Consider the following 237407-nt stretch of genomic DNA (forward strand, 5'->3'; position numbering starts at 1 on the left):
AATTAATGAAATAGAAACAAAAAGAACAATCCAAAGAATTAATGAAACAAAGAGTTGGTTCTTTGAAAGGATAAACAAGATTGATAAACCCTTAGCAAATCTGACCAAAACAAAGAGAGAAGAGACACAAATTAATAAAATCAGAGATGAACAAGGGAACATCACAACAGATTCCAGAGAAATTCAAAAAATCATAGGGACATACTATAAAAGCATATATTCCACAAAGTATGAAAATCTGAAAGAAATGGATGATTTCCTTGATCTATATGACCTACCTAAATTAAATCAAAATGAGATTAATCACTTAAATAGACCGATAACAAACATGGAGATCCGAACAGTTATCAATAATCTCCCAACTAAAAAAAGCCCAGGCCCGGATGGATTCACTGCTGAATTTTACCAGACTTTTAAGGAAGAGCTAACACCATTGCTTCTTAAGCTTTTCCAGGAAATAGAAAAAGAAGGAATTCTACCAAACTCCTTCTATGAGGCCAGCATCACCCTGATACCAAAACCAGGCAAAGATAGAACAAGAAAAGAAAATTACAGACCAATCTCCCTCATGAACATAGATGCAAAAATTCTCAACAAAATATTGGCATACAGAATACAAGAGTATATCAAAAAGATCATTCACCCTGACCAAGTAGGCTTTATCCCAGAGATGCAGGGATGGTTCAACATACGCAAATCTATAAATGTAATACATTACATAAACGGGTTGAAGGACAAAAATCACATGATCATCTCATTAGACGCAGAGAAAGCATTTGACAAAATCCAACATCCCTTCATGATAAAAGTCCTACAGAGACTGGGAATAGAAGGAACCTATCTCAATATAATAAAGGCTATTTATGACAAGCCTACAGCCAACATATTACTAAATGGGGAAAAACTAGAAGCTTTTCCACTAAAATCAGGAACAAGACAAGGGTGTCCACTGTCCCCACTTTTATTTAATATAGTTTTGGAAGTCTTAGCCATAGCAATAAGGCAAGAGACACACATAAAAGGGATACAAATTGGAAAGGAAGAAATCAAGTTATCATTATTTGCAGATGACATGATTCTATACATAAGGGACCCTAAAGACTCTACTAGCAAGCTGTTAGAGCTGATCAAAACCTACAGCAATGTAGCAGGATACAAAATAAATACACAGAAATCAGTAGCCTTCATATATGCTAACAACAAACACACAGAGGATGAAATCAGAGAATCACTCCCATTCACAATCTAAAATAATACTGAGCAACAAAAAAGAGGCTGGTGGTATCACCATACCTGATTTTAACCTATACTACAGAGCCATAGTAACAAAAACAGCATGGTACTGGCACAAAAACAGACATGTAGATCAGTGGAACAGAATAGAGGACCCAGATGTAAGCCCAAGTAGCTACAGCCACCTGATATTCGATAAAAATGCCAAAAATACTCATTGGAGAAGAGACAGCCTCTTCAGCAAATGGTGTTTCGAAAACTGGATATATATCTGCAGAAGGATGAAAATAGATTCTTCTCTCTCACCTTGCACAAGAATTAAGTCCAAATGGATTAAAGACCTTAACATCAGACCGGAAACTCTGAAATTGCTAGAGGAAAAAGTAGGGGAAACCCTTCAACATATTGGTCTTGGCAAGGACTTTCTGAATACAACCCCAATTGCTCAGGCAATAAAACCACAGATTAACCACTGGGACCTAATGAAATTACAAAGATTTTGCACTGCAAAGGACACAGTGAAAAAAGCAAAGAGGCAACCTCCAGAATGGGAAAAAATCTTCGCCAGCTATATATCTGATAGAGGATTAATATCTAGGATATACAAAGAACTCAAAAAGTTAAATAATAAGGAATCAAACAAGCCAATCAAAAAATGGGCTATGGAGCTAAATAGAGAGTTCTCAAAGGAAGAAATACGAATGGCATATAAGCATCTAAAAAATGTTCTACGTCACTAGTCATCAGGGAAATGCAGATTAAAACTACATTGTGATTCCATCTCACTCCTGTCAGATTGGCCACCATCATGAAAACAAATGATCATAAATGTTGGTGGGGATGTGGAAAAAAAGGAACCCTTCTGCATTGCTGGTGGGAATGCAATCTGGTCCAGCCATTGTGGAAAACAGTGTGGAGGTTCCTAAAACAGCTAGAGATTGATCTACCATATGACCCAGCTATAGCACTCCTAGGCATATATCCAAAGGACTCATCTCATTTCCTTAGAAGTATGTGCTCAACCATGTTTATTGCTGCTCAATTTATAATAGCTGGGAAATGAAACCAGCCTAGATGTCCCTCAACAGATGAGTGGATAATGAAGATGTGGCACATTTATACAATGGAGTTCTACTCAGCGGTAAAGAAAAATGAAGTTATGAAATTTGCAGAAAAATGGATGGACCTGGAAAGTATTCTACTAAGTGAGGTAACCCAGGCCCAAAAAGCCAAGCACCACATGTTGTGTCTCATATGTGGATCCTAGCTACAGATGATTGGGCTTCTGCGTGAGAATGAAAATACTTAGTAGCAGAGGCCAGTAAGTTAAAAAGGAGACATAAAGGGTAGAGGAAGGAAGGGAGGAGGATACTTAATAGGTTGATATTGTACATATGTAATTACAATGAATGTAATGGGGAGGTAATATGATGGAGAATGGAATTTCAAATGGGAAAGTGTGGGGGTGGGGAGGGAGGGAATTACCATGGGATATATTTTATAATCATGGAAAATGATAATTAAAAAAAAACAACCCAAAACCAAAACTAAGCAATCCAACCAACCAAACAACAAAGACAAAGAATTGTTAGGCAAAAGTTAACCAAGATTAGCTGGGTATAGTGGGACACACCCATAATTCCAGCACTTGGGAGGTGGAGGGAGGAGGACCTGGAATTGAAGAATAGTTACAGCTACATAGAAAGTAGGGCTGGAGAGATGCCTTAATGGTTAAGGCGCCTGCTTGCCAAGCCAAAGGACGCCTGTTCAATTCTCCAGTATCCATGTAAAACAGATGCATGGGTAGCACATGTATCTGGAGTTCATTTGAAGTGGCCAAAGACCATGGCATGTCCACTCTTTCACTTTCCCTCTCCCTCTCTATTTGCCCCTCTCCCTCAAATAAATAAAGTTCAAAGCTAGTCTGGGCTACATGAGACTATCTCAAACAAAACTTGATTTGAAATCCTCAGCCTCACCATACTACAAATGAGGTGTGCTCTGAAGAGAACATGAAGCTATTTGGACAACCAATTGCCAAAAGGACTAGGCATGGGATTATAGATCCACCATTTCAGCAGAGCCCAGGGATAGCTATGGGTTATCTAGGGAGGATCTGTGGTGAGCTCTCATGTTTAAGTGTATGGATTCCCCTGAAAACTGACAATAATTGTAAACCAGGAAAACCATTGCTAGCAGTTTTTTTTTAAATTTTATTAACATTTTTTTATTCATGTATTTTATTTATTTGAGACAGAGAGGACAGAGAGTGAGAATGGGTGTGCCAGGATTTCCAGCAAATGAATGCATACACCATCATGTGCATCTGACTTATGTGGGACTTGGAGAATCAAACTTGGGTCCTTAGGCTTCATAGGCATATGCCTGAACTGCTAAGCCATCTCTCCAGCCATTTTGTTTGTTTGTTGAGGTAGGGTCTCATTCAAGTTCAGGCTGACTTGGAATTCACTATGTAGTCTCAGGGTGGCCTCAAATTCATGGTGATCCTCCTACCTCTGCCTCCTGAGTGTTGGGATTAAAGGCGTGTACCACCATGCCCAGCTTGCTAGCAGGTTCTTAAGGTACAGAAGTGAAGGATGGTCCCTGGGACAGAGCCACTGATGATGAAGCAGAGAGGTGGCTCCAGTCTACATGGAACCAGGCTTATCTAGGCCTGAGAAGTAAGGTTGCCCTATTGTGTAGATTCTTTTGTTCCTTGAGGTAGTGTCTCACTCTATCCCAGGCTGACTTGGAATTCACTATATAACTCACAGTGATCCTCCTCTGCCTCCCCAGTGCTGGCATAAAAGGCATGCACCACTAAGTCTGGCTTTCTTTCCTTTTTTTTTTTTTTTAAAGCCAGACTGGCAGACATTACATCCCTAGGGCTCAGACTACCCCTGTTGTAGGTTTTCAGTATCAAGGATGTATTCCCTCCCATGGAGTGGGCCTCCAAATTAGAGGGCAGTTGGTTTCCCCCATAACAGACATTCCACTATTGTGCCCGTTAGCTCATTTGGCCTTGCTGGCCAAATTCAAGGCTTGCAATGTCCACTGTTGAGTATCTTCACTGGTGATTTCTCTCTCTCCCATTGAACTGCATGCAACATGTCCTTTTCCAGCTGTCAGCTGGTTTGTATGGAGGTTTTCAGGTCAGCTCCAGCAGGATTTCTCAGTGACCTTGCTGCTTGAGTATGTGGAGTCTTCAGCAATAGGGTCTTACCATCTATTCCTGGTGGGAAACCAAGGGCCTCGGCAGTGGCCTGTAATGTTTTGGGGCATCAGGGACCTCCCTGGCCAACAACTCACTGAAAGGTATCCCATCCCTGGCACTGAACATTTTCTAGTAACAATCTATGACTTCTCAGTGTCCCATTGTCCAAAAAAGTAGGTTTCCACATGACTTATTTATATCCTCTTAGATTTTGATTAGCCCTCACTACACCTTTCCCTTATTCAATATCTTCCCCTGACCTTACATAGGCCTCTTCACCCCCACTAATCTGTTCCCAACAACAGTGTACAAGGGTTCCTTTTTCCACATCCTCGCCAGCATTTAGGGTCACTTGTTTTCATGATGGTAGCCAATATGACAGGAGATAGAATCTCAAAGTAGTTTTAATCTGCATTTCCCTGATGACTAGGGATGTAGAACTTTAGGTATTTATATGCCATCTGTATTTCTTCCTTTGAAGACTCTCTAGTTCCATAGTCCATTTTTTAATTGGGTTGTTTGATTTCTTATTATTTGTTTTTTTTGTTTTTTTTTTTCGAGGTAGGGTCTCACTCTAGCCCCAGGCTGACCTGGAATTCGCTATGGAATCTCAGGGTGGCCTAGAACTCACAGTGATCCTCCTACCTCTGCCTCCCGAGTGCTGGGATTAAAGGCATGCGCCACCACGCCTGGCTCTTATTATTTGAATTCTTTGTATATCCTAGTTATTAATACTCTACCACATGTATAGGGTTAGGAATGATACAGAGATTAGCATGGGCACTGCACAAGGATGACACGCAGATTCCTGAAGCATTTCATACACATATACACACAGTTTTTTTTTTTTTTTTTTGAGGTAGAGTCTCACTCTACCACAATCTGACCTCATTCACTATGTACTCTCAGGCTGGCTTTGAACTCACAGCAATCCTCCTACCTTTGCCTCCCAAGTGCTGGGATTAAAGGTGTGTGCCACCAAGCCCAGGCTCCATGCTTGCTTTTTTTTTTTTTTAAGGAAAAATGAAATATGCAAATAATATCAGTCAGGATCCACAACCATATGATAAAGGAAAACATTAAGAGTAATCTATAGTCAGAAGTGTTCTGTGTTATCTAAACAAGGAATGGAACACATCTAAATTCGAATCTGCAGTCCCTGTGGTAGGCCATGGCTAGTTCATAGGGAGCGCCTTACGTTTTGCTGAGGCTAACTGCTGAAGATGAACTGAAGTCAAGCCTGTTCCCCAATGCCCACTTGCCAGGGGAGCAAGATAATAAAAGTCCTATTTAACAGATAGCAAAGAACTTCCCATTTCGAACTTGGGAATACTGAACTTTGCATCAGGCACACATCCCCACATCTGGTATAGTACACACTCAGTCCTATTGTGTATCAGGTTTGCTTCCTCATCCCCCTTGCTGGACCAAACTTTTGATATTGGGGGGGGGGGGGAGTCCCTTCCTAAGACAAAGTCAAATACAAGTTGATTTTTTTTTTTTGGTTTTTCGAGTGATTGTTTCTTATACTTGGGGCTAGATTTGTTTCAGATTTTGGAATATTTGTAGATAATTTTGAAAATAAGGCCTGTGCACATCTGTCATGGTGGAAACAAACTGCCCTCTAATTGGACAGGAAGGTCTGCTCCATGGGAGGGAATACATCCTTGATACTGAAAACTTAAAACAAGGTTAGTCATAAACACTAGGGGTGTAACGTCTGCTGCTGTCTGGCTAAATGTATATGCTATGCTTATCAAACTGCCCAGTAAGCACTTCTCTCAATGTTCATACCCTTAGATTAATGCTACTCTCACTTTTGGTAAGAATCTTCTCTTTTCAGATGGCAGTGACCTTGGGATGACTCAGAAGGCATCATGGTGCTGAAAAGAAATGACAGGACTGCAGTATCTCTATCACACCTTTCAAGACTCGGGGTCCATTGCGGAAGAGGTGGTAGAAAGAATTTAAGAGCCAAAGGAGAGGCAGGACTCCTTACAACATTCTCCTCCAGGCACAAAATGGCCTGAATATCCATGACCTCACAGTGCCTGATACTACCTACACAAGACCATCATAATAGGAAGAAAAGATCATGACATCAAAATAAAAGAGACTGAAAATAAGGCCTGTGTCTTAAATAATGCGGCAATGGGGCTGTAGAGACGGCTTAGTGTTTAAGGCACTTGCCTGCGAAGCCAAAGGACCCATGTTCCCCAGAACCCATGTAAGCCAATTACACAAATGGGCACATGTGTTCTGGAGTTCATTTGCAGTGGCTGAAGGCCCTGGTGTGCCCATTCTATCTCTCTCAAATAAACAAATAATAGAAAAAAAATTAAATGTGGCAATGGGAACCGACCCCAGGTTTCATGCATTCCATAAAGTACTCTACTAAAGAGCTACACCTTTTAGATGTTCATGCATTTTTACTGTGACCATTCATGTGAGGTCAAGTGTTCTAGTTTCCAGTTGTATTGTCATACCAGCACTCAGTTTTTGATTTTAGATTAGGGAATCTCATCTTGTTCAAAATTCCTTGAGTGCTCCTATGGGCTTTGGACAGGGCTTGGCAAGTATGATGGTTGATATGTTCAGGAATCCAGACATTCCTCTTGAGTGGGTCTCTAAGTTTACTTCCAGAAAGGACTAACTGAAGGAAGAAGTCCTTCCCCAGGGTAGGCCTTTCCCTCAGAGTGGGCGGCCTCATCTAAGAAGCTCTAGAAAGGGGATATAAAAGGAATAAAGGGAAGGAGGGGGTATTTAATAGGATGGTATTGCATATCTGTAAGTAGGACAGATAAAAGGAGGCGAAAGTCTAAGTGAGGTTAGGGGAAAAGACTGAGGAAAGGAAACATGTAGGGAGGGCTAATCAAAATCTAGGAGGATATAAATAAGTCATATGGAAACGTACTTTTTTGGACAATGCAACACCCAGAAGCCAGATTGTTACTAGAAAAATTTCAGTGTCAGGGCTGGGATATCTTCCAGTGACTTGTTGGCCCAGGAGGTCTCTGATGCCCCCAAAACATTATAGGCCATTGCCAAGGCTCTTGGTTTCCCACCAGGAATAGATGGTAAGACCCTATTGCTGAAGACTCCACATACATGGGCTGCAAGGCCACTGGGAAATCCTGCTGGAGCTGAGCTGAAAACCTCCTCCATCTAGACCAGCTGACAGAAAAAGCTTCTTTTCAGATGGCAGTGACCTTGGGATGACCCAGAAGGCACCATGATGCTGACAAGAAGTGACAGAGGAGTGCTCAGCACTGAAATATCTCTTTCACACCTTCCAAGGCTTAGGGTCCATTGAGGAGGAGGTGGCAGAAAGAATATAGTAGTCAAAGGAAGGGTAGGACTCCTCATGACGTGCTTCTACAAACTCCAGATGTGTGCACCCCTTTGTGCATCTGGCTAATGTGGGTCCTTTGGCTTTGTAGGCAAACACCTTAACCACTAAGCCATCCCTACAGCCCATGGCACACTCCTTTAATCCCAGCACTCGGGAAGCAGAGGTAGGAGGATTGCTGAGAGTTCGAGGCTGCCCTGAGACTACATAGTGAATTCCAGGTCAGCCTGAGCTAGAGTGAGACCCTACCTCGAAAAATCAAAAAAAAAAAAAAAAAAAAAAGTAAGCTCTGGGGAAAAAAAGAATCTCTTCCTCCCACCTAGCTGCCAGTGCTACTTGCTGCCTTCCAACATGGACTACAGACCAGTGGCTTTCCAGGAAGCCTCTAGACCTTTAGTGCCCAATTGAGACTGCTGATGCATCCAGCCTCACAGACTAAGCAGCTACCGGGTTCCTTGACTCTCAGGCCTTGTTGAACTGCTGTAAGCTAATCCAATAACTTCCCTTTTAATACAATTCATTCTATTGGTTATGTTCATCTAGAGATCCAAGACTAATATGGGAACTCAAACCTGTTCAACACTCCAGACCAGAGTGTAGATGACAGGAATGTTCTCAATCATGACCCTGGAAGAATTTAAGACAGCACCCCAGTCACTTAAGTGAAAACAGAAAAACCAGCTTGAGGTAATGATAGTAATCTTTCTGTAAAACTAGCAAATCTTTTGCCGGGTGTGGTGCGCACGCCTTTAATCCCAGCACCTGGGAGGTAGAGGTAGGAGGATCACTGTGAGTTCGAGGCCACCCTGAGACTACATAGAGAATTCCAGGTCAGCCTGAGCTAAAGTGAGACCTACCTTGAAAAACAAAAACAAAAACAAAACTAGCAAATCTTTCAACTGAATTGAAAAATTTAAATCTGCCCTTGGAGCAAGGCTAATGATATCCTACTACAAGAGATCTGAACTTTAGCTTAATTGTAAATCTGTGTTTTAGCTTAGGTGAGCCTTATACTGTAGCTTCCCAGTGAAGATGGAACAAGGCCAAGTTTGGAATGGTTATGCACTTATGTGTCTATCCACCAAGCTATCATGTCTTATTACTCATCTGGTTGAGGTTTACTACTGTACCCTGAAATATGTAAAAAAACAACAACACACCCTACTATATTTCCCCTTGAGACAGCCTCACCTATTTTGTCCAAGATGGTCTTGAATACTTGAGCTGGAGAAATTCTCTTGCCTGAATCTCCCCAAAAGCTGGGATTACAAAGGTATGCCACTGTGCCAAGCCAAAAATTTTAATCTATTAGAAAAAATTTTTTACCATAGAACATCAATATTTTCTGAATAGGTGAAAGCTTTTATATTACATTTTATTTTGCAAGAAAATAAATTATACAACTTAAAAAATAAAATCCAACAATTAAGCAGTTCATCAAAATATTTCAGCCTACAGCATACAGAAACTGCTATCCTTGCAGATTGTACAGCATTGTCATTTCAGTGTGTAGTGGTGCACACTCAAAGTTGTGTAGACCATGAGGACAGATTACACTGCACTGTAGGAACTCAAACCTGTTCAACACTCTAGACCACAGAGTGTAGATGACAGGAATGCTCTCAACCATGACCCTGGAAGAATTTAAGACAGCACCCCAGTCATTTAAATGAAAATAGAAAAACCAGCTTGAGTTTATGATAGTAAATCTTTCTGTAAAACTAGCAAATCTTTCATCTGAATTGAAAAATTTAAATCTGCCCTTGGAGCAGGACTAATGATATCCTACTACAAGTAATGCAAAATAAAGGTCATATTTTATATTAAATTTAAAGAGTGGTAATATTTCAACTTTGGATATTTAAGACATTTCTACACAAAGTAAAAGCAAGAGACTTAAATGAACAAGTTGATAAACTCAGAGATTCTTCCAATAAACATATAAATTGGAAGACTTCAGAATTTAGTTCAAGGTTTCTTATTATTGAAATAATGATGTTCTAATATTTATCTTACTGTATCACATGTGTTCTGTATTTTCACAGTAAATTTTGTTTCATGTCTACTTCCTCTGGCCATGAGGTGGCAATGAAGGTAACATGTTCAGATGGATTATCTATATGTGATGATAAGTGTGCATAGTAAATCCAATGCTTGTTTGGTGGTAGCAGGGCTGGCTTTTCTTTCCCCAGCACTAAGCCAAGTTTCAGCCCTGCTTGGATGATACAAATTTTACGTGCAGAAGGGAGAAAAGAAATTGGATGAAGAATATAAAATCTGATACCGTACCTTTAGTAAAATCCTGCTAAAAGTTTTTCAGATTCTTCTTTTTTAATTAGCAAATCTATTGTCAAAACATATTTAAAGAAAATTTCAACAATGGTATAGGCACCTTATCAACTAAATGGTTTTGATAAACACCAAAAGCAGTTAAACTTTTGTGTGTGTGTTTATATATATATATATGCATATATATATATTAAAAAAAGATGAAAACTGTTAAGTCTACAGTATTTACTGCTGTTCATTCCCCAAAATACAATTAGGACATAATTAACTATTAAAAATTTATAAAAATTTGATAGAAAACTTTGCTATGGACTTAGTGTTACCCACTTTGCATTAAATTTGCCTTTAAAAATCAAAACATCATGGCTCTCATTCTTAAATGATCAAAAAGGATTATGAAATCTCAAAGTAGTTTTGAGAAAAAAGTATGGTTTAAAACAAATCTTAAACATTAAGAAATGATCTATAAGTTTCCTCCTTTGGCATTCTTATATTGGGATAGGCACATATGCCAAATACCAGACTACTGGTTAAATAGAAGGGTCAGTTATTAAAAGAATTCTTTTAAACTTCAAATGTATCCATTGATAGAAGACATCTACTTAGAGAAAATAATGAGCAATATTAATCGCTCACAGTATTTGTTCTAATAATAGCTACTTATTAGAGGCAAAGTGTATGAATTTAAATTATAAACAAAATTCCAATTTCCTATGAGTTTCAGAACAGATATTTGAATATAATCAGCAAAACCTTAAATATTCTTTCCTTCTTTCCAGCAGCGAGCTCACAAAGCTCTTGGGTTGGGGACAAATTCCACAAATGCTCTTAAAAGCACGTTGCAATAATATAATACTGTATGTGTTTTCACACTCCATTTTCTACTATTATCAAAACCATACAATTACTTAACATCCAAAAGATATAAAATAATTTTCAAGAAAAGATGAAACATGCACCACAAAGAATTAAAATCCATGTTGAGCCATTTTTTTCCTGATAGAGAATAAATTCTTCTCTTTCAGTTGTTCAAGTCCTCAAGTTCTAAAATTTCCACTGCTCTTGGTATTCATTCAATGCCAGCAACTAATAAGTTGCCGTTTAGACTGACGGAGAGGAACAAGGTAAATGTTGCCTTCTGAACATTTAAAAAATGTTTATTTTTAAAATATATAAATATATATGTACATATTTGGCAAGTTTACTGCTCACATTAAGAGTTGGTTGTAACAACTCTGCTTATGCTTTCCAGGTCTTATGTTATACAGTTTCCCCTTCCTCCTAAGTGACTGATAATCATTAATGTTTAATTCAGAATGCCATTCTTTCGAGAAACCTGAGGCTGTAAGTCCCTAATCATGACATTTTCAAACACCAAAACAGTTCTATGCTACAGACTGAGATCAGTGCCATAGCAGTTTCATACCAGAGTAGATTTCTGCATTGTTTTCAATCAACTTAGATATGGCATAACAAATATTAGGTGTACAAGTACTAAATGTGTTAGTAAGCACACCTAATGTTTGTTTTGCATTCTGACTCTGCAATCATGACCTATCTATATCCAAACATTCTTTTCAACAACTGAAGCAACAATATAAATCTTACTTTTTCAAAACAGGTTCTCCAGCCATGTAAGATTTAAAAAACAAAAAAATCTCATTATTTAACCACAAACAACTAAGGTAGCTTCTTATTTTCCTGCTTAGTGAAAAATCAAGATTTGTAAGGCGGAAAGATTAAATACCATTTTTTTAGGTCACCATTAAAATCCAGTTATTAAACTGAAAGCAGTGTCCTAACAAACAACTTGATGCTATAAAATATTTAATCATCTCACATACACCTGCCCTCTCCCAATGTGATGTTAACAAGTTCATTCTTTTCATCAAATGAAGCCAAGTGTTACTTCTAGTTTTAATTTCATTTTTTTCAATGAAAGATAATAGCATTTTTCAGTGCATGAATATCTGAATATCCTTCTTTGTGCAAGTACATTTTTTTTTTTCAGAGAAAAAAAAATCAATAATCCCTCCCACCCCTTCCCAGCTGTATTTCTCTTTGTGGGTAAAAATCGAATTGGCTTTAAAAAGTTCATAATGGGCTCTTCATGAATGCAATTTTCTCCACAAAACAACATGCTGTGTGAGTGTGCAACATGAAGGGAATGCCATCATGCTAACTACCGTGACTGGGAAATGTAGTTGTTTGTAAGGTAAGGCAGAGTTTAATATTTATGTAGTCAAAGTCCAAGTAAACCTTTCTCCGTCTCTCACCGGGACAACTTTCTGCCTAATCACTCCAAACCCTGGGTTCTCTATATTGTCCATGATATTCAAAACTATGCCATGTATATGAAAGTATTGATATCGGATTCATCTCTTCTGATGTATTTGTGCTCTATTAGCCACTCTATTTGTTCCTTTATCATTTTCTTTTGTGGCAAGAACATGTTTTTCAAAATTTCTACTAATTCAGTCTGCAGCTGAGCGTTACTTATTTTCTTTCTCATTTTCATTATTTGTATGATTGCTTCCTAGAAGAAAAAAAATGAAAGTGTTTTAATATATTAAACTAAGTAAAGCAAAACAAAATGACTTCATGTATCATACTCTCTCTATCCAGCATCTACTAGCAATCAATCTTGAGCCCAGTATTTACAAACATAAATGGTTTTTACTAATCATGAAAAAAAAATCTGTACATTATAGAGATTTTGAAACTAAGAAAAGCAACCATTACTTTTAACTTTTCTGCTGTAATTTATTTTTCGCTTTATGTGCACTAAAGAAATGTATTATATCTGGGAACACAATATGTATACAACTTTTATTTTTTTTAAAGATTTTTATTTATTTATTAGAGACAGAGAAAGAGAATGGGCATGCCAGAGCCTCCAGCCACTGCAAACGACCTCTAGACACATGTGCCACCATGTACATCTGGCTTATGTGGGAACTGCAGAAGTGAACCTGGGTCCTTAGGCTTCGCATGTGCCTTAACTGCTCAGCCATCTCTCCAGCCCCAACTTGGTATTCTTAAAATATCAATTAAGGGCTGGAGAGATGGCTTAGCGGTTAAGCGCTTGCCTGTGAAGCCTAAGGACCCCAGTTCGAGGCTCAGTTCCCCAGGTCCCACGTTAGCCAGATGCATGAGGGGGCGCACGCGTCTGGAGTTTGTCTGCAGAGGCTGGAAGCCCTGGCGCGCCCATTCTCTCTTTCTTTCTCCCTCTATCTGTCTTTCTCTCTGTGTCTGTTGCTCTCAAATAAATAAAAAAAAAATTTAAAATACCAATTAAGATACAGCAAAATGCAATACAATCCTGTATTGAGTTATTTCTTTGTGTAATAGGAAAGGCCTCTCTCTAGGTACATCTTACATACCAGTATGTATGACTACTTACATATTTATCAGATCAATAGTGTATTTGCTATAGATATTATTATTATTTTTTTAAGGTAGGGTCTCACTCTAGCCCAGGCTGACATGGAATTCACTATGTAGTCTTAGGCTGGCCTATAACTCATAATGATCCTTCTATATCAGCCTCCTCACTAGTGGGATTAGGGATTAAAGACATGTGGCACCATGCCTGGCTAGGTATTGTTTATTATTATTATTATTGTTACTACTAGTTATTTTTAATTTTTTTAAATTGGTTTTTTGATGTAGAGTCTTGCTCTAGCGCAGGCTGACCTGGAATTCACTATGTAGTTTCAGGGTAACCTTGAACTCATGGTAAGCCTCCTACCTCTACCTCCCAAGTGCTGGGATTAAAGGTGTGTGCCACCATGCCTATTTTTTTTTTTTTGATATTATCTTTTTTTAAAAAAAATATTTATTTATTTGAGCAGGGGCGGGGGAGAATGGGCACACCAGGGCCTCTTGCCACTACAAATGAACTTTGTGCATCTGGCTTTATGTGGGTTTTGGGGAATTAACCATGGGCTGTCAGGCTTTGCAAAAAATGCCTTTACCTACTGAGCTCTCTCTAGCCTGCTACAGATATTACATTTAGATTTTAGTTCAATTATATATTAAATGTTTCTAAACGTACTAATATTTTTCACATAGGTTTGATCAATTGAGACTCTGCATGTCTTCTATGTGGCCCTTGACCTACATGGTGCTAAAGCTAAAAAATCCTGTTAGTTTGTAATGGAAGTTATCACTTGTAATCGTAAATGCACATTACATACTTTAGTCCTACCAACTGTGAATTGTTGTTGAGGTCCATTTATTCAGGTACAGTCAAAAGGAGACACAACTTAGAGCTCGGACTCTATCCAGCCAATGGCTCAGAATCTCCTGGAGGCACCAAGCCACCTGATACCTCTCTTAGCCCTGAAAGAATTACTGCCATTCAGTTTTTAAATTCCAGTAAAATGAAAATTAGCTCTTTAAAAAAAAAATAACAGGTTGAATTACCTACAGGAGTTAAAATTTAAAAGAAGCTTGAAGACCTTTTTAAAAAGAGACTTTTCCAAAGCTGGGTATGGTGGCACATGCCTTTAATCCCAGCACTCAGGAGGCAGAGGTAGGAGGATCACCATGCGTTCAGGACCCCTGAGACTACACAGTGAGTTGAGCTACAGCGAGACCCTACACCTCAAAAAACCAACTAAAAAATAAAAATAAATAAATATAATAAGAAATAAAAACAAAAGGAGACTTTCCCAAATTTAAATATTCTATTTTAATATCACAAACCTGGGTTCGTAATATTCTTAGTTGAACTATTCCTTCATTTTCTTCTTCTCTCATTCTTTCGGTAGTGAGTTGCAAGCGTCCAATCAAGTTGATTTTACCCCTTTTCTGAACTTTAGCATTTTTTCTGTTAAAAAAAAACATGAAAGGGTAAAACATATTATAGCAATAATGTCTGAGGAAGTCTTTAAAACTTTGTAAATTAATATTTAGAACTGTGAGACATAATGCCTGGTGTGGTGATGGTCCATGTGTATCCCAGCATATGGGAGGTTAAGGTAGGAAGACCTCGAATTAAAGGCCATCCTGGACTAATTAGTGGCGCTGTCTTTAAAGAAGGGCTGGAGAGATGGCTCAGTGGTTGAGGCATTTGCCTGCAAAGCCAAAAGACCCATGTTAGCAGGATGCACTGGTGAGCGCACACGTCTGGAGTTGGAGTTCATTTGCGCCCATTCCCCCCTCCCCCACTTTCTGTGTCAAATAAATAAAAATAAAAAGTTTTTTTTTTTTTTTTAAGAAAAGATTCAGATTCTCCCAAACACAACAGAGCTCTGTTGACAAGTAACAACATTCTTGTAATAACAATATGATGTATATTGCTAGGGAAAAAATTAAAGCTGTATGAGTATTTTTTTCAATACTGTCTGGATTGTCAGGAAAAAAAAAAAAAAACTTGAGTAAAGCTGTTTTAGAGTGCCTCTGGGCACACAGTGCCTTTTGGCTCCTAATGCTGTTTTTTTGAGGTAGAGTCTTGTTCTAGCCTAGGCTGACCTCGAATTCACTAGGTAGTCTCAGGGTGGCCTCAAATTCATGGCAATCCTCCTACCTCTGCCTCCCAAGTGCAGGGACTAAAGGTGTGTGCCACCATATCTGGCTAATGTTTTTAATAAAAAGCAAAATGGTATGAACTTAGATTGATTATATATCAATTATTGTTTTTAATATTATAAGTAAAATAATTATTTTACTAAAAACAAAGCACTAAAATTCAAACATGGCATTTGTTAATTTGAATCAACCAACATAAACCTTACATTAAACTGAATTCCTGGTTCACTGAGAAGAGGGTACCTTCTGTAAAGTCCTTGGGTGAGTTGACTTGAGGTTCGTATAACAAAACTTGCCGTTTGAGCTTGGGAAAAGCTACTAAAGACTAAGAAGAATAGAAAGACAAACAATTAGCACCTATTAGCAGTATGAATTATTAACATCAACTCCCCAATGTTTGGAACAAAGAAGTCTAGACACAAATTTACAGTTCAAAGTATTATGTAGTACATTCATGCACGCATCAGTGAAAATAATAAAAGGAGACTGGGTGTGGTGGCGCACGCCTTTAATCCCAGCATTCAGGAGGCAGAGGTAGGAGTATCGCTGTGAATTTGAGGCCACCCTTAGACTACATAGTGAATTCCAGGTCACCCTGGGCTAAAGGGAAACCCTACCTTAAAAAACCAAAAACCAAAAATCAAAAAAAAAAAAAAAAAAAAAAAAAAAAAAAAAGATTGGTCACATGAACATAATAAATACCACCTGCCACTTAAATATCAGATTTTCCTCCACAGAAAATTATCCCAAAACTTACAATAATAAGCTTATAACATAGGGGAAAGAAGCTAATGAGTGCACTTTGCAAATCCTCAAAAGAACTATGTTTTCTAACTCTTAGATTTGTTGGTTATCATAAGGTATTTGAATATACTTTTAGAATAAAACTTAATTGTAAGCCAGATGTAGTGGCACATGCCTTTAATCCCAACAGCAGAGGTAGGAGGATTGCTGTGAGTATTCCAGATCAGCCTGGGCTAGATGAGACGGCACCTTGAACATCCAACCAAAATAAAGAAGAGCAGATAGAGAGAATGGAGGGATTTCAGGATTTCCAGCCACTGCAAAAGAACTCCAAACACACGCGGTGCCTTGTGCATATGGCTTACATGGGGTCTGTGGAATCGAACTTGACAGGCAAGTGCCTTAACCACTAAGCAATCTCTCCAGCACCACCCTTTGTTAAAATATTTTTATTTATTTGCAATGAGATCAAATGAATGAATGAATGAATGAACAGGTGCACCAGGGCCTCTAGCCACTGCAAGCAAACTCTAGATGCATCTTTATGCATCTGATTTTACATGGACACTGGGGAATTGAACCCAGATCCTTAGGTATTGCAGGCAAGTGCCTTAACTGCTGAGCCATCTCTCTAGGTCCCTTTGGTTTTTAAAATACCTTATTGGTGCTCTTTTCTTGGTTAAGTCATTTTGAGAGTGCCATTACTCACAAATTGACAGGAGGAGTAGGTCAGTAGTACAGTCCATGCCTGATGTGTATAAGGCCCTGGATTTGATCCCCAACACCCTCAAAAATCCAATTATTACAAACCAATCACATGTTTCCAGCTATGTGACAGGACACAATTAAAACAAACAAAAAAAAACCAACAAACAAACCCATAAGGTCCTTCGAAGTTCAGCATCAGGGAGTTCGGTAGCAAGCTTGAGATTTTCAAAGCTGATTTTCTCTCTAGGTCTTTGGTTCCATGCAAACAACACAGCCAGCTGAAACGTAGTGACCTCCAGATCATATTGACCTACTTCATTCTTAAATGTTATCTATGACAGATAAAACAGAATTAAAATTTTGTTTGCATGTGCAAATGAATACCAGATACTTGTGTTGCTTTCTGTATCAGGCTTACAGGGATGGCTTGGGAACTGAACAAAGGTCAGAAGGTTTTGCAAGCAAGTGCCTTTAACTACTGAAACATCTTCCCAGTTCCTATGCTATGTAAAATTCCCAATGAAAAAGACTGCTAGCTGTCGTCCAACCCTATTGTTTCTTTCTTTCATGGTAATGAAAAATTTGGCAGACTTTAGTAACCTCCAGTTTTCTCTGTATCAAAATGTGGCGATGGGTATACATTCTGATCAATGCATTACAAGAAGAAATGATGATAAAACATTTGGAAGTTGCTCTTAAGTGGGGACTGGGAAGATGGTGTGATGGCTCAGTAGGTAAGAGTACCTGTTATGTAAGCAGAAGGACATGAGCCCAATCCCCAGTACCCACATTAACAGTTGGGTATGTAAGCATGCATACATGCACACTGAAAAATGGGAGGGGGGAGAAAGAAAAAAGTTGCTCCTAAAGCAAAGTTAACCTCCTTTCCCTTCCCTTTGGCAGGCAGCAAGATAAGATGTAGGATCAGAGGGGATTCTAGACAAGGGAAATACAATGAAAAAGTATGATAGTGTAACTTCAAGATTTGTTCCTGAAAACTTTATGGAACAGATCCTCTATTACTGCTCAAATTTTTACATGTAAGACTGCAGGCAAAATCACTATTTTGTTAAACATTTTTTGAGTCCTTCTGCTAGTACCTAAGTTAATAGCCCATGTGAAACAACATTTACTTACAATTCCATTTGACATGAGATGATGCCAATGTAATTTTCTACCACTATGATTTTTTTTGTAAAATTCTTCTACTTCAGGTATCAAATCCTCCAGTTCAGTAGGAAGTGAGACAAAGACTTTCTCAGAGCTTCTAGACCATGCACCCGCATTCAGAATTTTTATATTAACAGAATCAGCTTTAGGTAAGAAAATCAGAAAACATAAAACATAAATAATCTTGACAATGAATAAACTTTGAAACTAATACAGGTTAAATTTGGTGAAAAATAAAGACTGTTTTGTCAAAAGGGCCCTTTTTATTTCAAAGTAAGTATTCATAAATCTAATTCCTTTTTGACAAGTATCACTAAGGAATGTGAATTTCATAACAACTCTGGATTTATTACAACTGATGTTTATTTTTTGTTACTATAAAACAAAGATATACTTTTTAAAAGTTTGAAAACATTCACTTATATATATAATTATAAAGTAATACCTGGTAAAGCCAACTTATTATTTTTGTGCATTTCTTTAAAAGCTTGGTTCAAATCTTCAGATACTTTTATGTCCTGAAACATTCGAGCAAGCTTATTTACATAATCTGCTGGCATACCAACTTCCTATAAAAAGCAAAGACAGAAGAGATAACAGATATGTAATCTGGCATACAACTAGGAAAAAAACCCCAGAAAATTGTGTGATTGAGTGCAGGGCCTTGTGCATGCTAGGTAAGTGCTCTACCACTCAGCAACATTCCCAGCTCCACCTTAGACACTTTAATAAAAATATTCCTTCCTTTATTAGAATATTCTTCCTTCCTTCCTTCCTTTCTCTCTCTCTCTCTGTCTTTCCTTCATAAGAGAGAGAAGAGAGGGAGAGAATGGGTATGCCAGGGCCTTCAGCCACTACAAACAAACTCTACACACATGCCCCCCCCTTGTGCACATGTGCAACATTTTGCACTTGCGTCAAATATTTTTAAAAATTATTGTTATTGGCACCAGGTGTGGTGGTGCATCCCTTTAATCCCAGCACTCAGGAGTCAGAGGTAGGAGGATCGCCATGAGTTTGAAGCCACTCTGAGTCTACATAATGAATTGCAGGTCAACCTGGGCCATATTGGAAACCTACCTTAAAAAACTAAAAAAATAAAATAAAATAAAGCTGGGTGTGGTGGCGCATGCCTTTAATCCCAGCACTGGGGGGCGGGAGGGGGGTGGAGGAACAGAGATAGGAGGATTGCTGAGAGTTCAAGGCCACCCTGAGACTCCATAGTGAATTCTAGGTCAGCCTGGGTTAGAGTGAGTGAGACCCTACCTTGAAACCCCCCCCAAAAAAGGGGGGGGGCTGGAGAGATGGCTTAGTGGTTAAGTACTTGGTGGTGAAGCCTGAAGACCTCAGTTTGAGGCTTGATTCCCCAGGACCCACATAAGCCAGATGCACAAGGTGGCACATGCATTTGGAGTTTGTTTGCAGTGGTTAGAGGCCCTGGTGTGCCCATTCTCTTTCTCTCTCTGCCTTTTTCTCTGTGGCTCTCAAATAAATAAAAACCACAAAAAGGAGGAAGGGGCTGGAGATATAGCTTAGTGGTTAAAGCACTTGCCCGCAAGGCCAAAAGACCCAGGTTCAATTCTCCAGGACCCATGTAAGGCAGATGTACAGGGTGGTGCATGCATATGAAGCTGAATTGCAGTGGCTAAAGGCCTTGGTGTGCCCATTCTCTCTCTCCTGCCTCTTTCTCTCTCAAATAAAGAATAAAACATTAAAACAAAAATTTAAACCCCAAATTTATTGGAGTATTTGTAGTCTGGTACTTATTAAATTAAATTCTTATAAACTAAGTAGGGTAATTCAGATTATGATCACATAACAGCATGTTCATGTATTAAAATTCTTTTTTTTTTGGGTTTTCAAGGTAGGGTCTCGTTCTAGCCCAGGCTGACCTGGAATTCACTATGGAGTCTCAGGGTGGTCTTGAAATTAGAAGGATCCTCCTACCTCTGCCTCCCGAGTGGTGTTGGGATTAAAGGCGTGCGCCACCACACCCAGCTGTCATGTATTAAAATTCTTAATAAAAAACAAAAAAGAAGCTGGGTGTGGTGGCGCACGCCTTTAATCCCAACACTCCTCGGGAGGCAGAGGTAGGAGGACTGCCATGAGTTCAAGGCCACCCTGAGAGCACCTAGTGAATTCCAGATCAGCCTGGGCTAGAGCAAGATTCTCCCTCGAAAACAAACAAACAAACAAACAAACAAACCAGAAACAGAAAAAAACATACTTTTTATTACTGTAATTCATAAGTTTGATCCTATGTTACTATAAAATAAGCCCTATTTCTTTGACATTAACACCAAAATGTATTATTTAGCCACACATATGAAATCGTCTTCTACATCAGAAAACTATATATTAATTTTTTTTTTTTTTTACTTACTCTTAGCCATTCTACCATATTTTCTTCAATTTCACTATCAGCAGAGATGTCTAATATAAGACGTCGGGTCAAATGAGCTTTGTGATATCTCATAAAAACATCTTTGTTTTGAACATACTTAAGTACCAAGAGCTGCAAAGAAAACACTTTCAGTTTATTTATATTCTTAGCATCTCTCTCATTTTAAACCTTTCCATACCTCTGAGTGTCAAAATTAAAAAATACTGGGTTGGAGAGCTGGCTTAGCTGTTAAGTCGCTTGCTTGAAAAACCTAAGGACCTAGTTTTGATTCGCCAGTACCTAGGTAAGGCAGATGAACAAGGTGGTGCATGCATCTGGAGCTCATTTACAGTGGATAGAGGCCCTGGTGCACCCATTCTTTCTAAAGTAAATAAATATTTTTAAAAAATTATATAAGCATAAAGAGATAGAGGCTCAAAAATGTACTCACCACAAACAAAAAGCCAGTTTTGACATACTATTTCAAGTTAGCATGATTTGATTATTTTCATTAAATAATCTTTTAGTTCCACTAATAAGCCAGTTTTTTTTTAGGTTTAATATGAATGTTACAATACTGAATGCTACTATTATTTCCCAACTTTCTTTTTCTTTTTCTGGTTTTTTGAGGTAGGGTCTCTGTCTAGTCCAGGTGGATCTGGAATTCATTACAGAGTCTCAGCATGGCCTCGAACTCATGGTGATCCTTCCACAGCGGCTTTCTGAGTGTTGAGATTAATGGTGTGTGCCACCATGCCCAGCCTTTATCCAACTTTCTTCTTTATATTTCTGAAATTTTTTTTTCTAAAATTAATCATCACCCTGGGCTTAAAAAAAAAATTATTGAGATCCCCCCCCCCCCGCAAAAAAAAACCCAAAACAAATCAAACCAACCAACCAAACAACAACCACGAAAAAACTACTTGGAGAACAGTGCAGCATGTCCATTAAAGTTCCTGTGGACTACCCTTTGACAAGTTGAGCAGGCCTGCATGTGGTCCTGCTGCCCCACCCCCACTTTAACCTTTCAAACCTATGTTCCATGACTCAAGATAGGTATGCCTAAAAATATACCTACCATGTTTTCTTCTTGGGAGTGGGGCCTTAAACTGAACATGCTTAGGAAAGTACACTCCCTTAAAGTGCTGTCCTGTGTGAATGTGTAAGGTTCCCCAGGAATATCTCCATTCTTCCTTTGTTGGAGAAGGCATTGCTTTGGATGGAACTCTACATCTTACCTCCTGGAAGACTAAATCTTTATATTTTTAAAAATAATTCACAGCGGGCGTGGTGGCACACGCCTTTAATCCCAGCACTCGGGAGGCAGAGGTAGGAGGATCGCCGAGAGTTCGAGGCCACCCTGAGACTACATAGTGAATTCCAGGTCAGCCTGAGCCAGAGTGAGACCCTACCTCGAAAAACAAAGAAAAAAAAAAAATAATAATTCACTTTTATTTATTCATTTATTCATTTGTGAGAGAGATGGGCGAGGGGAGAATGGATGTACCAGGGCCTCCAGCCAGTGCAAATGAACTCCAGATGCATGTGCCACCTTATACATCTGGCTTATGTGGGTCCTGGGGAATTGAACCTGAGTTCTTTGGTTCTGCAGGCAAGTGCTTTAACTGCTAAGCCCTCTCTCCAGCCCTCTGTACTTATTAAAAAAAAAAAAAATCCAAAATCCAAAAATCTTACCACTTCTTTAAGCTTTGCTTCAATCTCTTCAGAAGTTAGTTTTTTGCTTAAAGGCGTTTTTCTCAGCAACATATCACAGTAATTGGCAAGCAACTCAGGGCATTTTGATTCAGGCTGAGTTTTCAATCCCACTCTAAAAAGCAAAAGCAGCTGATGGAAAATGGTTGATATTTGGCAGTGTTTCACAGGTGAATTTCTAATACTCAACAACAAAAAAGAATTGTTATGCTGCATCATCTGATGACCAGGGTTGAGACTGATGTGAGCAAGCTGTGTGGAAATACCTAATTTAATAAAGTGCTTCAACCTCAGTATTTGGTGCCAACCCTAAGCATACAGAATCCTGACAGGAAGAACCTCCTTTAATTTTCCCTCTGGTACCTGTTTGTCTTACTAATGCAGGCCTGGCCAATGATCTTTAAAACATTTTATTCAGATACCTGCTAAAATACTTTAAAAAAACTGTCTTAATTCATACACACACACACACTCTCTCTCTCTGAAATATCTTCATTATTCATTAATAAAAACTTTACACAAGGGCTGGAGGGATGGCTTAGCAATTAAGGCGTTTGCCTGCAAAGCCAAAGGACCCAGGTCTGATTCCCCAGGACCCACATTAGCGAAATGCACAAGGGAACACACTCATCTGGAGTTCATTTGCAGTGGCTGGAGGCCCTGGCGTCCCCATTCATTCTCCACCCCCTTTGTCTGTCAAATACAAAACAAACAAACAAACAAAACTTTATACAAGTCTGGGAGCTGGCTCACAGGTCAAAGGCTCTTGCTTTGCCAAGCTAGCCAGACTGGGATTTGATTCCCTAGTACCCACATAAAGACAGATGCATATGCCATCTGGCATTTGTTTATAACTGCAAGAGGCCCTGGTAAACCCAAACTCACTCCCTCTTCCTTTCTCTCTCTCAAATAAAAATATTTCTTAAAAACTGTGATGTGAACAAATTTATCTTAGCAATGAGGAATTTGTATCAATACTTCACTTTTCTTCCGAAAATGTCGTATCAGTGTATTTTCCTGCCGAAATGTCATGCATTCATTTAATTAAAAAAAAATTTTTTTTGAGGCAGGGTCTCACTCTAGCCCAGGCTGACCTGCATATGGACCTCTGCCTCCAGAGTGCTGGGATTAAAGGCATGTGCCACCACGCCCAGCATTAAAAAATATTTTTATTTTATTATTTGAGGGGGGGGGAGAGAATGGGCACACTAGGGCTTCCAGCTACTGCAACAAACTGTAGACGCATGAGCCACCTTGTGCATCTGGCTTATGTGGGTCCTGGGGAACTGAGGTCCTTTGGCTTTGCAGGTAAATGCCTTGACCACTAAGCCATCTCCCCAGCCCTCATTTACTTCTTAAGCATGCTAAATTTTCTGCATACAAAACTTAAGTGTTATTTTTCAAGTTCTGAGCTATCTAAATTGCAAAGTACAAAGTTACCCTCATGCTTGCTTGCACAGCAAATGCCCCTGAGCCATCTCTTCTGTCCTAACTTTACAACTTCACAGAAGAAATCTTTTTCCTCCCAAGGTAGAGTCTCACTCTAGCCCAGAATGACCTGGAATTCACTCTGTATTCTCAGGGTGGTCTTGAACTCATGGCGATCCTTTACTTCTGCCTTCCAAGTGCTGGGATTAAAGGTGTGCACCACCACGCCTGGCTTCTGTGCTTATGTTGCATTAAATTTTAAAATAGGGCTGGAGAGATGGCTTATTGGTTAAGCACTTGCCTGTGAAGCCTAAGGACTCTGGTTCAAGGCTCAATTCCCCAGGACCCATGTTAGCCAGATGCACAAGGGGGCGCATGTGTCTGGAGTTCGTATGCAGAGGCTGGAGGCCCTGACACATCCATTCTCTCTCTCTGCCTCTTTCTCTCTCTACCTGTCGCTCTTAAAAATAAATAAATAAATTGTAATTTAAAATATACAGTCTGACACTGTAGCCTAGGTTGGCCAGGATATCACTATATAACCCAGACTGGCCTTAAATTCACAGCAATTCTCCCACCTCAGCCTCCCAAGTGTGGGGATTGTAATATAAGCCATAACACCAGGCTAAATTTAACAATTTCTTTCTTTTTTTTTGGAGACAGAGTCTTACTCTATCCTAGGTTGACCTGGAAGTCACTCTGTAGCTCAGGCTGGCTTCAAATTCAGTGATCCTTCTGACTCAGCCTCCCAAGTGCTGGGCTTAAAGGCTGTGCCACCACAGCTGGCTAAAAGTTTTATTAATATTTCACAAATTTTAATTTTCAGATTTTTCTATAAATGTTTTGTAAAATAGGGACTGATTATGAACAAAACAATGCTTTTACTTGAAAAAAACAATAATCCCAGCACTTGGAGGTGGGGAGGACAGGAGAATAAGTTTAAAGTCAGCCTGAGCTATGTAGAGAGATTCTATCCTGCCTCAAAAATTAAAACACAACCTAAAACAACAAAAACCCCAACCTTAATAGGGAAACTTTGCAGGCCTGGTAACATGTAATACAGCCCCATATTGCAGTATTTTTAAAATACAGTTTTAAAAAGCTTACCCTTTCTGCTTCAAAGGTAACTCAAGTTTAAATATGGTAGCATCATTAACAACTGCTTTATATGCCTATAAAAAATAATTTGATATAGAATAAGCATTATTTTAAATATTTAAAACATGTTGACAAAATTATATGTTCTAAAGCACATCAAATATAAATCAGGGATTTTTTCCCCCTTTTGGTTTATTTTTTATGATGTTGAGATTTGAATTTAAGGCTCTGTATTTTATTATTGAATTATATATTCAGCCCAACTACAATCTTTTTTTTTTTTTCATGGTTTTTTGAGGTAGGGTCCCACTCTAACCCAGGCTACCAGGAATTCACTATGGAGTCTCAGGGTGGCCTTGAACTCAAAGCAATCCTCCTACCACGGCCTCCCAAGTGCTGGGATTAAGGTGTGCGCCACCACGCCCAGCACAGCTACAATTATTGATAACCTCTCTTTCCCTCTCTCTTTTCAGATAGGGTCTCCCTCTAGCCCAGGAAGACCTGGGATTCACTATGTAGCCTCAAGGTGGCCTAGAATGCAGTGATCCTCCTACATCTGTGCTTGGCTCCATTTCTCTTTCTTCTTTCTCTTCTGTTCTCTTTTCTCTTTCTCTCTTTCTCTTTTTGAGGCAAACCCAACAGACTGGCCTTTTTTTAAAAAAAAAAATAAAAGAAAGAAAGAGAGAATAGGAGTGCCAGGGCATCCAGCCACCGCACTTGAACTTCAGATGTGTGTGCCATCTTGTGTGCATGTGTGTGACCTTGTGTGCTTATGTCACTGTTTATCTGGCTTACAGGGGACCTGGAGAGTCAAACAGGTCCTTAGGCTTTGCAGGCCTCTCTAGCCCTCCATTTCTTTTCTTTGTTTTGTTTTGTTTCATTCTAGCCCAAGGTGACCTGAAAATCACTATAGTCTCAGGATGGCCTTGAACTCATGGTGATCCTCCTCCCTCTGTCTCCCAAATGCTGGGATTAAAGGCGTGTGCCACTATGCCTGGCTTCTTCCATTTCATTTTTAACGGTCTACCTAGATTTGAACAGGTTATGATTATTAATATTCTCAAGTGAAGGTTAATGCTATCTGACTATTGCAATGTCCAGTTTCTTTTCTGGAGATAGGGGAGAAAGAGAGAAAAGAAGTATTTTCCCTTTTAGCACAAAATTCACTTTCCAATTTCAATTTTTCCATTAATTTTCTTCAAACTAGAGAATCTAGACAAAGACCCTAAACCTGTTGCAATACTATATGATCATGTAACATTAGGCTTTTTTTTTTTTTTTTTTTGCACTGTTTAGTTCACACTAACAGGATTCAGAGAAAGAGAAAATGTACCAAGGCCTTGTAATACTGAAAATTGAACTCCAGATGAATGATTACACCACTTTGTGCATCTGGCATTATGTGGGTACTCTGAAAATTAAACCTGGGACATGAGTCTTTGCAAGCAATTGCCTTTAGCTACTGAGCCATCTCTACAGCCCCTAGTCTCTTTTTCTAAACATTTCTGTACCATCTCCTTTCTCCTCAAATCTCCACATTTTCTTCTCTGTATACAGCCTTGACACATGCTGGGTCTTCATCCTGTTTTATTTATTTTTTTGTTTTGTTTTTTGAGGCAGGGTCTAGTTTTAGCTCAGGCTGACCTGGAATTCACTATGTAGTTTCTGGATGGCTTTGAACTCTCAGTGATCCTCCTACCTCTGCCTCCAGAGTGTTGGGATTAAAGGTATGTGCTACCATGCCCAGCTTCCTTCCTGTTTTATTAAGAAATCTGTAGTGGGGCTAGAAGTGGCTTAGCAGTTAAGGCACTTGCCTGCAAAGCCTAAGGGCCCAGGTTCAATTCCCCAGTAACCATGTGAGCCAGATGCACAAGGTGGTGCATACATCTGGAGTTCATTTGCAGTGGCTGGAGGCCCTGGCACACTCATTCTCTCTCTCTCTCTCTGTGCAAATAAATAAAATATTAAGGAAAAAAAAAGAAAGCTGTAGTGGTAAGAATTCCCTCTTCTCATTCCTATATCAATCTTTCCCCCTTTCTACTTTTTCTGTAGTCTCTATCTAAAAAGCATGATGCTACTTTTCACGTACTAAAAAAATGGCACAGGACTTTGCCTATCTTTAGGTAATGAATGTACATTTCTTTCAATCCCTTTGTGCTAAATGCCAAGAGAATTATCTAACTCAACATCTCTTTGTTTTTTTGAGGTAGGGTCTCTCTCTAGCTCAGGCAGATCTGGAACTCTGTAGCTCCAGGCTGGCCTTAAACTCACAATGATCCTGTGCCTCTCAAGTGCTGGGATTAAAGGCATATGGTACCATGCCCAGCTATGTTCATTATTTTTATGCTACGCTAGAGAGAAGATGCGATGCAAATGCTGCTGAGCAAATGTTTCCCTGAAAACAAAGGTGAATATGGATATAACTCTCAAAATCAGCTCTGCTGGGATGACCTGGGAGGGAAGTAGTGTGTCATGAAATTCCAAGGAAGGTACATGGAGATGGGTCTTAGAAGGACAAGGAAAAGGAATTTAGTAATCAATAGTATTCAGAAGCAGAATGTTCTTGGAACAATGAAAAGGGGAGCAACGTTCTAGTTAAATTCTAGGTTTCAAAGATAACCACTTTTTACAAAAGCAACCAAAATGAATGTAATAAACACAGCTGTTGTCCACTTGCAAAAATTTTAGTTTTCAATGTAACAGGATGATGCAACTACTTATTGAAAGTAAATTGTAACAGTAATACCTTTAACACAAAATGTCAACTAAATATATATACCTTATCTCTTGCAGTAAGAAATCGTGGATCATCTTGAAAAGCTTCTTTGACAAGTTTACTAAATCTATTAAATAGTGTAAGTAATTGCTCAACATATTTTTCGGAGTCCTGGAAACAAAATGTTTTACATTTCAGTTTTTGAGAGGCAAAATAATACAAAAATTGAGAAATGAATTTTCTTTTTCAAGGTAGGATCTTACTCTAGCTCAGGCTGACCTGGTATTAACTATGTATTCTCAGGGTAGCCTTGAACTCACAGTGATCCTTCTACCTCAGCCTACCAAATGCTGGGATTAAGGGCATGCACCACTATAGTTTTAAAATTGGGGGCTTTTTAAAATTAAAAAAAAATCCAGAAAGGTGGCATTATAATACTGCTGTTTCAATTACTTAAAATACATAATCCTGCATTTTAAAAATAATTCTGATGTATATTAACCATTGCCATTGAAGAAAACTTACAGTAGTAATAGTTTCTGCAGCAGCTACCATATCAGCCAGGCCAGCACTAATGATATGCTCCTCCAAGTCTTTCAACATTGGCTCGATCCCATTAGGAACTTTGTCCATCAATGAAAACATTAAATGTAACTCTAAAGGAAGAGAACATGTGCAATTATTTTATCTATTAGAATTAACTTTCTCTCTGATTTACATCTATGGCAGCAAGAGTTCAGAAAAATATTAGTTGGAGCTAGAAATATTAATTGTAGAGGCTGGAGAGATGCCTTAGCAGTTAAGGTGCTTTCCTGCAAAGCCTAAACAACCTGGGTTCCATTGCCCAGTACCCACGTAAAGTCAGATGCACTAAGTAGTGCATGCATCCGGAGTTCATTTGCAGAGGTAAGAGCCCCTGATATACTCATATTCTCTCAACAAGTAAATCTATAAAAATATTTTTAAAAAATAAATAAAGATAAATTATAGCCAGGTATGGTGGTTCATGCCTTTAATCCCAGGACTCAGGAGGCAGAGGTAGGAGGATCACCGTGAGTTCGAGGCCACTCTGAGACTACATAGTGAATTAGTGAATTACAGGTCAGCCTGGGCTACAGAATGAGAACCTACCTGGGGGGGGGGGGAGAAAGAGTCGGAGAAATGGCTGAGCAGTAAAGGACAGTTTTTTACAAGACCTTATGGCCTGAGTTTGGTTCCTTAGCATACACTGAAAGATGGATGCAGAGTGGCGCATGCATCTTGAGTTTATTTGTAGTGGCAGGAGGCCTCGGTGTGCCCATACTCAATCTCAATCTCTTCTTGCAAATAAATAAAAACATTAAAAATAAAACACTAATATAACAGTATAACCCAAAGGGAATAGGACTACTATGCAATACGTTGCCAAATGTGGTGGTGTACACCTGTAATCTCAGCACTCAGAGTGAGACCCTGCCTCAGAAAAACAAAGAAACAAACCTACTTTAAATGCAAATAAAGATAAAAGATTCAACAAAAAATTCCACACAAAAGCCCAATATAAAATTCTATTACATGCTTGCAACTTAAAGTGCCTTTAAATGCAGAGTGCTAATTTTGGAGAAAAAAATTTTTACTCCCGCACTTACTAATATGGAAAGGAGGTAAATGTTTATATTTTAGGTTTGAAAATCCTTTATAGTACTTCTGTGTTAAAAGAAATACTCCTATATGATACTTTCCTGTGATGGAGCTTTTACCTACTTTCAGTTTCATTTCGCTTGATCATGCCTTGACATTCTGCTAAGATGGTCTCTTTAAATGAGGTCACTAGGGCATTTACACAGCATTCCATGAGCTGAAATATACCAAAAGTTGATCAATGGCACTATAAAATTTATAGCACAAATCTATTTCCATTCATGAATTAAAATTATATTGTTCAACAAGACAAAAGGTGTGTTAACAGACTTTACTTACCTTTAATATAGGATACTGAAGACAGTTATTCTACACTAGCCATATATATATATTTGTTCTAATGGAATAACTATAGAACTTGGACTCTCTTTAAAATTCCAGTCTCGAGAAGGGAGGAAAAATTAAAACATACAAAAATGAAAAGAAAAAAAAATTTGGTTAATGCCTGGATATAGACAGCCTGTATTGGAATTGGATTCTAAGAGGACCAGCACTTTCGCGAAACAATCCATTGTCAGATGCATATCCTAAGAGAGCACCAAATACATTTTTTTAAAGTTATTTTTATTTATTTATTTATTTATTTATTATTATTATTTTTTTTTTTTTGGTTTTTCGAGGTAGGGTCTCACTCTGGTCCAGGTTGACCTGGAATTAACTCTGTCATCTCAGGGTGGCCTTGAACTCACGGCGATCCTCCTACCTCTGCCTCCGGAGTGCTGGGATTAAAGGCGTGCGCCACCACGCCCGGCTTTATTTATTTATTTGAAGGGGAGAGAGAGAATAGAGATGGAAGGGCTTTCTGCCACTGCAAATGAACTCCAGATGCATGTGCCACCTTGTGCATCTGGCTTACTTGGATCCTGGGAAATCAAACCGAGGTCCTTTGGCTTTACAGGCAAGCACCTTAACCATTAAGCCATCTCGCCAGCCCACTAAAGACATTCTTAAAAACAAATCATAAGATGTAGTACTTGTTCAGGAAGACACTGCTAACTGAGAAACAGGGGCCTTGAACTATGTATCTCTAAGATATCTAAAATGTAATTCTTTTTCTTCTGCTAGAGATAGAACCCAGAAGCCGGGCGTGGTGGCGCACGCCTTTAATCCCAGCACTCGGGAGGCAGAGGTAGGAGGATTGCCGTGAGTTCAAGGCCACCCTGAGATGACAGAGTTAATTCCAGGTCAGCCTGGACCAGAGTGAGACCCTACCTCAAAAAACCAAAAAAAAAAAAAGAGATAGAACCCAGGGCCTGCACGTTAGGCAAGTGCTCTACCACTGAGCTACAGTCCAAAGCCTTTTCTCCTATTTTTTTAAAAATATTTTATTTTTATTTATTTATTTGAGAGAGAGAGAGAGAGAGAGAGAGAGAGATACAGAAATAGGCAGGTAGACAGAGAGAATGGGTACGCCAGGGCTTCCAGCCACTGCAAACGAACTCCAGATGCTTGTACCCCCTTGTGCATCTGGCTAACGTGGGTGCTGGGGAGTTGAGCCTCAAACCGGGGTCCTTAGGCTTCACAGGCAAGTGCTTAACCGCTAAGCCATCTCTCCAGCCCTTTTTCTCCTATTTTTATTTTATTTTTTTATTTTTGGTTTTTCGAGGCAGGGTTTCACTCTAGCTCAGGCTGACCTGGAATTCATTATGGAGTCTTGGTGGCCTTGAACTCATGGTGATCCTCCTACCTCCACCTCCCAAGTGCTGGGATTAAAGGCATGTACCACTATGCCCAGCCACCTTTTTCTTATTTTTAAAAGATAGGGTCTTTCTTACTAAGTTACTCAGGTTGTCCTAGAACTCACTCTATAACCCAGGCAGTCCTTGAACTCACAATTCTCCTGCCTCAGCTTCCTGAACAACTGGGATTATAGGCCTAATGCTACAGGCTTGAATTAAACTAGTTTTGAAAAATAAGTAGTCTTAAAATGGACTTTTTATTATAGGAATGATAAAAAGGTGAGGGTTGTAGAGTAGAGGCAGAAGAGAAGATAACTTTGAAAAGTGGGATGGGACCAGGTGATGATCAATGGTTTATGATTCTGTTATGTTGTCATCTAAGTCACTGTCACAGGTCAGTGTAATAGAAGTAGGCAGGGAACATGGAGTGTGATGGTAGGATTGGTAAAAGAGGCTGTTGAAATAATTCAAGTAAGATGACAAGGGTCAAGGGTTCCAGGAGGCCACCAGAAAAATAACCTTAAAGGGGCAGAAAATTTCAATATCCCTGCTTCCTCATTGTCTTGCAATTACTTATTCTTGTAGGGATCAAATAAAATAGGCCATGACATGTGTAATCCTAGCAATTAGGAGGCTGAGTAGCAGTGGGATCTTGAGTTCTAGGCAAGCCTTGGTTAGGTTACAGAGATACCTTATCCTCCAAATAAAATGTGAGAAATGAAGCAAGGTACACTAAGACTAAGATACCGTCTGAAAAATACATTATCTATCTATATTAGGTAGGGAAAGAATTATGTGCCTCTTAAAAAATTCTGGGAGAAATTACTCTTAGGGCTGGAGAGATGGCTTAGAGGTTAAGGCATTTGCCTGCGAAACCAAAGGACCCAGGTTTGATTTCCCAGGATCAATGTAAGCCAGATCCACATGCATCTAGAGTTCGTTTACAGCAGCTGAAGGTCCTGGTGTGCTCATTCTTGCCCCTGGCCCCTGCACATAAATCACATGAGAAAAAATTACTCTTAGAATTGACATGCTATCAATAATAACTGAGTGTAAATTTAGGTAATGGAGATTTATTACATGGCTCCTCTTCTTTCTTGCTGGGTGTACTGGCAGAGGCCTGTGCAATCTAAAGACTTAGGAGGCTGAAACAGGAGGATCTTCAATTCCAAGCCATGTGGGCCACATAGTAAAACTTCTCAACAAAGAAACAACCAGTAATAAAAACAACAAAAATCCCCCAAATCAGGGCTGGAGAGATGGCTTAGTGGTTAAGGTGCATGCCTATGAAGCCTAAGGACCTAGGTTCAATTCTCCAGGACCCACGTAAGCCAGATGCACAAAGAGGTATATGGAACTGGAGTTCGTTTGCAGTGGCTAGAGGCTCTGGTATGCCATTCATTTTTATTCCCGATCTCTCTCTCAAATAAATAAGCAATATTTTTTTTTTAATCTCCCAAATCATTTTACTTCTTGAAATGTTTACAAATTTCTTAGTAAGTTTCATTTCCAAATGCTTCTTCAAATTTCTAGCTGATTTCTGTTCTACAAAAACAATATACAAGTGAAGTAGCTGACAGATTGTTGCCTTACTTGCTGAGGAACCTCTATTCTGGCTCTGGAGTTTGTATACTGAACACTCCTACTTTCCGCAGTGACAGCATGACGACCACAGCAGGCTCACCTAACCATAGGTAACTAGCAGAGAACAAACAGAAAGTGCAATCTAAATACACTTATTGGGTCATCTGTTCTCTATTTCAGTGAAAACTTTCACTCAAACATTATCCTGTTGGTGGTAGTCCATACTTTTCAGATTCCAAACATCTAGACAAGTATGTTTTAAATTGTGGTAAAGACAGCTTACTGACTTGTGGCCATTTTTTAAAAGGGCATAGAACAATAAACTAAAAGCAGATCATACCTTGTAACAATGACTATTTCATAAAACTTTTGTTCAAGAGATATATAATTAACCTAATTTGTATATATGTTATTGTGTGTGATGTTGAAGTTAAACGGACAAAATAATGAACAAAGCTGCACATAATTTGGTAACTACATCGATGAAAAGCACCAGGAAAGGTCGCTTGTGAAGAACCAACCCTGAAGAATGCCTGCAAGCCCAGCATTTAGGAGAAAGTGAAGGAATCAGGAGCATAAGGCCATCCTTGGCTACACAGCAAACTCAAGACTAGCCTGAACTACATGAGACTCTCAAAAAAAGTACTACATGTTCAGAACTGAATAAAGCATGGTTCATATTTTCTATGGTTTTATAATCCAGCTAAGAACAAAATTATACAGCTAAAAATGCACATAATTCATGAAAACTGTGGAAATAAATACACCATCACCACCCTGTCAACAACACAAGGGCAGAGACTGCTCTGCCCAAGCTATGCCTCCATACCTTGCAAAAGCTGGGCTTGAGAACATTATAAAACAGACCACAATTTTCTAATAAATCTAATGTAGAAACAGTAGATACTACTGGGATTCAAAGAAACTGAAGAAGGCTAGAAAGCTTGTTAGTACTTATTACAAGTTGGTTTTAAAAGACTTTCTTTCAAGCTGGGTGTGGTGGTGCACACCTTTACCCCTAGCACTCAGGAGGTAGAGTTAGGAGGATTGCCGTGAGTTTGAGGCCACCCTGAGACTACATAGTGAATTCCAGGTCAGCCTGAGCTAGAGTGAGACCCTACTTTGGAGAAAAAAAAAAAAAAAAAGAAGATTTTTAAGTTTTTCAAGCTGAAAGTCTCAGGGTGGTTTTGAACTCATCACAATCCTCCTACTTCTGCCTCCTGAGAGCTGAGATTAAAGGTGTATGCTACTACACCTGATTCTTCAAAAAAAATTTTATTTATTTATTTATTTATTTATTTATTTATTTATTTATTTATTTGAGACAGAGAAAGGGACAAAGAGAGAGAGAGTGTGAGAATTGGCACTCCAGGCCTCTAGGCATTGCAAATGAACTCCAGATGCATGCACTATCATGTGCATCTGGCTTACATGGGACCTGGAAAATTGAACTTGGGTCTTTAGGCTTCACAGCAAATGTCTTAACCACTAAGCCATCTCTCCAGCCCAATTTTTTAAATAGGTAGGGTCTCACTCTGGCTCAGGCTGACCTGAAATTCTCTCTGTAGTCTTAGGGTGGGCTCGAACTCTCAGCGATCCTCCTACTTCTGCCTCCCGAGTGCTGGGATTAAAGGCGTGCACCACCATGCCCGGCTGGGTCTTACTTTTGCCCAAGGGATTTGCCAAGGGAAAAGTGGGGGGAGTGAATTATCATGGTTTATTGTCGACAGTTACAGAAGTTGTCAATAAAAAAAGTTTAAAAAAAGGAAAAATAAGGGCAATAAATAATGATACTTTGATTTATTTTTATTTTTTGGTTTTTCAAGGTAGGGTCTTGCCCTAGCCCAGGCTGACCTGGAATTCACTATGTAGTCTCAGGATAGCCTCAAACTCACAGCAATCCTCCTACGTCTTCCTCCCAAGTGCTGGGATTAAAGGTGTGTATCACCATATCCAGCAATACTTTGATTTTTAAATAAAGAAGTAAATATTTTGAAAGAATATTTTATGTAGCAATTTGGATATGGATTATTATACCCTTTCTTCAGTAATCTCTTTTTCAGGAGATTCTATTTCAAGAACATTTAAAGTGTGGGGAAAAGATGCATATAGAAAGATGTTAAGAAGAAACAGACATATAAGGAATGGTAGTTTGAACAGATGGACCCCAATAACATTACAGTTTGTAATTCAGATCTGCAGCTACCTGGTTGGAAGAAATGTCACTGGGCAGAACTTAAGGTCCAGCGCTAAGATATGGGGGTGGAGTTGAAATTTCAATCTAAAGATATGTAAAGTACTGAGTTGGAATTCCTAAAGTGTGCAACGTGGTGTGGCTTTTTCTCTCTCTCTGCTTGGACCTATGAAAGCAGGGCCAGCTTCTTCTGCTATTATGGAACTTCCCCTGGATCTATAAGCTTCAATAAATCCCTTCTTCTAAAACTGTGCCTGATCTGGAAGGTCATCTCAGTGAGCCTGAAGCTGTCTGCTATAGAAGTTGGTACCAGTAGTGGGGTGAGATGAATCTGACCATTATAGATTTCGGTCTTTTGGAAGTTTTGTTTTGGAGGAATGGGCATAGATTTGGTACTTCCAACTGAAGACACCTTCCGGAGTGGTAAGCCGAGTTTTATGAACTGTTCTGATGAGAGTTTGAGAATACTAAATGCAACAAGAATTGTATTTGGAGGCTCAACTTATGAACTTGGAGGCTTGGCTTATGAACTTTCTAAGGGGAAGCAAATACTGCAATGGATTTTGGAAGAACTGGGCTACTAGCATAAGGGTTAACTGTGTTCTGCTGTCCAGGCCCAGAGAGTTTAATCAAAGCAAAATTTGTAATAGACTGATTTGTTTGGCTAAAGATATTACACTGAGAGATTTCAGATTTTTTTTAAAATTTTTTAATTTATTTATTTGAGAGCGACAGACACAGAAAGACAGATAGAGGAAGAGAGAGAGAATGGGCGCGCCAGGGCTACCAGCCTCTGCCAACGAACTCCAGATGCGTGCACCCCCTTGTGCATCTGGCTAACATGGGACCTGGGGAACCGAGCCTCGAACTGGGGTCCTTAGGCTTCACAGGCAAGCGCTTAACCGCTAAGCCATCTCTCCAGCCCGAGATTTAAGATTTTTAAGTTGGAAAACCTCAAGCAAGTTAAAATAACAAGCACTGAGACTAGGTTTAGGTTACTGAAGCTTCTACTGTCAAACACATTAGCAATCTTAAGGAAGATGGCTGAACTGCTTTACATTAAAACAATGGGGAGGATGGCGCTGGAAAGACAGAAATGCAAATGCTTGGGCTGGAGAGGGCTTAGCAGTTAAGGCACTTGCCTGCAAAGCCAAAGGTTCCAGGCTTGATTTCCCAGAACCCATGTAAGACAGATGCAGATGTGCCTGGAGTTCGTTTGCACTGGCTAGAGGCCCTGGCATGGTCATTCTCTCTCTGTTTGCAAATAAATAAATAAAATTTAAACAGAACAAGAAAGAAATGCAAACTCTTTATATGTTGAAGGTATGTACCTTGTTTGATTTTACAGGACTCACAACTAAGTGATAATCTTAAATCTCAGAGAAGACTTTGAAAGGCCCAAGAATCCAGAAGCCCAGAAATACTATCACGCTCCAAAAGGAGCTTAAGCGGGCCCCTGCATACCTCAAATTCCAGGCCCTACTCTCTGCTAGGAAGTAAGTAAAGAATCCCTCTTCTCATTATATCAGAAGGGCGTGAGATAGCCCTCAAGGATGGGAAATGAGTAATGGAGCAAACCACTTATTTGGTTTCTGTAAATAGCCCGCACCATAAGCCTTAGTAGCCCGCACTGTAAGCCATAGCAGCCTGCCTTAAACCACACTTTGTCACCCCCACCCAAGGACCCGTGCAAATGCTGACCACCGAGGTCATAGGAAACTGATTGGTCCACGGGGCAGGGGCTTGAGTAATTTAAACTAATTGGCTTAGAAACTATGGAGTGGCATAAACTGACCGGCTTGCACCGTGTGGGCTCCTGATGTTAAGAAATGATTGGTTTAATGCACAGGCTTTGTTAGAAATCCTATAAAAACTGTCCCATTCCTGCATTTTGGGCTCTGCAGTCCTCTACCCCTGCATGGTGTACGACTGTGGGCCCCAGCATGCTTAGAATAAAAATCCTCTTGCAGTTTGCATCAAGACCATTTCTCGTGAGTGATTTGGGGTGTCGTCATATCCGGGCAGAGCATGGGGTCCCCGTTTTGAGGGTCCTACAACTTGGGACTTTACAACTATCTTAAGTTGGTAAAGACTGTAGAGACCTTTTAAATTGGACTGAAAACAGTTTACAATGTGAGATAGTTATGAATCTATTGGGAGCCAAAGGTGAAATGTGGTAGTTTGAATAGATAGCTCCAACATTCAGTGTTTTATTACAGTTTGTAAATCAGATATACAGCCACCTGGCTAGAGGAAATGTCAGTGGGTGGAACTTAAAGTCCAATCCTAAGACATGGGGGTGGATTTGAAATTCCAATATAAAGATATGCAAAATGCTGAATTGGATTCCTGAAGTGTGCAGGGTGGTATGGCTTTCTCTCTCTCATCCTCTCTACTTGGACCTATGAAAGCAGGGTTAGCTTTTGCTATATGAAACTTCCCCTGGATCTGTAAGCTTCAATAAATCCCTACCTCAATAACTGTGCCTGGTCTGGAAGTTCATCTCAGTGACCAGAAGCTGTCTGCTACAAAAGGATATTCCAGCAAACAACATTTGTAAGAAATAAACTATAAATAATGAAATGAAAATTTTTGGTTATCATTTGAAGACTGGTTCAAGTATATATATGCTATAATGTTATACAATTATATGACATAAAAATGTACAATGCTGCCAGGTGTGATGACATACGCCTTTAATCCTAGCACTTGGGAGGCAGAGGTAGGATAGACATCAGTTCAAGGCCACCCTGAGACTGCATAGTGAATGCCGGGTAAGCTTGGGTTAGAGCGAGACCCTACCTCAAAACAACAAAAGAATTAATCCCAGCACTCGGGAGGCAGAGGTAGGAGGATCGCCGTGAGTTCGAGGCCACCCTGAGACTACATAGTGAATTCCAGGTCAGCCTGAGCCAGAGTGAGACCCTGCCTCGAAAAACCAAAAAAAAAAAAAAAAAAAGAAAAAAAAAAAAGAAAAAAGTACACTGCCATAAATTTTAAATGCTAGAGCATGGGAAGGAAAGGAAGCATGTAGGGAGGGGGAAAAAAAAAAAGGATGGAAGCTGGGCGTGGTGGTGCACTCCTTTAATCCCAGCACTCGGGAGGCAGAGGTAGGAGGATCGCCGTGAGTTCAAGGCCACACTGAGACTCCATAGTGAATTCCAGGTCAGCCTGGGCTACAGTGAGACCCTACCTCAAAAAAACAAAAAAAAAATAAAAATAATAAAAAAGAGATGGAACAAGTAAGAAGCAAAGACAATTGTTGAACCTGGAGGGTAGGTGTGGTGGCCGAGCCTCACTATCCTATTTTTTCTAATAATTACTTCTGAAAGCTTATAAAGCTCTTTAAAAACATAGCTATGAGGGTTGGAAAGACGGCTCAGCAGTTTACGTGCTTGCCGGCAAAGCCAAAGGATGAAGGTTTGATTCCCCAGTACCCATGTAAAGTTAGATGCACAAGGTGGTACATGTGTCTAGAGTTTGTTTGTTTCTCTCTCTCTCTCTTATGTGGGCCAGGGGTGATGTCCACCCTCTGCTCATGCCATCGTTTTCCCCTGCCATTGTGGAGCTTTCCCGCAAGTGTGTAAGCCAAAATAAACCTCTTTTTCCCACAAGCTGCTCTTGGTTGGGTGATTTCTACCAGCAATGTGAACCTGTTTGCAGCACCTGTGTATTGTATTGAAATATTCTTTATGAAAATATTTTAACTAGGCAAAAAGAAAAAAAGGGAGATTGCTATAATTCTCTCCTTATTTCAAATGAGTGAACTTCCTGAGGACAGAGACCATTTAAATTCTTTAATGTTTCTTCCCCATCATTTACCGAAGTGCTATATACATAGTTGATCCTCAATAGATAACTTGTTATGTGAAAAACATATCTTGAATTGGAAAGGACAGTAATAAACCAGCTCTCTCACCTTGTATTCCCTTTCTGTCTCCATTTGCTAGCTTCTGTGAAGAAAAAACCTTTTTGCCATATGCCATCAACTCCTGCATTTGTTTGCCTGAGATGAACACAACTCTAAATCCATAGCAATCTCTCCCCAGAGATCTGCAAGGTGAAACACTTTAACTATCAATGTGCTTGAAGTTTTACCCTTTGCTATACCAAGCCTACACAGGCTTCAAAGACTAGGTCTGAAAAAAAACAAAACAAAACAAAACAAAACAAAAAAAAAACCAACATAGCAGGTACTTAATAAGCATTTGTGGAATGAATGCATTCCCAAGACACGTAAACTAAGAAATATGGTAGATTATTCTAGTGGCATTCAACAATTCTACTCCACTGGAACTTAGTGAAAAACAATTACCTTAGGATTCTCCATTTTAAGATTCTACCACAATCAGGCCCCTTACCACACAAAGATATTCAGGATTTAACTTATTCTATATATGACAAGCTATTTTCAAAATTAATTTCTCTTGGCTTCACTAGCTTGGTTAAGGACTAACTGAATGCCCTTAGGAAATACTAAGGTCAGCACTCTCATTCAGCAGTAGAATTCGTCAACTTCTTAGGCTTCTTCTTCTTCTTCTTCTTTTTTTTAAATAATAAGGGTAATAAATAAACCCTTTGGGTCAGAACCTGAAAGCTGGCAGTTGTGTTCCCAACTTCAAGTAAAAGCCTGTCAACTGTAGAAGCTAATTAAGCAGAACAGCAAAAAGATTTGTGATAATAGTCCTGGGGGAGACAGACAGTTCCAAGTTTCGAATCCAGTTTCCTTCCTTTTAGTATTACCCTAACCCTTTCCACAGTGGATTTTACAGGAACCAAACATATCTATCTCTTAAGAGATAAATTCTTATCCTCTGAAATTAAGATTGCTACCTAATTACATGCATATGCATATATATATATATATATATATATAATGTACACACATACATACACATTTTATGTAATTTATTTGTCAAATTATGTGTCTCTTCTTTACATATGCCAAAATGTTTAACATTATCACCAAGAATTAAGGTTCTAAAACAAACAGAATAAGAGAGAAGCCAGGCATAGTGGCACATGCCTTTAATCACAGAAATCGGGAGGCAGAGGTAGGAGGATCGCCTTGAGTTCAAGGCCACCCTGAGACTACATAGTGCATTATTCCACATCAGCCTGGGCTAGAATGAGACCCTACCTCAAAAAAATAAAAAAAGAGAAAGAAAGAATGAATGAATGAAATAGAACTAGATTTAATACAATCCTAGACTCACCATTTCCTAGTTGTGAAATTAGAGCAAACTCTTGTTTGAACTCCATTTTTTCCCTTTGTAAAACAGGAACAATAACAGCACCTATTTAGTATTTATGCTTTTAAAATCCATCTTATATACTACCTCCATTGCCATCAACTTCTTATCCAGATTATCAGCCTGTTCTAAACTACCTCACTGCAGACCATCCCTCACTTCAAAGCTGTGGTGGCTTCTCACTGTTCTGCTTTCCTGTATCACACTGGTTATAGCCTGGACTCATTAAACTTTCCCTATTTCTACAAGGTATTAGCTCATTCCTGCTTCCAATGGTTTACATGAGCTCTGCCCTCTGACTCACTCTGCATACCTTGGGGTCTCAGCTCTGATATGGTGCCTGCAGTGAGACCTTTGTGACCATATCCAGAAAGCAAAAGCAGCAGCAGGAGCATACCAGCTTCTAAGACACTCTCCACAGCATTACTAGATTTTGTGAGTACCTCCTTCTAGTTACCTGTTTATCTCTACTAGGATGCTAGCTCTATGCAGACACTGTCTTGTTAATGTTATCTGCTATACCACAGGGACTAAATAACCATTTATGGAGTGAATGAGCACTTACATGAGAAGCTGGAGGACTGTAATGTCTGGTTGCAGAATTCTCTACTAGGGGACCAGCAACCAACCAAAGTGAAATCTTGTCATCCACAACATCCCTATGGAACCTTACACCAGAAAGAAAGCAATCTAATGGACTGCAGCATCAGTAAATCTAATTACATAAAACAGCTTTTTTTTTTTTGAGCTACAATTTATTTTTACACTAATTTAGGAAGAAAATGATTGTTGCAGTCAGTTTCATGTTGCTGGGATGAACATCCAAACCAGGCACAGGTTATGGGAAGAATGGGTTTATTCAGACCTTATAGATCCAGGGCTGGAGAGATGGCTTAGTGGTTAAGGTGCTTGCCTGCAAAGCCTAAGGACCCAGGTTCGATTCCCCAGAACCCATGTAAGCCAGAAGCACATGGTGGCACATGCATCTGGAGTTCATATGCAGTGGCTGGAGACACTCGTGTACCCAATTCTTTCTCTTTCTCTCTTGCAAATAAAAAAATAAAATCTTTTTAAAAACCACCTTTATAGATCCAGGGAAAGTTCCATCAGTGGCGGAAGAAGTTGCTTCCATACATTCAAACAGAGAGACAACTTGCAGCAAGGAAACACCAGCACCAGCTCACACACCAGACAGCACTGAGCAACAGGGACCCAGGCAGAGCTCAGAACTCCCTGCATACCTTTTTGGCTGAATTCAGATGCACCTTCAACACACCTTATGGCTAGACCCCAGGATCCACCCCTAGTGGATCCTCCAGCCAGACAGCTGGAGACAATCTTTAATAAAACACATGAGACTGTGAGGGACATACATTCAAGCTACCACAATGATATTTTTATAAATTTGAGCCATAGGATCTAAGAACAAGAAGTGATTCTATTTTTTCAAGTCTACTTCTGTTACTGATAGCATTTGCAAGTTTTTACTTCTAGTAGGTTTTCCATATTTCCTGATAAAAACTTTCCCATATATTTAACTTTCTTTGTTGCAACCACAAATGAGGTTTCCTTAATATACCCACTAATTATATACTAGTATGGTGCACAAAGGCTATTGATTTTTTTGGTTGTGTGTGTGGTATGGATGCATTCTGTGTGTGCAGATGTGTGTGCATGTGTGCAGAGGCCAGAGGAGGATGTCAAGTGCCTGTCACTATTGCTTTTCTACCTCATCTCTTAAGACATGGTCTCTCAATAAACCTGGAGTTCATGCCATTTTTCAGTTACTTATAGCTGACCAGGGAGCCCCAGTGATTCTGTTTCTGCCCCCTCAGGGCTGGGGTTATAGGTGTGCACAACCACACCCAGCTTTTTTAGATGGGCAGAACCATACCCACCTTCCCCCAATGCCTGGAACTCATGGGGTTAAGGCATGGGCAACCCCACCTGGCTACATACCCAGCCTTTTACATAGGTGCTGGTGATTGAACTCAGGTACTCATGCTCTTAAGCAAGCACTCGGTCCCACTATGGCATCTCAGCAGCCCTGGCTACTAAGGATTTAACATTAATTTTATATACTGTGGCTTTACTAACTCATTTTATTTGAATTAGCTTTATCAGTGATTGGGGTTTTCCCTATTAGGCTACTGTATAATCGCCAAACTAAGACTGCTCAATTCTGTTTATCAATTCTTTGTTTCATCTTGTATTTTTCGAGGTAGGGGCTCAGTCTAGCCCGTTCTGACCTGGATTTCACCATGTAGTCTCAGGCTGGCATAGAACTCATAGTGATCTTCCCACTCCGTTTCCCAAATGCTGGAATAAAGGCAGGCACCACCATGCCCAGCAACAAGATCATTCTTTTTTTTTTTTAAATTATTTATTTATTTATTTGAGAGCGATAGACACAGAGAGAAAGACAGAGAGAGGGAGAGAGAGAGAATGGGCGCGCCAGGGCTTCCAGCCTCTGCAAACGAACTCCAGACGCGTGCGCCCCCTTCTGCATCTGGCTAACGTGGGACCTGGGGAACCGAGCCTTGAACCGGGGTCCTTAGGCTTCACAGGCAAGCGCTTAACCGCTAAGCCATCTCTCCAGCCCAAGATCATTCTTAACAAGAAACTAACTGATAATCTAAAAGGATTTGCACTGGGGGCAGAAAGAAGACAAAGATCCTCCAAAATATTACCAGAATTAAGTGACAATACATTTAATCCGCTCAAGGAAATGGGGGAGGGGCATTAAAACTAGACAGAAAAAAGCATGTACTCTGAACCTTAAAATATCTAAAATAATGATATAAAACTCATAAACAAGGGGCTAGACAGGTGGCTCAGCAGTTAAAGAAGCTTGCTTGTAAAGCCTCAATGCCTGGGTTCAATTCCCCAGTACCCATGTAAACCAGTACCCATGTAAACCCAGATGCACAAAACAGTTCATACATCTGGAGTGTGTCTATAGCAACAACAGGCCATGGAGCAGCCATACATATACACACACACTCCCTCTCTCCTCTCAAATAAATAAAGAAACAAATGTAAAAAAGAAAAAGAAAAACAACCAACAACTCATAAACAATGAAAGAATTTCAGTAAACTGCTAAGTACTACATGGAATTTTCCTTACTTTATCACCTATACTTTTATCAAGCTTGGCCTTCCAACTAGGTGCCACCTAGGTGAAAGATGGTGTATTCCACACAAAGTACACATACGTCTAAAGGCTTGTTTGCGTTAGTATTTTGGAAATTAATCAGGTTCAGAAGACTGGCTTATATTAATAATTCCAAAGAGCATAAATGCCAAAATTATATATATGTTTTTTGTTTGTTTTTCAAGATAGGGTCTCACACTGGTCCAGGCTGACCTGGAATTAACTATGTAGTCTCAGGGTGGCTTCGAACTCTTGGTGATCTTTGTTTTTTGTTTTTGTTTTTGTTTTCTGAGGTAGAGTCAGGCTGACCTGCAATACACTATGTAGTCTCAGGGTGGCCTCTAACTCTCAGCAAAGCAATCCTCCTACCTCTGCTTCCTGAGTGCTGGGGTTAAAGGTGTGCGCCACCATAGCCACACCTGGCTCATAGGTGATCGATCCTCTTACCTCTGCCTCCCCAGTGCTGGGATTAAAGGCATGCGCCACCACACCCAGCAAAATTTTACGTATTTTAATCTTAAATTCAAATGTTACTATGTAATCTCATAATGAAGGAGAAATAGGAAAAACTAGCTTCTTTTAGACAGTTTCACAGTTAGAAACAGAGGCCTGGAGAGAACCAATGCCACCTCACCTTGGCATAAATGGAACTCATGTTTGACTGACATTCATCTACAACAGCTGCAGTGTCCCCTGCTGTCCACAGTCTAGCCTGTTGCTTAGATAGGCAGCCTTCACTATCTGGGTGGGCCGGCCCTGGAGCCTACCCCTCTGCATATAAAAACCAATTTGGTTTTCCCCTTTACATACCTGAATCTGACAAAATAATACATTTTTAATCCACTACAAAGGCTGTCTCCAGCATTCCTCCACTCTCTCTTTATTCCCTCACTCTGCCTCTCCTTGCTCTGGTCACAGGGATACATGTGAATCTGGGTCCACCCAGCCAGCCTGGTTGAGGGGAGAGCAGAGTACTGTTTTGGCCTGGGTCATTTTCTGCTTCATACTTTGGAGTAACTTCTCACTTTAATTACATGTATCATTTTCCTTTGGTCTCTGAATCCACCACGTGTTTAGTTCCCTTATATTCTAGTTCTACCACATGGATATTTTCTCTAACTCTGGGCCTGTTACCTGTAATTTCTCTAAACTTGGGGCAAACATGGGTGTAACTCTGCCTATTTCTCACTGCCTGGCACTTTCTCCTATTCTCAAAGCATCACCACCACTTTTAACTTTCTTCCATGGGGAAGCTCAAGATGGATGCTGTGCCTTCCATACATGATCCTTCTAAATCTCTCCACACAGGTCTAATCGTCCATTTGCTCATGGCTCTGCTCCAGCCTCCCTCCCTAAAGACCTCCACTTCTCCAAAATGAATCTTATGGACTATGCTGTGTGTTGCATTGTGACTGTGCTCTAGGCCTTCCTCTTAGATTGCAACTTCCCTTAAATAAACCCCATAATTTGTGATTCTTCCCTAAATAAACTTAATTCATAAATTATCCTTCTTGAGTCTGTGTTTATCAATTATTTGTCAGAAATAGGACAGGACGTAAAATTGGGGTTCATCAATTTTGGGGACCTCTCCTATACTCGCAAATCCTGCATCAGTATAAAGTTACTATAATGGCAAGCTTAATATACCATGTGCCATCACACTTGGCTTTCTATGAGACTCTTCCTGCCTTTTTGGTTTGTTTTATTTTTCTTTCCTTTTTTTTTTTAAAAAAAAAAACTTTATTTATTTGAGAGAAAGAAAAAAAGAGGCAGATAGATAGACAGGAGAGAGAGAGAGAGAATATGGGCATGGCAGGGCCTCCAGTCACTGCAAACAAACTCCAGATGCATGTACCACCTTGTGCAGCCGGCTTACATGGATCCTGGGAAAATTGAACCAGGGTCCTTAGGCTTCACAGGCAAACACCTTAACCGCTAAGCCATCTCTCCAGCCTTATTTTTTATTTTTTTCTTCAAAGAAGGGTCTCACACTAGCCCAGGCTGATCTGAAATTCACTCTGTAGTCCCAGACTGGCCTAAAACTCAATGATCCTTCTATCTCTGCCTCTCGATACTGGGATTAAAGGAGTGCACCACCATGCCTGACGCTATTAGAGAATCTTCTAATCTGTAGTTTTTAGTATAGAACGTGACCACTTCTTATTAGCTATCCAAACAGTATTCCTCCATATTTTGTTATATCAAACTAAAATCCAGGACTGTGTGTCCTTTTAGCTTAGTAGTGTTTTGCTATCATAACATACTTCACTTTACATGTCACTTCTCTTTGATTCACTTTTGTGATACCAGGGACTAAACTCAGGGCTTTGGCATGCTAGGAAAGCACTCTATCACTGACTGAGCCATACCCCCAGTCCTGTCATTCTCTTTGGAAACTAACTAACACATAATTAAAAAATACGATTTATATAATATAACGACCTCTAAGCTCAGTTGTTTTTAGCACAGTAATATATATATATGTATTAAGTTTTCAACTCCCAAACAATTAATCACATAATTTTGGTGCTTATCTCTTCTGAAATAAAATTTGTTGTAAAAATATGGAGTGGGTCCTAAATAATATTAATCTGTGTTGTTGAAAGTCAGAACCAGCCAGGTGCGGTGGTGCATGCCTGTATCCAAGCACTTGGGCAGCAGAGGTAGGAGGATCGCCGTGAGTTTGAGGACACTCAAACTACATAGTGAATTCTAGGTCAGCCTGGGCTAGAGTGATACCCTACCCCAGAAAAACAAAAGTCATAACCATAACCTTGGGAGAATAAGCTGGGATAGTAACTTGAAGTGGACATAATGCAGTTTCTAAAGAGCTGGTAACTCTTGTTCTGGCAATTTCATGGGTATGCTCATTTTGTGACAGTTCACCTATTATATATTCAAGATTTCTGTACTTTTGAGTATAGGTTATACTGCAATGGAAACAATTGATTTTTAAAACTAAGTAGGAAATCAAAACAGAATGAAAGCATTAAAAAGCCCTCTTGGTCAGGCGTGGTGGCACATGTCTTTAATCCCAGCACTTGGGAGGCCGAGGTAAGAAGATCGCCGTGAGTTTGAAGCCACCCTGAGACTACAAAGTGAATTCCAGGTCAGCCTGAGATACAGTTAGACCCTACCTCGAAACCCAAAACTACAAAAAAAAAAAAAAAAAAAAGGAGCCCCCTTGTAGAATCTATAAAATACATTTTGAAGGCATGTCATATTAACTTGTTTTTTTCCTTATTTATTTTTATTTATTTATTAGAGACAGAGAGACAGAGAAATAGAGAATGGGCTCAACAGGGCCTCTAGCCACTGCAAACGAATTCCAGATTCATGTGCCACCATGTGCATCTGGAATACGTGGGACCTGGAGAATCAAACCTGGGTTCTTATGCTTTACAGGCAAGTGCCTTAACTGCTAAGCATCTCTCCAGCTTTACACTTGCTTTGTTAAAACAAAAACCTTAGCCATGAGTTTGAGGCCACCCTGAGACTACATAGTGAATTCCAGGTCAGCCTGACCTAGAGTGAGACCCTACCTTGAAAAGCAAAACCAAACAAAAAACAACAAAAAAAAAGGAGCTACAGAAATCTCTTTTTCCATAAACAACCTGACTCACCCTAGAAAGGAGTTCCCCTTTCCTAAAATTAAGATTCTTGGAAAGTTTAAATTTGATCATGGGGGCTCAAGTGTGGTGGTACCCACTCTTAATCCCAGCACATGGGAAGTAGGGTAAAAGGGACTGCTGGCCTAGTCATTCAGCAGGCATAATGGTGCTGAGAAGAAGTGAAAGAGTGCAATATCTCAATCACACCTCCCATGGCTCAGGGTCCATAGCGGAAGAGGTGACAAAAAGAATCTGGCCACCCTGAGACTAAATGGTGAATTCCAGGTCAGCCTGGGCCAGAGTGAGACCCAACCTCGAAAAACCAAAACAAAAAAAAGCCAAAAAACAAAAAAGCACACCCACCAATGTTCAGGGAATTTTGAAGAAGAGAGTAGAGGAACCAAAGGATATGAGACAATATCCAGGAGTGCTGACTCCCCCCACTGACTGCTGCTCCCACAACTCATAACCCATAATAACATGGTGAACATCCACAATCCCATAAAGATGGACCCTCTGTTGAAAGGAGACAGGGAGGAGGGGCACGAAGGTACCAACATATCATGCATCCTTACAAATTTTCTACTGAACTAAAACAAAAAAGAAACAATTGAACGAATAAACAAAATTAAAATTAAAACTCCCACTGCAATTGGGGATCAACCTATAGATACGAATCCTTCTGGCCCATGTCAGCAGGTACTAATAAACACTGCTCCCTTTAAAAATAAAATAAGAAATAAGATAGATATTTAGATACATATCAAAATTAAATGCTGTTCAGTAAGCATAGTAAAGTCTAGAGAAGGATAACAAGTAGGTTTTATTCTACCCCCAGTTCTGAACAACAGTATATTAAGAAAATGTCTTTGAAGGAGTTATGCCTTTGCTTCTTGGGAAAAATACTGCAACCAATTGAAAATGTTGTCTAAAGACATGAGAAAGATAAATCATATCATCGATGTCATAGATTTGTCAGCCCTGTGGTATATTACTTTAAAAAGTCCGGCTAAAAGTACAATTACAAATTACTTACTGCTTCAACAGAGTTGCATTCTCGCCTTGTTTCTAAGTAGCGCAGCGCTCGCTTTTCTTCTTCCTTTAACTTAGCGTCTGCCTGTCCAGAAGCATAAGAACAATCATTTTAGAAACCAAGAGATGAGTTTAAATCACCAAATGTACTAAGCTGGGACTTACATATTTCATGTAATTCTGCACACCATTTTGCTGTAAATATGATGGTGCCTGTGTTCTATAAAACCTCTCTGTTGAATCCAAGTATGCCTTCTCAAAATTGTCCCTGTAGATCTGAAGCTTATCCTCAGGATTCGAGCAAAGGTTAACTGAAAAAGAGAAAACAGAAATTTACTTTAGGATCTCAATCAGTATTCGGAGTAAATAAATGAGTACCACATCTGAGACATAAGTACCTGCAAGATGACAGGGCTCCTGAGAAATTACACACCAAAAACAAAATCCTTCTGCTTTGTACCATGATTTTGTAAGAAATATATTAGTTATGTAGACTATTTTACTGAATTTTTAAAAAACATTTTTATTTGAAAGAGAGCAACAGAGAAAGTGTTGGCACACTGGGTCTTCCTGATAACGTAAATGAACTCCAGCCATATGTGCCACTTTATACATCTGGCTTTATGTGGGTACTAGGAAACTGAACCCAGGCCAATAGGCACCGCAAGCAAGCACCTTTAACTGCTGAGCCATCTCTCCAGACACTACTTTATTTTTTAAATTTATTTATTTTTTGTTTTTTCAAGGCAGGGTTTCACTCTAAGCCCAGGCTGACCTGGAACTCACTATGTAGTCCCAGGGCGGCCTCAAATTCAGGGCAATCCTTTACCTCTGCCTCCCAAGTGCTGGGATTAAAGGTGTGTGCCATCACACCCAGCCCCTACTTTATTTTTGAGTATAAGAGAAACTAACTTCTAAGGCTGGGTGTGGTGATGCACACCTTTAATTCTAGCACTCAGGAGGCAGAGGCAGGAGGATCACTGAGAGTTCAAGGCTACCCTGAGACTACATAGTGAATTCCAGGTCAGCCTGAACTAGAGTGAGACCTTACCTTTAAAAAAAAAAAAAAAAAAAAGAAAGAAAAAAGAAAAGAAAGAAACTGATTTCTAAATCAATGATGAAGAAACCAGTATCACAAAACAAATGGCATTTTAACTGAATCTTAAGAATCAATACAGACTGGCATAGGCAACCAGAAGCAGAAAGAATCCACTAAAGAGGCTGTCTAAACAATTGTAGAAACTAAGATGGAATGAAAACTGAACAATCACTGTGAAGAATTTCAAAACTCAAACTAGGTAGCCTGAATTTAGCTTGATGTAGCATTAAGGTATGAGATGAAAACAAAACAAAACAAAACAAAACCTGAAGTTAAAAAAATTAATCTTTGTGGGGTAGGGCGATGGCTCAACAGGTAGGAGTGCTTGCCACAAAAGCATGAAGGCCCTGAGTTCAATATCCACTATCTAGGTAAACAGCTGGGCATGGCTATGAACATGGTAGCCCCAGTCCTATTGGAAGCAGAGACCAGAGAATCTCTAGGGCTTATTGGTCAGCTGATCTGATTAAAAGGGCAGCTCTGGGATCTGTTGCGAGGCAACAATGCATAGAGATCTATAGAGAAAGACAACTTCCATCTTCCTCTGGCCTCTGCATATATATGCATGGGCTGTGTGCATCTGTACACACCTATATACACACCACACATATTTCCTACACACTAGCATGCACATAAAATAGTTAACCTTGTGAGCAGTATATGGGCTAAATCATAGCAAGAAAATTATTATATGAAATATGCACTGCTGACACAAGCCTTCAATTGCAGCTACTTAGGAATCTGAGACAGCACGATCCAAGTCCAACGTCTTCCTGGGTAACTCAAAGAGTCACTGTCTCCAAACAGAAACAAAAATAAAAAAAAAAATTTAAGGGGTATAGTCCAATGCTAGCATATGTGAAGCCTTTGGCCTCAGTATTACTCTCTCCACCCCCCCAAATATAAATAAATAAATAGTGATTTTTATGTCAGCAAAAAATGTGGTCTAGGGGGCTGGAGAGAAGGCTTAGTGGTTAGGGTACTTGCCTGGCAAGCCTAAGGACCTAGGTTCAATTCCCCAGAACCCATGTAGACGAGATGCACAAGGTGGTGCATGCATCTGGAGTTTGTATGCAGTGGCTAGAAGCCATAGCATGCCCATTCTCCCCCCGCCCCGCCTCCTTCTCTCTCTCAAATAAATAAATATACATTTTTTAATGTGGTCTAGCTGAGCAGGGTGGCACACATCTTTAATCCCAACACATGGGAGGACAGGTAGGAGGATCATTGTGAGTTCGAGGCTATCCTAAAATTGCATCATGAATTCCAGGTCAGCCTGGGCTAGAGTGAGACCCTATGGCAAAGAAAAAAAAATGCAGTCTCTTGGACTGGAGAGGTGGCTCAGCAGTGTTCAGATGAGAACATCGGTGTCAGAAGCTAAGGAGGAAAGATGGGCACAGAAAAATAACTTTTTTGGGGGGGAGTTTCAAGGTAGGGTCTCACTCTAGCTCAGGCTGACCTGGAATTCACTTGTTTCAGGGTGGCTTTCTCGCAGCAAACCTTTTAACTCTGCCTCCTAAATGCTGGGATTAATGGCGTGTACTACCACGCCCAGCTCAGAAAAGTAACTTTTGGGGACATAAATACACAACCAGTTACTTGGTATGAGCTATAGATCAAATGTACATTTTCCTAATTCAGGGCACTGGAAAGATTTCTTAGCCAGGAAATTAATGATACAGAAGAAATTTGACAACAGGAACTCACAGTTTTGCAGGTTTCTCTAAAGTAGAATTATACCACTTGTGTACTCAAAATCGAAAGTTTAAGTTTAAGGTATAAACAAGTTGATGTTACTTTATATGCTAGTAAATGTGAAGCCTGATAAAGCTATAATTACCCTAGGCTTTCCATGAAAGGAGAGTTATGATGGGAAAGGTTCAGAACATACCATAGGATTCTCTGACTCCAATGACCAGCTGAGAGTCAAAAGCTTCTCCTAACCTCTCGGCATGTACCAGCTTCATGGCACTGTCCTGGAGTCGGCTCTTTATATTGGAAAAAATTGACTCATTCCATGTATCAAGCATGAGCTAGGGAAATAAGAAAACATGGCATTATTTTCAATTATTAACATGCCAAGTGTGTCTGTCTTTGTCTGTCCTTCTTCTCCCCAAACCCCCTACAAGTTTTAATGAAAATAGTTAAAAAAGACAATCTTAGGTCTGCATTCACTTGACACTTTAGGAAAGTATACACAGTATAATGGTAAAGGGTAATGTTTCTTTATCACACACAGCTGAGTTTGAACCCCAGCTCTGTTATTTACAGGCATTCCTAGCTGTAAGATGGTTAGCAGGACAAATTAAACAAAACAATTCATGTAAAATGTTGCTTCTTGCCGGGCATGGTATTGCCCATGCCTTTAATCCTGGCACTTGGGAGGCAGAGGCAGTAGAACTGCCATGAGTTCAAGGACATCCCGTGACTACGTAGTGAATTGCAGGTCAGCCTAAACTAGAGTGAGACCCTACCATGAAAAACAAAACCAACCAACCAACAAATAAAAAAAAAAAACAAAATAAAATAAAATAAAAAGAGGTTACAATTTCAACAGCATCTAAAAGTGTCTCCCCCCCCCCTTCTTTTTTTTTTTGAAGAGGGTCTTGCTATAGCCCACGCTGTTCTGGAATTCACTATGTAGTCTCAGATTGGCCTCCAACTCAAAGCAATTCGCTTACCTCTGCCTCTCAAGTGCTGGGATTAAAGGCATGTGCCAACATGGCCTGCCTCACTTTTTATTTTGTAATACATTTCTCAACTTTAACTTATTTCTAGCACTGAAGGACCAGGGGTATCTGAATATATAGCACCCCTTTCAGTATTAAGCCAAATTTTGTTTTGTTTCCACACAAGGTCTTATGCAATACAGTCTGGCCTCAAACTTGCTACCTAATTGAGGATGACCTTAAAATCCTGGTCTTCCTTCCTCCACTTCCTGAGCACTGAGATTACAGACATGTGCCACCATACCAGCTTCAAAGCCAATTTTTTTAAAACATTTTTATTATTATTTATTTGACAGAGAGAGAGAGAGAGGCAGAGACAAGGGGAGAGGGAGGGAGAAAGAGAATGGGTGTAGCAGGACATCAAGCCATTGCAAACAAACTGCAGACACATGTACCACGTTGCACATCTGGCTTATGTGGGTTTTGGGGAATTGAACCTGGGTCTTTTGGCTTTGCAGGCCAGTGCCTAAACTGCTAAGCCATCTCTCCAGCCCTAAAGCTAATTTTAAGACTACAACAGGGCAATAATGCCCATAGCCCACTATTTCAATGATTGATTTTTGTTTGTTTGTTTGTTTGTTCCAGGCAGGTTCTCACTCTAGTCCAGGTTGACCTAGAATTCACTATGTAGTCTTAGAGTGGCTTTGAGCTCATGATGATCCTCTTACCTCTGCCTCCCAAGTGTTGGGATTAATTGTATGCACCACCACACACAGCTTAATGCTTGAATTTGTTACTGTAACCATCACAGCAAGCAAATAAGTTGTGTCTGTGTTACACAAACTCTTTGGAACAGCTGATTCTCACAAGCAGGAAGGTGCTTGGTAAGTGAGGACAGAAAGTTAAAAGGCAGTTGAAAGGGAAGGCTGGGATCACTTCACCATCACAGATAGGTTTTTTTTTTCCATTACATCGTAACTCATTAGTAGACACAAGCTTTTAATTAAAAAGCATGCAAAATATAAAAATAAGCATAAACTGGCTTTAAAATAACTAGAAGTAAAGGATTATAATGACCAATGTCACACAAGTTATCAAGGACAAATGGGCCTGGAGAGATGGTTTAGTGGTTAAGGCACTTGCCTATGAAGCCTAAGGACCCAGGTTTGATTCTCCAGGACCCAGGTAAGCCAGATGCACATGGTGGCATAAGCTTCTGGGTTCATTTGCAGTGACTAGAGGGGCCTGGAAGCACCCATTCTCTCTCTCTAATAAACTATATATATGTATCTCACACATATGTATGTGTGTGTGTGTGTGCATGTGCGTGTGTGTATATTATATATCTGGTTTCTGAAAGGGAAAAAGCAAAACAAAGTGCAAGAAAGAACAGAGAAGTGAACACTGACGATAAGTCAGGGTGAGGCAGAGGAATCAGAGCGGAGGACAGCCTAAATTTAAGACACAGGCAGAGGGAGGAAGAAAATATCATTACTCAGAACCTTTAAGAAGGAAAAGGAATTTACATGGGAAGTAGAGAAGCTTAAAGTCTACACGACTTTGAAATGCCAAGTAACTTTCATGAAGAATGCTAGAAAAATGACAGGAAAAACTGACTTACCTTCCTAACAATACTGTCTTCCATATTTGACTTCTTATTGCTGCTTTGTTTACCCATTAAAGTAACCTCTAGTTGACAAAAAGGTTTTGGTAAAATATCACATTGTGTAAAAAATTTTCTCCATTCAACAATATAGGCCTTTAGCAAAGCTGTGTCATCTTGATGGCTCAGTACGCGCTAAAATAAAAAAAAAAATACTAACATGAAATAAATGCATAGAACTTTGAAAATTAAGAACAAAACACATTCAAGAGATTCTTGAGATGAAGACAAAATTATAACATATGTTCCTAAAAATCTTGTACACAAATGTTCATAGCAGCTTCAGTCAAAACACAGAAAGTGAGACAAGCATAGTGGCAACATGCCTTTAATCCCAGCACTTGGGAGGCCAAAGTAGGAGGACAGCTGTGAGTTCGAGGCTACACTGAGACTACATAGTGAATTCTAGGTCAGCCTTGTCTAGAGTGAAATCCTACCTCAAAAAGCCAAAGCAGAGCAGAGCAGGGCATGTGTACTCAGGAGGCAGAGGTAGGAGGATCGCCGTGAGTTCGAGGCCACCCTAAGACTCCATAGTGAATTTCAGGTCAGCCTGGGCTAGAGTGAGACCCTACCTCAAAAAACCCCAAAACAAACAAACAAACCCAAAGCAGAGCCAGTAATATAGAAAAGACATATAAAGTGACGAGAAAGGAAGGGAGGGGAGTATTTAATAGGATGGTATTGTATATATATAAGTAGAAGAATAGATTAATGAGGGTGAAAAGGCCCGAGTGAGGTCAGGGGAAGAGACTGAGTAAAGGAAAGGTGGAGGGAGGGCTAATCAAAGTCTAATCTAAGAGGATATAAATAAATCATGAAAACCTACTTTTTTGGACAATGGAATACTCAGGAGCCATAGATTGTTACTAGAAAATTTTCAGTGACAGGGATGGGATGCCTTCCAGTGAGTTGTTGGCCAGGGAGTCCCTGGTGCCCCCAAAACATTACAGGCCACTGCTGAGGCTCTTGGTTTCCCATCAGGAATAGATGGTAAGACCCTACTGCTGAAGACTCCACATACTTGGGCTGCAAGGCCACTGAAAAATCCTGCTGAACTGAGCTGATAACCTCCTCCATGTAGACCAGTTGACAGAAAGCTGGAAGAAGCCATTCTGCATGCAGTTCAATGGGAAAAAGAGAAATCACCAGTGAAGATACTCAACAGTAGACACTGCAAGCCTTATATTTGGCCAGCAAGGCCAAATGAGCCAATGGGTACAGTGACATGTCTGTCATGGTGGAAACCAAATGCCCCCTAATTGGACTGTTCCATGGGAGGGAATACATCTCTGATACTGAAAACCTATAACAGGGGTAGTCATGAGCCCTGGGGGTGTAACGTGTGCTGCTGCCTGGCTAAATGTATATACTATGCTCAGCAAGCTGCCCAGTAAGCACTTCTCTTAATGTTCATACTTATATATTAATGCTACTCTCACTTTGGGTAGAGAATCTTCTCTTTTCAGATGACAGTGACTTTGGGATGACTCAGAAGGCATCATGGTGCTGGGAAGAAGTGACAGGAGTGCTCAGTACTGCAATATCTCTATCACACCTTCCAAGGCTCAGGGTCCACTGCAGAAGAGGTGGTGGAAAGAATGTGAGAGCCAAAGGAGGGGGTAGGACTCCTTACAACGTGCTCCCCCCAGACACAAAATGGCCTGGATATCCATGACCTCACAATGCCTGACACTACCTACACAAGACCATCATACTATGAGGAAAAGATCATGACATCAAAATAAAAGACACTGATTGGGAGGAGGAGGGGATATGATGGAGAATAGAGTTTCAAAGGGGAAAGTGGGTGGGGGGAGTGAGTCACCATGGGATATTGTTTATAATCTTGGAGGTTGTTAATAAAAACAAATAAAACAGACAAAAAGTGGTAAATTAAATGTCCATGAACAGATGAACAGATAAACAATTTGGTATAGCTATACCATGGAATATTATCCAGACAGGAAAAAACAAAATACAGGTGAATGCTACACTGATGAACTGACCACTGTGAAAGAAAGTCACACAAGGTCATATATTTTACCACTCACTCTATTTATGTGAGTGGAGGGTACACATGTGTGCACAGGTGTGAGTGCAAATGCTAGAGCACAAACCTGGGTGCTGCTCCTCATGTGTCATCCACCCCTTGCTGAGATAGGGTCTCACTAACCTGGAAGTCCAAGCAGATTACACCAGTTGAGCCCCAAGGATTGGCCTACCTGTCTTTCCACTGCTGGAATTACAGGTGTGCAGCCATCACACCTGGCTTTTTTTTTTTACATGGATACCAGGATCAAACTCAGGTCTTCATGCTTCAAAGGAATTCATTCTACAGACTGAGTTATTTATTGCCCCAGCCCTTATGTTCTTATTTTATAGAAGATGCCAAGAATAGGCAAATTTATAGAAGCAGTAAATAGATTAGTATTTCATACTGACCAAGGGTTGAGAGGAAGGATAACAGAATGTTAATAACTACAGCACAGTGTTTCTTTCTGGGGTGATGAAAATATTTGGTAATTGTAGCTAATGGACATGCATGTTTATAAATAGGCATTAAACCTTACACATTAAATGTTGAGAATGAATTTTTGGTTGGGCTCAAGGCTGAGGCGGCAGTACTGTTTGCAGTTACAACACAGAGATCACAAACACACCCACCACAGAGGCACTATGGTATCTCATCTCCCATCAGCTTCGCAGCCCCCTAGGAGACTAACTGCCTGCTTACACAGAAACTTTGAAGTTCTTTGGGGGTATGTGAAAAGGGACAAGAACAGAGTGCATACTGGAAATCATGGAAAGCAAGAATCTTCCACAATCTGTAATTGAACATGTTGGAGGAAAAAAATTTACATTTACATCTTACAGATTAGGAGTGAATATGAAGGGTGATAACACAGATGCAATGTATTGATCAAAGTGACACTTGGGTTGGTCCTTGTGACTTTGACCACTGGAATGTTGTTTTATGTAAAAGGTCTAAGCCTAGACCTGAAGACGTCTTGTAGATTCCAATTTCACCTTGGGACTGAAAACTCACATGGTAGAATAGAAAAGCAGTGCCATCCATGTGCTTGCTTCGGCAGCACATATACTAAACTTAGAAAACCAGCACCAGATGGTGGTGGCACATGCCATGAGTATAAGGCCATCTTGGGAGTACAGAGTGAGATTGAGGTCACCGTGGGCTAGAGTTAAGACCCTACCTAGAAAAAACAAAAGTTAAAAAAAAACAAAAAAGGAAAGGAGGGTTGGAAATATGGCTTAGCACTTAAGGTGCTTGTCTGTAAAGCCTAAGGACCCATGTTCCACTCTCCAGGTCCTACGTAAGCCAGACACACAAGGTGACGCAAGTGTGCAAGGTCACACAAGGGGGTGCATATCTGGAGCTCGATTGTAGGGGCTGAAACCCTGGTGTGCCAATTCACTTTCTCACATAAAGGCATATGCCACCACACCCAGCAGGGGGAAAAAAAAGAAAAAGAAAGGAAAACCAGCATTGAACAGATATTTGATTCTGCTCTCTTAGACAACTTGGTCCTTGTAGGGCCAACAGCTAGCCTGGGTTAGAGTGAGACCCTGCCTCAAAACAAACAAACAAACAAACAAACAACCCAGACAAGAAAAGGAAAAAAAGTAACTATGCTGAAGAGATGGCATAGTGGATAAAGCACCTACAATGCAAGAGTGAAGGCTGGAGTTAGAATCCCCAGCCCCACATAGCTGCTGGGTGTATGTGTGTGTTGTGTGGCAGACCATTTACAATCATAGTGCTAGAGGTATGGAAAAGGGATTCTTTTCTTTCTTCTTTTGGTTTTTCAATGTAGGGTCTTGCTCTAGCCCAGGCTGACCTGGAATTCACTACGTAGTCTCAGACTGGCTCAAACTCTCAATGATCCTCTTACTTCTCTACCTCACGAGTGCTGGGATTAAAGGCATGTGCTACCACTCTTGGTTAGAAGGGATTCTTGCGGTGAGCTGGACAGCTAGACTACCCAACTCAGTGACCACTGGGTTTAAGTGAGAGACCTTGTCTCAGTAAAATAAACAGAAGTGTGCTCAAGGAAGACATCCAATAAAAAAATAATAATAAAAAAAAAGGAGAAATCCAATGTCAACCTCTGGCACATGCACCTGCACACACACCCATACATACACACACAGACAGACATGTAAAGAAACTAATGCATGCATAATCAATTAAATATCTAAATAAGCTCTGACTTCATTTCAGTAAGACTAAACACTTATGCTGGCTCAGGTTCCACTTCCCTCGCACTCATGTTAAGCCATAAAGCTGGATGCAAAGTGGCATTGTGACCCAACATGTCTATGACAATAGAGATGAAGCCAGGAAGACCTGAAGGAGTTTGACAGTTTGTTTGCAGCATCAAGAGACCCAGTCTCACTGGACATGGGGCGCATCCCTTAAATACCAGCACTGGGGAGGCAGAGGTAGGAGGATTGCCAAGAGTTTGAGGCCACCCTGAAACTACAGAGTGCACTCCAGGGAAGCCTGGGCTACAGTGAGACTCTACATAAGTAAAAAAAAAAAAAAAGCCGGACATGGTGGCACATGCCTTTAATCCCAGTATTTGGGAGGCAGAGGTAGGAGGATCATTGTGAGTTCAAGGCCATGCTAAGACTATATAGTAAATTCCAGGTTGGCCTAGGCTAAAGTGAGAACCTACCTCAAAACAAACAAAAAAGAAAGAAAGAAAGACCCTGTCTCAAAGAAGGTGAAAGCCAGATATTTTGAAGGTTTCTTCTGACCTCCATAACCATGCTATGGTACATGAGCCCATATATACATAAACAAATTTTTTTTAAATCTCATACAAAAGTTAGATGAGGGAATGAACAGATGGCTTAGCGGTTGAATGCTTGCCTATGAAGCCTAAGGACGCCGGTTTGAGGATTGATTCCCCAGTACCCACATTAGCCAGATGCACAAGGTGGCACATGCTATCTGGAGTTTGTCTGCCATGGCTGAAGGACCTGGTATACCCATTCTCTCTCTCTATCTGCCTCTTTCTCTCCCTGTCTCTTTCAAACAAAAAGAGAAATCTCATGAAACAATTAAGCTTTTATACAGCAAAGAACACTGTGAACAGAGCAAAGAGGCAACCTAGAGAATGGGAGAAAATCTTTGCCAGCTATACATCTGACAGAGGATTAATGTGCAGAATATACAAAGTACTCAAAAAACTAAACAATAAGAAATCAAACAATCTATTTAAAAAATGGGAGCTGGATACATGGCTTAGCAGTTAAGTGCTTGCCTGTGAATCCTAAGGACCCTGGTTTGAGCCTTGATTCTCCAAGACCCACATAAGTGAGATGCACAAAGGGGCAAATACATCTGGAATTCGTTTGCAGTGGCTGGAGACCCTGGCATGCCCAATCTCTTTCTTTATCTGTTGCTGTCAAGTAAATAAATAAAAATAAAGAAAAAAAATTTAAAAAGGGCTATGCCTAGGAGTGTAATGTCTGCGGCTGTCTGGCTAAAGGTATATACTATGCTCATCAAACTGCAGTTCTCTTAATGATCATACCCATGTATTAATGCTACTCTCACTTTTGGTTAGAGAACCTTCTCTTTTCAGATGTCAGTAACCTTGGGATGACTCAGAAGGCACCACGGTGCTGAGAAGAAGTGAAAAAGGAGTGCTCAGCACTGAAATATCTCTATCACGTCTTTCAAGGCTCAGGGTCCATTGCGGAAGAGGTGGTGGAAAGAATGTAAGAGCCAAAGGAAGGGTAGGACTCCTTACAACGTGCTCCTCCAGACACAGAATGACCTGAATATCCATGACCTCACAGTGCCTGACACTACCTACACAAGAGCATCATAATAGGAGGAAAAGATCATGACATCAAAATAAAAGAGACTGACTGAGAGGGCGAGGGGATATGATGAAGTGTGGAGTTTCAAAGGGGAAAGCGGTAGGGGAGGGAGTGAGTTACCATGGGATATTGCTTATAATCATGGAAGTTGTCAATAGAAAATAAATTAATTTTAAAAAAAGGGCTATTGACTGCATCTTGAGATCTCGAACTCTGGGATGCAGACCTGGTACACCAGCTTTCTTCTTTTTCTTTCTTTTTACTCAATAAAACTTTGCCTTACATTCCATGAGTCAATGGTCTTACTTGTGCGACACCAGACCCCATAACATCTTGAGGGCTTGCTCTCTGAATCCACATTTCAAGACCTCCCTCCCAACTCAGGTGACTGTGCCGGGAAAGGATTCCTAATCTCTGCCCAAGAGCCGTATCTCCATCTATTTGTATATTTGGAGTTGGTAGTAAGCCATTGACGGGGAACTTTTGCCTAGGACTGCTGGCCCCCTCCTTTATTGGACCGTTACCTGGTTTACCCTGAGGAGACCATGGAAGGCTACAGGACAGATCCAGACCCAGCAAGAAGAGGAGAGGGCAAGGAGATGGAGGGATGTAAGACAAGGAAACCCAGTGCTGGAACATCGTAGAAATATCCTCTTACCCAGAGAGCAAGCAAGAGAGAGAGAATTAGCAAGCTGGGGCCTAAGCCACTGCAATAAAACTCCAGGTGCTTATGCCACCTAGTGGGCACATGTGACCTTGTACTTGCCTCACCTTTGTGTGGGATCTAGAGAGTCAAAAATGGGTCTTTAGGCTTCACAGGCAAGTGCCTTAATTGCAAAGGCATATTACCAGCCCTGTCCTGACTTAATATTACAGGCACAAGTCCCTAATTTATAAAACCTCCTCTGTCTTTCAGAGAGCCCTCCTACCTTCTCAGGGTCTTTAAAAAGTTTTTCCTTAATAAGCCCTTTTTCCCTGCTCAAAAAAAAAAAAAAAAAAAAAAAAAGGTGCTATGGAACTAAATATAGAATTCTCAAAAGAAGAAATAAAGATGGCATATAAACAACTAAAAAAGTGTTCTATATCCTTAGCCATCAGGGAAATGTAAATTAAAACTACTTTGAGATTCTATCTTACTCCTGTCAGAATGGCTATCATCAAGAAAACAGATGACAATAAATGCTGGCGAGGATGTGGAAAAAGGGGAACTTTTCTACTGTTGGTGAGATTGCAGTCTGGGACAGCCACTGTGGAAATCAGTGTGGAGGTTCCAGAGGCAGCTAAAAATAGATTTACCATAGCACTCCTAGGCATATATCCTAATGACTCTTCTTACTACCTTAGAGATACTTGCTCAACTATGTTTACTGTTGCTGTATTCACAATAGCTAGGAAATGGAACCAGCAGAGATGTCCTTTAACAGATGAACAGATAATAAAGATACGGTATATTTACACACTATATTTCTATTCAGCAGTAAAGAAAAATGAAATTATGGGACTGGAGAGATGGCTTGGCAATTAAGGCGCTTGCGGTATAGCCTAAGGACCAAGGTTTGATTCCCCAGTACCCATGTAAGCTAGATGCACAAGGGGGTGCACACATCTGGAGTTCATTTGCAGTGGCTAGAGGCCTTGGTGTACCCATTCTCCCTCTGTCTCCCCTCTCTCTCTCTCTGTGCTTGCAAATAATATATATATATATATTTTTGTTTCTTCAAAATAGGGTCTCACTCTAGCCCAGGCTGACCTGGAATTCACTATGGAGTCTCAGGGTAGCCTAGAACTCACAGCAATCCTCCTACCTCTGCCTCCCAGTGCTGGGATTAAAGGTGTGCACCACCATGCCCAGCTAAAATTTAAACAATAAAATAGAAAAGAAAAACAGAATTATGAAATTTGCAGGGAAATTGATAGATCTGGAAAGGATTATACTAAGTGTGGTAACCCAGGCTCAGAAAGCCAAACATGGCATGTTTTCTCTCATATGTAGATCCCAGTTACAAATGTTCAGACTTGTGTGTGAGCTGGAGTAAAAATTGGTTGCAGAGGCCAGTAAGCTAGAAAAGGGCTATAAGGAAGGGAGTGGAGGGTTGGACTTAAGTGGATGGTACTGTATATATGTAAGTAGATGGACAGATTAATGCAGGTGGAATGGCCTAAGTGAGGTCAGGGGAAGAGATTGAGTAAAAGGCATGTGGGGGGGAGGGGTAATAAAAATCTAAGATATTGTGAATAAGCCACATGATAACATACTTTTTTGGATAATGGCACACCCAGAAGCCATAGACTATTACTCAAAAAATTTCTGTGTTGGGAATGGGATATCTTCCAATGAGTTGCTGGCCAAGGAGATTTTTGACGCCCCCAAAATATTATAGGCTATTGCCAAGGCTCTTGGTTTCCCACCAGGAATAAATGACAAGACCCTATTGCTAAAGACTCCACATGTCTGGGCTATAAGGTCACCAAGAAATCAAACGGGCTGAGCTGAAAACCTTCTCACAGCAGACCAGACAGAAAGCTGGAAAAGCTGCACTGCATGAAGCCTTATGGGAGACAGAAGCCATCAGTGATGAAAGCAGTGGTCACTCTAAGCCTCAAGTTTGGCCAGCCAGGCCAAAAGACCAAACAGATGCAATAGTGGCATGTCTGTTCTGGGGAAAACCAACTGCTTTCTAATTGCACTGGAGACCGGCTCTATGGGAGGGAATACATGCCTGGTACTGAAAGCCTAATCAAAAACCTATGGTGGGGAGGTCAAGAGCATTAGGAGTGTAATGTCTGTTCTTATCTGGCTAAATGCATATATTCTGCTCCCCAAACTGCCCTGTAAGCACTTCTCTTAATGTTCATACCCATATATTAATGCTATGCTCACTTTTGGTTAGTGAAGCTTCTCTTTTCAGATGGCAGTAACCACTGGGATGACCCAAAGGGCACTATAGTGCTGAGAAGACATGATGGAGGAATGTTCAACACTAAAATATCTCTACCACACTTTCCAAGGCTCAGGGTCCATTGCAGAAGAGATGGCAGAAAGAACTAAGAGCCAAAGGAAGGGTAGGACTGCTTACAGTGCAACTTTCCAGACAGAACTGGGCCTTGATGTCCATGGCTTCGCAGTGCCTAGCACTATCTTCACAAGACCTTCGTAACAGGAGGAAAAGATATCAAAATAAAAGACAGACTAATGGAGAGAGGGAGGGGATATGATGGAGTGTAGTTCTGTGAAGGGGATATGGGGAGGGAATTATCATGGTTTATTTTCTGTAAATATGGAAGTTGTCAATAAAAAGGAAAAAAAAAATAAAGTAAAAAATATTTAAAAAAAAAGGCTGTGTGTGGCTGTGCACACCTTTAATTATAGAACTGAGAGGCAGAGGTAGGAGGATTGTTGTGAGTTTGTGGCCAACCTGAAGTTACAGAGTAGTTCTAGGTCAGCCTTGGCTAGAGTGAGACCCTACCTCAAAAAACAAAAAACAAATGCAGCTGGGCTCATGCCTTTAATCCCAGCACTCTGTAGGCAGAGGGAGGATTGCTTTGAGTTTGAGTCCACCCTAAGACTACCTAGTGAATTCCAGGTCAGCCTGGGCTAGGGTGAGACCTTACCTCGAAAAACAAAAACAAAACAAAACAAAACAAAACAACACAACACACACACACACACACACACACACACACACACACACACACACACACACCACATAAAGCTAAGGCATGGTAGCACATGCCTTTAATCCCAACTTTTAGGAAGCAGAGGTAAGAGGATCACTGTGAGTTCAAGGCCACCCTGTGACTACAGAGTGAATTCCAGATTGGCCTGGGCTAGAGTGAGACTACCAAAAACAACAACAACAACAACAACAAATTCAAAAAATCTCATACATAGCTAAGTGGTTAAAGGTGCTTGCTTGCAAAGCCTGACAGGCCAGGTTCAATTTCCTGGTATCCAGGTTAGAGCCAGATCCACAAAGTGCTGCATGCATCTGGAGTTCATATGCAGTGCCAAAAGGCCCAGACACACTCACTCATTCTCTCTGCTTCCAAATAATTAAAAAAAAATTTAAGTTGATTTCTGAGCCAGGTGTGGTAGCACATGCTTTTAATTCCAGCACCTGGAAGGCAGAGGTAGGAGGATTGCCATGACTTCGAGGTCACCCTGAGACTACATAGTGAATTCCAGGTCAGCCTGGACTACAGTGAAACCCCTACCTCAAAAACTGCAAAAAGCCGGGCGTGGTGGTGCACGCCTTTAATCCCGGCACTTGGGAGGCAGAGGTAGGAGGATCGCTGTGAGTTCAAGGCCACCCTGAGACTACATAGTTAATTCCAGGTTAGTCTGGGCCAGAGTGAGCCCCTACCTCGAAATGCCCCCCCCCCAAAAAAAAGCTGGAAAAAGAAAATTAAAACTGATTTCTGTATAACACCTTGTAACAGAGGATAATAAATATAACCTGTTGAAAATATTTAAAAAATATATTCTGTTAAGAAATAATAATTGGGCTGGAGAGATGGCTTAGCGGTTAAGCGCTTGCCTATGAAGCCTAAGGACCCCGGTTCGAGGCTCGGTTCCCCAGGTCCCACGTTAGCCAGATGCACAAGGGGGCGCACGCGTCTGGAGTTCGTTTGCAGAGGCTGGAAGCCCTGGCGCGCCCATTCTCTCCCTCTCCCTCTCTCTCTTTCTCTCTGTGTCTGTCGCTGTCAAATAAATAAATAAAAAAATTTAAAAAAATATTAAAAAAAGAAATAATAATTGAGGGAAATAACAAATCACAGCTATCATTAAAAAAAAAAGGGGGCTGGAGAGATGGCTTAGCAGTTAAGGTGTTTGCCTGCAAAGCCTAAGGACCCATGTTGATTCCCCAGTACCCACACAGGCCAGCTGCCCAAAGTAGCACAAGTCTAGAGTTCATTTGCAGTGGCTAGAGGCCCTGGTACGCCTATTCTGTCTCTCTCTCTTTCTGAAACAAACAAATAAAATATTTTTTTTTAAAAAAAAGCAAGTTAACATGTTAAAACAGACTTTCCTGTAAAAAAAGAAAAGAAAAAAAAACTAACACTATGGGCTAGACAGATGGCTCAGTGGTTAAGGCGCTTACCTGCACAGCCTAACAAGCCAAGTTCAATTCCCCAGTGCCCATATAAAGCTAGAAGAACAAAGTGGTACATGTATCTGGAGTTCATTTGCAGTAGCTAGAGACCCTGCAGTGTATCTTCTCTTTTTCTTTTGTCTGTTTCTGACTCATTCTCTCTCTCTCCTGGTTTACAAGTAATAAAAATATTTTTAAAAATCTAACTAGTAAAGCTGGGCATGGTGGTACATGCCTTTAATCCCAGCACTTGGGAGGTGGAGGTAGAAGGACTGTCGTGAGTTTGAGGCCACCCTGAGACTATATAGTGAATTTCAGGTCAGCCTAAACAACAGTGAGACCTTACCTCAAAAACCAAAAGAAAGAAAGAAAGAAAAAAATCTAACAAGTAAAGCCGGGCATGGTGGTACACACCTTTAATCCCAGCACCTGGAAGGCAGAAGTAGGAGGATCGCTGTGAGTTCAAGGCCACCCTGAGACTCCATAGTGAATTCCAGGTCAGTCTGAACAAGAGCAAGACCCTACCTTGAAACAAATAATAATCTAAGGCTGGGGTGTAACTCCATGATAAATTAGGTATCAACACACATTTAAGGTCTTGAGACTGATCCATAGCAAAAACAAACAAACAAACAAAAAAAAACAACAAAAGAAAAATAAAGATAACAGAACTTACTGCTTGTGCCTGCTTAATAAACTCAAGGATATCTTCTTTTAAAGCCTGATGGATTTTAGATGAGCCTTTATCATCCCAGAGACAGACTGCATGCACATCCCTGTAAAAGTAAACCAGGTAAACAAACATTAACAATGGAACAACTACAGCTGAGCACTCCGCATGCTTGGGCTGCAATGTTATTGAGAAATCTTGCTGGAGCTGAACTGAAAACCTCCTGCCTCTAGATAGAAAGCTGGAAAAAGCTATTCTCCATGTAGCTCCATAGGAAAAAGAGAAGTCATCAGTGGAAATAAACAACAGTGAATACTGCAAGCCTTAAATTTTGGTAAGGACAAATGATTCAACAGGTGCAATGTTGGCATGTCTGTTAAGAAGGGAACCAACCACTCTCTAATTGGACTGGAGACCTCCTCCATGGGAGGGAATACATCTCTGATAATGAAAACCTATGACGGGGGAAGGCATGAGCCCTAGGGATGTAATACCTGCTGGTGTCTGGCTAAATGAATATATTATGCTCACCAAACTGCTCGGTAAGCACTTTTCTTAATGTTCATACCCATATGTTTATTCTACTTTCACTTTTGATTAGAGAAGCTTCTCTTTTCATATGGCAGTGACCTCTGGGATGACTAAGAAGGAACCATAATGCTGATAAGAAGTGACAGAGGAGTGTTCAGCACTGAAACATCTCTATCACACCTTCCAAGGCTCAGGATCCTTTGTGGAAGAGGTGGCAGGAAGAATGTAAGAGCCAAAGGAAGGGCAGGACTGCTTACAATGCACTCTTCCAGACACAAAATAGACTGGATATCCATGACCTCGAAGTGCCTGGCACTACCTCCACAAGATTAGTACAATAGGAGGAAAGATGATGACATCAAAATAAAAGAGAGACTGATGATGGAGAAGGGGAGGGGATATGATAAAGAGTGGAGTTGTTATTGCTGAAGACTCCACATACTTGGGCTGCAAGGCCACTGAGAAATCCTGCTGGAACTAAGCTGATAACCTCCTCCATGTAGACCAGCTGACAGCTGGAAGAAGCCATTCTACAAGTAGTTCAATGGCAGAAAGAGATATCACCAGTGAAGATACTCAACAGTGGACACTGCAAGCCTTATATTTGGCCAGCCAGCCCAAATGAGCCAACGGGTGCAATAGTGGCAGGTCTGTCATGGTGGAAACCAACTGTCCTCAAACTCCAACTGGACTGGAGGCCCGCTCCATGGGGGAGGGGAACACATCCCTGATATTGAAAACTTAAAACAGGTGTAGTCATGAGCCATAGAGGTGTAACATCTGCTGATGTCTGGATAAATGTACATACTACGCTTACCAAACTGCCCAGTAAGCACTTCTCTTAATATATATACCCTTATATTAATGCTACTCTCACTTTGGACAGAGAATCTTTTTTTTTCAGATGGCAGTGACCTTGGGATGACTCAGAAGGTAACATAGTGCTGGAAAGAAGTGACTGGAGGACTAAGTAACATCTCAATCACATCTTGCAAGGCTCAGGGTCTAATGCGGAAGAGGTGGCGGAAAGAATGTAAGAGCCAAAGGAAGGGTAGGATTCCTTACAACGTGATCCCTCCAGACATAAAATGCCCTGGATATCCATGACCTCACAGTGCCTGACACTACCTACACAAGACCATCATAAGAGGAGGAAAAGATCATGACATCAAAATAAAAGAGAGACTGATTGAGATGGGGAGAGGATATGATGGAGAATGGGATATCAAAGAGGAAAGTTGGGGGGGGAGAGGGGGTATTACCATGGGATATTTTTTATAATCATGGAAAATGTTAATAAAAATTGAGAAAAAAAGAAAAGAAAGTAATACTGCAGATAAGAAAGGGGCTATAACTATGTTTATATATTTCATTTAACTTTCAAGATTTTGCTTCTGTTACTTAATACAGAAATGTGTTACAAAAAAAATTTCCATGTACTATAAAGTGTGTAATACTCTTACTAAAAAAAATAAAACAAAACAAAACAAAAAGAGTGGAGTTGTGAGGGGGAAGGGAGTTATAGTGGCTTATTTTCTATAATTATGGAAGTTGTCAATAATAAAAAATAATTTTTTTAATTTTAAAAAAGAAAAATACAAGCCAGGCATGATAACACACGCCTTTAACCCCAGCACTTGGGAGGCAAAGGTGTGGGGATCACTGTGAGTTCAAGGCCACCCTGAGATTACATAGTGAATTCCAGGTCAGCCTGGGCTAAAGTGAGACCCTACCTCGAAAAAAAAAAAAAAAAAGTCAATGGAACAAGAACACAGACAAAATTCAACTAAGGGCTATATAAATGGCTTAACAATTAAGGTGCTGGCATGCAAAGCTTACGGACCTAGATTTGATTCCCCAGTACCTACATGAGCCAGATGCACATGGTGGTGCATGCGTCTGGAGTTCATTTGCAGTGGATAGAAGCCTTGGTGTGCCCATTCTCTCTCTCCAATAAGTAAGTTAAAAAAATTCACCCAAGTTCTGTATTAGTTTCCATGAACCATGGTAGATCAAAACACAGGGCCTAATTCCATTCACAAGGACCATGATCACACACTTATTTGCTTTTGTTATTTTCATTTCCTGTTACTGATTCTCTCCTTAATTCTGTTTAGTATATATAATTTAATATAAAAGCATATCTCCACCTTCCAATCTTACTCTTCAAAGCTGTTATTTTATATATGCATATACAGATGTAAACTTCTTTGAGAAAACTGGTCACTTAAGATACCATTAAAGCAAATCTTCTACCTTCTCACAAATACTGATTATTCAATGATGGCTGTCTCTCTTAAACAAACAAAAGTACCCAAAAGCCCCTACTTTCTAGGATTCTGTCACAGTCACTCTCCAAGCAAGTAAGGTCAAACAAGTGACCAGCAAAGAGGACTGAGAGTTGGGGTTGGCTTAACTAGTCAACAATATGTATCATAAAATCTCTCTGCATTTAATGATCAAGATAAAAAATTAATGATACATGAGAATTTAGAAATACAATCAACAGCCAGGAATGGTGGCACATGTCTTTAGTCCTAGCACTTGGGAGGCAGAGGTAGAAGAATTGAAATGAGTTCAAGGCCACCCTCACACTACATAGTAAATTCCAGGTCTGCTTGGGCTAGAGTGAGACCCTACCTTGAAATTAAAAAAAAAAAGAAAGAAAGAAAGAAAGAAAGAAAAAATAAGGCTAGAGAGATGGCTTAGCGGTTAAGGCATTTGCCTGCAAAGCCTAAGGACCCAGGCTCAATTCCCCCAGACACATGTAAGACAAATGCACAAGGTGGCACATGAGTCTGGAGTTCATTTGCAGTGGCTGAAGGCCCTGGTGCACCCATTACTTCTATCTGTCTCTTCCTCTCCCTGTAATAAATAAATAAATAATTTAAAAAGTCAACAGATATGATTTAGTGGGCATAGCTTCTTATAAAACTTGAAAAGTGATTTTTTTTTTCCTCGATAGATACACATACCCACCCTGAAATATAGCCTTTAAGATGGACCCACAATCCCTGCTGACAGTGCCCTTATAGATTCCCTCCCACAGGGTACAATAATTTATCTATGTAAGAAACAGAGCAGAAGAGACTCTAGTCACATCAGAAGTATGTTTTAAAATATGCCTTCAGTCTTAGAAGCACTCATATTCTTCTCTGATTATAGTCATGGATAATGTTCCAACAAGAAGCACATACTCAACATGGGTCCCATCAAATTAAAATTGAGCTCAAAATTTTCCCTCACCAAATAATGTCATAACTTTCATAAATGTCTTAGTGTAAGGCATTACTCATTACTCATGTGTATGCACTGATGACAGTATAAATGAACCTACTGCTAACCTTAGAAAGACCTGTCTGCATAGATAGTCCTTGGCTGACATCGAGGAACTTGAATTTTAGAAGGGCTCCTATCATTCCTTAATAAAAAATGGCTCCCTATGCTTGAATGCTATACACATACAGTGTGACATATACTGACTACCAGCTGTCCTGGTGCCAATTCAGTATGTGTCAAGCACAGGCTGCTATATTGAGCAGTCAATAAAAACACAGGGCAGCGGTCTCTAATGAGCTTCTCTGGTATATAACATTTCTTAAGCATTGTTGAAGGACTTAAGTTGTCTTGTATGACATGTTGGAAGCTTGTACCTGGCTTCTCTTGGCCTTGGCCAGGTAGGTATACCTTTGTCTTTGTTGCCATACACTCTGTGATGAGTCTTTTTAGCAGTTTGTGCAATTGTGGTAGTTTGAATATATGGCCCATTGGATCTGTAAGCTTCAATAACTCCCTTCCTTCCATAACTGTGTCTGGTCTGGAAGTTCATCTCAGTCACCTAAAGCTGTCTACTATTGAAATTGGTACCAGAGTGGGATGAAATGAACCTGACCATGTGGATTTTCGTCTTTTGGAACTTTTGTCTTACAGGAATAGGCATGGATTTAGTACTACCTTTGAAGAGATAAGCCAAGTTTTAGGGACTATTCTGATGAGAATTTGAAAGTGTTAAGTGCTGATAGAACCAAACTTGGAGGCTTGGATTATGAACTTTCTAAGGGGAAGGAAAGACTGCAGAGGAATTTGTTGGAACTGGGCTACTGGCATAAGGGCTGGCTGTGTTCTGCTGTGCAAGCTCAGACAATTTCATCAAGATTAAATTTGTAATGGATTGATGTGCTTGGTTAAAGACACTGGAATGAGAGATTTAAGAGTTTAGATGGAAAACCTCAAGCAAGTTAAAATTATAGGCACTGAGACTGGTTTTAGGTTAATGAAGCTACTACTGTCAAACACATTAGGAAACTTAAGGAAGATGGCCCAATTGTTTTACATTAAAACAATGAAGAGGATGCCTGAGGAAAGACAGACAGAAATGCAAACTCTTTTGGAAAGAGTTGACTAGAAAAGGTACTTGATTTTCAAAGTCATGATTTTTTTCATCCCTGAATTAAGAATATGCCTGTATCCCACACATCTGATATTGGCTTTGGAAGTATGAAAAATGCATAGAGTAGTCATGAATTGCACATGGTCCCAGGAGCCATTGCTGAGATGTGGCATGAGGTGGGACATGATGACTCTGATAGGCTGGCAAAGCCTTTAGAAGATGGACTGTGGTTGGGAGACCCAAAGATGTTTTGGATATACCAGGACCGTGCAAGGGCTACCACAGAGGCTCTTAGCTAGGGACAAAGTTTTCCCTGGCTACTCTGCCCAGCTGGAGGACAGTAGTGGAAAATCCTGAGACTGTCAGTCACTTGTTATGATTAAACTTGAATTGCAGAAGTGTGATGTTTGTTGAGTTTGCAATGTTCTAGTCTCTCCCTGCTAGGCCTTATAGAAGCTGAAAATGTTTACCTTGTGCAATGTTGAAAGTATATAAATTGATTTTACAGGACTCACAGCTAAGAGACAATCTTAAATCTCAGAGGAGACTTGGGACTTTAGAAATTAGACTGAATACAACTTACAATGTGAGATGGTTATGAATCTATTGGGGGCCAAGGGCGGAATTTGGTAGTTTGAATAGATGGAGCTGGGCCTGGTAACAAATGCCTTTAACCCCAGCACTCGGGAGGCAGAGGTTGAAGGATCGCAGTTAGGTCGAGGTCAGCCTACAGTACAGTGAGCACCTACCTTGATAAAACAAAAAAACTAACAAAACCACTCTGTACAGGGGCTGGGGAAGTGGATTGGCAGTTAAAGTACTTGCCATGCAAGTATAGGGCCTAAGATCATCTGAGTTTGATTCCCAGTGCCAACTAAACAGTTGAGTATAGACAGGCATGCTGCAATTCCAGTCCTGTGGGGGAGCAGAAACCTGTAGCTCTGGGGTCAGAGAGAAACTCTGTCTCCATGAAATCAGTGCATGAGTGATAGGATGTCCAGAGTTCTCCTGCCTGCCACACATGTACATACACCACACATAAACATGCAAGATATTCTGGACAGGGGCCGGGAAGATGGCTAAGCAGTGCTGTGCAAGCACGATGGCCTGAGTTTTGGTCCACCAAATCCATGTTAAGCCAGGCATATACAAGCATCTATAACCCCAGTGCACCTATAGCAAAATGGGAGGTAGAAATGAGAATCTCCTAGAAGCTTGCAAGCCAGCTAGCCTGGCAAACACAGAACAACTGTGTTCTAACCCAAGTGGAAAGTAAGGGATGGCACCCAAGGTTGTTCTCTGAGTTCCATACATCTTCCCACAGCACAAAAAAAAAAAAAAAAAAAAAAAAAAAGTTCTCAACATTTTCTATCTAGTTTCCCTGGTTGATAACCTACCACATGCTGCTAGTCTTGTTGCTTGAATATTAATGAGTAGTGTGTGACTACCCTGAAAAGGAACTCAGAAAATTTCCTTCTTAATCTCACCAACCTAACCCTCTGTGCCTTTTCCATTGATGATTTTGCTTTGTATCCTTTCACTATAACGAACCATGCATTACTACTGGATGTTCATTCCTCAGGCCACCTAGCAAATCCTGGGATTCTGTACCTGGTAAGTCTTAGAGATTTCCCCAATGCAACTTGTAACAGGTAAACAGACTATCTAGACTCACAAAATCTTTTTGGGTACAGAAAGACATCATCAAAGTTTGCTTTATGTTAGGAAACAGAATTAATTGATTACTTACGAAAATAGATCAAACCACTGCTGCTTTGTTACAGATTCCTGACGTAAAAGCTTCAAAACAATTGGACGCATGAAATCCCACTTGTCTTCAAACTGAAGAGAGCCTTTATTCTTTAAAAAAAAAAAAAACACAACACATACACACACACACAAAGGATAAAGGACAGTTTAATTAAAATGCAGTTAAATAGTGTCCTAACATTTTATTTTAGTATTTCAATTAAGAGATACCCATGCACAAGCTAGGCATGGTGGCGCACACCTTTTAAGCCCAGCACTCAGGAGGCAGAGGTAGGAGGATCACCATGAGTTTGAGGCCACCCTGAGACTACATAGTGAGTTCCAGGTCAGCCTGGGCCAAAGTGAGACCCTACCTAAAAAAAAAAAAAAAAAAAAAAAAAAAAGAGAGAGATCATGGTGGCACACACCTTTAATCTCAGCTCTTGAAAGGCAGAGGTAGGAGGATCACCATGAGTTTGAGGCCACCCTGAGACTACATAGTGAGTTCCAGGTCAGCCTGGGCCAAAGTGAGACCCTACCTCAAAAAAAAAAAAGAGAGATCATGGTGGCACACACCTTTAATCTCAGCTCTTGGAAGGCAGCGGTAGGAGGATCACTGTGAATTCAAGGCCACCCTGAGACCACATAGAGAATTCTAGGTGAGCCTGGGCTGGAGTGAGATACTACCTCAAAACAAAACAAACAAACAAACCAAAAAGAAATACTCAGTGAAATGAAGTGCTCAAATTTCAAAGAATCAGTTTTCCATAATGGCATTCTTACAGGCTTAAGAATATAACAAACATCTTAAGAAGACAACTACAGAAGAGGAAAATAGGGGTTGCAGGGATGACTTAGCGGTTAAGGCACTTGCCTGCAAAGCCAAAGGATCCTGGTTTGATTCTCCAAGACCCACATAAGCCAGATGCACAAGGGGGAGCATGCATCTGGAGTTTTTTTTTTTTTTTTTGCAGTGGCTAGAGGCCCTGGCGTGCCCATTCTCTCTCTCTCTTTCTCTGTCTATCTTTCCCTCTTTCTCTCTCTCAAATAAATAAGTATATTAGAAGAGTAAAATGGGGGCTGGGAGTATGGCAGAATGGTAGTGTTTGCCTGCTATGGATAAGGCCCTGGGTTCAAATCTCAAGAATAGCAAGGATGACAGACAGTGACAATGATATAAAGATTCATTGTACAAAAGTGTGCAATGAAGGCCGGGTGTGGTGGCACACGCCTTTAATCCCAGCACCTAGGAGGCAGAGGTAGGAGGATGGCTGCATATCTGAGGCCCCCCTGAGACTACATAGTGAATTCCAGGTCAGCCTGGGCTAAAGTGAGACCCTACCTCAGAAAATAAAACAAAAAAAAGTGTGCAGTGAAGAACTGGCTCTTTTCCTAAACAAGGCCTGGCCAGTAGAGTCTCTGAGCACCTGTAGTATGTATCCAGTATGACCCTGAGGGGTTTAGGTCGTATGAAGCACCCTAGCTCAGCCAGTCACACTGATGGGGCTTGTAAGGAACAAAAGCTCAGTATCAATGAGCATGTCAACAACCACACCTTGGTTTCACAATACTCTTCAAAGAAAATGCTAACTCTCAGGTGGGTCAGAGATCATCCTCTAACTTTAAGTTAAAGTTCTTTGGGGGTCTGGGGAGATGGCCCAGCAAAAAAGGTGCTTGTTCATAGAAGCCTGCAGCCTGGGTTCCATTCCCTGGTACTCAAAGCCAGATGCACAAAGTGACACATGAATCTGGAGTTTGTAGCAGCAAGAGGTACTGGCATGCCCATTCTCTCCCCCTCACATACATATAACAAAAATATTTTTTAAAAAGTTTTTTGAAAAAAAAAAAAGTTTTCTGGAAGCCAGGCATGGTCAGCTCACCTTTAATCCCAGCACTTGGGAGGCAGAGGTAGGAGGATTGCAGTGAGTTTGAGGCCACCATGAGACTACATAGTGAATTCCAGGTCAACCTGGGCTAGAGTGAGACCCAACTTAAAAAACAAAAAAAGTTATTTCGGGGCTGGAGAGAAGGTTTAGTAGTTAAGGTACTTGTTTGTGAAGCCTAAGGACCTCGGTTTAACTACCTAGAACGCATGTAGGCCAGATGCACATGATGACATATGGAGTATATTTTCAGTAGCTGGAGGTCCTGGTGTGCCTATTTTCCCTCTCTCTAATAAGTAAATAAAAATAAAATAAAATGAGTTCTTTTGGATAGGTAGAGAGGGAATAACCAACAACTACCAGCAAGATTATACTTAATTTACAGAAAGATCCGGGTTAGCCTGGGCTAGAGTGAGACCTTACCTCGAAAAACCAAAAATAAAAAAGTTGAGAGAGTAAACCCTGTACAGAAGAATGATAGTTATGATTTTAAAAAAATGTATTCAAAGTGTGGGGGATATAATAAGCCACAAATTAAAGACAATATATAGTTTTCCAGATAATATCACTTTAAAAATCCTGCATAGTAGAGCATGGTGGTGCATGCCTTTAATCCCAACACTCAGGAGGCTGATGTACTAAGATCATCATGAGTTTGAGGCCACCGAGATTACATAGTGAATACTAGGTAAACCTGGATTAGAGTGAGACCCTACCTGGAAAGAACATGAACAACAAAAAACCCAAAAACAAAAATAAAACTCTGCATATTACCGGGCATGGTGGCACCACAAAATAAATAAATAAATAAAACCCTGACACATCAACTATTGAAATTCAAGAGTTTAACTTATCGGTAGAGCTTTTGCCAGGTCTGCTCAAGGCCCCAGCACTGCTCTCCATTTATTTTTGTTTTGCTTTCTTTCTTTCTTTTTTTTCTGCTTTTTTGGTAGGGTGGGGTTGACAGTGTTGTTAGTATTTCTGAGACAAGGTCTCATAAAACCAGGTGTGGTACATGCCTGTAATAATACCAATGCCTGGGAGGGTGGAGACAGGACAATTGACCATTCTCTGCAAGTTCCAGATCAGCTTAGGATATAAAAAATAAATAAATAAAAAAAGATCTTGTCTCAATAGAGAGATGGCCGGCATGGTGGCACACTCCTTTAATCCCATCATTCAGGAGGCAGAGGTAGAAGGATCGTTGTGAGTTCAAGGCGATTCTGAGACTATATAGTGAGTTCCAGGTCAGCCTGGGCTAGAGTGAAACCCTACCTTGAAAAACCAAAAAAAACCAAAAAAACAAACAAAAAAAAGGGGGGCGGTGGCACACCATTCTAATCCTAGCACTCAGGAGGCAGGGGTAAGAGGATAGCTGTGAGTTCAAAGAGACCCTGGCCTGGAACTCAAAGTGAACCATGTCAAAGATGATCCTGAGTTTCTGATCCTCCTGCCTCCACCTGCCATATGCTAGGATTACAGGTGTGCACCACCGTCACCAGTTTAAGGTGTTCTTGGGATCAAACTCAGGGTTTCCTGTAGTACTCTACCAAGTGAGCTATATTCCCCAAACTCTTTGGAGTTGTGAGACTATGTAGCCTAGGCTGGCCTTAACTCACAGTAATTTGGCTTTAGCCTCCTGAATGCTGAAATTAAAGAGTATAATCACACTGTACCCAGCTAGCAGGACTTTAAAAACTAATGTTCAACTTCATTGTGGTTTTTGATTTTGTTATTATTATTTTGGTTTTTCAGGGTCGAGTGACACACTAGCTCAGGCTGACCTGGAATTCACTATGTAGTCACAGGGTGGCCTTGAACTCAAGAGATCCTCCCACCTCTGCCTCCCAAGTGCTGGGATTAAAGAATGCACACCACGCCCAGCTATGATTTTTGTTTCTGTTTCTTGTGGTACTGAGAATTGTATCTCAAGGCCTCACACATGCTAAAAAAGTACTATACCATGGAATCACACCCTCAACCCAAAAGGACTTAAAAAAAATAGACCATATAGGGCTGGAGAAGTGGCTTAGCAGTTGCCTGTGAAGCTTAAGGACCTAGTTGATTCCCCAGTACCCATGTCAGCTAGATGTACAAGATGCTGCATGTGGAGTTCCTTTGCAGTGGCTGGAGACCTGGCATGCCCACTCTATCTGCCTCTTTCTCTCTCTCTCAAAAGGGGGGGGGGGGCTAGAGAGGTGGCTTAGCAGTTAAGGTGCTTGCCTGCAAAGCCAAAGGACCTTGGTTGGATTTCCCAGGACCCATGTAAGCCAGATGCATAAGGTAGTACATGCATCTGGAGTTCACTTGTAGTGGTAGGAGGCCCTGGTGCACCTATCTCTCTATTTGCCTCTTCCTCTCTCTTTTTTTTTCCAAATAAATAAATATTAATAAAAATAAAAAAAATATAGTGACCACCATGAACACCCATAATCCTAGCACTTGGGAGGTTGAGGCAAAAGAATCACTTGAGCTCAGGGATTTGAGACCAGCCTGGGGAAACCTACTGACACCTCACTTCAAAAACAGAAGGAAGGGGGAAGTGGAAACAGGGAGGGTTCAGTAGCTAAAGACAAAGTCTGAGAAGCCTGATGATGGCCTGTTAATGTTAATGTATCAGCACCCATGTGAAGCCAGATGCAAAGTGGTACATGTGTCTGGACTTTTGTTTGCAGTGGCAGAAGGCCCTACTGTGCCCTTTCACTCTTGTTTCTGCCTCTCAAATATTTTTTTTAAAGAGAAAGATGGGGGGGTGGTGGAGGGATGGCTTAGCAGTTAAGGCATTTGCCTGCAAAACCAAAGGATGTAGGTTCGATTCCCCAAGACCCATGTTAGCCAGATGCACAAGGGGGCGCACACATCTGGAGTTCCTTTGCAGTGGCTGGAGGCCCTGGCGTGCCCATTCTCCCCCCCCATCTCTCTCTCACACTCTCTCTCTCTCTCTCTCTCTCTCTCTCTCACACACACACACACACACACACAGTGCCAGTAAATTAAAAAAAAAAATTTAGGGCTGTAGATAGATGGCTTAGTGGTTAAGTGCTTGCCTGTGAAGCCTAAGGACACTGGTTCGAGGCTCGATTTCCCAGGACCCACTTAGCCAGATGCACAAGGGAGGTGCATGCATCTAGAGATGGCTTAGCAGTTAAGCGCTTGCCTGTGAAGCCTACTGACCCCAGTTCGAGGCTCAATTCTCCAGAACTCACATTAGCCAGATGCATAAGAGGGCACACGTGTCTGGAGTTCATTTGTAGTGGCTAGAGGCCCTGGAGCACCCATTCTCTCTTTCTCTGTCTGTCACTCTCAAATAAATAAATAAAAATAAACAAAATTAAAAAAAAATAAGAGTTCATTTGCAGTGGCTGGAGGTCCTGGCGCGCCCATTCTCTCTCTCTCTCTGCCTCTTTCTCTGTCTGTCGCTCTCAAATAAATAAATAAATAAATGAACAAAAAAATTAGAAAAAAAAGATCTGGACATTAAACCCCACCCCCTTTCACCTTAAAAAAAAACACCAAAATTTAGCCAGGCACAGTGGCACATGCCTTTAATCCCAAAAGTAAGGATAGAGGCAAAGGTAGGAGGATTGCTGTTGAGTTCAAGGCCAGCCTGAGACTACAGAGTGAGTTCCAGGTTAGGCTAGGCTAGAGTAAGAACTTATCTTAAAAAAAAAAAAATTTTTTTTTTGTTTTTTGTTTTTCTCAGGGTAGGTTCTCCCTCTAGCCCAGGCTAGAGGCTAGAGAGAGACCCTACCTGGCAAAACAAGACAAAACAAAAAGCAAAATAGTACCCCTACCTTCTGAGCACTCTTAATTATCCTGATCTCATCATGACCTCCACTAGCAGGCAGCAGCACATTATCCATTTCTTTGGTGCTCACATTTACCCAACATAGTATAAATTCTTGAAAGTAAGGACTTTGTCACCATGTCTCACTGATACTTAATATCATATCCAGCTCAGCAGACAATCAGGTATTTACCCAGATCAACTACCCTCAATACTACTTGTGAGTACTCCATGTGTTCCATCCATGTTTTAATCTGAACTGTAGCCAGACCCCTAGTTATCCTAACCAAAGGAGGAGTCGAATGGCTGTTGGAGACATAACTGGGCTCACCAGAGCCCCAGGCAAAATATCTACAAGAAAAACCTGTCCTGGGCTGGGATGTAGCTCACCTGGTAGAGTGCGCTTCTAGATTCAAAAGCCCTAGGTCCAACATCCTAGAAGGCATGGTGGCACACATCTGTAATCCCAGAAGAGGGAGGAGGATGAAAAGGGTCATGGACATCCTTGGATATAGCCTGGGGTACATGAGACCCTCCAGAAAAGAAAAGAAAAAAAAAAAGATAGGCATAGTGGGCATGGTGGCTCCACACTGGTAATCCCAGCACATAGGAGGCTGAGATAGGATTACTGTGAGCACCAGGTCAAGCCAGGGCTAGAGTGAGAACTTAACTCAAAAAAACCAAAGCAGGGTTGGAGAGATGTCTTAGCAGTTAAGGTGTTTGTCTGTAAAGCCAAAGGATCCTGGTTTGACTCTCCAGGACCCACGTAAACCAGATGTACAAGGTGGTACAAGTGTCTGGAGTTCGTTTGCAGTGGCTGGAGGACCTGGCATGCCCATTATCTCTCTCCCTCTCTCTGCTTCTCTCTCTCTCAAATAAATAAAAATAAAGTTTTAAAAAATCCCAGCCGGGCGTGGTGGTGCACGCCTTTAATCCCAGCACTCAGGAGGCAGAGGTAGGAGGATTGCCATGAGTTCAAGGCCACCCTGAGATGACAGAGTTAATTCTAGGTCGTGAGACCCTACCTTGAAAAACCAAAAAAAAAAAAAAAAAAAAAAAAATCCCAAAGCAGGAGGGAGGGTATTACCATGGGAATTTTTTTTTATAATCATGGAAAATGTTAATAAAAATTAAAAAAATATATTAAAAAAAAATCCCAAAGCAAGTAGGGCGTGGTGGTACACGCCTTTAATCCCAGCACTCAGGAGGCAGAGGTAGGAGTTCAAGGCCACCCTGAGACTGCACAGTGAATTCCAGGTCAGCCTGAGCTACAGTGAAATCATACTTTAAAAACAAAACAAAACAAAACAAAACAAATCAGGGCTGGAGAGCAAAGCCAAAGAACCCAGGTTCAATTCCCTAGTGCCCACGTAAACTGGATGCATCAGGTGGTGCATGCGTCTGGAGTTCGTTTGCAGTGGTTGGAGGCCCTGGATGCCCGTTGTCACTATCTGCTTCTCTCTCTCAAATAATAAATATTAAAAAAAAAAAAATCTAAAGCAAACAAACAAATTTCAAGGCCACTCAGTTGTTTTAATTAGCCTATCCCCTCCAGATTACGATGATTCAGTAATCATTTTCACATATCCCATGACGCTCTCACTTACATGTGTAATCATTTTACTGTTAAGAATTTAGTTTATTCCTGTCCTTACACAACACTGAGCATCACATGCCTAGGATGGTACACAGGAAGTAGTAACTTTGTGTAGGATCAAAAACGGGTCAAGACCAGGTATGGTGGTACATGCCTTTAATCCTAGCATTTGGGAGGCAGAAGTAGGAGGATTGTCACAAGTTCAAGGCCACCCTGACACTACATAGTGAATTTCAGGTCAGCCTGAGCCAGAACAAGACCCTACCTCGAAAAACCAAAATAAATAAATAAATTTTTAAATGGGTCAAGGATTTAATAGCATCTCTACTCACTTATTTTTCAAATGGTCTCTGTTATCCATGAAACTTTATTTCAAAGCCCCTAACCTAGCATTGAAGGCCCTTCAAATCTGGGCCTGACTATCCTTTTAACTCTTACCTCCTGCCGTTTCCCTATACTCCGGGCTACCCTACTAAAACACTTCTAAGGAGCATGACCCACACAGGAGGCAATACAACCACTGACCTAGTCTCTATTTCTACCAAGTTTTCTTCTAATCACCACCTACAAAGAGTGCCCATCCTTCCAAATCAGCACCAGTGCTTCTCCATGAAGCTTTCTTGGCTCTCCCGTCAGCCAGCATTTTCTCAGTCTCCCAGGGACCATATAGCAGTTGGTAATGTCTGAAAACTGTCTTATGTAAATCAGTACCATCTAATCTCCTATAGTATATGGCAAATTCCCAAAGAGCATGGACATTTTTTTTTTAAATATTTTTTTAAATTTATTTGAGAGCGACAGACACAGAAAGAAAGACAGATAGAGGGAGAGAGAGAGAATGGGCGCGCCAGGGCCTCCAGCCTCTGCAAACAAACTCCAGATGCGTGCGCCCCCTTGTGCATCTGGCTAACGTGGGACCTGGGGAACCTAGCCTCGAACCGGGGTCTTTAGGCTTCACAGGCAAGCACTTAACCACTAAGCCATCTCTCCAGCCCGAGCATGGACATTTTTATGCACATCTTTGTATTTGTTCATGGCCCCTTGAATAAAGGTATCTTTACTTTAATAATGAATACATTTTGAATCATTTTATATTTCTATTTTCTTTCCTCCCCATGGATAAAGGCTTCTTCTATTGAGATAAATTCATACTTTTGGGTGTGGTGGTGCATGTCTTTAATTCCAGCACTTGAGAGGCAGAGGTAGTAGGTAGATTGCTATGAATACTAGGCTGCCCTGAGACTACATAGTGAATTCTAGGTCAGCCTGGACTAGAGTGAAACCCTACCTCAAAAAACAAAACAACAACAACAACAAAGAAAACTAACAAAAATAAAACCCCAACAGGGCTGGACAGATGGCTTAGCAGTTAAGATGTTTGCCTGCAAAGCCAAAGGATCCTGGTTCGACTCTCCAGGACCCATGTAAGCCAGATGCACAAGGGGGTTGTATGCATTGAGAGTGCGTTTGCAGCGGCTGGAGGCCTTGGTGTGCCCATTCTCTTTCTTTCTCTCTGCCTCTTTCTCTCTCTCAAATAAATAAATGAAACATATATTTTTTAAAAACCCAACAATGTAAATCTCTGTTTCATCTTTCAATTTTAAGTTTAAATTCTCTTCTCTTATGGGTTGAGTGCATACTATTACTGTTGTCTGTCTCATGCTAGATATAATTAGGAGTGACAGGTAGAGCTGGTTACTAGAGAAAAGATCTCTAGTGTGCTAGTGAGCTAAACAGCAACCAGCCAGGTAGAAGTATGTCACTGTGAAAAGCACAGGGAGAAGACTCAACTGGAATGGTCCTAAAGAATGTGAGCCATCAACAATATCTTAGTAGGAAAGGGATATGGTAAGAACGGTGTTCTGGTCTACAGCTCAGTTCTGCACAAGGAGATAAAAATAGGGAAACAGGAGTAACCTTGTCCCAGAAAAATGTACAAAGACTGAAAAGGGCTGAAGAGTAAATCCTGAGAACTCATTATTGGGGGGGGGGGATGTGCAGGGAGGTCAGAGGGAAAAAAGGGGGTTCTGAGACAGTAGAACAAGACAAGTTACATCACACACACAAACAACAAAGAAAGAGCAGAGAACACATGGTTGCAAACACCTTTATTCCCAACCCTTGGGAGGTAGAGGTAGGAAGATTACTGTGGTTCAAGGCCAGCCTGAGAGTAGAGTGAGACCCTGGGGGAGGAAAAAGGGGGCGCATAGGAAATGAGCAGTTCACCAGAGGAGAGGATGAATGCTATCAAAGAAGAATCTCATTTGGCTATCAGGATGTTGCTAGCACTTTTACAACTTGACAGCTTCAATATAATTGGGTGGGGTTAACTAAGAAAACAGGTAAAAGATGATAAAAGGGCAGCTTTTCCAAGTGAATGAAGAGAGAAAGGGACAAGTTTGAGACAGAAGCAGAGTACTGGTAAAGTTTACATTAGGATGTAAGATTGGGGGCTGGAGAGATGGCTTAGTGGTTAAGGCAATTGCCTGCAAAGCCAAAGGATCCAGGTTTGATTTCTTAGGACCCATGTAAGCCAGATGCTCAGGGGGGAATATGTATCTGGAGTTTGGTCACAGTGGCTGGAGGCCCTGGTGTGCCCATTCTCTCTCTCTCTCTACCTGCCTATTCTCTCTCAAATAAAGAAAGAAAAATAAAATACTTTTTTAAAAAAGATGTAAAAGTGGGCTGGGGAGATGGCTCAGCAGTTGGGGGCACTTGCTTGCAAAGCCTAATGGCCTGGGTTCAATTCCCCAGCAGCCATGTAAAGCCGGATGCAAACTTACACTGACAAGAGATTCTGATGTATGTGTATACACACATACAAGTTAAACAGTTTTTAAGGGGAGTTGAAGAGATGGCCTAGTGGTTAAGGTGCTTGCCTGCAAGCCAAAGGACCCATGTTCAATTCCCCAGTACCCACATAAGCCAGATGCACAATGTGGCACATGTGTGTGGAGTTTGTTTGCTGTGGCTGAAGGCCCTGGCATGCCCATTCTCTCTCTCTCAAATAAAGAAAGAAAAATAACTACTGTAAACAATAATTTTTTTTTTTCTTTAAGGTTGGGAGAGTTTGCTCAGTGGTTAAAGACACTTGCTTGCAAAGTCTACTGGCTTGGGTTTAATTACTCAGTGCCCATATAAAGCCAAATGCACAGAGTGGGTGGTACAAGCATCTGGAGGTTGTCTGCAGTGGCAAGAGGCCCTGGTATGCTCATACTCGCTCTCTTTTCGTCTTTTTCTCTCTGTTGCCTGTCTCTCTTAAATCAATCGATAAACATGTGTAGGGCTTAGCAGTTAAGGTGCTTGCCTGGGAAGCCAAAGAACTAAGGTTCAATTCCCCAGGACCCATGTTAAACCAGATGCACAAGGTGCTGCATGCATCTGGAGTTTGTCTGCAGTTGTTACATACCCTGGTGCGCCCATTCTCTATATATCTGCCTCTTTCTCTCTCTCTCTCTCTCAAATAAATAAATAAAATATAATAAAAATTTTTTTTTTAAAAAAATTGGAGGCTTGCCAGGCATGGCGGTGCACGCCTTTAACCCTAGCACTCAGGAGGCAGAGGTAGGAGGATCACTGTGAGTTCGAGGCCACCTTGAGACTACATAGTTAATTCCAGGTAAGCCTGAGCCAGAGTGAGACCCTACCTCGAAAAAAAAAAAAAAAAAAATTGGAGGCTGCAGAGATGGGTCAGTGGTTAAGGCACTTGTCTGCAAAGCTTAACAACCCAAATTTGATTCCCCATATAATGCCAGATGCACAAGGTGTCACATGCATGCCTCTGGAGTTCTCTGGAGTTCATTTTGCAGTGGTTATAGGCCTCCGTGCACCCTTTCCCCCCTTTCCCGCTGGGTGGTGACGCAAGCCTTTACTTCTAGCACTTAGGAGGCAGTGGTAGGAAGATGGTTATGAATTCAAGGCCAACCTGAATCTATATAGTGAATTCTGGGTAAGCCTCGGCTAGAACAAGACCCTACCTCAAAAAAAAAAAATACTTTTTTAAAGATATAGTCCATGCTGGGCATGGTGGCACACACCTTTAATCCCAGCACTTGGGAGGCAGAGGTAGGAGGATTGCCATGAGATTGAGGCCACCTTGAGACTACATACTGAGTTCCAGTGAAACCTCACCTCAAAAAAAAGAAAACAAAGGAAAAGAAAAAAGTATAGTCTGGGCATGGTAGTACATGCTTTTAATCCCAGAACTGGGGAGGCAGAAGTAGGGAGATTCCCACCCTAAGACTGCACGGTGAATTCCATGTCAGTATGGACTACCCTACCTTGAAAAACAAGCAAAAGAGATAAACTTTTCTTAGAGTTACAGAAGTGAGGGGGAAAAACTAGGGACATGCTGCCAAGTGCTGAGGGACAAAACTAGGTGGAAGGAGCCAGGTATGGTAACACACACCGTTAATCCCAGCAGAGGTAGGAGGATAGCTGTGAGTTCGAGGCTAGTCTGAGACTACATAGTGAATTCCAGGTTAGAATGAGCTAGTGAAACTTTACCTCCAAAACAAAACAAAACAAAACAAAACAAATGGTGGAAGGAGGCAAGTTGGAGGTAGCCTGGAAAACAGCAGAAAACATATGGTATTGACCAAAGGAAATGCATGTCCAAATAGCTGGGTAGTTTGATAAGAACTAAGGTATAAAAAATGTTTTAGTAATTGTGGTTTGGAGTAGGATACTACGCTGGAAATGAAGAAAATGAGCATCTGGAGCCCAGATGACAACTGCAGAAGCAAAAGAGCATGTAGGATTATGTCAGAAGGGACTTAAAACAGAAAATGAAATTGCAGTACACTATTACAAATGTTCTACAGACATCCTTTGTAAGAAAAAAAGATACAAACTGGGCATGGTGGTACATGCCTTTAATCCCAGTATACAGGAGGCAGAGGTAAGAAAATCACCATGAGTTCAAGGCCACCCTGAGACTACGTAGTGAAGTGAATTCCAGGTCAGACTGAGCTAGAGTGAGATCCTACCTTGAAAAACAAAAAAAAAAAAAATTTTTTTTAGCTAGGCATGGTGGTGCATGCCTTTAATCCCAGCACTTGGGAGGCTGAGGTAGGATCACTGTGAATTTGAGGTCAAACTGAGACTACATCGTGAATTCCAGGTCAGTCTGGGCTATAGTGAGACCCTACATAAAAATAAAAAATAAAAATAAAAAATAAAAAAAAATGGGAGCCGGGCGTGGTGGCTCACGCCTTTATTCCCAGCACTTGGGAGGCAGAGGTAGGAGGATCGCTGTGAGTTCGAGGCCACCCTGAGACTCCATAGTGAATTCCAGGTCAGCCTGGGCTAGAGTGAAACCTTACCTCAAAAAACCAAAATAAATAAATAAATAAATAAAATTAAAAAACAAACAAACAAACAAACAAAAAAAACAAAAAAAAAAAAAACAAGCCAGGCGTGGTGGCGCACCGTGAGTTCGAGGCCACCTTGAGACTACATAGTGAATTCCAGGTCAGCCTGGATTAGAGTAAGGACCTACCTCGAAAAACTGGAAAAACAAAACAGGATCAGTATTTCTAGTACTTTATTGTATATTAAATGCCAGATACTGTTGTGAGCATTTTACATAAATTCACTCACTCATCAAGATCCTGCTATAAGTCGGGACAGGCTCCCAAAATGGAGTCACCAAGGACAGCAGGATGGCCACAGAGACTTATACACATTCCTCAAGAAGTCTCCCAGCCATTATCCCTTCCTTGCCTAACAATGCCCTCAGGTCATGGTTTCCTGCCCCCTTTTCTCCTAAGTCACCTGCTCACTGCTGTGGTTTCACACCCTGGCTATTTGGCCTTTCCCCTCCTCCCCTCTCCTCAAGGGAAAAGCCCTATGAAGCCTACTATCGGGAAACTCAGGTTGGCCTTGCTCCTCTCTTCTGAGCCAGCCCTGGCAGCTCCTGTTTTTCCCAAATAAATGCTTTCTTCTTTGCCTCAGGGAAGAAAAAAAAAAAAAAAAAAAAAAAGATCCTGCTATAAACATGTACCACTGGGCTGGAAAGATGGCTTAGCTGTTAAGGAGTTTGCTTGTGAAGCCTAAGGACCCAAGTTCCATTCCCCAGTACCTATCTAAGCCAGATGCACATAGTGGTGCAAGTGTCTGAAGTTTGTGGTGGCTAAAGATCCTGGCACACTCATTCTCTCTCATAAATAAATTTTAAAAATTTTGAAAAGATGTCACTGATATTTCCTGCCTCCCCAAAATAACTAACTGCTGCTCCCGCAATGCATAAACCACAATCACATAGGGAATACCTGCAACTCCATGGAGGAGTGTCCCCAACAGAACGGGGGCAGGGACGAGGGAAAAGAAGGTACCAACACATTATGTATCCATATAAAATGTTGTTAATAATAATAATATTAAAAGCTGGAGTGGTGTCACATGCTGCCTTTAATCCCAGCATTCAGGAGGCAGAGGTAGGAGAATCGCCCTGAGTTCACAGCCACCCTGAGACTACATACTTAATTCCAAGTCAGCCTGGGCCAGAGTGAAACTCTAACTCAAAAAAACAAAAACAAAAACAGACAAAATAAAAAAAATTAAAAAGGTGCCATTGATAATTTTCTTTTCCTGGTAAGGAAATTTGGACACCAATAAACGAACTTGCTCAGTCATACAGCTCTTAAGTGGCAGAGTCAGTCAGTCTAGCTGTAGGTCCTTTTAAAAACTGATAGTGAGCCTGGTGTGGTGGTGCATGCCTTTAGTCCTAGCACTCAGAGACAGAGGTAGGAGGATTGCTGTGAGTTCCTGGCCACCCTGAGACTACACTGAATTCCAGGTCAGTCTGAGCTAGAGAGACCCTACCTGGAGGGAGGGGGGAGGAGAGACAACAACTAAACTGATAGTGGGTTAGAGTGATGGCTCAGTGATTAAGGTTCTTGCTTGACAAGCCTAATGACAGTTCGATTCTCCAGAACCCACATAAGCCAGATGCACAAGCTGGTGCATGTCTGGAGTTTCTTTGCAGTGGCTGGAGGCCCTGGCACTCCTATACTCTCTCTCCTGGTCCATATCGCTCTGTTTACAAATAAGTAAACAAAATATAGTGCCAGGCATGGTGGCACACGCCTTTAACCCCCACACTCGGGAGGCAGAGGTAGGATGATTGCCGCGAGTTCAAGGCCACCCTGAGACTACATAGTGAATTCCAGGTCAGCCTGAGCTAGACTGAGACCCTACCTTGAAAAACCAAAATAAATAAGTAAAGTATAGAAGACCATATTCCTAGGTGCAAGGCTGGCCAACAGAGGTTTCATCACCCAGTATCCACTGAGGCAAGATGCTCAAGGTGGTACATGCATTGTTCACAGCAAGCGTCTATACCCACTCTCTCTCTTAAATAAGTAAGTAAAAAGAGGAGATTTCTCCTTAGTATATGTTGCACATTTTGTAAGAGGGACGCATATTAAACAGCTAATGAAAATGGTTTAAAGAAGGTAAGCTAGAAGCCTGGCACAGTGATGCACGCCTCTAATCCCAGCACTTGGGAGCATAGGAGGATCGCCGTGAGTTCAAGCCCACCCCGAGACTAAATAGTGAATTCCAGATTAGCCTGGGCTATAGTGAAACCCTACCTCGAAAAACAAACAAACAAAAAAATAAATGCAAGATAGCCAGGTGTGGTGGTACAAACCTTTTATCCTAGCACTCATGGAGGCTGGAATGGGGAATCAGGGGCCAGTCTGGGCTCCAGGTCAGCTTGGGCTAGAGTGATACCCTGCTTCAAACAAAGAAATCATGGTTTCACTATCTTAACTATTATCCATCCACACTGCCTGAAGGCATGTTTATGTTCCTCGAGGTAATCATCATTTCAGTCATTTTAAGGAAAAGATTCCTACTAAAACAGAAGGGTATAGCAGACTTGCTCGTCGCCCTCTTCCAAACTTCAGGGCCTCCAGCCACTGCAAGCCAACCGCAGGTGCATGCGCTGCCTTATGCATCTGTCTTTACATGGGTACTGGTGAATGGAACCCTAGCCGTCAGCCTTTTCAAGCAAGTGCCTTAACCGCGGAGCCATCTCTCTATCCCTCCCCCTTCCAAACTTTTTAACTAGTGATAAAGTATACATCCCCATGCCCGAGACTGGCTCAAAAGTTCTTTGGTATGAAATTGTCTACACCCTAAAATGAGAGCTATTATCTGGTTGTCCTATAACTGGGGTGGAAAAAAAGAAGGGTTGAAAACATTAAGTCAAAAGTGGGAGAACAAGAGGGAAGGTATATAGCGTGCAGGGAAGGGAGAGGGAGAGAGAGAGAAAGGGTGGAGTGGGAGGCACTGTTGTCTGATCGCATTTCCTCCAGACAGAATGAGAAATTAAGGTGCTGGGGGTGGGGAGGGGGTCAAGTCATTGAAACCTGTTAGGCAGTATTTTCTTGGATTCTTCCTCTTATGCACCTAAGATTCTCGCTTCAGAAGAAACAGACCCTAGAGTCAACCACTGCCATTGCCCTCGTTACTCCCGAGCAGGGCTGGTCCCTGCAAAGCATCGCACCGGGGGAGCCAGCCTCCAGTCTTCAAGGCCAGAGCCCGGCGTTCGGGTCCTCGGGCATAGCCATCGCGGCCTCCGCTAGGGCGGACAACCTCGGAACTGGCCCTCAGCTCTCGGCTCCACGCTTGCCGAGCCCTTCGCGAAGAGCCGAGCCCGTCCGTCACCGAGTACCTGGCCGGCAGGAGAGAGGGGCTTACCTTTAACAGATTAGACGTCGCCATGTTCCTCAACTTAGACTCTCGCGAGACGGAGCGAGAATTCGTGGCGCTCCCGGCCAGGCCTCCACCGGAGGCCGGAGTTGCCAGCAGGGCCCAGGATCCCCGCGGGCCGCTCCGGGGGTGTGGAGGGCGGCAGCGCGGACCTCGGCCCAGGCAGCGGAGCTTCCCCGCGGTCTCCTCCTACATGGTCACCGGAGCGTGCCCGCCGAGAGAGCGCATGCACACGCTCGGGACCCGCGCGCGGCGAACGGTGAGAAGCCCACGGGAGCTGACCTGACTTGGAAGGGGAAGGCAGCATCGACCTCCCCGGCTTCCTCTCCACGACCCACTTCTTTGGGCGAGCCTCTGGGCTTGCACCCGCAGTGGTCTCCAGCAACGACTTTATGTCGGCTTAGGCCCCCGAGCTCAGGTTCCTCAGCCGTGTCACGTGACGCGCTGGCGGGAGCGCGCTCGGGTTGGGGCGCGCGCACGGCGCTGTGGAGCCGTAGGGTCCCGGGGACGCGCCCTCTGCTGGCGGGACCGGAACTTATCTCACCCTGAATCCTGGCGCTGCACGAGCCTGGAAGGCTCCTGATAACAGCTGTCTTCAATAAGGACTGAGGAGGAGAAGATAACCAGTAAATATTTCCTGAATGAATACCCGAAGTGTTACCATTCTCTTCAGGGTACTTTTTTTTGAGGTAGGGTTTCACTGTAGCTCAGGCTGACCTGGAATTCACTATATAATCTCAGGGTGGCCTTGAACTCATGGCGATCATAAATGCTAGGATTAAAGGCGTGTGCCACCACGCTCAGCTTGCCATTCTCTTGAAAAGGATCTGCTTCTTAAATGATCTTTTAGTAGCTGCTAAAGAAATTAATATTAATCTTGGATTTCCAAAAGTATGCTACCCTAGAATATCCCCCTGTGTCTTAGAGCTCCAGCCCACTAATCTGTGGCCAAAGGAACAAAATATAATTTATATAGAGGGAGCCAGTAGATTAGCTGGTATTGTATAATGCAGGTTCCCAACAGCATTCTTTAATTCCTTGTCATTTTCCCCCAATACAGTATAATAGCTACATAGCATTTACATTTTTATTAGGTATTATAATAACCTGCACATGATTTAAAGTGTACAGAATTATGTATACAGAATTTACACAAATATTATGCCGTGTGTGTGTGTGTTTTGAGACCATCTCATGTAAGCCTAATCTGGATTTGAACTAACTATGTAGCCAGGACTGTCCTTGAACTCTTGATCCTCTTAACTCCACTTTCCCAGTGTGGGTATAAACAGGCTCGCACCACCACTCCCAGCTTACTGTGCCACTGAGGTTCTTGGGCATTTATTCTGTTTATTTATTGGATTATTAAAAAGTATTATTGTGGGGCTGGAGAGATGGCTTAGCAATTAAGCGCTTGCCTGTGAAGCCTAAGGACCCCAATTCAAGGCTCGATTCCCCAGGACCCACGTTAGCCAGATGCACAAGGGGGCACACGCATCTGGAGTTCGTTTGCAGTGGCTAGAAGCCCTGGCGCGCCCATTCTCTCTCTCTCTCTCTACCTCTCTCCCTCTCTTTCTCTGTCACTCTCAATAAATAAAAATGAACAAAAAATTTTTAAGTATTATTGTGATTGGAGAGATGGTTTAGTGGTTAGAGTGCTTTTGTGCAAAGCCCAAGGACCCATATTCAACTCCCCAGATCCCATGTAAGCCAGACACACAAGGTGACACATGCACACAAGGTGGCACATACATTTGGGATTTATTGCAGAAGCTAGAGGCCCTGGCACACCAATTCTCTCTCACTTAAAAAAAAAAGTATTGTTTATTTGGGCTAGAAAGATGGTTTAGCAGTTAAGGTGCTTGCCTGCAAAACCTAAGGACGCAGGTTCGGTTCCCCAGTATCCACGTAAAACCAGATTAGATGCACATGATGGTGCATGTATCTGGAGTTCTTATTAAGTAGCTAGGGGCCCTGGTGTGCCCATTCTCTCTCTTTCTCCGATTTTTAAAATTTTTATTTTTTCTTGACAACTTCTATACTTACAGACAATAAATCCTGACATTTCCCTCCCCCACTTTCCTCTTCAAATCTCTGTTCTACATCACGTCCCTTTGCCTCTCTCCATTAGACTCTTTTAATTTGATGTCATCATCTTTCTTTTTTTTGCCCCTGAGGTAGGGTCTCACTCTAGCACGTGGAATTTACTCTGTATTCTCAGAGTGGCCTTGAACTCACAGCGATATTCCTATCCCTGCATCCCCAGTGGTGGGATTAAAGGCATGTGTCACCATGCCTGGCTTCTTACTCTGTTTTTAAAAAATATTTTAATTTATGTATTTGACAGGGAAAGAGGGAGAGAGAGAGTGAGAAAGAATGGCACTCCAGGGCCTCCAGCCAATGCAAACGAACTCTAGATGTGTGTGCCCCCTTGTGCTTCTGACTTATATGGGTCCTGGGGAATTGAACCTGGATCCTTTGGCTTTGCAGGCAAGCATCTGAAACTGTAAGTCATCTCTCCAGCCCCTTACAATTTTTTTTAATTTTTGGTTTTTCGAGGTAGGTTCTCACTGTGGTCCAGGCTGACCTGGAATTCACTATGTAGTCTCAGGGTGGCCTCGAACTCACGGTGATTCTCCTACCTCTGCCTCCCAAGTGCTGGGATTAAAGGCATGTGTCACCATGCCCGGCTTTACTATTTTTTTTTTTAAGACAGGGTTTTCCTATGTAGCCCATGCTGATATAAAGCATGTGGCCATCTATGTGCCTCAGTCTCCCAAATGCTGGGATTATAGGCATGCCTCCACCACCTCTGACTCCCAGTGTAAAATGCTTTCATTTTATCTACATATTTGAAAAATTTGCACCAGGCACATGCCTTTAATCCAAGCACTTGGGAAGCAAAGGTAGGAGGATTGCTGTGAGTTCCAGACCAGCCTGGGACTATATAGTGTGAGTTCCAGGATAGGCTAGACTAGAGTGAAACATTACCTTGAAAAAAAAAAAAAAAAGAACCAAATCAAAGACCACAAAAGCTTTCTTCTTCCAGACAACCTAAGCTACAAGTTTCCTTTGAATGGCTAGACATTCTGTGCTTGTACATGCATTCATGTATGCCTGTTTTCTTTCTCCTAGCAATGATACTACTTACACTCTTTGCACCACGGGGTCTCAGTATATATGCTGGTTTGAATAGAGAATCTACCTCATGTGTTTGAACACTTGGTTGAGCTGGGAGTCTTTGCATACTTTGTATCTGCAAAAACCTTGGGGGGAACTAGGAGGTAAGTTCAGTGGGTGGTAGAGCGTTGCTGGAGGAAGCAGGCTTCCTGGGAGTGGACCCTGAGGTGTGATAGCAAGGCTTTGCATCCTGTTCTCCCTGTTTCCTGCCTGCCTGACTTCTTCTTGTTCCTGTCATACCTTCCTGGCTGTAATGGACTCTCTACCCTCTGGAACTATAAGCCAAAATAAACTTTTTCCTTCCCTAAGTTGCTCTGGCCAGGCACTAGAAAGTAATTGATACACCATACTTACACTCCTTAACATCCTTTTGTCACTCAGCAGTATGATATAAATTCCTGAAATTTTTTGTGCTGCCTCACACTTTCTTACAGATTTGAGCAGTTACTGGCAGGACAAGTACATCCATTGCTTCCAGGATATTTAAAACTGTTACTTTCAAATAAGCTCTTCACATTCATTGTAAGCACAATAGCTATCTAGTCAAAGCTTTTGATTTGCAAGAGACAAAAAAAAAAAAAAGCTAAAAAGGTTCGTGTGTGTTTATGTGTACAAGTAAATGTGAGTGCTGGCATATGTGTGCCACAGCATGCGTGTGAAGATCAGAGAACAGCTCCTCACCTCCCACCTTGTTTGAGACAGAATCTCATGTTGTTCACCACTGAATATGCAAGGTTAGTGTGCAGCTATTATATGGGTGCTGGGAGTCTAAACTTAGGTTATCATATTTTGTGTGGCAAGCACTTATACTCACTGAAATATTTCCCAATCCACTCAAAGTTTTTTTTTCCCTCCAAGTTTTTGTATATATAGAGTATGCAAAGTTTGATAAATAATTAAAGAATTCGTGGAAAACTAGCTGGGGCATCAAGGGCTTAAAGGATTTAGGGTGGAGGGAGAAATAAAACATACAACAGATGGAGGAAAATGGCAGTTGGGAACTCGCAAACCTGTTAAATACTACAGCAGAGAAGCAATCTAACTAAAACTGCATCACTGCCTGGAGCCAAGACCTATGAGCTAACAGTAAATCTAGCCTTAACTAGAATCTGACTGTATCTTTTTTATTTATTCCTGTTAGGTAGGGTCTCCCTGTAGCCCAGGTTGACCTAGAATTCACTATGCAGTGTCAGGGTGGCCTCTGCCTCCTGAGTGCTGGGATTAAAGGTGTGCACCACCACACCCAGCTGTATCTTTAAAAAAATATATTTATTTATTTGCAAGCAGAGAGAGAGAATAGGGACATCAGGCCCTCCAGCTGCTGCAAATGAACTCCAGATGCATGTGCCACTTTCTGCATCTGGCTTTACATGGGTACTGGGGAATTGAACTTGTGTCATTAGACTTTGAAAGCAAGTGCCTTAATCACTAAACTGTCTCTTCAGCCCTGTATCTTTTAAAGATCAATTTCTATTCTTCTTCCTAAACCAAAAGATCTTCCCTTGTTATCTCAGGGTGGGCTACACATAATCTCTACTGCCAGGATAATATTTAAGCCAGGAATCATTTTTTTATTAACAACTTCCATAATTGTAAGCAATAAAACATGATAATCCCCCCCACACACTTTTTTTTCACAACTCTGCTCTCCATCATTTCCCCTCCCTCTCTCAATCAGTTTCTCTTTTATTTTGATGTCATCATCTTTTCCTCCTGTTATACTGGTCTTGTGTAGGTAGTGCCAGGCACTGAGAGGTCATGGATGAATATCCAGGCCATTTTGTGTCTGGAAGAATGCATTGTAAGGAGTCCAACCATTCCTTTGGCTCTTACATTCTTCCCACCACCTCTTGTGCAATGGATCCTGAGTCTTGGAAGGTGTGATAGAGATGTTTCAGTGCTGGACATTCCTCTGTCATTTCTTGAAAGCACTGTGGTGCTTTTTGAGTCATCCCGAGGTCACCACCTTGCTTCTCTAACCCAAAAGTAAGAGTAGGGCTGAAGAGATGGATTATTGGTTAAGGCACTTGCCTGCAAAGCCAAAGGACCTCGGTTCAATTCCCCAGTACCCACGTAAGCTAGAGGCACAAGGTGGTACATGCATCTGGAGTTGGTTTGCAGTGGCTGGAAGCCCTGGTGCACCCATTCTCTCTCTTTCTCCTTCTCTTCCCCTCTGCCTCTTTCCCTCTCTCAAATAATAAAAATAAAATATTAAAAAAACAAAAAAGTAAGAGTAGCATTAATATATGGATATCAACATTATGAAAATGTCTTACCAGGCAGTTTGGTGAGCATAATATATGCATTTAGCCAGACACCAGCAGGCATTAAACCCCTAGTGCTCTTGACTTCCCCCACTGTGTTTTTAGTATCAGGCATGTATTCCTACCATGAAGCAGGCTTCTAGTTCAATTAGAGACCTGTTGGTTTCCCAATAACAGATATGTCACTATTGTACCCATTGGGTCATTTGGCCTGGCATACCCAACTTGAGGCTTGCAGTGTCCACTGTTTTTTTAAATTTTTATTTATTTATTTATTTAAGAGCAACAGACACAGAGAGAAAGAGGCAGAGAGAGAGAGAGAGAGAGAGAGAGAGAGGGAGAGAGAATGGGCATGCCAGGGCCTCCAGCCACTGCAAACAAACTCCAGGCGCATGTGCCCCCTTGTGCATCTGGCTAATGTAGGTCCTGGGGAATGGAGCCTTGAACCAGGGTCCTTAGGCTTCACAGGCAAGCACTCAATTGCTAAGCCATTTCTCTAGCCCTCCACTGTTGTTTATCTCCACTGATGACTCCTGTCTCTCCTATGGAGATGCATGCAGTATAGCTTTTTCCAACTTTCTGTCAGCTGGTCTACGTGGAGGAGGTTTTCAGCTCAGCTTCAGCAAGATTTCTCAGTGAACTTGCAGCACAAGCATGTGGAGTCCTCAGCAGTAGGATTTTACCATCTATTCCTGGTCGGTAACCAAGAGCCTTGGTAATAGCCTGTAATGATTTGTGAGCTTCTAGGAACTACCTGGCCAACAACTCACTAGAAGTTATCCCAATCCTAGCACTGAAAATTTTCTTTTCTTTTTTTCTATTTACTGCCTCCCCTCCGTCTTTCTTTAACAAATATGTATTTTTTTCCCTTCATTGAAATTTCTTATGGTAGTAGGGGTGGAACCCAGATTCTTTTTTTGGAGGGGGGGATTTCAAGATAGAATCTCACTCTTGGACTTCCGGTTAAGATGGCAGCTTAGGTACCATGCCAAAGCAGCCTAGGGGTTAAAGAGACCAAAAAAACTCAGCAAAATACACACTTTTACTAAAAAGTGAGGTGTATAGGAAATCGAAATGGCAGTGGAGAAGTAGAAAAGATCCAGAGCCTGCACAGGCCAGCAAAAGCGGCCCCAGCAGGTCCACTGACTGCGGCAGCGGTGGCGGCAGTGCACCGGGAAGCTGCCAGGTTCGGCTCCAGCCGCAGGAAAAGCCAGGTGCAGGGAGCTTCTACTCACACCGGTGCTCTCCGCAACTCAAGAGACATGAAGGGAGAGTGGCAGTGAACAACGGAAGAGCAGATCACAAGGTAGAAGGACACATGGAACAGTGAGAGAACCAGAGCAGCTACGGCTCCCTCCCCTCCCCCACCGCCTGTGCCCAGCTCCAACGAACAGAGCAGTGGTCCCGGGACCAGCCACGCCAACTTGAGCCGACAGCAGAACCCAAGCAGGAGCAGAGTCCGGCAGTAACATCAGCGGCTCCAGCCCCAGCAGCAGCGGCCCCAGCAGCAGCAGATCCAGTAGCAGCAGCAGTGGCAGATCCAGCAGCAGCAACTTCAGAGGCAGCAGTCACATATCCAGCAGCAGCAGTGGAGGATCCAGCAGTGGCAGCTAAAGCAGCAGCAGCAATGGTGGACCCAGCAGAGGTGACAGACTCAGCAGTGGCAGCTTTAGCAGCAGTGGCAACAGATCCAGCAGCGGCAGCTTCAGGAGCAGTAGTGGCAGTTCCAGCAGCGGGGGTGCCGATCTGCAGGGCCACAGTTTCCAAGCTTGGTTTGCCCCGCAGGAAAAGCCAGTGCCCAGCTCCAGAAATTAGAACAGAAGCCTAACGACCCAGCCAGCAACTTGACTGAGACCAAAATCATCCAAAAAGATAACTGGGATTGATTGCACCAGGGAAGGGTCTTACTTGGTCACAAGCTGACTTGGATCCCTCAACAGACCAGAAATCTTAACCACTTTGTTGATAGAGGATCTGGTTGTTATTATAACTACTCTTGCTTAAATACTGGGTGCTGTTTTTGATTGTGTTTAGTTAAATTTTAGAATCTACCTGTATTTTATTCCACTCAGCCTACTTGAATACTCCCATAGCAGGGAAACTCAACCCCTAGGAGCACCTTTGTAGATACTCTGAGAGTGTTAAGAGCCACACCTAACACCTTAAGCTCCTATCCTGAAGATATATAACATCAAATCAATTGATAAAGCTAAGAATACCCAGCTAGCTAGAAAATCCAAGCATTAACTTAATCCAAGATATAAAAATATATACATTATAACACAAGAATCACTAAAAAGCAAGACAATATAAATCCACCTAACAGTATTAATGCATCAGAAATGACCTCCAGTGAGAATGAGTTAGAGGAAATGCCTGAGAAAGATTTCAAAAGAATGATTGTAAATATGTTCAAAGAAGTCAGAGAACAAATCAAAGGAGTCAAAGAGGAAATCAAAGGAATCAAAGAAGATGCAGGACAACAATTTCATGAAATAAAGAAGGCAATACAAGACATAAATAAGGAAATAGAAATAATAAAGGAAAACCAGTCAGAATTACTAGCAATGAAGAACACAGTTAATGAAATAAAAAACTCTGTAGAAAATCTCACCAGTAGAATGGATGAAAGAGAGGACGGAATATGTAAGCCAGAAGACCAGGTGGCAGATCTAATACAGTCCAACAAAGAGAAAGACAAACTTATAGAAAAGTATGAGTGGGAATTTCAAGATATTCGGGACACTATGAAAAGATCCAATATAAGAATTCAGGGCATAGTAGAAGGAGAAGAATTCCACTCCAAAGGCATACTAGGCATCTTCAACAAAATCATAGAAGAAAACTTCCCCCAAATTGGGAAAGAGGTGCCAATGCAGATACAGGAAGCCTTTAGAACCCCAGCCAGACAAAACCTGGAAAGAACCTCTGCTCGCCATATTATAATCAAACTACCGAACACACAAACCAAGGAAAAAATATTGAAAGCAGAGAGAAAAATCAAGTTACCTATAAAGGCAAACCCATCAGGATTACAGCAGATTATTCAACACAAACTTTAAAAGCCAGAAGGGCTTGGAGTGATGTATTACAAGTTCTGAAAGATAACAACTGTCAACCAAGGTTACTTTATCCTGCAAAGCTATCCATTCAAATAGACAGAGAAATAAGGACATTACATGACAAGAGCAGGTTAAAGGAGTATTTGAAGACAAAACCAGCTCTACAGAAAATACTTGATAGGATCCTCCATGCTGAAGAAAAGGAAAAACACACATATAAGGAACCTGGAAAAAACAAGCAATACTCAAATACTAGTTAACACAAGAAAGCAAAAGTAGAACCAGAACCACAAAAAAAAAAAAAAAAAAAAAAAAAAAGGCAAACATAAATACACACCTTTCAATAATATCTCTTAATATCAATGGCCTCAATGCCCCAACCAAAAGACATAGGTTTGCAGTCTGGGTTAAAAAAGCAGGATCCTACAATTTGTTGTCTCTAAGAAACTCACCTCTCTACAAAGGATAGATATTATCTTAGGGTGAAAGGTTGGAAAATGGTGTTTCAAGGAAATGGGCCTAGAAAACCAGCAGGGGTTGCTATCCTAATATCTGACAAGACTTCAGTCCAACGTTGGTCAAGAAAGATAAGGAAGGTCTCTTTATATTGATTAAGGGCACACTCCAACAGGAGTACTTTACAATCCTAAACATATATGCACCTAACATGGGGGCTCCCAAATTCAGCAAACAAACACTATTAGAACTAAGGTCACAGATAACACCAAACACAGTGGTGGTGGGTGACTTTTAACACCCCACTCTCATCAATTGACAGGTCATCCCGGGAAAAAATAAACAGAGGCATCTGGACTAAATGAGGTCATAGAAGGAATGGACCTAACAGATATATACAGGACATTTCATCCAAAGGCTGCAGAATATACATTCTTTTCAGCAGCATATGGAACATTCTCTAAAATAGACCATATATTAGGACACAAAGCAAATCTTAACAAATTCGGGAAAATTGAAATAATTCCTTGCATTCTATCTGACCACAATGGGATTAAACTACAAATCAGTAGCAAGGAAGGCTATAGAGCATACACAAAATCATGGAAACTAAACAATACACTACTAAATGATGAATGGGTCAACGAAGAAATCAAGAAGGAAATCAAAAAATTTATATAGTCAAATGATAATGAGAACACAACATACCAAAATCTCTGGGACACAATGAGGCCAGTTTTTAGAGGTAAATTAATAGCTTTAAGTGCCTATATTAAGAAATTAGAAAGGTCACAAGCAAATGACCTAATGCTTCACCTTAAAGCCTTGGAAAAAGAAGAACAAGGCAAACCAAAAATCAGTAGATGGGAAGAAATAATAAAGATTAGGGCAGAAATTAATGAAATAGAAACAAAACAAACAAACAAAAAAAAAAAAAAACCCAATCCAAAGAATTAATGAAACAAAGAGTTGGTTCTTTGAAAGGATAAACAAGATTGATAAACCCTTAGTAAATCTGACCAAAAGAAATAGAAAAGAGACACCAATTAATAAAATCAGAGATGAAAAAGGTAACATCACAACAGATTCCAGAGAAATTCAAAAAATCATAGGGACATACTATAAAAGCATATACTCCACAAAGTATGAAAATCTGAAAGAAATGATTTCCTTGATTTATATGACCTACCTAAATTAAATCAAAATGAGATTAATCACTTAAATAGACCTATAACAAGCATGGAGATCCGAACAGTTATCAATAATCTCCCAACTAAAAAAAGCCCAGGCCCAGATGGATTCACTGCTGAATTTTATCAGACCTTTAAGGAAGAGCTAACACCATTGCTTCTTAAGCTTTTCCAGGAAATAGAAAAAGAAGGAATTCTACCAAACTCCTTCTATGAGGCCAGCATCACCCTGATACCAAAACCAGGCAAAGATAGAACAAAAAAAAAGAAAATTACAGACCAATCTCCCTCATGAACATAGATGCAAAAATTCTCAACAAAATATTGGCAAACAGAATACAAGAATATATCAAAAAGATCATTCACCCTGACCAAGTAGGCTTTATCCCAGAGATGCAGGGATGGTTCAACATACGCAAATCTATAAATGTAATACATTATATAAATGGGTTGAAGGACAAAAATCACATGATTATCTCATTAGACGCAGAGAAAGCTAACGTGGGTCCTGGAGGATCAAGCCTTGATCCAGGGTCCTTAGGCTTCATAGGCAAGCTCTTAACTGCTAAGCCATCTCTCCAGCCCAAGAGTTTGTATTTCTATGATAGTCTTTCCTCAAGCTTCCTTTCCATTGTAAAGCAGTTGGGCCATCTTCCTTAAGTTGGGTAATGTGTTTGATAATAACAGGTTCAGTAACCTAATACAAGTTTCAGTGCCTGCAATTTTAGCTTGCTTGAGGTTTTCCAACTTAAAATCTTAAACCTCTCAGTCCAATATCTTTATCCAAGTACATCAGTCCTTTACAAATTTAACCTTCATAAAACTCTCTGGCCCTGAGCAGCAGGATGTATCCAGCCCTTATGCCAGTATCCCAGTTCCAACAAAGTCCTCTGCAGTCTTTCTTCCTCTTAAGAAGTCATAAGCCATGCCTTGAAGTTCAATACTATCTGCACTTAGGATTCTCAAACTCTCATCAGAACAGTCCATAAAACTTGGCTTAACACTCCAGAAGGCATCTTCAAGCACCAAGTCCATGCCCATTCCTCCAAAACAAAAGTTCCAAAAGACCAACATCCACGTGGTTCAGGTTCATTTCAGCCCACTCCTCGGTACCAATTTCTGTAGCAGACAGCTTCAGGATTGCTGAGATGAACTTCCAGACCAGGTACAGTTATGGAGGAAGGGATTTATTGAAGCTTACAGATCCAGGGGAAGTTCCATAATAGTAGAAGAAGTTGGCTTACCTTCACAGGTCCAAACAGAGAGAGTGAAGCACAAGTCAAAAAGCCAAAAGCCACACAGCACAGCACACTTCAGGAACTCCAGCTAGGCACACTTTGCATACCTTTAGATTGAAATCTCAAACCTACCACCACACCTTAAGATCCACCCAGTCAAACTGCCTCCAGCTAGGTGGCTACAGATGCAAACTACAAACTAATAAAATACTGAATACATTGGGGGCCATCTATTCAAACTACCACAATATCCCATGGTAATTCCTCCCCACACTTTCTCTTTGAAACACCACCCTCTGTCATATTCCTCCCCCCCCCATCAGTCTCTCTTTGATTTTGATGTCATCATCTTTTCCTCCTATTATGATGGTCCTGTGTACGTAGTGTTAAGGTCATGGATATCCAGGCCTTTTTGTGTCTGAAAGAGCACATTGTAAGGAGTCCTACCCTTCCTTTGGCTCTTGCATTCTTTCCTCCACCTCTTCCACAGTGGAACCTGAGCCATGGAAGGTGTGGTAGAGATATTTCAGTGCTAAGCACTCCTCTGTCACTTCTCAGAACCATGGTACCTTGTGAATCATCCTAAGGTCACTACCATCTAACGAGAAGCTTCTCTAACTAGAAGGGAAAGTAGCATTAATATATGGATATGAACATTGAGAAGGGCTTACTGGGCAGTTTGGTGAGCATAGTATATACATTTAGCCAGACAGCAGCAGACATTACACCCCTAGGACTCATGACTACACCTGTTGCAGGTTTTCCCTCCCATGGAACAGGCCTCCAGTCCAATTAGAGAGCGGTTGGTTTTCCCAATAACAGACATGCCAGTATTGCACCCATTGGCTCATTTGGTCTGGCTGGCCAAATTTAAAGCTTGCAGTGTCCACTGTTGAGTATCTCCCCTGGTGATTTCTCTTTCTCCCATTGAACTGCATGCAGTGTAGTTTTTCCCAGCCTTCTGTCAACTGGTCTACATGGAGGAGGTTTTCAGCTCAGCTCCAGTAGGATTTCTCAGTGCCCTTGCAGCCCAAGTATGTGGAGTCTTCAGCTAAAGGTCTTGCCATCTATTCATGGTGGGAAACCAAGGGCCTCAGCAATGGCCTATAATGTTTTGGGTGTATCCGTGACCTCCCTGGCCAACAACTCAGTGGAAGGTATCCCATCCCTGGCACTGAAAATTTTCTGGTAATAATCTATGGCTTCAGGATGAACCATTGTCCAAAATAGTAGGTTTCAGATAGGCATGGTAGTACACACCTTAATTCTAGCACTTGGGAGGCAGAGGTAAGAGGATCACTGTGAGTTTGAGGCCTGCCTGAGACTACAGAGTGAGTTCCAGATCAGCCTAGCTAGAGGGAGACTCTACCTCAAAAAAAAAAAAAAAAAAGGAGCTTTCCATATCATTTATTTATATCCTCTTAGATTTTGATTAACCCTTCCCCTATCCTACCTTCACTCAACCTCTTCCCCTTACCTCACTTATGCTTTTTCACCCCCGAGTAAGTTTTTATACTTACATATATACCATACCATCCCCTTAAGTCCTTCTCTCTCCTTTTAGCCCATTCCTTCCAGGAATCTTTTTTTTTTTGTTTTTGTTTTTGTTTTTGTTTTTCAAGGTAGGGTCTTTAGCCCAGGCTGATTTAGAATTCACTATGTAGTCTCAGGGTGGCCTTGAACTCATGGCAATCCTCCTACCTCTGCCTCCCGAGTGCTGGGATCAAAGGCAGTCTTAATGCTTTGAAAGGTGAACTCCTTCCAAGGGAGGGACTTAGGTTGTTTTTGACAAAACAGATCTAGGGACCTTCTTTTTTTTCTCAATTAAAAAAAATTTTTTGTTCATTTTTATTTATTTATTTATTTGAGAGTGACAGACAGAGAAAGAGGCAGATAGAGAGAGAAAGAGAATGGGTGTGCCAGGGCTTCCAGCCACCGCAAATGAACTCCAGATGTGTGCGCCCCCTTGTGCATCTGGCTAACATGGGTCCTGGAGAATCAAGCCTCGAACCTGGGTCCTTAGGCTTCACAGGCAAGCACTTAACCACTAAGCCATCTCTCCAGCCCTTTTTCTCAATTAAAAAAAATATTTTTTGATCATTTTTATTTATTTACTTGAGAGTGACAGACAGAGAGAGGAAGAGGCAGGTAGAGAAAGAGAGAATGGGCATGCCAGGGCCTCCAGCCACTGCAAACAAACTCCAGACACATGCGCCCCCTTGTGCATCTGGCTAACGTGGGTCCTGGGGAATCGAGCCTCGAATCAGGGTCCTTAGGCTTCACAGGCAAGCGCCTAGCCATTAGGCCATCCTTCCAGCCCCTTTTTCTCAATTTTTATTAACATTCCATGATTATAAAAAATATCCCATGGTAATACCCCCCCCACTTTCCCTTTGAAATTCCATTCTAGATCATATTCCCTCCCCATCTCAATCAGTCTCTCTTTTATTTTGATGTCATGATCTTTTCCTCCTCTTATGATGGTCTTGTGTAGGTAGTGTCAGGCACTGTGAGGTCATGGATATCCAGGCCATTTTTTTTTAAATTTAATTTATTAGTTTTCTTTTCAGTAAATACAGGCAGTTTGGTACCATTATTTAGGCTCATCTGTGATCTACCCCCTCCCACTAAACCCTCCTTGTTAATGAAAATGGGTCGTGCATTGTGGAGTTAGCCCCCAGTTATTGGTATGATAAATGTCTCTGCAAATCATGACCCAACATGTGACTCTAACATTCTGGGAGCACGTTGTAAGGAGTCCTACCCTTCCTTTGGCTCTTACATTCTTTCTGCCACCTCTTCCGCATTAGGCCCTGAGCCCTGGAAGGTGTGATCCAGATGTTACTCACTACTCTAGTCACTTCTTTCCAGCACTATGATACCTTCTGAGTCATCCCAAGGTCACTGCCATCTGAAAAGAGAAGATTCTCTGTCCAAAGTGAGAGTAGCATATATAAGGGTATAAGTATTAAGAGAAGTGCTCACTGGGCAGTTTAATAAGCATAGTATATACATTTATCCAGACATCAGCATATGTTACAGCCCTAGGGCTTATGACTACACCTGTTTTAAGTTTTCAGTATCAGGGATGTATTCCCTCCCATGGAGTGGGCCTCCGGTCCAACTGGAGTCTAGGGACCTTCTTGAGGCAGGCTTCTTCAAGACCTTTAGGCAGGCTCAAGTACATTCCTGCCTTTTACCTTTGGATCCCAGTCACCCTAAACTAGTGCACTTAGGAGATATTGGGGTAGCCTCCTTCTTCATACTGTCTAGAGACAATTCTGTATGCCTGGGCTCTTGCTCTGGCCACAGACACTATTCATTTGAGGACTTCCTCTCCTGTTGTTACAAGAACTGAGTCACACAGAGATAGTGAAATGGGACTTATTTTGGGGGCTCAAATGCAAACCTGAGCTCATGTATGCTTTACTTAAAGAAATGAAATAAAACAAGACTGAAAGGATTATTTTTGTGAAGTATTATATTTATTCCATCAGAAACAGTGAGGGAGAGTCCACAAACCGAAGAAGTGGAATGGCACGGGAGGTTAGTCTGAGACCAAAAGGTAAGGAGTGGAAACATGCACATGGTCTAAGGGCCCAGGTATATGCTTTCCCACCCCTACAGCATCTAAGCTGCTACAGTGGGAAAGCCAAAACCTTACCTATGGCGAAAACCTCAGAAGCTGAGAGATGAACATCCTAGGAGCTGGAAAAGAGAAAAATGCCCACCACAAGCCTCTTAAGCAACCAGGGTTTTTATTTTTGGTCTGGGACTGAATCTGGAAGAAGTCAGCACACCTGAATCCAGCATCTGGAAGGCGCTGGGCTTGAATGCACACACCTGAGTTCCAGCTCTTCAGCAACTGCTGCAGACAATAGGGATAATTTCCCTCTTGGTGGCACCATACAGTGGAGAATCAGAAAATTTATTCATGTTGACATGGATTCAGGGGAATAGCTTCCAAATCCTTAGTGAGTCCTGAGCTCTGATAGTTCAGAGTTTTTATAGACAATGTGGCAGGCAGTGTTACATCACCTTGAATTCTTTCCACTATTGGTGAGTTACAAGTTTTTAAAGTTACATGATTTGGGGGGGCACAAACAGAAAATTCCTAACAATTAGTGATAAGGAAGTTTAAATGTACAACAGAAGGTTGTTTGTTCAAAGTTGTTTTTATCCATGGTTTGGTCTTGTAAGATACTTGATTAACTCAATATAGGACTCAGTGACACAGTTGTGCTGGGTTATGAGAATAGGACAAAATTGTTTACATTCTTTTTTTATCCTCCTACCTCTGCCTCCCCTATGCCACCATGCCAGACTCGTACATTACTTTTGTTTGTTTTTTTGAGGTAGGGTCTCACTCTAGCCCAGGCTGACCTGAGCTATGTATCTCAAAGCGGCCTTGAACTTATGGCTGTCCTCCTACCTCTACCTCTCAAGTGCTGGGATTAAAGGCATATGCCACCATACCTGGCCTCCTACATTAAAAAAAATATATATATATTTTTAAGCAGAGACAGAGCGAGAATGGGCATACCAGGACTTCTACTCATTGCAAATAAACTCCAGATGCATGCACCACTTAGTGCATCTGGAATTGAACTCTGGTTCTTAGGTTTTGTAGGTAAGTGTCTTAACTGCTCAGCCATCTCTACAGCTGTTGCAGACAGGTTCACATTGCTGGGAGAAATCACCCAACCAAGAGCAGCTGTGGGAAAAAGAGGTTTACTTTGGCTAACAAGCTCGAGGGGGGAAGTTCCATGATGGCAGGGGAAACAATGGCATGAGCAGAGATTGGACATCACCCCCTGGCCAACATCAGGTGGACAATAACATGAGAGTGATCCAAACACAGCTTGGGGAAACTGGCTATAACACCCATAAGCCTGCCCCCAACAAATACACTTCCTCCAGCAGGTATTAATTCCCAAGTTTCCATCAGCTGGGAACCTAAGTTTCAGAATACCTAAGTTTATGGGGGACACCTGAATCAAACCACCACATTCCACTCCTGGCCCCCATAAACTGATACCACACATGATATAAAATACAACACATTCAGTTCAACTTTAAAAGTCCCCATAGTTTTTATCAATTCCAATGATGTTCATACATTCCCCTAGTCCAAAGTCTTTTAACTGAACCATAATACCAAATATACTCCAAAAAAACATAATGGCATAGCAAAAACTCACACTACAAAAGATGGCATTGGGCCAGTTATTTTTCCGAACTTGGAATACATCATTCCAAGCCCTTCTGGCTTTTAAAGTTTGTGTTGAGTAATCTGCTGTTATCATGATGGGCTTGCCTTTATAAGTGACTTGATATTTCTCTCTAACTGCTTTCAATATATTTTCTGTGAGGTATCATGATGATGGAAAGAAATAACCGCAGTGCTCAATACTGCAATATATCTGTATCACACCTTCCAAGGCTCAGGGTCTAATGCAGAAGAGGTGGTGGAAAGAATGTAAGAGCCAAAGGAAGGGCAGGACTCCATACAACATGCTCCCTCCAGACACAAAATGGCCTGGATATCCATGGCCTCACAGTGCCTGATACTACCTGCATAAGATCATCATAAGAGGAAGAAAAGATCAAGACATCAAAAGTAAATGAGAGACTGAGATGGGGAGGGGTTATGATGGAGAGTGGAGTTTCAAAGGATTAAGTGGGTGGGGAGGGTATCACCATGGGGTACTTTTTATAATCATGGAAGTTGTTAATAAAAAATTAAAAAAATATATTTTCTATGGTTTGTGTGTTTAATAGTTTAATTATAATATGGCAAGGAGAGGTTCTTTGCTGGTTTTGTCTGTCTGGCATTCTAAAGGGTTACTGTGTCTGCAGTGACATCTCCCAACTTGTGGGATGTTTTTTTAAATTTTACTTTTATTTATTTGAGAGCGAGAGACAGAGAAAGAGGAAGAGAGAGAGAGAGAGAGAGAGAATGAGAATGGGCATGCCACTACAAACCCCAGATGCGTGCGCCCCCTTGTGCATCTGGCTAACGTGGGTCCTGGGAAACAGCCTTGAACCGGGGTCCTTAGGCTTCACAGGCAAGTGCTTAATCGCTAAGCCATCTCTCCAGCCTTTTTTTTTTTTTTTTTTTTTTGAGGTAGGGTCTCACTAGTCCAGGCTGACCTTAAATTCACTATGTAGTTTCAGGGTGGCCTTGGACTCATGGTGATCCTCCTACCTCTGCCTCCCAAGTGCTGGGATTAAAGGCGTGCACCCCCACCCCCAGATATTTTTATTTATTTATTTTTTATTTTCTTTTGGTTTTTCTAGGTAGGGTTTAACTCTAGTCTAGGCCGACCTGGCATTCACTCTGTATTCTCAGGGTGGCCTCAAACTCATGGCTATTCTCCTACCTCTGCCTCCAGAGTGCTGGGATTAAAGGTGTGTGCTAGCACACCTGGCTCTTCTTTTTTTTTTTTTTTTTTTTAACACCTACTATGCCTTTGGAGTGAAATTCTTCTCCTTTTAGTATACCCTGAATTTATTATTTTTTTTGACAACTTCCCTAATTATAGACAAATAAACCCTGATCATTCCCTTCCACCCTTACTTTCCCCTTGGCAATTTCACTCATCATCATATTCCCTCCCCCTCTCAATTAGTCTCTTTTAAATTTTTTATTTTATTTTATTCTGTTTGTTTGTTTTATTTGTTTTGTTTAGTTTTTCAAGGTAGGGTCTCACTCTGATCCGGGCTGACCTGGAATTCACTATGTAGTTTCAAGGTGGCCTCAAACTCACAGTGATCTTCCTACCTCTGTCTCCCGAGTGCTGGCATTAAAAGCATGCACGGCCAGGTGTGGTAGCACATGCCTTTAATCCGAGCACTCAGGAGGCAGAGGTAGGAGGATCACCATGAGATTGAGGCCACCCTGAGACTCAGGCAAAACCCTACTTTGAAAAACCAAAAAAAAAAAAAAAAAAAAAAGCATGCACCACCACACCCAGCTTTTTGTTGTTGTTTTTGAGGAAGGGTCTCACTCTAGCCCAAGGTGACCTAGAATTGACTATGTAGTCTCAGGAGGGCCTTGAACTCACTGTGATCTTCCTGAGTTCTGGGAGAGTATGGCAAAAGGAAGCTGGCTATAACATCCATATACTCACCTCCAACAAGGTTCCAATTCTCAAATTGCCATCAGCTAGAGATCAAGCATCAAGTTTATGGTGAACATCTGAATTAAACTACCACATCATGGAATATCTTTATTTCTTTTTCTCTTATGGGAGATGATTTTGCTGGATATAGTAGTTTGGCTTGGCAGTTGTGGTTTCTCAGTACTTGAAATGCATCATTCTGTGACCTTTTGACTTTTAATGCTTGCATCAAAAAAAACTGGCCATTGGCTGGCTGTGGTGGTGCACGCCTTTAATCCCAGCACTTGAGAGGCAGAGGCAGGAGGATCATTGTGAGTTCAAGGCCGCTCTTAGACTACATAGTGAATTCCAGGTCAGCCTGGCCTAGAGTGAGACCCTATTTAGAAAAAAAATAAAAACCTTTGTGTGTGACATGATGTTTCTTACAGTTTTTAGTAACCTTTCTTTCTTCTGTGTATTTAGTGTTCTGACTATACTATGAGGTGGGGATTATCTGTATTTGTATTTTTTTTAATTTCTTTTTTTTCCTCAATTTTTATTAACATCTTCCATGATTATAAAAAATATCACATGGTAATACCCTCCCTCCCCCCACTTTCCCTTTGAAATTCCATTCTCTATCATATCCCCTCCGCATCTCAATCAGTCTCTCTTTTGTTTTGATGTCATGATCTTTTCCTCCTCTTATGATGGTCTTGTGTAGGTAGTGTCAGGCACTGTGAAGTCATGGATATCCAGGCCATTTTATGTCTGGAGGGAGCATTTTGTAAGGAGTCCTACCCTTCCCCTGGCTTGACATTCTTTCTGCCACCTCTTTTGCATTAGACCCTGAGCCTTGGAAGGTGTGATTGAGATATTACTCAGTACTCCAGTCACTTCTTTCCAGCACCATGATACCTTCTGAGTCGTCCCAAGGTCACTACCATCTGAAAAGAGAAGATTCTCTACCCAAAGTGAGAGTAGCATTAATATAAGGGTATGAATATTAAGAGAAGTGCTTACTGGGCAGTTTGATAAGCATAGTATATACATTTATCCAGACATGAGCAGATGTTACCCCCTTAGGGTTCATGGCTACCCCTGTTTTAAGTTTTCAGTATCCCAGATGTATTCCCTACCATGGAGCGGGCCTCCAGTCCAATTAGAAGGCAGTTGGTTTCCACCACGATAGACATGCCACTATTGCATCCATTGGCTCATTTGGCCTGGCTGCCAAATATAAGGCTTGCAGTGTCCACTGTTGAGTATCTTCATTGGTGATATTTCTTTCTCCCATTGAACTGCATGTAGAATGGCTTCTTCCAGCTTTCTGCCAGCTGGTCTACATGGAGGAGGTTATCAGCTCAGTTCCAGCAGGATTTTTCAGTGGTCTTGCAGCCCAAGTATGTGCAGTCTTCAGCAATAGGGCCTTACCATCTATTCCTGGTGGGAAACCAAGGGTCTTGCAATGGCCTATAATGTTTTGGAGGCATCAGGAACCTCCCTGGCCAACAACTCACTGGAAGGTATCCCATCCCTGGCTAAATTTCTTTTTTAAAGATTTATTATTTATTTATTTATTTAAGAAAGGATTAGGGAAAGAGGTATGCAGGAGCTTCCAGCCACTGCAAATGAACTCTAGATGCCTGTGCCACTTTGTGCATCTGGTTTTATGGAATCAAACCAGTAAGGTTTTTATAACAAAGCACCTTCAACTACGGAGCCATCTCTCTAGCCCCATCGTAGGAATTTCTTTTTTGGTTTAGTCTGTTTGCTGTTGCTCATACCTCTTATACCTAGATGGTCTTCTCTTTCCCTAGATTGGGGAAATTCTCTTCTATAATAGTATTACAAATATTTTCTATGCCATTGTCCTTAAGTTTTTGTCCTTTTTGTATGATTATAATTTGGACATTTAATCTTTCAGGGTATTGTGAATTTCTCTTATGTTCTCTTCATATACTTTTTTGAACTTCCCACTAGATTTGACTGATTGATCCAATTCTTATTTACTTACTTACTCATTTTGGTTTTTCAAAGTAGGGTCTCCATCTAGCCCAGGCTGACCTGGAATGCACTCTATAGTCTCAGGGTGGCCTTGAACTCACAGTGATCCTCCTACCTCTGCTTCACAAGTGCTATGATTAAAGGTGTGTGCCATCATGCCCAGCTTCCAATTCTTTTTTTTTTTTTTAATGTTTTTGTCAAGTGTGATGGCACACGCCTTTGATCCCAGTACTTGTGAGGCAGAGGTAGGAAGATTGTCATGAGTTTGAGGCAACCCTAAGACTACAGAGTGAATTCCACATCAGCCTGTGCTAGAGCAAAACCCTACATCAAAATGTAGATAGATAGGTTGCTGTATGGGTGTATATATATATATATATATATATATACATACATATATTTATATTTTTAAAATTTATTTCCAAGCAGAGTGAGATAGAAGAGACACCAACAGAATAGGCACACCAGTTCCTCTAGCCACTGCAAACAGATTCCATATGCATGCACCACTTTGTGTATCTGGCTTTATATGGGTTCTGGGGAATTGAATTTGGGTCATTAGGCTTTGTTGGCAAGCCCCTTAATTCTAGGTCACTACATAGTCTCAGAGTGGCCTCAAATTCACGGAGGTCCACCTACCTGTATCTACCTGCTGGGATTAAAGGCATGCAGCACCCCACTCAGTTATTTTGTCACTCAAGCTGACTTGAAATTCACTATATAGTCTCAGGCTGGCCTCTAACTCATGGCAATTCTCCTACCACTGCCTACCAAGTGCTGGGATTAAGTGTGCCACCACGCCCAGCTCTTTTGAGATCTTTGGAGTTTCCTGTAGAGCCTCTCTTGGGTGTCCTTTGCTATGGGCTTGTTATATTGTCTTGGTTTTTCATGTTATGTGAGACTCACCCATTAGGAGGCAGTGTTTAGTCCTGTCTTTCTGACACACCTGTACTAATTGAGGGCCTGGAACAGTGCTTATTTCTTTGTGTTTGCTTTCATTTCCCATCTCTGTGGTGCTTGGAGTTCAGTCTTGGAAGTAACTGGTACTGTTTTGTGGATAAGGTAGTCACTATTTACTTGCAGCTGTGCTGGAACTTAAACTTGGCTCCTTGCCCAAGTGGGAGCACTTTGGTGCTCTACACTGTGCAAGAAAGACAATTGGTGAAAATACTTTGAATCCTGAGACTCTTGTGGTGTTCTAGCCCGATGTTGGGTAGACTGCTAATACTGGGTGAAGGAAAGAACATTCCCAATAGAAATCCAGCTTAAGTGTCCTGTCCCAATTAGGTCACGGTCAAGATGGCAAGTCCAAGTACCATGCATAGTGAAGGGGACAGAGTTTCAAAAGGGAACCAGTAGCTAGACTAGATGCACATTTGATTGTTTGTTTGTTTATTTATTTATTGAGAGAGAAAGACAGGGTTAAGGAGAGAATGGGCATGCCAGGGCTTCTAGCCACTACAACTGAACTCCGGATGCATGTACAACCTTGTGCATCTGGCTTTATGTGGGTGCTAGGAAATTGAGCCTAGGCTGTTAGGCATTGCAAGCAGGTGCCTTTAACTGCTGACCATTCTCCTGAACCCTTTCTAGGACTTTTTGTTTTGTGAATTTTTCTGAGGAAATGCAAACAAACATCTGTTGACCCCATATTACACTGGGAGATCACTCCCTGCCTGCGTTCTCTATGTCCTGAGTCAAAGCATATAGTGTCTTCAGCATTAGGAACTTACCATCTCATTCTGGTATGCAACCAATAGCAGAGTCTTGTCAGTGTCAGGAGCTTTGTGAATCTTGTAAGTTTGGTTACTTCCAAATCTTCTAAGTCCCTCTCTTCCTTCCAGGAGAGGCTATTTCACTTTGGAGGAAACAGCTGCACTACAGTCACACATAGAAGTAGGATGCACCTGAGGCAGTAGACGGAATGTTGGAACTTTCCTCTGTCCTCTCCTCTCTTCTTCCCACCCCTGAAATACTATAAAACTTTACTGAGGGAATGTTGTGTAGCTATTTTTCCCCCAAATTGAAACATTTCCTCAGGAAAGTTATGAAAGCAGTGAATGATTAATGGAGGGAGGAGACTCTTTATGTATCGGCAAGTTGATCAGGGATGCAGCTTTTTGTGACTCATCACCCAGGCTGGGCTGGACTTTTCCATTATGTAGCTGCCTTTGAGTCACCTATGTTTGTGTAAGTAACTCCTCTTCCTTGTTGCTTAAATAACACTAATAAACCACTGGTTCACCAAACTAGACTTGGGTGGAATTGTTCCTGTCTGTTATTGGCCCCCAATCTGAGATAAAGACATTTGTTCTCTCAGAATAGTCACATGACAAAGAATGTTTTAGTCAAAGTTTCAACACAAAAAGACTGCATACCCATGTGGGGAAGATGACTCAGTGGATTAAGTGTGTGCTGCACAATTCTGAGCACCTGAGTTTGGGTCTTCAGACCTCAAACAAAGCTAGTACGTACACACACACACACACCAAATAGATACATGCAATATTTTTAAAAGGATTACATACATGTGCGGTTCCAACTGACCTTTGTTTAAGCCATTATTTGCAGTTCCCCATCTTCTGGCATGCTAACAGTTTCTAGATTTGAGAGAACTTCCTCCTTGACAGAAGAACCATCTCTTTTCTTTTTTCTTTTTTTTTTGGGGGGGGGGGTGTTTCAAGGTAGGGTCTCACTCTAGCCCAGGCTGACCTGGAATTCACTATGTAATCTCAGGGTGGCCTCAAACTCACAGTGATCCTCCTACCTCTGCCTCTCTAGTGCTGAGATTAAAGGTGTGCACTACCATGCCCAGCCTAAACAATTTTAGCCTTCCTTTCTTCCTTCTCCCTCTCTCTCTCTCCCTCCCTCCCTTCCTTCCTTCCTTCCTTCCTTCCTTCCTTCCTTCCTTCCTTCCTTCCTTCCTTCCTTCCCTCCTTCCCTCCCTCCCTCCCTCCCTCCTCCCTTCCCTTCCCTTCCCTTCCCTTCCCTTCCCTTCCCTTCCCTTCCCTTCCCTTCCCTTCCCTTCCCTTCCCTTCCCTTCCCTTCCCTTCCCTTCCCTTCCCTTCCCTTCCCTTCCCTTCCCTTCCCTTCCCTTCCCTTCCCTTCCCTTCCCTTCCCTTCCCTTCCCTTCCCTTCCCTTCCCTTCCCTTCCCTTCCCTTCCCTTCCCTTCCCTTCCCTTCCCTTCCCTTCCCTTCCCTTCCCTTCCCTTCCCTTCCCTTCTCTTTCTTTCTTTCTTTCTTTCTTTCTTTCTTTCTTTCTTTCTTTCTTTCTTTCTTTCTTTTGATGTAGGGTCTTTCTCTAGCCCACACTGACCTGAAATTCACTATGTAGTCTCAGGGTGGTCTTGAGCTCAAGGTAGTCCTCTTACCTCTGCCTCCTATAGCAGACAGCTTTAGGTTCACTGAGATGAACTTCCAGACTAGGCACAGTTATGGAGGAAGGGATACTTACTGAAGCTTACAGATCCAGAGAAAGTTCCATAATGGCAAAAGAAGCTGGCCTGCCTTCACAGGTCCAAGCAGAGAAAGAGAGAAGCACAAGTCAAAAAGCCAAAAGCCACACAGCACATCAAACTTCAGGAACTCCAGATAGGCACACTTTGCATATCTTTAGATTGAAATCTCAAACCCACCACCACACCTTAAGATCTGCTCAGTCAAACTGCCCCCAGCCAGGTGGCTACAGATGCAAACTAAAAACTAATAAAACACTGAATATATTGGGGGCCATCTACTCAAACTACATATTCTGTCCCTGGCCCCCAATAGATTCATAACCATCACATGTTGTAAATTGTACTCAGCTCAATTTCAAAAGTCCCCACAGTCTTGACCAATTTAAGATAGTAAGTCCTGTAAAATCAAACAAGTTAAATACTTTCAACATATAAAGACACAGAGTAAACATTTTCAACTGGTATAATGCATAGCAAGGAGAGACTCAAATAAGCAAACTCAACCACCATCAAACAAACATCAAATTTCTGCAGTTCAAGTTCAGTATAACCAGAGACTGACAATCTCCAGATTTTCCAATTTCGCCCCGCCAGCTGGGCAGAGTAGCCAGGGAACACTTGAATCCTAGGCCACAGTGTGCTCTATGGTAGCCCTTGCATAGTCCTGGTATATCCAAAGCATCTTCAAGTCTTCATGCAAACCACAGTCCATCTTCCAAAGGCTCTTTCTGCCTACCAGGGCATCAGGCTGCCTCATGCTGCATCTCAATAGTGGCTCCTGGAACCATGTGCAATTCATGACCACTCCTCACATTTTTCATGCTTCTGAAACCAATATCAGGTATGCAGGACACAACCATATTCTTGATTCAGTGACAAAATAAATTATACCTTGAAAAGCAGGTTCCTTCTCTAGTCAACTCTTTCCAAAAGAGTTTGCATTTCTATGATAGTCTTTCCTCAGGCATCCTTTACATTGTTTTAATATAAAGTAGTTGGGGCATCTTCCATAAGATTGCTAATGTATTTGACAATAGCAGGTTCAGTAACCTAAGACCAGTCTCATGCCTGTAATTTTAACTTGCATGTTTTCCAACTTAAAATTCTTAAGTCTCTCAGTCCAATTATCTTCAGTCAAGCACATCAGTCCATTACAAACTTATCCTTCATCAGACTCTCTGGGCCTGAGCAGCAGGATGCAGCCAGCCCTTATGCCAGTATCCCAGTTCCAACAAAGTCCTCTGTAGTCTTTCCTTCCCCTTAGAAAATTCATAAGCCAAGCCTTGAAGTTCAACACCATCTGCACTTAGGATTCTCAAACTCTCATCAGAATAGTCCATAAAACTTGGCATACCACTCCAGAAGCCATCTTCAGTTTTTGGTTTTTTTGAGGTAGGGCCTCACTCTAGCACAGGTTGACTTGGAATTCACTATGTAGTCTCATGGTGGCCTCATGGCCATCTTCGTGCCTACCACTACCTCCCAAGTGTTTTTTGTTTTCTGAAGCAGGGTCTCTCTCTAAGCCAGGCTGACCTAGAACTAATTATGTAGCCCCGGGCTGGCCTAGAACTTATGGTGATCCTCCTCCCTTGGCCTCCACTGTTCCTGGATTTTTCTCTTGATGACAGCTTAGCCCTGTCATTACCTAGTCTCTTTTCTCTCCCACCATTGTAGATAATGAAAGACCCAGAAACTAAACTGATGTCATGAAGGGATTCAGTAGGGTGCTGCCCTGGCTAGGCCTAAATTTCAGGTTCCTGCTTAAGCAGAAGGCAATCACCCTGACATATAGTCAGGAAAGATATCCACCCAAGGGCCTGAGTCATCCCTAGACATGCCCAGGACATGCCTGAGGCCTGTCCCTTCTGCCTTTCTGCCCCAGCCGATCGAAAGCATACAAATGTTACCACTACTTGCTTAGCCAATCACAATGGAGATTACCTCATCTGCCTGGAGTTCCCCTAGCTCCTGCCCCCAACTTTGCCTGCCAAAATCCCAGGCCAATCAGAAGAGTGCAAGTGCAGTTACTGTTTAAATCAAACAATCATGTACCCATCCCTTACTTCTTTGTTCAAATGCTTATATAAACCCTACCCTCCCGCTACTGGGGGTTCTTGTATGGATCCACTGCATTGGTGAAGTCAAGAGACTTCAAGTTTAAGCCTGAAATAAAGCCCCTTGCTCTTGCATATGTGTATGGTTCTCCTTGATGGTCACTGGGGGTGCCAAGAACTGGGCATAACAATAACAGTTGGCTATGCTCCTTTTTCTCTTCTTTAAATTCATATCTTAAGCCAGGCATAGTGGCACATGCTTTTAATCCCAGCACTTGGGAGGCAGAGGTAGGAGGATTGCCATGAGTTTAAGGCCACTATGAGACAAGATAGTGAATTATAGGTCAGCCTGAGCTAGAGTGATACCCTACCTCGAAAAACAAAACAAAACAAAACAACAACAACAAAATTCTTATTTTGGGGTTGGGGTGATGGCTCAGAAGGTAAGAATACTTGATGCAAAAGGATGAGGGCATGGGAGGGTGGAGACATCCTATGGTGATTTGATTCAGGTGTCCCCCATAAACTTAGGTGTTTTGCATGCAAACACCACACACAAAAGAGCTGTAATAAAATTGTCAGAACCGGGCTGGAGAGATGGCTTAGTGGTTAAGCGCTTGCCTGGGAAGCCTAAGGACCCTGGTTCAAGGCTGAATTCCCCAGGACCCACGTTAGCCAGATGCACAAGGGGGCGCACGCGTCTGGAGTTCGTTTGCAGTGGCTGGAGGCCCTGGCGCGCCCATTCTCTCTCTCGCTATCTCTATCTGCCTCTTTCTCTCTCTCTGTTGCTCTCAAATAAATAAATAAAAACAACAACAACAAAAAAAAATTAAAAAAAAAATTGTCAGAACCTCTAAAAAAACGACAACCAAAAAAAAAAACTTAGGTGTTTTGAATGCTAGGTTCCCAGCTGATGGAGATTTGGGAATTAATGCCTCCTGGACGCAGTGTACTGTTGGGGGTGGGCTTATGGGTATTATAGCCAGTGTCCCCTTGCCAGTGCCTGGCACACTCTCCTGTTGCTATGGTCCACCTTATGTAGGCAGGGGGTGAGGTCCACCCTCTGCTCATCCCATCATTTTCCCTGCAATCGTGGAGCTTCCTCCCTCAAGTATGTAAGGCAAAATAAACCTCTCCCTCCCCCTGCAAGCTGATTTTGATTGGGTTATTTCTACCAGCAATGTGAACCTGACTGCAACACATCCTGAGTCCCATCCCCAGCACCCATGTAAAAAGCTGGGCATAGCTATGCATACTTGTAACGCCAGTCCTATAGGAAGCAGTGAAAGAGAATCAATGGGGCTCACTGGTCAGTCAATCTGACTGAAAGTGGCAGCTGCTGGGTCAATGAGAGACTCCACCTCAAACCAAGAACACAAAAGAGTGATAGAAGTGGATTAGACATTCTCTCACCTCTGCATGTGTGTACATGGAGCCTATACATCTGCATCCCATGTGCATACATCACATGCACACATTACCACACCACACCACACATACACCACATCACACAAACTCTACATACACAATATACACATGGAAAAAAAAAATTCAGGGCTTGCGAAGTAGTTAGTGGTTAAAGGAGCCACTTACTTGCAAAGCTTTCTGGCCCCAGTTTAATTCCCCAGTACCCACATAAGGCCAGATACACAAAGTAGCACATGCACTAGCATTCATTTTCATTGAAAGGAAGCTCTAGCACAATCATTTTTCTCTCTTTCTGCTTGCAAATAAATAATATATATTTTTAAATTATTTATTTGAGAGGAGAGAAAGAGAGAGAATGGGCATGCCACGGCCTGTAGCCATTGCAAATGAACTCCAGATACATGTGCCACCTTGTGTATCTGGCTTTATGTGGGTACTGGAGAATTGACCCTGGGTCTTTGGCTTTACAGGCAAGCATCTTAACCACTAAGTCATGTCTCCAGACCAATATGTAATTTTTCCCTTTAATTCACAATTTCAGCCAAGGAAGAAAAGCAAGCAAGAGAACTTTTGCAGGCTGGAGAGATGGATTATCTGTTAAGGCACTTGCCTGCAAAGCCAAAGGACCCAGGTTCGATTCCCCAGGATTCACATAAGGCAGATGCACAAGGTGGCACATACATCTGGAGTTTGTTTGTTGCTACTGGAGGTCCTGGGATGCCCATTCTTTCTCTCTGTCAAATATTAAAATAAAATATTAAAAAAGAGAACTTTTAGGCTGGAGAGATGCCTTAGCAGTTAAGGCACTTGCCCACAAAGCCAAAGGACCTCAGTTCAGTTCCCCAGGACCCATATAAGCCAGATCTGCAAAGTGGTGCATGATTCTGGAATTGGTTTGCAGTGGCTGGAGGCCCCGGCATGTCCATTCTCCCCCCCCCCTTCTTCTCTCACTCTCTTAAATAAATAAATTAATTAAAATTAAAAAGTAAAACGTTTGCTATACCTTGCTGTCTGCTTTGTGCATGTCATATTTCTGTTTTCACACTTTCACTGACTGAGTCAACTGTGTGTGGATGAGTGAACAAGTAAGACTAAGATCCAACTGTAGGGCTGATGAAATGGCTCAGCAGCCAGATGCACAAAGTGGCACATGGATCTGGAGTTAGAGGCCCTGGCACACCCATTCTCATTCACTCTCTTTCTCTCACTCTCCCTCTGCAAACAAATAAATAAAAAAAAAAAGAGCCAAATGTAAGGCTGGGAGTCATGGTGTACTTGTAGTTCTGGCACTAGCAAGGCTGAGGCAAGATGGTCACTTGAGCCCAAGAGTCTGAGACTAACCTAGGCAAATTAGTGAGGCCCTGTCTTAAAAACAACAGACCACACTCACATACACTGGTAGCTATGAGGACCTACTGGACACTAGACAGCCCACAAGCCAAGGCTGGGATGGACACAACATCCTGTGTGTTCCATGCATTGTTCCCCTGGCAACACTTCGCTAAAATCGGTGGGGGGGGGTACCCTGAAAGCCTGCTGCCAGCTCCTCTGTCCATCCAAGGTTTAGGGATGGCCAGGGGCATAATGCATTTAGCCAAACTTTCCAAGTGACCCACACAGCAACATTTATTTATCTGGCTGCTGTGTCCACTGCTTATCACCCATAACCCCATGGTGAATATACACAGTGCCATAGAGATGTCCCCCCCCAAACCCCGTGGGATGGTGGCAGGAATAGGGGAACAATGGTGCCAACATATGATGTGTCCTTACACAATTTCTGCTGAAGTCCAATAAAGAAATACTAAATAAAAAAAATCTAAATCTCCAGGAAAAGAGGATGATCAAGAACTTTTGTATCCCATTGAGACTGTGACTGAGAAGCCCAGTGATAAGTCCAGACATCGTGGTGCAACCCTTTAATCCCAGCACTCTCGGGGCTGAGGCAAAATGACCACTGTGAGTTGAGGCCAGCATGGAGGTACAGAGTGAGTTTCAGATTAGCCTGGCTAGAGACCTTGTCTCAAAGAGGGGGGAGGGACAGGCATGGTGGTGCACATTTTTAATCCCAGTTCAAGGTCACCCTAAGATTAAATAGTGAATTATAGATCAGCCTGGGCTAGAGTGAGACCCTATCTTGAAAAGCCACACACACAAAAGAGGTGGGTGTAGAAACATTGGAAAATAAGAGATGAAGCCCACCTGGTATGGTGGCTCAGGCCAAGGTAGGAGGATCACCATGAGTTTGAGGCCATCCTGAGACTACAGAGTGAGTTCCAGGTCAGCCTGAGCTGGAGTGAGACCGTACCGTTAGAAACCAACAACAAAAAAGATGGGAGAGCTGAGGAACCAGGTGTTACAGATGTGGTTGATGTCCAGTCACATGGCTTTGACCTGTTTCTGATTTAAGCCGATGCTATGGTAAACATTCCATGTGAGCTCAGATTCTACCAGACAGCACCCCACCTGACAAGGACAGTTTAACTTTTTTTTTGTTGTTTGTTTGGTTTTTGAGAGTCTCACTTTAGTCCAGGCTGACTGACCTGGAATTCACTATATAATTTCAGGGTGGCCTCAAACTCACGGCAATCCTCCTACGTCTGCTAGGATTAAAGGCATGTGCCACTACACCCAGCGACAGTTCAACTTTCACCTCAGGGTCTTCTCTAAGAAGAAGCCCACAAGTGATTCGGGCAAGTTCAGAAAGTATGAGATAGTAAATGCCTCAGGGAGGAACCTTCTACCAACAGTGTCAGTGGGTAAGTGCATCAGCCTCTAGTTGTTTGGCAGACATTTTTGTTGTTGTTGTTGTTGTTGGTTTTTCAAGGTAGGGGGTCTCACTTTAGCCCAGGCTGACCTGGACTTCACAATGTCTTTTCAGGGTGGCCTCGAACTCGGTGATCCTGCTACCTCTGCTGCCTGAGTGCTGGAATTAAAGGCATGTACCACCACACCTGGCTGGTAGACAGTTTTGTAGGGACTAGATCCAAGCTTTTCAATTTGTGATTGATTGTGCATGCTATATGAAAGATGGTGTGGTGCGGGAGGGGAAGAGGCAAGGTAGTGCGTTCACTTCTAAGCCGGATTCTTCCTGTCTTTCCAGACTGCCTCACCCAAGATCCAAGCTTTAGTTCCTCCTTGCCCCTTCCCTGTAAGTGCGGGCCTCCCATCTTGCTCCTGGGATGTACCCTTACTCTCTTCCTGTAGGAAGGGTGTGGTTCCACATAGGCTTTCTGATATTACTGGCTTCTTCTAGCTTTTTGTCAGCTGGTCTACATGGAGGAGTTTATCAGCTTAGTTCTTGCAGGTTTTTCAGTAGTCTTGCAGCCCAACTATGTGGAGTCTTCAGCAATAGGGTCTTACCATCTATTCCCGATGGAAAACCAAGGGCCTCAGCAATGGCCTGTAATCTTTTGGGGGCATCAGAAACCTCCCTGGCCAACAACTCACTAGAAGGTATCCCATTCCTGGCACTGAAAATTTTCTAGTAACAATCTGTGGCTCCTGTGTGTTTCATTGTCCAAAAAAGTAGGTTTCCATATGATTTATTTATATCCTCTTAGGTTTTGATAAGCCCTCCCTCCACCTTTCCTTTATTCAAACTCTTCCCTTGACCTCACTTAGGCATTTTCACCCCCATTAATCTATTCTTCTACTTACATATGTACAATACCAAGTAAGTACCTCCTCCCTTCCTTTTTATTCCCTTTATATCTCTTTCCTAGCTTACTGGCCTTTGCTACTGAGTTTTCTTCCTACTCACACAGAAGTCCAATCATTTGTAGCTAGGATCCACATATGAGAGAGAACACATGATGTTTGGCTTTCTGGGCCTGAGTTACCTCACTTAGTATAATCCTTTCCAGATCCATCCATTTTCCTGCAAATTTCATAACTTCATTTTTCTTTACTACTGAGTACAACTCCATTGTATAAATGTGCCATATCTTCATTATCCACTCATCAGTTGAGGGACAACTAGGCTGGTTCCATTTCCCAGCTATTATAAATTGAGCAGCAAGAAACATGGTAGAGCATGTACTTCTAGGGAAATGAGATGAGTCCTTAGGATATATGCCTATAGTGCTATAGTAGGGTCATATGGTAGATCTATTTTTAGCTGTCTTAGGAACCTCCACACTGATTTCCACAATGGCTGGACCAGATTGCATTCCCACCAGCAGTGTAGAAGGGTTTCTCTTTTTATGCATCTTCTCTAGCATTTATGGTCATTTTTTTTTTCTTGATGGTAGACAATCTGAAAGGAGTGAGATGGAATCTCAACATAGTTTTAATTTGCATTTCCCTGTTGACTAGGGATATAGAACATTTTTGTAGACGCTTATATTCATCTGTATTTCTTCTTTTGAGAACTCTATTTAATTCCACAGCCCATTTTTAATTGGCTTGTTTGATTTCTTATTATTTAACTTTTTGAGTTCTTTGTATATCCTAGATATTAATCCTCTATCAGATGTATAGCTGGCAAAGCTATACACTGGCAAAGCTCCTCTGTAGGTTGCCTCTTTGCTTTATTCACAGTGTCCTTTGCCATGCAAAAGCTTTGTAATTTCATGAGGTCCCAGTGGTTAATCTGTGTTTTTATTGCCTGAGCAATTGGGGTTACATTCAGAAAGTCTTTGCCAAGACCAATATGTTGAAGGGTTTCTCCTACTTTTTCCTCTAGCAGTTTCAGAGTTTCAGGTCTGATGTTAGGGCCTTTAATCCATTTGGACTTAATTCTTGTGCATGGAGAGAGAGAGAGATGAATCTATTTTCATCCTTCTACAGATACATATCCATTTGCTGAAGAGGCTGTCTTTTCTCCAATGAGTATTTTGGGCATTTTTATCGAATATCAGGTGGCTGTAGCTACCTGGACTTACATCTGGGTCCTCTATTCTGTTCCATGTCTGCATGTCTGCTTTTGTGCCAGTACCATGCTGTTTATATTACTATAATTCTGTAGTATAGGTTAAAATCAGGTATAGTGATAGCACCAGCCTTATTTTTGTTGCTCAATATTGTTTTATTTTATTTTGTTTATTTTATTTATTTATTTGAGAGCTACAGACAGAGAGAGAAAGAGGGAGAGAAGGAGGGAGGGAGGGAGGGAGAGAATGGATGCGCCACTGCAAATGAATTCCAGATGCGTGTGCCCCCTTGTGAATCTGGCTAAGGTGGGTCCTTAGGTTTCACAGGCAAGCACTTAACCACTAAGTCATCTCTCCAGCCCTCAATATTGTTTTATATATTCGAGGTTTTTTTTTGTGATTCCAAATGAATTTTTTTTTTTTTTTTTTGAGATAGGGTCTTATTCTAGCCCAGGCTGACCTGGAATTCACTATGGAGTCTCAGGATGGCCTTGAACTCACACTGATCCTCCTACCTCTGCCTCCGCAGTGCTGGGATTAAAGGCATATGCCACCAAGCCCCACTCCAAATGAATTTTTGGATTGTTTTTTCTATTTCTGTGAAGAATGCCATTGGAATTTTGATGGGGATTGCATTAAATGTGTAGATTGCTTTTGGTAAAATTGCCATTTTCACAATATTGATTCTTCCAATCCAAGAAGAAGGGATGTCTTCCCATTTCCTAGTATCTTTTGCACTTTCTTGCCCGAGTGTTTTAAAATTTTCATTGTAGGAATCCTTCACTTCCTTGGTGAGGTTTATTCCAAGCCCCCCCCCTTTTTTTAATGCAATTGTGAATGGGAGTGATTCTCTGATTTCATCTTTTGTGTGTTTGTTGTTAGCATATAGGAAGGCTACTGATTCAGCCCAAAAGGGACCTCACCCGCTTTGTCAAATGGCCCCATTATATCCGGCTGCAGCGGCAAAGGGCTATCCCGTATAAGCCGCTGAAAGTGCCTCCTGCAATCAACCAGCTCACCCAGGCTTTGGACCGCCAAACAGCTACCCAGCTGCTGAGGCCTGACCACAAGTACAGGCCAGAGACTAAGCAGGAGAAGAAGCACGGGCTGTGGGCCCCGGCTCAGAAAAAAGCTGCTGGCAAAGGGGACGTCCGACTAAGCGACCCCTGTCCTTCGAGCGGGGGTCAACACCGCCACGACTTTGAGAACAAGAAGGCTCAGCTGGTAGTGATTGTACATAACATGGATCCCATTGAGCTGGCCGTGTTCCTGCCGGCCTCGTGTCGCAAGATGGGGGTCCCATACTGCATCATCAAGGGGAAGGCCAGGCTAGGGCGGCTGGTCCACAGGAAGACGTGCACAACCATTGCCTTCACACAGGTCAACTCGGAAGACAAAGGAGCCCTGGCTAAACTGGTGGAAGCTATCAGGACCAACTACAATACAGATACGATGAGATTCGTCGCCACTAGGGGGGTCAACGTCCTGGGTCCAAAATCTGTGCTCACATTGCCAAGCTGGAAAAGGCAAAGGCCAAAGAACTGGCCACCAAGCTGGGCTGAATGTACACCACTGAGCTTTCTGTACATACAGATGATAATAATAAACGCTGTCCTTCACCCTGAAAAATAAAATAAATAAATAAAAAAGATCATGTCATGTGCAAATATTGATAACTTGATCTTTTACTTTCAAATTTGTTTCCCTTTTATGTGTGTCTCTTGCCTTGTTACTATGGCTAAGACTTCCAGTACTATATTAAATAAAAGTGGGGAAATTGGACACCCATGTCTTGTTCCTGATTTTAGTAGAAAAGCTTCAAGTTTTCTCCATTTAGTATTAGATAGGCTGTAGGTTTGTCATAAATAGCCTTTATTATGTTGAGATATGTTCCTTCTATTCCCAGTCTCTGTAGGACTTTTATTATGAAGGAATGTTGGATTTTGTCAAATGCTTTTTCTACATCTATGAAATGATCATGTGATTTTTGTCCTTCTGTCCACTTATATAATGCATTACATTTTATCAATTTGCATATGTTGAACTATCCTTGCATCTCTGGGACAAAGCCTACTTAGTTGGGGTAAATAAATATTTTTATTTATTTATTTGAGAGTTAAATAGTGAGAGGGTGAGAGAGAGGGGGGGGGAGGGAGGGAGAAACACAGAGAGAGAATGGGCATGCCAAGGCCTCCAGCCACTGCAAATGAACTGCAGAGGCATGTGCTCCCTTCTGCACATCTGGCTTACATGGATCCTGGAGAGTCAAGCTGGGATCCTTTGGCTTTGCAGGCAAACACCTTAACTGCTAAGCCATCTCTCCAGCTCTTGATATAGTCTTCTTCTTCTTCTTCTTTTTTTTTTTTTTTTTTGGCTTTTTGAGGTAGGGTCTCACTCTAGCCCAGACTGACTTGAAATTCACTATGGAGTCTCAGGGTGGCCTCGAACTCACAGCGATCCTCCTACTTCTGTCTCCCGAGAGCTGGGATTAAAGGCGTGTGCCACCATGCCCAGATCCTGATCTATTCTTGTATTCTGTTTGCTAATATTTTGTTGAGGATTTTCTTGTGAATAATTTTCTATCCAGAGTAATCAAACAAGCAAACAAAAATTCTGGTTATTGACACATATCCTGCTCGTTGGCTTCCATTTCTCTTTGCTGAATTTGGAATTGAGCCCAATTTTATCTTTTCTTTCTTTATTTCTTCTTCTTCTTTTTTTCAAAGTAGGGTCTTGCTCTAGCCCAGGCTGACCTGGAATTTACTATGTAGTCTCCGGCTGGCCTTGAACTCACACTGATCCTCCTATCTCTGCTTCCTTAATGCTGGGATTAAAGGTGTGGGCCATCACCCCCAGGCTCAATAATTTTTTAAAGTTTTAAATTTTTATTTATATGTCACACAGACAGAAGAGTATGCTAGGGCTTATAGCTACTGCGAACATACTCCAGATGCATGCACTACCTTGTACATCTGGTTTACGTGGGACCTGGAGAATCTGACCTGGGCCCTTGGGGTTCATAGGTCAGCGTCTTAACTGCTAAGCCATCTCTCCAGCCCTGAGCGCAATTCTATACTGAGGTCTTTCTTCCCTTATTGCAACAGTTTGTAAGTAAAATCTGTCCCTCAACTCCACTTTACTGTAAAATTCTTATTTTCTTTGATACCTTGATCACTCGTTTTGTAAGGAAATAAAAATAGCTTGGAAAGTCTAAGATTTTTTTTTTTTTTTAATATAGGGTCTTGCTGTAGCCCAGACTTCGCAGATTGTTTTTATGAACTCATTTGGTAGCAAAACTCTTACCTGAACTGATGACAGATTTATTTATAGACTTTATTTCTTCCAGTGTGAATAGCTATACATTGTGCTATGTAAACATTAACGTTTACTTGTGGAGTTCTGCCCCATGCTCTATTTTATGATGTAACATATATAGAAATGCGAATCTCTCGGGAGGCAGAGGTAGGAGGATTACCTGAGTTTGAGGCCACCCTGAGAATAGATAGTGAATTCCAGGTCAGCCTGAGCTAGAGTGATACCTTACCTCTAACCCCCCACCAATTTTTTTTTTAACTTATTTGAGAGAGATGAGCAAGTGAGAGTGAGAGAGAGAGGGAGAGTGTGTGAGAGAGAGAGAATGAGACACATAGAGAGGATGTGCATTCCAGGGCCTCTAGCCACTGCAAACAAAATCCCAGATGCATGCACTATCTTGAGCATCTGGCTTAAATGGGTACTGGGGAATTGTACCTGGGTCCTTAGGCTTCACAGGCAAGAGCTATCTCTCTCGCCCCAAATCTTGAATTTTTATTTTTACCTCAGGTGTGAATACACACAAACTATTTAACTGCAGTTAATATTTCCTTCTGTTTTGAAAGTACCACTCAAGAGGGATAATGTGATAATCCTATGATAGTCTTATTTTCTTTCTTTATATTTTTAAAAATTTTTTGAGGTAGGGTCTTGCTGTAGCTCAGACAGACCTGGAAGTCACTATGTAATCTCAGAGTGGCCTTAAACTCATGATTATCCTCCCAAGTGCCTCCCAAGTGCTGGGATTAAAGGCATGTGCCAAAACACTAGGCTACTTTCATTTTCATTTCATTTATTTATTTATTTTGAAGAGAGAGAGAGAGAAAGAGAGAGAGAGGCAGATAGAGAATGGGTGCACCAGGGCTTCTAGCCGCTGTAAACAAACTCCAGATGCATGCACCACCTTGTGCATCTGGCTTATGTGGATACTGGGGAATAAAACCTAGGTCCCTTGGCTTTGCAGGAAAGTGCCTTAACTTATCCAGCCCTATTTTCATTTTTAAATATTTATTTGTTTATTTATTGGCAAGCAGGGAGTGGGAGAAGAAAATGGGCATGTTAGGGCCTCTTGCCATTGCAAACTACAGATGCATGTGCCACTTTGTGCATCTGGTTTTACATGGGTACTATGAATCCAACCTATCTCAACGGGCTTTGGAAAAAGTGCCTTTATCTGTTGAGCCATCTCCCCAGCCTCCACTTTTAATCTTTTTTTGTTTTTGTTTTTTCAAGATAGGGTCTTACTGTAGCCTAAGCTAACCTGGAATTCACTCTGTAGTCTTACATTGTCCTCAAACTCGTGGTGATCCTCCTACCTCAGCCTTCTGAGTGCTAGAATTAAAGGTGTGTGCCACCATACCTGGCTTACTTTTATTTTTATTCTTTATCTAACACCAGGTAATATTAATAACACATATCAAAAAGTTTATACCATACCTACCTCCTCTGGTTGTCATTCTGGAAAAGAAAAATGCCAAGAGATGATGACAGAAAAACATGTTTATTCCTCTATGGATTGCATAAATGTAGAATTTACATTTAGTAGTATTAACATAATAGCCAATTAGTAATTGCTGAATGTCACAGAGTTAAAACAATGAATGTTAGGCACTATTTTTTTTTTTGAGGTCCAACAGACTGGCCTTTTTCTTGTTGCTGCTGTTTTTTTTTTTTTAAGTTTTATTTATTTATTTATTATTTATTTGAGAGCCACAGACAGAAAAAGAGGGAGGGAGAGAGAGAGACAATGGGCGTGCCAAGGCCTCCAGCCACTGCAAATGAACTCCAGATGCATGCATCTGGCTAATGTGGGTCCTGAGGAATCGAGCCTCAAACCAAGGTCCTTAGGCTTCACAGGCAAGCACTTAACCACTAACCCATCTCTCCCATCTCCCCTTTTTTAAAAATTTTAAATTAAATTAAATTAATTTATTTATAAGCAGAGAGAGACAGAGAGACAGAGACAGAAAAAGAGAGAGACAGACACAGACAGAATGGGCATACCAGGGCCTCTAGCTACTGCAAACAAACTCCAAATGCATGTGCCACCTTGTGCACCTGGTTTACTTGGGTACTGGGTTGAACCTGGGTCTTTTGTCTCTGCAGGCAAGTACCTTAACTAGTAAGCTATCTCTGCAGCCCTGGCCTTTTTTTCTTATGCAAGAGAGAGAGAATTGGTGTGCCAGAGACTCCAGCCATTGTAATTGAACTCCAGACACGTGCACCACTTTGTGCACAAGTGCTACCTTGTGTGCTTGTGTCATCTTGTGCATCTGGCTTACATGGGACCTGGAGAATCCAACATGGGTCCTTAGGCTTCAAAGGAAAGTGCCTAAACCACTAAGCCGTCTCTCCAGCCTGACACTATTTTTAAAAAGACAAAAATTTGGGCTGGAGAGATGGCTTAGCAGTTAAGTGCTTGCCTGTGGAGCCTAAGGACCCTGGTTCGAGGCTCGATTCCCCAGGACCCATGTTAGCCAGATGCACAAGGGGGTGCAAGAGTCTGGAGTTCGTTTGCAGTGGCTGGAGGCCCTGGTGCACCCATTGTTTCTCTCTCTCTCTGTCTGTTGCTCTCAAATAAATAAATAAAAATAAACAAAAAATTTGAAAAATAAGACAAAAAATTAATCTGGAGGAATAATAAGGCATATTAATTTGTAATATATATTTAAATAATTTTTCAAATTTATTATTAGTATTAATTTATTTAGTGCCTATGTGTGTATATGTATGGTTACATGTGCAGATCAGAGGACAACCTTGAGGTATCTATGCACCATCTTCTAAGATAGGGTCTCTTGCTGTCACCTTCAGTGTTACATGGGTGCTGGGGGATTGAACCCCGGCTGACAGACTTTGCAAGCAAGCACCTTTAAATCTTGAATCATCTCCCCAGGTTCCTCCTTAAAGAATTCTTTTAACTTATTTTCTATCATGATTATGTGTGGAAAGTGAAGGGCTGTGGGTAGGTAGTGGTTGACTGAAATTTGCTACGTCCACGGCGACCTCGCCTGTGTAGCAAGCAGAAATGCTTCTGCACTGGAAGAGAGCTGAGGACAGAGGGCCAGCACTCCTCGGAGGGATGCCCCCGGTGACCCCTTGGCAGTCAGTTACCGTAAAGGTTCCTGCTGCCCATGAAGTCACGACGACCTAATTGCTGGCGCCAATGCTGTTTCTTTCCTGCTTTCTTCTAGCTGTTTGTCTAAGAACAGCTAATTCAACACTTATTAGTAATCATGCACGCAATCAGAGTACAAGAAACAATCTAAGTATTGAATGTGCCCCTCCTATGATTAGGGCAATGGAGAGAATGTATAACTCTACTAGGAATAAAAAATTAACTCTAGAACAGTTTTTAGATGGTGTAAAGTAAAAACAGCTTATGATGTTTGAGAACGATACTGAGCCTGAGAATATGAAAGTAGAAATGTTGATCGGTAGTGTTCATAAGAAACATGACAGTTCTGCAGAAAAGGAGTTACAAAACTTAGGCATTCCCACCAGGAAACTTCCTGGGGGATATGTTCAGTACTTGATCAAGGGCAGATGGTGGACTCCTAGAGCTGGAATCTACTTAGTTCCACTCCCCTATGAGGGAGGATATGATGAATTCGGTAATAGATGGGTGAATTATGAAGTAAAAAGGAGGCTATGGCATTCTCTTCCATTTACGGGAACGCTTAACAAGGAAGCGTAAGCCTTGGTGTTTATACAGTCCTTGGGGTATAAGAAATAAGTAACCTGTTATTCACCTTACACCTAGTTTCTGTTTGTATAATGTTGTGGTCAATGATACAAGACGCCCTTCTTAAAAAATGGGTACAGTTCCTGCCTGATCAACATTACATGTATGCTTACAATAGAACAATACTCAAGATTGTTTAGATTAATGATTTCTGAGATCACTTGTTGGCTTGCTAAGTTTCTCTGTTCAATCTGTATAAAATCTTCATGAAACCTTCAGTAAATTGCAGCAGCATATTCAACTTGAGTGTGTCTGTCTGTCATTTCCTCGCCGAATCCCGAGTTCTCCCTGAGCCTTCGCCCTTGTTCTCCCTCGGTCCTGATCTCCCCGAGAGTCAGTCCGCGGCAGAAATTGTCAGGGTTCATCACTTATATGTCTACTCATGACAGTGACAATAAAGAAATTCCAGGTCATGCAACAGTTCAGGCTTAAGAGAATAGTTTGCTCCTTATTTCAAGATTAGATGAAGATTTCTTGCCCAGGAAAAGCTTAGGGAAAATATTATTAGACAGATTCTAACACAGAGATTGTTATGTGTCATCTATGGGATTTCCAAAGGTTAGCTTCTGGTTGGGAATCTATTGTATTATTTATTCAGTAATTCAGTTCCTGACAGAATCTGGTCTGGAACTTGCAGGGATCTTCCTACTTCTGCCTATTGAGTGCTGGGATTACAGGGATGCACCACTACACCTGGCCTGGCTATTCTAGTTTAAAATGTAACGCTAAATCATTTCTCCTAAAATTTTTTGTAATTTTCAAGCTGACTTTTTTGAGGTCATTATTGAAAACCATTCAATAAGAACACCAAATAGGTCTTCTGCTCCCCACCCCAGGTAGGGTCTCACGCTAGCCCAGGCTGACCTGGAACTAACTCTGTAGTCCCAGGCTGGTCTTGAACTCACAGCCATCCTCTTCATTCTGCATTCCTGAGTACTGGGATTAAAGGTGTGTGCCACCACGCCCGGCCCAAATGGGTCTTTCATGCAGCTCATTCTCTCCCTGTATCAGACCTGAGGGGTTTATTCACGTACATGGCACACTTAAGCTAATGGATACTTTATTCCCCATTAAGCTATAGAAACAAACAAAATACATTTTTTTTTTTTGTCTTTCAAGGTAGGATTTCACTCTAGCCCAGGTTGATCTGGAACTCCCTCTATAGTCTCAGGCTGGCCTTGAACTTGCAGCAATCCTTAGCTCTGCTTCCCAAGTGCTGGGACTAAAGGCATGTGACACCACCATGCCTGGCCAAAAAATACTTTCTTTTTTAAAAAAGATTAAAATATATTTTATTTATTTATTTTGAGGGGGGGAGGGAGGGGCAGATGCATTCACTACCTTGTACATCTGGCTTACATGGATACTGAGGAATTGAACTTGGATCCTTAGGTTTCACAGGCAAGCCCCTTAATTGCTAAGCAATCTTTTCAGCCCCCCAAATACTTTTTTTTCTGCTTTTTTTAAAAAAAAAAGAATTCCAGATTCATGCATCACTTTGTGCATCTGGCTGGACGTGGGTTTTGAGGAACTGAACTTGGATCCTTAGGTTTTGTAGGCAGGTGCCTTAACTGCAGAGTCATTCTTCCAGCCCAAAATACAATTGTTGTTTTTTTTTTCTTTTTAGTTTTTCAAGGTAGGGTCTCACTCTAGCCCAGGCTGACCTGGAATTCACTGTGTAGTTTTAGGCTGACCTTGAACTCATGACAATCCTCCTACCTCTGCCTCCCAAGTGCTGGGACTAAAGGCATGAACCACCATGCCTGGCTCCAAAATACTGTTTTGAAAAATTATTTATTTATTAATATTGCAAGGGGAGGGGGGGAGGGAGGGAGGGAGGGAGGGAGGGAGAGGGAGCGCACAGAGAGAAATAGACAGAATGGGCATGCCACATCCTCCAGCAGCTGTAAATGAACTCCAGATGCAAGTGCCACTTTGTGCATTGGGCTGTATGTGGGTACTGGGGAACTGAACCCAGGTCACTGGATTTTGTAGGCAAGTGCCTTAACTGCTGAACCATCCCTCTAGCCCACCAAATCCTTTTTTATTTTTTTATTGAGGAAGGGTCTCACTCTAGCCCAGGTTGACCTGGAATTCACTATGTAGTCTCAGGGTGGCCTCAAACTCACAGTGATCCTCCTACTTCTGTATCCTAGTGCTGGGATTAAAGGTGTGTGCCACCAAGCCCAGCCCAAAATACTTTTAAAGTGATTTTATTAATCTATAGATTTAGTTTTTAATGAGTATTCAATAAAAAGACTCTTTGGGGGCTGGAGAGATGGCTTAGCTGTTAAGAGCTTGCCTGTGAAGCCTAAGGACCCTGGTTCAAGGTTAAATTCCCCAGGATCCACATTAGCCAGATGCACAAGGGACGCACGTATATGGAGTTCATTTGCAGTGGCTGGAAGTCCTGGAGCGCCCATTCTCTCTCTCTGCCTCCTTCTCTCTGTCTGTTGCTCTCAAATAAATAAATAAAAGTAAACAAAAAATATATTAAATAAAGACTCTTCTGGGCTAGAGAGATGGCTTAGCAGTTATGGCACTTGCCTGCAGAGCTTAAGGATCCATGCTCAACTCCCCAGATCTCACATAAGTCAGATGCACAAAGTGACGCATCATCTGAAATTTGATTGTAGTGGCTGAGGCCCTGGCATTCCAATTCTCTCTTTCTGTCTCTCTCTTATTAAACAAACAAACAAAAGACTCTGTTCTAATAAAGTTATGCTAACAATGTAAGCTTTTTAAAGTTTTGGTTGCCACAAAAAAATACTATGAGCTGGGTGGGGTGGTGCATTCATATAAACCCTCAGATTCCCAGGCTGATCATGCAAATAAAGGCCACACTGAAAAATGTGCTAATTAATATTAAGCTTACTATGGAATGAACCATCCTATCCCTACGCTGAAAATGTTAATGTTAAATCAACTTTTTCAGGGACAAGTCTGTCATACAAACTGGCAGCTTGTCATTCACTTCAGATTATATTGACTTGAAATATATGGTAATTAGCTACATAACTTACTAGTATTAAATTTAAATGAGATTAAAATTTAAATTTTAGGCTGGGCATGGTGGCACATGCCTTTAATCCCAGCACTAGGAGGCAGAGGTAGGATGATCACTGTGAGTCTGAGACCACTCTGAGACTACACAGTGAATTCTAGACCAGCCTGAGCTGGAGTAAGACCCTACCTGGAAAAACAAAATACAATAATTTAAATTTTAACACAATATATATCTGATTTCTAAGAAACTTAGTCAAAATTTATTTGCCTAGAGCAAGTGTTTTCACTGTTTTAGCATTATTTTTATTCTCCACAGTGATGCATAAAAATGTCAGCTATGGAGTTCTGGTTAAGATGGTGGTGTAGGAACCATGCCAAAGCAGCCTAGGAGAGACCGCCCCAAAAATACACTTTTCTACTAAAAAGGAAGGTGTATAAGAAATTATCAACTGCAGCAGAGAAGTAGGAGAGACCTAGAGCATCTAGAGACTACAGAAACAGGCAGAAGTGGCTCCAGTAGCAGCGGCACCAGGTCTGAGTGGCCACAGCTGCCAGGCTCATCCTGAGCTGCAGGAAAATGCAGGTGAGGGGATTTTCCACTCACACCAATCTCCTCGCAATCTCAAGAAAAGTAAAGGGAGTATGGCAGGGACCAACAGAGCGGCTGGTGAGGAAGGGGATTGCAAGGATCAATGCAAGAACATCAACTACCATCCACAGCTTCCCCTCCCCCGCCACCAGTGCAAGCACCAGAGACCTGGGGAAGGGAGCTCACCTACACAGTACCCAACAGGGACAATCAGAGCAGTGACCCACCAACCCAGCCAGCCTACCTGAGCCCACAGAGCAGCAAAGAGGGACCCAAGTGGGTGTGCAGCATAGCTGAGACCAAGCCATCCGAAAAGGTAACTGGGATTACACCAGGTCAGTACCCACCAAATAAACCTGGTATATAGTCTTGAATCAGAAGTGCTAACTGCACCTTCCATGTCAGGGTAAATTAAGTGCTAAATCTGATGGATGGTCAGATTTGCCATTCTTAAATAAGCTATATTTTGGGTTTGTCATTTGTTGCTTCCTAATATATGGCACCTTTGTTTCCTCTTCTGTCCTTCTTTGGGGAAGGGTCTCATTCCTCACTTGGTCACAAGCTGACTTAGAACCTTCTACAGACCAGAAATCTTAGCTTCCCAGTTGACAGGATTAAGGGTGTGGGACAACACATTCTTAGGGAGTGTGACTTTGTTAGAGGATCTGGTTGTCATAATATCTACTTTTGCCTAAATTTGTGCTGTTTATCATTGAATGTATACATTGTTTAGTTAAATTTTAGAATTTGCCTGTATTTGGTTCCACTAGTCTAGTTGAGTACCCTCATAGCAGACAAACCCAACACCTAGGGTCACTTTTGTGGTTACTCTGAGAGTCTTAAGTGCCACACCTAGCACCTTTAGCTCTTACCCTGAATATATGTAACATCAGATTGATTGATACATCTAATAATACTGAAGAAAATTAGAAAACCAAAGCATTAAATTAATCCAAGATGCAAAATCCCTACATTATACTATAAGAAACACAAAAAAAATCAGACAATATAAATCTACCAAAGAGTATTAATGCATCAGAAATGATCTCCAGTGACACTGACTTAGAGGAAAAACTGAGAAAGATTTCAAAAGAATGATTATAAATATACTCAAAGAAATTGGAGAAAATTAAAGGAATCAAAGAAGACATAGACAACCAATTTAATGAAATAAGGAGGTCAATACAAGACATAAATAAGGAAATAGAAATGATAAAGAAAAACCAGTCACATATACTAGCAATGAAGAACACAGTCAGTGAAATAGAAAACTCTGTAGAAAATCTCACCAGTAGAATGGATGAAAAAGAGGACAGAATATCTAAACTAGAAGACCAGGTGGCAGATCTAATACAGTCCAACAAAGAGAAAGAAAAATAGGAAAGTATGAATGGGAATTTCAAGATATTCAGGACACTATGAAAAGATGAAACATCAGAATTCAGAGTATAGTAGAAGGAGAAGAATTTCACTCCAAAGGCATAGAAGGTGTTTTCAACAAAATCATAGAAGAAAACTTCCTCCTAATTGGGAAAGAGATGCCAATGCAGATACAGGAAGCTTTTAGAACACCAAACAGACAAAACCTGGAAAGAACCTCTCCTGACCATATTATAATTAAATTACCAAACATACAAACCAAAGTAAATATATTGAAAGCAGTTAAAGAGAAAAATCAAGTTATGTACAAAGGCATCCCCATCAGGATCACAGCAGATTACTCAACACAAACTTTCAAAGCCAGAAGGGTTTGGAATGATGTATTCCAAGGTCTGAAAGATAAGAACTGTCAACCAAGGTTACTTTATCCTGCAAAGCTATTCATTCATGTAGATGGAGAAATAAGGACATTCCACAACAAATGCAAGCTAAAGGAATATTTGAAGAAAAAACCAAGCTGGGTGTGGTGGCACACACCTTTAATCCCAGCACTCAGGAGGCAGAGGTGGGAGGATTGCTGTGAGTTCGAGGCCACCCTGAGACTCCATAGTGAATTCCAGGTCAGCCTGGGCTAGAGTGATACCCTACCTCGAAAAAAAAAAAAAAAAAACCCAAACAAAACAAAACAACAACAACAACAACAAAAACAGCTCTACAGAAAATACCTGAAAGGATCCTCCATGCTGAAGAGAAAGGAAAACACATATATATGGAACCTGGAAAAAACATACCATACTCAAATACTAGTTAATACAAGAGAGCAAAGGTAAAACCAGAAGAACTACAAAACAAGAAAAATGACAAAAATAAATACATACCTTTCAATAATAACTCTTAATATCAAAGGCCTCAATGCCCCAACCAAAAGACATAGGTTTGCAGACTGGGTTAAACAGCAGGAACCTTTATTTTGCTGCCTCTAAGAAACTCACCTTTCTACAAAGGATGGATACAATCTTAGGGTGAAAATGGTGTTTCAAGTAAATGGGCCTAGAAAACAAGCAGGGTTGCTATCCTAATATCTGACAAGGTACACTTCAGTCCAACATTAGTTAGGAAAGATAAGGAAGGTCACTTTATAGTGATTAAAGGCACATTCCAACAGGAGGACATTATAATCCTAAACATATATGTACCTTACATGGGGGCTCTCAAATTCATTAAACAAATTCTGTTAGAACTAAGGCCATAGATAACACCAAACATAGTTGTCATAGGTAACTTCAACACCCCACTCTCATCAATTGACAGGTCATCATGGCAAAAAATAAACAGAGAGGCATCTGGATTTAAAGAGGTCATAGAAAAAATGGACCAAACAGATATATTAGGACATTCCATCCAAATGCTGCAGAATATACATTCTTTACAGCAGCACATGGAATATTCTCTAAAATAGACCACATATTAGGACACAAAGCAAATCTTAACAAATACAGGAAAAATTGAAATAATTCCTTGCATTCTATCAGACTAAAATGGAATCAAACTACAAATCAATAGCAAGAAAAGCTATAGAGCATACACAAAATCATGGTAACTAAAGAATATACTACTAAATGATGACTGGGTCAATGAAGAAATCAAGAAGGAAATCACAAAATTCATAGAGTCAAATGCTAATGAGAACACAACATACCAAAACCTTTGGGACACAATGAGGGCAATTCTAAGAGGGAAATTTATAACTTTAAGTATGTACACAAAGAAATTAGAAAGGTTGCAAGTAAACAACTTAATGCTTTACCTTAAATCCTTGGAAAAGAAAGAACAAGGCAAACCAAAAATCAGTAGATGGGAAGAAATAGTAAAGATTAGGGCAGGAATTAATGAAACAGAAACTAAAAAAAAAAAAAACAAAAAAAAATCCCACAAAAAACAAAAGAAACAACAACAACAACAAAACAACCAATCCAAAGAATCAATGAAACAAAGAGTTGGTTCTTTGAAAGAATAAACAAGATTGATAAACCCTTAGCAATCTGACCAAAAGAAAGAGAGAAGAGACACAAATTAATAAAATTAGAGATGAAAAAGGTACCATCACAATAGATATCAGAGAAATTTTTTAGAAAATCATGGGGACATAGTATAGGAAAATATATTTTACTAAGTTTGAAAATCTGAAAGAAAGGGATGATTTCCTTGATTTATATGACCTACCTAAATTAAATTAAGATGACATTAACCACTTAAATAGATCTATAACAAGCACAGAGATCCAACCAGTTATCAAAAATCTCCAACTAAAAAATGTCCAAGCCCAGATGGATTCACTGGTGAATTTTACCAGACCTTTATGGAAGAACTAACACCACTGCTTCTTAAGCTTTTCCATAAAATAGAAAAGGAAGAAATCTTACCAAACTCCTACAAAACCAGCATCATCCTGATCAAATCCAGAAAAAGAGAACAAAAAAAAAAAAAAAAAAGAAAGAAAGAAAGAAAGAAAATTACAGACCAATCTCCCTCATGAACATAGATGCAAAAGTTCTCAACAAAATACTGGCAAACAGAATACAAGAATCTATTAGAAAGATTATTCACCCTGGCCAAGTAGGCTTTATTCCAGAGATGCAGAGATGGTTCAACATATGCAAATTGATAAAGGTAATACATTATATAAATGGACTGAAGGAGAAAAATCACATGATCATCTCATTAGGTGCAGAAAAAGCATTTGACAAAATCCAACATCCCTTCATGATAAAAGTCCTACAGAGACTGGGAATAGAAGGAACATATCTCACCATAATAAAAGCTATTTTATTTATATGACAAACCTACAGCCAACATAATACTAAATGGAGAAAAACTTTCAGCCTTTCCATGAAAATCAGGAACAAGACATGGGTGTCCAGTGTCCCCATTTTATTTAATATAGTACTGGAAGTCTTGGCCACAGCAATAAGGCAAGAGATACACATAACAGGGATATACATTTGAAAGTAAGAGATCAAGTTATCAATATTTGCCCATGACATGATTTTATACATAATGGACCCTAAAAACTCTACCAGCAAACTGTTAGAGCTGATAAATACCTACAGCCATGTAGTGGGATACAAAATAAACACACAGAAATCAGTAGAGTTCCTATATGCTAACAACAAACACACAGATGGTGAAATCAGAGAATCACTCCCATTCATAATTGCATCAAAAAAGAAAAAAGAAAAGTACTTTGGAATAAACCTCACCAAGGAAGTGATGGATCTCTACAATGAAAACCTTAAAACTCTCAAGCAAGAAATTGCAGAATAGCCGGGTGTGGTGGCATACACCTTTAATCCCAGCACTCGGGAGGCAGAGGTAGGAGGATCGCCGTGAGTTCGAGGCCACCCTGAGACTCCATAGTGAATTCCAGGTCAGCCTGGGCTAGAGTGAGACCTTACCTCGAAAAAAAACCAAAAAAAAAAAAAAAAAAAAAAAAAAAAGAAATTGCAGGAGACACTAGGAAATGGAAAGATATCCCTTGTTCTTGGATGGGAAAAATCAATATTTTGAAAATGTCAATCTTACTGAAAGCAATCTACACATTTAATGCAATCCTCATCAAAATTCCAATGGCATTCTTCACAGAAATAGAAAAAGCAATCCAAAAATTAATTTATAAGCACAAAAAACCCTTGAATATCTAAAACAATTTTGAGCAACAAAAATAAGGCTGGTGGTATCACCATACTTGATTTTAACCTATGCTACAGAGCCATAGTAACAAAAACAACACGTTACTGGCACGAAAGCAGACATGTAGTTCAATGTAGCAGTACAGAGGACCCAGATGTAAGTCTGGGTAGCTATTACCACCTGATCTTCAACAAGCATGCCAAAAATACTCACTGGAGAAAGACAGCCTTTTCAGCAAATGGTGCTGGGAAAACTGGACATGTATCTGTAGAAGGATGAAAATAGGTCCTTATCTCTCTCCATGCATAAGAATTAGGTCAAGTGGATCAAAGACCTTAGTATCAGACCTAAAACTCTGAAACTGCTCGAGGAAAAAGTAGGGGAAACCCTTCAACATATTGGTCTTGGCAAAGACTCTCTGAATATAACCCCAATTGCTTGTGAAATAAAACTGCAGATCAACAAGTGGGGCCTCATGAAATTACAAAGCTTTTGTATGTATGGCACAGGACACTGTGTATAGAGCAAAGAGGCAACTTACAGAATGGGAGAAAATTGTTGCCACCTATACATCTGATAGTGGAATAATATCTAGAATATACAAAGAACTCAAAAAGTTAAATAAAAAGAAATCAAACTAGCCAATTAAAAATGGGCTATGGCACTAAATAGATAGTTCTCAAAAGCAGAAATACAGATGGCATATAAACATCTAAAAGAATGTTCTACATCCCTAGTCATCAGAGAAATACAGATTGAAACTCATTGAGAGCTGGGTGTGGTGTTGCATGCTTTTAATCCCAGCACTCAGGAGTCAGAGGTAGAAGGATTGCTATGAGTTTGAGGCCACTCTAAGACTATACAGTGAATTCCAGGTCAGCCTGGGAAAGAGTGAGACTTTACCCCAAAAAACCAAAAAAGAAAAGAAAAAAACTATGTTGAGATTCCATCTCACTCCTGTCGGATTGGCTACCATCATGAAAACAAATGACCGTAAATGCTGGCGAGGATGTTGGTGAGAATGCAATCCGGTCCAGCCATGTGGAAATCAGAGTGGAGTCTCCTGAGACAGCTGAAAATAGATCTACCATATGACCCAGCTATACCACTCCTAGGCATGTATCCTAAGGACTCGTCTCACTACCTTAGAGAAACTTGCTCAACCATGTTATTGCGGCTTTATTCACAATAACTAGCAAATAGAACCAGCCTAGATGTCCCTGAACTGATGAGTGGAAAATAAAGATGTGACACTTTTACACAATAGAGTTCTGCTCTATGGTAAAGAAAAATGAAGTTATGAAATTTACAGGAAGATGGATGGATCTGGAAAATATTATACTTAGTGAGGTAACCCAGGCCCAGAAAGCCACACATCATGTGTTCTCTCTCATATGTGGATCCTACCTACAAATTATTGGACTTTTATATGAGTAGGAAGAAAACTCAGTAGCAGAGGCCAGTAAGCTAGAAAGGAGATATAAAGAGAATAGAAAGGGAGGGATGGAGGGGGCACTTAGTAGGATGCTGTTTTGTATATATATATGATGAGTGGGAGTGAGAAGGCCTAAGTGAAGTCAGGGGAAGAGATTGAGTAAAGAAAAGGCGTAGGGAGGCCTAATCAAAATCTAAAAGGATATAAATAAGTCATATGGAAACCTACTTTTTGGACAATGGAACACACAGGAACCATAGACTGTTGCTAGAAAATTTTCAGTACCAGGCATGGGATATCTTCCAGTGAGTTGTTGGCCAGGGAGGTCCCTGATGTCCCCCAAACATTACAGGCCATTGCTAAGGCCCTTGGTTTCCCACCAGGAATACAAGGTAAGACCCTATTGATGAAGAATCCACATACTTTGGCTGCAAGGCCACTGAGAAATCCTGCTAGAGGTGAGCTGAAAACCTTCTCCATGTAGACCAGCTGACAGAAAGCTGGCAAAGGCCACACTGCATGCAGTTCAATGGGAGAAAGAAATCACCAGTGAAGACTTGCAACAGTGGACACTGCAAACCTTGTATTTGGCCATCCAGTCCAAATGAGCCAATGGTTGCAATAGTGGCATATCTATTATGGGAAAAACTAACTAACCACCCTTGAATTTTTCTGGAGGCCCGCTCCAAGGGAGGGAATACATCCCTGATACTGGAAACTTACAACAGGGGCAATCATGAACCCTAGGGGCTCAGTGAATATACTATGCTCACCAAACTTCCCAGTAAGCACTTCTCTTAATGCTCATATCCATATAGTAGTGCTACTCTCACTTTGGGTTAGAGAAGCTTCTCTTTTCAAATGGCAGTGACCTTGGGATGACTCAAAGGTGCCATGGTGCTGAGAAGAAATGACAGAGGAGTGCTCAGCACTTAAATATCTCTACCACACCTTCCAAGGCTCAGGGTCCACTGTGCAAGAGGTGGGGGAAAGAATGTGAGAGCCCAAGGAAGGGTAGGACTCCTTACAATGTGCTCCTACAGACACAAAATGGCCTGAATACCCATGACCTTGCAGTGCCTGACACTACTTACACAAGACCATCATAATAGGAGGAAAAGATCATGACATCCAAATAAAAGAGAGACTGATTGAGAGGGGGAGGAGATAAGATGGAGAATGGAGTTTCAAAGGAGAAAATGGGGGGGGGGGAATTACCATGGGATATTGTTTACAATCATGGAACTTGTCAGTAAAAAAAAAAATTTAAAGCTATTTTATGTATGAATGGGTAGATTTTGGCTAAGTGTATACAGATGTTTGGCAATCTTGTTTAAGAATTCCGATCCTTGTAGGTATCATTCACTATTAATAGCTTCTCTATGATGTAAAAACATTTAGCCCAATTTTTATTTTAATTTATTTATTTATAAGCAGAGAGAGAGAGAGAGAGAGAGGGAGAGAGAGAGAGAGAGAGCAAGAGTGAGTGAGAGTGAGAAAGGAATGGGCACACCAGGGCCTCTTGTCACTGCAAACAAACTCCAGATGCATATGTCACTTTAGCTCATTTTTGGTGTCTTATAGATTAAGTATATCTTAATTCTTTCACATTCCTCACTTAAACACTCACACACATGCACACACACACACCCCTTCCAGAGCCTGGTAATCAAGGTGTTAGGAGACCAAATTTCAAGTGTTGTTCCTGCTCATGGAAATGTCAATTTATGGGAGCTCTGTCTTCTCATTTATTTCTTCCAGCTTGTGAGTGTGCATGTGTGTGTGTGTGTGTGTGTGTGTGTGTGTGTGTTTTGAGGTAGAGTCTTACTCTAGCCCAGGCTGACCTGAAATTCAGTATGTAGTCTCAGGCTGGCCTCGAGCTCACGGCAATCCTCCTATCTCTGCCTCCTGAGTGCTGGGATTAAAGGTGTGTACCACATCGCCTGGCTCTCTTTTCTTTTCTTTTTTGAGGTAGGGCCTTCCTCTAGCCCAGGCTGATCTGAAATTCACTATGTATTCTCAGGGTAGCCTCAAACTAACAGTGCTTCTCCTATCTCTGTCTCCCGGTGGGATTAAAGGTGTGCTGCACCATGCCTGGCTCTTCCAGCTTCTTAATTCTATTCTAAATGTGAGATCATATCCTATTCTTCCTTCAACCCGTGTAGTAGTCTTTATACAGCACTGGCATTATAAAAGTTGTCTGCTGGATGTTAATCCCCCCCTTTTTTTTGAGGTAGGGTCTCACTCTGGTCCACGCTGACCTGGAATTCACTATGTAGTCTCATGGTAGCCTCGAACTCACAGCGATCCCCTTACCTCTGCCCCCCGAGTGCTGGGATTAAAGGCGTGTGCCATCATGCCTGGCTTAATTCTATTCTAAATTGGGAACACATCCTATCCTTCCTTCAACCCAAGTAGTAGTATTTATCCAGCACTAGTATTATAAAAGGTGTCCACTTGAATGTTAATCACTTAAAATTTTTTTTAATTCATTTTTATTTATTTATTTGAGAGTGGCACAGAGAGAGAGAGAGAGAGAGAGAGAGAGAGAGAGAATGAGAATGGGCATGCCAGGGCCTCCAGACACGTGCGCCCCCTTGTGCATCTGGCTAACATGGGTCCTGGGAAATTGAGCCTCCAACCTGGGTCCTTAGGCTTCACAGGCAAGCACTTAATTGCTAAGCCATCTCTCCAGCCCACTTTTTTTTTTTTTTTTTTTTGAGGTAGGATCTCACTCTAGCCAAGGCTGACCTGGAATTAATTCACTATGTAGTCTCAGGGTAGCCTCAAATTCTCAGCAATCCTCCTACCTCTGCCTCCCAAATTCTGGGATTAAAGGAGTGTGCCACCACTCCAGGCCTAAATCGTATTTTATATTTCATCTGCTTAGCTTATAAGTAGGCACAGGTGACTGTACTTTAAATTGTTAGATATTCAGCATTTGAAGTCATGCCATTTTGAACTGAGGAAAGATTGTAATGGAAGTTTTTTTTTTCTTTTTTTTTTTTTTTTGAGGTAGGGTCTCACTCTAGCCCAGGCTCGCATACATCTCACTCTGCAGTCCTGGACTGGCCTCCTACTTCTGTTTCCAGCGTGTTGGGATTAAAGGCATGTGCTACCATGCCTTGCTTCCTCAGATTTAAAATTTGACAGTAAAACTAGACTACTTCACATCTGGGAAGACAGATATTCTCTCATCTGGTTCATTATAGTTTGAATTCATTCCATAAAATTAACTCAAAGATATAAAAATGTTGACAATATAAATCTTCAAAACTTTTATGTGACATAATTTATATTTCTCTTCATAAGCACTATAAAAAATACATGAACCTAGAAAATGTACAAGTATTTAAAAATACAATTAAATATCTACTTCAAAGATGCACAAAAACACATTCAGCTATGACATTTTGGTTGGATTAATTTCTCTAAGGATTTTCCTCCCTGTTATTTCTGCTTTCGAGAGACAGAGGTTCAGGGTAAATGGGGAGATCATAAGCATAATCAAGACTCCCCTGGCTCCATGAAAACATATACCTTCTCTGCTCCCTCTGCACAACAATGAAAACAGCATTCCATCCATTAGTGGTGTGCCCATAAGCAGCTGATGCCAGTCTCACACTTGTACAACACTTTTTGTATTTATAAAGCTTGTCTATATGACTTGATTGTCAGAATAATTCCATGAAATTCAATAAATGAGGCTATATGGTTCATTTTATAGATTAAAAAAAATGTTGCTTTAAAGAGAACATGTGACTTCTTCATGGTCAAATACTGTTAGAGGAAAGGCCAGTTTAGACAGGTTTTCTCATTTCTTGCTGCATATTCTTTGTACTATACCACTTTGGTTTTCAAACAAATGAAGTAACTGTATTTAGCAGTAAAAATTTTATGATTCCAAAAATGCAGCTTCCCTGGGTATCTTCTGCAATTTATCCAACAGAACAGACATGCAGGTTGTAAAATATTTGATACTGTGATCAGACTGTCCCTTGTATGAGGGCTTAATCCCTAAGTTAAGAATTAGGGAGCTGGGCATGGTGTGCACACACAGCACTTGAGAGGCTAATGCAGAAGAATTGAGGCCATCCAGGGCTACATAACAAGACCTTGTCTCAAAAGAGCAACAAAATTATTTTACTAAAAAATAAAAATTAGGGAACTTAAAAGCCACTTTCCCCCTTAACCACCTTCCCTTTGAAATGAAAATGAGGCTTGAAATGAAATCTAACAATGCTAACAAACCAAGCAGATAACCCACTTTCCTTATCCAAAAGATCTTGTCTACATTCTTCTTGTACTGGAAATGAGACAACCTGGGAATTTGAAAAAAGATGCCATCAATACAAACATCCTGTACCTATACTGATAATTTTGACAACAGTTCAAGGTAAATTTCAGTTTTGAATATCAGTATATAAATAAATTTTGTTTTACTTTTCTAAATTTAAACAGTATAGTATAACATCAAAACATTTGCTATTGAGTGGTCCTCTTCTTACAACTCTTTGCTTAAAATATCTTGTTTCAATGCTTACATATCTTATAAATACATAAAAATTTCAGGAGCAATAGATCTGTGAACAAAAGCAATGTAAAACTTGTTGTTTTATATTCAGAAAAAAAAAAAAAGGAGAGTAAAACCTTCCAAGAATGGCATACCTGATCTCTTAAACAAGAAACTGATATTCTCATCATGGGCAATACTTCTGAGATTGTTTACTTTGTAAGTGGGGAGTTGTATTTTTTTTTTTTATGCTGGGGGTTGAACCTAGGGCCTCTCATATATTAAGCAAGTGTTCTATTTCCAAGCTACATCCCCAGATTTCAAGTTAAACTTTTCAATGCACTTCATAATCAATATTAACTAGGGAAAATATAAATCTTTTTGCATTCTTTTCAATCAGATTATATTGTACAAAATACCATGAACCATGTTTAGCTGTCAGGAAAGATGAGCGACACTAGTGTCAGCACACTAAGTGGGTTATAGCTAATCATGTGAGCATGGGTGTAACCATGTAGACACTCTGCTTCTATGAAAATGTTGTCTGTGATGCTTGATCATATGGCAAATACCCAGTCTGCAGTGTACCAACTCAGCACAGTGCTCAGAACCAGACTACAGTGTTCCTGTGGCTTCTTTCAGATGCTTTCATTGTACTATTCTGCTGCGAATGTTGGCATTTATTCAGAAACAACACCCAGCCTGTCCTCAGGAACTCTGGTGTGTCGAGAATCAGCAGAAGCACTCTTTCCTAGGCTTAACTGCTTCCTCGGAAGAATGTACAGTGTTTGGAACAAAACCACTTTTAACCCCTTCCCAGCCATCCTGAATACAAATTTCTCCCCTTTTAATAAGCTCATATATGTCTTTTGTCAAGACAGTGAAGGATTCCTCAACATTTGTAGCATCCTTTGCTGAGGTTTCTATATATTTCATTCCACAGTCTGCTGACAGTTTTTCAGCTTCCTCCCTCGTAACTTGACGTTGAGAAGCTAGATCACATTTATGTCCCACCAGTAGAAATGTAATTCGAAATGGCTGTACATGCATTTTTGCTTCTTCTAGCCAATCCTTCACATGTTCAAAAGACCGTCGGTTAGTAATGTCAAACACTAAAAATCCACCAACTGAGTTGCGGTAGTAGGATCGAGTTATTGATCTGAAAAATACAGAGAAAAAGAAAGTTGTGAAATGACATGTTATTTTCTCTCCTTCAAATAATGTAGCACCATAATCAATACCTTAATGCAATTTAACTAGAATTTATAAGTTAAATATAAAATATATTAGGTGAACAAAAAAATTCTATAAAACACACATGCTCCTCATACTTTCAGAATATATAGATGATATAGATACATGATATAGCACATCCTGCACTATCTTTTATTGGACACGTGTGTGTGTGTGGTGTTTGAACATGTGTGTGCAGATGTGGTGGCCAGAGGAGAACTTTGGGTGCTCTTGTCAATCACTCTACCGCATAATTCTTTGGGATGAAGTCTCTTCCTCAACCCAGAACTGCCGTTTTTAGCCAGTAAGCTCCAGAAATTCCCTGCTCTACCTCCTAACAGCCCACCCCACTGGACATGCATGACCATGCCAGCTTTTTATGTGGGTTCTGAGAGACTCGAACTTGAGCAGTACCAGACCCTCTGTTGTTGTCAGCTCTACATTGCTGAGATGAACATCCAAACCAGAAAGAATTTATGGAAGGAACGGGATTGATTTCAGACTTACAGATCCAGGGGAAGTTCTGTCACTGGTGGAAGAAGCTGGCTGTCATTCATAAATACGAGTAGAGAGACACCATCAAGCAGCCAGCACCAGCGCCATAAGCAAGCACGCATAAAACCCGCCAGAACTCAAAACCTCTCTGCATACCTTTGGGTTGGAATTCAGATCTGCCCAGTGACGTGCTCCCTATAGCAGGAGTCTGCCTGCTAGGAGCTGAAGCTGCAAACTCAGTTTTAATGAAACAACTGAGCCAATAAGGAACATACATTCAAACTACCATGACCCTCCTACCTCAGCCACCCAAGTGCTGGGATTAAAGGGTGTGCTGCCATGCCTGGCTTTAAAATTCTTCACACTGCTGGTGGGTTACAAGTTTCTAAGGTTATATGATTTGGGGGCACAAACAGAAAATTCCTTAGCAATCAGTCAGTGATAAGAAAACCTGGATCCGTTGGCTTTGCAGGCAAGTATCTTAACCACTAAGCCATCTTTCCAGCCCTAAAAATGTTTTTTTTTTTTTTAAAAGAAGAACTCTTTTTAAGTTTTTTTGAAGATTTTATTATTTATTAGAGAGAGAGAGAGAAAGAGAGAGAGAATGGGCATGCCAGGGCCTCTAGCCAGTGCAAATAAACTCCAGATGCATGTGCCACCATGTGTATCTGGCTTACATGGGATCTGGAGAATCGAATCTGGGTCCTTAAGCTTTGCAGGCAAGCACCTTAACCACTAAGCCATCTCTCCTGCCCTAAATTTTTTTTTTTTTTTGTTTTTTTGAGGTAGGGTCTCACTCTAGCCTAGGCTGACCTGGGATTCACTATGGAGTCTCAGGGTGGCCTTGAGCTCACAGTGATCCTCCTACCTTTGCCGCCCGAGTGCTGGGATTAAAGGTGTGCGCCACCACGCCCGGCTTTCTAAAAAGCCAGTTTTTTTAAAAAGCAGGTTTACTGGGACCTTGGGATGTATCTCAGTTGCTAGTGTGTTTTAAATGCATAGAGTCCTGGATTCAATCCCCAGCACCACATGAACTGGAAATGGTAGTTCACATTTGTAATTCCAGCACTTGGAAGGTGGAGGCAGGAGGATCAAAAATCATGCTTAGCTACATAATGAGTTTAAGATGAATCTAAAAAACAAACAAAAAATCAGCCAGGCATGGTGGAGCACTCCTTAAATCGCAGCACTGGGCAGGCAGAGGCAGGAGGATCACAGTGAGTTTGAGGTCAGCCTGGTCTAGAGTGAGACACTACCTTAAGAAAGGGAATGCGGTTTAGGAATTACATAGCAAATCAGATCTTAAAAGTTTCTCCATGTCATTCAGTGAGGCTCCTGTCTAAATTGAAGAAAAAGAAACCTATATTGCTTTTCTACCTAGAATGTCTTCTACCCCTTGTCTGTCTAATATATTCCTAATTCTCCTTCAATAGTTAGTTCAAGAATCCTATCTGAGCAGCATTCCCTACCACTGACCTCTTTTGTCGGCATTCTTTTCTCTTATAATGCCACTGAACTGTTGGCATACTGCAGTTATGTTTACATCAGTCATCATGTGCTGACTGGATTAGCATTTATATGTTCCACCCAAGTCAAAATGCCTTTAGGGTCAAACAAGTTTATATGTCTAACAGTCATATTACCTGGTGCATCCCAGATATCATGCAATGTTTACAATCCTGGATTAGTCAGTCAGTCATAGTGGTGAGGAAAAGTGTGAAATGTTGTGTGAACCAAAGATCTCTTGTGTGTTACTTTGTAAGCTGTCGATGCTTGGTAGCACGCTCATCTATTACTTGTTGGAGGCACCCAGGTCTCTTTGAGGGTGGGTTATCTGGTACTCTTGTGCACTCCGGCTTTCCCACACCGACGCTGTTCTCATGCTAAAGCCACAGTGTAGTTCAGTGACCCAACACTACATATGCCTTTGCTTTCTGAGTGTGACGGAAGTATTTTACCTCCCCATTTTATTTCACCTGCCTCCGAGCTTCTTAAAATTCCCAATGCGGTCCCCAAATGACTCTCTCCCCTTCTTCCCTCCTTCTTTCTCTCCCCTTTCCCCTTTCTTCCCCATTTCCTTTCCAACTTCCTTTTTGGGGGGGTGTTCGAGGTAGGGTTTCACTCTAATTCAGGCTGACCTGAAATTCACTATGTAGTTTCAGGGTGGCCTTGAACTCATGGTGGGTGATCCTCTTACCTCTGCCTTCCGAGTGCTGGGATTAACAGCATGCGCCACCACACCTGGCCTAATTTTGAGACAGGGTCTTGTAAGCTCAGGGCAGTCTGAAATTTGCTATGTGCACAGAGATCCCTGCTTTGCCCTCCTGAGGCTTGGGATTACAGGTGTGTGCCACCTAGCCAGGGTGCAAGTGACAATTTCTCAATTACTTTTTCTTGAGGAATATACTACTGTACAAATATTGATGACAAGACAAGTTTCCTAGTGGTTAAGGCACATGCCTGCAAAGCCTAAGGACCCAGGTTCCATTCCCACTACCCACCTAAGCCAGATGCACAAGGTGGCACATGAGTCTGGAATTCACTTGCAGTGGCTGGAGGCCCTCACATTCCCATTCTCTGTCTCTTTCTCTCTCTGCCTCTTCTTCTCTTTCCCTCCCTCTCTCTTTCAAGTAAATGAATAAATGAAATATGAAAAGAGAAAAGCACCCTACCATCTTTGACATGATACAAACAACAGAGTTCAATTAAGTTATTGCTGTTTCTATAGTGTGGAGGGAAAATTAATTATTGCTTTGCCATCATCTGCATGTGCATGAATTTAAGCAGACTGCAGTGTCATAAGAAAAATCTAATTAAAAAATCTAATTAAAGCTATGTGATTAGACTGAAAACTTAAGTTATTCAGTACAAGTATGCATGACTCCCTCCTCCCATTTAATTTACCACCAATAAGATTTTAAAATCATGTATATTGTGGTGGCAAACTGCTGGGGTTGGAGAGATGGCTCAGCACTTAAAAGTAGCTTTCAAAGCCTGCCAGCCATCTCTCCAGCCCCCCCCCCCCCCCCCGTGTGGATCATAAAAGAAACCTGCTGGTTCTTTCGCGCTTTGAAGCCAACACTATCTGCAAATCTTGCCCCATTTCTCATAATGCTTACTGCCGTAACAGAAACAGCTCCCTGTGCAGTGTATCAGCTGCTTGCTCCTGCACTGGAGCTCACTTCTGTGCCCAGTGCCACTTCCTGAGAGTTCTTCCTTCCAATTCCGGCTGTTTGCACATCTCCTTGCTCTTTTGAGACTGATGCCATCTGCTGTCATCTGATGACTGCTTGGCCGTTCTTCATTTCCCAAAGATTTTAGCAGGTCACTTTGTTTTTCTTTCTGTCCCTGTTCCTGTCATTCTGTTTTCAGTGTCACTCAGGTGGGTTGTCCAAAGCCACCTCTCAGTATCTAGACTTCTTCATCTCTAGTGACTTTTTCCTTCCATTCTTCCTTTTATGTACACTTCCTTTTCATCATCAAAAGCTGAAAATTGCTGGGCATGGTTGCACACACTGTTAACCCCTATACTTGGGAAGCAGCAGTTGGAAGATCACAGTGAGTTTGAGGTCAGCCTGAGTCTACAGAGTAAGTCCAGGTCAGTGTGGGCTAGAGTAAGACCCGACCTCACAACAACAAAAGCTGGAAATTTGGGCTGGGGAGATGACTCAGCAGTTAAATGTGCTTGCTTGCAAAGGCTGTGGCCCAGGTTTGATTCCCCAGTACCCATGTAAAGTTAGATGTACAAAGTGGCACATCTGGAGTTTATTTACAGTGGCAAGAGGGTGTGGCAAGATCATACTTTCTCTCTGCTTTCAAATAAATAAAAGGATTTTTTTTAACTTTTATTTTTTAATTTTAATTTTTTTTTAAATTTTTATTAACATTCTCCATGATTATAAAATATATCCCATGGTAATAAAAGAATTTTTTAAAACTTGCAAATTTATACAGCCCATTGCTTTTGTCTTTTGTATTTTTTCATGTAGGGTCTCACTGTACCCCAGGTTTACCTCGAATTCACTATGTATCCTTAAGCTGACCTTCAACTCACAGGGATCTTTCTACCTCTGCCTCCCAAGTGCTGGGATTAAAGGCATGAACCACCATGCCTGGCTGGCTTGGTTTTTTGTTCTCACAAAGGTTAGTGAGTTCCTATGATCACATCATTTTTGGAGGAAGATGAAAAAATATTCAGAAATACATGCAGTCTAAAGATATGTCCTATGAAAATGCAATGGCCAGACATTACTTGAAGAAAGGAGACATTCATTCAAAAGCATGTGGATATGAACAAAGAAAATGAGTTGTAGCATCCTATGTCCCCTACCAAGAAAGATGCACTGGGTGGGTCTTTTTGAATTTTAGAGGAAACCTAAATATACGATGCATGTGCTTCTCTGACCTATCAAGCAGGAGACCCAAAAGGCTTTCAGCTTCAATATGGCTTAGAGAAAGAGAAGTCCTTTTGGTTTGTTTATACTATAATGCCATTTGAGCCATCCAATCTTATGATACTGGCCTCAAGTACCTACAACAGAGTGCCATGCCCTAGTAAGCCAGGGAAGCCTCTGATGGGCAATTACAGGAATGATGCTTTGGAATAAGGGCATGCTCTTTGTCAAAGGCTATTACACTGTTTAAAAATAGTTCTTACTTTATAACCTGATTTTGAAAGAAACTAAATGTCTCTCTGTAGAGCACCAAATGACTGTGCAATCTGAGGGCTCTGAGCTGAACTTTCAAGGCAGAACACACACACACATACACACACAGAAATATGAGGTAGGACTTGAGTAGACCCAGAGTAATAAAATACAAACATACCCAGCAGGCTAACTCTTGTGTTACCTTCTAAACACATGATTTTATCTGATTTTCCTTTGTCTCCACAGGCTTGCACACACACGTACAACCACACATTCACAAACACACATACATGCAAAAATGATTATGTAGTGACACATGTAAATATTTAAGTACTGTAAATTGCAAAATTATATGGAGGTTACACACTATCAAGAACATCGCTGAAGCTGGGCGTGGTGGCGCACGCCTTTAATCCCAGCACTCGGGAGGCAGAGGTAGGAGGATCGCCGTGAGTTCGAGGCCACCCTGAGACTCCATAGTGAATTCCAGGTCAGCCTGGGCTAGAGTGAGACCCCACCTTGAAAAAGAAAAAAAACAAAACAAAACAAAAAAAGAACATCGCTGAACTGGGCGTGGTGGCACATGCCTTTAATCCCAGCTCTCGGGGGGCAGAGGTAGGAGGATTGTGTTGAGTTCTACATAGTGAATTTCAGGTCAGCCTGGGCAAGAGTGATACCCTCTCTCGAACCCCCTCCCCCCCAATAAAAGAACGTTGCTGAATGTGCACTGGACTCCAAAATATTGAGCACTTTCTCCCTTTGATTAAATGAGCCAGATGTTGCCTATGGAAATACTCTGTTTGTGGCTTTGCCAGTTGTATTTTAGGCATGTAGAAAACAGAGGTAGTTTGATGCCAAAGGCTCTTGCAACTTATAACCTATGAGCAAAAGCCCTGTTAAAGCCTTGTTTTCACCGGGCCTTGCAGTCTATTGGCCCTCATGGGAAAGGTCATCTTGTCGACACTTCACTTACCTGCTTCTCTAGCCTTGTCATGCTGACCCTGAGGCTAAAACAAGTCTCCCCACTTGTGCTGTGACTCATAGTCTCTGCCCTTGCCTAGAATTCTGAAATTTGACACTGAACTTAGGACACTCTTTCTTCACCCAAACAAACAACATTATTATATTTTGTTTTGAGGTAGGGTCTTGCTCTAGCCCAGGCTGACCTGGAATTCATCATGTAGTCTCAGGTTAATTTTGAACTACAATTTTTTTTGTTAGTATAATTCTAGTATCTGCCTCATAAAAATCAGGTTGTGGCTGCAGAGTGTCTATGTAGTACTGACAAGACCTAATGGTCCCTTTGAATCTGTCAATCAATCCCCCCATGAGGCCCTTTTATTTCCCTTTCAAGACATCGTTTGATGACAATACTCCCTGCCATCCCCAGCCACTATCCATCTCATTTATTCTGTTATTTTCTGTAGCAATTAACACATTATGATATCCTACAACAGTTTTCAGCTTATTTGATTATCATCCCCATTATAAGATAAGCTCCACAGAGCCAGGCATGATGGTGCATGCCAGCCGTCCAAGTACTGGGAGGAAAAGACTAAAGGATAGTAAGTTTGAGGCCACCTTAGGCTACATTCTGAAATGCTGTCTGAACAAATAAGGAAGTTAAGCTCCACTGGAGCTATTATATTGCTAGTATTTAAAACTGAAATAAGCATGCTTATATAAGTAAGTTGGATTAATAAATTCTTACTCTGTCAGAATAGAATAAAAAGGAAGTAAAAAAAGTAAAAAATTTCCTTTCTATATGTATGATGGGTGTTAATGATCAAAAGGGGATGAATTTTATAAATAATTGCACACAATAAAAATACAAAACGGGCAATAGTAGTGCACACTTTTAATCCTAGCACTTGGGAGTAACAGGTAGGAGGATCATTGTGAGTTCAAGGTCACCCTGGAACTACAGAGTGAGTTCTAGGTCAGTCTGGGTTAGAGTGAGACTTTGGCTTAAAAATACCAAAAAAAAGGCCAGGTGTGGTGGTGCATACCTTTAATCCCAGCACTCGAGAGGCAGAGGTGGGAGAGAAGCCATGGGTTCAAGGGCACCCTGAGACTACATAGTGAATTCCAGGTCAGCCTGGGCTAGAGTGAGACCCTACCTTGAAAAACCAAAATAAAATAATAAAAATAAAATAAAATAAAGGGCTGGATAAATCCCTTAGTCGTTAAGGTTCCTGCCTGCAAAGCCAAAGGACCCAGATTTGGTTCTACAGGACCCACATAAGCCAGATGCATAACGTGGCTCATGCATCTGAAGTTTGTTTGCAGGGGCTGGAGGCCCTGACACATCCATTCTCTTTCTTGCACGAGCCCATTATCCTCTCTCTGTCTGCCTCTCTTTCTCTCAAATAAATAAATCACAATAAAACATGAAAAGAAAGAACTAAGAAGAAAAAAGGGGCTGGAGAGATGGCTTAGTGGTTAAGGCACTTGCCTGTGAAGCCTAAGGACCCAGGTTTGATTCCCCAGAACCCACATAAGCCAGATGCACAAGGGGGTGCATGTGTCTGGAGTTTGTTTGCAGTAACTGGAGGCCCTGCTGTGCCCATTTTCTCTCTTTGTCTCTGCCTTTTCTTTTCTTGCTTCCTCTCTCTCTTTCTCTCTCTCAAATAAACAAAATATTTAAAAAGAAAAAAATACCAAGAAAACAAAACAAAGCAAAAAGCAAAACCCCAGGTGAGGCAGGTAGGCATGAACAATCTACATTTTCCTCCCTCCCTTCCTTCCTCCTCCTCCTCCTTCTTCTCTATCTCCTTCTCTCCTCTCTCTCTTTTTTTGTTTTTCGAGGTAGGGTCTCACTCTAGCCCAGGCTGACCTGGAATTCACTATGTGGTCTCAGGGTGGCCTTGAACTCATGGTGATCCTCCTACTTCTGCCTCCCAAGTGCTGGGATTTAAAGTGTGCACCACTATACCTGGACCCTCTATTAAGTTTTATCAGGCATTTTGTCACGGTGATAAGAAAACTAACCAACACACCATGTTTTCTTCACTCCTATTTTCGTCCTCCCCTTCCTAAGAAAGGATGCCTGAGTTAGCATTTTGGAAATCTTGCATCTTACTTATTTTACTTTCACATATGTAGTCAAAAACAGAAGTCTCTCACAATTTGGAATTCATTTTTTCCCATTGCCTTCTAGATTGCATTGTTGTTATTGGTTAGTCTGGAACCAATCTGATTCCCTTTTTTGGGGGTGGGGAGTTGAGACAATCTTGCTATATAGCTCTGACTAGGCCTGGAACTTGCTATGTAGATCAGGCTGGCCTCAAATTGGTAGTGATCCTCTTGCTTCTGCCACTTTGTACATCTGGCTTTAAGTGGGTACTGGGAAATGAACCCAGGCCATCAGGCTTTGTAAGCAGGTACCTTTAACTGCTGAGCCATCTCCCCTGTCCCCTGGCTTTTTTTTTTTTTTTGGTGTTTTGAGATAGGGTCTTATTATAGCCCAGGCTGACCTGGAATTCACTATGTATCTCAGGCTGGCCTTGAACTCACAACAATTCTCTTGCTTCTGCCTCTTGAGTGCTAAGATTCAAGGTGTGTGCCACCATATCCAGCCCTAGTACTTTCTATTGGAGGGAATTTTTAAAAAAAAATTTTTGTTTACTGGGGAGGGAGGCAGATGGAAAGAGAATGGGCATGGCAGAGCCACTAGTCACTGCCCAAGAACTCCAGACACATGTGCCACCCTGTGCATCTAGTTTATGTGGGTTCTGGGTAATCAAACCTGGGTCCTAAGGCCTTACAGGCAAGGACCTTAACCACTAAGCAATCTCTCCAGCCATGTTTTATTTTTTTTAAACATTTTGATTTTACTTGTTTATTTGAGAGAGAGAGAATGAATGGCTGCACCAGGGCCTCCAGCTTCTGCAAATGAACTCACCTTGTACATCTGGCTTACATAGGTACTGGGGAATCAAACCTGGATCTTTTGGCTTTGTAGGCAAGTACCTTGACCACAAACCAAGCCATCTCTCCAGCGCTGTTTTTTTTTTTTTTTTTTTTTTTTTCCCGAGGTAAGGTCTCACTCTAGCCCAGGCTGACCTGGAATTCACTATATAGTCTCAGGGTGGTCTTAAACTCATGGTAATCCTCCTACCTCTGCCTCATGAGTGCTGGGATTGAAGGTGTATGCCACCACACCTGGTTTCTGTTTTTTTTTTTTTTTTTTTTTCAAGGTAGAGTCTCACTCTAGCCCAGGCTGAACTGGAATTCACTATGGAGTCTCAGGGTGGCCTCGAACTCATGTCAATCCTCCTACCTCTGCCTCCTGAGTGCTGGGATTAAAGGCATGCACCACCATGCTCAGCTTCTGTTGTTTTTTTGAGGTAGGATCTTGCTCGAGCCCAGGCTGACCTAGAATTCACTATGTAGTTTTGGGCTGTCCTTGAACTCACATAGATCCTCCTACCTCTGTCTTCCAAGTGCTGGGACTAAAGACACACACCATCATACCTGGCCTGGAGGAAGTTTTTATGTTTAGGACAAGTACTAATGACTTGTGTGGTCTGTATAAAAGTGTGACAAACCACGTGAGGTCAAGAAAAATGATTAATCTTTTAATTTTTATGAGAGGACAAAAATCATGGGACTCTCAAGAGCTAGTGCATATCCCTACACTTTAAGGAACTGCCAATACTTTTACTTTAAAGTATTAATGCCAAAAGCATATTTCACAGAACAGTGAAACTCTGTAAAATAATTCTGGATTGGAAAACACCATTATCTAAAAGGGGAGTCCACAGTGCATGTTGGTATAGTAAAAGCCCTGACAAGGGCTGAGGCTATACCTCAGTGATAGGGTGTTTTTGTCTAGAATGCCTGAGGCCCTGGGTTTCATCCCAAGCATTGGGAGAGACAAAAAGCTCTGAGAACTCCCACGAAGATCCAGTATGTCTAAGAGTACTAGATAGGCAATATCTATAATTTGAGAATCTACAAGCTTTCTTCATACAGTTTTCTATTAGAGCCAGGGTAGCCTTGATATCTCTCTAACTCCCCTTTGTGGTATTCTCTCTTGATCTCTTCTCTCTGAAAAAGTTTCAGTTTGAACCAGTAACTATTTGTATATCAGAAGCAGGAGTCTGTATTAAAGCTATCCTTCAGCCTTAGCTATTTGGCATCATATCACATTAAGTCCTATGGAAAGGGACTAAATCTAGAGAAGCTAAAGAATCAGAAAAAAAAAAAACACATTTTTTATATTTCTGATAGAGGAAGATAATTTAAAAAATATTTCAACCAGTTGCATAAAAAGTAGAACAAAAATGGATATAGAAAGGCTCCATTTTGTCAAGTAACACCACTGACAATCTTTGGTACCTTATGATAGGAACCCTTTCTCATGTTACTATGTGTCTCAGGCTGGTTTCAAACTTGCAACACTCCTCCTTCTTGGACCTCCCATGTAATTCTAGGATAATAGGCATGCATCACCATGTCTGGCTTTAAAATTATACTTTTAATACCTTCCTACCTATATCATGTTTTCCTGAACTTCTATAGACAATGTAGTAACTTACTATAAGGTATGTAGAGTGTGGTAACAACTTTAAAAGCCAACTTCTCTGAACTATGTATTATCAGAATTGATTAAATACTGGGCTAGAGGTATGGCTCAGCAGTTAAGGCACTTGCCTGCAAAGCCTAACAAACAGGATTCAATTCCCCAGTGTCCACGTAAAGCCAGATGCACAAAGTGGCACATGCACCTGGAGTTCATTTACCATGGCTAGAGCTCTGGGGCACCCATTTTCTTTCTTTCTCTCCCAAGCTCTCTCTGCTTGCAAATAAATAAATAATATTTTTAAAGTTACTAATATTTGGAAGACCCCTGAGGCTCCTGAAACAAAATAGGCTATTGTCACCAGAACTAGATGATAAGACCCTATTGCTGAAGATGCCACATATTTCAGTTGCAGGACACTGAGAAATCAAGCTGGCACTGATCTAGAAGCCACCTCCCGCTTGCTAGCTATCATAGTGTTGGAAAGTGCTATGCAGCCTGCTGGGGGAGAAAAGTCATCAACAACCCCAGCAGCAAACTCTGTGAGCTACACAGTCAGACAGCTAAGCAAGATGTGTCCCGTGGTGCAGTGACTGTCATGAGGGCACACAACTGCTCTCTGACTGAATTGGAGGCTGTTCCACAGGAGGAATTTCATAGAGGGAAGCTACTACTGCTATTTGGCTAAATGGATATGTTGTACCAATCAAGGTGCTTTCTCAATATTTATTTATTTTTGTTTTGTCAAGGTAGGGTCTGTAGTTCAGGCTGACCTGGAACTCACTATGCAGTGAGGTGGCCTTGAACTCATAGCATGTACCACCACGCTCAACTCTCTAAATATTTATGTTTATGCCCCTTGCTTTGGTCAGATAAATTTCTTTTTACAGTTTTCAGTGACTACTAGAGAGACTCAAAACTCATCAAAGAGGGCTGGAGAGATGGCTTAGCGGTTAAGCGCTTGCCTGTGAAGCTAAGGACCCCGGTTTGAGGCTTGATCCCCCAGGACTCACATTAGCCAGATGCATAAGGAGGTGCACGCATCTGGAGTACGTTTGTAGTAGCTGGAGGTCCTGGTGCGCCCATTCTCTCTCTCTCTATCTGCCTCTTTCTCTCTCTATCTGTCACTTTCAAATAAATAAATAAAAATGAACAAAAAGAATAATAATAAAAAAAACCTCATCAAAGAGCTGGGCATGGTGGCACAAACCTTTAATCCCAGCAGTTGGGAGGCAGAGGTAGGAGGATAACCTGTGAGTTCAAGGCCACTCTGAGAATACAGAGTGATTCCAGGTCAGCCTGGGCTAGAGTGAGACCATACCTCAGAAAACAAAAACAAAACAAAAAACTCATCAAAGCTGAGAGAGAGTAAGTGTTCAGTGCTTAGCACTAAATGAGACATCTCGATCACACCCTCCAGAATGGATGGGATGGCTGAAAGAATGTGAGAGCCAAAGGAAGAGGAGGAGTGCTGTTTCCGTACATGAAGTGGCCACTGCATTAGGACTTCACAATGGCTGTCTGCCAGCTGCACTAGACTTGCACAATATTGGGTTACCAGCATGTCCTCATGCATGATGGAGGAGGTGGGGGAAAGGCCACTTCAGGGTAAGATAGTGGACTAGAACCAGCCTCAGTGTGAGCCAGTGAAGGAGAACATCAAAATAAGAACTAAAGGATGCTATTCTAAAGAGAGAAACTGAAGAAAAACCTCAGAAAAGCATGAAAAAATAGTACCTTCCCTCAAAGTGAATGAATAAATGAATACACAAATAAAGACACTAGGAACTCAAAGATCAATGCCTGTGGCCAACCAGCAGTATGCTCTGAGTCCTTGCCGCTGAAGAGGAGCCTGCCTGGCGACTCCAACCACTGGACAATGTAAATTTGAAGTTGAAAGGTCACTAGAAAAGCACAGGCAGGTAAGTCACCAGAGGAAGTGATTGGAATTTGAAATCAAGAGACTTCCACTGTACATATTCCCCTTCCCTCTAGCCTGTTGCAGTCCAGAGGAGAGAGAGACTGCTCCCAGCCCCCTCAGGCTGAGAACTCTCCAGCAAGAAATACCTGGGAGTTACCCACACCTGTGGACTCAGCTTTACACAGAGGCAAATTCACAGTTCTGTACAGTAACCTGACTTCAGAACTTCCTGTCCCAGGCAAGAGAGGAAGTCCCAACTGAGGAGTCCTCATCCCAGGAATTGAAGAAGTCCAGACACAAGCCAAATATCCGGCCAGACAGTTTGCAAACCTTTTTTCTCCACCTACCTCGTTCTCTCTGTACACCTATTCTACCACTTATTGTTATCTTAGCAGACCAGCTTGGGCTCCACTCTAGTTTTATTTTCTTTCTTTTTTTTTTGTTTTGGTTTTTTGAGGTAAGGTCTCACTCTAGCTTAGGCTGATCTGGAATTTACTACATAATCTCAGGGTGGCCTCGAACTCATGGTGATCCTCCTACCTCTGCCTCCTGAGTGCTGGGATTAAAGGCATGCGCCACCACACCTGGTTACTTTTACTTTCTATTATTGCTTCCTGTGTGTGTTTCTGTAGTTTTGGTACTTTTGTTTTTGTTCATGTTTATTATTCAGCCTTCTTTTTTCTTTTCTCCTTACTCTTTTCCTCTTCATCTTCCTCTTCTGAAGAACTTAGTCCATCTTGGTTTGCAGTAACTCTGAGCCTCAGCTTCCTGAGAGACAAAAACTATTTCACATCAGCAGTTAACACACTTTTTCAGATCTATCTCTTCAGTCTATAAACTTAGCCAAAATTCTCCAATCCTTTGATTTTTTTTCTCTCCTTTGTGCCTACTGCTCCGTCTTCTACTTATGCCCCCCTCCTTGAATTTCTCTATATCAAGTAAAAACTAGTAACTTGTTTTACAGAGGTTTTTTCCCTTTTGATCTCTTCTCCCACAAACCCACAATAACTAATATATTTCTACATACAATAGGTTCTATGTTCCCTTACTCCATGAAATAATTAGCACTTAAAAGCTGATTTTTTTTTTTTTTTTTTTGAGGTAGGGTTTTGCTCTAGCCCAGACTGACTTGAAATTCACTACTTAATCTCAGGGTGGCCTCAAACTCACGGTGTTCCTCCTTCCTTTGCCTCCTGAGTGCTGGGATTAAAGGGGTGTGCCACCATGCCCAGCCTATCACTACTTTTGTAGTGGGTCTATCCCAAGATAGTGACAATGTTGTTACAAGCAGGGCTCTTCTCATAAGGGAGCACTGGGAGAGAGCTTGGTGCCCTAAGCATCAGTCTAACAGAAGAAGATGACATCTCAACCCTACTATAAACCAGTGCTCCCTTATGGACAGAGAAAATACCTTCACTGATAGAAGGCAAGTCACCTCAGTTAAAAAAAAAAAAAAAACAAAAATCACCCCAAACAAAGAAATTAACCAATGATCTAATCTGTGATGGGAAAGTCCCACCAATACCACCACTACCACCACCAAACAACAACAAAAAACAAAACAAATAAAAGTCAAGAAAATATGCCCTTTCCAAAATCTTCCAAACTCAGAGTGATAGCTGCTGATGACATAAAATTAGATGATATTCAAAAGAATGATGAGCTGGGTGTGGTGGCATACATCTTTAATCCCAGTACTCGGGAGGCAGATTCCAGGTCAGCTTGGGCTACAGTGAGACCCTACCTTGAAAAGCCAAACAAAAGGAAGGCATATCCTGAGACATTTCTCCCTTCCCCAATGACTGGCAGCTGCTTTCAAATTCATACCCCACAACTCCATGAGGAATATCAGCAATCTCACTGAGGAGGGCCCTCAGCAAAATGGGGGCAGGAAGAAGGGACATGATAATACTAACACATGATGTGTCTGTACAAAGTACATTAATAATAAAAAATAAAGTAAGAGTTGGATGTGGTGGCACATACCTTTATCCCAGCACTTGGGAGGCAGAGATAGGAGGATCATCGAGAGTTTGAGGCCACCCTGAGACTATACAGTGAATTCCAGGTCAGCCTGGGCTAGAGTAAGACCCTACCTCAAAAAAACCAATAAATAAATAAATAAAATAAAAAGAATGATGATAAAAATGTACAAAAAAATCTAGGCCAGGTGTGGTGGCTCATGCCTTTCATCCCAGCACTTGGGAGGCAGAGGTAGGAGGATCACTGTGAGTTCAAGGCCACCCTGAGACTACATAGTGAATTCCAGGTAAGACTGGGGCTAGAGGCCCTAACTCGAAAAAACAAACAAACAAACAAAAAGCCCCACAAATAATCAGCTGAATGAAATAAGAAAGTCAGTGGGATAGATGAAAATAGAATTCAATAAAGATAAATATATTGAAGAAAAAAATCAGAAGTGATGCTTGGAATGAAAAATACAGTAGTGAAATAAAAAGTTCAGTGGAAAGCCTCACCAATAGAATGGATCATGTAGAGAATAGAATATCAGGGCTTAAAGACCAGATAGAGGAATATATTCAGTCAAGGAAAATGATAAACTTAACAAAAATATACAAACAAAGCACATAAGATCTCTGGGACATGATAAAAATATCAAATGTGATGGGGTACCTTCCATTGAGTTGTTGGCCAGAGAGAACCCTGATGCCCCCAAAACATTACAGGCCATTGCCAAGGCCCTTGGTTTCCCACCAGGAATAGATGGTAAGACCCTATTGCTGCAGACTCCACATACTTGGGCTGCAAGGCCGCTGAGAAATCCTGCTGGAACTGAGCTGATAATCTCTTCCATGTAGACCAGCTGACAGAAAGCTGGAAGAATCCATTCTGCATACAGTTGAATAGGAGAAAGAGATACCACTAGTGAAGATACTCAACAGTGGACACTGCAAGCCTTATAATTGGTCAGCCAGGCCAAATGAGCCAACAGGTGAAACAGTGACACATTTGTCATGGTGGAAACAAACTGCCCTCTAATTGGACTAGAGGCCCACTCCATGGGAGGGAATACATCCCTGATACTGAAAATTTAAATTAGGGATAGTCATAAGCCCTAGGGGTATAACGTCTGCTGCTGTCTGGATAAATATATATACTATGCTTATCAGACTGCCCGGTAAGCACTTTTCTTAATGTACATACCCTTATATTAACTCTCACTTTTGGTAGAGAATCTTCTCTTTTCAGATGGCAGTGACCTTGGGATGACTCAGAAGGTGTCATAGTGCTGGGAAGAAGTGACAGGAGTGCTTAGCACTGCAATATCTCTATCACACCTTCCAAGGCTCAGGGTCCATTGTGGAAGAGGTGCCAGAAAGAATGTAAGAGCTCGGGCGGGAGAGATGGCTTAGCGGTTAAGTGCTTGCCTGTGAAACCTAAGGATCCTGGTTTGAGGCTCGATTGCCCAGGATCCATGTTAGCCAGATGCACAAGGGGGCGCATGCATCTGGAATTCATCTACAGTGGCTGGAAGCCCTGGCGTGCTCATTCTCTCTCTCTCTCTGCCGGTCTCAAATAAATAAATAAAAATAAACCAAAAAAAAAAAAAATTAAAAAAAAAAAAGAATGTAAGAGCCAAAGGAAGGATAGGACTCCTTAAAACGTGCTTCCCCCAGACAAAAAATGGCTGGGAATCCATGGACTCAGTACCTGACACTACCTATACAAGGCCATCATAATAGGAAGAAAAGATCATGACCTCAAAATAAAAGAGAGACTGATTGAGAGGGGGAGGGGATATAATAGAGAATGGAGTTTCAAAGGGGAAAGTGGGGAGAGGGAGTGTATTACTATGGGATATTTTTTATAATCATGGAAGTTGTTAATAAAAAATTGAAAAGAAAAAAATATCAAATGCATGAATTATGGGCATAGAACACCATGCCAAAGGCATAGAGTATTTTCAATAAAATCATAGCTGAAAAATCCCCAAATCTAGGGAAAAAGATGCTCATTCAAGAATGAGAAGCAGCAGGTGTGATGGCACACACCTTTAATCCCAGCACTCAGAAGGCAGAGGTAGGAGGATCGCCATGAGTTCAAGGCCACCCTGAGAATACAGAGTGAATTCCAGGTCAGCCTGGTCTAGAGTGAGACCCTACCTCAAAAAAACAAAAAAAGAAAAATAATTAAATAAAAAGATAAGAGGCATTTAGAACACCAAACAGGACTAAAAAAAAGAAGCTCCCTACATCACATCACAGTTAAAACACTAAATATGTAGAACAAAGAAAGACTATTGAGGGCTGGAGGGATGGCTTAGCAGTTAAGGCATTTCCTTGCAAAGCCAAAGGATCCAGGTTCGATTCCCCAGGATCCCACGTTAGTCCTATGCACAAGGTGGTTTGTGCATCTGGAGTTGCTGGAGGCCCTGGTACACCCATTTTTTTTTCTCTCTCTCCTATTTCTCTCTGTCAAATAATTAATAATAAAATATTTTTAAAAAGAAAGAAAGACTGAGAGCTGCAAGAGAGAAACTCCAGGTCACATATATAAAGGCAAGATCATCAGAATGACAGCTGACTTTTCAATGGAAACTGTAAAAGATAGAAGGTCTTGGAATAATGTATTTCAAATCCTGAAAGACTACATTTGGCAACCCAGTCATAATTGATGGAGAAAGAAAAATTTTCTATAGAATATCAAAAGGGGAGGAATGCTTTATAATACTATCTTTCAGACCCAAAGTAGCCATGGTATTCATGATCTCACAATAGCTGATATTACCTACACAAGACCTGCATAATAGGAGGGAGAAAATTGATACCATCTAATTAGAAGACAGACTAGTTGGAAAGAAGGGATTCAGGGGGGTGGGTATTTAGGAGGGGGTAAAGGTAGGGTGGTTGAATGGGACTATGATCATAATATACTGTTTACATGTATAGAGGTTGTCAGTAAAAAAAAAAGTTACAAAAAGAAAAGTGTCAATATACAGGTTACAAACACAGTCAAGACAACAATAACAAAAGAAACAATGAAAACATTTCCATTATAAAAGTAGGCTGAAGGAAATAATGACCACCAAGCCAGCTCTATAATGGATGCTGGAAGGAATATATCAGAGGGGAAGAATAAACACGGCCAAGACACTATAGGGAAAAAATTAATGTTGCTAGGATAGTTGTTAAGCAATTGAGGACTAAAAGATGCAAACACCACAAAATGACAGGAATCAGTACATACTTTTTCAATAATAACCTTGAAAAAAATTTTTTTTTGGTTTTTTGAGGTAGAGTCTCAATGTAGCCCAGGCTGACCTGGTAGGTTTTTTACTCTAGATGTAAAGTCAGAGATTAAGCCTAACACAATAATAATGGGTGATTTTACACTTCAGTCTTACTAATAGACAGGTTATCTGGACAAAAAATAGAGAGCCGGGGGTGGTGGCACATGCCTTTAATCCAGGCAGAGGTAGGAAGAGCACCATGAATTCAAGGCCACCTTGAGACTACATAGTGAATTCCAGGTCAGCCTGGGCCAGAGTGAGACCCTACTCTGGAAAACCAAAATAGGGAAACTTTGAAGTTAAATGACATAGATCAAATGGATCTAACAGACATCTACAGAACACTTTACCCAAACACTGAAGAATATGTATTTTTCTCAGCAGCCCATAGAACCTTCTCTAAGACAGGTTACATATTAGGATACAAAGCAAGCCCCAGAAAATATAGGACAATTAAATAACTTCTTGTATTCTATCTGACCACAGTGGACTAAAGCTAGAAATCAATAGTAAGAAAAATTACAGAAAACACATAAACTGGCCAGGCGTGGTAGTGCATGCCTTTAATCCCAGCACTTGGGAGGCAGAGGTAGGAGGACTGCTATGAGTTTGAGGCCACCCTGAGACTACATAGTAAATTCCAGGTCAGCCTAAGCTAGAGTGAGACCCTACCTTGAAAAAACAAAACAAAACAAAACAAAACAAAACAAAACACATAAACTCATGGAGATTGAATAATACACTTTTGTATGATGAATGGGCCACTGAAGAATTTAAGAAGGAAATTGAAAAGTTCCAACAATTGAATAAAAATGAGAATACAACACATCAAAACCTATTGGATACAAAGAAATTTATAGCTCTAAGTACCTCGATCAAAAAAATCAAGCTGGCTGGGCATGGTGGTGCATGCCTTTAATCCCAGCACTTGGGAGGCAGAGGTAGGAGGATTGTCATGAATTCAAGGCCACCCTGAGACTACATGTGAATTTCAGGTCAGCCTGAGCTAGAGTGAGATGCTACCTTGAACCCCTTCCTCTGCAAAAAAAATTAGGCTGGGTATAGTGGCATACACTCAGCACTCAGGAGACAGAGGTAGGATCACCTCAGGAGGATCACCTTGAGTTTGAGGCCACCCTGAGACTGCATAGTGAATTCTAGGTCAGCGTGGGCTAGAGCAAAACCTGACCTTGGAAAAAAATAATCAGAAAGATCACAATGGAAGTGGTGGTGCATGCCTTTAGTCCCAGCACTCAGGAGGCTGAGGTAGGAGGATTGTTGTGAATTTGAGGTCAGCTTAGGACTACAGAGTGAGTTTCAATTAGCCTGGGTTACAGTGATGCACAGTCTCACTTTGCCTCAAAAACAAAACAAAACAAAACGAAACAAAAAACAAAAAACCAAAAAGAAAAACAGCAAAAAGATCTAAAGATCTCAAATAGCTTAATGACACACCATAAGTCCTTGAAGCAATAAGAACAAACCAAAACCCAAGACCGTAGATGGGAAGAGATAATTAAGATCAGGGCAGAAGTTAATGAAATATAAACCAACACACACACATACATACATACATAAATATATACATTTATATGTATTTTATGTGTTAATTTATATATTTTATACATATATATGTATACAACATATATATGTATATATATGTATAACATATACATATATGTATATAATATATAAAATCAAAGATAATATATAAAAACAAGAAGTTGGAATTTTCTTTTAAATAAAATAGAGAGTTTTCAAAAGAAGAAATACAGGGCTGTTGAGATTGCTTAGTGGTTAGGCACTTGCCTGTGAAACCTAAGGACCCCAGTTCGAGGCTCGATTCCCCAGGACCCACGTAAGCCAGGTACACAAGATGGCGCATGCATATAGAGTTCATTTGCAGTAGTTGGAGGCCCTGGCATGCCCATTCTCTCTCTACTATCTGCCTTTCTCTCTCTCTCTCTCTCTCTCTCTCTCTCTGTCACTCTCAAATAAATAAATAAAAAATAAACAATTTTTTTAAAAAAGAAGAAACACAGATGGCATATAAACATCTAAAAAATGTTCTATATCCTTAGCCATCAAGGAAATGAAAATCAAAACAACTTTGAGATTCCATCTCACTCCTGTCAAAATAGCTAGCATCAAGAAAACAAATAACAATAAATACTGGCAAGAATGTAGAAAAGGAAGAACCCTTATACACTGTTGGTGGGAATGTAATCTGGTACACCCATTGTGGAAAGCAATGTGGAGGTTCCTGAGACAGCTAAAAACAGATTTACCATATGACCCAGCTATATCACTCCTAGGCATATATCCTAAGGATTCGTCTCACTACCTTAGAGATACTTGCTCATCCATGTTTATTGCCGCTCTTTTCACAATAGTTAGGAAATGGAACCAGCCTAGATGTCCCTCAACTGCTGAGTGGATAATGAAGATGTGGTACATTTACACAATGGAGTTCTATTCAGCAGTAAAGAAAAATGAAATTATGAAATTTTCAGGGAAATGGATGGATCTGGAAAGGATTATACTTAGTGAGGCAATCTAGGCCCAGAAAGCCAAACGCCATATGTTCTCTCTTTTATGTGGATCCTAGCTACAAATGTTTAGACCTGTATGTGAGTTGGAGTAAAAATTTGCAGCAGAGGCCAGTGAGCTAGAAAGGCAGGGAGGAGAGGGGAGGACTTAAAGAAATGTTGTTACATATATATGTAAGTAGATGAAGCGATTACTGGGGGTGGAATGGCCTAAGTGAGGTTAGGGGAAGGAATTGAGTAAAGGAAGGGTAGGGGAAGGGTGAATCAAAATTTAAGATGTTATGAATAAGCCATAAGGAAACCTATTTTTTGGAATAATAGTGCATTTAGAAGCCATACATTGTTACTAGAAAAATTTCAATGCAAGGGACGGGATACCTTCCAATGAGTTCTTGGCCAGGGAGGTTCCTGATACCTCCCAAACACTACAGGTTATTGCCATGGCTCTTGGTTTCCCACCAGAAATTGATGGTAAGACTCTATTGCTGAAGATTGCACATGCTTGTGCTGCAAGGACACTGAGAAATCAAGCTGGAGCTGAGCAGAAAACCTCCTCCGTGTATATCAGCTGACAAAAAGCTGGAAAGAGCTATGCTGCATGAGCCCTATGGGAGAGAAGTCATCAGCAGTGATACACAGGAGTGGACACTGCAAGCCTTAAGTCTGCACAGTCAGGCCAAATGACCCAACAGGTGCAATAATGGCATATCTGTATGGAGGAAAGAAACCACTTTCTATTTGGACTGGAAGCCTGCTCCATGGGAGGGAAGACATGACCAGTACTAAAAACCTAGTCAAAAGCTTCTGGTAGGGGAGGTCACGAGCCCTAGGGGTGTAACACCTGCTGATGTTTGGCTAAATGCATATACTATGCTTAACCAAACTGCTTGCAAGCACTTTTATTAATGTTCATACCCATATATTAATGCTACTCTCACTTTTGGTTAGAGAAGTTTCTCTTTTCAGATAATGGTGACCACTGGGATGACTCAACAGACACCATGTTGCTGAGAAGTGACAGAGGAGTGTTCAGCCCTGAAATATTTCTATTACACCTTCCAGGATCAGGATCCATTGTAGAAGAGGTAGTTGAAAGAATGTAAGAGTCAATGAGGTTGGAGAGATGGCTTAGCAGTTAAGGTGCTTGCCTGCAAAGCCAAGGGACCCAGGTTCAATTCCCCGGTACCCATGTAAGCCAGATTTACAAGGGGATGCATGTGTCTAGAGTTCATTTGCAGTGGCTAGAGGTCCTGGCGTGCCCATTCTCTCTGTCTGTCTCCTTTCTTTCTGTCTGTCTCTCTGCTTGCAAATAAATAAATAAAATACGATAAAACGAAGAAAGAATGTAAGCATCAAAGGAAGGGTTGGACTCCTTACAATGCAGTCTTCCAGACACAAAATGGCCTCGATATCCATGATCTCACAATGCCTGGCATTACCTACACAGGACCCTCATAATAGGAGGAAAAGATGATGACATCAAAATAAAAGACTAATTGAGAGAGGTAGGGGATATGATGGAGAGTGGACCTGTGAAGATGAAATTGGGGAAAAGGAGGAAATTATCATGGTTTATTGTTTATGATTATGGACGTTGTCAATACAAAAGGTTAAAAGTAGCCAGGTGTGGTAGCGCATGCCTTTAATCCCAGCACTTAGGAGGCAGAGGTAGGAGAATTGCTATGAGCTCGAGGCCACTCTAAGACTACATAGTGAATTCCAGGTCAGCTTGGGCTAGTGTGAGAACCTACCTCAAAAAACAAAACAAAACAACAACAACAAAAGGTTAAAAAGAAACAAAATGGATAAATTCCTAGATGCACATGACCTACCAAAATTATGTCAAGTTGAGAGCAATAATTTAAATATACATATGACAGACAATGATATTGAAGCTGTAATAGAAAATCTCCTCACATCAACAAAAATTTGATTCACTACAGAATTCTGCCAGACATTTAAGGAAGAACTAAAACCCATACTCCAATTACTCTATAAAATAGAAAGGGAAGAAATATTTTCAAACTCCTATGAAGCCAGTACAACTCTGGTACTAAAACCAGGTAAAGACAGAACAAAAAGCCAAAATTATAGAATAATCTCTTTGATGAACATAGATACAAAGATTCTCAATAAAATACTTGCAAACCAAATTCATGAACATGTCAAGATCAGACACAAAATCACAGGTGGGTAAATCCCAGTTTCAGGGTTATCCCACCCTCCAAGGAGGCTTACTCTTGTAAGAGTTCTCATGAAACTAACCAGGGTATCACGAGGCACTACTTAATCTCTCCCATGAGTGATGCCCCCAATAATGCAATACATTATTCTAGGACCCACCTCTTAAGGGTCCCACAGTGATTCTCCCACCTGTACCTCCCAAGTGCTGTGATTAAAGGTGTGCACCACCATGACCAGCTCACTAGTTTTAAAAAATATTTTATTTATTTATTAGAGAGAGAGAGAAAGAGAATGGACATGTCAGGGCCTCTAGCCACTGCAAATGAATTCCAGACATATGTGACACGTTGTACATCTGGCATTAAGGGGTACTGGGGTACTGAACATGGGTCCTTGGGCTTTGCAGGTAAGTGCCTCAATCACTGAGCCATCTCTCCAGCCCTCACCACTTCTTTTTTTTTTGGAGGTAGGGTCTCACTCTAGCCCAGGCTGACTTGGAATTCACTATGCAGTCTCAGGGTGGCCTTGAACTCGCGGTGATCCTCCTACCTCTGCCTCCCGAGTGCTGGGATTAAAGGCATGTGCCACCACACCTGGCCCTTACCACTTCTTAATATTGGTACTGGTGGAAATGGTGAGAACTGGTAGGAAGTTGTGGCTCCAACAAACGAACCCTTGAAGGGCAAACCACAGCTGCTTATGTTAATTCAAATACTCTTTGTGGGATAGTTTCAAAATTTCTATTTTTATACTTAATGCTTTCATATTTCTAGCCATCCTCATGTATTTATCCTTATTAACACTGTATTGAACATTATCTTATTTCCTTTCTGCTAAACTTTCCCACTATGATGAGTAAGAATTGTAAAAGGGGGAACAAATGCTGGTTTCTCCAAACATTCACAATGTCAAATTCATTTCCTCTACCTCCTAGACACATGGTCGCCCTTCCTTTGAAAAGGACAAGAAAGTTCTAAGTATTGTACAATTGAATCGATGCCTTCCCATCTTTCTACTTCATATATGAGAAGACTAACGTAACTAGGTCTTCCTAATGAACTGACAGCCAAAGAGATCTGTATCAGTGATTCATCTGGTTGAAAGGAACATGCTTTGGTTTTCCACTCTTTCCCCCTCCACTGAGCTGACATCAGTGTGCCTGCAACCCAATTAAAAAAAAAAAACCACTTTTATTTTTATTTATTTATTTGAGAGAGAGAGAGGGGGGGGTCCACTGCAAACAAACTCCAGGCACATATGCCCCATTATGCATCTGGCTTACATGGGTCCTGGGGAATCGAACCTGGGCCCTTTGGCTTTGCCACATGCCTTAACCATTAAACCCTATCTCTAGCTCTGCAACCCACTTTTTGTGCATGCAAATGTCCAGGGAGGGCAGGAAACTAAGAGAGAAGGAACTTGAATGATGGCCTGGAATAAAACCACTCTATCAACATGGACCCCTCCACTCACTTTGAGATTCCTGGAAAATGAGTAATAATCTTCTCTCTTTAATGAAGGTACCACTATTTTGAAGGTTTTCTTGTTCATGTGAAGCAGGTTCTCACTCTAGTCCAGGCTGACACAGAACTCAATCTATAGCCTAGGTTGGCTTTGAACTCATGGTGATTTGCCTACTCCAGCCTCCCATGTGCTAGGATTAAAGGCATGTACCATATCTGGCTAGTCTTTAAAAAATATTTTATTACCCAGGTGTGGTGGCACATACCTTTAATCCCAGCACTCAGGAGGCAGAGGTAGGAAGACCATGAGTTTAAGGCCTCCCTGAGACTACATAGTGAATTCCAGGTCAGCCTGAGCTAGAGCAAGACCCTACTTCAATAAAAACAAAACAAAATTATTTATTTATTTGCAAGCAGAGAGATATATACAGAGAAAGACAGTATGGGCATGCCAAGGTCTCTAGCCACTGCAAATGAACTCCAGATGAATATATCACTTTGTGCATCTGGCTTACATGGGTACTGGGGAATTGAACTCTAGTCATTAGGCTTTGCAGGCAAGTTCATTACGGGCTGAGCCATCTTTCCAGTTTGAGTTTCTTTAATACAGAAATTTGATATTTTTCTCCACCAAAATATAGCATTACTAATAAAAGCTTGGGGCTGGAGAGTTGGCTTAGTGGTTAAGGTGCCTGCCTGCAAAGCCTAAGGATCCAATTTTGATTCCCCAGTACCCATGTAAAGCCGGAAGCACAAAGTGGCGCATACAGCTGGAATTCATGTGCAGTGGCTATATAGTCTCTGGCATGCTCATTCTCTCTCCCTCTCTCACTCTTCTCTGTCTCTGCTTGCAAATGAATAAATAAACATTTTAAAATAACAAAAGTGAGCCAGCCTTGGTGGCGCATGCATGCCTTTAATCCCAGCTCTTGGGAGGCAGAGGTAGAAGTATCACTGTGAGTTTGAAGTCACCCCGAGACTACATAGTGAATTCCAGGTCAGCCTGGACTAAAATGAAGCCCTACCTTGAAAAACTAAAAAAAAAAAAAAAAAGCAGAGCTGGGCATGATGGCACACGCCTTTAATCTCAGCACTTGGGAGGCAGGTAGGGGAATTGCCATGAGTTTGAGGCCACCCTGAGACTACATAGTGAATTCCAGGTCAGCCTGAGCTAGAATGACACTCTGTCTCAAAAACAAAAATAAATAAATAAAATAACAAAAGCTTATCATCTTAGTGTTAATTACAGTTTATAGTATGTTTCCATATATTTTTCTAAACATCTGTTACTTTTTGGTTTTATTCTTTCTAAAAATATTTTATTTTTATTTATTTATTTGACAAAGAAAGAGAGAGAATGGGCATGCCATGGCTTCCAGCCACTGCAAATGAACTCCAGATGTGTGCACCCCTTTGTGCATCTGGCTAACATGGTTCCTGGGGAATTGAACCTGGGTCCTGTGGCTTTGCAGGCAAATGCCTTAACAGCTAAGCCATCCCTCCAGCTACCCGCTTTTTTCTTTGAGGTAGGGTCTCACTCTAGCCCAGGCTGACCTAGAATGTAGTCTCAGGGTGGTCTCAAACTCACAGCAATCCTCCTACCACTGCCTCCCAAGTGCTGGGATTAAAGGCATGCACCACCATGCCTGGCTGATTTTGTTCTTTATTTTTATTTATTTATTTAAGAGAGGGAAAGAGGCAGAGAGAGAGAGACAGTCAGACACACAGAAAGAATGGGCCTGACAGGGCTTCCAGCCACTGCAAACAAACTCCAGATGCATGCACCACCTTGTGCATCTGGCTTACATGGGTCCTGGGGAATCAAACCTAGGTCCTTTGGCTTTGCAGGCAAGTGCTTTAACGGCTAAGCCATCTCTCCAGTCCCTTGTTCTTTTTTTGAGACACAGTTTTGTTATGTTGCTCCAGCTGGCCTTGAACTCATGATCCTCCTGTTTCAGTCTGAGTGTGGGGATCATAGACCTATGCTGCCACACCCATCTGATTTTGTTCCATTTCATGTTATGCAAGTAATTGTCATCTACTAGGGTGGTAAACACTGAAAACTAAGGCTAATTGTAAACATAATTATCCGCTTCATTTACAAATTTTTTTTGTTTATTTATTTGAGAGAGAAAGAGGCACACAGAAAGAGAGAGAGAGAGAGAGAGAATGGGCACATCAGGGCCTCCAGCCACTGCAAATGAACTCCAGACGCATGCGCCTCCTTGTGCATCTGGCTAATGTGGGTCCTGGGGAATCGAGCCTCGAACCCGGGTTCTTAGGCTTCACAGGCACCACTTCATTTTTTTATTGTTCTACCACATACTTGTATATGCTTTCAAACTACCCCACAAACTGTTTAAAGTAGCTTTTGGGGGGGTTTATGTCAGTCACTAATAAGCCTCCAAATACAATATTTTTCACAAGTCCCTCATGGTATGATTATGATGACAGGCAAATATCTTCAGTTATCAATGTAACACAATATGCAAGAATATTTATAATGAAAAGTACATTATGTATATTTTCTACAAGATGCAACATTATTTAATAGCACTCATGCAATTTTATGGTGAAACATTCTGCTAAATGTTAGAAAGGCAAGATGTGGAAGTAGCTACTGAAATATGCATGTCCTTATGAATATGTCATTGGTAATGGGCAAAGTATGACTCACTGTCAGTCCACAGTCCTGAAATGTCCTTGCATTATTATGGAGGGATTACTGTGTGATTTTAATAATGTATATAAAGTGAATCACAATTTACTTTCTTCTTTTATTTATTTGTTTTTAAATTTTATTTATTTATTTATTTGAGAGAGAGAAAGAAACAGAGAGAGAGAGAGAGAAAGAGAGAAAGAATGGGCATGCCAGGGCCTCTAGCCACTGCAAGCAAACTTTAGATGCATGCACCCCCTTGTGCATCTGGCTTACATGGGTCCTGGAGAATTACAGCTAAACCATCTTTCAAGCCCCCCCCCTTTTTTTTTAAAGGTAGGGTCTCACTCTAGCCCAGGCTGATCTGGAATTCACTATGTAGTCTCAGGGTGGTCTTGAACTCAAAGCAATCCTCCTACCTCTGCTTCCCAAGTGCTGGGAGTAAAGGTGTGTGCACCAGGCTTCTTTTACTTTCCTGACAATAGGGTGAGGGGCTACTTTTGAGCAAATGATTAGGCACAATAAGGTTTTACTACCCATGCTTCTTTTGTTTGCAATTCCCAGCAGTTGCTAAAAGTTAAAGGTACAAAAAATATACATATTGCCCTGTTCACTTTAGTGAGCAGAGCAAGAGCTACTAGCAAATGCTTTTCTCTCTGACCCTGAAATATCTCAAAGTTCATCCCTAACTGAGATGAGATGAAAGAATCTGCAGTCAACCTCAGAATGGTTAAAAAGGAAGGAATCTTTGAGCTCATTACGATGCCTTCATTTTACAGATGAGGAATGACAAGTCTGAAAAAAAATATTTCAATTAAAAGACGCTATAGCAAAGACAAAGAAAAATCTCTTCAGGGAATGCTAAGTGTTGCCTAAATTAAATCAGTAACCTTTCACACTTCTCTGAAGGCTGGCCTTTCCGTCTTTCCACTTCATGCATAAGAAAATGAATGTATGAGCAAGCTAAGCAGTTCCTTATTATCTCTATGAATCAGTGTCAGAGCAGGGAATCAAAGCCAAAACTTTGAACGCTGGACATTTTTGCAGATGTAGGCTGATCTCATTGGCAGTGGACCCCGCCTTGGGGGTGCTGGGAAGCCATGTTTGGGAAGTTCCCTCATGGAGTGCTGTGTTTCATAAGAAGAGTACTTGCTGAGGGATGCACAATGCTTTCTTAAATGAGTTCCCACTGATCATATGATTCTTAAGAAACAACACATTGCAATATATCAGCTTTCTTCTCTTCCTCTAAAATAAAGCCTCCTGGACATTGAAAATATGCTTTAAATTTGTTCCAACTTCAAATATCCATGAAATTCATAGGATTTCAGTTACTTTTTTTTTTTTTTTTCGAGGTAGGGTCTCACTCTAGCCCAAGCTGACCTGGAATTCACTATGTAGTCTCAGGGTGGCCTTGAACTCACAGCGATCCTCCTACCTCTGTCTCCCAAGGGCTGAGATGAAAGGCGAGAGCCACCACACCCAACTGAGTTACTTTTTCTTTCCATAATGTGAGTCCCCTTTGTGAAATCCTTCAGGTGCTTGGTGAACACTTAAGACTATTTACTTGAGTCCCTCTTTATTTAGAAATGAATTTGATGTTCTGTTAATACACTGGATCGTTTACACCAATCTTAAGTGAAATAGAGGGAAAAAGTTCTTGGCAAATCTCATTACCTTTTTTTTTCTCTCACATCAACGACGACAAACTTTTAGAGGCAACCCAGCCCTCTAAACACTTACGCACACAACTCAGCTGTATCCGTGACCCAGTGTCGCATCCCAAGGGTCATGGCCCAGTATTTTCTGATGGCCACACTCCGTGCTGTGAGGTATCAGACAAATAAAACATGACGGTGAGCCGTGCCCAGGGAGCTCGGGCCGTGGCCTGGGCTCAGCTCTGCAGGCTGGAAACGGATCTGTCACAGATCCAGGAACCCACTTAGCACTTCTCCGGGGTGGGATCAAGGAGGAGCCTCTAGGTTACGTCTGGAAAGGGGCAGGGGTGCGCGCCGCAGAGTTTGCGGGGGAGGAAGGAGGAAGAGCAGAAAGAATGGAGACAGAGTGGGTAGCGGGGTGGGGGAGAGGAGACCCGCAGAGGGGTCGCAGAAAAATGGGCGCCAAAGAGAGAGAGAGAGAGAGACAGAGAGAGACAGAGAGAGCAATTGCGGAGGAGGAAGTCGTCCCTGGAAGAGGAGGGGCAAAGGGGAAGAGAGAACGGAGCGCTAGCACTTTGCGGAAGGAAGGGCCGAGCCTCCCCGGCCCCGGACCCCGAGGCCCTTACCTGAAGCGCTCCTGTCCCGCCGTATCCCAGAGCTGCAGCTTGATCCTCTTGCCCGGCTCGATCTCCAGCAGGCGGGAGAAGAAGTCCACGCCAACCGTGGGGTCGCAGGCGGGGGAGTGCAGCCCCGGGAAGCGGCCCTGGGTGAAGCGGTGCAGGAGGCACGACTTGCCCACGGTGGAGTCCCCAATCACTATTAGGCGGAACTGGTAGATCCAGATGGTCTCCATCGCTCCCGCCCAGACAGGGGCAAGTGCCGCGGAGGGAACTGTCCCTTCAGCACCGCCCTGGCGCCCGCCCGCCCGCTTCCAGCCGCCGTGGCCGCCGCCTGGGCCCCGCCCGCTGGGGAGGAGGGTGGGGCCGGCCGGGGCGGGGCCTGGGCGCCTGCTCCGGACCGCGGTAACTCTCCAGAGCTCACTGGTGGGCATCCACGGGAAAGTGGGTGTGGCCGAGGGACGTGACGCCAGCAGCAGCCAATGAAGAGCAGAGAAGGTCTCAGCTGCAGAAGGGCCGGCCAATGAAAAGTGAGAGTCATTTTCTCCCTGGGGAGGGGGGTGGGGGTCTAGCAGGTAGGTGAAGGTTTTGATGTCAGAAGTCTGGCAGACCTTTGCTCTGCGCCTTGGCTTCCTCTTGATGGGTTTGTGGCATCCCAGGCTTCTTGCTGCATGGCTCCTCCCTGGACCTAAGCAGAGTGCAGTAAATTTGCAGAATTCGTTCTGGTCGCTCCTAATGCTTGCCACCGCGGTTTCTTCCCCAGTGCTTTCGGGATTACAGAAGAGCGAGAAAAACGTGAATTATTATCTCCCAACACCAGGGGAGAAAAGAAGTGAAATCTTGAAAGCACATACAAGTTCCTCCTCCGTAATTAGGAAAAAGGTCTACAACTGCTCTTAGGTTTAGTATAATTCTGGTGAGAATTTACATTTTTTAGCCCCTTTCCTCAAGTTTAATTATAGGAAAATCAAGATTTATCTTTTTTGTTTGTTTGTTTGTTTTGAGGTGGGGTCTCGCACTTTGTGTGTCTGGATTTACATAGGCAATAGGGAGTTGAACCTGGGTCATTAAGCTTTGAAAGTAAACACCTTACCTGCTGAGCCATCTCTCCAACCCCCACCTTATTATTTATTAAGCTGCACTTGCACATGTGTATGGATAGATGCACCCGGGTTTCTTGCTGCTGAAGTCAAATGCCTGTTCAGCTTTATGTGCGTGTCTGGGGAATTGAACCCTGGACCAGCAAGCTTTGAAAGTAAGCACCTTTAACTACTGGATCATCTTTCCAGGTCCTCCTCCTTATTTTTTGAGACAGGGTCTCCCACTGAATCTGGAGATCACCAATGCAGCTAGCCTATGTAGTCAGCTCCATGTTGCTGGGACGAGCATCCAACCAGACACAGTTTATGGGAGGAATGGGTTTATTTCAGGATTACAGATCTAGGGGAAGTTCCATCAATGACAAAAGAAGCTGCTTCCATACATCCAAGCAGAAACAACTGCAGCAAGCAAACACAAAACATAGGAGCTCAAAATGTTTTCCCCTCACTTTTGGGCTGGAATCAAGATCTTCCTCCCAAAACACCTTAGAGTTGGACCCCAGGATCCACCTCCAGTGACACCTCCTCCAGCAGGCTGCTGGAGACAAGCAAAAAGCTTAACCTTAATCAAAAATATCTATGGTGCTGGGCATGGTGGCACACACCTTTAATCCCAGCATGTGGGAGGCAGAGGTAGGAGGATCACCATAAGTTCAAATCCACCCTGAGACTCCATAGTGAATTCCAGGTCAGCCTGGGCTAGAAGGAGACCCTACCTCAAAAAAACAACAACAAAAATCTATGACAATGAGGGGGTGACACATACATTCACATTCAAACCACCACAACAAGCTAGCCAGCAAGCTCCAGGAACCTCCTGCCTCAGCTTCCCCAGCCCTGATAATACATGCCTGGCCTTTGCATGGGTGCTGGGATCCTGAACTCAGGTCCTCGTGCTTGTGGGACAAGCAGTTTCCCCACTGAGCCATCTCCTCAGATTCAAATTTTAAAATGTTCTTCACTTGTCTTTGTGTGTGTGTGTGTGTGTGTGTGTGTGCAGATATGTGCACCCCATGCACATGCATGTGGAGGTTAGAGGAGGGCATCAGGTATCCTTGCTTTTTTTTCTCTCACTGGACCTGGGACTCATCATTTTTCAATTAGACTGGCTGACTATGGGGAGCCTCAGTGATCTTCCTCTCTCCACTCTACCCAAAAGTGGGGTTCCACCTATGCAGGGCATTCCCTGCTCTTTATGTAGGTATTGAGGGTTGAACTTAGGTTCTCATGCTTGGGCACTGAGCACTTTTATCCCCTGAACCATCTCCCCAGCCTCTTCTTTCTGTGATCCATTTTTTTTCTTTTCTTTTTTTTTTTTTTTAATGAAGGGTTTCACTCTAGCCTAAACTGACTTGGAACTCACTATGTAGTCTCAGGGTGACCTTGAACTCATAGTAATCCTACCTCTGCCTCCCAAGTGTGGCATTAAAGGCATGTGCCACTGCAGAGGTTTGACCCAGGTGGCCTCCAAAACTTATGTGATCTGAAAGTTAGGTCACCAGCTGATGGCAGAGAGGGAATGAAAGCCTCCTGGAGGCAGTGTATTGTTGGGGGTGGGCTTATGGGAATTATAGCCAACTTCTTCTTGCCAGTGTTTGGCACACTCTCCTGTTGGTGTTGTATATGTGATGTTGGCCAGATAATTCCACCCTCAGCTCATGCCATTGTTTTTCCCTGCCATCATGGAGCTTCCCCTTGAGTCTGTAAGCCAAAATAAGCCCATTTTGTTCCACAACTGCTCTTGTCAGGTGATTTCTGCCAGCAATGCAAACTTGACTGCAGTAATAAAGTTGGTACTGAGAAGTGGAATCACTGCTGATAGAAATGTAACTGTGTGACTTTTGGCCCTTTGGAACTGTTTTGTAGGAGGAATGTGGACGAATTTGAAGTCTTGGCCTAAGAGATGCCTTACAGTGTTGTAAGTACAGCTTGATGAACCATTCTGATCAGAATTGAAATATCTGAATGCAGTAAGAACTATGGACTGTGAGGTCTGGCTTATGAGGGTGAAAAAGAGCTTTATCTGGACTAGGATAGAAGCAGTTTGTGTGAAAGGCTTGCTCTTATGCCTGATTCCTGAGAAGTTGTACAGGGTTGCATTGTGTAGAAATGGACTGGTGTGATCAGAAGGATATGGCACAGAAATGAAATCTGTGGGCCCAAACTTCTGCCTGTTCTGCTGAAATTGTATGAGAGATATAACCTTTGAGAGGGACCAGCTGACATGCCCCTTGGGACAACCAAAAGAATGCAGAGGCTTATGAAGTGTCTGAATGCTGAAGCAGTGTCCTGGTCTTCAAAGTCTGCTTATTCCCCCTGGATCAACAAATTGGCAGCCTACATGCTATTATGGAATATAACAAATGCAGGAAAGGGAGGGTCATTGAATATGCAACATGATTTTGTATTTTGGAAATGGCCATGGGTAGCATGAAGCAGGCTTGTTCGATTACCTGCATGGAGACCCTATGGAGACCTTGGGATGCAGTGGAGACCCATTGGAGGTACCGGGACTATGGGATGGCTGCCAAAGGAGAGCTTCTGGCACTGGATGAAGTTTTCTAGGACTGTGAATAGCCTAACTGGAGGGGTGAAATTGGAATTCCAGAGACTTGTCACTGGTTAGAATTGACTTGGAGAGCCAGTTGTGGTGGCACATGCCACTAGGATATCGCTGAAGAGGAGGAGGGAGGATCAGAATTGATTTGGAGAACTGTCACTGACTAGAGTTCTTGGACTTGGAGCTACAGAGTTTGATGTCTGTCCTGTCTAAATCTTGTATTGGTTGAATATTTCTTTCCTATGCCTGATACCATTTTGTGCAGTGTGAATATTTATCCTGTGCCATTATATATTTTTTTTAATAAAAAAATTGTATTTACTTAGAAGCATTCAGAATGTCAACAAAACAGCTGCAATTTTTTTTTGCAATTACAGAGTGGTATTCAGTTAACAGAACAACAATTATTTCATATAAGCTGCATCAGAGACAACTGAAGATGAAAAAGAAACTACCGTCCCCATATATAACTAATTTGTGCTGTGCACCAACAAGAACCTGCTTTAAATTTCCATGCCAATTTACAACCCCCATACTGTACCAGGCAAGGTTAGTGGCTATTGAAAATACCACCAGGACAGGGCTATCTAAAGACACATTCGGTAGTGTGTTAACTATACAAAAAAAGACACTGTACAGTTTAAAATCAAATCTTACACAGCCTTACATTTCAATTTTTTTCTTTAAAAGGAGTGAGTTGTGTACAGGGGGGTTAAATGCTTTATAGACAAGAAAAAAAACTGCGCTAGAACCAACTTATTCATCATCATCATCTTCTTCTTCATCCTCATCTTCTTCATCTTCCTCTTCTTCCTCATCCTCTTCATCTTCCTCATCTTCCTCTTCTTCCTTCTTTTTCTTGCTCTTTTCAGCCTTGACAACTCCTTTTTTTGCTGCATCAGGTTTTCCTTTAGCTCTGTAGGCAGCAATATCCTTTTCATACTTTTCCTTCAGCTTGGCAGCTTTCTTTTTGTAAGGCTGCTTGTCATCCGCAGCAGTATTGTTCCACATCTCTCCCAGTTTCTTTGCAACATCACCAATGGATAGGCCGGGGTGTTCTCCTTTGATTTTGGGGCGATATTCAGAACAGAACAAGAAGAAGGCCGAAGGAGGCCTCTTGGGTGCATTGGGATCCTTGAGCTTCTTTTTTGTTACCCCTTTAGGAGGGATATAGGTTTTCATTTCACTCTCATAATGAGCCTTGTCCGCCTTGGCCATGTCTTCAAACTTTCCTTTTTCTTTAGCAGACATGGTCTTCCACCTCTCTGAGCACTTCTTAGAGAACTCTGAGAAGTTGACAGAAGCATCTGGATGCTTCTTCTTGTGTTCCTCCTGGCAGGTTTGCACAAAGAATGCATATGATGACATTTTGCCTCTCGGCTTCTTAGGGTCTCCTTTGCAAAAATATGGAACACTTCACGAATTTGCGTGTTATCCTTGCGCAGGGGCCATGCTAATCTTCTCTGTATCGTTCCAATTTTAGTATATGTGCTGCCGAAGCGAGCACGCCATTATTTTTTTTTTTTTTGTTTCATATTATGGCTCAGTTAAAAAACCTTGGACTACAGAGATGTTTGAACATTACTAAAATTGATAAAAACTCTGGGGACTTTTAATGAACTGGGTTTTACATAATGGGTGGTTACCAGCTTATGGGGGCAAGGGGTGGAATGTGGTGGTTTGATTCAGGTATCCCCAGCTGATGGTAATTTGGGAATTAAAGATTCCTGGAGGCAGTATGTTTATGGGTATTACAGCCAGCTTCCTGGTACCAGTGTTTGGCACACTGTCCTGTTCCTGTTGTCTACCTGATGTTGGCCAAGAGGTGATGTCCATCTGCTCATGCCATTGTTTTCCTCTGCCAACATGGAGCTTCTCCTCGAGTCTGTAAGCCATAATAAACCCTTTTCTCCCACAAGTTGCTCTTGGTTGAGTGTTTTCTGCCAGCAATGTGAACCTGACTGCAACAGCCACCATGCCCAGCCATTTCTTAAATTTTAAAGAAATCCATCCTTCATCTCTTCTTTTTCTTCCTTTTCCTTCACCTTTGTGTGCATCTTTTTTGAGGTAGGGTCTCACTGTAGCCCAGGCTGACCTGGAATTCACTATGTAGTCTCAGAGTAGGGTGGCCGCAAACTCACAGTGATCCTCTTACCTCTGCCTCCTGAATACTGGGATTAAAGATGTGAGCCACAAGTGCACACTCCAATAGGAGGACATTACAATCCTAAACATATATGCACCTAACATGGGGCTCCCAAATTCATCAAACAAACACTATTAGGACTAAGGTCACAGATAACACCAAACACAGTGGTGGTGGGTGACTTTAACACCCCACTCTCATCAATTGACAGGTCATCCCAGGAAAAAATAAACAGAGAGGCATCTGGACTAAATGAGGTCATAGAAGGAATGGACCTAACAGATATATACAGGACATTTCATCCAAAAGCTGCAGAATATACATTCTTTTCAGCAGCATATGGAACATTCTCTAAAACAGACCATATATTAGGACACAAAGCAAATCTTAACAAATTCAGGAAAATTGAAATAATTCCTTGCATTCTATCTGACCACAATGGAATTAAACTGAAAATCAGTAGCAAGGAAGGCTATAGAGCATACACAAAATCATGGAAACTAAACCAATACACTACTAAATGATGAATGGGTCAATGAAGAAATCAAGAAGGAAATCAAAAAGTTTATAGAGTCAAATGATAATGAGAACACAACATACCAAAATCTCTGGGACACAATGAAGGCAGTTCTAAGAGGTAAATTTATAACCTTAAGTGCCTATATTAAGACATTAGAAAGGTCACAAGTAAACGACCTAATGCTTCACCTTAAAGCCTTGGAAAAAGAAGAACAAGGCAAACCAGAAATCAGTAGATGGGAAGAAATAATAAAGATTAGGGCAGAAATTAATGAAATAGAAACAACAACAACAACAACAAAACAATCCAAAGAATTAATAAAAAAAAAGAGTTGGTTCTTTGAAAGGATAAACAAGATTGATAAACCCTTAGCAAATCTGACCGAAAGAAAGAGAAGAGACACAAATTAATAAAATCAGAGATGGAAAAGGTAACATCACAACAGATTCCATAGAAATTCAAAAAATCATAGGGCCTTACTATCTAAAAGCATATACTCCACAAAGTATGAAAATCTGAAAGAAATGGATGAGTTCCTTGATCTATATGACCTACCTAAATTAAATCAAGATGAGATTAATCACTTAAATAGACCTATAACAAGCATGGAGATCCGACAGGTATCAATAATCTCCCAACTAAAAAAAGACCAGACCCAGATGGATTCACTGCTGAATTTTCCCAGACCTTCAAAAAGAGCTAACACCATTGCTTCTTAAGCTTTTCCAGGAAATAGAAAAATAAGGAATTCTACCAAACTCCTTCTATGAAGCCAGCATCACCCTGATACCAAAACCAGGCAAAGATAGAACAAAAAAAAGAAAATTACAGACCAATCTCCCTCATGAACATAGATGCAAAAATTCTCAACAAAATATTGGCAAACAGAATACAAGAATATATCAAAAAGATCATTCACCCTGACCAAGTAGGCTTTATCCCAGAGATGCAGGGATGGTTCAATATACGCATATCTATAAATGTAATACATTATATAAATGGGTTGAAGGACAAAAATCACATGATCATCTCATTAGACGCAGAGAAAGCATTTGATAAAATCCAACATCCCTTCATGATAAAAGTCTTACAGAGACTGGGAATAGAAGGAACATATCTCAATATAATAAAAGCTATTTATGACAAACCTACAGCCAACATATTACTAAATGGTGAAAAACTGGAAGCTTTTCCACTAAAATCAGGAACAAGACAAGGGTGTCCACTATCCCCACTTTTATTTAATATAGTTTTGGAAGTCTTAGCCATAGCAATAAGGCAAGAGACACACATAAAAGGGATACAAATTGGAAAGGAAGAGATCAAGTTATCATTATTTGCAGATGACATGATTCTATACATAAAGGACCCTAAAGACTCTACTAGCAAACTGTTAGAGCTGATCAAAACCTACAGCAATGTAGCAGGATACAAAATAAATACACAGAAATCAGTAGCCTTCATATATGCTAACAACAGACACAGAGAGGATGAAATCAGAGAATCACTCCCGTTTACAATTGCATCCAAAAAAATAAAGTACCTTGGAATAAACCTAACCAAGGAAGTAAAGGATCTCTACAATGAGAACTTCAAAACACTCAAGCAAGAAGTTGCAGAAGACACTAGAAAGTGGAGAAACATCCCTTGTTCCTGGATGGGAAGAATCAATATTGTGAAAATGGCAATCTTACCAAAAGCAATCTACACATTTAATGCAATCCCTATCAAAGTTCCAAAGGCATTCTTCATGGAAATAGAAAAAACAAACCAAAAATTCATTTGGAATCACAAAAAACCTCAAATATATAAAATAATACTGAGCAACAAAAATAAGGCTGGTGGTATCACCATCCCTGATTTTAACCTATACTACAGAGCCATAGTAACAAAAACAGTGTGGTACTGGCACAAAAACAGACATGTAGATCAGTGGAACAGAATAGAGGACCCAGATGTAAGTCCAGGTAGCTATAGCCACCTGATATTCGATAAAAATGCCCAAAATACTCATTGGAGAAAAGACAGCCTTTTGAACAAATGGTGTTGGGAAAACTGGTTATATATCTGTAGAAGGATAAAAATAGATTCTTCTCTCTCTCCATGCACAGGAATTAAGTCCAAATGGATTAAAGACCTTAACATCAGACCTGAAACTCTGAAACTGCTAGAGGAAAAAGTAGGGGAAACCCTTCAACATATTGGTCTTGGAAAAGACGTTCTGAATACAACCCCAATTGTTCAGGCAACAAAACCACTGATTAATCACTGGGACCTCATGAAATTACAAAGATTTTGCACTGCAAAGGACACAGTGAAAAAAGAAAAGAGGCAACCTACAGAATGGGAAAAAAATCTTCTCCAACTATGTATCTGATAGAGTATTAATATCTAGGATGTACAAAGAACTCAAAAAGTTAAATAATAAGGAATCAAACAAGCCAATCAAAAAATGGGCTTTGGAGCTCTCAAAGTAAGAAATATGAATGGCATATAAGCATCTAAAAATGTGTTCTACATCACTAGTCATCAGGGAAATGCAGATTAAAACTACATTGAGATTCCATCTTCTGTCAGATTGGCTACCATCATGAAAACAAATGATCATAAATGTTGGCGGGGATGTGGAAAAAGAGGAATCCTTCTACACTGCTGGTGGGAATGTGATCTGGTCCAGCCATTGTGAAAATCAGTGTGGAGGTTCCTAAGACAGCTAAAGATTGATCTACCATATGACCCAGCTATAGCACTCCTAGGCATATATCCTAAGGACTCATCTCATTTCCTTAGAAGTACATGCTCAACCATGTTTATTGCTGCTCAATTTATAATAGCTGGGAAATGGAACCAGTCTAGATGTCCCTCAACTGATGAGTGGATAATGAAGATGTGGCACATTTATACAATGGAGTTCTACTCAGCAGTAAAGAAAAATGAAGTTATGAAATTTGCAGAAAAATGGATGGATCTGGAAAGGATTATAGTAAGTGAGGTAACCCAGGCCCAGAAAGCCAAGCGCCACATGTTCTCCCTCATATGTGGATCCTAGCTACAGATGATTGGGCTTCTGCGTGAGAAGGAAAATACTTAGTAGCAGAGGCCAGTAAGTTAAAAAGGAGACATAAAGGGAAGAGAAAGGAAGGGAAGAGGGTACTTAATAGGTTGGTATTGTATATATGTAAGTACAATGATTGAGATGGGGAGGTAATATGATGGAGAATGGAATTTCAAAAGGGAAAGTGTGGTGGGGGAGGGAGGGTATTACCATGGGATGTTTTTTATAATCATTGAAAATGTTAATAAAAATTTTGAAAAGAAAAAAAAAACAAGTCAAAACCAAAAAAGAAATCGAAGGAGACCTGTTCAAAAGGAGTAAAATTAAAAATTAAAAAGGATCAAAATAAATGGACCTGTGGTCAACTACAAAAAGGTGACATATTAAATTGTCATGGTCAAAGAACTCTTCTACCTTCTATATGGACACTCTATATGTAATTTACTATGGCTATGATTTTAAAGCAGGGTAAAAAACATGCGAAAAAAGGTAAAATAAAAGCTTCAGAAACTTGAAAAAAACAAAAAGATGTGAGCCACTATGCCCAGCTTAGAAAAAAAAATCTTAAAGTTAATCAAATTTCAGTTTGTTGTGAAGCTTATGAGGTTGTGTGCACATGGAATACATATTAGAATTCAAATTATCAAAGAATTATGGCTAACATATTCCTCGCCATGCAGTGAGCATTCACAGTGCATCAATCAGGTGCTGGCTGTACATACTAGAAAAACAAGAATGAAAAAAAAAAAAGAATGAGTAAGTCCTTCTGACTTTCAGGAACTCACAGTCTAGCAGGAGAGATAATAAGATCAATAGCCAGTAATTCAATGAGATATAGTGTAGATAATATAAGATGTAATAGACAAATATAGAAATACTCTTTCCTAGGGCTGGAGAGATGGGTTAGCGGTTAAGCGCTTGCCTGTGAAGCCTAAGGACCCCAGTTCGAGGCTTGGTTCCCCAGGTCCCACGTTAGCCAGATGCACAAGGGGGCGCACGCATCTGGAGTTCGTTTGCAGTGGCTGGAGGCCCTGGCGCGCCCATTCTCTCTCTCTCCCTCTATCTGTCTTTCTATGTCTGTCGCTCTCAAATAAAAAAAATGAACAAAAAAAAAAATTAGAAATACTCTTTCCTTGACTGCTGTAGGGATCCAGATAAGGGAGAAATTAGTTTTCCTAGGCTGTAGGTGGTTCAGAAAAGCCACAAGGTGGAAGTAATATTTGCTCAGAACCTTAAAGATGAATAGAACTTTTACATAGTGAATTCCAGGTCAGCCTGAGCTAGAGCAAGAACCCACCTCAAAAAACCAAAAAAAAAAAAAAAAAATCTTTTTCTTAAACAGTTTGCCTCTGAATAATCCATGACTTTTTTTTTTTTTTTTTTGCTCTAAAGAAATATGTTTATTGAAAACTTAAGTTGAGACAATAAGTAGCTTTAACACAGACCAAGACCATGACTGATTTTTAATTTTGGGTATAGTTGGATTATGCATGCTGATTATAAATGATTTAATATTTTAATTAAAGTGTTTGTGTTTATAGAAGTTTCAGCACAGAAAATAAAGCAAGTAGGTAGGGCATGTTACTTGGGCTCTAGTTTGAGCCTAGCCTAGAATTACAGAGTGAGTTCCAGGTAAGCCAGGGCTAGAGTGAGACCCTACCTTGAAAAAAGAACACAAGAAAAAATATATCATATATAATATGGAGATTTATTTCACGGAACTTTGCTTCAATGATATGTGTTTGCATGTGCGTGAATGTGTATGTGCTATGTAGACATTATAGGAGACAGAAAATAGCTAGGCAATTTAGGGATGACAGACCCCAAAGTGAATAGTTTTCTCTTGGCTAAGTAAAGGAATTATTCTTGGGCCTATAGAAAAAATCTAAATCATTACACTTTACTACAGGTCACAAATATCAGAAGGATTTGATCTTTCCATACCTCTGGCCCTTTAGGGAGTCCTCTACTCCCTTCCTAGAGAACTAAGATTCCTGGGAAAATTGTCTTGTTCCAGAGATCGTGACTGCAGACCTGCTCTGCTCTTACCACTGCCATTTTCAACCTAGCAGTGAGAATGAGTCTATGAAAAATCAAGTCAGAGCACATCCTGACTCAAGAACTCCTAGTGTGCTGGAGAGATGGCTTAGTGGTTAAGGCTCTTGCCTAAGAAGCCAAAGGACCCAAGTTCAATTCCCCAGTACCCATGTAAGCTTGATGCACAAGGTGGAACATGCATCTGGAGTTCATTTGCAGTGGCTAGAGGCCCTGGTGCACCCATTTTCTCTCTGTCTGCCTACTCCTCTCTCTTTGTCTCAAATAACTAATGAAATAAAAGAGATTAAAAAAAACAAACTAATGCTTTTCTTATCTCACAAAGCTAAAGCCCTCTGTTTCTTTCTTTTATTTATTTATTATTTTTTAATTTTTATTAACATTTTCCATGATTATAAAATATATCCCATGATAATTCCCTCCCTCCCCACCCCCACACTTTCCCATTTGAAATTCCATTCTCAATCATATTACCTCCCCATTACAATCATTGTAATTACGTATATACAATATCAACCTATTAAGTATCCTCCTCCCTTCCTTTCTCTACCCTTTATGTCTCCTTTTTACCTTACTGGCCTCTGCTACTAAGTATTTTCATTCCCATGCAGAAGCCCAGTCATCTGTAGCTAGGATCCACATATGAGGGAGAACATGTGGCGCTTGGCTTTCTGGGCCTGGGTTACCTCACTTAGTATAATACTTTCCAGGTCCATCCATTTTTCTGCAAATTTCATAACTTCATTTTTCTTTACCACTGAGTAGAACTCCATTGTATAAATGTGCCACATCTTCATTATCCACTCATCAGTTGAGGGACATCTAGACTGGTTCCATTTCCCAGCTATTATAAATTGAGCAGCAATAAACATGGTTGAGCATGTACTTCTAAGGAAATGAGATGAGTCCTTAGGATATATGCCTAGGAGTGCTATAGCTGGGTCATATGGTAGATCAATCTTTACCCTATGTTTCTTAATACCTCTTGGCTTTCATCTTTTACCTCTTTTTTTTAAAAAATTATTTATTTATTTGAGAGTGACAGACACAGAGAGAAAGACAGATAGAGGGAGAGAGAGAGAGAATGGGTGGGCCAGGGCCTCCAGCCTCTGCAAACGAACTCCAGACGCGTGCGCCCCCTTGTGCATCTGGCTAACGTGGGACCTGGGGAACCGAGCCTTGAACCGGGGTCCTTAGGCTTCACAGGCAAGCGCTTAACCGCTAAGCCATCTCTCCAGCCCATCTTTTACCTCTTATAACATGTTTCTCAGCTGGGTGTGGTGGTGCACACCTTTATCCCAGCACTTGGGAGGCAGAGGTAGGAAGATCCCCGTGAGTTCGAGCCACTCTGAGAATTCATAGTGTGAATTCCAGGTCAGCCTGGGCTAGAGTGCGACCCTACCTCAAAACAAACAAACAAACAAACAAACAAACAAACAAACAAACAAACAAACAGACAAAACATAATAATAAATATAATAAATGAGAAGGAATTATAACATTCTCTCTAGAATACCAAAATCAGAATATTGATTATTAAATAAGAAAGATGCGGATATGATCTATATATATATGAAACTGATAAAAAGACAATATCAGATATGAATTTTGAAGACTGTGGATGAAAATTAAAGTAAAAGAAATTTCTGGTTATGGCCAGTGAAGACAAGATGTTGTCAATTTCATCTTTGTTTCTGAAGTATTTCTTGACTTCATTTTACAGTTTAATCTTTGTTGGGGTGCTGGCTCTTGAATCAAGGACCTTGCAAATAGTAGGCAATGCCTCTTCAACTGAACAACATTCATGGCCCACCCAAGGATTAACTTTGGTAATTAGTCTTAAGTTAGAACTGGATGTTTTTCTAGTGGCTGTATCTGAGAATCAGAAGATAGACGACTATTCAGGGTTCATGTGAAGTGGTTAATACCCTCACTGTCTAACTGTTGCTCCTCACAGAGACTGATTAAACTGGAATCAGATTTCTGATTGAACTGGTTATCTCATTTCATCTAATTAATAGGAGGGCTTGAGTCAGAGACCTTGTAGAGCTTAATAATAAAGAAAACTAATTTTTTTTTTAATTGGGTCATGGTTCAGCAAAGCCTTCTGGCCTGGGTTCAATTTCTTAGCCATCCACAAAAATCTGGACAGGCACTCAACTGCAGTAGCAGGTGACCCTGATGCACATGTGCATGTGCATGAGTACACACACACACACACACAATTTTAAACATAAAATAACTTTACAAAAGTCACATTGGAAGATGGGTGTGCTGGCGCATGCCTTTAATCTCAGTAGTTGGGAGACAGAGGTTCATGGACTTTTTCTTTTTCTTTTCTTTTTTTTTTTTTTTTTTTGGTTTTCAAGGTAGGGTCTCACTCTAGCCCAGGCTGATCTGGAATTCATTATGTAGTCTCAGGGTGGTCTTGAACTCATGACATTCCTCCTATCTCTGCTTCCCGAGTGTTGGGATTAAAGGTGTGTGCCACCATGCCAGGGTCTGAATAGAATTTTCTAATTGAAAAGTGAATCATACAACTAGGGAAATGGCACCATAGTTAAAGGTGCTTGCTTGTAAACCCTGCTGGCCTGGGTTTGAATCCCTAGTACCCTCATAAAAGTAGGTACAAAAAAGTAGGACAAGCCTGTTGAATTTATTTTCAGTGCAAGAGACCCTGTGGCATACATGTATGCACACACCCACACTTGTACAAGTAAAAGCAAAATTCTAAAAAAGTGAATCAGAAATCAGTGTATACTTAAAGATGTAATGATAACCAGACATGGTGGCTCACGCCTTTTATTTCCGCACTTGGGAAGCAGAGGTAGGAGGATTGCTGTGAGTTTGAGGCCGCCCTTAGACCACACAGTGAATTCCAGGTCAGCCTGAGCTAGAGTGAGTCACTACCTTAGGGAAAAAAAAAATAAGGTTGTAATAATGGCCAGGTATGATGGGACAGGTTTTTAATCCCAGCACCCAGAAGGTCGAGTAAGAGGATTGTTATGAATTCAAGGTCTGCCTGGGCTACAGAGAGATCCTGCTTCAAAACACCCCAAAATATGTAATAATAGTTTTATAGGAACTTCCGGTTAAGATGGCGGCATAGGTACCACGCCAAAGCAGCCTAGGGGGGAAAAAGACCAAAAAAACTCAGCAAAATACACACTTTTACTAAAAAGTGAGGTGTATAGGAAATTGAAGCGGCAGCAGAGAAGTAGAAGAGTTCCAGAGCATCCAGAGACGGCACAGGCAGGAAAAGCGGCTCCGGCAGCTCGGCCAACTGCCGCGGCCGAGGCAGACCAGAAAGCCACCAGACTCGGCTCGAGCCGCAGGAAAAGCCAGGTGCGGGATTTTCCCCTCACACCGCGCTCTCCGCAACACGGGAAACGTGAGGGGAGAGCGGCAGCGAGCAGCGGAGGAGCAGACCGCGAGGTAGAAGAACACGTGGAGCAGCGAGAGATCCAGAGCAGCCGCGGCTCCCTCCCCTACCCCACCACCTGAACCCAGCTCCAGCGAACAGAGGAGCGGCCCGGGACCCGGCCACGCCAACTTGGGCTGACAGCGGGACCCAAGCAGGAGCAGAGTTCGGCAGCAACATCAGCGGCTCCAGCACCGGTAATAGCGGCCCCAGCAGCAGCAGACCCAGGAGTGGCAGCAGCGGCAGACTTGGCAGCAGCAGCTTCAGGGGGAGCAGCGGCAGTGGACACAGCAGCAGCAGCTTCAGCAGCAGTGGTGGCTTCAGCAGTGGCAGCTACAGCAGCAGCAGAGGCAGCAGCAGCGGCTCGGTTTGCCCCGCAGGAAAAGCAAGTGCCCAGCTCCAGAAATCAGAACAGCAGCCCGACGACCCAGGCAGCAACTTGACTGAAACCAAAATCATCCAAGGTAACTGGGATTGCACCAGGGAAGGGTCTCACTTGGTCGCAAGCTGACTTGGATCCCTCAACAGACCAGAAATCTTAACCTCTTTGTTGATAGAGGATCTGATCGTTATGATAACTACTCTTGCATACATACTTGGGGCTGTTTTTGATTGAATGTGTACAGTGTTTAGTTAAATTTTAGAATCTACCTGTATTTTATTCCACTCAGCCTGCTTGAATACTCCTATAGCAGGGAAACTCAACCCCTAAGAACATCTTTGTAGATACTCTGAGAGTCTTAAGAGCCACACCTAACACCTTAAGGTCCTACCCTGAAAATATATTACATCAAATCAATTGATACAGCTAAGAATACAGAGCTAGCTAGAAAATCCAAGCATTAACTTAATCCAAGATGCAAAAATATATACATTATAACACAAGAAACACTAAAAAGCAAGACGATATAAATCCACCTAAAAGTATTAATGCATCAGAAATGTCCTCCAGTGAGAAAGAGTTAGAGGAAATGCCTGAGAAAGAGTTCAAAAGAATGATTATAAATATGTTCAAAGAGGTCAAAGAACACATCAAAACAATCAAAGAAGAAATCAAAGAGGAAATCAAAGGAATCAAAAAAGATGCAGGACACCAATTTAATGAAATAAAGAAGGCAATACAAGACATAAATAAGGAAATAGAAATAATAAAGAAAAACCAGTCAGAATTACTAGCAATGAAGAACACAGTTAATGAAATAAAAAACTCTGTAGAAAATCTCACCAGTAGGATGGATGAGGGAGAGGACAGAATATCTAAGCTAGAAGACCAGGTGGCAGACCTAATGCAGTCCAACAAAGAGAAAGACAAACTTATAGAACAGTATGAATGGGAATTTCAAGATATTCGGGACACTATGAAAAGATCCAATATAAGAATTCAGGGCATAGTAGAAGGAGAAGAACTCCACTCCAGAGGCATAGTAGGCGTCTTCAACAAAATCATAGAAGAAAATTTCCCCCAAATTGGGAAAGAGGTGCCAATGCAGATACAGGAAGCCTTTAGAACCCCAGCCAGACAACACCCAGAAAGAACCTCTCCTCGCCATATTATAATCAGACTTCCAAACACACACACCAAAGAAAAAATATTGAAAGCAGTTAGAGAGAAAAATCAAGTTACCTACAAAAGCAAGCCCATCAGGATTACAGCAGATTATTCAACACAAACTTTTAAAGCCAGAAGGGCTTGGAGTGATATATTCCAAGTTCTGAAAGATAACAACTGTCAACCAAGGTTACTTTATCCTGCAAAGTTATCCATTCTAATAGGTGGAGAAATAAAGACATTCCATGACAAAAGCAGGTTAAAGGAGTATTTGAAGACAAAACCAGCTCTACAGAAAATACTTGATAGAATTCTCCATGATGAAGAAAAGGAAAAGCACACATATAAGGAACCTAGAAAAAACAAGCAATACTCAAATACTAGTTAACAGAAGAGAACACAGGCAGAACCAGAAACACACACACACACACAAATGGCAAACACAAATACACACCTTTCAATAATATCTCTTAATATCAACGGCCTCAATGCCCCAATGAAAAGACATAGATTTGCAGACTGGGTTAAAAAGCAGGATCCTACAATTTGTTGTCTCCAAGAAACTCACCTTTCTACAAAGGATAGACATTATCTTAGGGTGAAAGGTTGGAAAACAGTGTTTCAAGCAAATGGGCCTAGAAAACAAGCAGGGGTTGCTATCCTAAATAGTTTTATAACCTGAGGAGCTATTTTATTTTACATTTTCACAGGGGCATTTGAATAGTGATATTTATTTTATCTACTACTCCATACTTAAAAATTAAGAGGGATGGAGAGATGGTTTATTGGTTAAGGTGCTTGCCTGTGAAGCCTAAGGACCCAGGTTCAGTTCCCCAGTACCCACGTAAGCCAGATGCACAAGGTGGCGCATTGTCTGGAGTTTGTTTGCAGTAGCTGGAGGTCCTGGTATGCCCATTCTCTCTCTCTCCATATATATGTATGTATGTATGTATGTATGTATGTATGTATGTATGTATATGCTTCCTTGTATTTCTCTCTTTCAAATAAATAAAATATTTAAAAAATTAAGACCCAGGTTGGAAAGATGGTTGCTTAAGCATGAGGGCCCAGGAGGGCCTGAATGCCAGTTTGAATCCCTAGAACCCATGTTAAAAAGAAAAAGAAAAAAGTAAAAAGCTGGGCTGGAGAGATGGCTTTGTGATTAAGGTGCTTGTCTGTGAAGCCTAAGGATCCAGGTTCATTTCCCTAGTACCCATGTAAGCCAAATTCACAAGGTAACACATGTGTCTGGGGTTCATTTGTAGTGGTTAGAGGCTCTGACGTGCCCATTCTCCCTCTATTTGCCTCTTTGTCTCTCTCAAAATAAATAAGTTAAAATTTTTAAAAAATGAGCATGGCCTCACATGTCTGTAATCCCAGTGCATGGGAGGAAGGATCACTGGGCTCACTGACCAAAAACAATGGATGCTCTAGGTTAAGAGAGAGGATCACCCCCCCATCTCAAGGAAATTTGTAGATGATCTACAGAGAAGAAAGTACTTCAAGTTCTCCTCTGGCCTACATGCACATATTCACAATGAATGTGTACACATACACACATGAATATACCATACCACACTTTAGTACACACATGCCAAAAGTAAGTCAAAGTGGGTATGGAGGTGCATACCTATAATTCCAGCACCCAGGAGGTGAGGCAGAGGCCAGCAAGGGCTACATAGCCAGACCCTGTTTTGAAAACAAAAATAGAGCTGGATGGGCTGGAGAGATTGCTCAGTGGTTAAGGTGCTTGCCTGCAAAACCTAGCGACCTGAATTCAGTTCCCCAGTACCCATGTAAAGCTAGATGCACAAAGTGGCACATATATCTGGAGTCCCTTTGCAGTAGCTAGAGGCCCTGGTGTGCTCATTCTCTCCATCTCCCTCTTTTCTCTTTCTCTCTGCTTGCAACTAACTAACTAAATATTAAAAAAAAAAAAAAAAAAAAAAACAGAGTTGGAGAGATGGCTAAGTGGTTAAAGGTGCTTACTTGCACAATTTGGGTTTGATTCCCTAGTACCCACATAAAGCCAGACAACAAAGTGGTGCATGCATCTGGAATTCATTTGCAGTGGCAGAAGGTTTTGGAGGACTCATATTCTTTCTTTCACTCTCTCAAATAAATAAATATTAAAATAAAGAAAACAAGGAACAATAAATGAACAAAACTTAAGACCCTACAGCTGGTATACTGGTGAAGGCCTTTGTTATCTCTCAGTTGGGCTAATATAGAGTTTTATCCCTACTTCCAATCCAATGAGCTCATATAAACATCAGGTTAAATAACCTGAACAAACATGGGAGGAGGTGGGTGGGATCTTTAATTGCCAGCTTGAGTCATTTTTATTTATTTATTTATGAGAGAGAGAGAGAGGCACATAGAGAGAAAATGGGCGCACCAGGGCCTCCAGCCACTGCAAACAAACTTCAGACACATGTGCCCCCTTTGTGCATTTGGCTTACATGGGTCCTGGAGATTTTAATCTGTGTCCTTTGGCTTTGCAGACAAGTGCCTTAACCACTAAGCCATCTCTCCAGCCTGGCAGCTTGAATCTTTAGATTATTTAGAAATAGAAATATTTAGATTATTTAGAAATACATCAACATCAGATGGAATGGAGTATCTGAATGAAGACTAAAACTTGAGTTGTAGAAAGATGAATATATAGTTTACTTCCATGCCTGGGCTAGTAGATTGAAGATACCTAGCCTACTACATGGTTAAGAGCTGATACAAATGATAACTGACATGTAAAAGTGATTTAAATGTGTGTGCATTCCAATAAGTGACGTATTTTGTAGATGATTGAACTTGTTCAGACATGACATAGCAGTGAATCTCAGAAGTTTTGTAAGAACCACTTATGTCAATAGTAAATGAACAATTTTTACTATGGGTTGGTTGCTGTATTTTCCCTGTTATCTCTCTGTAATGCTACTTCTCTTTGTAATTTTAATTTTTTAAACTTTTTTATTGATAGCTTCCATAATGTAATTTTAATTTAATTTTTTAGGTTAGCATTTAAATGAATATGTTTCATTGTGGCATCTTCATACTCAAGTATTATTGTATCATTTGTTTTCATTTGTCCCTGCAGTCGTTACCTTCTCATTGCTGGGACAAAACTCCCAACCAAAAGCAGTTTATGAGAGGAAAGGGTTATTTAGGCTTACAGTTCCCAAGGGAACTGGCTTTCATCTTTATATATTGACAGGAGAGAGAGAAAGAATAAAAGAGAGAGAGAGAAAAAAAGAGAGAATGAGAACTGAGAGTAAGCTATGGGGCCAGAGAGATGGCTCAGTGGTTAAAAGCACTTGCTTGCAAAGCATAACAGCCTTGACTCAGTTTCCCAGTTACCACATAAAATCATATGCACCAAGAGGCACATGCATCTGGAGTTCATTTGCAGTGGCAGGAAGCCCTGGTACACCCATACTTTCTCTTCCTCTCTCTATCTGCTTCTCTCTCTTAAATAAGTAAATAAAATATTTAAAATGAATGAGCATCTCTAAACACCCGATGGACTTGGTTAATCAACCTGAAAGGCTCCACTTTTCAATGGCTCTACCAGTTGAGAACTAAATAGGAAGATTAATCACAAATACTTGGAGATAGGGGAAACATTTTACGTTCAAACCATGACATTTTGCTCTTGGCCCCAATAGACACAAGACCATCTTATGATTCAAAATGTAGTCCAATTTTAAAAGTCCCCATAATCTTTACCAGTCCCAATACTATTCAAAATCCAAAGATTGCTGGGCAGAGTGGTGCATGCCTTTAGTCCCAGCACATTGGAGGCAAAGGTAAGAAGATTGTCATGAGTTTGAGGCCAGTTTGGGACTGCAGAGTGAGTTCCAGCTCAGCCTGGAAGACCCTACCTTAAAAAAACAAAAAACAAAAACAAAAACAAAAACAAATAAACAACAACAAAAACCAGGGACTTCTGAGTAAGATGGTGGAATAGTGTAGCTGTGGTGGTTTGATTCAGGTGTCCCCCATAAACTTAGGTGTTCTGAATGCTAGATTCCCAGCTGATGGAGATTTGGGAATTAATGCCTCCTGGAGGCAGTGTATTGTTGGGGGCGGGCTTATGAGTGTTACAGCCAGTTTCCCCATGCCAGTGTTTGGCACGCTCTCCTGTTGCTATTGTCCACAGGGGATGATGTTCACCTTCTGTTCATGCCATCGTTTCCCCCTCCCATGGTGGAGCTCCCTCTCAAGCCTGTAAGCCCAAATAAACCCCCTTTTCCCACAAGCTGCTCTTGGTTGGGTAATTTCTACCAGCAATGTGAACCTGACTGCAACAGTAGCCATATGCCAAAGCAGTCTAGGAAGGGAAATAAGCAGAAAGCAACAAAATACTCTTTTACCAAAAAGTGAAGGTGTATTAGTTATTACCAAACACAGCCAAGAAGCAAGATCTTCCAGAAAGGAGGAAACCAGCCCGAGTGTCACAGGGTGCTAGTGGCCCCAGTCCATGTGCCTGCACGCCCGCCCACCTGCCCAGCCAGCGCAGAGCTGCAGGAGCAGAAACCAAGGGAGGGGAGTTTGTACTCACACCAGCCTCATTGCAAAGTCAGGAAACCTAAGGACGGACTGGAGAGATGGCTTAGCAGTTAAGCACTTGCCTGTGAAGCCTAAGGACCCTGGTTCGAGGCTCGGTTCCCCAGGTCCCACGTTAGCCAGATGCACAAGGGGGCGCATGTATCTGGAGTTCATTTGCAGTGGCTGGAAGCCCTGGCGCTCCCATTCTCTCTCCTCTCCTGCCTCTTTCTCTGTCTGTCACTCTCAAATAAATAAATAAATAAATAAATAAATAAATAAAATAAAATAAAATAAAAAAAGAAACCCAAGGAGAAGACAGCAGGGACCAGATGAGCAGCTGCTGAAGGAGAACATTTGAGCAGCTCTGGTACAACTCCAGGCATTCTGCACAGTTTTCCATCCCCCAACCATCAGGACCATGATCCTTCAGAGTACTTATTCACTCCTGGAAACAGGGCATCTAGCACAGCTAATCAGAACACCAGATCCACAATGTAACAGAGAGGGATCAAAGTGGGTAGGTACATAGGCATGCACTGGACGTGCTAATCTCTCTTTCCAGGTCAGGGCAGGTTATGTGTTACATATTCTTAGTTGTCTTTACCATTCTCAAATAAGATGTATGTTGGTGTTGACTGTTGTTACCTTTGATGCTTCCTGATTCATAGAGCCTTTGTCTTACACTTCTGTCATTGTTTGGGGCAGGGTCTGACTCATCCCCAGGCTGACCTGGAAACCATTTCAGATAAGAAATCCCAACCTCTTATGGAAAATGCTAATAAAACCTAAAAAAAATGAAAAAAAAAAAAAGAAAGAAATCCTAACCTCCCAGTTGACAGGATTAAGGGTTTGTGGCAACACACACCCTTAGGGACTTTAGCTTTATTAGAATATTTGTTTGTTTTAATCCCTACACTTGCATAAATATTCTGGGCTGACTTTGATTGAGTGTTTATGTTGCTCAGTTGAATTTTTAGAATTTGCCAGTAAAAGCTTTTGTATAGCAAAGGACACTATGAATACAGCAAAGAGGCAACCTACAGAATGGAAAAAATCTTTACCAAATACATCTGACAGAGGATTAATATCCAGGATATACAAAGAACTAAAAAACCTAAATAATAAGAAATCAAACAATCTAATTAAAAAATGGGCTATGGAGTTGGAGAGATGGCTTAGGGGTTAAGGAGCTTGCTTGTGAAGCCTAAGGACATAGGTTCAATTCCCCAGTACCCACATAAAGCCAGATGCACAAGGTGACACTTGCACCTGGAGTTTACTTGCAGTGACTAGAGGTCCTGTGGCACCCATTCTCTCTCCTCTCAAATAAATAAATATTTTAAAATGGGCTATGGTATTAAATAGAGAGTTCTCAAAAGAAGAAATACAGACGGCGGGCTGGGGAAGGATGGCTTAGTAGTTATGGCATTTGCCTGCAAGGCCAAAAGACCCAGGTTTGATTCCCCAGGACCCAAGTTAGCCAGATGCACAAGGGGGCACACACATCTGGAGTTTGTTTGCAGGGTATAGTGGCTGTATGCCCTGGAACACCCATTCTGTCTCTCTCTGACTTCCTCTTTCTCTGTCAAATAAATAAATAAATGAATAAATAAATTGAATTCATGGCTTTAAGAAATACAGATGGGGCTGAAGAGATGGCTTAATGGGTAAGTGCTTGCCTGTGAAGGCTAAGAACCCCGGTTTGAGGCTCTATTCCACGTAAGCCAGATGCACAGGGTGGCACATGCATCTGCAGTTCATTTTCAGTAGCTGGAGGCCCTAGTGTGTCCATTCTCTCTCTCTCTATGTGCCTCTTTTTCTCTGTTGCTTTCAAATAAAAATGAACAAGAAATACAGATGGCATATAAAAATCTTAAAAAATGTTATACAATGGGAATGAAATCTGGCTCAGCCATTGTGGAAATCAGTGTGGAGGTTCCTGAGAGCTAAAAATAGATCTACCATAGGACCCAGCTATACCACTCCTAGGCATATAGCTAGGAAGTGGAACCAGCCTAGATGTCCCTCAACTGATGAGTGGATAATGAAGATGTGGCACATTTATACAATGGAGTTCTACTTACTGGTAAAGAAAAGTGAAGTTATGAAATTTTCAGGAAAATGGATGGATCTGGAAAGGATTATAATAAGTGAGGTAACCCAGGCCCAGTAAGCCAAATGTCACTTGTTCTCTCTCATATGTGGATCCTAGCTACAAATAACTGGACTTTTGTGTGAGTAGGAAGAAAACTCAGTAGAAGAGGCCTGTAGGCTAGAAAGGAGATATATAGGGAATAGAAAGGGAGGGAAGGGGGGAGTTAATAGGATGGTATTATATACATGTAAGTAGAAGAACAGATTAATGAGGGAAAAAAGGCCTAAGTGAGGTCAGTGGAAGAGATTGAGTAAAGGAAAGGTAGAGGGAGGGTTAATCACAATCTAAGAGGATATAAATAAATCATATGGAAACCTGCTTATTTGGACAATGGAACATTCAGGAGCACCATAGATTGTTAGCAGACAATTTTCAGTGACAGGGATGGGATACCTTCCAGTGAGTTGTGGTCTGGGGAGGTCCCTGATGCCCCTAAAACATTACAGGCCATTGCCAAGGCCCTTGGTTTCCCACCAGGAATAGATGGTGTTGCAGTCAGGTTTACAATGCTGGTAGAAATCACCCAACCAAGACAAGCTTGTGGAGAAAAGAGGTTTATTTTGGCTTATAGGCTTGAGGGGAAGCTCCATGATGGTAGGGGGAAATGAAGGCATGAGCATAGGGTGGACATCACCCCCTGGCCAACATAAGGCGGACTATAGCAACAGGAGAATGTGCCTAACACTGGCATGGGAAAACTGGCTGTAACAGCCATAATCCTGCCTCCAACAGTACACCACCTCCAGGAGGCTTTAATGTCCAATTGCCATCAACTGGGGAACCTAGCATTCAGAACATTTAAGTCTATGGAAACACCTGAATCAAGCAACCACATTCTGCCCCTGGCCCCCATAAACTAATAACTATACATGATGTAAAATGCATTGCATTCATCCAACTTTAAAAGCCCTCGTAGTTTTTTTTTACAATCAATTCCAGTGATGTTCATACATCCCCACAGTCCAAGATCTTTTAACTGAGCCATAATACCAACCCTCCCTGCCAAAAAACCCATAATGGCACAGAATAAATATTCACACTGCAAAAGATGGCATTGAGCATAGAAAAGAAATATTCAGCTAATACAAGATTTAAAACAATAAGGGCAAACATCAAACTCTGTAGCTTCAAGTCCAACAACTCTAGCCAGTGACAAATCTCCAAGTCTCATAATTCTAACAAGCAACAAGTCTCTGGAGTTCCAATTCCTCCCCTCCAGCGAGGCTACTCACAGTCCTGGAAAACTTCATTGGGGCTGGCAGCTTTCCTTTGCAGCCATCTTGTGATCTTGGCATCTCCACTGGGTCTCCACCGCAATCCATGGTTCATCCATGAGGTCTCCATGCAGGCAACCAGCAAACCTGCTTCACACTGCCCATGGCCATTCCCAAAACACAAGACTGTGTTGCAAACTCAATGACCCTCTCCTGCATTTCTTATACTCCACAATACCAGGTAGGGTGCCAATTTGTTAATCCAGGGGGGAATAAATCAGACTTTGAAGAACAGGACACTTCTTGAGCACTCAGACCCCTTTAAAAGAGTCTACATTCTTACTGTTGCCCCAGTATAGGTCAGCTAGTCCAATCTCAAAGGCTGTAATCTCTCAATTGCAACTGAACAGGCAGCAGTGCCCGCAAAGATTTTTTTTTTCCTGTGTCATATCCCTCTGCTCACACCAGTTCATTTCTATGCAAGGCAACCCTGCACAACTTCTCAGGACACTGGCATAATAGCAAGCCTTATACAAACTGCTAGCCCAGTTGAAGCAAAGCTCTTTTTCACCCTTATAAGCCAAATCTCACAGTCCATAGTTCTTACTGCATTCAGGGCTTTCAACTCTGACCAGAGTAGTCCATCAAGTTGTACTTACAGCACTGCAAGGCATCTCTTAGGCCAAGGTTTCAAATCCTTCCACATTCCTCTTGAAAATCAGCTCCAACTTTTAAAGATGGACTGAATGCATTACATTTTACATCATGGATGGTTAACAGTTTATGGGGGCCATGGGTGGAATATGGTGGTTTGATTCAGGTGCCCCTATAAACTTAGGTGTTCTGAATGCTAGGTTCCCAGCTGATGGGAGATTTGGGAATTAATGCCTCCTGGAGACAGTGTGTTATTGGGGGCAGACTTATGGGTGTTACAGCCAGTTTCCACTTGTCAGTGTTTGGCACACTCTCCTGATGCTATGGTCCACCTGATGTTGGCCAGGGGGTGATGCCCACCCTCTGCTCATGTCGTCATTTTTCCCTGCCATCATGGAGCTTTCCCCTTGAGTCTGTAAGCCAAAATAAGCCTCTTTCCCCGCCCCCCCAAAAAAAGAAAATCAGCTCCAAAAGGCCAAAGCCATGTGGTCAGGTGTCTAGCAGCAATCCCACTCTCGGTACCACTTTACTGGTGCAACCAGGTTCTCATTGCTTGTAGAAATCACCCAACCAAGAGCAGCTTGTGGAAAAAAGAGGTTTAATTTGGCTTACAGGCTTGAGGACAAGCTCCACGATGGCAGGGGAAAATGATGGAATGAGCATAGGGTGGACATCACCCTCCTGCCAACATAAGGTGGACCATAGCAACAGGAGAGTTTGCCTAACACTGGCATGGGGAAACTGGCTATAACACCTATAAGTCCACCCCTCACAATACACTGCCTTCAGGAGGCTTTAATTTCCAATTGTCATCAGCTGGGGAACCTAGCATTCAGAACACCTAAGTTTATGGAGGACACTTGAATCAAACCACCACAGATGGTAAGATTCTATTGCTGAAGACTCTATATACTTGGGCTGCAAGGTCACTGAGAAATCTTGCTGGAACTGAGCTGAAAACCTCCTCCATGTAGACCAGTTAACAGCAAGCTGGACAAAGCCATGCTGTATGAAGTTCAATGGGAGAGAAATAAATTAGCAGTGAAGATACTCAACAGTGGAGACTGCAAGCCTTATATTTGGCCAGCCAGGCCAAATGAGCCAACAGGTACAATAGTGGCACTTCTGTTATGGGGAAAACCAACTGCCCTCTAATTGGACTGGAGGCTCACTCCATGGGAGGGAATATACCCCTGTTACTGAAAACCTACAACAGGGGTAGTCATGAGCCTTAGGGGTATAACATCTGCTAGTATCTGGCTAAATGTATATACTATGCTCATCAAACTGCCAAGTAAGCACTTCTCTTTATGTTCATATCCATATATTAATGCTACTCTCACTTTTGGTTAGCGAACCTTCTCTTTTCAGATGGCAGCGACCTTCGGATGACTCAGAAGGCACCATGGTGCTGAGAAGAAGTGACAGAAGAGTGCTCAGCACTGCAATATCTCTATCACACCTTCCCAGGCTCAGGGTCCATTGTGGGAGAGGAAAGAATGAAAGAGCCAAAAGAAGGGTAGGACTCCTTACAACATGCTCCTCCAGACACAGAATGGCCTGGATATCTATGACCTTACAGTGCCTGACACTACCTACACAAGGCTATCATAATAGGAAGAAAAGATCATTACATCAAATTAAGAGAGCCTGAATGAGAGGAGGAGAGGATATGATGGAGAGTAGAGTTTCAAAGGGGAAAGTGGGTGGAGGGAGGAAAGTACCATGGGATATTGTTTATAATCATGAAAGTTGTCAGTAAAAAATGAAGAAAAAATGTTATACATCATTATACATTAGGGAAAGGCAAATTAAACTACTTTGAGATTCCATCACACTCCTATCAGAATGGCTACCATGAAGAAAACAAATGACAATAAATGCTGGTGAGGATGCAGAAAAAGAGGAACCCTTCTGCACTGTTGGTGGGAATGCAGTCTCATTCTGCCATTGTGGAAATCAGTGTGGAGGTTCCTGAGCCAGCTAAAAATAGACTTACCATATGATTCAGCTATAGCACTCCTAGGCAGATATCCTAAGGATTCTAATGGAGGAAGCCATGAGCCCTAAGGGTGTAATGCCTGTTGATGTCTGGCTAAATGCATATATAATCCTCACCAATCTGCCTGGTAAGAACTTTTCTTTTTTTTTTTTTTTTTAAATTTTTTTAATTTATTTATTTGAGAGCAACAGACACAGAGAGAAAGACAGATAGAGGGAGAGAGAGAGAATGGGCGCGCCAGGGCTTCCAGCCTCTGCAAACGAACTCCAGACGCGTGCGCCCCCTTGTGCATCTGGCTAACGTGGGACCTGGGGAACCGAGCCTCGAACCGGGGTCCTTAGGCTTCACAGGCAAGCGCTTAACCGCTAAGCCATCTCTCCAGCCCAAGAACTTTTCTTAATGTTCATACCCATATCTTTTTTTTTTTTTTTGAGGTAGGGTCTTGCTCTAGTCCAGGCTGACTTTGAATGCACTACATAGTCTCAGGGTGGCCTCAAACTCATGGCAATCTTCCCACCTCTGCCTCCTGAGTGCTGGGATTAAAGGTGTGGGCCACCACACCCAGCTCATACCCATAGCTTAATGCTTTTCTCACTTTTTATTTATTTGAGAGTTGGGGGGAGGGGGATAGAGGGAGGGAGGGAGAGAATGGATGTGCCAGAGCCCCAGCCACTGCAAACAAATTCCAGGTGCATGCCCCCTCCCCCAGTGCATCTGGTTTATGTGGGTCCTGGAGAGTCGAACTGGGATCCTTTGGCTCCACAGGCAAACGTCTTAGCAGCCAAGCCATCTCTCCAGCCCCTATTCTCACTTTTGGTTAGAGAAGCTTCTCTTTTCAGATGACAATGACATCTGAGATGACTCAAAAGACTCCATAATGCTAAGAAGAAGTGACAGAGGAGTGCTCAGCACTGAAAACTCTCTATCACACCTTCCAAGGCTCAGGGTCCATTGTGGCAGAGGTGACAGGGAGGATGTAAGTGCCAAAGGAAGGATAGGACTCCTTGCCTGTCAAGCCTAAGGACCCATGTTTGCTGTCCAGATCCCACATAAGCCAGATACAAAAAGTGAGGCAAGCACAAGGTTGCACATGCCCACTAGGTGGCACAAGCATCTGGTGTTCAATTTCAGTGGCTGAGGCCCTGGTGTACTAATTATCTCTCTCCTCTCTCTAAAAACTTTACCAAAAAAAAAAAAAAAACATGGTCTATATACTATGTTTTAGAATGATTTTTTCATTTGGTGTGTATGAACCAATATGCAGGGGAGTGAGTTGTCTTGTCCAAGGAAGCAAACGCTAGTGTATGACAAAGGCAAGCTAGTGCTTAGATCTGATTTTTTAAGTTCAGGGTTTTTATCACTTTATTTTTTCCTGCTCTTTCCCTTTTACACCTAGCACTTGCAGCCATTTACTGTTTTCCTACATTCTGCTCATTTCCATATTACTGCTCCCATGGTGTATACATGCACAGCTAGGACAGTCCCTGACACAGAGTAAGCACTTCATTATTGCTGATAAAGGAATGAATGAAAAGATAGGTGACTTGTACTTTAAATTTACCCTTACTTCTCTAAGTGATGGTCAGTGAAAACCATGTGGATATTTTGACTTGGATTTTACCAGATTATAATCAACCTTCCTTATTGAAAGTCAGGAAACAGGGTGAATAAGGCTATGAAATTAGAAGAAAGAGGTAAATTCTGGTATTTGCTACTCATGCTCCAGCTATTTCATTTAGAATCTGTGCAACTACTTACTCCATTTCAAATCTTAGAAGGTGTTTAAAGTCTCAGAGTAGTACATAAACTTTCATTTCCACTCTCCCTCTTTGTAACCATTCTTCCCCGTTGGAGTACTGTGGTGCTCTGGACTACTAGGGAAACCTTTCTTCTGCTTGTGTGGGGAAGTGCTAACATTATTATGTAGATCTTGTATGACTCCAATCTCTCAGAGGTTAGCAAAATTATCCTTTACTGTCATAATGTTTTCTCCTAAATCCTCAGATTATAATGCTTAACAATGATTTCATTCTTATTAACACCAGATAGAAATTTAGACAGTACTTTTGACTAAAGATCATAGGAAGATAGTATAACAAATAATTACATTTTACCTCTGGCTCTGTTGCAGTCATGTTTGCATTGCTGGCAGAAATCACCCAACCAAGAGCAGCTTTTGGGACAACAAACAAACAAACAAAAGGCAGGGTTTATTTTGGCTTACAGACTTGAGGGGAAGATCCATGATGACAAGTAAAATGATGGCATAAGCAGAGGGCGGACATCATCCCCTGGCCCACATAAAGTAGACAACAGCAACAGAAGAGTGTGTCAAACACTAGCAAGGGGACACTGGCTATAACACCCATAAGCCTACCTCCAACAACACACTCCCTCCAGGAGGTGTTAGTTCCCAGTGCTCCATCAGCAGAGAACCTAACATTCAGAACACCTATGTTTATGGGGTACACCTGAATCAAACCACCATATTCTGCCCTGACCCTCATAAACTGATAACTATATGATATAAAATGCAAGGCATTTATCCAACTTTAAAAGTCCCCATAATTTTTATCAATTCTAATGATGTTGAATCATCTCCATAATCCAAGGTCTTTTAACTGAGCCATACTACTCAAAAATCCTCTCACAACCCATAATGTCACAGAATAAATACTCACACTGCAAAAGATGGCATTGGCCAGGCGTGGTGGTACATGCCTTTAATCCCAGCACTTGGGAGGCAGAGGTAGAAGGATCGCCACAAGTTCGAGGCCACCCTGAGACTACATAGTTAATTCCAGATCAGCCTGGACCAGGGTAAGACCCTCCCTTAGAAAACAAACAACAACAACAAAAAGATGGCATTGGGCCTAGCAAAGAAATATTTAACCAATACAAGATTTGAACAGGGCAAACATCAAACTCTGTAGCTCCAAGTCCAACAACTCTAGTCAATGACAAGTCTCCAAATCTGATAATTCTAACCACTGACAAGTCTCTGGAATTCCAATTCTGTCCCTCCTACTCACAATCCTGGAAAACTTCATCCAGGTCCAGCAGCTTTCCTTAGCAGCCATCTTGTGGTCCTGGCATTTCCACTGCAATGTACATTTCATCCTCACAGCTCCATCAGGTCTCCATGTAGGCATCCCTAGCAGACCTGCTTCACCCTGTCCATGGCCATTTTCAAAACACAAAACTGTGTTGAAAATTCAATGGCCCTCCCTTTCCTACATTTCTCATACTCCATAATACCCAGTGGGCTGCCAATTTGTTAATCCAGGGGGAATAAAGCAGACTTTGAAGGTCAGGACACTCCTTCAGCATTCAGGCCTCTTCAAAAGATTTCATTCTTTCTGTTGTCCCAGTGCAGGTCAGATGGCCCAATCTCAATGGGCGTGATCTCTCATAGAATTGTAACTGAAGGGGCAGCAGTTTCAGCCCAGAGATTTATTTCTGTGCCCTATCCTTCTGTTAACACCAGTCCATTCTACGCAACACTGGACAAGTTCTCAGGACACAGGCACAACATGAAACCTCTCACACAAACCGCTTCTAGCCCAATGATGACATAAGCAGAGGGTGGACATCACCTCTTGGCCAACATAAGGTGGACACCAGCAACACAAAGCATTAGTTCCCAAATGTCTATGAGTTGGGAACATAGCATGCAGAACACCTATGTTTATGGGGGACACCTGAATTAAACCACAACAGACCCTAATTTATATTTGATCCATTTCTTTTTGATAACTTAAAAAGATAAAAATAGCCAGGCATGGTGGTGCACGCCTTTAACCCCAGTACTTGGGAGGCAGAGGTAGGAGTATTGTTGTAAGTTCGTGGCCACCCTGAGACAACAGAGTGAATTCCAGCTCAGCCTGGGATAAAGTGAGACCATACCTAAAAAAAAAAAAAAAAAAGTCCTATCAAGTTACTGAGTAACTTTTTTTTTAAATATTTTTTTTGTTCATTTTTTATTTATTTATTTGAGAGTGACAGACACAGAGAGAGAGACAGATAGAGGGAGAGAGAGAGAATGGGCGCACCAGGGCTTCCAGCCACTGCAAAAGAACTCCAGATGTGTGCGCCCCCTTGTGCATCTGGCTAACGTGGGACCTGGGGAACCGAGCATCGAACCGGGTCCTTAGGCTTCACAGGCAAGCGCTTAACCACTAAGCCATCTCTCCAGCCCATGAGTAACTTTTTTTTTTTTTTTTTTTGAGGTAGGGTTTCAATCTAGCTCAGGCTAACCTGGAATTCACTATGTAGTCTCAGGGTGGTCTTGAACTCATGATGATCATCCTATCTCTGCCTCCCAAGTACTGGGATTAAAGTCAAGGGCCCCACCATGACCAGCCCCGAGTAACTATTTCTTATATTATACAAAATTTATTATTATTATTTAAAAATATTTTTATTTATTTATTTATAAGTAGAGAGAGATAGAGAGAAGAGAGGCAGAGAGACAGAGAGAATTGGAGCACCAGAGCTTCTAGCCACTACAAATGAACTCCAGAGGCATGTTCCATTTGTGCATCTGGCTTTACTTGGGTACTGGGGTATTGAACTCGAGTCATTTGGCTTTGCAGGCAAGTGCCTTAACTGCTAAGCTATCTCTCCAGCCCCCCAAACATTTTTTTTTTATTTTTAAAAGTTTTATTTATCTATTTGAAAGAGAAAGTGAGAGAGAAAGAATGGGAGTGCCAGTGCTTTCAGCTGATACAAACAGACTCCAGATGTGTGCTCCACCCTGTGCATCTGGCTTACATGGTCCTGAGGAATTGAACCTGGGTTCTTTAGCTTTTCAGGCAAACACCTTATTGCAGTCAGGTTTGCATTGCTTGTGGGAAAAAGAGGTTTATTTTGGCTTATAGGCTCAAGGGGGGAGCTCCATGATGGCAGGGAAAACGATGACATGAGCAGAGGGTGGGCATCACCCCCTGGCCAACATAAGGTTTACAACAGCAACAGGAGATTGTGCCAAACACTGGCAAGGGGACACTGGCTATAACACCCATAAGCCTGCCCCCAACAATACACTGTCTCCAGGAGGTGCGAATTACCAAATCTCCATCAGCTGGAAACCTAACATCCAGAACACCTAAGTTTATGGGGGATACCTGAATCAAACCACCACATTCCACCCCTGGCCACTGTAAACTGATATCCATACATGATGTAAAATACAATGCATTCAGTCTGACTTTCAAAGTCCCCATAGTTTTTATCAATTCCAATGATATTCATACATCCCCATAGTCCAAGATCTTTTAACTGAGCCATAATACCAATAAAAAAAATTCCCCCTAAACCCATAATGGCACCGAATAAACATTCACACTGCAAAAAATGAAATTAGGCATAGCAAAGAAACATTCAGCCAATACAAGATTTAAAACAACCAGGCCAAACATCAAACTTTGTAGTTTCAAGTCCAATAACTCTAGCCAGTGACAAGTTTCCAAGTCCGGTAACTCTAACCAGCAACAAGTCTCTGGAGTTCTAATTCCACCACTCGAGTTAGGCTACTTGCAGTCCTTGGAAACTTCATCAGGGTGGCAGCTTTCCTTAGCAGCCATCTCGTGGTCCCGGCATCTTCACTGGGTCTCCACTGCAATCCATGGCATCCTCATAGCCTCGTGTGGTCTCCATGCAGGCAACCAGCAAACCTGTTTCACAAGGCCCATGGACATTTCCAAAACACAAGACCATGTTGCAAACTTAATGACCCTCTCTTTCTTGCATTTCTTATACTACACAATACCAGGATAGGGTGCCAATTTGATAATCCAGGGTGGAATAAAAAAGACTTTGAAGAATAGGACACTACTTGAGCATGAAGTCCCCTTCAAAAGAGTGTACATTCTTCCTGTTGTCCCAGTGCAGGTCAGCTGGTCCAATCTCAAAGGTTGTAATCTCTCAATTGCAGCTGAATTGGCAGCAGTTCACCCAAAGATTGTTTTTTCCTGTGTCATATCCCTCTGCTCACACCAGTTCATTTCTACCCAAAGCAACCCTGCACAACTTCTCAGGACACAGGCATAACAGCAAGCGTCTCACACAAACTGCTAGTCCAGTGCAGGCAAAGCTCTTTCTCATCCTCATAAGCCAAACCTCACAGTCCATAGTTCTTATTGCATTAAGGTCTTTCAACTCTGACCAGACTAGTCCATCAAGCTGTACTTACAGCACTGCAAGGCATCTCTTTGGCCAAGGTTTCAAATCCTTCCACAGTCCTCTTGAAAATCAGCTCCAAAACGCCATAACCATATAGTCAGGGGTCTAGCAGCAAAACCACTCCTTGGTACCACTTTACTGTTGCAGTCAGGTTCGCATTGCTGGTAGAAATGACCCAACCAAGAGCAGCTTGTGGGAAAAAGAGGTTTATTTTGGCTTACAGGCTCAAGGGGGACACTCCATGATGGCAGGGAAAACGATGACATGAACGGAGGGTGGACATCACCTCCTGGCCAACATAAGGTGGACAACAGCAACAGACGAATGTGCCAAACACTACCAAGGGGAAACTGGCTATAATACCTATAAGCCCTCCCCCAACAATACACTGTCTCCAGGAAGCTTTAATTACCAAATCTCCGTTAGCTGGGAACCTAATACACAGAACACCTAAGTTTATGGAGGACACCTGAACCAAACCACCACATACCTTAACCACTCAGCCATTTCTCCAGCCCCCAAATTATTATTATTTAATTAAGTTTTTATTTTGAGAAATACTAGACTGTGATAGTTTCCAAAAGGTTACATAAACTAAGAATCTATTGGATTGCTTTTGACCTCCAAATATTCAAGTACATATAATTCTGTCTAAAATAATGAAATAGTGATTTAATTTTCATTCTGCCATTGCAGCTTGGATACACATGGAGGCAGTACAGTTTAATTGATAGAGTCCAAGTTTGGTAGTTAATCTGGCATTTACAGGAAGGATGGCCTTGAACTCACTGTGATCTTCCTCCCTCTGCCTTCCAAGTACTAGGATTAAAGGTGTGTGTCAGCATACCTGGTGGTTACATTTCTATTATGGGAGATGGCAGAAGGATCTGGAACTTTGGTCTGTCCAACCTGTGAGCGGCTACTTGGGCCACAGACTTGCTGTACACATCTCAGCAAATTAAAAAAAAAATTGTGATGTTGGAAACTGAATCATGCCAGACAGGCAATCACAACACCACAGAGCTACAACCTCAGACCTTTGTGAATTTACTTTTAGCAAAAAAAATCTTTTAAATATTTTATTTATTTATTATTTTAAAGAGAGAGAGACAGGAGCAGATAGAGAGAGAATGGGTGCTCTAAGACCTTCAGCCACTGCAAACAAAACTGCAGATAGGGCCGGAGAGATGCTCAGTGATTAAGGCATTTGCCTGCAAAGCCAAAGGACCTAGGTTTGATTCCCCAGGACCCACATAAGCCAGATGCACAAGGTGGCACATGTGTCTGGAGTTCATTTGCAGTGTCTGGAAGGCCTGGCATTCCCATTCTCTTTCTCTCTTTCTTTCTCTTCTTTCTTTGCCTGCAAATAAATAAGAAAAAAATATATATATATGCCATATATATATAATATATATATATTTCAAGATGCATGTGCCACCTAGTGTATCTGGCTTACATGGGTACTGGGAAATTGAACCTAGGTCACTGGGCTTTGCAGGCAAGCACCTTAATGACTAAGCCATCTCTCCAGTACCGCCCCCCCCCCACCCCGCCAGCATTTTTTTGTGGTACTATTGACATGGAACTCACTTTGTAGCTCAGGTTGTCCTTGAACTCATGGCAATTCCCCAACCTCAATTTCTTGAGTGCTGGGATTAAAGGTGTGCATCACCATGGCTGGCTTCCTTAAAAAAAAGAACACATGTACATCTCCCTGCTTGTGGTGGTTTGAGTCAGGTGTACCCATAAACTTAGGTATTCTGGATGCTAGGTTCCCCAGCTGATGGCAAATGGAAATTAATGCTTCCTGGAGGCAGTGTATTGTTGGGGGTGGGCTATGGGTGTTATAGCCAGTTTCCCCATGCCAGTGTTTGGCACACTCTCCTGTTCCTGTTGTCTACCTTATGTGGGCCAGGGGGTGATGGCCATTGCCAAGGCGAGAAAGAGAGAGAGAGAGAGAGAGAGAGAGAGAGAGATTGAGAATGGGTGTGCCAGGGCTTCCAGCCACTGCAAACGAACTCCAGATGCATGTGCCCCCTTGTGCATCTGGCTAACGTGGGTCCTGGGGAACCGAGCCTTGAAATGGGGTCCTTAGGCTTCACAGGCAAGCACTTAACCGCTAAGGCATCTCTCCATCCCAACTATTCAATGTTCTTATCATAATAAACAATGCTCCCCCCAATTTCCAGGGTATCTATTTTTTTCAAATGAATTCTTTATTCTCTCCTTTTCATAATAGATTTGTGTTATCATTTTTTAAAAAGTTGACAAAGCTTTCAGAAAAATCTGGCTGTTAGCAGAGATGGAGAACAGATGGCCACTAGATATCAGACCCAGAAAGGTGACTTACTCTGCACAAATATGCTAACAGTCATAATTTTGGGACACTGAAAAATCCTTGACTCAATGTAAAGCCCAGGCTGCGGTTTATAATAAAAATAATTACCACAGCATCCCATGCAAATGAAAATACATGGTTTAACCAGCTACAGACATGCTGAATATTAAAAGGGATACATCCAAATCCTATTGTTATTTGGAAACAAAACAAAACACAAGTAAGTTTTCCTAGAGACTTCACTGAAAGTCATTACAAATATCTTAAAATAGTCTTCAAAAACTGGCGACTTGGCTGTTTGTGGTGGCAGTTTGGGCTACACAGTGAGACTGCCTCTATTCTTTGAGTGTATATATGTATATATTGGTGTGTGTGCATGTGGAGGCCAGAGGAGAACTTTGGGTGCCACTCTCTGTTGCTCATCTATGACTTTCTTGAGATGGGGTCTGTTGCAGTCAGGTTCGCATTGGAATATATGAATAACATTATTCCTTTGGGACTTACAAGGTTGACCTCTATGTTTTATTTTGTAGTACTGTTGTGAACATCAGTAATCATCTTGGTCTGAAGCTCAATAAAACTGAGAAGAAATTTTTAAGGAAACAGACTAAAGCCAAGCATACTTTGCTGAAACATGAAGGCATCAAGGCAGTGTTCTATGCCACTCAGGTGAAATAAAGATGTAGATGTATTGATGTGTGTGGCAGTCAGGTTCACAGTGCTAGTAGAAATCACCCAACCAGGAGCAGATTGTGTGAAAAAGAGGTTTATTTTGGCTTACAGACTTGGGGGGAAGCTCCGCGATGGCAGGGGAAAACGATGGCATGACCAGAGGGTGGTCATCACCCCCTGGCCAACATAAGGTGGACAACAGGAGTAGGAGAGTGTGCCAAACACTGGTATAAGGAAATTGGATATAACAGCCATAAGTCTGCTCCCAACAATATACTCCTTTCAGGAGGCATTAATTCCCAAATCTCCATCAGCTGGGAACCTAGCATTCAGAAGACCTAAGTTTATGGGGGATACCTGACTCAAACCACCACATTCCACCCCTGACCCCCATAAACTGATAACCATACATGATGTAAAATGCAATGAATTCATCCAACTTTAAAAGTCCCCATAGCTTTGAACAATCCCAATGATGTTCAAACATCCCCATAGTTCAAGATCTTTTTTTAAAAAATTTTTATTTATTTACTTATTTGAGAGTGACAGACACAGAGAGAAAGACAGATAGAGGGAGAGAGAGAGAATGGGCGCGCCAGGGCTTCCAGCCACTGCAAATGAACTCCAGACGTGTGCGCCCCCTTGTGCATCTGGCTAACGTGGGACCTGGGGAACCGAGCCTCGAACCGGGGTCCTTAGGCTTCACAGGCAAGCGCTTAACCACTAAGCCATCTCTCCAGCACTTCAAGATCTTTTAACTGAGCCGTAATACCAAAAAATAACCTCAAAAAGAACAATAATGGCACAAAATAAACATTCACATTGCAAAATATGGCACTGAACATAGCAAAGAAATATTCAACCAATACAAGATTTAAACCAGGGAAAACATCAAACTCTGTAGCTTCAAGTCCAACAACTCTAGCCAGTGACAAATCTCCAAGTCGGATAATTCTAACCAGCAACAAGTCTCTGGAGTTCCAATTTTGCCCTTCAGCTAGGCTACTTACAGTGCTGGAAAACTTCACTGGTGCCAGCAGCTTTCCTTAGCAGCCATCTTGTGGTCCTGGCATCTCCACTGGGTCTCCACTGCAATCCATAGTTCATCCTCATGGTTTCATGGGGTCTCCATGCAGGAACCAGAAAACCTGCTACACACTGACCATGGCCATTTCCAAAACACAAGACCATGTTGCAAACTCAATGACTCTCTCTTTCCTGAATTTCTTATACTCCACAATACCAGGATAGGGTGTCAATTTGTTAATCCAGGGGGGAATAAAGCAGACTTTGAAGAACAGGACACTACTTCAGCATTCAGGCCCCTTCATAAGAATCAACATTCTTCTTGTTGCCCCAACACAGGTCAGCTAGCCCAGTCTCAAAGGTTGTAATCTCTCAATTGCAGCTGAACGGGCAACAGTTCACCCAAAGATTTTTCTTTCTGTGCCATATCCCTCTGCTCACATCAGTCTGTTTCTACACAAAGCAACCCTGCACAACTTCTCAGGACACAGGCATAATAGCAAGCTTCTCATACAAACTGCTATCCCAGTTGAAGCAAAGCTCTTTCTTACCCTCATAAGCCAAATTTCACAGTCCATAGTTCTTACTGCATTCAGGTCTTCAGCTCTGACCAGAATAGTCAATCAAGCTGTACTTACAGCACTGCAAGACATCTCTTAGGCCAAGGTTTCAAATCCTTCCACAGTCCTCTTGAAAATCAGCTCCCAAAGGCCAAAGCCACACAGTCAGGCATCTAGCAGCAATCCCACTCCTTGGTACCACTTTACTGTTGCAGTCAGGTTTGCATTGCTTGTAGAAATCACCCAACCAAGAGCAGTTTGTGGAAAAAAGAGGTTTAATTTGGCTTACAGGCTTGAGGGGAAGCTCCATGATGGCAGGGGAAAATGATGACATGAGCAGAGGGTGGACATCACCCCTGGCCAACATAAATTGGACAATGGCAACAGGAGATTGTTCCAAACATAAGCCTGCCTCCAACAATACACTCCTTCCAGGAGGCATTAATTCCCAAATCTTCATCAGTTGGGAACCTAGCATTCAGAACACCTAAGTTTATGGGGGACACCTGAATCAAACCACCACAGGGTCTCTCCCTCAACCTGAAGCTGTGTTTTTTGGTCAGTGAGGCCAGTTTCCACTGCACTGCAGATTAGTGTTAGAGATGTGCATGGCCATGTTCAGCTTATGTGGGTTTTGGGGAGATGAATTCAGGTTGTCCCAGGTCCTCTTGGGTCCTCATGCGTAGGTACATACACTCTTACCCACAGAGACATCTATCTTCCCAGCCCCATTTTTATTAAAAAGTTATTCCTTTGTACTTTTTTTTATAGAGAATTTGATATTCATAGAGTACTTAATAAATATGAATGACCATAAGTAATGTTTTTGTTTTTATTTCTATTTATTTATTTGAGAGAGACAGACAGAAAGGGAAAGAGGCAGAGAGAGAAAGAGAATGGGTGTGCCAGGGCCTCTAGCCACTGCAAACAAACTCCAGATGTGTGCGCCCCCTTGTGCATCTGGCTAAAGTGGGTCCTAGAGAATTGAGCCTTGAACCGGGGTCCTTAGGCTTCACAGGTAAGAGTAGAGGTATCCTGGTTAAGGATCAAAGTGTTGTCAGGTGAAAAGCAAAATTAATAACACAAATGCAATCCACAACAAGAAAATCTTTTTTTTTTTCCTCTGTGAGGAGTCTAGCCATTCTGTATCATTTCCAAGGCCCAGTGGATGAAATGGAGTAACTTACCAGTTTGGTTTCTACAATGTGCCTTTAAGCTGCCTTACTTCAAAACAGAAGAACATTTGCAGAATGTAATATTGAGTAACAGTACTGAAGTTGGTTGTTACAGGCTCTTAACCTCTGAGTATTAAATGGTTGCATCTTAATTATTTATACAGACCATTGAAAATTTATCTCATCCAATGTTCAGAGATAAACAGGTTAGCCATTCTTCCCACTATTTCTGCAGGCAAGTCCTTGTTTACAGTGAAGTCTGATGGAAATGCAAGGGTCACTTTTTCCAAGCTTCTTCATGAAAAGGATACTGAAGGCCATCACTACACAGCACACTGTGACATAAGGACTTTTTCGTTCACCAATTCTGCCACACTTCCAAAATGTCCCCAACAATCCACTTTTATTTCTGTCCAGGACGCTGGGTACCAAGGATCAGGTATAAGCTCATGTTCATACAAGCAGCAAGATTACAGTCAACAGATTGTGGAAATTGAAAATGCAGACGTGGTGAAGCTGGGGTAGCCCCAGCCACATCACCCTTCTGGCCCATGGCGGAAGCCTGTGCGTCCAGGTTATCTTTTGATATTCTGTGCAAGTGCACAGAATAGCTTAGAACCTGGGACTTCACTTGGCCTGGCCTAGGCATGCGCTTCTTTCCTATCAATGTACTTAGCAACCTAAGACTCTCACCTGCATTGAGCTGCATGTATGCACTCCAACACATTCCAAACAATGAAGTAAACCCTTCCTCCCCTAGCGATTAATTTTTGATAACTTTCCTTTTGTAGTTAGTTTCCATTTAAACATGTTACTGGGTATATCCAGGAGCAAAGTGCAGGGGGACAATCCAACCTGAAGCAGTTTTGAGTGCAGGCACAGTAAGGAAAACTATCCTCTGAGTGAACTTTCCTGGAAGACCCCCTTATTAACTACCTTATGTTTATGTATAATGGGCATACATATGATGCAAATCAAATGCATTAAGGGAAAGGACATGTGCAGAAGAGAAAGGCTTACATAACCTAAGCCTGTCAATCCAAGCAGAAAGACCCCCCCACCAACACCATCCCTAACAACCAACTCCTTTTACTCCTGGACCCCATGAAAAGGAATCCCTGGAAACTCTCTGCTCTGGGGAAATCTAGCTCAAGGAGCCTTCAGCTCTCTTGCAGTATATCCCTATATATTTCATACTTTTGTTTTTACTCTGTAATAAAATTTCTTGCTGCTTTGTTATCTATGTGTGCTTCTTAGAACCTCATAACACCCTGACAGGGACCACAGGTCCTACTTCCATCATTGCCTTTGCCTGGATGGCTCTATAGATCCCATAGACACATCCTCTTTGGTTTCTTCTGTGTTCCTTCGGTCACACCAGTGGGCTCTGTCCTAGTGACTTTATATTCAAAATTCTTTTCTAGGTCCCAAGAGAAAAATGATACCACCCAAAGTTGGGAAAGGAGCCCTACTCAGGAATTAGAAACAAGGCTTACAAGTAACTGAGGGCCTTTAAAAAAAAATCAAGGCTGGAAAGATGGCTAAGTGATTAAGATGCTTTCTTGCAAAGACTAACAACATAGGTTTGATTCTCCAGTACCCATGTGAATCCAGGTGCACAACATGGCACATGCATCTGGAGTTGAAATGGCTAGAGGCCCTGGAATGTCAATTTTCACCTCTCTCTCTCTCTCTCTCTCTCTCTCTGCCTATCTTCTCTCTCTGCTTACAAATAAATAAGTAAACAAATATTTTCAAAAATCCTGTCTTCTCCTATGCCAAGGCACATCTGGAAGTGTCCGCCAGCTCATCCCCAGTGGAGAAAGCACGACTCATAGCCTGACCTTGGATGATTTTTTTTTTTTTCTAGGCAGACTCTCACTCTAGCCCAGGCTGACTTGCAATTCATTATGCAGTCTCAGGGTGGTCTTGAACTCATTGTGATCCTCCTACCTCTACCTTCCAAGTACTGGGATTAAAGACGTGCGCCACCACACCCGGCTGTTTGAATGACCTTTTGAGTAGGTCTGATTCCCAGTCTCTGGTCAGTTTGAATTTGGTATCTCTTTTAAAAATATATATATATTGGGCTGGAGAGATGGCGTAGCGGTTAAGCGCTTGCCTGTGATGCCTAAGGACCCTGGTTCGAGGCTCGGTTCCCCAGGTCCCACGTTAGCCAGATGCACAAGGGGGCGCACGCGTCTGGAGTTCGTTTGCAGAGGCTGGAAGCCCTGGCGCGCCCATTCTCTCTCTCTCCCTCTATCTGTCTTTCTCTCTGTGTATGTCGCTCTCAAATAAATAAATAAAAATTTTTTAAAAAAGAAGTGAAGTTGCTAGATTATGTAACAACTTCTGCATTTAAAAAAAATAAAAAAAAATATATAAATAAAACAAACCTAGCTAAAACAAAAACCAAAAAAAATCCTGTCTTCTAATTTATTTTACATGGGTGACATGTGCTATACTGCTCAAAAAAAAAACTCAAACCTCTTTTTCAAGGTAGGGTCCCGTTTTAGCCCAGCGTGACCTGGAATTCACTGTGTAATCTTAAGGTGGCCTGGAATTCAGGGTGATCCTCCTACCTCTACCTCCTGAGTGTTGGGATTAAAGGCATGTGCCACCATGCCTGGCCTCAAAAAACACCTCTTAATGACTGCTCACTGTCTACAGAATGAAACACAAATTCTTTGACTTGTTATTTAAGACCCTTCACAATCTGTTTCCAATCTAGTCTTCCTTATCTTCTCCTATTTCCTATCATTGAGCCTGCCTCTTTCGTCTAGATAGGATATTTTGGACTTTATCTGGCTTCCAAATTGTCTCTTACTCATCACCTCTCCAAGTCCTAAACATAATCAAAATCTCAGGGAAAGGATCATCTCCACTCCCAGGGCCATCTTATCTAGTTGTAAATTCCTACATAATTTATAGCACTTGACATTTAGTGACTTATTTTGCCAGCCAACTGGTAATACATATGCCTTTTTCCTTGATGCTAAGAACACAGGTACATATAGTTATTAATATGTATTAAAGCTGGAAGTGTAGCCCAGTGGTAGAGCACTTAACATGCACAAGGCCCTGGGTTGAATCCCAACCACTCATTAATCATAGGAAAAATACATATAATAAGTCTTGAGCTCATGGACAGTATATTAAGCTAAAGCTTGGACATATGTTCTGTGGAAATGCAACTATACTTGGAAAAACACAGGACTACCATTTGTTTTGGGGCAATTGCAAATTGAGAAAAACCCATCCAAATTTTATGACCAAGTCTTAAGTCCTTTTTATTGATGTCTTTAAGTTTGTTTTCCAGCCAATGTGTGTGTGTGTGTGTGTGTGTGTGTGTGTGTGTGTGTGTGTGTGTGTTGCAGGGCAGTAAAGAGGACATTATTTAACATATATGAATTGAGGTCTAACTGTTTTTCATTTGATCTGATTTAATGCAAAAACAAGTAAATCAAAGTCTGAAGATAAAGTACATTAAATCTCATAATATTCTCAGATGATTTATTTTGACAAGTGTTTAAATTATTTAGCCATTCTGAATTTATTTAGATTTAATTATTTATAACAATACACTGTAGTACATTAGTAAATGTCTTGAAGAGTGTTTTGTAAAAGTAGGCAGTGTCTTGTTAATAATATCACAACAGCTCTACCATTTAATTTTTTGCTGACAAGTGATCTGAGCTTCTGAGAATAATTATAAGACACATTAAGGGACAGGTCTTAGATGATTGATACAGGATGACACTTATTTGCCTTTCAATTCTTCATGCTACTATAGTTTTTCAATACTTTTCAAAACTGTCAGCAGTTCAATAAGAATTTTAGTTCAGTCTTGAGCTTAAAATATCATCTTTATGTGCACTCAGTGCTGCATGCCCAAATTTTTCAAGTGCTTACTTACTACTTTTAAATGATGTTCCATTACATTATAAAGATCAAAACCTCTTCTCTTTTTATTTATGCTTGGAAAATTTTCAAAAGCACTTCAGTATTTGTATAATAATGCAATAATCTTCGATGTAGATTTCACATGCAACAACTCTAGATAATGAGACTGGCTTCCTTGTGCATTTTAACCCTAGTTTTCTTTTTTTTTCTCGTTGACATTTTCAGTAAAGAATATTGAATATATTCTTCCACAAGAATTAGCAAAGAGGGCTACATTAAGGCATTCCCAGAATTTGTTGGCTTTGAGAACAAAACTCAAAAGAACCAGTGTATTAATTGACTCTTGGAGTAGATCTCAACCACAGGAATACCCACTCTAAGATGCATTGCTAGTAAGCACTAGGGAAAAGATACAAGCCTAGGGCCGGTAAAACAATCCAGAAAGTTAGACCTTTAGTACAATCAAAGAGAGAATGACAACTGGTATAATGGTTCATGCCTATAATCTCAGATCTTAGGAGGCTGAGGCAGAGGATTGCTGTGAATTTGAGGCCATCCTGGCCTATAGAATGAGCTCCAGATCAGCCTGGGTTACAGAGTGACACCCTGTCTCAAAACAAAACAAAACAAAAAATGAAACTATCAAGGGAGATACTCTATCTCATATGCAGAAAGACCTAAGTCACTGGAAACATGGAATCTACTGTGGACATTTGTTAATATGACATCTTTATACCTGACTTCCATCCACTTTCCTCCTAGCAAGCCTTCCTCATTTTCAAAGGCTGGATAAAAATTAGATTTCCCACATTCCTTTGTGATCACCTTTTTCTTCCTTCTCCTTTATTCTTCTTAAAAAAATTTTTTTTTTGAGAGAGACAGGGAGAGAAAGATATATATATATATATGTAGAGAGAGAGGGAGAATGGGTGCACCAGGGCCTCTAGCCACTGCAAATGAACTCCAGATGCATGTGCCACCTGGTCACTTTGCTTACGTGGGGCCTGGGGAATTGAACCTGGGTCCTTTGGCTTTGCAGGCAAGTACCATAATTGCTAAGCCATCTTTCTAGCCCCTCCTTTATTCTTCCTAATAGGCATTTATTTTTATTTTATTTTATTTTATTTTATTTTATTTTATTTTATTTTATTTTATTTTGGTTATTCAAGGTAGGGTCTCACTCTAGCCCAAGCTGACCTGGAATTCACTATGTATTCTCAGGGTAGCCTGGAACTCATGGTGATACTCCTACCTCTGCCTCCTGAATGCTGGCATTAAAGCTGGGTGTGGTGGTGCACACTTTTAGTCCCAGCACTGAGGAAGCAGAGATAGGAACTCTAGAACTAGAACTCACTGTGAGTTTGAGGTCACCCTGACACTACATAGTGAATTCTAGGTCAGCCTGGGCTAGAGAGAGAACTTACCTGAAAATAATTTTTAAAAATTGTTTTTGAGGCAAACCCTTGCTTTTTTTTTTTTTAATGTAAGAGAGTGGGAGTGAGAGAGCATTGGCATGCCAGGGCTTCCAGCCATTGTAATTAAACTCCAGATGTGTGCCACCTTGTGTACATGTGCTACCTTGTGCATTTGGGTCACCTTGTGTGTCTGGCTTATGTGGGGTCTCTAGAGTTGAGCATGGGTCCTTAGGCTTTGCAGGCAAATGCCTTAACTGCTAAGCCATCTTTTAAGCACTTAATGGACATTTTTATAAACACAATTGTTGAATGAATTATATATGGGACCCATATAGAGCCAAAGCTCTAAAATTAAGTAAAACAAAGGCACTAAAATGGATTATCTTTTACAGTTCTTCAGACCTACATTTATATCTACATATATATATATATATATATATTTTTTTTTTATTTCATTTATTTATTTTGGTTTTTCAAGGTAGCATCTCATTCTAGCTCAGGCTGAACTGGAATTCACTATGTAGTCTCAGGATGGCCTCTAATTCACAATTCTCCTACCTCTGCCTCCCAAGTGTTGGGATTAAAGGTGTGTGCCACCATGCTTGATTTATATATATAAACCTATATATATATATATATTTTTTTTTTTTTTCTGTGAAGACTAGTGTCTTTTTTTTTTTTTTTTTTTTTTTTTTTGGTTTTCTGCTGTAGGGTCTTGTTCTATCCCAGACTGGCCTGGAATTCACTATGTAGATTCAGGGTGGCCTCTACTCACGGTGATCCTCCTACCTCTTCCTCCAGAGTGCTGGGATTAAAGATGTGTGCTACCACGCCCAACTGAAGACTAGTATCTTTATTAGGGGCAAAGTACTACCCAATAAAATATTTTCATCATTATTGCTCATTACTTGATCTTAAACCTTTTTTTTTTTAGGTAGGGTCTTGCTCTAGCTCAAGCTGACCTAGAATTAGTTTCAGGCTGGCCTTGAACTCAGAGATCTTCCTACCTCAGCCTCCCTAGTGCTGGGATTAAAGACATGCACCACCACACCCAGGAGACAGAGAAAGAGAGATAGAGAGGGAGAGAATGGGCACACCAGAGCCTTCAGTCATTGTTCATGAGCTCCAGATACATGTGCCACTGTGCATCTGGCTTTACATTGTTATTGGGTACTGGGGAATCAAACTCAGGTCAATAGGATTTACAGACAAATGCCTTAATGGCTGAGTTATCTCTAGCCCTCAAACCATTTCTAAAACTTTTTTTTTCATTTTTTCTTTGTTTGTTTATTTTTATTTATTTATTTGACAGTGACAGACAGTGGGAGAAAGAGAGGGGGTGTTGCGGTCCGGTTCTCACTGCTGGTAGAAATCACCCAACCAAGAGTAGCTTTCTGGAAAAAAAGAAATTTATTTTGGCTTACAGGCTTGAGAGGAAGCTCCACGATGGCAGGGGGAAACGATGGCATGAGCAGAGGGTGGACATCACCCCCTGGCCAACGTAAGATGGACCATAGCAACAGGAGGGTGTGCCAAACATTGGCATGGGGAAACTGGCTATAAAGCCCATAAGCCCGCCCCCAACAATACACACCCTCCAGGAGGCATTAATTCCCAAATATCCCTCAGCTGGGGAGCTAGCATTCACAACACCTAAGTTTATGGGGGACACCTGAATCAAACCACCATAGGGGGAGAGAGAGAATGGGTGCATCAGGGCCTCTAGCCACTGCAAACAAACTCCAGATACATGTGCCACTTTGTGCATCTGGCTTACATGGGACTGGGGAACCGAGCCTTGAGCCAGGGGCCTTAGGCTTCACAGGTAAAGCGCTAAGATATCGCTCCAGCCCCCTGTTTTGTTTTTTGAGGTAGGGTCTTCCCTAGCTCAGGTTGACCTGAAATTCAATATGTAATCTCTGGCTGGCTTTGAGTGCTGGGATTATAAACCATGCACTAACACACCTGACTTTTTTTTTTAAAGTTATAATCCACTTCTATTTATTACCTTCTCTTGTTCCCCCTTCCCCATCCTCTTCTGCTGAATCCCTTATTTCAAGCTAGTTCTTCTACTTGATGTTTTCTTTTTAAAAATTTCTGTTTATTTATTTGAGAGAGAGGCAGAGAGAAAGCGGGGGAGAATAGGCACGCCACTGCAAACGAACTCCAGATGCATACGCCTCCTTGTGCATCTGGCTTAAGTGGGTCCTGGGGAATCAAACCTGGGTTCTTTGGCTTTGCAGGCAAGCACATTAACTGCTAAGCCAGTCACTGTGAGGTCATGAAAGCTATGGGTAAGTCATGTTCAGAAGACAGTTTTCCAGAGCAGTCCTCCCATTCCCTGGCACTTACATTCTTTCTGCTTCCTCTTCTGCCGTGATCCCCAAGCCTTTGAGGGGTTAACAGAGATGTTTCATTTAGCACTGAGTGCTTAACAATTTTTCCCAATATTTTTATGAGTTTTGAGTCTCCCTAATAGTCCCTGTCAGCTGTAAAAAGAAGATTCTGTGATGGTGAGAGCAGCACTCTAATCCATGAGTGTGGACATAAATATTTAGAGGGCAATTTGATGGATACAGCATATCCTTTTAGCCAAACAACAGTAGCAGCTTCCCTCACAGGTCCTATGGACCTCCTAGCCATAGGTTTTTGACTTGGTTTAAATTATATTTTATGCAAATTTTAGGGCCTGGTGTGGTGGTACATGCCTTTAATTCCAGCCCTTGGGAAGCAGAGGTAGGAGGATTGCTGTGAGTTCAAGGCCACCCTGAGACTACAGAGTGAATTCCAGGTCAGCCTGGGCTACAGCAAGACTCTACTATGAAAAACAAAAAAAAAATTATATTTTATATATTTTATTTTTTTTAATTTGCCTTAAAAATAAGGTATATCATAAAAGTGGACAAACATAAATAAACTCCTGTACCCCAGAAATTTCTTTCCTTCATTCCCCCAGTTGATAGTATATTCCCTTCGTAGGACAACTATAGCACTGTTTTACAAAGTAGGTGGCCTAAAGCAACAGAAATTTTTTCTTTCTCAGGTCTGTAGGCTGAAGTCTAAAGTCTTTGGAGGGAATATTCTTCTATGATTTTCTCCTAGCTTCTGATGGTTACCAACAAAACACATACGCAGATACACACACACACATACACACACGAGTTCCTAGAGGAAATAACAGAAACCAAAGTTCAGGGGAAGCCCAGGCTAGAGTTAACATTTTGGAAAAGCAGGGAATTGTTAGTCTATGGTTGACATTTAAGACCACTGGATTAGAAAATAAGGAATAGCTATGTATGGTTAATCATAAAATCTAAAGCTTCTTCAGGTTAATTTTGTCCCATCATTTATTAAATTTTATTTATTTACTTATTTGAGAGTGACAGACAGAGAAAGAGGGAGAGAGAGAGGGAGCACCAGGGCCTCCAACCACTGCAAACGAACTCCAGACACGTGTGCCCCCAGTGCATCTGGCTAATGTGGGTCCTGGGGAATTGAGCCTTGAACCGGGGTCCTTAGGGTTCACAGGCAAGTGCTTAACCACTAAGTGATCTCTCCAGCCCTAAATTTTACTTTATTGTATTTTAGGTTAGCATACAGCATACTGGTTTTATCATAGCATCTTGATGCAACTGTGTCAATAATCTATTATGATTATTGTTTTTTATATATTTAAATTTTTTATTTATTTGAGAGAGTGAGAGAGAAAGAGAGAGAGAGAGAGAGAGAGAGAGAGAGAGAGAGAGAGAGAGAGAGACAGAAAGAGAAAATGGGTGTGCCAAGGCTTCTAGCCACTGTAAATGAATTCCACATGCATGCACCACCTTCTGCATCTGGCTTACATGGGTCCTGAGGAATTGAAATTGGGTCCTTAGGCTTTGTAGGCAAGTGCCTTAACCAATAAGCAATCTCTCCAGCTCTATTTTGTTTTATTGAGGTAGGGTCTTGCTCTAGCCCAGGCTGACCAGGAAGTCAGTATGCAGTCTCAGGGTGCCTCAAACTCATAGCAATCCACCTACCTCTGTCTCCTAAATGCTGGATTTCAAGGCATGATCCACCATGTCTTGCAACACCTTTTATTCTTTTCTGTAATCAGGCCACTTTATTATCTTTATTCTTGAAAATATATTTATTGGGCTGGAGAGATGGCTTAGTGGTTAAGTGCTTGCCTGTGAAGCCTAAGGACCCCGGTTCGAGGCTCAGTTCCTCAGGTCCCACGTTAGCCAGATGCACAAGGGGGCGCACGCGTCTGGAGTTCGTTTGCAGAGGCTGGAAGCCCTGGCGCACCCATTCTCTCTCTCCCTCTATCTGTCTTTCTCTCTGTGTCTGTCGCTCTCAAATAAATAAATAAGTAAATAAATTAAAAAAAAAGAAAATATATTTATTGACAACTTCCATAATTGTAAACAATGTCCCATATCCCATGGTAATTCACTCCCTCCACTACTTTCCCCTTTAAAACTCCACTCTCCATCATATCCCCTCCCCCTCTCAATCAGTCTCTCTTTTATTTTGATGTCATGATCTTTTCCTCCTATTATGATGGTCTTGTGTACGTAGTGTTAGGCACTTTAAAGTCATAGATATCCAGGCCATTTTTAATCTGAAGGAGCACGTTATAAGGAGTCCTACCCTTACTTTGGCTCTTACATTCTTTCTGCCACCTCTTCTGGAATGGACCCTGAGCCATGGAAGTTGTGATTGAGATATTTCAATGCTGAGCACACCTCTGTCACTTCTCCTCAGCACCATGGTGCCCTCTGAGTCATCCCAAGGTCCCTGCTATCTGAAAAGAGAAGTGTCTCTAGCCAAAAGTGAGAGTAGCATTAATATACAAGTATGAATGTTAAGAGAAGTGCTTACTGGACAGTTTGGTGAGCATAGTATATACTTTTAGCCAGATAGCAGCAGATGTTACACTCCTAGGGCTCATGACTACCCCTCTTGTAGGTTTTCAGTATCAGGGATATATTTCCTCCCATGGAACAGGCCTCCAGTCAAATTAGAGGGCGGTTGGTTTCCACCATAGCAGACATGCCACTATTGCACCCATTGGCTCATTTGTCCTTGCTGGCCAAATATAACGCTTGCAGTGTCCATGGTTGGGTATATCCACTGGTGATTTCTCTCTCTCCCATTGAACTGCATGCAGCATGGCTTTTTCCAGCTTTCTGTCAGTTAGTCTACCTGGAGGAGGTTTTCAGCTATCTCCAGCAGAGATTCTTAGCGACCTAGCAGCCGAAGTTTGTGGAGTCTCCAGAAATAGGGTCTTACCTTGCATTCCTAGTGGGAAACCAAGGACCTCAACAATGGCCTGTAATGTTTTGGGGTCATCAGAGAACTCCCTGGCCATCAACTCACTGGAAGGTATTCCATCCCTGGCACTGAAAATTTTCTAGTAACAATCTTTGGCTCTTGTATGTTCTATTATCCAAAAAAGTAGGTTTACATATGACTTATTTATATCCTCTTAGATTTTGATAAACCCTCCCTTCACCTTTCCTTAAACAATCTGTTCCCCTGACCTCACTTAGGCCTTTTCACCCCTATTAATCTGTTCTTCAACTAACATATATACAATACCATCCTACTAGGTCCCCAACCCTCCCTTTCTATTCCCTTTATATCTCCTTTCTAGCTTACTGGCCTATGCCACTGAGTTTTATTCCTACTCACAAAGACGTCCAGTTATTTGTAGCTAGGATCCACATATGAGAGAGAACATGTGATGTTTTGGTTTTGGGGCCTGGGTTACCTACTTAGTATAATCCTTTCCAGATCCATCCATTTTCCTGCAAATTTCATAACTTCATTTTTCTTTACCACCAAGTAGGACTCCATTGTATAAATGTGCCACATCTTCATTATCCACTCATCAGTTGAAGGACATCTAGGCTGGTTCCATTGCCCATCTATTGTGAATTGAGTGGCAATAAATATGGTTGAACAAGCATCTCCAAGGTAGTGAAATGAGTCCTTAGGATATATGCCTAGGAGTGCTATAGCTGGGTCATATGGTAGATCTATTTTTAGCCTTCTCAGAAATGTCCACACTGATTTCCACAATGGCTGGACCAGATTGTATTCCCACCAACAGTGTGTAAGGGTTCCTCTTTTTCTGCATCCTCACTAGCAACTATGTTCATTTGTTTTCATGATGGTAGCCAATCTGACAGGAGTGAGATGGAATCTCAATGTAGTTTTAATCTGCATTTCCCTGATGACTAGAGATATTGAACTTTTTTTTTAGATGTTTATATGTCATCTGTGTTGCTTTTGAGAACTTCTATTTAGTTCCATAGCCCATTTTTAATTGGGTTGTTTGATTTCTTATTATTTATTTTTTTGACATCTTTGTATGTCCTAGATATTAGTCTTTTGTCAGATGTATAGCTGGCAAAGATTTTCTCCCATTCTGTAGGTTGCCTCTTTGGTCTATTCACAGTGTCCTTTGCCATACAAAAGCTATGTAATTTCATGAGGCCCCAGCTGTTGATCTATGATTTTATTTCCCCAGCAATTGGGGTTGTATTCAGAAAGTCTTTGCCAAGATCAATATGTTGAAGGATTTCCCCTAATTTTTCCTCTCACAGTTTCAGAGTTGCAGGTCTGATGTTAAGGTTTTTAATCCATTTGGACTTAATTCTTGTGCATGGAGAGAGAGAAGAATCTATTTTCATCCTTCTACAGATACATATCCAGTTTTCCCAGCCCCATTTGCTGAAGAGGCTGTCTTTTATCCAGTGAATATTTTTGGCATTTTTGTCAAAGATCAGGTGGCTATAGTTACCTGGACTTACATATGGGTCCTCTATTCTAGTCCATTGATCTACATATCTGCTTTTGTGCCAGTACCATGCTGTTTTTTTTTTTTTTAAAGATTTTTTTTTTTTAAATTTTTATTTGTTTATTTATTTATTTGAGAGCGTCATACACAGAGAGAAAGACAGATAGAGGGAGAGAGAGAGAATGGGCGCGCCAGGGCTTCCAGCCTCTGCAAACGAACTCCAGACGCGTGCGCCCCCTTGTGCATCTGGCTAACGTGGGACCTGGGGAACCAAGCCTTGAACCGGGGTCCTTAGGCTTCACAGGCAAGGCTTAACCGCGAAGCCATCTCTCCAGCCCCCATGCTGTTTTTGATATGTTATGGCTGTGCAGTATCAGTTAAAATCAGGTATGCTGATACCACCAGCCTTATTTTTGTTGCTCAAAATTGTTTTAGATATTCGAGGTTTTTTATGCTTCTAAATGAATGTTTGGATTGTTTTTTCTATTTGCGTGAAGAATGTCTTTGGAATTTTGATGAGGATTGCATTAAATGTGTAGATTGCTTTTGGTAAGATTGCCATTTTCACGATATTGATTCTTCCAATCCAAGAACAAAGGATGTATTTCCATTTCCTAGTGTCTTCTGTAATTTCTCACTTGAGTGTTTTAAAATTTTCATTGTAGAGATCCTTCACTTCCTTGGTTATTCCAAGGTACTTTATTTTATTTTATTATTTTTAAAAAATATTTTATTCATTTTAATTTATTTATTTGAGGGTGACAGAGAGAGAAGGAGGCAGATAGAGAGAGAGAATGGGCATGCCAGAGCCTCCAGCGGCTGCAAACGAACTCCAGATGTGTGCTTCCCCTTGTGCATCTAGCTAACGTGGGTCCTGGGGAATCAAGCCCGGGGTCCTTAAGCTTCACAGGCAAGAGCTTAACTGTTAAGCCATCTCTCCAGCCCTTATTGTATTTTTTGATGCAAGTGTGAACGGGAATGATTCTCTGATTTCATCCTCTGTGTGTTTGTTATTAGCATGTAGGAAGGCTACTGATTTCTCTGTGTTTATTTTGAATCCTGCTAAATGGCAATAGGTGTTTATCAGCTCTAATGGTTTGCTAGTAGAGTCTTTAGAATCCTTTATGTATAGAGTCTTGTCATCTGCAAATGATAATTTGATCTCTTCCTTTCCAATTTGTATTGTTTTTATGTGTGTCTCTTGCCTTATTGTTATGGCTAAGACTTCTAGTACTATACTAAATAATAGTGGGGACAGTGGGCACCTTTACTTTGTTCTTGATGTTAGCGGAGAAGCTTCAAGTTTTCTTTATTTAGTATCATGTTGGCTGTAGGCTTGTCATAAATAGCCTTTATTATATTGAGATATGTTCCTTCTAGTCCAAGTCTCTGTAGGACTTTTATCATGAAGAGATATTGGATTTTCTCAAATGCTTTTTCTGCACCTAATAAGATGATAATATGATTTGTGCCCTTCAGCCCATTTAGATAATGTATTACATTTATTTATTTGAAATATCCCTGCATCTCTGGGATAAACCCTTCTTGGTTGGGAAGAGTAATCTATCTGATATAGTCTTGTTCGCCAATATCTTGTTGAGAATTTTTGCATCTATGTTAGTGAGAGAGATTGGTCTGTAATTTTCTTTTCTTTCTTTCTTTTTTTTTTTTTTTTTTTGCTCTATCTTTGCCTGGCTTTGGTATCAGGGTGATGCTGGCTTCATAGAAGGAGTATGGTAGGATTACTTCTTTTTCTATTTTGTGGAAAAGTTTAAGAAGCATTGGTGTTAGTTCTTCCCTGAATGTCTGGTAAAATTTGCTTGGGACTCCATCTGGGCCTGGATTTTTTTAGCTGGGAGATTTTTGATAACTGCTTGGATCTCCATACTTGTTATAGGTCTATTTAAGTGGTTAATCTCATCATGATTTAATTTAGGCAAGTCATATAAATCAAGGATATCATCCATTTGTTTCATATTTTCAAACTTAGTGGGGTATATGTTATAGTATGTTCCTATGATTTTTTGAATTCTCTGGTATCTGTTGTGATGGTGCCTTTTTCATCTCTAAGTTTATTAATTTGTGTCTCTTCTCTCTTTTGGTCAGATTTGCTAAAGGTTTATCAATCTTGTTTATCCTTTCAAACAACCAACTCTTTGTTTCATTGTAAAGAATGTATATTCTGCAGCATTTGGATGAAATGTCCTGTATATATCTGTTAGGCCCATTTCTTCTGTGATCTCATTTAATCCAAATGCCTCTCTGTTTATTTTTTGCCTGGATGACCTGTCAGTTGATGAGAGTGGGGTATTGAAGTCACCCACTACCACTGTGTTCGGTGTTATCTGTGGCCTTAGTTCTAATAGCATTTGTTTGATGAAGTTGGGAGCCCCCATGTTAGGTACATATATGTTTAGGATTGTAATATCCTCCTGTAGGAGTGTGCCCTTAACATAAAGTGACCTTCCTTACCTTTCCTAACAAATGTTGGACTGAAGTCTACCTGGTCAGATATTAGGATAGCAACCCTGCTTGTTTTCTAGGCCCATTAACTTGAAACACCATTTTCACCCTAAGATTGTGTCCATCCTTTGCAGAAAGGTGATTTTCTTAGAGGCAACAAAGTGAAGGTTCCTGCTGTTTCACCCAGTCTGCAAACCTATGTCTTTTGGTTGGGGCATTGAGGCCTTTGATATTAAGAGTTATTATTGAAAGGTATGTATTTATTTTGGCCATTTTTCTTGTTTTGTAGTTCGTCTGGTTTTACCTTTGCTCTCTTGTATTAACTAGTATTTGAGTATGGTATGTTTTTTCCAGGTTCTTTATATATGTGTTTCTCTTTCTCTTCAGTATGGAGGATCCTTTCAGGTATTTTCTGTTGAGCTGGTTTTAATATTCCTTTAGCTTGTGTGTGTTGTGGAATGTTCTTATTTCTCCATCTTTCTGAATGGATAGCTTTGCAGGATATAGTAACCTTGGTTGGCTGTTGTTATCTTTTAGAACTTGGAATACATCATTCCATGCCCTTCTGGCTTTGAAAGTTTGTGTTGAGTAATCTGCTGTAATCCTGATGGGCTTGCCTTTGTATGTAACTTGATTTTTCCTTGTAAGTGCTTTCAATATATTTTCTTTGGTTTGTATGCTTGGTAGTTTAATTATAATATGGCAAGGAGAGGTTCTTTCTAGGCTTTGCCTTTTTGGTGTCCTAAAGGCTTCTTGTATATGTATTGGTATCTCTTTCCCAATTTGGGGCAAATTTTCTCCTATGGTTTTGTTGAAAACACCTACTATGCCTTTGGAGTGAACTTCTCCTCTTAATATACCTTAAATTCTTGTGTTTGATGTTTTCATAGTGTCTCAAATATCTTGAAATTCCCATTCATACTTTCCTATTAGTTTGTCTTTCTCATTGTTTGACTGTATTAGTTCTGCCACCTGGTCTTCTAGTTTAGATATTCTGTCTTCTCCTTCATCCATTCTACTGGTGGGACTTTCTACAGAGTTTCTTATTTAATTTTCTCTGTTCTTCATTGCTAGTTATCCTGACTGGTTTTTCCTTATTATTTCTATGTCCTTATTTATGTCTTGTAGTGACCTCCTCATTTCATTAAATTGGTTTCCTATGTCTTCTTTGATTCCTTTGATTTCCTCCCTGATTTCTTTGGACACATTTATAATCATTCTTTTGAAATCTTTCTCATTTAAATCTTTCTCATTTAAAGGCATTTCCTCTAAATCAGTCTCACTTAAGGTCATTTGTGATGCATTAATACTTTTTGGTGGGTTTATATTGTCTTGATTTTTTGTGTGTCTTGTGTTATAATGTACATATTTTTGCATTTTGGATTAATTTCATGTTTGGTTTTTCTAGTTAGCTGCAGTGTTATTAGATGTATCAATCAATCTGATGTTTTATATCTTCAGGTTAGGAGCTTTAGGTGCTAGGTGTGTCTCTTAAGACTCTCAGAGTAACTACAAATTGACCCTAGATGTTGGGTTTGCCTGCTATGAGAGTATTCAAGAACGCTGAGTGGAACAAAATACAGGCAGATTCTAAAATTTAACTAAACAATGTACGCGTTCAATGAAAAACCGCACCAAATATTTATGCAAAAGTATGTATTATGACTACCAGATCCTCAAACAAAGTTATAGTCCCTTAGGATGTGTGTTGCCCCATATCCTTAATCCTGTCAACTAGGAGGCTAAGATTTCTGGTCTGTTGAGGGTTCCAAGTCAGCTTGTGACCATGTGAGACCCTTCCCTGGTGTAATCACCATTACCTTTTGGGATGATTTTGGTGTCAGTTATGCTGACCTCTTGCTTGGGTCTCTCTTTGTTGCACTATGGGTTCAGGTAGGCTGGCTGGGTCACTGGATCGCTGCTCTGATCGCCTGTAGGGTGCTGTATACTTGAGCTCCCTTCTCCAAGTCTCTAGTGCTTGCTGGCACTTATGCTGGTGGTGGGGAAGGGGAGGCTGTGCCCCTTTGTGCATCTGGCTTTATTTGGGTACAGGGAAATAGAACCCTGGCTGTCAGGTTTTGTCAGCAACTTCTGAGTGGTCTCCCCAGCCCCCTTTTTGTTATTTCTTCACCACTTATTTCAATAATTGGATGAACCTGAGAAAAAGGCATTCAAGCAATAGCATCTGGAAAAACAGTGAAATCTTTCAGGATCATGTGTGGAAAAGAAGGGATGAAGTGGGAACTGGATAGTAGTAAGGAATGATTAGGAAAAAGCTCATTTCTTAGTGCTTTTCTCTTTAAATAGATAAAATCATTTAGTGTTTGAACAAGTATTTTTGTTATATTCAACTGTAAATAATTTGAGGAACAGAGCTTTGTGATTTGCTCTTCTTTCTATCAACTAACATGGGTCCTAGAACATAGTAGGGGCTTTAAAACTGTGGAGGGAAGGACAATTAGGTAATCATGTCTTTCATATCCTTAGCATCATATCTATAATGGTAGTCTGCACATAGCTTGCATTCAATAAATAACTGGTTGATTGATTTCCAATACATTCTATATTAAGATAATGGCAATAACGTGAGTTCTTTAAAGTTGCCATCTAAGCACATAGCAATATTGATTCACTCTGCTGAATGACAAATAATCCTGACATTTCCATTTGTTTGGTATCTTGTGTACTTTGGCCATTCAAATCAAAGACAGGTTGGCACTGACCAGGATTCTTCAGACACCTTTGAAGGAGAAAATAAGGAGGGTTGGCTGGAATATGACAATTATTTGTCTCTGTCAGCTTCAAGTGTAGTAGTAATATATGCATTTAATAGGGTGTTACAAATAAGATCCTTTAAGGATTTTAAAATTGAGGCCTTTAATATGAACTCTAGATACAAATTACATTTTGAGAGATTGCCTTGAATCTCACATGAGACTTGAACATGAGACTTAAGTTTTGAACAGTGTTGGGAGTGGTAAAGACTATAGATACTTACAAATTGGATTGAATATATTTTGCATCATGAGATGGCTATGAATCTGTGGGGTAGAGTGTGGAAGTTTAAACATAATGCCTCCAATATACTCAAACGTTTGTTGCACAATTGGCAAAGTGGTGCTCTTTGGGAAAGTTGTGGAACCTTTAAGAGGAAGTGTGTCACTGGGAGCAGGGATTTATGGACTAGCCCCACCTGCTTCCTTACTGCCTGCTGAAGTGAGGATGTGACACAGCTTCCTGCTCCTGGTATGCTTTCCCCACTACCCTCTGGAGCTATAAGCCAAATTAAACCCATTCCCTTTCATAAACTGCTTATTTTGTCCCAGAAATGAGGAAGAAAGTGATCCCTACCCTGAATGGGCTGTAATCTGAACTCAATAAAAGGGAGAAAGAGGAAAGCAGCTGAACACCAGCATTCCTATCACTTTGCTTTCCATGGATGGTGTGTGATTAGCTGCTTCCTGCTCCTGAGGCCATGGCCTTTCACCATGATGACTAACCCATCTTAATCTGTGAGCCAAAATCAATCCCACTTTCCTTGTTTTGCTTTTGCCACATGCTGTGTCACAGACAAGAGAAAAGTAACCTACACACATGTGTACATTGCATAATGTTTAATGAGGTCAAACATTTACTCCTCAAACATTTATTGTTTTTTTAAATTTTTTCTATTTATTTGAGAGAGAGAGAGGGACAGAGAGAGAGAGAGAAAGAGGCAGATATAGAGAGAAAATAGGTGCACCAGGGTCTCCAGACACTGCAAGCAAACTCCAGACACATGTACCACCTTGTGCATCTGGCTTATGTGGGTCCTGGCGAATTGAGCCTGGATCCTTTGGCTTTGCAGCCAAGCACCTTAACGACTAAGCCATCTTTCTAGCACTGTTGTTTCTTTTTAAAAACATTCCATTATTTTATTGTTTATTTAATTCTGAGAGAGAGAGGGGGAAAGAAAGAGGCAGATAAAGAGAGGAGGGGGAAAGGGCATGCCAGGACCTCCAGCCACTGCAAACACACTCCAGATGCATGTGCTACCTTGTGCATCTAGCTTATGTGGGTCCTGGGGAATAGAACCTGGGTCCTTAATCTTTGCAGGCAAGTGCCTTAACGTCTAAGCCACCTCTCCAGATCCACATAACGTTTTTTATGGTGAAAATTTTCAACATATTCCATTCTAGTTTTTATTTATTTATTTTTATTGTTAGTGTTTTTGTAGTGTTAGAGATTGAATGCAGTGCCTCATGTATGCTAGGTAAGCACTCTACAGATGAGATAAATCCTTAGCATTCTTCTAGACTTTTGAAATGTGTAGTATGCTATTGTTATCTTTAGCCACTCCCTGTGCTGTCGTATACCAGAACTTTTTGGTCCTAACTAATTATTATACCTTTGTACTTGGTCAATCTTTTTGTGTCTGGTTTATTTTCCTTAACACAATTGCCTCCTGGTCCATTCATGTTGCTGTAAATGACAGGATTTCTTTTCTGGAGTCAGATACACTACCATTGCACCATGGGGTTCTAGGATTTCTTTTCTGTTTTTGGCTAAATAGAATTTAATTATGCACATGCACCACATTTTCTTGTGTGTGTGGTGTGCATGTGTGTATGTATGCATGTGGGCACATGTGTGTTGAGTGCATTTGCAGGTATGTATGTATGGAAGCCATAAATTGACATTAGGTATCTTTCTCAGCCTTCTCTACCTTATTTTATTTTTTTTTTTAAGAGAGAGAGAGAAAAAACAAACAAACAAACAAACTAGTAGTTTGGGCACCCCAGGGCCTGCTGCTGCTGCAAACAAACCCCAGCCATATGTGACTCTGTGCATCTGACTTTATGTGGACCCTGGGACATTGAATCCAGGCCTGTCATGAAGCCATCTCCCTAGCCCCCACCATATATTTTGAGACAGGGTCTCTCACTGAATGTGGAGCTCACTGATTTGGCTACATTAGTTATCCCCTTAGTGGTTTATTTCTCGATTTGCAAGGAGTGTGTGTGAGGGGGGAATGGGCATGCCAGGGCCTCCTGCTACTGCAAAGGAACTTCATATGCAGAAGCCACTTTGGGAATCTGGCTTTATGTGGGTATTTGGAAATTAAACCTGAGCCATCAGACTTTGCAAACAAACACCTTTAACTGCTGAGCTGGCTCTCCAGCCCTTTATTAGTTATCTAGAAAGCCCCAGGAGTCTTCCTGTCTCTGCCCCCTGCACTGGGAGTATGAGCATGCACCACCAGAACTAGGCTTTACTTGGATACTGGTCTAAAGTGAGGTCTTTGTTCTTGTGTAGCAAGCACTTTATCCACTGAACCATCTTCCCAACCTGCACTAAATTTGGTTTAATCATTCATGAGTTGATGCGTGCTTAGGTTGTTTCCTTTTCTTAACTGTTAGGAATTCATGCAATGAGCATGGTGGTATGGATGTCTCTTTGACATATCATTGCCTTTCCTGTGATTTTTGTTTGTTTGCTTGTTTTGAGCTAGGGTCTTACTCTAGCCCAGGTTGACCTGAAATTCTATAATCCCAGGCTGGTTTGGAATGCATAGCAATCCTCCTACCTCTGCTTCCTGAATGCTGAGATTAAAGGTGTGTACCACCAAATTGGACATTTTTTGAATTTTTGATATTTATATTAGTTAGCTTTTTATATTTATTTATTTTGTTTTTTCAAGGTAGGGTCTCACTCTAGCCCAGGCTGACCTGGAATTCACTATGTACTCTCAGGGTGGCCTCGAACTCATGGCAATCCTCCTACCTCTGCCTCGCGAGTGCTGGGATTAAAGGCGTATGCCACCACGCCTGGCTTTTTTTTTTTTTTTCTTCGGTTTTTCGAGGTAGGGTCTCACTCTGGCTCAGGCTGACCTGGAATTTACTATGTAGTCTCAGGGTCTCAGGGTGGCCTCGAACTCTCGGTGATCCTCCTACCTCTGCCTCCCGAGTGCTGGGATTAAAGGCGTGTGCCACCACGCCCGGCTACGCCTGGCTTTTATTTATTTTTTAAATTTTTGTTTATTTTTATTTATTTATTTGATAGCGACAGAGAGGAAGAGGCAGAGAGAAAGGGAGAGAATGGGTGCGCCAGGGCCTCCAGCCACTGCAAACAAACTCCAGATGCATGCGCCCCCTTGTGCATCTGGCTAACGTAGGTCCTGGAGAATCGAGCCTCGAACCGGGGTCCTTAGGCTTCACAGGCAAGCACTTAATCGCTAAGCCATCTCTCCAGCCCTTATTTATTTTTTAAAAATACATCTTGTGCCAGGCGTGGTGGCGCATGCCTTTAATCCCAGCACTCGGGAGGCAGAGGTAGGAGGATTGCCATGAGTTCGAGGCCACCCTGAGAGTACATAGTGAATTTCAGGTCAGCCTGGGCTAGAGTGAGACCCTACCTTGAAAAACAACAACAACAAAATAATAAAATAAAATAAATAAATAAAATAAAAATACATCTTGTTTCTTTTTATGAAAAATGTTCTATTTATTTATTTTTTGGAAAGAGAGAGAGAGGGGAAGCGAGAGAGAGAATGGGTGCACCAGGGTCTCAAACCACTGCAAATGAACTGATGCTTGTGCTACCTTGTGCATTTGGCTTTATGTGGGTACTGGGGAATTGAACCTGGGTCCTTTGACTTTGCTGGCCTTAGTTGCTAAGCCATCTCTCAAGCCTTTAGTTAGCCTTTTTTTTTCTTTTTTTTTTTTTTTAGTTTTTCAAGGTAGGGTTTCACTCTAGCTCAGGCTGACATGGAATTCACTATGTAGTCCCAGGGTGGCCTCAAACTCGTGGTGATTCTCCTACCTCTGCCTCCTGAGTGCCAGGATTAAGGGCATGCGCCACCATGCCTGGCTTAGCTATCTTTTTAATTACTATGACCAAACACTCAACAGAAACAATTTAAGGGAAAAAGAATTTACTTTGGCTCTGGTTTCCAAAGGTTCAGTCTGTGGTTGTTTGGTCTTAGCTATTTGAGCAAAATACCCTAGTGTATTTTGTATGTGTGGCGGAGAGCTGTTTATCATAGTTGAACAGGAAGCAGTCTTTGTAGTCTCAGGGTGGCCTTGAACTCACAGTGATCCTCCTACCTCTGCTTCCCAAGCACTGGGATTAAAGGCGTGCACCACCACACCTGGCTCTCATTATGTTTTAAGTAAGTTTGTGGTTTGTGTTAGCTTGCATTCAAAGCTACCCTCAGCCTGGTTTAGAGAGTACTGAGAAGGAAAAGAGTCAGCCCAAAAGAAATTAAAACAAAAAAAGGTTGTTTGATCTGTGGCTGGTTGCATTTAAGGGTACAGAACCCACAGAGCCAGAAGGCTGACTCTACTAGTATTTCTAGTTATCCTCTAACCAAGACATGCATGGTTTCTTCCGAGTGTGTGTTCTTTCTTGCTGTGAAGAGTAACAGATTCAACTGGGTTAGCTATATACACGTTCACTGACGTCTGAATCCTTCTGTATCCCTCAAAACTATACATGTCTGTAATGTATAGAAGTATGCACTTCAACAGGGGACTATATCATACCTGGAGTTGGTTTTGTTTTTCAAGTATAGTTTTGTTTTCTTCCTTTCTGCATGCCTGCCCTTTTTTTAGGCTATTTATGTTGATCTGTATTCCAAGCTTTTTTCCATGCTCATATGTATAAACACACAATGTATACATGTATTTAAATTTTAAAAATAAATCTGGGGCTGGAGAGGTGGCTTAGTGGTTAAGGCACTTGCCTGCAAAGCTAAAGAGCCCAGGTTCAATTCTCCAGTACCCATGTAAGCTGGATGCACAAGGTGGCACATGTGTCGAGTTAGTTTGTAGTGGCCAAAGGCCCTGGTGCACCCATTCTCTCTTCCTCTCTCTCTCTCTCTCAAATAAATAAATAAAAATAAAAATAAATCTGTTAGACCTGGTGGCACTGGCTTGTAATCCGAGCTACACGGGCTGAGACAGGAACATCACAAGTTCAAGGCTTGCCTGGGTCACTGAGAGACCTTAGTAATTTAGTGAGCTTAGTGAGCCCCTGTCTCATAATAAAAAGCAAAGAGGGCTGGGATACATGCTTAGTATGTGTAATGCCCAAGGTTCAATCTGATTTAGAAAGGAAAGTCTTTATGGTGGTCATTGACTGGAGGACCTTGCAAAGGGGACTGGCCTTTTCTTTTAGAGCACTGGCATTTGCCTGGGGCAAAAGGGCACAGCTGCCAAATGTGTAGAACAAATTCTCTGAACTCAGTGGGCTGTAAGGGGGCTCAAATTAATCCACAAAGAGAAGGTGACATGGAGAGCCCCTGAACCTGTGTGGATGGGGAGAGTTGCCGGTTAGGCACTAGATGTTCCAGTACTAGCCACCCACTCCTTCCTGCCTTCCACGTTAACTACCTTCTAGCAGTGACTGCAGGAGGGAGCTTGAGCCAAAATCGCCTGGCCCACACCCTCCTAAACTCCTGACCCACAGAAACCACAAGAGATAATAAAATGATTGTTTAAAACCACAAAGATTTGGGGGTGATTTAATACGTACAATCCAATAAAAAGTATATGGTACATGGAAGTTACTAAGTGGTAGTAATTTTTCTTTTTGGACATGTAAGAAGTAAGGTTATTATGCTGGCCATGGTAATGCATACCTTTAATCCCACACTTGGGAGGCAGAGGTAGGAGGATCACTGTGGGTTCAAGGCCATCCTGAGATTACATAGTGAATTCCATGTCAGCCTGGGCTATAACAAGACCTACCTAGACTCCCCACTAAAAATAAATAAATAAATAAAAAGATGTAAGATTATTATGTACAAAATCCTTAACACTTACTTTTGGATATGGCTCAGTGGTTAAAGGTGCTTGCTTTCAAAGCCCGCTAGCCCAGGTTCGATTCCCTAGCCACCCATGTAAAGATAGACAGGCATTTGTTTGCAGTGTTGTGACACACACACGTAAATAAATAGAAAAATTCTAAAAAAATATACTTATGAGTGTTCACAGCTCAACTTCGTGTATTTTAATCCTGATACCAAAATAATTGAGACTGGCCAGTACTCCTCAGAAAGATGGGCTCGTTTTGGGGCAATGCAAGCAAGTACTATATATAAATAGCTGCTTTCTGGGGAGGACTTTGTGTTTAGAAAGTATACACAGCTTTGTAACTTTAGAATCCTTATAAATGATTGGCTCTATTTTCTGGCTACATTTTTCCCTGGAAGTGATATGTTGAGAGTAACATGTTTAAGTTAAGAATAATGTGCTGGGCATGGTGGTGCACACCTTTAACCCTACCTTGGAAAACCAAAAAAAAAAAAAAAAAAAAAAAAGTGACATATTGAAAACTTCCAATTTCAAAAATATGATATATCCATAAAAACACAAAATGAAGATAGATGAGTCAATCTTTCCTTCCTTATTTGATTCTGGTCCCTGACCATTCCCATGATTTAGCCATTTTCAATTACATGGAATGTACTCATCTACACCTTGCCCTCCTCCCAGTTTTTTAAAGTATTTTTTTTATTTTTGATTTTTCGAGGTAGTGTCTCACTCTGGTCCAGGCTGACCTGGAATTAACTATGTAGTCTCAGGGTGGCCTTGAACTCACAGCAATCCTACCTCTGCCTCCTGAGTGCTGGGATTAAAGGTGTGTGCCACCACGCCTGGTTTAAAGTATTTTTTTAAATTTACTTATTTATTTATTTGAGAGAGTGAGAAAGGGGAAGAGACAGACAGAGAGAGAGACAGAGACGGGGGGGGGCGGGGAGGATGGGCGAGGCAGGGCCTCCAGAAACTGCAAACTCCTGATGCATGCACCACCTTGTACATCAGGTTTATGTGGGTCCTAGGGAATTGAACTGAGGTCCTTTGGCTTTGCAGGCAAATGCCTTAACTGCTAACACAACTCTCCAGCCCCTCCCTTTTTTTCTTTTTCTTTTTCCTTTTTTTGAGGTGGCTTCAAATTTATAGGAAGCTTTCTGCTTCAGTTTCTTAAATGTTGGGATTAAGCCGGGTGTGGTGGTGCACACCTTTAATTCCAGCATTTGGGAGGCAGAGATAGGAGGATCACCATGAGTTCAATGCCACCCTGAGACTACATAGTTAATTCCAGGTCAGCCTGGACCAGAGTGAGACCCTACCTCATAAAACAAACAAAAAAAGTGTTAGGATTATAGTTATGAGCCACCATGCCAGGCTTGTTATTTTTTTAATATTTTTTTAATTGACAACTTCCATAATTATATACAATATCTCATGGAAATTCCCTCCCTCTCCCCACTTTCCCCTTTGAAACTCCACTCTCCATTGTTATTTTATCTTTTGATTTTTCAAGGTAGGATCTCACTCTAGCCCAGGATGACTTGGAATTCACTAAATAGTCTCAGGCTGGCCATCCTCCTACCTCTGCCTCCAAGCCCTGGGATTAAAGGCGTGTGCCACCACACTGGGCCTCTTGCTTTCTGTATCCTCACCTTCCTGCCTTTCGCTGAATTTTTTAGTAGCATTGTTTTCTCTCTTTAAAAAAATTCTTTTGGACTGGCTGGCTCCTCCTGCTTTAGACTCTGGTAGAGAAATGGAGTCAAAGCAACTGCCTCAAAAGCTGCATGCTGAGATTGAGGCTGCTCTGGGAAAAGCACAGGAGCAGTGGTGACCCCAGTGGCCCCTCCCACCCCATGCCTGGTTTCCTTCCATCTGATCTGGGATCTCAGCACCTGAGACAGAGACTCCACACTAGAATCTATCTCCCAGAACTTGTGAAGCCTTCCTGGAATCCAGTTGTCCAACTGGAGAAGGTTACGATATAGCTAACTGGCTAATGAAGAATATAAGCAGGTCACTGGCACTGTCACCTGTCAGAAGTCAAGGCATGGCTGTACTCTTGGTGACTGGGAAAGCAAGTAAGGTCAGTGAAGGCTCTGGTCATCCCATCTATTTATTTATTTTTATATTTTTTTAAATTAAAAAAAATTTTAATTTATTTATTTGAGAGCGACAGACACAGAGTGAAAGACAGATAGAGGGAGAGAGAGAGAGAATGGGGGCGCCAGGGCTTCCAGCCTCTGCAAACGAACTCCAGACGCGTGCGCCCCCTTGTGCATCTGGCTAACATGGGACCTGGGGAACCGAGCCTCGAACCGGTGTCCTTAGGCTTCACAGGCAAGCGCTTAACCGCTAAGCCATCTCTCCAGCCCTATTTTTTTTAATTTTTATTAACATTTTCCATGATTATAAAAAAAAATCCCATGGCAATTCCCTCCCTCCCCCACCCCCATCACTTTCCCCTTTGAAATTCCATTCCATCTATTTATTTTTTTAAAAAAATATATGAGAGAAAGATAGAGAGAGAGAGAAAATGAATATGAAAGAGTGTACCAGGGCCTTCTGCCACTGCCACCTTGTGCATCTGGCTTATGTGGGTCCTGTGGAATTGAACCTGGGTCCTTAGGCTTTGTAGGCAAGCGCCTTAACTGCTAAGCCATCATTCCAACCATGCACCACCATGCCTAGCCTAATTAGTGTATTAATTTGTCCTTGTGGATCTGGAGATGAACCTGGGCCTTAAGCATGCTAGGCAAGTGCTCTACTTACTTGAGGTGTACCCTCAGCTCCTATTTAAACAATTGTTAAAAAAAATTTCGGGGGTTGAGAAGATGGTTCAGTGGATAAAGGTTCTTGTTTGCAAAGCCTGCGGCCTTGGGTTCAATTCCCAAGCCAGACACGAAAAAGTGGTGCAAGTGTCTGGTGTTTTTGCAGGGACAAGAGGCCCTGTCACACTCATGCCCTGCCCTCACACGTGCAAACATATTAAAATAATGTAAAAATGACTTCAGCCAGGTGCGATGGCACACACCTGCAATCGCAGCACGTGGGAAGCTGGGCTGGGAGGACTGCCAGCATGGGCTACATAGTGAGTTCCAAGCTAGCTTGGGCTACAGAATGTGACATTGTCTCAAAAAAATCCCCTAAACTTTGGGGTTCTTATAGTTGGTAAACTGGGGGTTCTGAAACTACATCGACACTGACAATATTATTTTGTCTTCCAGAGCTTTTGGGAAGCACGGGCTATGGAGCCCTATAGACTTCCTCCTGTCAGCTAGAGTCAGAAACTTTTCTGCACTTTAGTCCCACTTGCTTCCTTCTGGGTGCCGGGCCAGGGCATCCGGGTGGCGCGGGGGGGGGGGGTGGCATCTCCTTCTGGAACCGCCCAGACAGCGCTGAGCGTGGCGGGCGCGGGAAACCAAGCACACCCGCGACGAGGGAGCCTGCTCG

At 41.4% G+C, this 237407-nt stretch overlaps 3 protein-coding genes, 2 non-coding genes and 1 pseudogene across 6 annotated transcripts; 2 read left to right on the forward strand and 4 right to left on the reverse strand.

The window, feature by feature from the left end:
• Positions 1 to 5171: 5171 nt before the first annotated feature.
• On the forward strand, positions 5172 to 5275 carry LOC123459750. The gene has a single exon (XR_006636494.1). It is a non-coding gene; the product is annotated as a U6 spliceosomal RNA (small nuclear RNA).
• A 3860-nt stretch (positions 5276 to 9135) lies between these two features.
• Positions 9136 to 87931, reverse strand: Cul5 (cullin 5). Of its 2 annotated transcripts, XM_045145423.1 has the most exons (19): positions 87460 to 87931; positions 71485 to 71594; positions 64820 to 64919; positions 53156 to 53332; positions 50757 to 50898; positions 47932 to 48077; positions 47771 to 47851; positions 29324 to 29417; positions 28106 to 28236; positions 27644 to 27751; positions 24874 to 24938; positions 22321 to 22453; positions 20626 to 20757; positions 18688 to 18811; positions 18210 to 18385; positions 17243 to 17404; positions 15827 to 15945; positions 14796 to 14919; positions 9136 to 12621 (listed from the first exon to the last, which is right to left on the reverse strand). In XM_045145423.1, exons 1-19 carry the CDS (start codon positions 87481 to 87483, stop codon positions 12427 to 12429), a joined length of 2343 nt encoding a protein of 780 aa, XP_045001358.1. In that variant the 5' UTR covers positions 87484 to 87931; the 3' UTR covers positions 9136 to 12426. The 2 variants fall into 2 exon arrangements, with proteins under 2 accessions (XP_045001358.1, XP_045001359.1); XM_045145424.1 differs by lacking the exon at positions 20626 to 20757.
• Positions 87482 to 121347, forward strand: LOC101617283 (annotated as a pseudogene).
• An 18986-nt stretch (positions 121348 to 140333) lies between these two features.
• On the reverse strand, positions 140334 to 171936 carry Rab39a (RAB39A, member RAS oncogene family). The gene is made up of 2 exons (XM_004652948.2): positions 171671 to 171936; positions 140334 to 142614 (listed from the first exon to the last, which is right to left on the reverse strand). The coding sequence occupies exons 1-2, from the start codon at positions 171895 to 171897 to the stop codon at positions 142188 to 142190; spliced, it is 654 nt and encodes a 217-aa protein (XP_004653005.1). The 5' UTR covers positions 171898 to 171936; the 3' UTR covers positions 140334 to 142187.
• A 3696-nt stretch (positions 171937 to 175632) lies between these two features.
• On the reverse strand, positions 175633 to 176716 carry LOC123459373 (high mobility group protein B1-like). The gene has a single exon (XM_045145793.1). The coding sequence runs from the start codon at positions 176687 to 176689 to the stop codon at positions 176078 to 176080; it is 612 nt and encodes a 203-aa protein (XP_045001728.1). The 5' UTR covers positions 176690 to 176716; the 3' UTR covers positions 175633 to 176077.
• A 5-nt stretch (positions 176717 to 176721) lies between these two features.
• Positions 176722 to 176828, reverse strand: LOC123459617. Its single transcript, XR_006636376.1, has one exon. It is a non-coding gene; the product is annotated as a U6 spliceosomal RNA (small nuclear RNA).
• Between the last annotated feature and the right edge of the window lie 60579 nt (positions 176829 to 237407).

This window comes from Jaculus jaculus, chromosome 3, assembly GCF_020740685.1.
Source record: "Jaculus jaculus isolate mJacJac1 chromosome 3, mJacJac1.mat.Y.cur, whole genome shotgun sequence".
NCBI classification, from domain to species: Eukaryota; Metazoa; Chordata; class Mammalia; order Rodentia; family Dipodidae; genus Jaculus; species Jaculus jaculus.

Excerpts from the sequence above, each read along its gene's own strand:
- Rab39a (XM_004652948.2), bottom strand. The coding sequence starts at position 171,897 with ATGGAGACCATCTGGATCTACCAGTTCCGCCTAATAGTGATTGGGGAC. Across the intron at positions 142,615-171,670 it reads GCGGGACAGGAGCGCTTCAG|ATCAATAACTCGATCCTACT; the intron begins GTAAGGGCCTCG and ends TGTATTTTTCAG.
- LOC123459373 (XM_045145793.1), bottom strand. The coding sequence starts at position 176,689 with ATGTCATCATATGCATTCTTTGTGCAAACCTGCCAGGAGGAACACAAG.
- Cul5 (XM_045145423.1), bottom strand. The coding sequence starts at position 87,483 with ATGGCGACGTCTAATCTGTTAAAG. Across the intron at positions 18,386-18,687 it reads TAATAAGTTGGCTTTACCAG|CTGATTCTGTTAATATAAAA; the intron begins GTATTACTTTAT and ends TCTTACCTAAAG. Across the intron at positions 15,946-17,242 it reads AACTTCGAAGGACCTTATGG|TCTTTAGTAGCTTTTCCCAA; the intron begins GTTTGTTTGTTG and ends TATTCTTCTTAG.